This window comes from Monodelphis domestica, chromosome 1 (genome assembly GCF_027887165.1).
Source record: "Monodelphis domestica isolate mMonDom1 chromosome 1, mMonDom1.pri, whole genome shotgun sequence".
In the NCBI taxonomy this organism is placed as follows: domain Eukaryota; kingdom Metazoa; phylum Chordata; class Mammalia; order Didelphimorphia; family Didelphidae; genus Monodelphis; species Monodelphis domestica.
This window is the reverse complement of record NC_077227.1, coordinates 355,062,485-355,350,842: the sequence shown is the minus strand read 5'-3', so window position 1 is coordinate 355,350,842 and position 288,358 is coordinate 355,062,485. Positions and strand designations below refer to the sequence as shown.

The window sequence follows — 288,358 nt, the reverse complement described above, 5'->3', positions numbered from 1 at the left end:
CACAACATAATGGCCCCTATAATAGGGCCAATGTAATAACATGCTGTACGTCTAGGGGAGCATGGGGGCCATTGTACTACTGTGTTTCCCCCCAAATAAGACTCTGTCTTATATTAATTTGACCCCCCAAAACAGGGGGTGTCTTATAAAACACCCAGTGGCAGTGGTGGGCTTTTCACAGTAGAGGCCCACCGCTGATGTCACAGGCCAGATCACTGCTATCTGATGCCTGTATACAGTACTGGAAGCAGTGCTGGGCCTGTGACACTGTATACTGCTGTCTGGGATAGTGGAGGCTGCAGCGCTGGCTGTGATGGGCCTGTCACACCTTGCACAGACCCATCACTGCCACCACTATACCGGGCAGCAGTATACACAGTGCGGAATCCCCTCCTCCAGATCACTGCTCACCATGCTGACGTCTTCCATTGTGCAGCCACATAATCCTTTGCACTGCACCTTGTTCTTGTTCAGTTACTCCACACAAAGGATTATGTCATCGGAAGTAGTACTGTATATGAGTGACACCACGCTTTACAGCACCACCACACACAGTGCTCCTCTCACTGACCACCAATGAAAGAGGTGCTGATAAAAGAGGCTGGATAAATGGCCTCAGGGGGCTACCACAAGTTGTAGTTTGGGGACTCCTTCTCTATACCATTTCTACCCCCCTAACTGTTCTGTTTTTATTATTTAATTCCTTTGGAGACAAAGGGACACATTTTTATTTCCCCTATTGAAATATTACTACATTATCACTCATCTCAACTATACAAATATGGAAAGTCAAGCAAAACAAATCCCTACATCACCCATGTCAGATATATATATGTATGTGTATGTATATGTATATGAAAAGCCCCACAGTTACCATGTCACACACATGTATATACACAACAGACTTCTATATTAGCCACATCAAAATATACATATGTTTGCATATATATGTGCATGTGTATATATATATATGTTAATATATATACACATATTCTTGCAGGATTATGCTCTCCTTCCTGGCTATAGTTCCTTAGTATTTGAACTCTTTTATTTCTGGATCTTTGCAGGATTTTTTCATTGATGTGGGAGCTCTGGATTTTGGCTATGATATTCCTTAAACTTTTGCCTTTGGAATTCCTTTCAGGAGGCAATTGGTATAATTTTCCATCTTTACTTTATGCTTTGTTTTTAATAGCTCCAGGAAGTTTTCATTTATGAGATTTTGAAGTAGAGTCTAGGCTTTTTAAGAAAATGATGGTTTTCAGGGAGTTCAATAATTTTAAAATATTTTCTCCTTCATCCATTATCCATGTCAGTTTTTTTATATTGGATATCTTCCATTTTCTTCTATTATTTTTGACCTTTGTATTTTGTGCTATTTCTTGATGTCTCAGAGAGTTGCTAAGATCTATTTGGTTTATTCTAGTTCCCAAAGAGCATGTTATTTTCATAAAGTTTTCTACTTTCTCTAATTTTTTTATTCTTCTAATTCTTTTTTCAAAGTTTCATTTCACTAAAATTTTTTCTTGCTTCATTTCTTCTGGGTATTCATATAGTCCTTAAGGAAAATTACTTTCTTTTTCTGTGATTCTCTACTTGCAGTCATTATGGAATCACTTTCTTTTTCTAGGTTGGATTTTGAGGCTTTTCTGGTTCTAAAATAATTAAAAAATACTGATCAATGTTTTGTTTGGGTTATTCATCTTTCCAGCTTTGGTTACTGAATTGGAATTTTGTGCTGGAGTCAGGATTTCCCTCCTGCTGGGCTTTTGGGTGGGGTGGCCATCCCTGCTTGATCTCGAGTGCTAAGGATTTCAAATCCTCTGGGTTCCTGAACAATTCCACAATGAACACTGTTGCTCTCTGGGGTTTTCAAGGTCCCCCACCCTTGCTGATTTCAGACCATTCTGGGACATTTTAGAGGGAGCTCTCTGCTTTTGCTGCATCTGGACCCAGAGCTTTGTAGAGTGCATATGTCTTTAGCCAATTTCTGCTTGAGCTACGAAGTTCCAGACTTACTTACTTACCCTGCTGTGATCTCTGCTGTTGGCCTTTCTTTTTGCCTGTGGACTTTCTGGATATTTCCGAAATTGAAGTAGTCCCTAACTATATTTCATATTTTATTTCTTGATCATTATTCAGCCTAGTGCAAATGCCAGGATTCGGTTAGAGTAGGTTAAGATGGGAGTTGGGTAGTCTGCCTCCATTCAGAGAGTTTTCTCAGCAGAAAGTCAATCAATTTTTACAAAGCTATGCTTACTGAGAAGAAATAGCAAGAACTGAAATATAAACACATTTTACTCAACCATGGCATACTTTTTCCCCTTCTATCCTGGTCCCTGGGGAGAATGGGCTCAAATTCAAAATGGTTGCCATAGACATTCTTCTGCCAAGTTCACTTCCAAATGTGTCAGAGTTGCATGGATGAATTGTTCAGTTGCCTGTAAGATATGACATCTTGGCTTCTAGGTTGATTCCCTTGTGGACTGAGCCATGAAGGTTAATTCCCAGGGCTTCAATGGCTCAAATGCTGCCGCAACTAACTCAGGCTCTGCTATGGTCTCCAGGTGCTGGAACTTTGGCAGTCCGCTCCATATCCTACGTATTGACCCAACATATTCATCCAAGATCAGGAAAGAATTGACACAAAGGCAAAAATCAGAAGCAGCATGTGTTCACAGCCATGGGGGGCAGTCTGGTTGAGAAGGGTAGGCAATGGGTGCTACCTCTGTTCCTAGCCAAAGAAGGCTCTGGCTCATCACCAGGGAAAATAGCAGCCCAGGTCCTTCACTGGAGTCTTGTATATGCACACAGTGTCAGCTCAGCAGTCAATTAAAAGGATTTTATTCACTGCTCTATATCACACTTACCCAGAAAAAGGTTCCCCAAGCCCCATATGATTGGCAGCAGGTAGAAAGCACATTGGGAGAGGATGGGGCTCCACTGGGTAAGTCCCCCTTTACCTACAGACTTGGTATGTTGTACTTTAACTGCACAGATTCCTTTAAAACAACAGCTACCAAAAATGGGGAAGGACCTGTTTGTACAAAAGTATTTATGGTTGTGCTTTTCATGGTGGCAAAGACTTAGAAACTAAAGGATGTCCCTCAGTTGGGGAATGGCTGAACAAAATGTGGTATATGATGGTGACGCAAGACTATTGTGATGATTTCAGAAAGCTGAAAAGATCTTCATGAACTGGTGCAGTGAAATAAGCAGAACAAGGAAAATATTATACACAGTAACAGCAATGCTGTGGAATGATCAAATGTGACAGACTTTACTACTAACAGCAATACAATGATCAAGGACAATTCTGAGGGACTTGAGAAAAAGAATGTTATCTACCTCTAGAGAAACAACTGTTGGGGTTTTGGTTTTACAAAATTATTCACTTATAAAAATGAATAATATGGAAATGTTTTGCATGATAATATAATGTGTCCAGATTGAATTGCTTGTCAACACTGGGGGCGGGGGGGGGGGGGGGGAGAAGGGAGGGAGACACCATGAATCATATAACTTTGGAAAACTTATGTGGAAATTTGTTATCAAAATAAAATCAATAGAAAACATAAACAAAAACCAACAACTACCAACAATTTACTTTAGTTCTTCCTAGAAGGAAAGTTGCCAGATAGTTGAATCTTGATTAAAAGATTTCCTCACGTTCTTCAACTATAAAATGAAGAGGTTGGACTATATAATTCTCCTGAATATGGTGGGTCCTTGTAAAGTTTAGGGGGCTTCTCATTTCTCTGACTTCTTGCCCTCACCCAAATGACCAGATTCAATAAGTGGCATTATTTTTCCTTTCTGGTGATCACCACTTTCCTTAAAAGCACATGCAGGGGGCAGCTGGGTAGCTCAGTGGCTTGAGAGCCAGGCCTAGAGATGGGAGGTCCTGGGTTCAAATCTGCATTCAGATACTTCCCAGCTATGTGACCCTGGGCAAGTCACTTGACCCCCATTGCCTAGCTCTTAGTACTCTTCTGCCTTGGAACCAATACACAGTATTGACTCCAAGACGGAAGGTAAGGGTTTATTTTTATTTTTATTTTTTAAAGCACATACAGAGTACCAGAAGACACAAACATGGGCAGCTTTTTTTTTTTTAGGAGTCAGTATAATCCCGTAGCACCATTTCCAAAGTGCAAAGAAAAAAGTAGTACCCACCAGTGAGTAATCCTTCCAGCAAAGGGATTTACTATCCTAGACATGCTTCTGGTACTGCGAACCTGCTAGGTTTCTTCCACCAAAAACCTGCCACTCCCGAGGCTCCTCTGATCCTTCTTGCAGAGGGTACTATTTCTATCCTGCATTATAGACCCTTTCTCTTTCTTGAATTCCTTATAGATCTCTTTCCTTTAACTTTTCTCAGCTCTCAGCAGCTGACACTCATTTCCTTTCCCTAGGATTCAGCTTTCTAACATGGCCTGTGAGGCATAGGGCTCTAGGTGGCTGCTTCTTTTTTTTTTTTTCTTCTCAAATCCATTTTTTTGGGTTAGATTCCCATAATCCTAAGACTTCTACCAGGTCTTCCAGAGGTTGTAAGAACCATCTTCCCTTTACTACCTTACATGCAGTTTTCTTTTCTCACTTCCAAGATGACACCACAATTTGCATCTTCCTGCCAGTCCATAGGTAGTACAACTTCCACCTGGTCTTCACTCCCTTGTAGGTTCAGGGGAATATCTTATCTCTTCAATTATTTCCCAGTCTCTTGTGCTTTCTAAGGAGCTAGATGGGGTTATTTAAAGGACTTAGTATTGTTTACTTATACATCTAAATGAGTATGAGTATTTGGGTAAATCACTTAACATCTATGGGTCTCAGTTGCCTTATCAGTAAGAAGAAAGGGTTGTACTAGAAGGCATCTTTTTATTTTTTTAAACCCTTACCTTCCATTTTACAATCAATACTATGTATTGGTTCCGAGGCAGAAGAACAGTAAGGGCTAGGCAATGGGAGTTAAGTGACTTGCCCAGGGTCACATAGCTAGGAAATGCCTGGAAGGTTACTTTTAATCCTCAATCTTTGATTTTATCAGAATAGGCACCCCACCTAGCTGATTTTATATCCAAGTAGGCAAGAATATAAAATTACATCTCTCTTTCTTTGGCTCAGACAGATGGCCCTGTTTTTTCTTTTAAACCCTTACCTTCCATCTTAGAATTGATACTATGTATTGGTTCTAAAGAAGAGGGGTAAAGGCTAGGCAATGGGGGTTAAGTGACTTGGCCAGGGTCACACAGCTAGAAACTATCTGAGGCCAAATTTGAACCTAGCACCTCCCATCTCTGGGCCTGGCTCTCAATCCACTGAGCTACCTACTTGCCCCCTAACTGGTCTTGTTTTTTCCCCTAATTAGCTACTATTTGAGGTAAGAGAGACAATGAGGTGAGGGGGGCAGCCTTTGGCCCTTCCCATCCAAGGAATGTATTGTCCTGGAATTCAGGTTCTGTTCTTTTCTTCTTTTGTGTTCGTTCTTTTCTGTTTTAGGTGAGAGGATTAGAGATGGCTATGACAGGATTTTCAGAAGATCTGGAGAGCAAGCCACTGGAATCTGAGAACTGGAGTTGCTTTGTGGGCAGCCAGATGATGAGGAGAAGTCGCTTGGAGATTCTTTTGACCTAGTCTAGTAGCAGGGATTCGACCATCCATCCATTGGCCATGCTGCTGGTTTCTACCTTCTCTTCTTGCTGTATTTTGACAGTAAAAATTTCTTTGTAAAATATACATATTTTATATATTTTATCATCAACCACTTCTTGGGCACATATTCTGTGTAATAAAGATATTAAACTAGGTGCTAAGAGAGATACAAATCATGGCTGGCTTCTTGGAGAAAGTGTCATTTGAACCACAACTCAAAGAATAGGGTTAGGAATTGGAGTAGAGTTAGACTGGAGAATAAGTAGATAGAACAGAATATTTCATGTCAAATAGAAACTTGAATCATCTTTTGTAACAAAGTTTATGTAAACAGAGTAAAGTAGCTGCCAGTAATCAATAAAAACGATAATAACTAGCATCTGTATAGTGCTTTAAGGTTTGCAAAGTGCTTTGTATTTGATCCTTATAACCTACCTCTTGCCTTGGAAGGTAGTAGCACCTAGCAGCTATCATCATCTTCATTGTTCAGACAATGAAATTGAAGCAGATGGGTTAAGTGATTTGTCCAAGGTCACATAGCTAGTAAATGTCTAAGGCAAGATCTGAACTTGATTCAGTTGTACATTTTAAGTCCTGCATTCTAAGCTTTGTGCCGTCTAGCTGCCTATAATCAAGGATCTTATATATATATTTCTCGGTAAAAAAAGGGTTAAAATATTCAAGGGGGTACGTTATTTCTTGGGGATAGATAGGAGTTAAGTTTGAGAATTCACAGTACTGATAAGAGACCATGGTGCCTATATAAAAGAGGCAGCCAGATTTCTCACTATTCTCTTTTATTGGAAGTCTAATCATTGGTGGGCTAGGAAAAGGGACGTCTTCTTTTTCTCTGGACAATGATGGATAGCTCTAAATTTCTTTTCCCTGGTATGAGACTATTTGAAAACAGGATCACTGGCTTTTAGAGTCCTGTGAATGATGACTGGTCCTGGCAGCTGTTTCCAATCAATTCCTCCCAGCTTTGCTTGCTTTGGGGGTGAGGTGAGGAGTGGCAGATAGGTAGCTGGGAAAGCAGGGAGGTCACAATGGGGATAGGAAGGGAGGAGTCATTTTTTCAGTCACATCTGAGTCTTTGTGACTCCATTTGGGATTTTCATGGGAAAGATATTGGAGTAGTTAGGTCATTTCCTTCTCCAGCTCATTTTACAGATGAGGAGACTGAGGCAAACAGGGTTACATGAGAAGATCTTTGGAAAGGGACTTGAGAAGGGAGATGGGGACTGCTGTAGAACATTTTTAAAAAGCTGCTCTGGCTGACCCTACTTTTGGTCATGCCATCCTTTTGAAAAGTGCTTTGAAAAAACCTGTGGAGCAGTTCAGCAATAATATACATCTTGCCCAGATTAAATTAGCTTGGGAGCCCTAGTTTAATTTTAATTCTCACCTGGTTAATTTAACTTTAATTTAGTAAACAGTACACTCTCAGAAGACCCGGCATCTAGTTCTGGCTCTGTTCTTACGTAGCTAATCCGTCTCTGAGCTTCAGTTTTCTCAACTGTAAAATGAAGGAGTAGAACTAGATGATCTCAAAGGTCTCTCTAGCTCTTCAACTCTAAAATCCCTTCATTCAATTCACCTTTAACAGGCTATGAGTCTAAAGCCATTAAACATCCCTATTCATTTGTCCTTTTTATGGGTCTCTCTTGGTTTCATTAGCCTTCATTAAGGTTGACTCCTCTCCACTGCAATAGCCATCATTAAGTCCCTCTGGACTTCTGTAAATCTAGTTAGGCATGGTTAAGTCTTCCCAACTCTCATTTGTGCCAAAGCTTTGCTGATCCTCACCAAACCCTTCTGAAGTCTGATTAGACATCATAAACTTAATTGAGCTCATTACACTTGTTAAGCCTCATCGGGCCTCTCAAGACCTAAAAAAGCTTCATTAAGCTTTAGTAAGTTTGATCAGATGGGGTAAGTGTGGGGGATGGTTAGTAATCTGTCTTAGTCTTGTTGGGTTCACCTTAATATCATTCTCGTAGGCATGTGAGCTTTTATGTGTGTATGTTCTATGTGACTGCACTTGTAAAATATATAAGAGATTGTTTACCATCTCAATGAGGGATTGGGAAGGGAGGGAGGGAGAGAATTCAAGGCTCAATATTCTTTGAAAAATGCTGGAAATTATTTTTACATGTAATTGGGGGAAAAAATTAAAAAATACTTTTAAGAAAAGGCTGGGGTAGGGGTGTGTGTGTGTGTGTGTGTGTGTGTGTGTGTGTGTGTGTGTGTGTGTGTGTGTGTGTGTGTGTGTTAGAAGTCCTTTATTTAAGTCTCATTTAACATTAGGACTACTTTTCAACTCCTTAGTTGCTCAGCAGGGCCAGCTTAGTGTAACAGTAAGATAACTGGGCTTCAGAGCTAAGAGGCGTGGGAACCAGTCCTAGGTCTGCTTCTAACTCACTTGGCTGTTTGGTACAAGCAACCTCCTATCTCTGGATTTATTTCCTCATCTGTAAATGTGGACAAGATAAATTCTAAGCAGGGGTGTACAGCAGCCAATTTGAAACCAGAAAACAATTGTTAATTATCATCACAGCATTTACACCTTGTTGTTGAGTCATTTTTCAGTTGAGACAGATTCTTTTTTTTTTTAAACATTATTTCATTTGGTCATTTTCAAACATTCATTAGAAACAAAGATCACCTTTTTTTTCCTCCCCCCTTCCCCCACCCCTCCCACTGGCGATGCGTGATTCCTCTGGGTATCACATGCATCCTCAACCTGAGCCCATTTCCATGCTATTGGTTTTTGTAGTAGGGTGTTCATTTAGAGTCTCTCCTTGATCATATCCCCTCCATCCCTTTAGTCAAGCTGTTGTCTTTCCTTGGTGTTTTTACTCCCACCATTTGTCCTTTGCTTGTGGGAAGTGTTTTTTTTCTCCTTGATCCCTGCAGGTTGTTCAGGGACATTGCATTGACACTAATGGAGAAATCCATTACATTCGATTGCACCAGTGTATCAGTCTCAATATACAATGTTTTCCTGGTTCTGCTCCTCTCACTCTGCATCACTTCCTGGAGGTCATTCCAGTCTCCATGGTATTCCTCCACTTTATTATTCCTTTGAGCACAATAGTATTCCATCACCACCACATACCACAATTTGTTCAGCCATTCCCCAATTGGAGGGCATCCCCTCATTTTCCAGTTTTTTGCCACCACAAAGAGCGCAGCTATGAATATTCTTGTACATGTCTTTTTACTTATTGTCTCTTTGGGGTACAAACCCAGCAGTAGTGCTATGGCTGGATCAAAGGGCAGACAGTCTTTTATCACCCTTTGGGCATAGTTCCAAATTGCCCTCCAGAATGGTTGGATCAATTCACAACTGCAACAGAAATGCATTAATGTCCCGACTTTGCCATATCCCCTACAACATTCATTACTTTCCTTTGCTGTCATGTTAGCCAATCTGCTAGGTTTGAGGTGATACCTCAGAATTGTTTTGATTTGCATCTCTCTGATTATCAGAGATTTAGAACACTTTTTAATGTGCTTATTAATAGTTTTGATTTCTTTGGCTGAAAATTGCCTATTCATGTCCCTTGCCCATTTATCAGCTGGAGAATGGCTTGATTTTTTGTACAACTGGTTTAGCTCTTTATAAATTTGAGTAATTAGACCATTGTCAGAGGTTTTTATTATGAAGATTGTTTCCCAATTTGTTGCTTCCCTTCTAATTTTGGTTACATTGGTTTTGTTTGTACAAAAACTTTTTAATTTGATGTAATCAAAATTATTTATTTTATATTTTGTGAGTCTTTCTATGTCTTGCTTGGTTTTAAAGTCTTTCCCTTCCCAAAGGTCTGACATGTATACTCTTCTGTGTTCACCTAATTTACTTATAGTTTCCTTCTTTATGTTCAAGTCATTCACCCATTCTGAGTTCATCTTGGTGTAGGGTGTAAGGTGTTGATCCAGACCTAATCTCTCCCACACTGTCTTCCGATTTTCCCAGTAGTTTTTATCAAATATTGGATTTTTGTCCCCAAAGCTGGGGTCTTTGGGTTTGTCATAGACTGTCTTGCTGAAGTCACTTATCCAAAGTCTATTCCACTGATCCTCCTTTCTGTCTCTTAGCCAGTACCAAATTGTTTTGATGACCACTGCTTTATAGTAAAGTTTGAGATCTGGGACTGCAAGGCCACATTCCTTTGTATTTTTTTTCCATTATTTCCTTGGATATCCTTGATCCTTTGTCCTTCCAAATGAACTTTGTTATGGTTTTTTCTAATTCAGTAAAAATTTTTTTGGAGGTTCAATGGGCATGACACTAAATAGATAGAAAAGTTTGGGTAGGATGTTCATTTTTATTATATTGGCTCATCCTACCCATGAGCAGTTAATGTTCTTCCAATTGTTCAAGTCTAGTTTTAGTTGTGTGGAAAGTGTTTTGTAGTTGTGTTCATATAGTTCCTGTGTTTGTCTCAGGAGATAGATTCCTAAGTATTTTATTTTGTCTAAGGTGATTTTGAATGGGATTTCTCTTTCTAATTTTTGCTGCTGAGATGTGTTGGAGATATATAGGAATGCTGATGACTTATGTGGGTTTATTTTGTATCCTGCAACTTTGATAAAGTTGATTATTTCGATTAGCTTTTTCATTGATTCTCTAGGATTCTTTAAGTAGACCATATATCATCCACAAAGAGTGATAACTTGGTCTCCTCATTGCCCATTTTAATACCTTCAATTTCTTTTTCTTCTCTAATTGCTACTGCTAGTGTTTCTAGTACAATGTTAAATAATAGAGGTGATAATGGGCATCCTTGTTTCACTCCTGATTGGGAATGTATCTAGTTTATCCCCATTGCAGATGATGTTAGCTGATGGTTTTAGATATATACTGTTTATTATTTTTAGGAAAGACCCTTCTATTCCTATACTTTCTAGTGTTTTCAATAGGAATGGGTGTTGTATTTTGTCAAAGGCTTTTTCTGCGTCTATTGAGATAATCATGTGGTTTTTGTTGGTTTGCTTGTTGATATGGTCAATTATGTGGATAGTTTTCCTAATATTGAACCAGCCCTGCATTCCTGGTATGAATCCTACTTGATCATAGTAAATGACCCTCCTGAACACTTGCTGAAGTCTTTTTGCTAGTATCCTGTTTAAGATTTTTGCATCTATGTTCATTAGGGAGATTGGTCTATAGTTTTCTTTCTCAGTTTTTGACCTACCTGGCTTTGGTATCAGTACCATATTTGTGTCATAAAAGGAGTCTGGTAGCACTCCCTCTTTGCTTATTATGTCAAATAGTTTGTACAGTATTGGGATTGGCTGTTCTTTGAATGTTTGATAGAATTCACTAGTGAATCCATCAGGCCCTGGGGATTTTTTCTTAGGGATTTCTTTTTTTGATATAGGATTATTTAAGAATTCTATTTCTTCTTCTGTAGGCTAGGCAATTTATATTTTTGTAAATATTCATCCATATCACCTAGATTGGCATATTTATTGCCATATAATTGGGCAAAGAAGTTTTTAATGATTGCCTTAATTTCCTCTTCATTGAAGGTAAGGTCCCCCTTTTCATCTATGATACTGTTAATTTGCTTTTCTTCTCTCCTTTTTTAAATTAGGTTGACCAGTACCTTGTCTATTTTGCTTGTTTTTTTCAAAGTACCAGCTTCTTGTCTTATTTATTAGTTCAATAGTTCTATCACTTTCAATTTTATTAATTTCTCCCTTATTTTTTAGGATTTCTAATTTGGTTTTCTTCTGGGGGGTTTTGTTTGCTTTCAAGTTTTTTGATTTGCATGTCCAATTCATTGATCTCTGCCCTCCCTAATTTGTTAATATATGCACTCAGGGATATTCCTCTGAGTACTGCTTTGGCTGCATCCCATATGGTTTGAAAGAATGTCTCACCATTGTCATTTTCTTCAATGAAATTATTGTTTCTATGATTTGTTCTCTACCCAATTTTGGAGCATCATATTATTTAAATTCCAATTGATTTTTTATTTTGCTCTCCACGTACCCTTACTGATCATTATTTTTAATGCCTTGTGATCTGAAAAGGTTGCATTAATTATTTCTGCTTTTCTACATTTGTATGCCATGTTTTTATGACCTAGTTTATGGTCAATCTTTGTGAATGTGCCATGTGCTGCTGAAAAGGTGTATTCCTTTTTGTCCCTATTTATTTTTCTCCATCTATCTATCAACTCTAATTTTTCTAAGATTTCATTCACCTCGTTTGCCTCTTTTTAATTAATTAATTTATTTTTTTGATTTATCTAAATTTGATAGTGGTTGGTTCAGATCTCCCACTAGTATAGTTTTATTATCTATTTTCTCCTTCAATTCTCCTAGTTTCTCCTTTAGAAATTTGGGTATTATACCATTTGGTGTATACATGTTGATTGGTGATATTTCCTTGTTGTCTATACTCCCTTTTATCAGGATGTAATTACCTTCCCTATCCCTTTTAATCAGGTCTATTTTTGCTTTGGCTTTGTCAGATATCATGATTGCTACTCCTCCCTTCTTTCTGTCAGTTGAGGCTCAATAGGTCTTACTCCAGCCTTTAATTCTGACCTTGTAAGTTTCTACCTGCGTCATGTGTGTTTCCTGAAGACAACATATGGTAGGGTTTTGGATTCTAATCCATTCTGCTATTTGTCTACATTTTATGGGTGTGTTCATCCCATTCACGTTCAATGTTATGATTGTCATTTGTGAATTCCCCAGCATTTTGATATCCTTCCCTAATTCTGATTTTTCTTCGTTTGCTATTACCTTTTAAATATGTGGTTTATTTTAAATCAGTCCCCCTAGTCCCCTCCCTTGTTATGCTTCCCTTTCTAGCCCCTCCCTTTTTGTTCCCTTCCTGTCCCCCCTCTTCTTCCCTCCATTTTTCTGTTCCCTTCCCCCTCCCCCCTTGGTTTTCCCTTCTCCCTTATCCTGTTGGATAAGATAGAATTCAAGATCCCAATGGATCTAGATGCTCTTCCCTCTCAGAGTTGGGTTTCACTGAGAGTAAGGTTTAAGTAATACCAATTAGCACTCTTTTCCTCTCCTTCTTATAAGAGAATTCTTCCCCTCCCCTCCCCGTGTGTATCTTTGTGTGACAAAGATTGTTCTATTTAATTTATTTCTATTTTTTCAAGTATATCTTAGTACCATCATTGATTTCCCCCTTCCTTTTTCTTTCTTTTTTTCTCCCCCCTCCAAGTCATGTTAATGCCCCAATCTTTCCCTATGAGTGATTCTTCTGATTACTCTATTAATGCATTCAATTTTTGAAAGTTGCACATAACATTTCCCCCATATGTTAGTATATATAATTTGATCTAATTGTGGCCTTTATAGAAGAGAGTTTGAATAAAAGGAAAAAAAGCACTTTTCTTCTTTTCTCTTTCATATTTACCTTTTCATGTTTCTTTTGCTCTTTGTGTTTGGATGTCAAACTTTCCACTGAGTTCTGGTCTTTTCTTTATGAATATTTGGAAATCTTCTATTTTGTCGAATGCCCATATTTTCCCTTGGAAGTATATAGTCAGTTTTGATGGGTATCTGATTCTTGGTTGAAGACCCAGTTCTCTTGCCTTTCTGAATATTGTGTTTCAGGCTTTACGGTGTCTTAGCATGTTCAATGCTAGGTCTTGTGTGATCCTTATTGATGGGCCTCTGTATCTGAAGTTTATCTTCCTAGCTTCTTGTAATATTTTCTCCTTAGCTTGGAAGCTCTTGAATTTGGTGATTACATTCCTGGGGGTTGTCTTTTGGGGATTTAGTATAAAGGGTGTTCTATGAATTCTTTCGATTTCTATTTTGCCCCCTTGTTTGAGAACATCAGGGCAATTCTCTTCGATGATTTCTTGTAGTATGGCATCGAGGTTTTTGTTAATCTCTGGTTTTTTCAGGTAGACCAATGATTCTTAAATTGTCTCTCCTTCCTCTGTTTTCTTGGTCTGTCACCTTATCAGTGAGATATTTTATGTTTTCTTCTAATTTGTTAATTTTTTGACTTTGCCTTATTAATTCTTGCTGTTTTGCAAGATCACTGTCTTCCAGTTGCTTAATTCTGGTCTTTAAGGACTGGTTTTGTTTTTCAGTTTGGTCTGCCCTTCTGTTAGAGGCTTCCAGCTGTTTCTCCAATTGTGAGTTTTTGTCTGTCAGGCTGAAGACCTCTTTCTGAATTTGTTCCCATTTTTCTAGCCAGAAGGTTTCCATCTTTTGGATAAACTCCATTTTGAGTTCTTCCAGAGCTTGTGGATAATTTCCATTTTTTGGGGCGTGTTTTGATTTTGTTTGCATTTCATCCTCTTTTTCGTCTGTAGCCTGTGTTTTCCTTCCATAAAAGCTTTCAATAGTCACTCCCCCCCCCTTCTTTTTGGAGGGTTGATCTTGGGCATTCTGAGCCATCCCTTTGGTGGTTTTCCCTTTCCTTTTTATTAAGGAATCTGGGTGAGGTGGGCAGATTTTGATGTTTTTGCCTTAGGCCGATTCTTCCCAGCCTCCGAAGTTTGTTAGCATGCCCGCCCACATGTCTGTGGTCTCTTTTCTGCTGTGTAAGCAGGCTTCCCCTGTAGAACTGCTTCGAGGGGTCTTTCCCTGGTAGTCCTTGTCAGTTTCCAAGGACCCTGGTGTGCCCCCTCCCCCCACTATATCGAGGAGCAGAGATTTTGTCTCAGGCCGTTTCTAGCAGTTTGCAGGAGCCCCTGCGGTCTGTGTGCTCTCCAGTGAAACCACTCTGAGGGGGTAGTTCCCTGGAAGTCCTCATTAGATCCCAAGGACCTTGGAGTGCTCCCTACTCACTGCAGAGATGTTCCTCACTCACTTGCTGTCTCCCGTGAGTGCGCTGGTCCCTACTCCGGTTCCGTTGGTGGGGTGGGGGTGGGGGGAAGCTCAGCTCAGCTCACGCTTGGCAGTGAGCTTTCTCTTCCTCTTATAGTGTGGAAGTGTCCAAACCCCATGTACCTTCGTTGCTGTGGGCTGCTGGAGAGTCCCTCCGATCTTCCAAAGATGATTTTTATGCTCTTTTGAGGTAGTCTGTTTCATTTGGTAGGGGGGAGAGGAAGCAATTCGCATGGAGATTGCCGCCATGTTTACCTGGAAGTTGAGACTGATTCTTCGTGACTCCCTTTGGGGTTTTCTTGGTAAAGTACTGACGTGGTTTGCTATTTCCTTCTCCAACTCATTTTATAGATGAGGAAACTGAGGCTGACAGGATAAGTGACTTGTCTAGGGTCATACAGCCAGTGCCTGAGGCTGGATTTGAATTCTATTAGATGAATCTTACTAACTCTAGGCCTGATAACTCTATCCACTATGCCAGCTGCCCTTAGACATTGGCAAATGCTATAGGTCAGGATTTGATTTATTGTTTTGCTGATTGTTTACCCTAGACACAAGAAAGTGATGAAGAAAATGTTAATGATACAGGTTAAACTTAAAAATGTGCCATGTGTACATTTTTTCTTAGAGATCTGGTAGACGCTGGCTCTACGGTACATTCCATCCCTACTTAGTTTGTTGATTGGCTAGACTTGCAAAACTGATGGGAGAAAATGGCAATACTGCAGATTAACTTTAACCTTGTGGTATATATTCCTCAGGGAGCTGGTTGTTAAACATATACTAACACACCACTGGCTCCAGAGCACACTCCATCTCTCACAGTCCATAAATGTATTGAACTCTCTATCTTACCTGTTCAGCTTTGTCTCTCACTCAGGTCTCAGTGGCATACACACATGATAGGAACATTCAGGCATGGCAACATGCTCTCTGATCTGTTACCTACATAAAACCATGCAAGGTTGAGCCTGAAGGGAACTTGGAACAGAATACCAGATCTTAGAGATCATTTATCATAACTCTTGCCCTCTTTGACCTATGAGGAAACTGAGGCCAAGGGAGGTTACCTTGTTCATCTGTTGCCATACATTCTTGTTTTATTTTCATACATGTCATCTTTCCAACCAGCTCATAAAGTCCTTGAGGACTTTATTTTAATTGTGTCTCCAAGATGCCTTAGCCTGTGTTCTGCATACATTAGTCATTTAATAAAGGTTTGCTGAACTCATTTGGATCAGCTTCCTCAGAAGAGGAGCAGGTTTGAACTGAGTCCCTTTTGGCTAACCTTTGACAGATTTCATTAACCCCCATTAAATCATGGGAGGTATTATTACACCTCTAAGGCTTGTAAATCTCAGCTCAGCCCGGTTAAGTTAAAACTCGGTTATAAGGCTGGATATGCCTTGTTAACCTCCATTAAACCCTATTAAGCTTCCCAACTAGAGCCTTAATGACTCATAGGAATCTCGAATGTTTACTAAGCCCTGTTAAGCCTCATTAAACTTCAGTAAATCTAGTTGAGTGGGACAAGGGCAAGTGTCTTGGCTAGTGCCTATTTTAAGTTCCAAAAAGAATCAATGTGTGAAAATGTCCGAGTTCCTTGGTTTCTTGTCCCATTTTCAGTTATGGAGGCCCTTACCTACTCAGAGAACCACTCGCTCGAAAGGTGACGGATAGATTTTCAAGCTCTTTCCATTTTTTAAGCTATGACCCTATGATTACCTCCACTAAAAACTCCTCATGCACAACTGATCCAGGCTTAGATCTGCCATTCTCTTGGGTGAATCACTTCACTTCCTCTTGAGTTTCCTCCCCAGTAAAACTAGTGCCTGGGTTTCTAAGCTTGCTTACATTAAAAAAATTCCAATTGCAAATAAGGAAGTCTATATACACATGGCTTCCTAAGAAATAATTGGCTAAAGTCATCCTCATGGCAGTGTAATATAATGAAAAGACCTCAGGGCTTAGTGTTAGGAGCCCCTAGTTCAAGACTTGTGGCTGTCCCTCTTTAAGAAGAACTTTGTGACCTTTGAATAAATTATGCCACCTCTCAGGTTCTCATTGTCATAAAAGCCATATCCTCAAATCCATGATGTCACCTGTGATTTTCCCAGCTCCATTGAGCATGACAACAATGCCATGGGAGTTTTCTTTAATATTGAAATTCCCCAAGAAATAACTCCTTTCCCAGGCTTTCACCATTCCCTCCAGGGGTGGTCTCACTTTATTTAAATCTAAGGCCCTTGAGAGCAGGAGCTATTTTGCTTTGATATTTGTATCCCTAGCCATTAGGACACTGCCCAATACTGTCCAGTATGCCCTTAATGACTTTTAATTTATTCAATTAAAAAACTGGAACTAAGTTCGTGGACTCATTTTTACTGTCTACTTAGACTGGGAGGATTGGCTGCATGGGGGCAAGTCTGTGGAAAGATCTTGGCTCCTATTCTGTTGGATGATGTTTACATGTGGGACAAGGAGCCTCAGTGGGGTACAGTGACTGCAGCTGAGTTCAGGATTTCTGACACACTATTTACAATTTATTGACTGGATCTGAAGAACAGAACCTCTCAAGTTCAGGCATAAACTCTCGCAATCACTGGATAAACCTGAACCTCAACAAGAAGAGAAGTTTAGACTTATTTCAACCCAAGGCTGCCCTCCAGGTAGTTAGGATCATGGACCCAAAGTACTAAACTTGTTCAAATAGAGAGCACAGCTCCTACCCCTCCCCTCCAACCGTGGAAGCTCTTGGGGGTGTATACTGACAGGAAGAACCGCATAGTGGATAGAGCTCCTGATTTTGAAGCCAGGAGGACCTGAATTCAAATTCTGCCTGACACAAACTATGTGGTGACTCTAGGCAAGTCATCTAACTTCTTGTCTCTAGACAACTCTCAAGACTATAAATTGTGATGTAGTTGCGGATCCAGATTGGTAGGAGTTTATTCCTCATGGGATAGAGCTCCTTATATATTAGATATTAGAACTGCCTTTGGAAGAGGGCTTTTGGACATCTTGCAAGGTCTAAAATTGTTTCAAATGGCAGATCTGACAGTCCACTTAGAATAGATATGCCAATCCTTGGCCATGCAAAGGATATAAACACAAATTGTTGGCTTAAGAGTTGTTTCTGAATATTTTGATAAGATTAAAAAAAAAATCTAAGGGGGAAGCTAGGTGGTTAAGTGGTTAGTGCCAGGCCAGGAGACAGTAGGTCCTGGATTCAGATCTGGTCTGACACTTCCTAGCTGTGTGACCCTGGGCAGGTCACCTAACCCCCATTGCCTAGCCCTTTACCTCTCTTCTGCCTTGGAACCAGTACCCATTATAGCTTCTAAGAAGGAAGGTAAGGGTTAAAAAAAATCTAATCTTCCCAAGCATGGAAACACACGTGAGGATCGGTCCAAAGTGTTCACTGGATATTTTCCTCTTATCATTTATCCAAGAGAGATGGGCTGTGCAAGAGCTCCAACTCTGACATTGTTGAATTTGGGTACACACTTCAGTGGTGTTTGGAGAATTTGCTATGAATCACTAAGCCAATCACCTCATCTGTCAAATGGGATGATATACTCCTTCCTTCGGACTGAGGATGGGGTATAGAAAAAACTGTGTAAGCTGTCTTACAAAGGCAGCCCAGTGTGCTCTAACTTTAAAAATTTCCAATTCTAGTTCTGCCTTGGGATGATCACTTAGAAGCATTGTTAAAGACAAAGAGGGAGAAGAAAGTCACCTTGACAGGTAAGTGGTCTATGGGCAGGTCGTGACAGAAAAGGGAGTCTTCATAAACAGACAAGACCAAAGTCATATAGAGAGGATACATCTGTCATCCCAATGAATTTTCCCATGGTAGAAAGTTGTCAAAGGGCTCAATACCTATTAGAAATAGAAAGGAAGACTAAGGCACACATGGTCTTCAAGCAGTCTGGATAAGCTGTTCTCAGATATGTTTATAGTGAGGATTACTTCGGGGTAGAGGTTTGGCCTAGATGGCTCCCTAAAGTCCTTTCCAAGTCTCAAACTCTGCAATTGAGTAGACAGAACAGCTCAATGAGGGAACAGGTATTTGATCATCAAACTCCTCCAAATCCTGATACTTGCATCCTTCCTCTTTCAGTGGAAGAAGAGACATTTAGCACCTTCATTATCCTCAAAGTACCTTTTCTTTTCGAGGAAAAATAGCACTCTTCTTGGTGTACAATGGACTCAGATGATTGTGATGAAAATTTCCCTTAGGTTTCAGCTAAAAACAAAAGCATTCTTACAAATACACTTGAACAGATGGTTCCTGACACCATCTTTTCTTGGAAAGAAATGTACTGCTATCAAAATGAAGAAAACAGATTAGCTGTTTAAAAAACCAAACCCCTCCCCAACCTCCTCCCAAATACCCAGTGGCATATTTCACCATTTTAGTCTGAGTTAGAGAGATATTTTATTCTTTGAAATACCAACATTTTCACAGAGGGCATTCAAATACTGCTTTAATCCATAGGCCCCCCCCCCCCATTGCCCTATCAACTATAACCAGGAGGGAACATCACCCCCTCTAGGTATTGAATGAGAGAGGGACAGTACTGCATTCTGGTAGGGTCTACCGGGGTTTGACACAGTCTCTTGAAAAAGGATCTACCTCATTAAGATAAGACATACACATTACCCAGTGGTGAAATTTCTTTTGATCTCTCACAATGCCCACCCCTAAATCCTTTAGCTAGAAACAGCAAGACAGGCTAGAAGCACAGTGTAGCAGGAAGGGCACTACACTTGTAGCCTGAAGACTCTGATCTGAGTTCTCACTTTGCCATTGATGAGTCACCCATGTGATGTGACCTTGGACAAGACACTCACCTCCAGTTTCCTCCATTGTAAAATCGAATAACTCTAGTTACTTCCTAGTTTTGTGAGGAAAGTGCTTTGGAAATGGCAAAGCACTATAGAACTGTGACTAATTCTTATTATGAATAAATATACATGGAATTGAAATGAATGCAAGCTCTCAGGGAGCAAACTTCACCCTCTTCTCTTGGGCTGGAAGCATGTTAAAATAAGATCCCCAAGATCCAAAGTTTAATCTATATACATTCATTTACAAATATTTAAAAATGCTTGGATCTTTGGAACATGCATTTTGGATATGGGTACAAAGCTTTCCAGCAATGGGAGCATGTTGCAACTGAGTTATAGAAGTGCTCCTGGTAGTGAGTGACCTGTGGGTAGTGTTTATGTGGATCTGCTCCACCAAATCTTCCAAAACTTTGTAAAACCCACCCAGCAACAATTCTCTCACTCGGATAGTCCTGATATTGCCACTGTACAAATATTAACGTTCTGTCTTGGGGGCAAAACTACTTTGATTGCTCAAGGTTAAGATCTCAGTGTCAAAACCAAGTTAGGACATAGCGGCTGACCATAAAATGCAAAAATCAAGATAAATAGTTAAAATCCAAGCTTTTCTTCACCCCACCCCACCCTGATTACAGCCTTTTGCAAAAACATACTTTCAAACAAAAAACTTTAGGGGAAAAAATACCTTGGCCTTGACATATAATTATATGGGAAGAATCTGACCTTTAGAACATCAAATACTGGGCAAATTACTAAGCTTACCATTTTTCCAATCAAGGAGAAGCGGACTGCACATACATGGGTCACTAGGTAGAGAAAAGCTCTAATGTGGACACTTTTGTAGGCCTGAGAATGCTGCATGCTCACTGAAGCCCAAGCATTTTTTGTACTTCAGTTGGGTTTGTTTTGAGTGGAGACTGTTATACCACTATTCTTGGAGATTGTGAACTGCTGACTAGTTAGTATGTTTCCTAAAGCATTAGGCCCAGCCACTGGGACCCGGCATCTTCTTTTGGCCAAGGAGTTTGCTCATGAAAAAAGGAAGGTGGTTAGGGTCCTAAGCCCATAGCTTCAGCCAAGATGGCTGTGTGTGTATCGAAGATACCAGTAAAGGTTTTCATGTCACTATTTCTAGAAATGCAACATTGCTCAACAAATACAACTGTCCTGAAATCCTAATTTGGCTTGAATCATCCCAACACCCTCCCTCCCCCCAACACACATACATACACACCAAATACTTGTATTCCTTTCACTCTCTCCAAAATAAGGTCACAGAATCTTAGAGTTGGAAAAGGACCTGGGGTGGTCATCTAGTCCAACTCCTACCTGAAGCATGACACTAAGCTTTCACACCAACCCAACAGAAGAGATCTGTGGCAGCTGTTCACATTTGGTATTTTTGGTGCTCAATGAACTGACAGATCTTTTATCTGAGTGCCTACTCCAGGCAAGGCACTGTGTTGGTGGTGTGGAAACAGATTTCAAATGGATTCAGAAGGATGTGTTGGCTGACTCCAGTGAATTGCAAAGCTGGTGAGAAATGAGGGACTTCTGGGTCCTGGGCAGATTACATGAAGGTACATACATCCCCATGCACCTTAATCCTTGACTGCTGCTTCCCTGGTATCTACGGCTGGGTCCCAATACGATGGCCATCTGGCTCTGGGGCAGTTACTGAACTGTTTGATTTATAACCTAGTAGATCCCATATTTCCAGAAGAAATGATTTAATGCTGTAATCTGCTGCATCATGGCCTGCCACAGTCATGTAAGAGCGCTTGACTCTACTTCTCAATCCAGTCTTAAAGGAAAGTCTTTCTATACACATATTGAAGCAATAGAATACACTACTCCTGGCCACAAAGGGCCTTACATATATAGTAGGCGCTTAATGAATCTTCGTTGAACTGAACTGAAAATTGAATTCTTCCATCATTCATACTTTTTTCCTTAAATGTACAGTAGAATTTAACAGTCTTCATAGGTACAAATGTACCAGGTATCACCAGTCCATTAAGTATTGTACTTAATTCCTTTACAGTTTGACTCTTCATCATTCCAGCTGCTTGTTACTCTCTGCTTTCTGGTCCAGTCTACTCTTGTTACTCTTCACCATATAGATGAAATAAGCAAGGGTCTCTTTCTCGTTCACTGGGATGTTCCGGAAGTGACGGCTGACAGTCTATGTGGAGAAAATAAAGAGTTCACTTAATTCACAAACTGGAGCAATAAATCCTTGTCTGTAGAGACAATTTGTGATGGGGGATTTCCCCACTTACAAGGTAGGCTATGTTCCAAAAGTCTCTTTTGTGTTGGCCATTTGGAATTACTATTCCACAGAATGAGAATTAGATTCCCTGGTTGGCACACAAATCTATTTGATGTTATGAGGGAGAAGTGGCATAACAAGTCTGGAACCAGAAAGTCCTTAGCTTGGGTCTTGGCTCTGCCATTTGTTGGCTGTGGGACCTTAGGCAGGCTACCTCCTCTCTTCGGGACTATTTCCTGATCTTACTTACATTATTCAACTCACTTGGTTATTGTAAGGAGCCAGTGAGACCACCTGTTCTTTGTAACTTTTAAAGTTTTATATGAATGGGAACTATAATTTTTTAATGGCTGTGAGGGTCTCTTGATTGTCCTTAAAAAGTATTTTTGCAGGAAAATGCATTTCTAACTTTAATACAGGGTGCCAGGAATTCATTTCTCCTTTCTACTGGCTCAGTGAATCACAGGACACTGAGAATCTCAGTGAGGATGGTTTCCCTAGTACACACTTCATAATATAACTAATTTGTTAAGTCTCCATATTCAACTGAGTTTAAAATAACATACATATTGAGAAGCTACCATATATTCAAAATAGGAAGGATACCTAAATATGGAAGGTATTTCTCCATAACAAGTAACTTTTTTTACTTAGGGATCTGATTAGGAAACAATTGGAAGCTGTGTTCTGGAATACGGTGGCTTTAGGGGTAAGGGTAGTCCATAAAGACCTGCATTTCAGCTTTGCCACTTAATGGTGTGGCTGTGGCCTTATTAAGTCACTCTATCTTCTCCATTTTAAAATGGGGCTAAAACTACTACTTCAAAGGGCAGTTGTAAAAAAATTCTTTGTGACTCATAAAACATCAAAAACATGAATTATTGTTATTAATATAGGTTTAAGTCAAATGTACAATGGGATTTTTGTCAGTTCACTCAAGAACAAGCCTCCCTCCTTTAAGATCTTTGTAAGCATGTTTATTTTTTAGATCTGTTTTAATAGCTAATTGAATAAACAAAGCTTCCAAATCCATAAATTAGTCTAAGAAGAACACCTTTTTTGTGAAACATGGAAAGCAAAGAAAGAAAAAAGAAGCACTCTTTTCAATGACTTCTTACTTCTTCAAGTCCAAATTTGCTAGTCTGGTATTCAAAGGCCATCACAATTAGATGCCATACTATCCTTTTAGCCTTATCTCAAACTACTCTGATTCCTTCTAATCAATAATGGTACATGCCTTCATCCCCTCATAACCCTTTGATTGCCTTTCCCTTAGTATTATTTGGTATTAAGCTTATTTATGTAACAACCATAGATCACAAAGGCCATGAGGGGAGAGAGTGCTCTACATAAACTTTGTATCTCTCTTAGTGCCCACTAGGCACCTAAGTGATTTACAACTTTTCATTGAATTCTTGATAACTATATTTTAAAAGTTAAGGTTTCCTTTTTATCCCTTTTCCTCCTACTCCTTCCACCAACCATGTTTCAAAAGATGAAACACAATGTATTAGACTTCTTCTGGGTTTTACTTGGATATCCAGTTAGTCAAAGAAAAATTGGATAAACCAACGACGAGGCTTCCATAGAAAAGATAAAAGGGAAATGAGACTGCTAGCCTTTATGGTACAGCAGAAATTCCAGAGTTTACTGTTGGATCTTAGATATACAGAGCAGTATATTTCAAATAAAAAAAGAAGTGGGGGAGCAGACAGGAGGGAATCCACAAAAATGCCATCAGAGTAAGGAGATGATTTTAAAATAATATGTGAGGTTATTGGCATATTTATGACTGCATGTGTAAAGGAGAATATATCAAACTGTAAATACTTAACCATCACATTACAATGAGAAAGTAGACTTGGGGTCTCAGTCAGGCTTTGTCACTAACTAGTTGTGTGGCCTTAGACAAATAATTTAATTTTTTCTTTATCTTTTAATTTCTTTGACATTGGAGAAACATTTTATTTTAAAGAAAGAACCAAAGAGCCACAGTCCTAGAAAGGTGTTTGGGAGAGCTTAGGGGGAGCTAATTCAGCACATTTGATACAGACAGGAAAAGGACCCTTTTTATAGATGACTATACAGAGGATAAGTTTTAAAAAAAGCATCAGAGAATGCAGCAGTGAAAGAAGTCAGGAGAGAGAGTGTGAGGGTCATTACTTTCAAAAGCCATTGCCCTACATACTTCTGCTAGCTGTGCCTTGTTGAATCCTGGTCTGGTCTGTAACTTGTAATGCCTTTTGTAGCGCCTCAATGTATTCACCTGCAGCTGGTACAAATCAACCTGGAGGGAACAGTAAAGAAATCATTATCAGAAAATATTTTATGATCTGCTCAGCACTGGCTAGTTATGAATGAATGAATGAAGCATTTATTAAGCTCTTACTATGGGCACAACACTGTGCTAAGTGCTAGAGATGCAAACAGAAAAGGCACACTACTGTGGGAATGCTACGACGGAGGTATATAAATGGTAGCTGAATGAATTTATAAGTCAATTGGGAAGGTAGAACTAAGATAGAGGATTGGCTATAAACAAAATCTAGCACTAAAACTATGTGATACTGACCATGCCAGAGAGAGGGGATGAACAATTAGGGCTTGAATGGTCAAATGGGCTTCATGGAATTATGATATGAGCTGGCCTTCTAGGATGAATAGAATTTAGAGAAGTAAAGAATCGGAGGGAAATGATGAGAGAAAACCTGCCTTATGGGAGTAGATGATGCCTTTTTCATGGCAATGGAAGATTAAGCTAGGTGTGAAGGTGGAATTTGATAAGACAGAGTCTTGATTATTGCCTACTATGTGCAAGAGAGAGGCAGCTAGGTGGATCAATTGGTAGAGGGCTGGGCCTGGAGTCAGGAAAACCTGAATTCTAATCCAGCTTTAGACACTCACTAGCTGTGTGACCCTGGGCAATGAAATGGCAAACTATTCTAGTATCTTTGCCCCCCAAACCTCATGGAAGCATTGGTATGATATGGTTCATGGGGTCATGAAAAGTTGGATACAACTGGACAATAGTGTGTAAGGCATTAATCAAGAAGCCAGGCACTGCTTTATGAGGTACAAACAGAAAAGAGAGATATAACTCCTGCCTTCAAGGTGCTAACTTACATTCAGGGATATAAAGTTAGAAGATGAGTCTTCTTACCCTCAAGGAACTTGGGGAAGATCTGATACTACATATAGTGCATATTCTGTCTCTCCCTACAGAAGAAAACTACTTGACAGCAGGGACTGTTTCATTTTTGTCTTTTTATGTCCATGGCCTAGAATGACACCTGACATAGTAGGCATTGAATAACTACCTATTAGTTGGCCAGTAATAATAAAAGAAAGTGCTTTAAGGTTGGCAAAGAACTTTACATGCAATCTCATCCAATTCTCACAAGAGATAGGTACTATTTTTATCCTCACTTTAAAGATGAAACTGAGGCTGAGAGACTTGCTGAGTGACTTGCTTAATTACATAGCTATGAAGTGTATCAATCAGGATTCAAACTCACACCTTCCTGCTCCAAGTCCTATACTGTATCTACTGTGTCATCAAGCTATCTTTTATTGATATTAAAAGGTAGAATTTTTTTTGAGTGGTAAGCAGTATAAGTATTATTCTTTCAGAACTACTTCTTTTTTAAAAATTAATTTATTTAGTCAATTTGGAACATTATTCCTTGGTTACAAGAATCATATTATTTCCCTCCCTCCCCTTCCCATAGCCAATGCACAATTTCATTGGGTATTACATGTGTCCTTGATCAGAATTAAAAGGCAGAATATTAAGGGCAAAGATGAGATTGAAACAAAGTATCCTAGGAACATCTGAAGCAGGAAAAGAGTACTTTCAGAAAGGGATCAATGAAGGAAAGAGGAGACAGCATTTCTGCTGAACTCCAATGAATGACAAGGAGCCTGAAAACTGAAGAGGAAGAGGTGCATGCTAGGCCTGGGCAACTGCCTTTGCAGATGCCTGTAGGCAGAAGATGGTGTGTTGAATGGGGTCTGAAGCAATAAGGAGACTTTGTAGGCTTTCATCCAGGGGAAGATGCAGAAAGAAGCAGGTATTTTAGGAAGCTCAGTATGGTGGCACATGCTGGCTGGATTGGAGGGTGAGACTAGAGTTGGATCAGTTAGGAATCTGTTGCTGTAACCCAAAGATGAGGTAATGAGAATATATGTTAGGGTGGTGACCTTAAGAATGGAGAAAGGGGGCAAGCTGGGTTGCTCAGTGGATTGAGAGTCAGGCATAGAGTGGGAGGTCCTAGGTTCAAATCCGGCCTCAGACACTTTCTAGCTCTGTGACCCTGGGCAAGTCACTTGACTCCTATTGCCTAGCCCTTACCACTCTTCTGCCTGGGATGGAAGGTAAGGGTTTAAAAAAAAAAGAATGGAGAAAATAGGGTGAAACCAAAAGACAATGTCAAAGGAAGAAATGGCAGAATTTGATGAGAGATTAAATAGAGGGACAATGAAGGAGAAATTCATATTAAAATTGTGAACTTCAAAATACTGTTTGAGGCCTACCTCTATCCTTGGGCTGAGTTGTTCTAATTCTAAGAATGAAGGCCAGTTTTCAAACTCATTATAACACTTTTGGTGGATCCTAGAACATGCTTCACATCCCATATGACATCAATTGACCAAAAAACCTGGCCCTCCTGGGGCATTTTGCCAATTGTCATCTTGCATCCTCATCCCTCCCTGGCATTCTACCTCATGCTCTTAGGAACAAATCCCAAATTCATATCAAATCCATAGTATCACTACTACTGAAAAGGCCACAGCAATCAATTGCCCTCTGGCTCCACTCAAAAACCCAGATCAAAAACTCTTCTCTGGCCACCACAAATATGTTGTACCTCCTATTAGAATATAAGCTCCTTGAGGGCAGGGTGCATTTTATTTCTGTATCCTCAAAGACTTTGGAAGATCTTCAAAAGCTTAAGGCAAAGGTATACTGATGATCAAATGGTGAAAGTAAAGATGGATTTGTTATATTCACTTCAAATAAAACAATATAGAAATAATGATGTCTCAGAAAAATTGAGCTAATGTATCTACCTCAAGATAGGGGTGAATACTTAGAAATACAAAATTACTCTCAATTTGAGGGCTCCAAAACTTTTATCTCTCTAGATCACTTTATTAAAACTTTTAGGGTGAAGGGCATTTTGAAAATGGACATATCAGTTCTTGAAGGAAAAAAAGAGGACAAAAGAAACAGAATAAACTGGGTCTGGAAAGGATAGGAAAGAGGAAACTAAAAGTCATAGTTTTGAAGATTTGCTAAGCTCCAGTACTACTTTGCTATATCACCTTGCCCAAGTCATTGACACTCTCTTTATACTTCATTTCCACATCTGTAAAATAAGAAGTCTGGACTAGGTGATCTTCAAGTTCCCTTCCAGAGCTGACATTTTGTGAAATCTGCAGATACCACACTGCCTCCTCTTTCCATTCCTGCAGAGTCATTTCCAATGGTGTGCCTTATGAAATATTCATATGCCAGATATACAATGTGCATTAAATGCTTCTACTTCTGTGAGTCTTAAGTGAAAACAATTTAGAAAGAAAGAAAATCCAATATTCTTTCCTGAGCACTTGTTTAGAGTCCTCTTCTTCAAGGAGATGCATCTTTTAGGCAGGGCTATCTCTTAGCTGGAGAAATTCTTGGGAGTTCAGAGCTACTAACAATGAGATAGCTCCTTTGGGTCAGGGATGTATCTGGGGACATTTTCAGGGCCCAAAATATTATAGGTAAAAATTAATTGCTTTATGAAATTCCATGCAGCTCTATAGTTTATACATTTCCCTAAAACCTTTATAAAAAAGATAAGCTGGTGGCCCACCAAGAAGAGTTGAGAAAAAGCATCTCCCTCCTTTCTTTATAGAGTCAAGGGACTGTGGGTGAAGAATATTGCATATTTTATGAGACATACCTAAAGGGTTGGTTGTTTTTGCTGAAATGTTTTTTTTCTTCTTTCTCTTAAAATCTATGTTTTAAGTTATGGCTAAATGAGTAGGGGTTACAATGAAGTTGATGTAAAAACAAAGGCAGTAATAAAAATAAGATTCAAAAACAGTCTAAGGTGGCTCTGTGGATTGAGAGTAAGACCTAGAGACAGAAGGTCCCGAATTGAGATTTAATCTTAAAACATTTCTTAGCTACGTGACCCTGGGCAAGTCACTTAATCCCCTATTGCCTAGCCCTGACTGCTCCTCTGCTTTGGAACTAATAGTATTAATTCTATGATGGAAGGTATGGGTTTAAAAAATAATAGCCTCGTATTGAAAAAAAAGGCCAGGAAAGCAGGGTTCTTGTTAAAGATCTCCCAATACCTCATACCACATCCTTTTGAAAAGTAGTCACTTCTCTCTGGGCCTCAGTTTCTTAATCTACAGAAATAGGGGATTCAACTAGATGATCACAAAGGTCCTTTCTTTATGGTCCCTTCCAGATCAAATGTCCCATATATCTCTTAAGATCAGTACCAAACATAATTTATCTATTACATTTTCTGATCTCTACCTCAGGGATGTCTGTTTCGTGCTCAGGAGAATCTCCGCCATCATCACTGGTCTTTCTCTTCCTTTTATTTCGTACACTCTGGATGAAATTTTTGTGAAAATCACAGATATACAGATGTCTTACCTAGAGGGAAACAAACATAGCTAAAGTGAGTTGCCAGTTCACATTGCAACACAAACAGGCTCAGTAGCCAGAATATTAATTGGTTGTATGCCCATTGCCTATTATGGGAAAAGCATCAAGGGAGCCACAAAGAACTATGATATGCACTGCCTCTACCGTAAAGAGAGATAAGACACATAAACATAAAGAGTTTGTTAATGTTACAAGGTAGTAATAATAACTCATATTTATATAGTGCTTTACCATTTTCACAAAGCACTTTCAAAATGTTTACAAAGATAATCAGTGATAAATGCCAAGTAATGAGTGCTTTGAGTTCAGAGAAGGGAGAGATGTGGGCTGGTATAGTCAAGGGAGGCTTTGTAAGAATGCTATTATGATTATTAATATTGCTATTAAGAATTTCCTGCAGGAGGTGGGTCTTGAATAGACATAAAGGATGAATAGGATTTGATTAGTCAGAGAAGAGGGAAGATGACATTCTAGATGTGGTGAACAGCAAGTGAGTGGAAAGAACATGGTATGTTCAAAGAACAGCGAAGAGTCTGGTCTGGCTGGAAAAGAGGATTAAACAGAGAAGCACTAGAAGATATATTGGGAAACAAGATTAAAGCCAAACTATGAAGAGCCTTGAATGCCAGGCTAAGGAGTTTGGATCTTTCTCTGTAGGCAATGAAAAGCCACTAAAAGTGTGATGTTTTAGTTAAGTTTTATTAATACTCTTTGCTTTTGTATCGTACAATCCTTTTTGAAAATACTTCACCCTTGCCCCTTAGCCAAACCCTGTCTTATATAAAAGTGCAACAGTTAAGCAGAAAAAAATTGATACATTGACTGAGTCTTTAGCATCCCACTGATTTTCTGCAGAGATGGGCCTCATTTTCTGCCCTTCAGGGTCATTACTATACTTTTAATTACTCAGAGTTGCCCCTGAAGGTTTTCTGAGTAAGAGGAGAATGTGGCAAAAAAAAAAAAGGTTTTAGAATGATTAAAAAGCATTATGATTTGGGGAGAGGGGGAGATTACAAAGTAGGTGGGATTTGAAGTGGGCACTGAAGGATGAACAAAAAGTTAGAGGAATGATTAAGGGTATCCTAAGTAGCAGACAGCATTATGATATTTTATAATAGCAAACCTCCTAACAGAAGGACTGCCACACTTTCTTAAAATTTCATTCCATGTATTAATTTGAATACTGTTAACATCAGGGTAATCTTTGTCAAAATACTTACCTATGCTGGGCCTCAGTTTCTGTATGCATAAAGCAAAGGAATTTAGGCTAATCCCTAAGGTTTCTGACTCCGTATAATTCTCAATCTATGCATTTGACTTCAAGAACAGATCAAATTGGAAAGAAATACCCTTACTCCCCCCTGAAATTGGTAATATTGACCCAAAACAAAATGGCTGATTCAAATACTGATTTTGTGATTTTTTCCCCTAGATACAGGCTGATGTTTAAAACAAATTACAGTTTATAGAGCTTAATAGAGTCTTTATACAAATATTTCATTTAGTTCACACAACCATCCTGTGAAGTAGGTAGAACAGAGACTATTAACCTCATTTTTAAAAGAAGGCAACAGTTCATCAAGGCTAAATGATTCAAACATTGTCACAAAGGTAACAAGTGCTAGAGGTGAGGCTCTGAATGTTCTAGTTTTGAGACTCTAGATGTTCTACCTCTAGGTCACCTCCCTCTCTAGTATGCTGCTCCCCTCACGCACCAAGAGCCATGATTACATGGTATGGATGAAGCAGTAGCCATGGTGAGAGGGATCTGCTTTTGCTTAAGAACAAATCCCAGGGTTAGCAGAGGGGAACCAAAAAGAAATGAGCGGCTTTCTAAATGACTTAGAATTATTGACACTGAAACAGATGGTGCACAAATGTTCTCTTCGTCTTTTAATTGAACACTTTTGATTTGGAGGTTATTTTTCTAGACTGCTAGTTAAAGATGAAAGTAGACGGATATGAAATCAGCCCACAATTAATTTGGCACTTTTCAACAAGAAAATAACAAACACTAGCAATTTATTCCAATGAATCAGATTTTTTTTTTCCCAAGTTGGATCTTTTGGTCATAAATAGTTTTAAGTTTAAGCAGGGGTGGAGAGTTAGTTTGGCTCCTACAATACTTCCGGTCTATTAAAAGTTAGTGGGCAAGACTGTAATTGGCTAGTGCTAGTGTTAAAAATGGAACCTATTAATTCAGAAAAGTATAGGAAGACTTCTATGAACTGATTCAGAGAAAGTGAGCAGAAAAGAAATAATGTTAATTAGAAAGAACAATAAAAGACCTGAATGCTATTGAATTATAATGATCAAATTTGCAGGAAAAGATGAAAAAAGTATCGCTCTTTCTTCTATGGGGTGTGTAATATATTGCATATTTTGTCAGACAAGGTTCTGTCTTTTACTAGAAAAAGAACCTTTACTAGCTATGTCAATTGATTTCACTATTTCAAAAAGTAGCTAACTGGGTAGGGGTAGGGAAAAGGAAGGATTTATATGTGTGTGTGTGTACATGTACATGCAAAATTGATATAAAAGAGGTCCCAAAAGATGCAATAAAAATTTAAAATAAAAACAAAACAATATTCCATACATATTCCATTGCTAAATATGTGGCTCTTGGCACTTAATCTTTGTAGGACTCAGTTTTCTCCCCTGTAAAAGGAGTTAAATTAGATGACTTCTAAGGTCCAGCTCTTAAAGCTATAATCCTAAGGTCTCAGTCAAAAAAGGGTGATTTAAGAAGCATTTACTTATTAAGCATTTACTTAGTTCTAAGCTAGATACTGTGCTAAGCACTGAGGATACCAAGAATTGCACAGTCCCTGATTTCAAGGACCTTACAATCTAATGGAAGCAGACAACAGTTAACTAGTCCATCTTTCAACTATTTTGAGATATTTTAAGACACAGGAAGCCACATTAATAATATCTTTACAGCCAAGGATTATTGTTAAAAGTGAATGGCATCTTATATTTTAAAATGCAATACATGTTTCCTTTCTTCAGAGATCCATTTTTCTCCTTCTTCAATCACCCATCTGAGTAAATAAAGGAAGGTGTTATCCCTCTAGTTGATTGACGCCAAAAATAAAAGCTCAGAAGGATAAGAGCTCAATTCACATTTCTATAGCACTGGATGCTTTACAAAACACTTCAAAATGCATCTGGGAGAGAAGTGGCATCAGTGTTATTATTCCCATTTTTCAGATGGGGAAAGGCAGGAAGGCCCCAGAGGTGAAGTGATTTGCCTGAGATCACACAGCTAACCAGTGACACTGCTAGAATTAGAAATCAAGTGTTTTCCCATCCATCTCTTTCTACTGTCCCACATGGCCTCTTATTCAAGTGTTGCACCCAGGTATAAAAATCAGGCCTGAGGCACATATCATGCAATTTGATTATGCAATATCAGGATGTTGAAAACTTTTAGAGACCATTTAGTAGAACTGCTACTTAATAGTGCAGAGGAGGCAGCTGAAGCCCAGAAGGAAAGGCCTTGCCCAAGATCACATGGCTAGAGAATACCAGAGACTGGATTAAAACTGTCTACTTCCACCTCAGTATGCTATTTCTATTTTACTACCTAGTCCGAATAGCCTAAATGCTAGAATGAGTCCTCTTCATTCAACAATATTTCTTTCTACTGCATTACTTTAATCTAGCCTCTGTTAAAATATCACCACCTGCTTTTCTCCATTCAAAAGTGCAGAGATATGCCAAAAGGAGGTAATTTTTGAAATGTGTTTTACTTAAAAAAAAAATCAAAGAGCATTACCAATACATCAATAATAAATAATGTAAAAAGACCTAAAGTTTGCTTCCATTGTCTGCTTTCTGAGGCTGTTTAGAAGCAGTTCCTGCTTTTGTATTTACTGACCTTGGGCAAGTCTCTTGCCTTCCACAGGCCTGAGTTTCATTATCTGTGAAAAATAAAGGTGCTGAACTAGATGGTTTCTAGGGTCTCTTCCAGCCCTAACAATGCATTCTATATTCTAAGGTTTTTCTTGCTCTGACATTCTATGATTCTATAAATACTGAGTCAGCATATGCTTTTAACCATTAACAAGTACAAACAGATTTTCTGTAATTCAGTTGATTGGGATTTGGAAAGAGTATCCCCTTCCTCCATTTTTCCCTGTTTGAAAGTCTGATTTTTAGCAAGACAGCTGTTACTTTTAACTGAAGTCCTGCTCATTCTTGAGAAAATGGAATCTCTTTCTGAAATGACACCACCTTGAAAAGAAAATTGCCAGTGAATCTATTTCTAAAAAGTACCATTTGAGAAGTGAGAAGGTATTACTTTTAGCAATGCTATTCCAAATCATCACCTTCTTCCCTTTACCCTCTCAATACAAGTAAAATCACCCAAAACTTAGTCTGACTTAATGAGTAGGACTATAGTTTCAATCCAGCTGTAAAAGAATCCAGATGTCAATGAACCCCTAAGCTATAGTAAATAGTAGTGACTTCAAAAGGGCAGTATCATTGCAATTGCTAAACAGCTTTACAGAGGACTTACAAAGGCCCAAACCTACCTGATAATGCAGAATTTTTCATTTTTGGCTAGATTAAAGACAATTTGATGTAGTGAAATGAGCTCTAGACTTGGTGTCAGAGGATCTGGGTTCAATTCTTGGCTAGGCACTTACTGTGTGAAGTACTCATTCATCTCACTTAGACTTTGTGAATTTTAAATAGACCCTGTCTAGTATCTGACTCCTTAATAGTAAAACTGCCACTAAACTTGACAACAGATGACACTCTAAAAAGCACTCATTATCAACCAATTAAGAACATCTCTAGAATTGTAAACTAGAACCTCCTGCAGACAAGTTTCCTACAATCAGGTAGGAGGCCCTAAGCATCCTAATCAAATTTTAATTCCCATTCATTCAATTAACAAATATTTATAACACTGCAAGATGTAGCAGTCACGAAAAGAGCACTTGAATCAGGAGCCCTGGGTTTCTGTGCTGGTGCTGCCTCTTCTCAGCCATGTGGCCCAGGACTTATCACTCCTCCTTAAAGGGCTTTAATTTTCTCAAGTATAAAATAGGGTTAAAAATCAGCACACTCATTATCTACCCCATAACTCTGTTGAGAAAAAAGTGCTTTGTAAATTATAAATTGCTCCAGATAGACTAGCTAGTATGGGTTTTTTTTTTGGGGGGGGTACTAAGTGCTGGGGAAGATTTTTTGTTTTGATGGTTCAGATTTGCACAGTGGAGGGAGGGTACATTCCCCTGGAAAGAGAACTTCAAATCGAGCAAAACAGCCTGGTAATTGTTCTACAGATTTCAGTTTTTGAGAGTTGTGTGTGGGGGGAGAAAGAAAGTCACTTGCCCAGAGTCAAAGGTGAGATTTGAGCCTTGGTCTACCAGATGAGGGGAGGGTAGTCCCTATCCTTAAGGAATTTAAGAATCAAGATAGAGAGAGTTGGTCTGTGAACTTGGATGGGAAAAAATAAAAAGTGGAACTCTTTATTTTCATTAACATCTAACTGCAATTTAGCATTTCCTTAAAAACATTTTTCCTAAGAAGAGGTCCAAGGGGTCCGAGGCACAAGAAAGGTTAAGGAGCTGAATCTACAGCATAAAATACGGGAAAGGGGCAAGCAAGGAGCAACATTAAGGCCTGAGAGTGGAAAAAACATTTGTCCAGGAAAGCTCTTTTTCCTTTCCCATTCAATGTAAAAATCACTTTTCCTCAGAAAAACAAACAAAACAAAACGGATCCCTGCCATGTTTCTAGCCTCATCTTTTTACAAACCCCATTTTCATGAACAGCAGAAAGCACCTTCCTCTCTAAGCAGCCTTAACCAGCTGGGGTGACCCATGAGCAACTTGATTATTCTTAAAAAAAATTCGGGGTATGTAGTGGGGGGAGGGAGGTTCGCCATGGGGGAAAAGTTAGGACCTGAAGAAAAGGGTCCCCACCACCTTTCTTCTAATATGCTGCAATAAGAGAAGGCTTAGAAACAATCAGGTCCAAAGGTCCAACAGCCTCTCCCCCCTCCTCAGTTTACAAATGAGTTAAAACACTGGAAGCCGGGGAGGAGGAATGACTTGCCCAAGGTCACACTCCTCAAATGAGCTGCAGGAGGACTTGATGACCTGGGTAAGCTGACCATAAGGGCTAGAGGGGTAATGGCAATTCCTTGGTGGTCCGTCCGATGCCCCTTCCCAAATGCTGGTGCTCACCACGCATAAAACAAAAGAAACCAACCACGGCTCGGATGGTCTCAAGTGTTGCCCAAGTCCGGGCTCTGTCCTCCAGCTCGGGGGTCTCGACTCTGGACCCCCTCCCCCCATTCACATTTGAGGAGCAGGGTCGGGGCGAGAACGGGGCTGGGAGGGGGTGGCAGAGCTTGGAAGGAACCTCGGGTTCTAGCCCAGGTTCTGGCCCGGGCTCTGTCGCACGGGCACCGGGCGCATACGGGCTGTGTGACCTTGGGCTAGTCGCTTGCCCTCTCTGGGCCTCTGTTTCCTCCTGACAGGGGGCTGGGGGACTCACGCTCTTGTCGATGTCCAGTCGGAGTTTCTTCTGTGAGATGCTCTTTTGGATCCTCTTGCTGAAGGAGGCGTTGCCGGCAGGCCGGACGCAGCGCTCCCCGTCCTCGATCAGGCAGCAGCTCTGGCCGTAGCCGGGGGCGGGCGCGGGCGCAGCGGCGGGTGCTGGGGCCGGGGCCGGGGCAGGGGGCCCTTCCCGGCTGTCCTCCTCCGTGCTGAAGCCGTTCATGGCCCCGGCCCCGGCCCCGGGGACGCTCACAGGGAGCCCGAGCCCCTGCCCCCGGGGCCCCGGCCCGGTCGCGGCCCCCCCCGCCGAGGAGGTCCCCCCGGCCCCGCCCGCGGGCCCGGCCTCCCGCTGCCTGAGCTCGCCGGGGCCCGGCCCGGCCTCGAACCCGCGGCCCCCGGAGCCCCGCGAGCCCCGCGGCGCCCACTGGGCTGCCCCGCTCTCCCCGAGGCGGCGGCCGCGGCGGCGGCGGAAGTTCCGCCCCCGGGTCTCCATTGGCCGCGAGGAGGCATGGGGCGTGGCCGGATCCCTCGGCGGTTGTGGTCATTGGACGAGGAACCCGCCTGTCACGAGAGGCCGGCTCCTTCCTGGACTCTGCGGGGACGGGTCCGAAGTAGAGAAAGTGCAAAGCCGGAGAGTTGGTGGCTGGGGTAGGAGGCGCGGCCCGGGGCCAGCAGCCGCCGCGAGCCCGGCGTGGGAGGCAAGGGGCGCCGAGGGGCAGGTGGGGACAGGCAGATCTAGAGGAGGTGGGTGGTCACAAGGACAGGTGGTTTGGACAGAAGTACTGATGGGGTGGACTGATGGACACAGAGGGATAAGCGAGATGGACAGAGAGACAGGAACAGGAAGGATGGACGGGATGACAGATGGAGTGGACAGATACAGAGGGACACAGAGACAGATGAGATGGACAAGGGGACAAATAGGGCGGACAGATGACACAGGGACAGGAGGAATGGGCAGAGACACAGATGGACATAGAAAGACAGGTGGGGAGATGGGGGACCCCAGGGACAAGTGGCAACCTAGAGGGGACAGAAGGGAGAGACAGTGGGATAGGCAGACAGTGAGGGACAGGGAGACAGATGAGGAAAAGGGACAGATAGAAGGACACAAAGGGTAGTATGGAGGCCCATAGAAAGAACTAGAGGGAGTGGCAGCTGGGTGGCTCAGTGGATTGAAAGCCAACTCCAGAGACAGGAGGGCCTGGGTTCAAAATTGACCTCAGACACTTCCTAGCTGTGAAACCCTGCACAAGTCACTTAACCCCCATTGCCTAGCCACTCTTCTGCCTTAGAACCATTGGTTCTAAGACAGAAGGCAAGGGTTAAAAACAACAACAACAAACTAGAGGAATAGGAAGGATGGACAGTGAGAAATACAGACACATCCAGAGATGGAGGAATAGGTGGACCCACAAGGATAATGTGGATGGACAGAGGGACAAAGAGACCTAGAAGAAGTAATATGGGGACCTAGGAATAGAGGTTTGGGTAGAAAGAATGGAAACAAAAGGACAAGGGCTAGGTAGAAACAGAAATGGGGACATAGAGGGACAGAGGGGATGGACAGAGGTAGAAAGGATGGGCAGAGGGTCAGGAATTGGAAGAACAAGAATAGGCATGGGGCAGATGTAATGATGGGGCAGAGGTACAGGAGTTAGAGAAGAGTGGAAGGCTCAGAAGTGTATGTGGGGAGACAGTAGTGGGGAAAGGGGAGACCAAAAAAAGGGTCAAAAGGTTGGAGGGGAAAAGAATCACATGGAGAGACAAAGTTGGGTGTATGGGAAGTGGTAGAAACAAGGTAGGGGAAAATGCAAGGAGATAGCTCAAAAGGAAAAAGGGTTGGGGCAGAGGCACTCTTACAAACAGAAAGTTAATGAAGTTCCGAGGATCTTAGATTTTGAGCAGGAGGGGACCCTAAAGACTACCTTGTCCAACCTTCTCATTTTATAGATGAGGAAACTGAAGCCCAGAGAGGTTATGTGATTCACCCAAGATTATATTGGTAGTCAAGTGCACAGGAAAGAATGATTCCTATTATTTTTTAAAGGAAATATTTGAGCAAAAATTCAAACTCTAGGAAGTTATGAGGAATTGATGAAAGCCTCTGATAGCTGAGGGACAAAGAAGAAAAGTTAGAGAGAGAAGGAGAAAGTCTCAGGAAGAAGAATTGGGAGATATAGAGTTCTGTCCATCTCATACTTTATGCCCACACTTCAAAAAAGGAATCTTCAACATTATTAGGAATATCAATAATCTGAATTTTAGTTTGCAAAATACTAATGACATTGTAAAATAGGTAATAAATCAATCAACAAATATTCATTAAATGCCTACAATGTGTCAGCACTATGCTAACCACTAGAGATACAAAGTCAGAAAAGAACAGCTACTGCTCAAGATGGTTTTACATTCTGTGAGGAAAACATACATAAATTAATGCAAAACATGAAATAAATATAAAGTAATTTGGGGAGAAGTTGGAGGATGGTGGGGAAAGTGAAAAGCCAGAGAGAAGCTTCATGTAGAACGTACACTTGAATTGAGGTCTGAAGGGAGGTAGGGACTCTTAAGCAGTAGTGAGGAAGGAGGGTATTCTAGGCATGGGAGCCAATCTATGCATAGGTACAGGCATGGGAGATGGCATCTGGGTAAAATGGCTGTTGTGAAAGGTCACAGAGGAGTCCTTCTCTACCACTTCTACTTCAGTGATGTTCTAAAAAAGATCACCCGTTTGAGTAATGACAAAGAAAGATCAGAGAGGAGTATTATACTTCATCCAAACCAGAACCATAAAAAAAAATAGTGAAAAGCTGGGGGTCATGGGTAGAGGGGTCCTGTTGAAGAAGTCAGTACCAGAATAGTAAACAGACTGGAAGCCTGCAGCAGTATCTTGATGTGGAAGGTTAAAGGGGGATAGAGACTGAGTGTCTTGACCTGAAAAAGTCAAGACTTAGGGAGGGAGAAGACTATTACAACCTTGCCTGACTAAGGACAGCCATTCTCAGAGGTCTGACTTGGGACATGGATACCTGCTAGTGTTCTGAATACAGGAAAAATGAAATCCAGTATCAGGAGCTCAGGAAAATGAGATCTGGTGTTGTTTACCTTGTTACCCTATTTAAAAGGTGGTATCTGAATCCATGGGAGCTGGTGAGAGGAAAAGAGGGCCCGGGACAAAACTTTTGGGGCATGACATCAATTGTGTGTGTGTGTGTGTGTGTGTGTGGACACTTAGGAGGGTCAGACTGGTAAGGGGAGAACCATGTCACAAATATCTAGAGTGAAGAGAGTTATCAATAATGTTGAAGGTTGCAAAAAGGTCAATAAGAATTCTTGATAGACTTGCTACATTCCAGTGACTCTCTGTGACCTCTAAGTTCAAACATAAAACTCTCTGTCATTTAAAACTTTTCATAACTTTGCCTTTTCCTGTCTTTCTAGCATTCTTATGTTACTCCCCTCCATGTACTCTAAAAGCCTGCAACATTGTTGACCTTTTTTGCTGTTCTCACATGTGAAATTTCATCTCTTGATTTTTGCCTTTTTCACTGGCCATCTCCTGTAGCAGGAATGATCTCCCTCCTCACCTTTGCCTTCTGGCTTAATTTAAGATTCAGCTTAAATTCTGCCTTCTAAAGAGGTCCTCAGTCCCTGTGTACCCCACCCCCACATCGGTGCTTTCTCTTTGTGACTATCTTCCATCTATTTTATATACGTCTTGTGTATAGGTAGCTTGAATGCTTCTCCCTTATAAAAAGATGAGTTCTTTGAGGGCAGGGATCAAGTTTTTGCCTTTTCTCATATTCCTAGCACTTAGTATAGTGACTGGCAAGCATTTGCTTGCTGACTGATTGGCACAAAGACCAAAAATCAGCAACTGAGGTTGGAGATATAAGTAAACAAAAGAGATATTTTTTAAAAATAAAATATTCTATCTTAGAATCAATACTGTGTATTGGTTCCAAGGCAGAAGAGCAGTAAGGGCTAGGCAATGGGGGTTAAATGACTTGTGCAGTGTCACATAGCTAGGAAGTGTATGAGTCCAATTTGAATCTAGGACCTCCTGAGCTACCCAGTTGTCCTGGAAGAGATCAATCATTTAAAAAGAAATAACAGATTGCCAAAAAACAACTAAATGAAAAGAGAGTAATTCCATAACAACGACTATATGACTTTGGACAAGTTACAGCTTTGCTCAATCTTAGTTTTCTTATTATGTAAAATGAGGGGGTTAGATTAGAGGATATCTGAAGTCACTCTGAGCTCTATAGCTATGGTCCTGTGATTCTATGAACTATAAGTATAGCCTTAGAGGGGAAAAAATAAGGAATAGAAGAGAAAAGAGATAATAGATAAAAAATAGAATGAAAAGTAAAATAAGAGCTCTGGAGAAAAGAACTGGAAGAATAATATATAGTTTAGAAGCAGCAAGTAGAAACCTTACCTAATAACAGATCCCCTAAAAATTAGACCAATGGAACTCACTGACTCCTTCAGAAAATGAGAAGAATAGAATAACAATCAAAAGATTGAAAACCCAGAAGAAAAAATCTAGTATGAAAAACAAGTAAACTAAAATCAAGTCAGAAAGAATTTAAGAATTATCAAACTTCCAGAAGACCATGACATAAAAAAGGTCTGGATACCATATTTCTATAAATCTAAAAAAGAAAACTGTTCAGATTTCTTAGAACCTACCAGCCAAATTAAATAATAATACTTTATTTGTTACCTTCTGATAGAAACCTCCAAATGGAAGCTTTTAAAAATGTCATAGTCAAAATCTAGGATTTCTAGATCAAAGAAAAATTATTGCAAGCAGATAGAGTTCAAATTCCAAAGAGTCACAATCACTATTATTTACCAAAAAATCAGTTAATAAACATTTAAGCCTCTACTACATGCCAGGCCCTGCTAAGCACTGGGGATACAAAAAGAAGCAAAAGGCAATTCTTTTTCTCAAGGAATGAGTAGACAATAAATTTAAGTAAAAAAAAACAACAACCCAACAAACAAATAAAGAACAATCTTTTTTTTTTTTAAAGCATGTTATGTATGAAGGAGAACAAATAGGCTAATTAGGCTAGAGTAATGTGAAATGAATAAAAGTGTAATAAGTTTGGTAAGGATGCCTGTAGCCAGATTATAAGGGGCTTTGAAAAACAAACGAGTTTTTGTTTTACTTTGAGCCAATGGGAAGCTACCTTAGTTTTCCTGAGCAGGGGGAATGAGGTCAGAATTCCACATTGTGAGTGGAATCTATGTGAAAGAGACAGGTTAGAGATTAAGGGGGAAAAAACCAAACCCAAACAAACCCTTACCTTCTATTTTAATATCAGTTCCAAGGCAGAAGAGTGGCAAGGGCTAGGCAATTGGGGTTAAGTGACTTACCCAGGACCACATAGGACATATCTGAGGCCAGATTTTAACCCAAATCTTCCTGACTCCAAGCTACCTACATGCCCTAAGGTTATAGATTTGAAACAAGGAAACTGCAAGGCTATTGAAGTTGTCTGGGTGGGAGATGATGAAGGCTTGAGATAGAATTCTGGCCATGAGTGAAGAGAAGAGAAGAGAAGAAGAGAAGAGAAGAGAAGAGAAGAGAAGAGAAGAGAAGAGAAGAGAAGAGAAGAGAAGAGAAGAGAAGAGAAGAGAAGAGAAGAGAAGAGAAGAGAAGAGAAGAGAAGAGGAGAAGAGAAGAGAAGAGAAGAGAAGAGAAGAGAAGAGAAGAGAAGAGAAGAGAAGAGAAGAGAAGAGAAGAGAAGAGAAGAGAAGAAGAGGGGCGTGGATGCTAGAGATTTTGGGAAGGTAGAATCAACAAGATTTGGCAGCTTTTTGGATATGGGGGTGAGGGAGAGGGAGAAGCTGAAGGTAACCCAAAAGTTGTAAGCCTAGGTGACTGAAACGATTATGTTATTTATTGACAGAGAAGTTAGGAAGCATTTATATAAAGGGAAAAGATAAGTTCTATTTTGGACATGTTAATTTTGAGATGTTTATTGATGTAGAGTAGGAAATGCCCGGTAAAGCAGTTGGTGATATGGATCTGTAGCTCAGGAGAGAGACAAGGACTGGTTCAATAGATCTCAGAGACATCTGTATAGAGAGGATAATTGAATATATATAGGAACTGATGAGAAACGAGGAAGAGAAGATATAGTTCTTAACTTTTTTGTGTTATTGACCCACTTGACAGTCTGGTGAAGTCCTAAGAAATTCTGAATATTGTTTTGTTTTAAATTCATAATTAAAGGAAGAAAACAAGAATTTATTAAGTATCTACTATGTGCCAGGAATGCTTTATAAATATCTTATTTGATTCTTAACAACAACTCTGGGAAATAGGTGCTATTAGTATCCTCATTTTACAGTTGAAGAAAATGAGGCAGAGAGGTTAAATGATTTGTACAGGGCCACACAGCTGTCTGAGACCAGATTTACACTCAGGTTTTCTTGGCTTCAGACCCAGCATTTTATCCACAGTGCTGGATCCACATTAAATTTCTTTTAGAGGAGACATCTTTTAACCTGGGGTCCCTAGTTAGATTTCAGAGGATCCATGAGCTTGGAACTTTTAATAAGTGGAGTAACTTGATTTCATTATAATTGGACCTCTTTGTAATTGTATGTATTTTGTTTTATGCATACATATGCATAATTCTGAGGAGTCCATAGACTTTATCAGTTTGCCTAAGGGGTCTCTGGCACAAAAAAGGTTAATATCCTTTGAGTCAGAGGTTTGTGAAAATATAGACTTTTTTTCCCATCCAAACTCAGACATGAAGCTTAAGAAGTTCTGGTGTAGAGAGACAAGAAAAAGGACCCAAGACAAAGCTTTGGACTTTACCCATAGTTAGTGGTGAACTTGAATGATAATATGTGAGAGAAGTCTGAGTAGAAGTGATGAGAATCAGGAGAGAGCTGTGTTTCAGGGAGAAGACAGTATTCTAGGTAAGAGAATAGTCAGTAGTGTCAGAAGCTACAAGGAGCTCAAGAAGGCTCTGAAGACTAAGCAAGGGTTATTGAATTGGATATAAAAGGTCTTTGGTAACTTTGGAGAAAGGAGCTTCAGTTGAGTGATGAGGTCAAAAGTCAGATTGTAAGAGCTTGAGAAATGAGTGAGAGGAGCTAGTGTGTAGACAATGAATTTAGGATAATAAATATCAATGTTTCTACTATATTGAGAAGAAAAACTGAGGCCTAAAGATAGAAAGTGAGTTGCCCAAGGTCATATAATAAGTACCTGAGCTTGGATAAGATAAAAAGAAACAGATTTCTACCATTATACTTACCAATATGATCTCATATCAGTGGGACCAGCAGTAGCCACTTTCTGTGGGGGCAACTTCCTTAGGCATATACTTAGAATCATAGAAATGTAGATCAATCTCAGAAATATAGCCTAACTCACTCATTTTACATATTGTCCCAATCATATCACTATAATGACAATTGGCATTTATAAAGTATTTTGAGGTTAGCAAAGTGATTTCCATATTTCATCTCACTTTTGATACTCTCCTCAAAACCCTTCACTGGCTCCATGTTGCTTACCCAGCAGAGTCCACACACCTCTTCCTGTTAGGCAATGTTTTCCATAGTCTGTCCTCTAACCTGCCTTTCTGCTTTATCTCACATGATTCCTATCCTTGGACTCTACATCCCAGGCAAACTGTACTACCCACTGCCCTTCATCTCCATCTTACTTTTTCCTCTGTCTAGGGCCTCTGCTCACAAGTCGTTTGTCATATTTGGGATGGGATCCCACCTTCATCCTAAATCTCCATCTGTTGAAATCCTTCCTTTCTTTAGGGCTTAAATTGTGGTTCAGCTATTTCTCATCTTTATGGCTCTAGGCAAGCCACTGTACTTCTTTGTGCCTCAGTTTCCTCATTTATTGAAATGAAGGGATTCAATTTAGCAAGTGTCTATTAGTACTATGATGTACAAGGCATTTTGCTAGGTCCCTACAGTTTCAAATATATCTATGATTTCACAGATGGAGATGTTCATTCCAGTGGTGCCAATCCTGACCATCTAGGCCTGCCCATTCTTTGTGACTCTTGCTCATGCCCTCCCCAAAATATGCCAATGGGCTACTACCTCCCCTATCTGAAAAAAACCTGGGGTCTTCCTTGCTTTCTCTTGGCCTCAAGAGAACACTTGTGGAGCACATGGGCTGAACAGCAGTTATCCCTTGCTTTTGATACTTGGGCAGCCTATCTTTTTCCATTATATATTTCTTTGACAACAGCTTTTACTATGCCTTTGTAATTCCCTATTTGTTAAGTGTTTCAGCTTGCTCTATATAGCTTGCACTATATGACACAGCTTGCTCACAGTCACTCACAGAACTTTCCATCACTCTTTGAGTAATAATCATTTTTTTGGCCATTGTTTTTTATTGTATTTTCCCCTAATTACATATAGAAATAATTGTTTAACATTTGTTTTCTGAAATTTTATGATCCAATTTTTCTCCTTCCCTCCCTCCCCAAGATGGCAAGTAATCTGATATAGGTTATAAATGGGCTATCATGTAATATTTCCTTATTCATCATGTTGTGAGAGAAGACACATATACACATATATGAGAAAAAATTCATGAAGGAAATAAAGTGAAAAATGGTATACTTTGATCTGCATTTATACTCCATCAGTTCCTTCTGTGGCAGCAAATAGCATTTTTCATCATGAGTCCCTTGAAGTTGTCTTGGTAACTTGCTTTCCTGAGAATAATTTAGTCCTTCACAGTTGCTCATTGAACTTTATTGCTGTTACTGTGTACAGTGTTCTTTTGGTTCTTCTTACTTCATTTTGTATCAGTTCATTTAAGTCTTTATAGGTTTTTCTGAATCCATCCTGTTTTTCATTTCTTATGGCACTGTAAGTATTCTATTACAATCACATACCACAACTTGTTCATCCATTCCCCAATTGATGGACTTCCCCTCATTTTCCAATTCTTTGCCAACATATAAAGAGCTGCTACAAATATTTTCGTGATCTCTTTGGGATACAGACTTAGTAGTGGTATTGCTGGATCTTTGGGTGTGGTTCCAAATTTCTCTCTAGAATGATTGTATCAGTTCATAACTTCAACAACAGTATATCAGTGTCCCAATTTTCCCACATCTCCTATGACATTTAGTGATATTCAATTTTAATTCTCTAGAGACTATAATTTTCCATGACTTGCAGTCATACAGCAACACTATTAGAATAGTGGCACTTAAAGGTGGGCCTTGTTGACTGGGGAATGCCTAAACCAATTGTGGTACACAAATGTAATGAAGCATCACTGTGCTGCCAAAATGATGACTATGATGAACACAGAGAAGCAGGAGAAGACTTATATGAACTGATCGAAAGAGAAATAAGCACAATCAGGAAAATTCAACATAATGAAGACTACTACAATGTAAATGTAAAGCAGCGACAATCAAATAATCAAAACAATCAGAATGCTGCAAAGTTATAATGACCAAGCTAGGCCTCCAAATATATGAGATTTCTGCTCTTCTTCACCCCCATATTTTAGATACTGTACATATACCCACACATACATACTCATTTTTGCAAAGGGGAAGATCATGGGCATGGAATAGTGCACATGTCGGGCTTTTCAATATTTTGGTTAGTTTTACTGACTTTTTTTCAGTTTCTGTTACTTATTCTTTGAGATGGCTCTGGAACATGGAGGAAGGGATACAGTGGGAAATATAGGTGATTCAAAAATTAATGTTATCTTGGAGGGCAGCTGGGTGGCTGGGTGGATTGACAGCCAGGTCCAGAGTTGGGAGGTCCTAGGTTCAAATCTGACCTCAGATACTTCCTATCTATGTAACCCTGTACAAGTCACTTAACCCCCATTGCCTAGCCCTTATTGCTCTTCTGCCTTAGAACCAATTCATAGTATTGATTTTGATAGAAGGTAAGAGTTTAAAAAAAACAACAACGAACATTATCAATAAACCTTTTTTTTTTGTTGTTGTAAAGATTGACCATTATTTTAGAGCAGGTTTTGGTCATTAAAGGAACTCTGTAATTTCACATAAGCAATCTAGTCTGTGCTCCTATTTAATTCTGATTCCAACTTAACTATTTTCAAAGTCTATTCAAAGTATATTTACTGATGTACAGGCTTTAAAGGATGTCCATTTGTTTATTCCTGTGTCTGGATTCTGGGTCAGAGACTGCTTTTTACATTTTCTTTGTCCTTTGAAAGTACCAATGAATGTCTTCCTTTTTTAAAAACAAAAATCTAGTTAATAGAAATGTGAGACAAAGATTCTTTTCTTGCCTACCTGACATCCATCATATGGGGATGGGGAGTAGTGGATAGTTTGATGGACCACTGCCTAATTAGCAGTCTCCTAATTAGAGATGTCTTGGGATGTTTGGGGAAAGGGCTGAATAATGAGATCCTAAAACTATTTGTAAATCTGCCTGATGGAGTTTCTAGGTCTTTGGTCATTTGAGGGAGACTTTGACCTATCACTTTATTGGTTATAATGCTAGCCTAATCAATAAACTAATATTCTTATCCAAAACCAGCTTCCTGAAATACTTTTAATAATAACACTTTGGATACAAATAGAGACTATTCTCATAAAATTTTTATATCTATTGGAAAGGAGGTATATGAGTTATTAGTTATTAATGTTTTCCCAGTAGCCTTTTTTGCTATTAATGAAGTTTGAGATTTTTTAAAAATCTGTGACTTTGATATCTCTCTCTCTCTCTCTCTCTCAAAACTGATTCCACACATAATTGATCTCTCAACATTGTCACACTGCTCTGAGGATACAAAGCTAGAAACAAAAACCTGTCATAAATGAATGAAAAAGTGTTAATTTTGTATTACTATTAATTTATTATTACTATGTATCAGGTACTGTGCATGGAAGCTGCTGGTGGTGCAATGGACTGAACACTGGGGCTTGGAGTTAGAAAGAGCTGGGTTCAAATTTGGCTGCAGATGAGTACTAGCTGTATGTTCCTGGAAAGTCTCTTAACTTCTTTTGGCTTGGTTTCCTCAACTGTAAAATGGACATAATGATAGCAGGGTTGTTGTGATGATCAAATGAGGTATTTTAAAAATGCATTCAGCATTCCAGATAGCACCTAGTAAGTATTATAGAAATGTTTACTCCCTTTGCCTCCCCCCCACAAATGCCAAGCAGACATAAAAATGAATATAAAAGATAGTCCTTGATCTTAAGATTATATTCTAAGAGACATATAGGGGAAGGATGTTTTGGGCTGAGAAGTCACAGGTTTGGTGAGTGGAGGATCAGGGGATCCCATTGAAGATTGACATGTATGGCAGTACTAATATCTACCCATATAGAACCCCAGGCTCCTCCTCTGACCAGGATTATCTTGCCCTAAAAGGAAACAAAGCTATCCTTTGGACTAGATTGACCTCAACTTCCCTGATGCAATTTTCTGGTCAACTAATCACGGGCCCTTGGACTCGTGGATTTCCCAAGACCATGCCAGCTCTCATACCCTTCACTATATTCTGCCCTAATGACCAGATGAATTTCCATATGGAGACAAGGGGGCCAGGTCCAGAGAGGCTAAGGGGCGATCCGTGTTAACTATCCTTATTTTATTAGGACAAAGTAAATATTTTAACTCTTTAATGACTTATGAGTGTCTCATTTCCTTCCAACAGTGAGCCTGGACTAAGATAGTATTGGTGTTGGTCGCCTCCAACAACATGCCCTTTACCAAAGCAATAGAAATATCTATTTGATTCAAGTTACCAGAGCCAGGGACAGGTGACAAAAAGGTTGCTGAGATGGACTAATGTGGCTTTTCCAGACAGCGGAGGAGTTGATTTTTAGTATTGTTCTCAGAGCATGGGTAGGAGGAGATAGAATCCATGCCAGGACATGGCAAGAAGATGGCCAGGGGAGGTATGATTGGGTCTGAGTCTGGTTTTCACTAATCAGGATAATATGGCTTCAGGGTGGGAGTACTAACACCATTGGCTTAGTCATCTAAGGGCAAAGTCTCTGGATGTCCTTGAAAATAGCCTTGTGTTAAGTTGCAGAGCCTTTATTTTCTGATCTCTTCAATCCGGCTTTCACTTAGTTTCCAGCATTTTCTTAATGCATTGATAATATTAAATGTCCCATAGGATAATAAATATGAAAAAGGCAAGTAAACAATTAGAAAATAAATGTTGGAAGGTGAGAAAAGTAGTTAGATAGTGAAGTGGATAGAGTAGCAGGAGTCAGGAAAACCTGAGTTCAAATTTGGCCTCAGGCACTTAGCTGTGTGACTGACATCTAATTCTGCTTGCCTCAGTTTCCTTATCTGTAACATGAACTGGAGAAGAAAATGACAAACTACTCTAGTATCTTTGCTGAGAAAATTCCAGAGGCCACAAAGAGTTGGACATAACTGAAAACAACCAAAGAAAACAATCAAAAGACAAAAGGAACAAATAGGGAACTCAGGAAGAGATTCAGATAGGAAGTGGCATCTGAGTTAAACCTTAAAAGAAACTCAGAGGTAAAGATGAGGAGGAAGTTGAGAGGAAGAGGGCAGAGTGTGGACAAGAAACAGAGGAAGGAGATGGAATGCCAATTTGGGGGAATGACAAGTAGGCCAATTTGACTGAAGTAATTTTTGAACTGAGTCTTGAAAAGAAACCTGGAGCCAGATTGTGAAGGGTTTTAAAGGCTATGCTGAAGAGTTTGAATTTTATCCCAGGGACAATAGGCAGCACTGAAGATTTTTAGTCAGACTTGGACTTTGGGAAGATTGTTTTTGCAGTTACGTGGAGGACCGATCAAATAGGGGAGAATTAGAAGCCAGGAGATCAGTTTGAGGGCTTTTGCAATGATCCAGATGAGTGATTCTGAGGGTCAGAAGTGAGGTGATGATTGTGTGAGTGGAGAGAAGGGGACATATGAGAGATGTTTTTCTATCAGTCTTCCTGTATTTCCTCAGCTGGACACTTCTCCTAGCTCTCTACTTGGCCCTCTTATCAATGGGTCTTTACTTTATATGCTACTTCAGGGCAAAGATAATGTAATGTTGAAAATTTACTGCACTTAGTAGAAGTTTAATCAATGACTATTGAAATTAATCAATTAATGGTTCATGTGTAGAAGTCTTATTTTCTTAGTGAGCTCATAAACTTTTTGATGCTAACCTTTGTTTTCTTTATATTCCCACATAGGAGTACATTGGAGCCAGCTCATAACAGATAGAGCCAATTGTTAAATTTCCAGCGTGAGCATTTTCCCTCCAGAAACCAGCAAATGCCCAGAAATCAGGGTTTGATTTATTGTTTTGTTGATTATTTAGACTTAAGAAATGTTAATAATATAAGTTAAAGTTAAAAGTCTGCCCTGTAAATTTATAAAATTATTTTTTGGAGAGCCAGTTGTTAAACATTTACTAGCAGATCTCAGAAAAGATCTAGTAGGTACCCTTTGATGGGTATGCTTTGTGCCTTGCAGCTGTGCCAAACTCAAATAGAAATGGGGTGGTGGTGGGGGAGTGGAGGGTGTGGACACCACTAAACCGTACATAACTATTTCCCAGTTCCTGGTTCTGGCATCCTTGGGTCTTTTGTGGGCACATGTGGACTATGAGTGTCTTTGACAGTTCTAGTGTAGTGGTTTCTTCCAGCTCTAAATCTATGCTCCTATGACCTGGATTCTAGCTCCTGCTCTGCTCCTTATTTGCTGTGTGTCCAACCCTCTCTGGGCTTCAGGTTTCTTCTCTCTAACCCTGACTACAGAGAGTTCCTATCCTTCCTGTGCCCCTAACCAGCCAGATCTCTTATTATATCCCCTCCTCACCACACCCACCCACATAGCTACAGCTCTGTTCAGGCCCTCATCACCTCTGACCTGGGCTATACCAGTGGCTTCCTGTTTGGTCTCTGGATCTCAAACTTCTCCCCATTCATTTTCCTCCACATAATCAAACAGTGATTATCCCCAAACCCAGGGTTTATTGTGTAATCTGACTCAATAAATTCTAGTAGCTCTCTCTTACCTCTTATTCAGTTGTGTCAGAATCTCCATAACCCCATTTGGGTTTTTTTTTTGGCAGAGATACTGGAGTCGTTTGCCATTTCCTTCTCCTAGCCCATTTTACAGATGAGGAAATTGAGGTCAACAGTGTTAAGTGCCATGCCCAGGGTCACACAGTTGGTAAGTGCCTAAGGCCAGTTTTGAACTCTTTGTTGAGTGTTTCTGACTCCACTCTATCCTCTGTGCCATCTAGCTGTCCAAGAATTGAGCAATGGCTGCTCCCCTTTTTATACCACTTTAAAGTTTGTTTCCTCATCTGTTAAAATGATCTGGAGAAAGAAAAAGCATTTGCCTTCCCAGGTTCCTCCTGAGATAATGAGATGATGTGTAAAATGCACTGCAAACTTTAAAGCACTCTGTAAATGCTGGCTATGCTTCCCTCCTGTCTCGGGTGTTCTGGAGCAACTGAGTTCTGTCCCTCTCTTCTTCCATCACTGAGACTCAGACTCACCTCAGTTCACTTCAGGTATTTCTTCTCAGCTCCTTGTGCTCTTCTCCAAAAGAACCCGCCCTGCATTCATGTTGTACAGCTGGTGCATGTGCTTATACATATCTCTGCTGACGGAAAGGAAGCGCTGTGAGGGCAGGAGCTGCTTCACCTTTGTCTTGGCATCTTTGACTCCCAGGCCTGACACATCATTGACCCTTGATAAATCGATCGATTGATTTTAACCTTTACTCTCTGTCTTAGTAACATGCTAAGACACAAGGGTAGGGCTACATGCTTGGGGTTAATTGACCTGCCTGGAGTCACACAACTAGCAAGTGTCTGAGGCCAGATTTGAAACCAGTCCCTCCTGCCTCCAGGCCTGGCACTCTATTTCCTAAGCCACCTAGCTGCCCCCTGATGGAGTGATTCTTAAGCTTTGCTAGGACAGAGCAGTGAAGTTCTTCCAAAAACCAGGGACTTGTTGGTCATCAAATTAAGCAATGTTGTTGTTTAGCCATTTCCTGAAAAACACCAGCACTGCTCCTCAGGTAGTTCCAGAACACCAGAGACAACCCCAAAGCACATCACAGTGCTTTAAAGTTTGCAAAGCATTTTACAGATTATCTCATTTGATCCTCACAACTCCAGGAGGTAGGTGCTATTATTCTACCTATTATACAGATGAGGAAAGTGAGGTACAGGGTAGTAATAATAAATTATAAAAAATAATGATAATAAAAATTAAAAATAATAAAAGCCAACATTTATATAGCACAATGTGCTAAACACTTTACAAAGAATATCTCATTTGATCCTCATGACAAACCTGGGAGGTAGGCACTATTATTATCCCCATTTTACAGATGAGGAAACTAAGGCAGACAGTGGTTAAGTGACTTGCCCATGGTCACAGTTTGCAAAGTGTTTGAGGTCAAATCTGAACTCTAATCGTCCTGACTCCAGGCCTGGTACTCTACCCACTGAGCCATCTAGCTGCCTTGTCAGAATAGTGATAATGATGCTAATAATAATCATAATAGCTATTATTTAAACACCACTTAATGGTTATACATGGCTTTATATTCATTATGTCATTGACTCTTCACAACCCTGGGCTGAGGTAGGTCATTTAGCATTATTGTCATTTTTGTGGACGAAGCAACCTCGACTCAGAGGGTACCACTATCTCCCCAAGCTCGCACAGCAGGGCTGAAACGCCAGCCTGAATCTTCTGATCCTACCTGAGTTTTCTACTCTACCCTCACCACGAAGAGAAAAAGAAGCCCTTGCATTTACAGAATGCTCTTGCTTCTTTTCATCTTAACCTCCTGCATTTTACTTAACTGGCTTTGGGAAGGGAAGTAGGCAGTCCAGGGGCCATTGACCTCGTTTTACCGGAGAGCCTTTCTTCACTTGCCCCAGGTCACTTAGGTAGGAAATGGCAGAGCAAGGAGTCTCTCAGGCTGGGCCGGCTCTCTTTCCTGTCAAGCCACGGCTGAGGAGAGGCTCGGGACATGGAGGACATAAATCTCCCAAGAACCAGCACAGGCACTTAGGAGTGGCAAAGTGCATTGCCTACACCATTTCACGTTGGGGTGTCCTTTATGGCCAGAGGTCCAGTGATGTCAAGGAGTGACTTGGATTGAGGTAAGGTGAGAGAAACTATAGAACGGACTAGATTTAAGGGAGGCTGACCTCCCTGCACACCACCCTCTGCTGCTCTCTCTCTCTCTCTCTGGGATTTCCCAGAGTCCCTTGTTTGGTGGCAAGACCAACGTTAGGATGATTGGTGATGGCCTCCGTGTCTTCCAGGTCTGACCAAACCCTCCGCTTTCCGCAGCACCTGCTTTAGCCACCTACGTGGTCGCTGGAATGAATTGTTTTCATCAGCTCATTCTGCCAGGGAAAGTCTTCACATGTTTGGGGTAGTGTGAAAGTGAGAAATTGGGAATGGTTTGCAGTGGAGCTGGAGTAGCTGGGAATGCTCACCTGCCATTCAAAGGAGAACATTCTATTTGGAATGTGACCAGGAGAGATGGTTGGGGAAAAAAGATCTGACCAACTGAAGCCTGGAGTCTCTTTGCTTTGGAGACAGAAGGAAAGAAAGACAAAGTCCAGCTCTCTCTGATTTCTCTGCTGTGATATAGTGTCTGAACTTCCAGATCTATCAGCCCATTTTCCCAATCTGAACTATATTGCACCATCCTTCAACCTAGGAAATATTCTAGTATTAGGGAAACCCCAAACCCTCTTTCCTTCCATTTCCTTTTCTTTCCCTTCTGTAAAAAATAGACTCGAACTCTGGACTTCAACCCCCACAAGCCTTTGCTCCACTTCCCCAGAATGCTTTGTAATCTCACCCGAGAAGGGATTTAAGCTGATTGCAAAGGTTTTTGGCTCTCTGTTGGACTTCCGTTTTGGGGCAGACGTGGCTCTTTCCATAATGTAGGTGAGGTCTTGTCTAGGCCTCTCTGGCTTAGGCACGTTTTCCTTATCCTGTATTTTCTTTAATCCTTAATCTTCAGTAAACCTCTAGAAATATAATACTCCTTGCAGAGAGAAACTAATTTCTACCTGCCTCAGTCTCCCCTAAATTTTAATCTTTACACTTTTTCCCCAATAAACCCTTACTTAATCTTAGAGAAGAGAAAGAGTATTTTATTTGAGACATCATAAAACTCACTCTGAGTTGATTTAGAAAGACCAACAGAAGAAGCAATTAAAAGGGGAGGGAGGAAGGGAGAAGCCCTGATCTTTAGTTGTCATTTATCACTCAAATATGATTACAGTATTACACCCTTATTACAGTAGACACCCCTGCCAACCCACCGATGGATCTGAGGCCTGGTGGTTATCTTCCCCCTGGCTTAGCCATCTGCTGCGATGATCTTTACTGAGCAGTGGCCTCAAGCATGCTACAGTTTCTTGGAGCCATGGGTGAGAGTCACCAAAGGTGGAGGAGCATCCCAGAAAAGGATTCAGTGAACCCTGACACCCGAGGTGTTGGTCCTCCCTGGCCACCCCATATACCCCACCTCACTTTTGGTGTCCTCAACGTGCTTCGCTGATTCTAGAATGCCTACCCAGGGGAGTCTACATGCTTATTCCTGTTAGGGGATAGTTTTCCTATTCTGTCTGTAATGCCTATTTCCTCACATGGTTCCCTTCATGGACTATATCTCAGGCAAACTGGAAGACCCATGGCCTTTCATCTCCATTTTGCCTTTTCTTACGGCTAGGGCCTTTGCCCTCATCTGTCATGTCTAGGATGGGATCCCACTTGCCCCTCCCATACTCATCCCAAATCCTCTCCTTTTGAGGCCTGGGTCATGTACCAACTTGTAGAATTGATTGAGAGTTTGAAGGCCTACGCTCAAATGATGGTTCAGCTACTTTTTATCTTCAGGTCCTTGGGCAAGTCATTGTGCTTCTCTGGGCCTCAGTTTGCTTCATTGCTGTTCAATGAAAGGATTCCATATATGGAATGTTTATTAAGCACCTACTATATATAGGGCATTTTTCTGGACCCTCATGATACTCAAATGGATCTGTGATCTCACTGATGTGGCTGTTCTCTCCAGGGATGCTGATTACAACCTAAGTAGGCCTGCCCATTTTTTATGACTTTTGTCCATGCCAAGTTTGTGACCTTCTCCTGATGCCCACCCTCTCTTTACATTCCTGAATACTCAGGCCTGGCTCAAGCTTACTCTTAGGTTCTGATTTTAGGCTGTGCTCTCTTGGCACAGTTGTGAATTCCAAAGTCCTTGAGACGAGAGGGAGAAAAAAAATCTTCCCTTCTTTCTCGCGCTCTTTTATATACAAAATCTATTTCCCCTGCTCTTACCATATGGGGAGAGGCGGGCGGGAGATCAAATAGATCCTCCCCATTTCCCAGCAGATTGGGAACAGGCACTGACAAGTCACATAGAAACTTGCTTTTTGAGTCTTCCCTAAGGTCTGCTTCTGGTCCTGGGTCACTCTCAAGGGAAGACAGCCTGCCAGGACTCCAGGGTGAGTCTGCTCCTTCACAGGCTGCCTCCAGGCTTCAGACTCCTCATCTGTACAGGATCTGCCAGGACAAAGGGACCAAGATTTGCCAAAGAGGCAGTGGCTGGCAGAGCTGTGAAAGGAAAAGAACTTATAACCTGCTCCAATCATGATCTACAGTGTCACAGGCACAGTCTAACAGGCTCCCAGAAACAACTAGGAGAAACTGGTCATGAATTCAGGGGCTGCAAGACTAGTTTGGATGCCTTGGAAAGCACACTGGATTGGGAATCAGAGGACTTGGGTTTGCCTTCTGGATCTCCTGGTTTCTAGCTATGTGGCCTTGCAGAAAACATTTCATCTGTCTAAAGGGGCTTCAGCTTCCTTTCCTGAAAAACAAGGACCAGACAACCTCCCTAGGTTTCTTGAGCAGTAATGATACGAGCCCTATTATATTCTAGTTTTCTATTTGTTATTAGCTGTTGTGACTGGGACTCTTTAGACCTCAGCTTTTTCATCTCTAATAAGGGTATAATAATTATATTTTTTATTTCATAGATTGCCAAAAGTTCAAATGAGGCCATGTTTGCAAAGTGCTACAAAAATGTAAGTTACATTGAGGCAGCTTATGGGTCAATAGATCCAATGTTAAGGTCACACCAAGTTTCAGCCACTGGGCCAACTCCTACGGATACAAATACAAGCAAGTAAGATGGTTCCTCTCTTTACTAAGAGCCAACTATAGAGCTGTTTGAGGGAGGCAGGGAGAGAACCCGCGGGGGGTATGGGTCTGCCCCTGCAGTGCCCAGTGAAATGGGCTATTTTCACAGACAGTAAGCCCCAACAGGCTAACAATGGCAAGGTTCCCAAACTGCCACCCCAAATTCCCCCAGGTCACTACTCTTCAAGCCCCAGGAAACAGACTGCCAGGGCACTTAAAGCTGCCCTCATGACTTATCTCCTCAAAGCAGACACATCAGGTCAGCTGCTGTACCCATTTTTGGCCGAAATCTGCTACTTAACCTCTCTGGGATTCCCTAACCCAGGGAAAGCCTCATGCTCAGAGCATGACATTCAGAGCTAGTCCAGAGATTGGGCATGTGGGCCAGTTGGCTACAGCAAAGCCCCCAAAATAGTGACCAACAAGGAGCTAATATTCTCCAGGCTCTCCCTCCTGTACCAATTCTCCACAGCAGTTTATGGCCTGTGTCCACCCAATGGGGCTTCCTGACTCTTCAGGTCAGCCATTTAATCATGTTCCAGACACTATCTCTGGCCACATTAACTCTACAGGAGACTCCTTGCATGAGCAACCTCACCCCCTGCTTCTCCAAGGCCAAACCTTGCCAATCATGATAATCTAGCAGAACTCATTCCTCAATGATTAACATACACCCTATCCCAGTAACGCTGAACACCCAGCTGCCATTGTTGAGTCCTTTCTTGTTCTCCCACAGTGGCCACTCCATTATTCCCATCCCCCTGCACCCCTTTCCTCACCCCACCCCCAATGTTCTACTTTAAAGCTACCCATCCCTTCTATTTTTCTCTCTGAAATGCTGGCTCCATAAGCTATGAACTAACTTTCAATTTAGTCCTTTTCTTTTCCTGGCCCTTCTTGCCCTCAGTGAGACCTGGCTCCTTCCTATGACCCAGCTTCTCTGCCCTTCCCAACAGTGGTTATGCTTTCATACATACTCCCCTGATTCACTGGGAGAGATGAGAGAGTTGGAGGATTCCTTGCTCCCCATTGCCACCTCTAGGCTCTTCCTCTACCCCCATCACTCAGGAATCTCTTTATCTTTGAGATTCACTTGGTCCGTATTATTTATCCAATCATGATTCTGGTGATTGTTGTCTACTGACTTTCTAGACATTCTCCTTCCTTTCTCAATGAATTCAGTCTTGGCTTATAACCTTTCTCTTCTCTCCAACTCCTGCACTCCATGGAATTCATCCTATTTACTGATATTCTCTCCAACACTCTGACCTAACTTGCTCATTCCCCATGATCTTCTACTCTGCCCAAGCACAGCTACACACAGATGATTTATCTGTCGCCACCCACATTCCTATGATTTCCATGAACTCTGAAATTCTTTTATCTGATCCTAATCTATTGCCATTCCACTTCTCTCTCAGCTCATAACCCCCAAACCTGTTCTTCATTCATACCCTGACAGCAGATCCCTCAGGCCTATCCCAGGCACTGGCTGCACTCACTTTCCTTCCTCATATTAATCCCTTGGTGAACCAATTCAACTCTACACCATAACCTCATACCTCAACCCCTCATACCTGGAGTGCTGCAGTAGTCTGCAGATTGGTCTTTATTCCTCATCTCCCTATTCTAGTCCATCTTTCCTATAGCTGTCAAATGGATCTTCCTAAAGTCTAGTTTTGGCCCTGGCTCCTCACTGCCTTCTAGCTTTGATGATCTATGTTGTTAAGGTTTCTTTTATTTTTCATTAAAATACATTTTATTGATATGATTTGTTTTTATATCTCCACCCCCCTCCCTTTCCTTCTCATAGATCCATTTTTTTGTAGCAAAAAAAAAATGAGATAAATAAAGACAAGGAAGAGGGGAAAGAAAGCATCAATGAAACTAGCCTGAATCTGACATTCTGAGCAATATCAGAAATCCCTTCTAAGTCTGATAGTCTATTCAGTCCATGAGAACAGCCAGGGCACTTTATTCAGTCTTCAAACACACAAATGGATCCATGATCTCACTGATAATGGGATTCTCTCCCATTATACAGACCACAAACTATCTGTGCCTGCCTATCCTCTAGCACTCTTGTCTGTATCCTCCCAGAAGTTTCTTACTGAGGGTCCACCCAATGTGCTGGAGGTCTTCTTCAGTTTCTCTTGACATTGTGAGAAAGCCAACAGAGCAACGGAGATGTCCACTTGCTATCTGGCCATTCATCTTTTCTTTCATAATGATCCTCATCTCAAATCAGGAAATAGCCCCTAGCACTCAGCTGTCTACCTGTCAATGTGACATCTTCTCTTTTGTAATGATTACCTTCTCAGATCCAGGAATGGCCCCTAGCTGAAGGAAGCAATAATGTCTGCTTTTACTCCTATTATTTGAAGTTCCTCATTGGTTAGAGGCCATAATCTGCTCCTACCCACCATGCCCCTCTCCATGACTCTCTGTAAGTGTTCTTGGTCTCCCTTTCACAGAAGAGTAAAGGGTAAATAAATGTTTTTTTTTTTAAACCCTTACCTTCTGTCTTGGAGTCAATACTGTGTATTGGCTCCAAGGCAGAAGAGTGGTAAGGGCTAGGCAATGGGGGTCAAGTGACTTGCCCAGGGTCACACAGCTAGGAAGTGGCTGAGGCCAGATTTGAACCTAGAACCTCCCATCTCTAGGCCTGGTTGTTTGTTTGTTTTAAACAGTCATTCTTTCTTACCTTCAGGCTAGGTGTGAGTGTGGCCTAGAATGCATCTTAGATGTTCTTCCCCATCTATAGGTAGTCAAGAGCAAGGCAGAAGCAGCACCAAGGACCTGGGTATCCTAACTATAAGTTGAGGACACTTTTACCCCACCTCTAGTTCTGGCAGAGACTATGTAGAATTTCTTACTTGAACAAGTGATTTTTTTGAGTAACAGTGGAGACTAAGAACATCTTCCTTTCTTTTTATTCTCTGTCTCACAGTCTCTATCTCTGTCTTTGTTCTTTTACCTGTAGGCTTTGGAGAAGCACCAGCTCAGATCTGTGATAAATCTTGTCTCCTTTTCCTTCATAGTCTCCTCCTGGAATTTCCCCATGTGAACTTTAGATTACTCCACCATACTTAGTCTAACAAAAACAAGAATGTCTACACCCATATTTAAGGATTAAGTATTTAGGAGGATGGCCTATGACAGACATGTGCTAGCAAATGACAAATTAGAAACAACTGACAGACCCCTGGGCTGTCCTAAGTCAAGCTTAAGCTACCATTGGTACATGTGAGATGCAGGAAAGTGATGTAAAAACCATCTATATATTTTGTATCACTTCCTCTCTCCAGGCTCTTTTCGTGGAGAGGTGGCTCTGGCAGTAGCTTGCTGAGTGTTTCGGCATCTTGGCGTGGCGGAAGCTATTGTCTGGTTTTGGCAGTGAGTTTTCCTTGATACTATACTGGGAGAAGCTGAGTAGCCCAGTTCAGGTGAGGCATCTTAACTGAGCTCTCTCGGAGTTTAGGCTGATTCTTTTCTCCTTTACCTTCCAAACACTATCCTCTTGGGAAAGCCTCTAATCTTCTTCAAAGACCTCATGGTGGAGGTCTTTGAACTCTCCCTGGCAAAGGCCAGGTGGGAGAAATCCTATACCCCCCCCCTCTTCTCCTTAATTCCTTTCCTCTATATTAATTAAAAATCACCACAAATTTCCAACTGACTTGGGTATTTTATTTGGGATTTTCTCTGGTGACCAAATTAATTTAGATTGTCACAACCCTAAAATTACCTTTACACCCAAGACTCCCTAGTATAGTGATTTGTCATGCTTTATTTGCCATACAACAGGAGGACTTCATGTTTTAAGTTAACTTTTAGGCAAACAAAATGAGGATTCCTGACTTTGGGAACATTTAACAAATTCCCCTTTTAATCTTCCTTTATAGTCTAGAACCCTGTACTTTGCAAAACCTGCCCTAAAATTGCTTTATTTATTTAGATTGGGGGTAAAGGAGTGGATTAAGATGAGTCAGTGAAAGAAACATAGTCTGTATAAGAATAAGCAGATTCTGCTTCTCAGAGATTTAGAGAATACTAGAAAGCCCACCTGGAAGGGACTTTAGAACATGAGAAACATGTTAGCATTGGAAAGGCCCTCAGCACACAGAATCAGGGTTGAAAAGTTCTTTAGAATGTAGAATGTTAGAGAAGGAAGCACTCTTAGGGGCCTCTGGGCCTACCTCATTAAGAGGAATGGCTTGTCAGGCCAGTAGAATAAGAACTAAAACCCAATTACTTATATGCAGCTAGTGGCACAGTGGATAGAATATTGGACCTGGAGTCAGGGAGACATGAGTTCAAATTCTACCTCAGACACTTTTACTAGCTGCTTGACCTAAGCAAGTCACTTAACGTTTCTTCCCCTGTAAAACTGGGCCCTGGCTCTAGCACCTCCCTCTCAGTAAGGATCGAATGAAACAACATTTGTAAAGCACTTAGCAAAGTGCCTAGGACATAGTATGTGCTTAAGAAATACTTGCCTCATTATCAGTCCATGCCAAGTATCTGAAAAGGATATTGAGTAGGAATATAATTGAGGGATCTTTCTCCCTTCAGAAGCTATGATTCTGGGTCCTTGGTTTTCACAGATATTTTTAGGACAGAGCTAGACAGGCTGGTGTTTTTTTGGAGAAAGCATGGGGCAGGGTAGGGAATCAGGAGGACCAAAGTCTAGCCTGGACCACTAATAGTTAGGTGGTCTTCTCTCCGAATCTGCTTCTTTATCTGTCAAAGTGATGTGGTAATCAAACATCACAAGATGGTATGGACCAAGGAGAAGAAGGCAGAGTGTATGGATGTGCTTTAATAAGTTGAAAGAGCCATAGAACTCTTATTCTAGAATCATAGACCAAGAGGTGGAAGGGACCACAGACATAATCTTCATTTTGCACATGAGGAAACTGAGGCCCTGAGTATTTTTTATCCAGATCACACCAATAGCAGATGGCAGGGGCTGGACTCAAACCCAGAGCCTCTGATCCCAAATCCAGCATTTCTTCCATTTTTACAGGGCCATGCTGCTCCCTAAATCCAAGGTGCTACTTACTGTTCCTCCAGGAAGGGTGTGAGATCAGAGGAACAAGCCAATTCCCTGGAATCACTTGGCCTGCCTGCCTGGTGAAGCTGGCCAGAAGCAAATGCCCAAATGACCCCAATTCAGCTGAAGTCCAGAGCGGCCCCTGGTGGGCTCTTAGGTGGAAGCAGTGATACAGTTTCTGTTTACCTGTCTCACACTTTAAGTCTTGGCATAAAGAACTGTACTCTGGGGCAGCTAGGGGTTTCAGTGGATAGAGAGCTAGATCTGGAGACAGGAAGTCCTGGGTTCAAATATGCCCTCAGACATTTCCTGGTTCTGTGTCCCTGGGCAAGTCATTTAACCCTAGCCCTTTCTGCTCTTCTCTTTGGTATTGATTCTAAGACAGAAGGTAAGAGTTAAAAAAAAAAAGAACTGGATACCTTAAATGATACAAATAGGAACTGTGTCTAGTCTAATAAGATGACTTGCGGCTAACTGGATAAGTATGCCAGGAGTCATCTCCATCTCACTGTAGCACCAATACCACCTGGAAAAACAGCCTGGACTAGTGGGTCTCCTAAGGGATGTTCCTGCCTTTGTTCCTTTCCATAGCCATGGAGATGAGGCAGCTGGGTTGCTGCTCAGGCAGAGTGCTGGGTTGGGGGTCAGGAATGCCTGAGGTTTCATCTGGCCTCACACACTGACCAGCATTGTGACTCTGGGCCAGTTTCTAAACCTTTCTGGGCCTCCTTTTTAAAATGAAGACCCCAACCTGTTCTAAAGCCGTCATCATTAGATTGGAGTATTCTAGGAAATATTTAATGGTGGCCTCTCCCCCTCCTCCCCCAAAGAATGCCTTTAAAGTCTCATCTGCATTATTAACATTCCCTCCATCACTTTCTTAAGTCTTGGCAGTGAATAAAACAATAAAAATCAAGCCTTACATTAAATTTAAATATTAAAAAATTTATTTAAAAATAAAATTTAATTTAATAATTTGCACTCATATATATATATATATATATATATATATATTTTCTTTTTGCTCAGGTATCTTCAAGTAGTGATTTTCTTCATACCTAGTAAAATACTTCAAATATTTTCAAGGACTCCTTAGTGCCTCTAGGATAAAAGTCCAAACTTCTTAGCCTGGCATTCAAAGCTTCCTAAAATCTGGCATTATTTTCCATTATTCCTCTGTTGATACTGTGGAAATACAAAAAAAGTATCTCTGGATTTCTGGCCCAAGCCTTTCTTGTGACACTCTGGGCACTCTTCTTGTCAGACACGTCTCTCCCTTTTCTGAATTCTTCTCTATCACATTGCTAGAAACTTCCATGCGCCCCGTAATTTCACAAAGTGGCATCTCCCTGACTGTCCTATAAAAAGTGGGAAACTAATTGGATGCCTCTGAGACTCTGGCCCTTGCCCTCACCACAGAGAAGGGCTGCATTGTTAAGAGAGGCAGGACCCATATAAAGTTATAGCTTAGTCAGACATCCAAGATGTCAAGTTCGTCTACTGCATCCTGGGCCATCACCAGTCGTCCTGACTTTTGTCCTGCCATTGGACTCTGAGAACTTTGGAAGAGAGAGTGAGGCTGCCTATTTGTTCAGTTCTGCCCCTCTTAATTCCAATTCACAGGGAACCCAAGGCACTCCAAGGCTGGTATGGAACACCATTATCACTGATCCTGGGTATTTTACAAGTTTCAGGGTCACAAGCCAGGCAGTGCAAGTGCCCTGAACAATTGCAGTTGTACAACACTATAAGAGAAGGCAAATCCTGGCCGTGGGACAATCATTGGACCTTGAGCTGGGGAAAGAAGTGGCAGCCTAGGTCTGGAGGGCATTCTCCCCTCCACACAAGGACACTAAAAGGAGAAAAGAGCACTTTGTGTGGCAATCCTTTATGTGGCTGGTCCTTTAAGCTGTTAGGATTACCACAGGAGGAAAAGAAAAAAAAAGGGTGGGGGGGGGTAGCTAGGTAGCTCAGTGGATAGTGTCAGGCCTAAAGTCAGGAGGACCTGGGTTCAAATTTGACTTTAGACACTTCCTAGCTGTATGATCCTGAGCATGCTACTTAAGCCCATTTGCCTAGCCTTTGCTTTTCTGTCCTAGAGTTATTATTAGGACAGAAGGTAAGAATTTAAAATAAAAAGGGTGGGGTAGAAAAAAGCATTACCACAGGAGGGAAACAAGTCCCAAATATCTATCTCTGTTATCATGTTCTGGTGCTGGATAAAAGCTCCCTGGTCCTTTGTACTAGTTATGGCCCTGGGAAGTGAGGGATTCATCACTGAGAAGAAAACACGAAGGTTAAGAGGAGGGAGGGAAGATCCCTTTCTCCAGCTCTTTGAAGGACTATGACAGAGAAGAGGAAGCCTGTTGTTTTTAATGGTCCCACATGGCAAGGTTGGGACCAGCAAGGGGAAAATTTTAGGAAGGCAGATTTCAATTCCAAATAAGGAAAAATTTCCTAATAGAGAGATCCTAAACCAGAATGGGCTGCTACTCCCTTCCCTGGAGAAACTCCAGCAGAGGTGGACGATGACTTTTCCAGGATACTGTAAAGAGGATTCCTCTACTGGGTGGAAGTCTGGACGAGGTGACCTCTGAATTCCCTTCCATCTTCTAGATTCTCTGACTTCATGGCTTGTTAGAAACCCCTGGCTCTCCCTCATACTTATAAATCTTGAGAAGTCATTAAAAATTCATCGTCTTTGAAGCTTTACAAAAGATCCTTCATTCAACCTTCAGAAAGAAACCAGGCATCACTGCTAAGGGAGCTCTGATTGATCTAAGGTAGAATATTCAGTAGCCCCAGAGAGTAGTGGAATGGACCAGAAACACGGAGAAGCAGGGGGGGAAAGTCACTATTGAAAAAGGTATTGTTCTTGCAAAATGGAAGAAATAAATATAGACAAAGAGGAAATAAAATTACTGCCTCAAAGAGGAAACCAAATTCAATAATATTCTCTATGATGGGGATGGAGGGAGAGAGGATGGTGAATAAAATATTTATTAAAGATTCTGGAAGCTATTTCTCCTCCTATCCTTGCATTTAAAAACTTGATTTTTCTCAACTAATTTATTTATACAAATTTTATGAAGGGCCTGTCTTCTGTGTAGGTATCTGGCCAGGTATCGTGAGGCCATCTGCAGATTTCTGTTCCTATCGAAGGAATATAATGATGGAAGCAAAATCTTCAACAATGATCCTTCTTCATCCCCCAGATAAAACTGTCTTACTAGTTGGAATAAAGTAGGATCTATTTGAAATTAAGTATCTCTATGAGAAAACAGGTAGCCTGGACTGGTGGCTAGAAGGTCAATATTGGAGTAGAGATGATGAGAGGCTTAAGTTCTGTCAATGACATAATCTAGTTTCTGGTCAAATCACATCCTCAAATTCAAAGTCATAGGTATCCTCATTATCTATGAAACTTGTTTAAAAAATTTGGAGAACTACATTTTAATGTAATTGGTTTCCATTATAGTCCTTTGTATTTTATTTTATGTATTTTAAAACATTATTTCTGAGCAAGGGTCCAGATTTCATCAGATTGCCAGTAGTTCATGATGCACAAAAAAGATTACGAATCTCTGATCTAAGAGTGCGTATCATAGGCTATCCACCTAGATGCATGTGTGGTAAAAATTTCTACAATGAGAAGGCTCTAGGAATACCACATACTGCACTAAGTGCTTCACAAATATATTATTTGATCCTCATGACAACCCTGAGAGGTCAGTGCTATTATTCCCAGTTTATAAGAAAAATGAAGGAGGTGGTGGTTAAGTGACTTGTCCAGGCTCACCCAGCTAGTTAGTGTTTGTGATTAGATTTGAGCTTAGGTCTTCTTGACTCTGGGCCTAGTACCCTATCACTGTAGCACCTAGCTAGCTCCAGACCAAATATATGTGGATGTGTACTTAAGCAATTTTTCAGTTTTAATAAAAATTTTATTCATTCATTCCTATCACCACTTTCTTTGCCTTCGGCTACTCTCATTCTTGCTCAAGAAAGTCCAGTTCACACAGTTTCATGCCAGCCAGAGTCCAATCTGATACTTGCCATCTTTAGGTTGTTCTGTTAATTAACTTCTGGAAGCCGCCATTCTCCTCCTCCCTTATGGCAACTGGGATTCACCATTTCTTTCTAACGGAGAAGGTGGTTCCTTTACCTTCTTCCTAGTTCCAAATATCCTGAAAGGGGAGGATATCATAACAACAAATGCTCAGGTAAAGCCACAAAGTGTGATGAAAGCCCAAGGAAGGGATAGGTCAACAGAGAGCCATTTTGTAGGACACAGAATGGGCCACTTTTTAGTACATGAGCATTTAAGCACTTAAATGATATTAGCACATACATAAAAGCGCTAAGGGGCATTTAACACACAGAGGGAGGAAGCTCGTTTGTATATCTTGCCAAAAACCTGCACATGCCTTGAGTTCAAGCCAGGACTGTTAAAAACTGCTCATGCCCAAATGTAAGTATCTAAAAGATTATTGTCTAATTCAAAGTTGTCACCTCAAGTAGCTGGAAACTTATTCCAGTCATGCCTTTGCCCAAAATATTTTTGGCTCCATTCTTGGAATTGGCTTTAGAATTAGTGTAAATATTACACAGAGAATCTAATGTCATTTATTCATGATTATTGCCCGTTTTGAGTCAAGCTCCATCAGCTATCTTATTTATAAGAATATTACCAACTAGAGTGGGCTTCCCATTTTGTGACCTCTTTCTTACTACCAATTCCCAACCCCAACTTAATCTTAAAATATCGAAATCCTGGGTGGGAGGTACATGATCACCCAGAAAAAGAGGTTAGTTTTAGGTCACCCTACCTCATCTAGCCCTTTAGGCTCATTCTTCTGTTGAAATGCTGGAAGAGAACCAGAGAGAGAAATGCCATAGAAACCAATGGAAAAGAGAACCTAGGAGGGATATATGTGATTAATTGGATCAAAAGTCATAGAGAAGTCAAGTAGGATGAAGACTAAGGCCATTGGATATAGCAGCTGAGATAGTTGGTCACCTTGGGGAGAGAAGAGCCATGTCAAGAAAGAAGCTCAGTTAGGATGTCTACAAACTTATTTGTTTTCAGTCATTTATATTTTTCATTTTAGTTACTTAGTAAGTTTTTTTTTTTTTTTGGTAAAACACAGACTTTCCTCAGCTAAACTGAAGACATCTAGGCCAAGAGAGCCAAGAGAGATCCAGGTGTCTTGAAAGGCCTGGGGTGTAAGTGTCAGCAACTATTAGAGATGCAAGACCAGAATGCTAAGAGGCAGGCTTCAGGATCAACACAGCCACCACAGCTAACATCTCGATCTCCATAGATCCTTCGATAAAAACTAGAATCCCCTTTCTGTATCATAAGCAGATGATCATTGACTCCTGTTTGAACAAAATAAGGCAGTGTGGTATAATGGAGTGTGGTGGATTAGGAGCTAGGAAACCAGAGAGTTCTGGAACTAGGACTAATTATATATAGCCTTAGGAAAATCCTCTAATTTCCCTGCTTTTCATCTGTAAAGATATTAAAGATGATTTCTAAGGACCCTTTTAGCCCTGACATTCTGGGAATTTCCTTCGATGGGGAGATTGCTACTACACAGAGCTGTCCACTCATTTTCTAGGTTATTTCATGTTGATCATATTATAGCATTTTAGAGTTAGAAGAGACCTTAAAGATCACATAATTATGGTATAGTGGGAAGAACACTGCCTGGAGAGGGCTTGGGTTTAAATCCTCCCTCACTTGTTTACTAACTGCAGGACCTAGAGGAAATCATTTAACCACCTTAGGTTTCAGTTTCCATATTTGTAAAGTGAAGGGGCTAGACTAAATGGCCTCTGAGGTTCCTTCTAGTTCTAGATCTATAAACCTAATCCAATCTTCTTGCTTAATTAAAGCAAAAACTGAAGGGGAGAGAAGTAACTTACCCAAGGCTACACAGCCAATAGGGGAGGGGCCAGGACCAGAACCAGAACCCAGGCCTCTTGATTCTCAGTCCAGTGCTCTTTCTGCTGGTTGCTCTCTCTGGCATTTGTGAAGCTCCTATCACTATCTGGCCCTACTGAGTATGGACAAGGGATACAAAAAGGAAGCTGGATGCTTCAGATTAGTGACACTCCCCCAGGCACAGAAACTGATGAACCAGAATCACACACACACACGTTAGAGGAAGCAGTTATTAATGACACACTTTGTAAAGCACCAGATCCCACCTCTCATGTTATAGAGGCTCTGCTTTGCACAAGAGGCAGAGGGCTTAGGCAAGCAGCCCCACCTTTGGTAGGGGATGTAGCTCATGCTGGCTTTAAAACAAGCCACGTGAAGGAAGGCTACCTAGGGGCTAATGAGGCTCTTGTATTTCCCAGGAAGATTAAAAGGGACGATTCAGAGTACATCCATTTGGAAAACTAGGAGACCCTCCCCCAATTTCCTTCATGACAGTGAGGTGATGGGGCTCCTCAGGATGAGGGGTGTGCTGTGGATGGAAGTGATCTGTGGGATAAGAAAGCTGCCCCTTAGCCAAAGAGCTGGGTAGGACCTAGAGCTGTGCTGGAGCTCTGGTCCTTATCCCAGAGGAAGAGTCAAAGTCTTTGTATGGAAGATTACAGCACATGGTCAATGCCCAAGTGGCAATCAAGAAGAAACCCATCTTGATTCAGGCTTGTTGTCTTGTTTTCCTCCTCCCAGATCTAAATCTCCTACTGGAAACTGAACATCAAAACACACCCAGCCACAGAGACACACACACATTCATCAGACAGTAATCGTACTGAGCATCAACTCTTTTCTTTCCCCAAGTAATGCTGGTTTGTGCCAGGCACTAGAAAATGATTCAAGTTTAGGCATTTGCTATACAGTGGCGTTTTCTTTTAAAAGGTACAGCTTACATTTTGATGCACTATGTTCTTCTTTAATGATTAATTCCCAAAGATTCCCTAAGGAATTCTCAGGAAATAAGGACAGAATCAGTGTAGACAGGGACCACAGAGGTCACCTCATCCAACTTTCTACCTAGAGGGGAACCCCTTCTATGACATCCTAGACAAATCATTAGCAACTTCTGCTTGAACACCTCCAGGGATGGGGAACTCCCTATCTCATGAAAGAGCCCACCTTATTTTGGATAGCTCTATTAGGCAATTCTTTCAGATTTGGAGTTGGAATTTGCCACCCTGGAACTTCCACACAGTTCTGCTACAAAGGGCCAAGCAAAACAAGCATATTACTCCTTTTTCACTATAAAACTCTTGTAACATCTTGACGCAGAGACTCCTCCTACCTCCTCCACCTTTAACCTGTCTTTTCTCTAAGAGAAACATTCTTAGCTTCTTCAGTTGATCTGAAACTCATAAAACAGTCTCCAGTCCCTTCACCATTTTGGTTGCCTTCTTCTGGATGTGCTCTGGCTCTTCAATACCCCTCTTAAAATGTGGTCTCCTAGATGGAATGTGTTATGTGGTCTGATTGCAGAAAGCAGTGATGCTATAACTCTTCTTTGTTCTAGGCACTTTGCTTCTATTAGTTCATATTAAAATCATATTCTTTTTTTCTATTTTTGGCTGTCTCAACACAGTACTGACTCATAGTGTGCTTGTACTACATTAATCCCCTGGGTTTCTAAAAAATTGATGTTTAGCCATCTCTCCCCTTATCCAGTACTTAAGCAGTTAAACATTTTTTTTGAGCCACTTATATTTATCCCAGCTAATTTCTGATTAGTTGCAGTTCACCATTCTAGGCTGTCCAAATATTTTTGGAGCCTAATTTTGTCATCAATTTTCAGTCATTCATTATTATAGCCCTCCTATCTTCTTATCATTCTTAAATTTGATAACATAACATCTGTATCTTCATAAAAAATTATAAATCCAGAAGCACCTGGGATGTGGCCCTATTTGTACTCTTCTACAGACTTCTCTCTCAGTTAAAATTGAACTATTGATGCCAATAATTTGAGCCCAACTGTTTTGATAGTTACATCTCAATCTAAATGTTTGATCATCTCCTTTGCATCATTTTGTCCACCAACACAATGTAAGATTGTCGAATGCCTTTTTGCAATGTAGGCATACAATTTGACAGCATATCTCCTTGATCTACCTATCTTGTAGCCTTGCTAATGAAAGATGCTGGTCTATAATGACTCATTTTGAGTGGATCCATGCAGACACCTAGAGATCAGTTTCCCTTTCTAAATGCTTCTTGAACCATTTGTTCAGCTGTCTAGGGATGGCTTTCAAGCTCACTGGTCTATCAGAGATCTCCCTTCTAGGTTATAGTTTATAGATTTCTAACCTCTATCTTCTTTCTACAAATGGTATCTTAGTGTGACTATGAAAATGGGTCAATCCAGGAAAAGGGCACTGAGGTTCATTACACTAATAGTTTTTGGGCAAGAGGAGCAGTGGGATGATTTTACTAATTTCTTCAGGGCAACATCTTTAATCTGAATGGAGAAACTTGTCCCTTTCCTCCAGAAATGACTGATTGCACTTGAAATCAGATTTTTACTTTGAAGGAAAATGTAAGGTTCTTTTCCCTGACTTCTGCTATAGTAATTTAATTTCTGAATAGTGAAAACTAATTGGAATAATGGCTTCACACCTTTGCTCCATTATAGGTCTCCAAACACAATTTCTATTTTTTAATCAGTGGGTGGCAGGTTAGCTAAGCAAATACTTTCCATTAGCTTGGGAAGCCCCTGGGAGAATGGAATGTAATTAACTAAGCAAGATGAACCCATTAAGGAATGGAATTTAGTGAGATGTATATCTATCTGGTCATGGGACATTTGGACTCTTCCCTTACAGTAAATAATACAGAGGCTAGAGGAGGTGGAATTGGAGACACTAGTTCTATTTATCCCCCTCTGTGCAGAGCAGATAAGATTTAGTTATAACCTTAAATCTGTTTATGACTTAGATGATTGTCTATAGCCTTCCCTTTGGTTTTGTGGTTCTCTCACCTCTTGACTTGCTGGTTTAGACAGAGCTGGGGACCATGTGGTAAAGAAATGACCCTTTACTATTGGGGGGGAGGTGTTATTTGAACACACTCTAAGGGGCTGTGAGAAACTTCTCATCAATCTGGATGGAGCCTTGTCCATGTGGAAGACTACTGGTGGCCTAGACCACTAGTTCTGACAGTTACTGCACCTTTGAGCAGAGGACCAATGAGCTTAGAAAGGAAGCCAGATAGGGACACCCATGAGGCTTTTTATCTTAGGCAAGGTGACAATGGTGGCAACTCACGTTTTCTATTTTGTGAGTGCTTTCCTCTCAACATTCCTGGGAAGTAGGCAGTGCTAACTCTTACAACATCTGCTTTATAGTTTAGTAGATGAAACAGGTTTGGGAATATTGTGATCTAGCTAAGTTCACAAAGTTCATCAGTGGCAGAGCCAGACGTGGAACCCAGAGTTTAAAGGGACCTCAGATTCCATCTAGTTCCAGCTCATACTTCAAAAATGAATCTTCTCTAAAAAAAAGGTGTTAGCTTTTGCTTTAATGCTGGGAAACCTCATTATTTCCTGAAGCAGTCCATACTGTGTTTAGGAAGTTTTTCTTTCCATTGAGCTCAAATCTATCCTCGACAACTTCCACAACTTATTGTTTCATGTTCTGCCAAGCACAAGTCTACTCCCTTTTCCCCAGGACAGCCCTTCTCAGACTTGACCAGCTATGAGGCTTTCTGGCTTCCAAGTGTAGTTCTTTTCCTATTACCCTTCCTATAGTGATATTCCTGGACATAGCAGGCATTGTTTTTCCCCCTGGAAGATGGTGTGTCCCATCACAAGCTCCATAAGTGTTTTGGTGGTCAGTTGGGTTTAAAGTAAGCCTTCTAGTTTCCCTGTTAACTTCTGGAAATGAATAATTCTCCCAAATTCTATTATGAATTAAGAATCCAGGGACCTGGTTGTAAGGCTGGGCTCAGATGCAAGGGAGCTGGATGAATTCTCTCTAGAAGGTAGGGCTATGGGTAAAGTAAAAGCATTTGGGGGTAAGATTCTTGTGCTCTGTTATAACCTGGTGAGCCAAGGGGAAAGGAGGATTTGGCTAAGTCATAGTGTTTGTCATCTGGGAAATATCACCCATGTTTGGGCACATCTTGGGCAAGTGTCCAGACAACAATGTTTAAACTGTGGTGAAGTAGAAACACTGGACTGGGAGAACTTGGTTTGTGTTTAGCCTGGCTCTGTCACTGAATACCAGGGTAACCATGGGCAAGTCACTCCTAAGCCTCAGCTTCCTTTTCTAGAAAAGAGATAATGCCTTCATAGACTATTATGAAAACTTTGTCTGGGGCAGCGAGGTAGCACAGTGGATAGAGCGCCAGGACTGGAGTTGGGAGAACTTGAGTTAGAATCTAGCCTCTGACACTTCCTAGCTATGACTTAACCCCATTTGCCTAGCCTATGTCCTTCTGTCTTAGAGTCCTTACTAGGACTTTTTTAAAAAAAGGAAAACAAACACTTTGTTAATCCCCAAACACTATAGAAATCTGAGCTGTCATTAGTGTAGTAAAAAATATAGATTCAGTGGAAAATAATCACACAAAACTACTATATAAAAATAAATTTACTGTAAAAGTTGGATATTTGGGAGTGGTGGTCAGCAAATCAAGGTTGAAGGAAGGGGTGTAGAGAATTATAGGGGTAATGGCAAACAGGCACCGCTAGCAAATTTCCAGATCTGCATTCATGTGAAGAGAAAAAAAAATATAAGAAGCTGGAGGGGACCAATTGCAAATGATAAACTTGATTCAGAAGGTCAAGGGCAGGGCAGATAGAAACTAATGATGACAGGCCAAGTTCCCATTTGGGACATTTGGAGCCTATATTATGATCCATCTTAGAGGGAGGCCAAAGGTTAGACCTACAGGAAGGAAACTACTGTTCTTTCTGGGCCCCTGCACCCATATCCATCTCATAAATGCTAACAAAATAATGTAGAACATATGGTCCAATATAGCTGATGATCTTTACTCCACCGTTCCTTTCAATCCCTCCCAACCCAAGATTTTATGAGAGCCTTCCTGTCTTTTCATGTGCACTCCCATCCAGTATTGAGTAAATCACTTCTAAGAGATCTTCCTTTAACTGAGTAATTGGTAGGGGGGAGATGATGTGAGGTCCTGGAAACTCAAGATATGCTACGGGGACCACCTGGGAAAGCTTGGATACCCCATGGGGGCAACTTTCCAAACTCCCTCCCAAACCAGCTGTACTCTTTGTGGGAGAAGCACCAGAGCTGGTCAGGTCTTCTTTTCCCAGGCCAGGGGGGTTTGGGAGGAAGGGAACAGCAGTTCTGATAAGAGTCTATGGTTGTTCTCCATCTTTCCAATAGGGAGAAGTATTGAGGAGTGAGTGCTGCATCATCATCAAAATTTAGATTATCCTTTAGATCCTGCCATCCCCCTTCTGGAGATACTCCCTGGGACCTTGTTTTTTTTTAAAAAAAAAAATTATTCCTTTAAAAAAATCTATTTTCATCACCAATAAAAAAAATAGTTGTACTATGTGTGCATATGTGATTAGGGGATAGTGTGAGCATACATATGCATATGTAGATATGCATATATGCACCCAGACACATATATGCACACATATATATTCGTTATGTTTATAGGTCAGAGTTCTTGTTGAATTTTTCCAAGACGGTTGAGTTTGTGTACTGAAATATCCATTGCTGCGTTGGAGACGACGGGTTGCAGGTATTCATGAAGATCCTGTGATCACTCTCAGTACAGTCCATGCAGGTACCACTGACAGGATGATAGAGAGTCTTGTCCTGGAAAACAGAGATTATAAAGCAGAACGTGTTTTACAGAGGACAGATGGGTTAAGGGGGAAGGAGGGGACCCACACGATGAACAGTCCATTGTCTCTGGAAAGAGAAAGGACCACTATTTTCTAATTGTCTCACCTGCTCTCCCAAGCCATTTTAATTTTTGTGAAAACCAAAGAAACATGAGTCAGAGAAGACATGGGGTTCTGGTCTTAGCTCTGCTACCAACTTGTATGGTTCTAGATTGCCACTTTACTTGTCTCAATCTAATGAGATGATCCAACATTGAGACAACATATTCTGCCCCTACTGATCCTCCGGGTGCTACTGGGAAGATAAATCTGATAAGGAATGCAGCTAAGGGATTCAATGAATTAAATTTCATCTAGCATTTCAAAGAGTATTAGATGAAAAAACCTTCTGTAGTTCCTAGGCACAAAAGCTTCCCATGATAGCTTCAGTTGGGGATCCTGTTTTCTTATTTTAGAGGCCCCTTACCTGTCCCCCAATCGCCTTAAAATGTACTTAGATATTGGTTGCATGGCTCATCCCTTCTCCTTAAAGTCTCTACCCATAGTTGGTGTTATTATTATTCAACACTGACAGGGTCAGCAGAAATAATGGCCACTGACCTTACTAAGAAGTTTACAATTTATAAAGTGGGGGAACACGAAAGGTCATTATTCCTATTTCAAAGCTCAAGAAGGGAAGTGATAAGATTTGAACCCCAAATTTATCGCTTTAACCACTAGACTTGCTCCTTTAGCTGATATAGTTCAATTAAACCAGCATTGGAGAAGGTTTTTGAGTTTCAGTGCCCAGAGGGCAAATTCAAGCTGTCTCCCAGTTATTGGAGAGAGTTGAGGGAGAAAGTGCTTGCTTAGGAGGCTGGACAGAGGGGTGGGGCATGCAAAAGATGTCCTTAGGTGCTGAGAAGAAGGGGAATGGAGCAGCTCCCCGAGTGCTGGCTCTGCATGTGTGCCAATACTTTGCCAATGCTGGATTATACCTAATATTCCCTGACAAGACATCCTCAGGGGGAAAGTCTTGTGGCAACTGCTTTGGGTTTGTGCTCTGACATTTAAGGTTCAGGGCATTAGATGGAATCCGGGGAGCTTGGCTACTAGTTGTATAATCTTGGGTAGGTCCTTCTGCTTCCTCCTCCCTAATCTCTTTATTTGTAAAATGGTGACACAACATATCTATACTACCTACCTTACAGGGATGTTGGGAGGCTCAAACAAGATCATGTTTGCCACCTCTTCTGGGAAACCTGCCCTGACCAACTTCCCCACTGTATTTACCATCATAAAGCCCTATCTTAGTCTGATATGTTACTAATTAAAGATGATATAATTTTTTATAGATGTCTTATATCAGCTTTATGTATAGAATGAGAATTCAACAAGAGTTCTATTGGCCTTAAGGGGAGGATGCTGCTAAGTACATAGCTGCCACTCTTACTTTTCCATATTTCCATAGCTGGTTCCCTTTCATGCCATGACAATCAAAGAGTGTGACAGGACTGCTATGGGAGATGGAGTCAAAACAAAACTTCTTGGTGTGCTGGGGGTCTCCAGGACGGATATCTTCTCTCCAACTGAAGGTAAACACCTGTGGACACACAGCCATAGCAACTTTCATTATAATAATGACAGAAGAAAGAACACCCAAATATCCCATGATCCCAGTAATTGTCATTAGGGTTGGGGCTGAGCTTCTTTAGAGGGGTCAGTAACAAACTTATTTGTTCCAAGTATAAATAATTCTGAAAATTAAAATTTCTCTTTTATTATGAATTTCAATGCCAGGATCCATTCAATATGTAAAGAACAGAAAAATAAGATCGAATGTGAAACTGTGAACTTCTATTATGTACATTTCCTTTTTTAAGAAAGCAACAAATTTTTTCAAAGACCTGGCAGGTGATCTGCTGATGGCTATGGAAACAAAGGATAATATCCTGAAGATGCTGGCAGGAAGTGAGAGCCTTCTTAAGAACTAACTGTGGTAAAAAGCTAGAAACCAAGTGGATACTCATCGCCTGGTGGAACAAACTATGGCATATGAATGTAATGGCCTATTCCTTCCCTATGAGAAATTTTAGCAATGATGAGTTCAGAGACACTTGGGAAGACTTTATGAACTGATGTAGGGTGAATAATTTAGACGAAGGAGAACCAAAGACTCCAGTAATATAACCAAAAGCATACTTAAAGGCAGCTAATGATCTCAGATGACTGCAGTACCCAATCTTGGTCCTGGGGTACAGGTGATACAACCCTGTGCCCTCCCAAAGAAAGGCAGAGGCCCTTATGATTAGCATGCTGCATATGCTAAGGTAGTTGATGTGGTCGTTGGTTTGTTCTAACTTGTGATATTAATGAAATTATTTGTGATCCTCTGCCCAATCCCTAGGAGTCTTCCCTCTTGTTCCAGGACTGCACCTATAGTTCTTCCATCATGTTGGCCAGGTCATTTCCCTTTTCTGAGTCTCCTTTAGGGGGTTGAGCTAGAAAATGGGTCAGTTCTCTTCCATCTCTCTCATTCTTTGTTCTAAGGGCTTTTTCAGTTTGAATTTTCTGTGGGTTATTTTCTAAGGTCACTTTTAAGGTCTAATATGCCATGATTTAAATGCCACTCCATTGGTGCGTTGATCCAGGTTTATTCCTTTATTGACAGCTCTTGCTAAGCATACTTACAAACTATTTTTTAGACTTTAATTAGTTTAACTTATTATTTCCATCTTTTTGAATGCACTAAAGCTGTCATTTTGAGGGTATTTATTTTTTTTTATCGAGGCACATATAGCACTATGGATTTGAAGTGTTAATCAAATCTCTGCTTTCTATCTGGGGAATTGGTTACTGAATACTGGAGCTTGCTTACACATTTACCCTGGGCTCTTTGGAGCCCTTGCTTAGTATCTGTACTCCAATATGGCTCTTCCATTACCTTTCTCTATCTCTAGGCCCTCCCATTTATTCCCAGTCTTCTTCCTCTTCTCCTTTGGATGTGAATTGGAGGGCTGACTCAGTCACTCAGGTCTTTGGCCTCTGGCAACTACAAGATTGAAGAAGAGGACTTCCATAGTCTAAAAAGGGAGTTGGTTGGCTTTCTGAGATCTGTTAAGGAAGATTACCTGCAGGTTACCCCATGCTGTCTCTCCTCGGCCCTTGACGCAGCTTTCTAGTCTCAGGGCAGAGCCCAGGGAACCATGTTTTGTCCCTATACACAGCTGGGTGCCAACATTGCGGATCTGAAATGGCAAAGAGCTTTGTGAATATGTTGTTCAAGGGCCAAAGGACCAGATGAAGCTTTCAGAAAAAAAAATGGAACATGATGACAGGAAGGCCAAGGTCAGTTGGGGGCAAGGGGAATCATCAATATGGTTAAACTTCAAGTTGGGACCTTAAAGTTTCATTTAACCTTTTGGCCCTTTCCTTCACCTCCCATTAAAAGAAAACTCAATTAATCCAGGGTCAAAGAAACTATTTACTTAGTCACTGAACAGATTCATCTTTGAAAGATTAGATTTCAATCTTTCACCTGTTACTTACTCCACAGACAGAAATGAGAATCCAAAGAATTGTTCTTCCATTCCCTAAGGCAGGGGCTCTTAATCTGGAGTCTGTGGATAGATTTCGTATGGGAACTTGGATGAGAAAAAAATCATATCTTCATTTTCCCTAACTTCTAACTGGAATCGAGCATTTCCTTCAATTATGAATTTTTAAAAGTCCACATTGTTTTGAGGATGGTTCCATAAACTTCATTAGACTGCTAAAGGGATTCATGACCCCAAGAGTCCAAGAACCCCTGCTCTGAGGCATCATGTTACAGTAGAAAAAGCTTGGACCTGAAAGCCAAGAAACCTGCATTTGATTCATTCTAGCTTTACTCCTAAACTGATGTATTACTTTAGACAAGTCACAAACTCTCTAAGCCTCAGTGTTGTCCTTTTCAAAATTAAAGGTATTAGTGATCTAATCATCTAGAGGTAAATAAATGATGTTTGGGCCTTTCTATCTCTAACATTCCTTTTCCTAGTTCTTCTAACTCTGAAATTCTTTTTAGTATGTACTATCACCTTATGATTTTATTTGTTTTACTTAGTGCCTATGTATCCAGCATTGTACCCAATATGTAGGAAAGTGTAAGACAAAATCTCTGCCCTCAAGGAGCTTACAATTTTGTTTTTATTCCTACAATATTTTCTTTTCTAAACCCTTATCTTCCATCCTAGTATGAATTCTAAGATAGAAGAGCACAAGGGCTATACCATCAGATCTAAGTGACTTGCCCCAGATCACAAAGGAAATGTCTGAGGCAAGATTTGAACCCAGGTTCTCCTGACTTCAGGCCTGGTGCTCTATCCACTGTGTACTGAATTGCTCCATATTTCTACAGTATTATCTACATATCATCTAATCATCTCATTTTCCTCCCAGAAAATCCTGAAGGACAGGTAGTAATGCTGCCACTTTATAGCCTGAAGAAAGGAAGGCCCATTAAAGTTAGGCAAGTTACTCTGGGTTACATAGCTAGGATTAGGACTTGAGACTTTTGATTCTCACTAAACCATTCACCTTGAATATGTGAATCTCCACTAACAGTAGAACTGGGAAGTTATATGACCAACATTAAATTGGGCAGATTGGCTCCCCCCACCCAATTTACATTTTGTTTGTTAGATCTTCGTCACCACTTATTTGGGGTTCAGGTCTTATATGTAAAAGAGGAATTTAAGTGGTAGGGATGGAGGTGGAGGGAAGACTTTTCCCCCAACTCTGAACTCTCTGATTTAATGAAGTAAGAACACTCTCTTCTTCCTCCTTCATTCCTCAAGACCTACCTCGCCCCAAGCGGCTGCTGGGGGCTCCACTGGAGGATAAAATCTGGGCAAGTCCCAAGCAATTTCAGTCATGAACCACTTGAAGCTTTTACAGTTTAGGTGGTTTCGGAGGTCCTTTTGGGCAGTGACATCCCCTGTGGAGAGATGGCGGTATTCTGGAAGGCGCTGGTAAATATATTCTGCATATTCATCCATCCATACCTCGGCCACTCGTTTCAGATTCTGGGAGAAGAGAGGTAAAAGGAAGAGGAAGTTAGGCCCTTGGAGGAGCCAAGATGTTGCTGGCCTAAGCAGATATCCTCTTTTTTGCAGCACCCATGAGGAGATCTCATACAGTATAAGAGGAGAGGATGACATAACAGGAAAAGCACTGACCCAAGGAAGATCAAGCTTCTGTCCCAGAAAAGCTGTCTGGTTCTGGAAAAATTATTTCACTTTTCTAAGCCTCAGCCTGCTCATCTATGAAATGGGATGATATTTGAATTACCTATTTGTAAAGGCGTTGTGAGGAAAATGTGTTGTAAGCTCTAGGATGCTGTAGGAAAGATGAACTGTTATTATAATCCAACTACTCTAGTGTTTTTACTACAGGGGTGCCGGAAAGGTCTTGAAGCGTTCTCTCACACATTCTGGCTAATTCCTGACACTTCACTGTTGGATCAACCCTCTTTTATATTAGGGTTGTGATCTCTGTAAAAAACTCCCCAACAGTTTTAGTAGTCTGAAGGAAAGATATGAGCCAACGTAGTTTGATGGGATGTAAAAAAAGAGTGTAAATGAGGCACCGGGCACCGAAGGCAGATTATGAGATGTGAGAGAGACAGAGAAAGAGGGGTGGGAATAACTCTGAGGTAACAGATTCAGAACCAGAAGCCTGAAGACATCAAGGTCAAAAAGAACAAAACTGGATTCACAGCAACTTAGTTCTGAGAAAGACTTCAAAATATGTATCAGAGCTTGAAGAGACATTTGAGATCACCTAGTCTGATTTCCTAATTTTACAGATTCCAATAAGGTACAATGACTTGCCCAAAGTCACAAGTTCTTTAGAGGAAGAGCTTGGACTAGAACTCAAGCCAGTTCAGCAATTCATCAAATATTTGTCAGTGGCTACCATGTGCTGAGAATCATCTCCACTTCTTCCACCATAGTGTTCAATCTGCTAAAATGAGATTCCACTCCCCCATTTTCTTGGTGTTTCTAAACTTTAAGAACTACTCAGAAAATTTTTCTTATAGTGTTTGGGAAAAAGATAACTTGTAAGCCTCCTGATTAGAATAAACATTTGAAAAATTCTGGGCTCCTATTATGAGCAAGTACAGCTAAGATCCAACTATTAAGTCAATGAGAAGAATAAGCTTCCTGGATCCATATGGTTTTGCAAGGCTTAACACAATGAGTACAGTTATAGACACCTAAGATCGAAGGAAATGGCAAAAAATTCATGGGGCATATTATACATTATTAACCAGGTATAAACTTGAAAGGAATATGCTAGTCCAGGGTAAGTAAAACAAGAGGAAATTAGCTTAAATTTCAGTTCAGGGTACCAAAGGATAGTTAGCCTGGAGAAGAGAAGAAATGATAAGAGCTGGGGTTGTCATTTGGGAAAGGGATTAGACTTGTTCTGTGCAATCCTAGGAACTAGAAGGAAATCATGGGGCTACAGATTTCATTGCAAAGAAAAACTTGCTAAAACCTAGAGCTGTCCCAAAATGGAATGGGCTATGCAGAGGTAGTGAATGCTCATTGGTGGGAGTCTTTAGTCAGAGGCTGGATGACTATCTGTCAGACATGTTGTCTAGGGATACCTTGTTTAAGGAAGGGTTGGACGATGTCTTCCAACATCTCACTCTTGGTTATAGTTTCTCTCTCCCTTCTCAATTCACCTCTTTTCTTTCTTTACCTAAAAGTGATCTTTCACTTCCCAGACTAGCTATTCAGCTAGGACCTTGTCCTTGTTTTTTAGAATATTGGAACTTCCTGATGAAAGGGATATTGAGAGGCAATTGATTATGTCCAGCTTGTGCTTAAAAACCTTTGGAAGTGAAGGACCCATTACTCTAATCCATTTCACTTGCAGACAGTTCTGCTTGTTGGCAACTTCTCCTTCACTAAAAGCAAAATTTCGCCTCTCCTCCCCACCTCCCAATTTAGATGGTAGGTTCCTTCCTTGTGGCCAGGGTCCGTGTTGGAGTTCTCTTGGCATCCCTAGAACCTAGCATACTACCAGCCTGCCCACACGTAGTGCTGAATAAATGGTGGATGACTAAACTGAATTGGAATGCTGTTCGATGGTACAGGGAGAGACTACACGGTCTCTTCAAGTCCCTCATCCGGTGTTCTGTTCTAAAGCCTCAGTTGCCTTTGGCTGGTGAATGAATCCTTTGGCAAATTTCTTCAGTGGCTGATGTGTGCGCTATGATGTTGCGTCACTAGGGGGCGCTGACGCGTTTCAACTGGGAGAACAGTGGCGACCTGACCGTGTTCACACCTCCTCCACAGTGGAGAGCTAGATGGAGGGGGAGGAGGAAGTTCCTCCAGGAAGCCTGGGATTTACTTTAGTCTGGTAGGGAAACAGTTGGAGCAGACCACGAGGAGGGAGGGGCCTGGCCAGGAAAACGGCCGTTGGAGAAGCAGCTTTTCAGGACTGACAGAGGGAGGAGGTTACGGGGAGCCTCTGTCTCCCGCTCAGGGCCCCTGGGGACAATAATGAGAAGTGTGCATCGCCTAGAAAAGACTTCCTGCAGCAATGCTGTGAGGCAGCTAGCAGCTAGGACAGGCACTCCGTCCACTTTACAGGTGAGGAAATGGTAAGGACTGCCCCCAGCCCCCAAGCTGGCACTCCTCTTGTTTCTAGATCTTTTGCCTCCCACTCCAGGACGCTCCCCCCCATACCATGGCGCCTTTCATTCATAACAGCTCACATTCCAAGTGTTTTACACAGATATCATAAAAGCTCAAGGCTGTCAACTATCTCACCGATCACCTAGTTTATCTCCTCTCTGGACAAGAATGCTCCTCACAACATCCTGACGAGCAGAGGCAGCTAGGTGGCATAGAAGGGAGTGCCCAATCTGGAGTCAGGTAAGCCTGAGTTAAAATCTGGCCTCAGTTATTAGCTGTGAACTTGGGCACATCATTTAACCTTAGTTAAGTCTGAGGTTAGCTACCTCAGTCTCCTCATCTGTAAAATGGGAATAATATTATAGCACTTGGCTCTTAGGGTTGCTGTGAGGATCAACTGAGAATATTTGTAAAGTGCTTTCCAAACCTCAGACTGCTATATAAATGTTACTTATTATCTAACCAAATTATTTTTGAAAACCTTCAGAGACAGGGAACTCACTACCTCTTCTGGTAGCATATTCCATTTTGGGACAGTTCAGATTCTTAGGGAGTTTGTACTTATGTTGTGTGGAATATTATAAAGAAGCTGATTTTAACTCAATATGAGGAAAGTGAGCTTGTTTAATATCACGAGTCATATCTACCTAGTGGTATCTAGGTTAGCCTTAGTGTGTATATATCATAATGCCTTCAAAGCACTCCTCACCACTCAGGTGCATCAAGACAGTTCAATGCACACTTTTACACCTCCTGCTTCCTCTACTCTGACTGAATAGGAGTTTACACCCCTTATCCATCAAGTCTGCTTTTGAGGTCTATAGGTCATAAGCCAAAGTATCTAGAGCTAAAAAGGGCCTTAGAGATTAGTCCAATCTGCTCGATTACAGAAGGGAAAATTAGGGCCTGGAAAAGGGTAGTAACTTTGCAGAATCAAAGAGCTAGAAGGGATCTTGGAGGTCATCTAGTCCAAATTATAATTGAAGAAGAACTCTTTTCAAAATATCTCAGATGAGTGACTTAAATCAGTGTTCAGCTTCCATTTGTTTTGCCTAGAAAAGTGAGTGAAAGCACCACCCTGAGTCACCTCTGGGCCAAGCAGAGAAAGATGAATCCCTTATCCATAAATCAGACCTTCAAAAACTTGAAGATGGATATCATGTTCCTCTTAAGTCTTCTCTTTTCCATGCCCTGACCAAACTGATCCCTTTCCACAGGACACTCATCAGCTTTCTAAAATGTGGCTCCTGGTACAGAATACACAGCTCCAGATTTGATCTGGTCAGGATAGAGTCCATCATCCCCCATGTTCTGGATCCTACACCTCTCTGAATATTGCTTTCTGGATATCATATTACATTGCTGATGCCTACTGAATTTGCAGTTCACGAAAACCCCCATACTTCTTCACACAAACTGCTCTGTCATGCCTTTCTTATTTGTACTTGTGAAACTGCTTCTTTGAGGTTGACTGTAGAACTCTACATTGGTCTCTATGAAACTTCATCCTAATAGATTTTGCTCAGTAACGCAGTCTGCCAAGTTCGCTATCCATAATACAACTTTCTATTATGGATAGCGAAAAGCTCATTTTTGGGGTTGTTTTTAAGTTCAGAATTAAAAATAAAATTCAGAGGAGATTTGCCCTCTTACCCTGGACTTCTCCTGGCAAAGCCAACACCTTACCCGGGCAAGGCTGACTCCTGTAGGGATCTTGTAAGGGATATATTTCCTGTAGATGTGACCCACTCTGGAGCAGGGAATGTCCTCCATTCGGCCCCCACACATCCACACCTATGGAGGGGAGAAGAGGGTGAAGAGAGGAGAGAGTAGAGATAGAAAATATGAATCCTTGGATGAGATTCCCAATTTCCAGTTCATTTTAAAAATCCTTCCCTGAGGCTGTTGTGGCTTAGAAATCTATTAGTCTTCCTACAGAATTAGCACTGGCCTAGATTGTTATGTTGAAATTCAGGGCCACATTCAGAGAGCCATAGTAAACTACTGCTTAGAAGAGGCCTCCTAGGTTTTCCTCCTGCAGGGCCAATGTTTTTTGCATGCAGGCCAGACCATGAACCTCTCTGGCCTAAGTTTTCTCTCTGCCTACTTCCTTAAGTAACTGACAATCAAGGACATGCCTATAAATTCTTTATGAAAACATCACAGACATTTATTAAGGGTATCTTTGATGAAAATGTGAAAAGGACATTGATATGCTTTATAAAAAAATTTCTAATGCAGATTAAACTTCTGTAGTTAGGCAACTGACAAGCTTTAGAGATATATAGGATCCTGTTTTGTTTATTGTTAAGTTATTAAGTTATTGATTCAATGGAACAAGATGTGGCTCTCAAGGATTTCTTCCAATAATTGTTCAATGGTCCTCTGAAAATCAAGAATAGATGAGGCATAAAACAGGGAAATCTGTTGGTTAAAGGCATTTATCACTATCATGAAGTCTTTCTGGTACAGAGTGATGAAAATAAAATGAAAGAGGGATTCCCATGGGCATAAAGTCTTTTCCCCACCCAACCCATTTGCTCTTGTTTTAGGATGACATTTTGTTGATTGCCTCAAAACTACAAAATACAGAACTTCCTTAGATTCTAACCATTTAAAAGAGTTTAATCTGACAATCTGAAGAGGCAGAAATGGGTGGATGAAGGATGTCTGTTGTTTACACTATGATAGGATATTGGATGGATAGCACATTGAGTTAATCCATTAGTAACTATCTCTAGAACAGTCAAGGAGGATGAAGTATGAGCTAGGTTCAGAATTTAAAAGGAGGAAGAGAATAGGTTGATTTGTATTTGGGATATTCTGCAGTGTTTTGAATAATTCTAAGCTTGCCTTTGAAACACAGACCTATGTTTTTAACACCATTACTATTCTGATGATATTGCATGGCTATCCAATATGGAACTCTACAAATCTCTGAAGAATTAAATTTGTAGAGAACGCAAAAGGCAGTGGAAAATTAGATACTGGGCATAAATAGGCTACAGCAGCAAGAAATGGCATAAAGGATTTCACCTAAGACATGACTAGAAAAGGAGGTAGGCAGGTTTTGTAGGAAAGGGATGGGACAGAAAACTCAATTGCCTCACTAGTAACTAATGTATATTAAAGAGGCTTAGAAGAAGGCTCCTAGTGCCTTTTTTGGAGCCCCTATGGCCAATTTCTGGGACAATATAGGAAAGAATAGTACAGAATGAGAAAGTATAGCTGGTTTAATAAATGTTGATTGACTGATTGATAGATGGATGGATTGCTTTCTGTACTGCTGGAGGAAGTACCTGTAATGATCACCTTGCAAATCCATTGAAATATTGACATTCTAGAAAAAGGAGAAATAAAGGAGATAAAGGTTTGTTCAGGGTGATGAAAATGGATGAGTAAAAGGTCAGAACCACTTAAATCTTATTTTGCTTCCATTTTCTTTGCTAAGAGGTCAGTCCTTGGAAAGAACACAACAAAAATGCATGGAGTTTAAAAATCAAAATAAGAAGATCCCAATTGCCCTTGAAGACTTCAAGGCATCTTTCTTGAATGAAGTATATCCCAAAATGCTTAAAGAAATGGCTGACATGTTCACTGAGCAATTTTCAGTGACCTCTGAAGGATCTTGGCAAATGGGAGAAATGAGGCAGGCCTGAAGAAAGCCAATGTGATTTTTCAAAGAAGTATAGGCTGCAAATGATATGCTAATGAGTTTGACTTTGATTTAATGAATCAAATCAACATGTACTTATTAAGTATCCTCTGTACCAAGTACTGTGCCAAGATAAAGACAAAAGTGACACAGTTTCTGCCCTTATGGAATTTGTATTCTAATGAGGAAGACAACATAGATACATGTAAGAATACCCAAGCACATACAAATCAAATACCAAGTAACCTTAGATAGGAAGGCATTAGGAGCTGGAGGGTTCCAATAGAGTTTTTTTTGCAGAAGGTGGTAATTGAGCTAAATTTTAGAGGAAGTTAGGGACTTTTGGGGCAGGGCCGATTTCCAGACATGGGAGACGGGGAAGGAGAGCCTCCAGGGCAAAGGAATAGAGATGGGAGAAAGGATTGTTTGAAAAGGTAGACTCCTAGGTTTACAGCTAGAGACCTTAGAGGTAATCTTACTCAGTCCCAAAGAAGTAAAGGAATTTAGTGGCGGTCACATCATTGGGATGTGAACCCAAAGCTTCCTACTTCCAATTCAACACATCCTGGGTCTAAAGAAATGCAATTACAGTCTGATCCAGGTCAGGAGTAGTGTAGGGGTGGGAGAGAAGTGGAATGGAGAAAGAAGAAAGTCAACAGATGAAAACATTGGCCTTAGGATGATCACCTCTTAATGTTAGATTAATGTCAAAGACAAGCCAAGAAGTTTCACTTCAAAAGTAGGAGAAACTTATCTCCAACCAATATACTATAATGATAACTTCCTTTATTCACCTGATTCCCACAGACAAACATGTAGATAGTATGTTGACATACTGCCATATAGACAATAAATTACAATTATTGTAATTTACTCTTGTGTCCTGTGACATGGCTGGGGAACAAATAAAGGCTGGGAAGAGCTAGTCAAACCAGAAAGTCTTTGATGGGCCAATAAAATTAACAGCTTCCAGCTTATTAAATTAGCATTAGCTAAACAGGTCCAAAACACTTAAACCTTCTAAAGGGTTGGCAAGAATTGCAATGCAATTCTACTCTATTCAATTCAACAAGTATGTATTAGGTATTTACTATGTGCAGAAGATTGTGAAAGGTGATCTGTTTCATTGAGCAATTTGCTTGTTAATTATGAAAAGCTTTCTTTCTCATTTCTGGTCCTGTTTTCCTTTGGGGAAGGGCTGGTTTCTAATTCTGTCTGAGCCACTTATTAATTGTGTAACATTGGAAAAGTCACTTTACTTTTCTATCTTCTACTTTCTACATCTGTAAAATGGGTATACCCTTTTCACCTGAAAAGATTGCTGAGAAGATCAAGGAAATAATGCAAACAAAATCACCTGAAATTTATGAAACAGTACAGAAAAAATAGCTATCACCATCTGTTACTGTAAACGCCATCAGGAATTCTCAGAGTTGGAAGGTACTTCAGAGGGAATGTCAGAGCTGAAAGGGAATCTTGAATAATGGTTCCCCACATTTCTGAGCACAAGGACCCTTTAACATAAAACATTTTAGGATAGTACATGATGAGAGTGGTATTACATGACAGAATTGTGTGACTAATATCCATTAAGAAAATACATGACAGAAAACTACTATAAATTCAGTAACAAACTCCACCACCACTTTCTGTCTTAGTAATAACTCTAAGACAGAAAGGCAACAACAAGGCAAACAGGGGTTAAGTGACACACTGCTAGGAAGCAACTGAGGCGAGATTTGAACCCGGGGCATCCTGACTCCAGGCCTGGCTCTCTATCTACTGGAGATATCTACTTGTCCCCATAACACTATATTTTTATTAATCACTATAGCATCTATATATATTGGGGGAAAAAAGCACTACTATTTTTAGTATTCTGTGAGACAGATTATTTGGTTATCTGTGGGTTTGTGTATTGATTTTATACTATTAACAAAAATGTCAAAGCCCCCAGGCTGAGATCCATTGCTTCAGAACACAGAGTGTTAGGACTGGTGAGGATCTTGGAAAATCAATTAGTCTAACCTTGACAGTGAGGAAACTAATTCCTAGAGAGGAGAAGAAGCTTGACTTATATCACACAGCTAGATAGTAGCAAAGCTAGAACACAAACCTTTTGCCTTTCTTCCCCCTTAGGAGGATTGTTCTGGTTATAAGCATTCTTGGTGACCTGGGTAATCTGGTAGGGGTTACCACTTCAATGTAATATTGGAGGAATGTTAGGAACCTGAGTTGTGGAACTGCTTGAAGGGTTTTTAAGGTTGCATTTATGACAGTTAAGTTGAATAGCTGAGCTCCCTGTACAATGATTTTACTCAACGACTTCCTCTACATAGAAGGCAATTCATAAGTGCTCAGTACCTGGAATGCTAACTACTTTGCCAAGGTTGTGGTCAAGGCAGATGCAACCCTGTAAATGTTAAAAGTAGGAGTTCGACAAAATGAGAGCAGTTTCATAAAAACAACAACAACAACAACAACAACAATGATTTAATTTAAGAAGTACAGATAGAAAGATAGAAAAGAAGAGAGATTACTAATCTTATACCCTATAAATATACCCAAAATTCCTAATAACTACCTCTGTCTTCTGAGGACAGCTTCCTCTTGCCTGGCAAAACCCAGGCCTATCTAATCTACACTATCTATAAATGATTCACTAACTTATCTATCTTCCTAAAATAACAGACAGCTACCACTTACTCCTTCAATCAGTTTTCTATAGTAGCCCAAACTGTCAGTAGCCAACTGACAGCAGATCCTGGCCTATGAGATAGATTGCAAAAAGCCCTCTAAAGGCTAAAGCCAAAAGCCCTTTCAGTAAGCTGAGGCCCACCTTTATATTCCAGCCACTAAATGCCAACTCATACTACCAGTAACTAACTCCCAATGACCAACTCATGCCAGTAGCCAACTTCCCTTCAACTGCCAGTCCTGTCAGCAACTCCCCAACCAACTGTCAGCAGTTGCCTCTTCTGTTAGCAACTGAGAGTCTGCAACTGATGCTCCCCAGCAGGGGACTCCCCTATTCCTACTTCCTGTCACTGTGAGCTGGTTAATCCCTATACATCTCTATGGTAAGAGGACCGCCAGGTTTCCTGTTAATTTAAAGAATTTCTTCTTACAATCCCCCTCTGATCCTCTGAGAGGTTAGTCTCCCTAATGGATTAGTTAAACATATCTAACTTATACTTCTAAAAATCTTCTAGTTAAAAGTGCCTATGATATTACACTAATTAATAGAAAAACTAAAATAATAAGAAAAAGGGAAATAAAAGAAGCAAAACCAATGGTAGGTAAATGCATTGACAAAAAGCCAATTGGGGGCAATCTCCTTTGGCATAAGAAATTTACATTCATTAAATGCATTCAACCCCCTTCAGTTCACTCAATACTTCCCACAGTTCACTTTAGATATAACGGTGTAGCGTAGGTTTCTTAATGGTGAATTCTTAAAACAGTTCACTTTTCTTGATTCAGGGAGTTAAAAAATCCTAAAATTACTCTCAAAGGATTTCAAATATTGGATTTTACAAAATGCAATTCCCAATTACAAATAATACAACCCTAAATCTTAGAATTTACAAAAATTATACTCTATGGAAAAAAAAGCCTAGAGATACATAAAAAGTATACAATCTAACAGATAATACATAGAAAAGTATACAATCACTCCTCCCTGAGGTGAGTGCTGACCAATACTTATAACACTTTGTAACACTTATCATTTACTTATTTTTAACTTTTCTCTATAGACCTATAAAAGTATAATAAACATTTCCAAACAGAATACATGTCAGTACACATATTTAAAACAAAATACAAATTCTATAATATAATTATACAGTTATCCATTGGCTAATGGATGTCTAAACTCATTCTATTGCAAAATTAAAAAAATTATTAATACTGGTATCATGTGCTTCAAATAAAAGGAAAAATCAAATATCCTAAAAACAAAAAAAATAAAAATCCCAGAGTTCAGTGTTAGTGAAAATAGTGTCCAATTGTCTCTGTAGTTTTATCTTCAATGCATGTGACAGGATACAGTCAATCAGTTTCAATGGAAGGTACTTGTTTTACATGAAAACAATGTATCCACAAGATTTTTTCTCCAATTTTTATAGCTGTTGGAGTGGTTAAAAGTACTTGAAATGGACCTTCCCAGGCTGGCTGAGTTGCCCTTATGTGCTGGAAGTTCTTTATATATACTTTGTCTCCTGGGTTAAGATCACAAAAGGAAAAGTCTATAGGGCCTACTTGTACTACAGCTCCATATTCTTGAAGTTCTCTTAATTTTATTTGTAAATCCCATATATAGGAAGCAATAGAAGTATTTCCCCCTAGCAATGATGTGTATGCAGGGGAAAAAGGTTTAGATTGTATAGGCAGATTTCCAAAAAGCATCTCAAAAGGTGAGATGTGTAGATATCCCCTGGGCCTGCTTCAAAGATAAAGTGGAAGAACCTCAGGCCATTTTAAATGAGTCTCAGTGTACAGTTTTCCAATCATGGTCTTAAGTTCTCTATTCATTCTTTCAACTTGGCCTGAGCTCTGGGGATGATAAGGTACATGAAATTTAGGAATTATCCCCAAACAGGAATAAATTTGAGATAAAACCAAATCAGTAAAATAAGTTCCTCTGTCTAAATCAAAACATGTTGGCAGGCCCTAACAACAGCTACTGTGGCTTGAGTGGTAGGAGACGCTTCTAGCCATCAGGTCAGCTGGTCTACTATGACTAGACAACATTTATAATGTCTAATCTTTGACATTATAATAAAAATTAATTCATAGATGTTTAAAAAGTGTATAAGCCAGAGGATATCCACCAAAAGCTTTTCCACAAAAGGCATGTTGATTATTTGCTTGACAAGTGGAGCAGTCTGCACACACTTTAGAAGTTGTTAGTTATACCAAGGGCTATCCATACTCTTTAAGTAGAGTCTACAATATTGGCCTTGGATTTCAAAATGACCATTTTAATGAATGGATTGACATATTTGGTGATAAAAACTTCTAGGGAGTAGGGGTTTTCCTTCAGATGACACCCATACTCCATTAATTTGTTCTGCTTTGAATTTTTATTTCCATTTTTTAACTTCCTTTTTGTTATAAGAAAGGGATAAATCAGATTTATTACTAGTTGCCAAAGTTAGAATTAGTTCAGGGTCTTGTAAGACAGCAAGTTTTGCAGCAGTATCTGCCTGGGGGTTCCCTCTAGAGACAGGTCAGTTCCACCTGTATTGACAGAGCAATGTACAATAGCCAGGGCTTTAGGTAGTTGGTGAGCAGAAAGAACTTCATTAATGATTTCTGCATTTGCGATACTTTTCCCAGTTGAAGTTAAGTCCCCTCTGAAGCCAAAGCATACGCACTGCATGATATTCCAAATGTCTATCTGGAATCCGTGTGAATTGTTGCTTCCTTATCTTTTGCAATTATACAGGCATGTTTTAAATCTATGAGTTCTGTGCCTTGAGCACTTATATTTGAGGGCAGTGAAGCTGACCACAGCGTGGCAAATTCTGTGACTACAGCAGCTCCAGTGTAGTGTATGCCATCCCTCATGAAAGAAAAACCATCAGTGAATAAGACTAGATCTGGTTTGTCTACAGGAGTGTCCAGGAAATTATCTCGAGGTTTTTCAGCAGTGTGTATCCATGGACACTAAAGATTCACAATTGTGTAATGGTTCTCCTATAAATGGTAAATCTAGAAGCAAGGTAGCAGGGCTAAGTGTTGTGCAGTGTTTTAAGGTGATATTTTCATTGCCTATCAAGGTTACTTTGTATCTTGAGAGTCTTTGGTCAGAAAATGCCTGTATTCTATGCCTTAGCAACAATGCTTCAATTTCATGTGGACACATTATTGTTAGTGAGCATCCCAATACTAAATTAGTGGATTTAAATAAATTTAAATAAATATCAAATAAATAAATAAAAAAGCAGATTTAGTTACTAATAAAGTTGTTGCAGCTATGCCTCTAAGACATGATGGTGCTCCTGAAGTTACTGGGTTTAATTGTGCTGAGTAATAAGCAACTGGACATTGAACAGGTCCTAAAGTTTGAGTTAAAACACCTGAAGCTCCCCCTCTCCATTTGTGTACATATAAAGTGAATGGTTTTTTGTAATCTGGGATGCTGAGAGCAGGGGACAGACAGGATAACCTGTTTCAATTTAGAATTGACAGGTGTTTCATCTCTAACCTAAGTGGTTCAGTGGCTGAATTTTTTGTCAGTGCAATAAGGGGTTTAGTGATTTTCCCATAGCAAGGAATCCACTGTCTACAAAACCCTATTGCTCCTAGAATTGCTCTCAACTGTTTCTTAGTGGAGGGAGCACTTAATTTTTTAATATCTTAGATGTGCTTAGGGGAAATGAAGCAGGCACCAGCAGTTAAAATAAACTCTAAATATTCCACTTTGGGGAGAATCACTAAACTTTTGCCTTTGAAATCTTGTGGCCTCTCTTACATAGTTCCAAAAGAAGGTTTTTGCTATTTTCTTGGCATGCTATGGCATTTGGTGAGGCCAAAAGCAAACAAAGTGCATCAAATTGCTCTCCTTAAACTTAATATTGTCTAGATCTTGTTAAAATCTCCAAAAATAAAGTGGGACTTTCCATGTACCCTTGGGGCAAACAACACCGTACCCTTTGGGGATCTTTCCAGGTGAAGGCAAATATATTTCTGGAATCTTCATGAATCGATATTGAAAGTCAAATTGAAAGTCAAAGTCAAAGAACTATTGGTTTAATAAATAAGACTAGAAGCTGGTACTTTGAAAAAACAAATAAAATTGACAAAGTACTAGTCAGTCTAATTAAAAAAAGGAAAGAAAAAAACCAAATTGACAGTATCCAAGATGAAAAGGGAGACCTCACCTCTAATGAAGAGGAAATCAAGGCAATCATTAAAAACTACTATGCCCAATTATATGGCAAAAATATGGCAATCTAAGTGATATGGATGAATACTTACAAAAATATAAATTGCCTAGACTAAAAGAAGAAATAAATTACCTAAACAACCCCATATCAGAAAAAGAAATTGAACAAGCTATCAAAGAACTCCCTAAGAAAAAATCCCCAGGTCAAGATGGATTCACAAATGAATTCTATCAAACATTCAAAGAACAGCTAACCCCAATACTATACAAACTATTTGACAGAATAAGCCAAGAAGGGGTTCTACCAAATTCTCTTTATGACACAAACATGGTACTGATCCCAAAGCCAGGCAGGTTAAAAACAGAGAAAGAAAACTATAGGCCAATCTCCCTAATGAATATAGATGCAAAAATCTTAAATAGGATACTAGCAAAAAGACTCCAGAAAGTCATCACAAGGGTTATCCACTATGATCAGGTAGGATTCATTCCAGGAATGCAAGGATGGTTCAATACTAGGAAAACCATCCACATAATTGACCATATAAATAAGCAAACCGACAAAAATCACATGATTAATTCAATAGATGCAGAAAAAGCCTTTGACAAAATACAACACCCATACCTATTGAAAACACTAGAAAGTATAGGAATAGAAGGGGCTTTCCTAAAAATAATAAACAGTATATACCTAAAACCATCAGCAAACATCATCTGCAATGGGGAAAAACTCAAAGCCTTCCCAATAAGATCAGGAGTCAAACAAGGATGCCCATTATCACCTTTATTATTTAATATTGTACTAGAAACACTAGCAGTAGCAATTAGAGAAGAAAAAGAAATTGAAGGTATTAAAATTGGCAATGAGGAGACCAAGCTGTCACTCTTTGCGGATGATATAATGATTTACTTAAAGAATCCCAGGGAATCAACCAAAAAGCTAATCGAAATAATCAACAACTTTAGCAAAGTTGCAGGATACAAAATAAACCCACATAAGTCATCAGCATTTCTATATATCTCCAACCCAGTTCAGCAGCAAGAATTAGAAAGAGAAATTCCATTTAAAGTCACCCAAAACAATATAAAATACTTGGGAATCTATCTGCCAAGACAAACACAGGAACTATATGAACACAACTACAAAACACTCTCCACACATTTAAAACTAGATCTAAACAACTGGAAAAACATTGATTGCTCATGGGTGGGATGAGCTAACATAATAAAAATGACCATCCTACCCAAACTTATCTATTTAGTGCCATACCCATTGAACTACCAAAAAACTTCTTTACTGCATTAGAGAAAACCATAACAAAGTTCATTTGGAAGAATAAAGGATCAAGGATATCCAGGGAAATAATGAAAAAAAATACAAAGGAAGGTGGCCTTGCAGTCCCAGATCTCAAACTATATTACAAAGCAGCGGTCATCAAAACAATTTGGTACTGGCTAAGAGACAGAAAGGAGGATCAGTGGAATAGACTTGGGGTAAATGACAAACCCAAAGACCCCAGCTTTTGGGACAAAAATCCAGTATTTGATAAAAAATGCTGGGAAAATTGGAAGACAGTGTGGGAGAGATTAGGTTTGGATCAACACCTCACACCCTACATCAAGATAAACTCAGAATGGATGAATGACTTGAATATAAAGAAGGAAACTATAAGTAAATAAGGTGAACACAGAATAGTATACGTGTTAGAACTTTGGGAAGGGAAAGATTTTAAAACCAAGCAAGACTTAGAAAGAGTCACAAAATGCAAAATAATTTTGACTACATCAAATTAAAAAGTTTTTGTACAAACAAAACCAATGTAACTAAAATTAGAAGGAAAGCAACAAATTGGGAAACAATCTTCATAACAAAAACCTCTGACAAAGGTCTAGTTACTCAAATCTATAAAGAGCTAAACCAGTTGTACAAAAAATCAAGCCATTCTCCAATTGAAAAATGGGCAAGGGACATGAATAGGCAATTTTCAGTTAAAGAAATCAAAACTATTAATAAGCACATGAAAAAGTGTTCTAAATCTCTTATAATCAGAGAGATGCAAATCAAAACAACTCTGAGGTATCACCTCACACCTAGCAGATTGTTCAACATGACAGCAAAGGAAAGTAATGAATGCTGGAGGGGATGTGGCAAAGTAGGGACATTAATGCATTGCTGGTGGAGTTGTGAATTGATCCAACCATTCTGGAGGGCAATTTGGAACTATGCCCAAAGGGTGCTAAAAGACTGTCTGCCCTTTGATCCAGCCATAGCACTGCTGGATTTATACCCCAAAGAGATAATAAGGAAAAAGACTTGTACAAGAATATTCATAGCTGCGCTCTTTGTGGTAGCCAAAAATTGGAAAATGAGGGGATGCCCTTCAATTGGAGAATGGCTGAACAAACTGTGGTATATGTTGGTGATGGAATACTATTGTGCTAAAAGGAATAATAAAGTGGAGGAATTCCATGGAGACTGGAACAACTTCCAGGAAGTGATGCAGAGTGAGAGGAGCAGAACCAGGAGAACATTGTACACAGAGACTGACACATTGTGGTACAAGAGAACATAATGGACTTCTCCACTAATGGCTTTACAATATCCCTGAACAACCTGCAGCGATCTACGAGAAAAAAAACAAAACAAAACTATCCTCAAGCAGAGGACCAACTGAGGGAATAAAAACACCGAGGAAAAGCAACTGCTTGACTACAGAGGTTGAGGGGACATGATCGAGGAGAGACGCTAAATGAGCGGCCTAATGCAAATACCAACAAGGAAATGGGTTCAGAGCAAGGACACATGTGATACCCAGACGAATTGCGCGTCGGCTAGGGAAGGGGTGGGGGGGTTAGGGGGGTAGGAAAAGAAAATGATCTGTTTCTAATGAACAATGTATGAAAATAACCAAATAAAATAATGTTAAAAAAAAAGAAAAATGCTAAACACAAATCTACTATTGTAAAATATGAAGCCGTGATAGGAAAAGAGGAGATAATTGTGGATGGACTTGGAATCACAGGTTGTCTTTTGATGACATGATTGTTTACAGCTCTTAAATTTTGTACAAATCAATAGACAGGTTTTCCATTTACATCTAATTTTGGCTTTATAATAGGTAAGATAGGTGTATTATATTCAAATTTATACAGAATTATTTTTTTTGTTTAATTAAAGAATTTGTCACTGGGGTAATTCTCTCAACTGTCTCTTTTGATAGGGGATACTGAGAAATGGAAGGGGGTGGGCCACATTTTTTTTAAATTTGCACAGGAACAGCTGATTTGAGTAGGCCTAAATCTACTAAACTCTCTTTTCTGGACTCTGGGATCTAGATCTATTTGGACATATGAAGGGTATAAATTCTCAAAGACCACAATACAACTTTAAAATTAATAAAGGAAAACAATTCAAATAAACATCCAAAATGGAATTAGTTGCCCACAGTGGGTAGAAAAGGCAAGAGATGAAGGAAAAAAGATATGAAAATAAGATGGACATTAAAAAATACTGTTGTATTCTTGCAAAGAGGCTATGCTACGGCTAAATTTGCTTTTTCTCTTTCAATTTCCTCCTTTAAACTTTTAATTTCTCTCCTTAATGTCTCTATTAAGTCACTATTCTCCTCATCTTTCTTTTCATGGTCATTAAATACATAAACTGCTATTCTCCTCAATTCTTCAAGGTTCATATTGACTTAATTCAGACAATTGGTCTTAAAATAATCTCTGACCACTTTACAAGTTTTTCACAAACTGTCTCATTTGTCTGACATCCCTTTCTCTGGCAAGATCTAGGTCTATCTAGCTCCCTCCCAGCTCAATAAGTTTATTCATAAATTGGGGTGGATTTTCATTGGGGTTTTGTTTACAACCCTCAAATTTTGTCCATGTACCAGATGCATCACAGCAAGCTTTCATTGAGGTTAATAATACCTCCCTAGCTTGGCATAGTCTTGTGTAATATTTATTGTTCATTGTTAGTGTTCCATATTGGGTCTTGAGGAGGTCAACGAACTGGTCTCCTTCCCTGAGGTTGATTGACAAGAGAGATGATTTTATTTTTCTCACTTTCTGTCAAAAAAGCTTGAAGCAAACTTTCAACATCAATCCATCCGTGATCACATGTGCAAAAGAAAAAAATGCTCTCTAGCTTTTTAATAATCACAATTGACTCATCCTCAAAAGAAGGGATATTTTGCTTGAATTTCAATATCTTGGGGGGAGATGAATCTTATCAAAGGTGGGTACTTTTTTTTTTTAAGGGGAATAGGACTGTAACTGAATTGTTTTTGGTTTCTGCCTCTTATTTTTTTAAAATTTGAGTTGCCATAAAACAGGTGGGGAAATAGGAAAAGTGGGAAGATTTTGGGTAGATTTAGAGATAGAACAGGATGAGGAGTTGAGGTAGCTTTAGTATGAGCAGAATTGTGTGGAGCAGAACTGAGTCAGCTCTAATGATGAGGGAGTATTGAAAAATAAATCTCTCTTCTTACTCTGGGGGTTTCTCAAACTTTTCTCAATGCTTTTTCATATGAGCCTTGAGATTCCCCCCAAGCTCTCCCCAGCTTTGAAGGTCACTTGAGTTATTTTTTAATTTTTCTTCGTGAGCTTTTAGTTCAGCTGACAAATTATCGTTTTGTTTTTTCTTGAAGAAGAATAGGTGGAATGCCAGACCTCCTTTCGGTATAAATACAGCTAGGAACAGTGCTATATAAAGCCACCATGTAACATTCTGGTGGACAATAAACCATTTTGGATAGACAAGAAACAGAATCGTAACTTGAACTAGACTACTCGGAATCAGTTAATCTAATTAATTTTGTTCACAGTTCTACTTTCTGTCAGTAGATGGTGCTGTTTAACATAAAGGCTCAACAGCTGTAATAGAATTAACTGTTGGGAACTTGACTTAGGGATAGTTTCAGTAAAAGGTAAGGAAAATGATCAGAAGGTTGTGGGTTCAAGTCCCTTCATGGTCACCAATTAAATGTAAGGGTTAAAATAGGGGTTTTGACAAAAAAAGAGAACCTTTTAATAATTTAAGTTTTAATGAGAATATAGTAGAGTTGTAAATTAATATTATTCCTTTAAGCCAGAGAAAGAAAACTTATAGCAGATTTTAACAATTAACAATTCAGTTTAATTAAAATATAGTAAAATAAATATAGAAAAGAGGAAAAAGAGATTACTAATCTTATACCCTATAAATATACCTAAAATTCTTAATACTACCTAAAATTCCTAACAACTATTTCTAACTGTCTTCTGAGGATAGCTTCTTCTTGCCTGGAAAAACCCAGGCCTATCTAACCTACCCTATCTATAAATGATTCACTAACTACCTAAAACTCCCTAAAATAATAGGCAGCTACCACTCACTCATTTCTTCAATCAGTTTTCTATAGCAGGTCAAACTGTCAGTAGCCAGTGGACAGCAGATCCTTGTCTATGAGACACACCTTCTGCTCTCTAGAGATCCCAGGGGCAAAAATCCCTCTAAAGGCTAAAGCCAAAAGTCCTTTCAGTAAGCTGAGGCCCACCTTTATATTCCAGCCACTAAATGCCAACCCATACTACCAGCAAACAAACACCAATGATCAACTCACGCCCAGCAGCCAACTTCCCCTAAACTGCCAGCCTTGTCAGCAACTGCCTCTCCTAACTGTCAGCAACTGAGAGCCTGCAACTGATGCTCCTCAGCAGGAGACTCCTCTGTTCCTACTTCCTGTCAATGTGGGCTGGTTAATCCCCACACATCTCTGTGGTAAGAGGACCTCCAGATCCCCTGTTAAAGAATTCCATAGGTCAGTCTATTTTTTCTTCCAGGAAACAGCCATCCTTGAGCTCCCAGCCAACTTCCTTGACATTCTTTCACATACTTCTTGGTTACAAGGCATTCACAGGATCCTCCTATTTCAGCTGAGTTCAGTTCTTCCACTCAGTGTCTATGAGGGCCTTTCATATAAGTGAATCTGTTGGTAACTTAGCTTCATTTAGAGAAGGAATTGCCCAAAAGGTCAGGAAGGCTGGAATAAGATAAATGATCCTAATAAATTAATCTAATTCTAATGCCAATGTTTTTCCTGCTTGAGGGCAGGAGATACTTTTGTTTCCTCTTAAAATTATTGACCATCAGCTCTAGAAGGAACCTTAGAACATAAAGACTGTCAGGGCCTTATAGATCATCTGGTCCAATTCCCTTATCTATTAGAGAAATAAACCAAGTGTGTGAGAAAAAGCAAGTGCCATGTTTGTGGTCACTGAGGGAGTTAGTGAAAGAGCTGATTCTCCCAGGAACCATTAGGTGAAGTGTATATCACTAGTCAGATTGGTGTGAAAGGATGGAATTGGAAGTTACATTAATTCTTAGAAAGAAAAAATCCAGTTTTGATTTCCCTCAAAGGTACTTTCCAGTTGAATTTGTCTAACGTGAAGGGCTTCTTGTCAAGAGCTGATAGACATTCTCATGAAAATATGGCAGTCTATAAAGAAGCAATAATACTATAGTTGCTGCTAAATCATCTTTCAGCATAGAAAAACACTTAAGAGCTGAAAGCAACCTTTGGAGATTACCTGATCAAAACCCTTCATTTTACAGATATGTGAACTGAGGTCCTTAGAGGGGGCAGGCCTCCTCTCCCAGGTCACATGACCAGCAGGAGCTAAGGGGCTTCTCCTGAGAAACCAGCTAAATGAATTCTCCCCCTGCAATTACTCAGCACTTTCCTTCCAAATATTTTATTCAAAGAATTTCTGGCCACAAAGATAATTGAAAAATGTTAATAAAACAGTGTAATATTTCAGTGGATCTGTTATGAATGTGAGCACTTCCTCTAGGGGTGTGAGTAAAAAAGCAATCCAAATCTCATCAAGTAAGACTCTTACCTTTGTCTTTTCATAAATACTCCATAAATGGCCAGAACAGCACAGCAGGAGGCCTTTGGGTGCATTTATTCTGTGAGTACTAAGTACAACTTTGGCTGTCCATCTTCTGCCTGTCCAACCTACTTCCTTTTTCAGGTAAAAGTGCTGGATGATATCTTTTATAATATTTTCCCCAAGCATAATGGCTGATGTTAAATATATTATTAATGCTACTTAGTAATAATTTGCCTTTCCTATTTTATAGAAAGAAGATAGAACAAAATGGCCAAATAACTCATCCAAGGGTAGATGGGGACCTAAGGATGGACACTGAACCCAGCTTAAGAAATTTTTTTTTAAATCTTTAGCTTCCGTCTTAGAATCAATACTGTGTGTTGGATTCTAAGGCAGAAGAGTGTTACGGGCTAGGCAATGGGGATTAAGTGACTTGTCCAGGGTCACACAACTAAGAGGCCTGATTTGAAAAGTCTAAGGTCAGATTTAAACCTAGGACCTCCTGTTTCTCTAGGTCTAGCTCTCAATCCACTGAGCCATCTAGATAACCCTCCCCTCTCCATCCAGCTTTCTTAATTTTAAATTTGTAGAATCAAATAATGTTAGAGCTGGAAGAGCCTTAGGATATAGATGATAAACCCCAAGAACTGGAAGAGACCTTAGAGATCATTTTGTTTGATCTCTTTATTTATCAATAAAATTTTACATGCTCAAACTTCTCCATTACTTGTACTTACTTGGCACCTCTTACCTGACATCTGATAATAACATCACCATCCATTTGGACAGCAGTTTACAAAGTACTTCTCCATTTGTTATTTTGTTGTCCCCTTTTTGTGGATGGAGAAACTGAGGCTTAAAGCCTATTAGTTGTGATTCAGGAACATGTCCTGCACTGAACCAAAAGGGTAGGCAACATTTCACTGGGAGTCTGCATGAGGAGGGCATTGTACTCTCAGACCATGCATGTGTCACAAAGAAAGTTACCCTTGTTCCTAACAAATAAGGAAGTTGCTGGCATCAGTAACAATCTTATTTGGTTTCAAACATACCAGATTGGAAATGGAAGTTCCCAATGGAGAACAAAAACATAACATAAAGATGTCAATTTCTTTCCCTATCTGAATATGTGTTGTTGGCTTTCTGATTTTCTAGGGTGATCTAACCATCCACTGATTCTTCTCTTGGGGGCATAGTGGCCTCACCATTCTGCCACAAGTAGTTCTCAGATATATTTTGCCAGTTTAGTCCCCAAGACCTCTCCCCTTCCTAAAAATTTTGGCTGGGAATGTGCTCTAAGAGTACTGACAATTTCAAAAGCTCAGTGTCCCCATCAATTTTTATTCCAGTGTTGATTCGTTTTATTGGTGAACATCTTTTCTGTGGACAAGTGCCACTATGGTATCTATAAAAGTCAATGACCAGTTCTCACCTCCCAACTGAAGCAAGGAAAATATGCAGTAATATGTATGCAATAAAATGGCAGAGAAAGAATATAACTTCAAATCCTATAATACAGACAAGTCACAGAATATCAGGTTTGGAAAGGACCTATTTACCAGAACCCTCTGAGGCAGGTGGTATAACCACCATTTCTTTTTTTTTTTAATTCTCAAGGTTTTTTTGTTGCCTTTTATTCTTTGGACCATATCATTTCCTGAGGTAGCTGGCCTTCTGCCACATGTTCATCCCCAGCCCTTTCCCTTACGAAAATGAAAAACGGAAGTAAGACAATACAGTGAGCCTGCTACCATCGAACACCTCACTTTACTGATGATGAAATACAGGTCTAGAATGTCAGAAGTCTTGCCCAAGGACAGACATGGGGAGTGTTAGAGCTGCAACTCAAATCTTCTGATTCTGACTCCATCAGTCTCTTCCACCAGAGCACAACCAGTTTTATTGATTCTGAGAGACAAAATGCAGAGGAAAAAAGCCAGGATGTTTTTGGCCCCAGGACAAGCAAGTGCTCTGGTTTTGCTTCAGCTGATGACTGGTTGTTGAATCAGGGGAGAAGGAAAGCTTTGTTTGTGGCATCCCTTTTTGGACTCTTCTGTCTCTGCTCTTGGCTTATCTTTCATGGATAGCTGACCTACTGTACCTCCCAGAAAGATCAAAGCTAAAGTTCTTGATGGATCTTAATGCTTTCTTGGGCTAATACCTTTGCAGAATCTTCAGTCATCCCAACTGCCTTTTGAAGAGCAATGAGCAGAATGCCTCCCCTGTTATTGGCAGGCAGCTCTCCAAATGGCTGGACAGCTGCCGGGGCACATGCTTCCAAGAATAAACACAACCACACTCACTCACACCCCACAGGGAAGGTTCCCAGAGTTAGCTTTTGAGAGATACTAGTGAGAGTCCAGGCAACTCTTCTGCAGCTGGGCTTCTCCCCAACACCTGTGCTGCTGCCTGAGATGGCAGGGTCTGGGAAGGGCATGTGTGAAAGGGAGTGAGGGAAATGTATTTTCCCATGCAGATGGTCTTTTTTGCAGTTGTTGGCATTGAGTCTAGCCATCTGGCCTAGGCTGATGAAATGACTCGCCCTCTCAAACGAGGCAAACAGATACAGGGATATGGTCTTCACTTCTGTCTCTGTCCTGTTCGTTTTCATGAAAGATCAAATTTAGAATCTTTAAAATGTTGGGAAGAATTCACTACAGACCTTTTAGTTGGATGTTGGAGGATTGAGAGATACACAGTTCCACTTCCCAACCTCTGCGAGAACATGGACTAGTAAAGGACTACAAGGAAGTAGGTGATCTTCAGTCTGCAGATGGCTGAGATTGCAGCTTAACTCCTGGATGTCAGCAGTTAAGAAATTTAGTTGAGTAGAAAAGCTATGCTACTACCCTTTTTGTGGTTATGTCTCTGTGTGTTAGCCTTACTGGTTGACAGCCTTATCTCTTTAAGAAACAAAAGGAAGCATAATTGGCATACAGATCAATAAAAGGGTATTCTGTTAGAGAGTACACTAAACTTGAAAAAAAAAAGTCAATCACTGAAAGAATCTCCTGGCTTGATCTTAGTTCCCCTAGCTCCTGGTGTCTTAGCTAATTTTTAAAGATTCTTTGGTTTTACCTTCTGCCTTTACTTCCATCCCCACCATCTCTCAGATGACAAAGAAATCTCAGCAGATAGTTACTATGTACCCAGAAAAAAACACACATTAGAGAGGAAGCTCTCAAAACATGCTAGGGCAGAGAAAGTATGAATGCATAAGCATTGATAGAGGAGGGACATGGAGCTGGTAAGGATTTTCCGGAGCTAATGACTTTCTCCTTCTTGTGAAGCCTATAAAAGATCTGTATCTTACTACTCTGGCTAGGACTATTTGACCTAGCAGCTTGCCTCTACACATACAAAGAAGGTTATCATTAAGAAGTGTTGATTGGCTTATGGTGTGAACCAGAGACCCCTTTGACCACAGTACTGGGAGGCCCTCTCCGACCACCTGTTCTGGTACGCAGGGTGGCTTTTGTGCAATGCTCCCATTTCTGGCTGAATCCAGGAAGTGGTGTTTCATTTTTGTCTATTCTGGGAGAACTGGGAAGCTCATTTCAAATGGCCAGATCCTTTCATCTGGCTTTGGTCAGAGAATAGCACTGAAAAACTTTCCCCCTATCTATTCCATTAATGCAGTCTAGGGGGAAGAAATATTTAACAAATCCAATTCTTTTATTTGTGCTAACTTGTTTATGCTCCCAACTCAGTATTTGTTATTTTCAAAGGCAGAATATTCCATCTTCTTTGAATTTCCTCTCTGATTTGCACCATCAGCTTCCTATCCCATCTCCACTGGTAATACTGGTGCTCCATTCCTCCTCCAGCCCTATGAATGGTTCCTTTTGTCTGCTGAAGGCTCAGCCTTTAAAACTTACCTAACCCATCCTGGTGTACCTGGACATGACCAAAGAGCAGAAGCCAAATATACAAACAGTTAAGAGATTAGCAGGACATAACTATAGTTCTACATAGTTCTAAAGCTCCTCCCAATATGCTAAGATAGAGTATTATTGTCTTTCCTTTTACAGACGAGCAAACAGGATTTAAAAAAAGAAAATTTAAGATTAGTGTAATAAAGTAGTAAATGAAAATGGATTTATAAAAAAAAAGGAAAAAGAGTTTGCTTTATCTTAATTTTTTTTTAACACCCTTACCTTAATACTGTGTATTCATTCCAAGGCAGAAGAATGGTAAGGGCTAGACAATGGGGGTTAAATGACTTGCCCAGGGTCACACAGCTGGGAAGTGTCTGAGGCCAGATTTGAATCCAGGACCTCCTGTCTCTAGGTCTGGCTTTCAATGCACTGAGCTACCCAGTTGCACCTTTACCTTAATTATAATGTTACTTTTTAGTTTTTAACGCAAATAAAAAAATCTGTCATTTAAAAATAATATTTTAGGAGCACAAAGGCTTGTGACTTTGGCAACTTACCATGAAAATAAATGGGAAAATGATCCAATTGGTCAGAGGCCTAAACTTGTTCTGGGATGGCAGTCACTTGCAAAGAACTTGATAACCAAGGCTATCAAGAGGAACCACTTAAAGGATGAAGCTTAATTCAGACAAATGCAACATAACAGGAATAGACAGCAGTTAGCTGGGCACTTGGCCTTCAGGATTTTCAAAAGCTTTCTCCATCTAGGAGGAACTGCCTTGGTTAATGGGGTCATCAGACTGAAGATGGCATCTGACAATCATCAAAATCAAAATGCTATAGTCAGACGAATGTAAAAATCAGCAAGGAGGGAGGAGAATGATATTTACAAACAACAAAAGGAAACTTTCATTGAAGGTACAATGTAGAAGACGACAATAAAAGACAGAGTCAAAGACCTCTCATGATCACATGATCTTGGGTAATTAACTTTTCCTTTCTATGTTTTGGTCTCTTCACTTAAAATTTATGCAGTTGGATTATCTCTATGCTTTATGTTATTAGTTCTCTTCCCATTTTCACAATATTTTGTTTTCCAGCTCTAAAAGCATCTCTACTATCTTCTAATAGTCTATTCACTCTGATATTTTAAGATTCTTGGCTAATCAATTTGCCTAATACAACAGTGAATTAATGGCAGCACTAGGACAAAGATTTAGATCTTCTGGTTCCCATTTCAGTGCTCTTTCCATACCATTAGGGTGATTGATGAGCAACATTCCTATTCTTCTCTGTGAACCCAGAACTGTCATAATGCCTCATGATTATACACTTGTTAATTAGCTTAGTGGTACTGGGTCTGCTGGAATTCTATAGTTTAGTAAGCAAGGAACTGTACAATACGGCTTGTCTGAAGAAGAATCTGACTCACAAAAGTGAAACTGGAGCTGTTGGAGGCTCTTCTCTGTAGATCTAGAAAACATTAAGGATTCTCAGGCCATCAGTCAAGGGTTTCTGAAGGAGCAGAATACTGTATGTAAGACTCTACTTCAGTGAGAGGAAAGGGGGAAGTTTCAATGAAATTCATTTGCAAGATATCTGGTCAGTTAGGAGGTAATATCTGTGTCTAGATAGCACAGAAAAAGCTAACTGAGTCCCACAGGAAGGTAACTGACCAAGAGTTGGCAGGAACTTCTAGGGTCGTCCTAATATGGAGGAATAAGCACTGAATTTGAAGTCAGAATCTTGGGTTCTTATGCTTACTAGGTGCCTCTGCTTAAGGTACTGAACCTCTCCCAGTTTCAGTTTCCTAATCTATAAAGTAGACATAATAATATTGGCATTATTATTACCTTTAATTATTATGTATTATTGTGAATTACTATAAACCGTAAGGTATCATAGACATGTGAATTATTTAGTCCAGTTGATTCCTGAGGCATATATTTCCTCCATATCTTTTATAATGTAAAGATAAAATATTTTATAAACAATAAAGAGTTGTGTAAACATATTTCTTATTGTTCTCATCATCTTCTATTCTCACGGTAACCCTGTGAGGTAGGGCATTATTGCCTACATTTTGTAGACAAAGAAGCAAATCTTTATAAAGTGCACTAGTTTTCAAAGCTAGTGAGAAATAGGGCAAGGTCTAGAACTCCTGACTTTTTGATTCCTAGTCAAATATTCTTTCAGTTACTGTTAAGTAAAAGGTACTATTGGTGTTTGATGTTCGAGCAAATATATTTGTTTAAATAGCAAAGCAAAGACATGAACAGTTGGAACAGTGCAATCTTTGTACTCCTTAGCTGTTCCTAATCTAGGAGGGCTCTTTGATGAGTACTGGGATAGTTCTTCTAAAGAGGACGGAAGGCTCTCTTGAAAATTCACCATCTTATTAACTTAATCTCTAAGTCTCTCTCATCAAGACTGCTCTCATTTTCTAGAAAGTTAATGATCAAATTTTTCACTCTCTGCTGCATGTAAGCCTATCTTAATTTCTGAAAACAGACTGGGCCTTTCAGGAGGAACCTTCATTCTTGCTCCCCCAAAAGAAAGGATATTAAAGCAGACATTAATCAGAATGAGTTTTGCTCACCATAAATTAGTTCTGGCCTGAAATAGAACACACAGGATTTGTTTGGAGTAGTAGAGAGATGACTAGAATTGTCTTATTCCCCACAGACCACACAAGGGTCTGATGAGACAGTAGGAAGGCAAATAACATGTTAGTGTTTTGTCATAAAGCATCAGAAATGTGCAATTCCAAAAGGGAGGGATAAGAGAAAAAGAGAAAGCAGAAAAGTGTCCCATGAAGGTTTAGGAAGAGACATATAATTTCATTTCTCCATTAAAGCTCAAAAAGATAAATGGATCAAATGGAAACAGAATCACAGGACAGAGACAAAATATAGCTCTGTCAATGAGTCTTTTGTTAATTAACACAATGTGGAGAAAAATGCCATTTGCTTCTCTAGAAGTGCTTGATGAATAAAATGAGAGCCAGAGTTAAATCATTCAGGGTTTGAAAACTCTGTTGGTGAAGAAATCTTCTTCAATTTATTCACAGTATAGGAAGACTTGAAGGGCACTGGTGAAACTACACCCAGTTTTACCACACTATTTTGAATAGAAATCAGTTAATACTCAACTGATTAATCAGCAATGTTTAAACAATGATTGTGGGAAGTGATTTCAAAATCCAAGAGGATATAACAATTACAGACTAATACAAGATTTCATCACAATTCCAGGGCTTCAGTATCTCCATACAAATACTCAATGCACCACAAATTTAAAGAGCAAAAGCAGTGGTTGTATATGAGATATGCTACCTTGCATCTGTATATTGTCTTCTACTCTACTGTTAATAAGTTATGTGACATTGGATAAATTGTCTTCTGACATCTGAATTCTATTTTCTAAGTTCTCCTCCAGCTTGAACATGATATATTTTCTGTTCTACAGCCTGTCTAGCATCTAGCTTCTACCTTCTATGTTTTACAGTTTAAGATCCTGAAATCCTACTCCCAGTGCCTCATCATGCCATGGAGGTGACCCTGGTTCATACCAGTGGAACACAAGTTCTGGCAGGTTTAGAAGAGTAGGAACTTTCTAAAAAAGGCTCTGGAGAGAGACTGAATCTGTTGTTCAGGTACTAGCACATCTAAGTACAGAGATGTTCATCACTGGCATGCTGATCCCTAAAGGATGAATGTTTTGGCTGTGGTGGCTCTTACATCAGATTAAAGTGCAAAATGGCTCAGTCCTGTGTGTCACCATTTTTACACAATTTCAAAGTGAAGATGGTGGAATGGTGGAAAAGAAGGCAGAAAGCAATTTTAGGCTACCATACATAATAAGTTAACTACTACTGGGACTCTAAGTGTGGGCTCTTCCTCCAGTGACCTAGTTGATTTGTTGTTGAGTCATTTCAGTTACTTCTGATTCTCTGTGATCCCATTTGGAGTTTTCTTGGTAGAGATACTGGAGTGGTTTGCCATTTCTGTCTCCAGCTCATTTTACAGATAAGGAACTAGGGTCAACAGGGTTAAGTGACTTGCCCAAGGTCACACAACTAATAAGTGTCTGAGGCCAGATTTGAACTCAGGAAGATGAGTCTTCCTTACTTCAGGCCTGGCACTCTATCTACTGTGTCACTTAGCTGCTTTGGCCTAGTTGATATATTGCTGAAAAAAAAAAAAAGAATTGCATTCAATTTGTAAGGAAGACTTATAAATTGAATTCCTCTATCCAATGAACCAGTATATCACTGACATCAATGATGTCACTATAAATATAACTGGGAGTTTCCAGCTAAATACAGGGATGGCTCACAAGTTATCCTTGGCGAGCTGAAAAATCGCTGGAGCTGATTTCATCTTGTACCTGAGGGCAATAGGAAACACCACTTCATGGGATGCTTAATCATTTTCCCTTGTGGCATTAAAAATATAGGCAAGAGGATTATCATGAGGAGAATTTTAGTTTATGCACTCATATCTGTTGCAAAGGATGAAGCAATAGAACAATTCAATGAAAATCCTCTACAACAAAGTTTCTTAACCTTGTTTGTATTATGAAGCCCTTCAACAGTTTGGTAGAGGCAGTCGGTAGACTAGATGGAAAAAGCATGAAAAGATGCTGAATATGAAGTTGGGAAAAAGCTGGTTGTGTGACCCAGAAGGCAATCAACTAAACAACAAATGAATCAGTCAACAAATTTTATTGATTGCCTATTCTTTAATGTCCCTTATCCTCAGTTTTCCCATGTATAAAAAATGCACCCGCAGTCTTTACCTTTCAAGGTTGTTGTCAGGATTAAATGAGATCCAGTAGGCAAAGCATGCAGCAAACAGTAAAAGGCTTTGTAATTTCTATTATTATGATGTGGTGAGAACCAGAACTGACGACCCACAGCCTGAGTTCTACCCCCAAGAGTAAATTTCTTGAGCACAGGGACTTTGCTTTTTGTTTCTCTATCTCCAAAGCATAACAGCCCAGTTTATACTTAATAAATTTCTGCTGAATTGGCTAGCACTGGTATCTACAAGAGTTTATATTAGTTTATATTAGAAGAACTGTATGTGGAACCCACAACGTAGAAAATGGCTAAATTTGTTGAAGAGATACTCTTGTAGATTTATGGGAGACAAAGGCCAAAATTGCCCAGGATGAGGTGCTCTGTGTGAGTGCTATCAGCACCTTAGAAAAGAGTACCTACCCACACCAATAAGATCACAGGACTATCAGTAGTAATTCCAGCTTTAATATTATATGGCTCTGTTTGTAAAGCCATATGTGGTAACTAGAACAACACTAGGTGTTGAGAGATGCCTGTAAGTGCTGGTTTGGTTCTAGGTCTCAGAAAATTTGCAACCAGGATCAGGAGAATAACAACAAAATGATAATGACTAGTATTTTTATTGTGCTTTAAAGGTTTATAAAAAGATTGCTTTACAGATGTTACCACATTTAATTTTTCAGAACAATACTGGAGCTATTATTATTGAGGAGGACACTGAAGTTGAGATCAATTAAGGGAGTTGCTCAGGGTTAGAGAGCTTGTAAATGTCTGAGGCAGGATCTTAATTTGCATCTTCCTGACTCCTCCAGCAGCATGTTATTCCCTATACTACCTTAAGATCCCTTCTGGTTCTGTTCTGACATTTTAAAAACACACCATTATCTTCACATAAAGAAAAGTTCCTGTCTATCTTTCTATCAAGTGATGACAGATTTTAAAAAAAATTCCTTTTTTAAAAAGACATTTTATTTTCCCAATTACATGTAATAACAATTTTCAATATGTTTTCTGAAATTATAAGATCCAAATTGTCTCCCTCCCAGAAATGATAAGCAAGTCAATCTGGGTTATACATGCATTATCATGCAAAACCTACTTCCATATTGGTCACAGTTGTAAGAGAATACTCACATAAAGCCAAAACCCAAAATAAAACTATAAATAAACGAATGTGAAAAATAGTATGCTTTTATTTGCATTCTAACTCTTAACAGTTCTTCCTCTGGAATTAGACAGCATTCTTTGGATGGCAGATATTTTCAAGAGAGCAAAAAGGAACCAAACTGTACCTTGTGTTCCTCATGAATCAATCTCAAAAAACTTCATATATTTTTGCTTCTTGACTCAACCAAGATCCCTTCTTTTTTTCCATCCTCTTCATCCACCCTTTCCTTCAAAATTTACTAAGTATTTACTATGGTGAAGGCCCTGTGTGTGGTTCTGGAAGACATGCAAAAATACCTAAGAAATGATCTCTGTTTTCAAGGAAATTATAATCAGGCTAGGAAGATACAATTGACACAGATCAATAGAATACAAATTTGGCTAGGCTGAGTGCACATGTTTTATCAAATCAAAAAAAAGAAGAAATAGATTTAGGCTCAGAGAGAGAATAGGTAAAACTTCTCAAAGGAGGCAGACTTTGGACTATGTGTTGAAGGTTGGTTAGAATGTCATGGTTTTATCTGAAAGGTTGAGAAAGGAAGGCATTCTGGATATAAGGAATAGCTTGACAAAGGGGTAGAAGATGGAAAGTACAGGATGGACTCAAGGGATGGAGAGTAGTCCATTTTAATTATGGGTAGAGTACATGAAATAAACAAGAAGAAATAAAACTGGATTGTGCTTAGCATAGTGTCTTGTCCATAATCAATACTTGTTGAACTGAACTGAATTAAAAGGTAGGCTAGGGCCAGATAATGGGGGGCCTTGAATGCCAAAATAAGGGATCTTCTCTGGGCACTGGGGCGGATAGGCAGCCAGGACTCTGGCATCTTTCACACATGCTGAGGTTGGGTAAGCTCAGATACATATCCAGTGGACTATTGCACTGGTTGGTTCTAAGGACAAAAGGACTTTGAGAGATAATTGCTCACCTTAAAGGAGATTTCATATTGTTCTCCACCCCAGATCTCCAGGCCAGGATCGTACCCTCCCAACTCCCAGAACCACTTTCGATCCACAGCAAATAGTCCTCCAGCCATTACAGGAGACCTGTTAGGGGAAATAGGTCTCAATATGACATACAACTGAAATGCATAGACAGTCCCATGAAAACCTTTACCACCACCACCACCACCACCACCGAAAGACACATCTTGTTCTGAACCTCCCCTTAAAAAATAAATTCTCAAAACAAAATGTTGTTGTTCAGTCATGTCCAACTTTTTGTGACCCCCATTTGGGGTTTTCTTGGTACAGGTAGCTGGAGTAGTTTGCCATTTCCTTCTCTAGTTTATTTTACAGATAAGGAAACTGAGGCAAACAGGGTTAAGTGACTTGCCCAGGGTCACGCAGCTAGTATTTGAGGCCAGATCTGAACTTGGGAAGATAAATCTTTCTGACTCTACACCCAGGGCTCTATCTATTGTGCCACCTATCTATCCTAACCAAAATGGTTTGGTGGTAATTCCAACTCCATCTAAAACCTAATCAACTACTAAGACTTTACACAACATTAATATATACAGTAAACAAAAGAGGATCACTACAGACTGGACCAGTCCAAAAGGATACCACGAGCTAGATCTGTTTCTAGTTTCAGTCATCTCTAATTTATTTTGTGACTTAAGCCAAGTCATAACCACTTTAGGCTTCATTTGTCATAAAGCAGGGATATCCTACTTTGTGGCCTTTATCTAATTCATAGGGATATCTATTATATCCTTTATTAGTTAAGTCAAGAGAAGTGAGTTTTAGTACTGTCTCTACCATTAACTACACTGTGACTACAGGGTAAACTATTTTCCCTCTCTGGGCCTCCACTTTTTCCTCTGCAAAATGAGAGTTTGGCCAGAAATCTTTCCTGTTCCAATGAACCCACAAAACCTCAAAATTGGAGAGGACCTCAGAGGCCATCCAATTCACCTCATACTTAATAAAGAATCCTTTCTAGAGCATTTCCAATGAGATATGGCAAATTCCTAATCTTAGAATACCACTAATGAAATCATGCTATCTCCTGTGTCAGCCCATTCTACTTTTGGACAGTGGAATCCTTTCCTTATATCAAGTTTCAATCTCCTGCTTTTCAATTTTCACCCATTACCTATCTCTGTCCTCTAAAATGATGGAGACTATGTCTAATTTCTCATCTATATTTCAGCCCTTCAAATTGGTGAAAATAAATATCCCATTTCCCTTTATATATCTTTTCTCCAGGTCAGTCCTTGTATGGCATTGTCTCCAGTTCTCGTTTGGATTGCCTTTTTATTGATGTGCTTTAGCTAGCTGACCCCCTAATATGTGGAGTCAAAACTGGACACAGAACTCGCAGGCACTTTCCAGCTCTGACAGACTTTTAATTTGTGAGCATTTTTAATTAACTTTTTTTCCCTGCACTCAAAGTTTAACTTCATATATGATTTCTATTTTGAGAGATCTATGTAGATATATTTTTATTTGCTATGTAGATATATATTGGACAGCTAGGTGGCAGTGGATAGACTGGTAGGCCCGGAGTCAGGAAGCCATGAATTCAAAAGTGACATTAGCCACTTACTAGCCATATGATGCTAGGTAGATCACTTAAATCCTATCTGCTTCAGTTTCCTCATCTGTAAAATGGAGATAATAACAGTATCCCAACAAGGCTGTTGGGAGGATCAAATAAGATCACTATATAGTGCCTAGCACAGTGCCTGGCACATAGTAAGTTCTATGTAAATGTTAGCTACTATTATTATTATCTACATATACATATAGATAGATAGATATCTACCTACTGATAGTCTCTATATAGAGAGAACTATATAGATGTTTCTTGGGATCACTACACATGCCACTCAGCCTCATATACTATCTGAAGCTATATCAGTAGTGTTACATAGCCATAATTAAGGATCAGAACAATGAGGGATAGAGCAGCAAGACCTCTCTTTGAGATGGAAGATCCAGACCTATTGGCCATTGTTTAGTCACCTTACCTCTCTGAGCCTTGTTTCCTCTTTGGTGAAATGGGGGTAGTGGTGCTTATATCATTCATCTCATAGGTTGTTGGGGGAAAAGTGCTTTGTAAAGTATAAAGTGGTACAGAAATGAGAATTGTTACTATCATTAGGTGCAAAAGTCTCTGAAAGATCCCTATTCACCAATGATTGGCATTCACATTCTAACTTTGCAGTTAACATAGGAAATAGATCAGATGTTTTACAAAGATTTTCAACAACCAGGGTTAAAACTAACTTTCAATCCCCAGAGAATTCAAGTCACCAGAATACTTTATCCTGCAAGTATTCCAGAAAATTGAGTTCTATCATATTTATATGTGGATTACAATGTAGACTAGTGTTGTCAAACTCAAAAAGAAATGGAGGCCACTAATTCCTTTTTATGGATTCTTATGGGCCACATATGGATTTATATTTAAAATGTAATGTCCTTGTTTTACTGTATTTTTATTTATTATGTTAAATATTTCCCAATTACATTTAAATCTGGTTCAGGATGTATGCTGAAGTGTTGTTGATCATGTTTGACACATCTGATAAAGACTTTCTTTAGGAGAACCAAACTAGGAAAATATTGAAGTCTCTAAAAATGGCATTGTATCCTATTTAAAATGAAGGAAAAAGGGAAGCAGAAATTTCTAAAGATGATTTATTAAATGAACTAAGGATATTTTGCATGATAAAAGACACAGGCAACTTTCTTGAAGTATTTGATGAGCTATCACATGAAAATTAGTGAAAAATAATTAAAACTGTTTTTCTTGGCCTTAAAAGGCAGAAATAGGACCAGTAAAGGAAAATTTTTCAGGTAGCAAATTTCATCTACAACAAGGAAGAACTCCTTGACAATTATACTTCTCCAACAATGGGATGGGCCGTCTTGGGAGGTCATGAACTCCTTGTCCCTAGAACTATTCAAACAGAAGTTGACTAGTAACCACTCTGTTAGAGATATTACAGAAGGGAAGGGAATAAGATCAGATGACTTCTGGGGTCCCTTTTATGAATGATGAGATCAGTCAGACTAGAAAAGGAGGTAGACATTGCTTGCTAGGCTGGGGGCCCTCCCACTTGTTTCTGAAAAGCAGCTACTTTTCATTTCTCATAATCATCAATATAGTCATGCAATTAGCTGGGCCAATGTGTTAAGTTCAATTCTAATAATGTGATTGCAAACTACTTCTTTTAGATATTGCTTGAAGAACTTGTATTCACACTTTGTTTCATGATTTGTGAGACAGGAATGGTGTTGGACTTGGGAGTCAGGAAGCCTGGGTTTAAATCCTTCCTCAAGACATTTAAGTTGATGTGAGAGTCTGAACAAAGATCACTTAACCTCTTTGAGTCTCAGTTTCCTCATTTGAAAGATGATGAGTTTGAGCTTGATGATGACATTTAATGTCGTGGACCTAAATTGTCTTGTGATTTCTGATTTACTGGCAAAATGGCAAGAACTCTGGTCAGACTCTAATAAGTAGGCTGAGTTTCATGCACTTACTCAAATGGATCACTAGGGTCAGGTTTCTGCAATTCCAGAGGGATGGGGATCCTCTTGTAATACATCTCCCAGTCAAATGCTCCCCGCATGGCATCCCCGGCCTGTGTCTTATACCCAAAGTGATTGTTATCGATCACGTCAATCATCGGGCACACGATGGTCTTTCGATTTGATGCAATGCGGTCTGAAGAGGTCAAGAAACATTTATTAAAGAACAAATTTAGATCCCTTTTATAATGGAGATTTAAACTACCTACAAGTATCTTAAAAATAATTTCCTTATTGCCATTCAACTAAAGTCTAAGTTTGTCTATACTTCAATTTTGTTAACAAGGTTGGCTGGGATAGTTAAGTATTTGCTATAACTATGTCACTATGAGCTGGTCATTTCTCCTCTCTGAGCCTCAGTTTACTCATCTGTAAAATAGGGATGATGATGATGATGATGATGATAATGATAATGATGACAATAGTATTCCCTAACTCACAGTACTATTTTAAGGAAAGTATTTTATAAACTGTAAGAATGAGACTACTAACACAAATTAGCTAAATGAGAAAATATCTGCTGTAATCTACCCAAGTGATGTATCAAAGGGTCTCAAATAAATAAAATCTAGAAAACTCATACTGAATTATCAGGTGCAGAATAATTTGTCATGGGGATCTAGAGTGTTGTGTTAAGGGCAATACCTGAAAAGCTAGACCCAATGCTCTAGTATCTTTTCTTCTGGTACATTGGGGCTGGGATGAATCTTCAATGGGAAAGAGTGTGAGGAAGTGGAAAGAGCTAGACCTATTGGAAAACCTTTTGCTTTGAGTTCTGGTTCTCCCACTAGCTGTGTGGCCTCAGGAAAGTCACTGAATTGTTCAGTTTTTTTCCTCTGTTAAATGCTGACAAGAGTACTTTTTTCATAAGGTTGTTGTGAGGAGCCAATGTATGTGAGAGGGCTTTGGAAGCCATAGAGTATGACAGAAATTTAAGAGATCACCATGTTTTTCTAATAATTGTGGTTTTCTATTAGATGATTTACTATTCAGACTTGCAAATAATCTACACACTGTTGGTCTCAAAAGATGATGGTCTGAATTGTGCAGAAAGACATTATGATTTTATGAATGAAACCTATGGCCTCATCTATCACTCATTAATGAGAAGGCAGCCTTATGTCTACACCCATGGCACATATCATCTTACGAAAAAAAGGTAATTATTTTTCCATGTATGTTTGCTGGTTATAAAAATTATCCTCATATGCTTCCATAGAAACATGGTTAAGCACTATTTAGACTAGAAGCTCAGCTTTGTGTCACATAACTAAATTCTTTTTATGAGTCACTGAATGACCCCACAAATGCCATACTCCTCCAAAACACTATAAATTATGCAATTTAATGATGTGTGTTTTTTATAATGAGAGGCAGATGCATATGTTCTCTGGGTTTAATTAAATGAAGACTATTCCCTAGAAATACTGGGCTTTATCTTTCACCCAGTAAACTGGCCATTTGGGGCTAGAAGCTCACAGGTGGGTGATAGAAGTTCTCTTGATTTGTGTTAGAAAGCAAATCTACATTCCCTATTGTACTTTATTGGGTTCTTCTTCACTTAGACTCCTTAATATAGAAGGTTCTACAATGCCAAATTCTTAATCTTCTGTTCTTCTCTCTCAATACTCTCTGGCTTCTAGTACTTATCTACTTTCATGCCTTCAATTATTAGTTCTATGCTGATGACCCCTCAATCTAGCTCTCTGGTCTTATTCCTTTGAGGAAATTCTAGTGCCTAATGCCCATCTTCACTACAAACTCAAAATACTTAAAATTAAAATTATTCCCATTCATCCAAACTAGGTTTCTTGCCAACTTCCCTATCTCTGTTAAATTGCAAAACATTGGTGTGATTTCTGGTTTTCCCTGTTCCTTTATATTCACCATTAAGACCGTCTAAATATTCCTACAAAATGTTTTCATGTATGTTCTCAATATTCCTTGCCACTACCACAGACCAGCCTTCTACCGTCCCTTTCTCTTGTTTCCTTCTATGGTACTTCTAATCTCAGAATAATAGAAGTTTTGAGTATGAAGGGATAACTAGTCCCTTACCCAAAGTGAATACCACCTCTACCATATCCCACTACTGTTTTTTTTAACCTGACACCACATTGCTAACTAGTGGTTTTTTTAAACCTGACACCACGTTGCTGATTCCTGCTTAGGTCATAGTCTTTAAAACCTTCATTCTGCTCTTCCCTCCCCCATATAGTTACTGTACCATATTTCCTATAGTCTGCACTTACGACTTCTGGGCCCACAGGTAGGATTTAAGTCTGTCCCTGTAAAATGGCATCTGGATTATTATTTCACTGTTTTGATCTTTCTAGATCTCCATTTTGTCTTCCAACATATTAACCACTCTTCTTAGTTCTTTGTCACTGACAAATCTGTTAAAGAGGCCAAATCTCTATCTACATCCAAATCAGTGATACAAAGATTGAAAAGAACAGAGACTCTCTTTTTCAAGCCTGTGCTACCTACCATTCAAGCTTTGCCTGCAGGAAGTTCACTTGAGAACTCCCTTTAGATCACACTGATTTATTAATTACTACTTCTTGAATATGATTATTCAGCCAATTTTGAATCTCCTAACCACACAAATAACTTCCTTAAATCCAGGACTAATATGCTCATGGTATCTTCATGAATTATTAGGTAACCCACTTAAAGAAGGAAATGAGGTTATTTCATTATAATTCATAAGTGTACCCCAGCTCCACCAATTTAACTTTTCTTCTCTTTTCTCCCCTGCCCTTCCTTCTCTCCTTCTTATGTACTTCCCTTTTTCCTTTAATTTTGGGCCCATTAATCTTCAATTTCCAACAAGATGGTAAACTGTTTGAAGGAAAGGATCATATTTTATATTTTTCTATCATGGTGCCCAACACAGATCTGGGAATACACTGTGTTCCATAAATGTTTCTGTTGATTGAGTTCATATAGAGACAAGTCAAGAAAGCAGTCAGAGACTGAGAGTCTATATTCATTGTCCAACAATTATTCAGGGCATTACCATGCTCTTTACCTAGTAAAGGTGGAAGCCAGTTGACATTCGCTTCACAGTGAGAGTCCAAAAATGTAATGACATCTCCAATGGCCACTGAAGCCCCCAGCATCCGAGTCCTTATGAGTCCCTCCCTCTTCTTGGTTCGGAGGATTCTCACACTTGGAAATTGGGCCATGTAATCTTCCAAAGGTTTCTTCAGGTGTTCTGTGCATAGATAAAAAAAAAAAAAGACAGTTTGGGGGTGCTATTAAGAATAGCTCCTTATACTAGGGCTCTTCTCTATATCATCTTCCTTTGGAGACTGAAGCTGAAGATCATTAACAAAGCTATATTCCAAGACAAGGAAGGAAGAAGCAGGATATGATGGTACATGATATTCTGACATACTGAATTGGAGACTTCATCTGGAGATTTGGGCTCTAATCCTGGATTTGCAATTTGCCTACTATTTGATCTAAGTCACTTAACCATAACAACTCTCAAATTCTTCCTCTTTATAATGAGGGGATTGAGCTCTAAGGTTCCCTTAATTCTAACATTGTATGTTCCAGGATCTATTCTACCTCTGAAATTACATTTTATGGGTGTGTGATTTCTGAGCCTAATGTTATATATATTTTAAAGTCTTTTCCAGCTCTAGAATTCTTTGATTTGGTCATTCATGCAAATGATCACAGCTCTTGGCTCTGGGCAGCACAGTCTGATTTTGCTATATTTCCTCTGAAGTCAGTGCTTGGTAATGATTGGCTTCCTCTGATTCATAGACTCAAGTCCTGAGCCGTTTTCACTCTTTAAGAATTAGCATTTTTTTAAAGACCCCATACTCCAAAAAAGCATTTTATTGATACTTTTGTTTTTTATAATCCTTTTTACTTCCTAATATGGCCCTCCTCCCCTACTCAGTGAGCTGTACATTAGGGCAAAGAATAAAAAACAGAAGAGAAAAAAAGCAGTTCAGCTAAACTTACACCTTGATCACATCACATAGGATATGCAATGTTAATCCCTTCCCTTAACCTTTCTAAAAGCAAGGAAGACTCTTGTCCATCCAGGGGCAAGGTTCCCAATGTTCTTTATAAAAAATTTTGTTCCCATTCTTCTAGCTCCTTTGATTTAAAAACCTCCCAAATTCAACATTTCAAAGAACACTTTTTGGTGTCCAATATGTACAATATCTTGTGATTGGCAATGAGTAAAAGAGAAAGATGAACAGTAGCCTGACTCTCAGGGAACTCACAGTCTAGTGAGACAGAAAAGATATGAACACAAACAGGTATAATAAAAAAACAGATCAGAAATGTAAAATGTCCTGTGAGACCTGAGGAAGGAGAGGTCACTTCTTGGAGGCTTCATAGGGAAGGTGGCATTGTAGCTGGGCTTTGAAGGATTTCAATAGAACGTTCTCTAAGACCCAGGACATTTGAGCATTTTTTCCCTCCATAGCTTGTGCAGCTGGAGCAATTACCATATACACAGAGATTAGTTAATGGGTTCAGTAAATTTGGAACTTCTCACTGTTTGCTCACAAAGATTAATACAGTTTTCCTTAGCCTGTGGCAGCTTCTGCTGAAACCAGAAATCAATTCCTCCTAATTCAGCTGCTAAATCTTTCCAATGGAGTTTTTCTATGAGATCAGACAAGATATTAAGAGGAATGATGACATTACAGATACACTATTCTCTGGTCAGGAACTCTATCAAAATCAAGACTAAAAGAAAGAAAAGAAATCTACAGCTATCATCTTTGACTGTGGCTCATTTGCTACCAACTGAACAATTCAGGCCACTAAAATGACAATGGCATTTTGTTTTTCTATGATGTACACCTCAAATAAGACCTTTCTTTGTTTAAGTCTTTGAAGCCTATCCCAAGGTAGAGGTATCACTAAATTCCCCTTGACACAAATGGCTGTTGCTAACTTGAAACCTATTAATTAATTCCTGTTGAGGGTCATGGAAGTTTGAATAAATTATTTGGGAGGCAATTAGGCTTCTCTTTTTCAATCTTTATTAGAAGGCTCATTTCCATAAAATCAAAGATATGATAATTTAATAGAATCAACTCCTCTGATAAGGAAGGCTTTATTATATAGTCATGTAATGAGAGAGAAGGGATTTGTAATCATAAAATAGAACTTCAAAGTTGGGAAGGAATGTAGAATAGAGAATGTTTACAGGTAGAAAGATCCTTTTGAGATGATCACTTCTAATCAATTCATTTTACAAATGAGAACTTAATCTATTAAGATATCTAAACTTTATCCACCTCAGTTTTTTCAAATGTAAAATGGGGATAGCACCTACCTTACAGGGCTGTTGTAAGGAACTAATGAGATAATAGTTACAAAATGCTTAGCCCAGTGCCTGATACATATAAGGTACTTAATAAATTCTTGTTTGCTTTTTACCCCTTCAATGCTTATAGTTTCCCTAATATTGGACTAATTTTGCATTCTTGATAGAAATTCAACCTGGTAACAAATGTTAGACTCTTTTTGATATGATTGCTGTGGACTCGTTGCAAGTATTTTAATCAAAATGTCTGTGGCAATATTTATATTAGAGATATGAGTTTATAGTTTTCCCTCTGTATTGAGACCATATTTGTATCATATAAAAAATTTGGTGGGCCTCCTTTTCCCTTTTTCCCCCTTTAGTTTATGTACTATCATAACTGATTATTCTTTGTTTTTGATAGAATTCATTTATAAATACATCTGGTCATTTATGGATACCCCCTACCCCACAGACCTGAGACTGGGTTATTTAAGCCCTCTATTTCATGTTCTGTTAACCTGGGGATTTTATATTTTTGTAAATATTCATTCATTTGATTTGTTATTGGTTTTTATTGGAATATAGTTGGGCACAATAATTTCTAATAATTTTCTTTATTTCTGCTTTCTTTGTTGTGAATTCTTCATTTTTGATATTTGGTTTTCCTCTTTCCTTTGTAAAAATCAAATTATCTAATGGTTTATCTATTTAAACACTTAAATTCTGTCTTAGAATCAATACTGTGTATTGGTTCCAAGGCATAAAAGTGTTAAGGGCTAGGCAATGGGTGTTAAGTGACTTGTCCAGGGTCTCTAGGAAATGTCTGAAGCCAGATTTGAATCTAGGATCTCCTATCTCTAGGCTTGGTTCTCAATCCACTGAGCCACTCAGCTGCCCCAGGTTTATCATTTTTGTTGTTAGGAAAGAATCCAACCCAGTTATATTATTTTGGTAATTAATCTGATTGGGTTTTTTTTATTAGGACTTGAAATATGTTGTCTTTATGGAACTTATTTTAGTTGTAGGATCAATTTATTGATCTCTCCTTTCCTTCTATTATTAGTGAAAAGTGTTTAGAAAAAATAGAGAAAAAAAATTTTTTTCCTCAGAAGTACTGCTTTGGTTGTATCCCCAAAATTCTGTGTACTGTCTTATTGTTGTTCAAATTATTGATGAAATGTTCTGTTGTTTCTATGCTTTATTCTTTGACTGAATAATTCCTAGGCATTGAATTATTTAGCTTATGGTTAATTTTTAATCCTTTTTTCAACAATCCTTTACTGAATGTAATTTTTACTGCATTGTGGTCAATAAATAATGTATCTAATATTTCTGCTTTTCTGCATTGTTTGTGAGGTTTTAATGGCCTAATATAAAGTTGCTTTTGAAAAGGTGTCATTCAGTATGAAATATATGAATATTACTTTATACTCCCATTCAGTAATCACCAGAGACTTACCACATATATCTTTTCTAAATTTCTATTCAGTTCTTTTAACTTTTTTCTTTTTTTGGTTAGATTTATCTAGGTCTGAAAGGAGTACATTAAGGTCCCCACCTCTTAAAGTTTTAATGTCTTCTTCCTGTAGCTTGTTTAGCATTTCCTTTAAATATCTGGATGACAGGTCATTAGGTAATATGTTAAATAGTTGCATTAATTTATTGTCTATAAAACCCTTAAGTACAGTTTCCTTGTGATGTCTATTTTTGCTGTTTGTATGAAATAATGTGTTACTCTTTATTTTCTGAGTTTGTCTAAGGCATAACAGAGTTTGCTTTGGTCCCTTATTTTGACACTTTGTTAATCTTTATGGTTCTAGTATGTTTCTTGTAAACAACATATTGTTGGATTCTGCCTTCTTATCTATTATACCAAACCATTTTCATTTAACTGTGATCACTGTGTATTTTCTTCTATTCCGTTATATTATACTTTTCCCTCTTTTTTAATTATGAAGAAGACTGTGAATAAGGAGTGTATTTGGTACCAGTGATTTATGACTGATGCAGCCTCCTCTGCTCCCCACCCCTGCCCCTTTCTCTTTACCTCATCCAAACCTCAACCATAGTTCCTTACCTTTGTTTCTTTCCTTTTAATTCATATTCACAATCTACCCTCCTCCATAACCTATAATGCCCTTTGTTTAATTTAGATGAAAGTGAAGTTCAAGCCCTTCACCCCTTCCTTCTTGTTTGTATAGTTTTGTACTTGCATATCCAATTATGTTAGGTAGTATATCTCTCCATCTTTTTCCATTTTCTTCCCTAGTGTTGTTTTTCCTCCCCCTCCTCATTTCTTCTCTCATTAAAACACAAGACCACTTTTGCCTCTTTTTATTTAACTCATTCTATGACACCTGATAAATTTAAGATTCTAAAGGGACACTTGTTTCCTCTTTCCTATTACAATGTTAGCTTAGTCCTGTGAGATTTAAAATGGTTGAGGTCTTAAACTGTAGTGATTAAAATAGTGGAAGATATAAATTGTGATAGATATAAGAGAGGGTGAGTAAATTTGACCACAGAAAATATGTTTCACTACAGTGTCTTGGTTTTTAAATCAAATATAAGGTGGTCGCCAGGGAAATATTCCCAATTATTCAAATACCCAAGTCAACTGGCTTTTATAGAGATTTTTAATTAATAATATAATGAGGAATTAGAGAAAGAGAGAAAGAGTAGGAAAGGAATAATTATGAAGGGCCTCAAGCCAATATGGCCTAGACCTGAGTCTTAAGAGAGAGAATCAGTCAGTCAGTCTTTTAACACTCACCACAAGGTCTACCTAAACAAGGATTCTAGTGACACCAGGCCAGCTCCATCTCAGCTGACTTCACCAGAGAGCCTTCCAGCCAGAGACTGTTCCAAAAGGCCTCTCTCCAGAGCCTCCAGAGGGACAGAGTCCCCTTAGAGGAGCTCCAGCGAGACCTCCTTAGAGATTGTCCTCCAAGAGCTTCCCTTCTCCAGGGCCTCTCTCAAGAGATTCTTCCCAAGCGATCCTCATCAGAGATCCTCCAAAAGGAATTCCTCCAAAAGGATATATCCTCAAGAGATTCTGCTTTTTCTTATGTAGGGGTTTTTCTCCCATGTCACCTCCCCTAAGTCCCTACATCTACCAATCACTGTAGACACTTTCCAAAGGACTGCCCATCTAAATTCCTGCTAAGTCGACCAAACTCCTCAGTAAGTCTGGATCAGAAAAAATGCTGCTGTGTCGACCAATCTCCTCAGTAAGTCTGAATGAGAGAAAACACAGCTGAGTCAACTAATCTCATCAAGAGAAAACTTGCCTGACCCTTTTAGGTACCTAGCATCCCATTGTATCAATTCTAAAAACAGGCCTGGCTCAAAGAACTTCTTGCATTATTATAAGCATGGGTCCAAGTACTTTCATTGTTTAGCAAGGAGTTTTCTCTCCTAAAGCAGTCTTAAGTACAGGTAGAGTAGGGGTCCTCCCATAGCAAGGAGTTTTTCTCCCCTAAAGCAGTTTTAAGTATGGGTGGAGTAGAGGTCCTCCCATTTCTGATCCTGGCGAGTTCTCACATCAAAATGGGGAATGTTTCTCAGTAGGGAATTTGTTCCAATTAAGAATTCCCTGATGGGGAAATTTTTAACATTCACAAGTCTGAGAGAATTCAAGATTTACAGTCCTCACATAGACTCTTCAGAATACTAATATATTTACCTTTTGTTTCTTTTGACTTGTGTATTTCAGATTTTCTATTAAGTTGTTTTGTAAATCAGGAATGCCTAGAAGTTTCATTGAAGGTTCATTTTAGCCCCCATAGGATTATATTCATCTTTTCAGGGTAATTATTTTTGGTTTTGGGCCTGTATCTTTTACCTTTTGAAATACTACCCTCCAAGCTCTCCTTTTCTGTATAGTGGTAACTGTTGAATGGTTCCTTAGTACTTTTTTTTTTCAATTCGGTCAATTTCAAACATTATTCCTTGGTTCCAAAAATCATTTCTATTCTTCCCTCCCCTATTCCTCCCCTCCCATAGCCGATGCGCAATTCCACTGGGTATTGCATGTGTCCTTGATCAGAACCCATTTCCATGTTGTTGGAATATGCACTAGGATGATCATTTAGAGTCTATATCCCCAATCATATCCCCTTCGACCCATGTCATTGAGCAGTTGTTTTTCTTTGGTTTTGAAAAACTCGCAGTTTTTCCTCTGAATGTTGATAGTGTTTTTTCTCCTGTATCCTCGGGGTTGTTCAAGATCAATGCATTACCACTAATGGAGGAGTCCATTACATTTGATTGTACCACAGTGTTATTAGTCTCTGTGTACAATGTTCTCCTGGTTCTGCTCCTTTCATTCTGCATCACTTCCTGGAGGTTGTTCCAGTCTCCATGGAATTCCTCCACTTTATTATTCCTTTGAGCACAATAGTATTCCATCACCAACATATACCACAATTTGTTCAGCCATTCCCCAATTGAAGGGCATCCCCTCATTTTCCAATTTTTTGCCACTACAAAGAGCACAGCTATGAATATTTTTGGACATGTCTTTTTCCTTATTATCTCTTTGGGGCACAAACCCAGCAGTGCTATGGCTGGGTCAAAGGGCAGACAGTCTTTTATTGCCCTTTGGGCATAGTTCCAAATTGTCCTCCAGAATGGTTGGATCACTGCACAACACCACCAGCAGTGAATTAATGTCTCCATTTTACCTCTTCCCCTCCAGCATTCATTACTTTCCATAGCTGTCTTGTTAGCCAATCTGCTAGGCGTGAGGTGATACCTCAGAATTGTTTTGATTTGCATCTCTCTGATTATAAGAGATTTAGAACATTTTTTCATATGCCTTTTAATGGTTTTAATTTCTTTGACAGAAATTTGCCTATTCATGTCTCTTGCCCATTTATCAATTGGAGAATGGCTTGATTTTTTGTACAATTGGTTTAGTTCTTTGTAAATTTGAGTAATTAAATCTTTGTCAGAGGTTTTTGTTATGAATATTGTTTCCCAATTTGTTATTTCCCTTCTGATTTTAGTTACATTGGTTTTGTTTGTACAAAAACTTTTAAATTTGATGTAGTTGAAATTATTGATTTTACATTTTGTGGCTCTTTCTAAGTCTTGCTTGGTTTTCAAATCTTTCCCTTCCCAAAGATTTGACACGTATACTATTCTGTGTTGCCCTAGTTTACTTATAGTTTCCTTCGTTATGCTCAAGTCACTCACCCATTCTGAGTTTATCTTGTTGTACGGTGTGAGGTGTTGATCCAAACCTAGTCTCTCCCAAATTGTCTTCCCAATTTTCCCAACAGTTTTTGTTGAATAGTGGATTTTTGTCCCAAAAGCTGGTCTCTTTGGGTTTGTCATAGCATGTTTTGCTGAGGTCCCTTACCCCAAGTCTATTCCATTGATCCTCCTTTCTGTCTCTTAGCCAGTACCAAATTGTTTTGATGACCACTGCTTTATAGTTTAGTTTGAGATCTGGGACTGCAAGGCCACCTTCCTTCGCATTTTTTTTTTTCATGATTTCCCTGGTTATCCTTGATCTTTTGTTCTTCCAAATGAACTTTGTTATGGTTTTTTCTAATTCAGTAAAGAAATTTTTTGGAAGTTCGATGGGTATGGCACTAAATAAATAGATAAGTTTGGGTAGGATGGTCATTTTTATTATATTAGCTCATCCTACCCATGAGCAGTTAATGTTTTTCCAATTGCTTACATCTAGTTTTAATTGTGTGGAAAGTACTTTGTAGTTGTGTTCATATAGTTCCTGTGTTTGTCTCGGCAGATAGATTCCTAAGTATTTTATATTGTCTAGGGTGATTTTGAATGGAATTTCTCTTTCTAATTACTGCTGCTGTGATGTGTTGGATATATATAGAAATGCTGATGACTTATGTGGGTTTATTTTGTATCCTGCAACTTTGTTAAAGTTGTTGATTATTTGGACTAGCTTTTTAGTTGATTCTCTAGGATTCTTTAAGTAGACCATCATGTCATCTGCAAAGAGTAATAGCTTGATCTCCCCATTGCCAATTTTAATACCTTCAATTTCTTTTTCTTCTCCAATTACTATTGCTAGTGTTTCTAGTACAATGTTAAATAATAGAGGTGATAATGGGCATCCTTGTTTCACTCCTGATCTTATTGGGAATGCATCTAGTTTATCCCCAATTGCAGATGATATTGGCTGATGATTTTAAATAGATACTGTTTGTTATTTTTAGGAAAGACCCTTCTATTCCTATACTTTCTAGTGTTTTCAATAGGAATGAGTGTTATATTTTGTCAGAGGCTTTTTCTGTGTCTATTGAGATAATCATGTGATTTTTGTTGGTTTGCTTGTTGATATGGTCAATTATGTGGATGGTTTTCCTAGTATGGAACCATCCTTGCATTCCTGGTATAAATCCTACCTGATCATTGTGAATAACCCTCCTGATCACTTGCTGGAGGCTTTTTGCTAGTATCCTATTTAAGATTTTTGCATCTATGTTCATTAGGGAGATTGGTCTACAGTTTTCTTTCTCCATTTTTGACCTGCTTGGCTTTGGAATCAGTACCATATTTGTGTTGTAAAAGGAATTTGGTAGAACCCCCTCTTTGCTTATTATGTTGAATAGCTTGTATAGTATTGGGATTAGCTGTTCTTTGAATGTTTGATAGAATTCACTTGTGAATCCATCAGGCCCCTGGGGATTTTTTCTTAGGGAGTTCTTTGATGGCCTGTTCAATTTCTTTTTCCAATATGGGATTAAGAATTCTATTTCTTCTTCTGTTAATCTAGGCAATTTATGTTTTTGTAAATATTCATCCATATCACCTAGATTGGCATATTTATTGCCATATAGTTGGGCAAGATAGTTTTTAATGATTGCCTTAATTTCCTCTTCATTGGAGGTGAGGTTCTCCTTTTCGTCTATGATACTGTTAATTTGTTTTTCTTCTTTCCTTTCTTAATTAGATTGACCAGTACTTTGTCTATTTTGTTTTTGTCAAAATACCAGCTTATTTATTAGTTCAATGGTTCTGTCACTTTCGATTTTATTGATTTCTCCCTTAATTGTTGGGATCTCTCATTTGGTTTTCTTCTGGGGGGTTTTAATTTGTTCGCTTTCAAGTTTTTTGATTTGCACGTCCAATTCATTAACCTCTGCCCTCCCTAATTTGTTAACATATGAACTCAAGTATATAAAATTTCCCTTGAATATTGCTTTGGCTGCATCCCATAAGGTTTGAAAGGATGTCTCATCATTGTCATTGTCTTCAATGAAATTACTAATTGTTTCTATGATTTGTTCTCTAACTAATTGATTTTAGAGAATCATATTATTTAATTTCAAATTAATTTTGGATTTGGCTCTCCATGTACCCTGTTATTTTTATTGCCTTATGATCTGAAAAGGTTGCATTTATTATTTCTGCTTTTTTGCATTTGTATGCCATCTTTTTATGACCTAGTATATGGTCAATCTTTGTGAATATACCATGTGCTGATCAAAGAAGGTGTATTCCTTTTTGTCCCTATTTATTTTTCTCCATATGTCTATTAACTCTAATTTTCTAAGATTTTATTCACTTCTTTTACCTCTTTCTTATTTATTTTTTTATTTGATTTATCTAAATTTGATAGTGGTAGGTTCAGGTCTCCCGCTAGTATAGTTTTACTATCTATTTCCTCCTTCAATTCTTCTAGTTTCTACATTAGAAATTTGGGTGCTATACCATTTGGTGCACACATGTTGTGTGATATTTACTCATTGTCTATACTCCCTTTTATCAGGATGTATTTACCTTCCCTATCCCTTTTAATCAGGTCTATTTTTATTTTGGGTTTGTCAGATATCATAATTGCAACTCCTGCCATCTTTCTATCAGTTGAGGCCCAATAGGTTTTGCTCGAACCGTTAATTCTGAGCTTGTGAATATCTACCTGGCTCTGGTGTGTTTCTTGCAGACAACATATGGTAGGATTTTGGATTCTAATCCACTCTCCTATTTGTCTACATTTTAAGGGTGAGTTCATCCCATTTACATTCAATGTTATGATTGTCACTTGTGAATTTCCTAGCATTTTGATATCCTCTCCTAGTTCTATCCTTTCTTCTTTTGCTATAACCTTTTAAACCAGTGGTTTACTTTTAATCAATACCCTTAATCCCCTCCCTTGATATGTTTCCCTTTCTGGTCCCTCCCTTTTTGTTCCCTTCTTGTTGGTTATTTTTTTTAGGGTCTGTTAAGTTCCCTCCCTCCACTCCTACCCTCCCTTTTCATACTCCCTTCTCCCTACCCTCCTTAGTTTACCCTTCTCCCTTACCCTGTAGGATAAGATAGAATTCAGGATCCCAATGGATCTAGATGCTCTTCCCTCTCAGAGTTGATTTCACTGAGAGCTAGGTTTAAGTATTACCTATTAGCACTCTCTTCCTCTCCTTCTTATAAGAGTATTCTTCCCCTCCCCTTCCCATATGTATCTTTGTGTGAAAAAGATTATTCTCTTTATTTTATTTCTATTTCTTCAAGTATTTCTTGGTACCATCATCGATTTCCACCCCACCCTTTTTCTTTTTCCCCACATTTTTTTGTACATATAATCTTCTAGCCCTTAATGCTCCAGGCTTTCCCTATGAGTGATTCTTCTAATTACTATAATTATGAATACAATTTTTGAGCTTTACAAATAACATTTCCCCATATGTTTATATATATAATTTGATCTAGTTGTGGCCCTTATAGAAGAGAGTTTGAATAAAGAAAAAAAAACATTATTCTCCTTTTCCCTTTCTTTCATATTTACCTTTTCATGTTTCTCTTGCTCTTTGTGTTTGGATATCAAATTTCCCCCTGAGTTCTGGTCTTTTCTTTACAAATACTTGGAAATATTCTATTTTGTTGAATGCCCATACTTTCACCTGGAAGTATATAGTCAGTTTTGATAGACAGGTGATTCTTGGTTGAAGACCCAGTTTTCTTGCCTTTCTGAATATCGTGTTCCAGGCCTTGCGGTCCTTCAGTTTGGAAGCTGCCAGGTCTTGTGTGATACTGATTGGTGCTCCTTGGTATTTGAATTGTCTCTTTTTGGCTTCTTGTAGGATTTTCTCCTTAGCTTGAAAGTTTTGGAATTTAGCAATTACATTCCTGGGAGTTGTCTTTTGGGGATTTAGTGTAGAGGGTGTTCTATGAACTCTTTCAATGTCTGTTTTGTCCCCTTGTTCTAGAACATCAGGGCAGTTTTTTTGGGATGATTTCTTGTATTATGATGTCAAGATTTCTGTTTATTTCTGGCTTTTCAGGTAGAGCAATGATTCTCAGATTGTCTCTCCTTCCTCTGTTTTCCTGATCTGTCACCTTGTCAGTGAGATATTTTATGTTTTCTTCTAATTTATCAGTCTTTTGACTTTGCTTTATTAATTCTTGCTGTTTTGCAAGATCACTGTCTTCCAGTTGCCTAATTCTGGTCTTTAAAGACTGGTTTTCCTTTTCAGTTTGGTCTATCCTGCTTTTTGAGACTTCCAGCTGTTCCTCCAATTGGGAGTTCTTGTCCCTCAGGTTGTTGTATTCTCTTTGCATTATTTCCAATTTTTTATGCCAGAAGGCTTCCATCTTTTTGATAACTGCCAATTTAAATTCTTCAAGAGCTTGTGGACAATTTCCATTTCTTTTGGAAGGTTTTGGAGCATTTATTTGGGTTTCCTCTTCTGCTATTTCCTCTGTTGTCTGTATTTTCCCTCTGTAAAAACTATCCAAAGTCAATCCCTTCTTCTTGCTTTTCTTGGTGTTGGGAAGTTGTTCCTGGCCACTCTTTGCCATCTCTATGGTTTTTCCTTCTCTTTTCAGTCAGAAATCTGAGTGAGGAGGGCTGGCTCTCTGTGTATGGATCTAATGATCAAGGCTTTTGCCTTAGGCAAGTTTTTGATTCTCCGCAGCTGCGCTACCCTCCTGGGGGTGCCCAAGGTCTGCGCTCCCCTGCCTGCCAGTGTTTCGGGTGTTACTGCTCTCAGGGGTAAGTCTTTGGTGGTCTTAGTGGACTCCCAAGACCTAGAGCTGCCCAGTGCTCACTCCAGGGGTGCCCCTCCCTCCCTCATTGATTCTGGGGTGAGCTGACTTTAACTCTGGCTCTGTAGGTGTGGTGGGGGAGGGTAGATCGGCTCAAGTTTGGGTGGGAGCTTTTTCGTTCCCTTATAGTGTGGAAATGCCCGAATCCCACGTACCTTCAATGCTGCACCCTACTGGAGAGTCCCTCCATTCTTATGAGGATGGGTTTTTTTTGGGTCTTTTGAGGTTGTCTATATTGTTGGGTTTGAGGAGGGGAAGCGAGCCACATCTAATCTGCCGCCATGCTTACCCGGAAGTCCTTGCATAGCCTCCTTAGTACTTTTTACTGTTTCTTTCTGACTGTTTGCAATTCTGCACTGAGTGTCTCACTGGATAAAGCAAAGGGCCTCTGGATCCAGGAAGCCAAAACAAATTTGCCTGCAGATACTTCCTAGTTATACAATGCTGGGCAAGTTACCTAACCTCTATTTGCCTCAGATTTCTCTAATATAAAATGAGGATTTTAATAGTACCTACTTAGTGGGGTTGTTGTAAGGATCAAACAAGATATTTGTAAATCACTTAATATGGCACCTGACATATAGTAGGTTAGTGTCTTAATAAATTTTCCTTTCCTTCCTTTCTTTGACTTAGGAGTTCTGGATTTTGGCTATCATACTCTGGAAGTTTTTATTTGGAAATTTCTTTCAGGAGGTAACCAGTATATTTTTTATGTTCTGACTTTGCCTGCTGGTTCTAATAGATCTGGGCAATTTTCATTCAAGATTTCCGAAAATATAGTACCTACACTCTTTTTTAAAAGTAATGGATCTCAAACAATCCAATGATTTTTAGATTTTTTTTCTTCTAGACTTGTTTTCCAGGTCAGTTTTAAGAGATACAATACATATTACTCTATTTTTTAGTCTTTTGAATCTGTTTTCAGTATTTGTTTTTTCATTAACCTCTATTTGTTTTATTCCAGTTTTCTGAGTTTGTTGAATAGAGTCACTCTTTTTGTGATCTTTTTGTCTGTTGTAAATGAATAGGGAATAGAATTTTAATCAATTTAATAACTACTCATTGAGTAGCTCGTAAGGCCCAACATTGTTCTAGGATTTTTTAGAGGAAACAAAATATATTTATGGCTCTATGAATAAAGACAGGCAAGTGGGTGTAATGCCTCAAAGTCGTAAATTGCCTAACTTCAGAAAAGGCATTAAAACATGCCTAGTGTCTCAGTCTATAAAACAGGTACAGTACTAATGCGTGTATTTTTTAATGGCACATTTGCCAAAACACCTTGACATTTGTTAGAAATCTAAGATCATAGGAAACTGTGAAAAAAGTTAAATTCCTATCTTCAAAGAACCCAGAATGTAGAGAGAATACATTTCAAAGTGTTCTCAATAACCATTTCTAAAGGAGAACTATCAGTAAATCATTTGAATTGGTGCCTTTAAAATTTAAGATTCTGATACTATAGTAGCTAGAAAACACAAATGCAGTGAAAAAAGAAAAATGGAACTGAAATGTTTTGTTATTCCACCAATATGCTAGAATACTAGCTATTCAGTACTCATTGAAAGCATTGCTTGTATAACACTTACTGACTGTAAAACATTTTAAAATTTATGACCACATTTAATCCTCAAGCTGGGAGGTAGGCAAAAACAGATTTTACAGATGAAGAAACTAAAGCAATGAGAGGGAAGGGTATTTATCCAAGGCCACAAAATGAGAATGTGACAGGCAATGAGAAAGAGGGAAAAGAATAGCAGACTTGAACAGAAGAGAAATCTAGACTCAAATCTCCCCTCTAACACTTATTAGTTGTGTCACCATGAACAAGTTACTTGATCTATGCTTCAATGTAATATAGGTATAATAAAAAAAACTGCATTATCTACCTTTCAAGGTTGTTGTTAAAAAGGTTAAATGATATTTACATGCAAAACACTTTTTGAAACCATCATACTTTACATAAACAAGTATTATTCAGTCTAACAAAATTCAGACTTAATGGCTCCTCCCTACCCAAGTGTCTAATTAATACAAGATAATAATAAATAATACAGGAAGATGTAATGAGAGGTTAATTTCATTTGATGACTCTTTAATGATTAATATAAAGAAGATATAAAACAAAACTTATTTTATATGTCTACCAATTTTATATGCCTACCATCTTTCATTGGAAGAAGCATAGAGCTGAGTCTGACTGGAATAGAGAATCCCAATAGGTGCTATGGGTACCAAAGTTCCAACATTTGCTTTTGGAAGTAACTGTGCTCAACACTGTAGAACCTCTTAAAGGAGAACAAGAATTACTCAAAGGACTTCAGTTTAATCATCCATGAAGGAAAAAAAAACAAATGGATGAAGAAAGTCAAAGGTCTAGACCATGACATGCATTTGAAGTAAAACTTGTGGAACTTGTCCATGATGATATAGTTATCTTGGACAGGTACTGTGGATGTATGATGAACTGGGCCCAGAATTAACAGAAAGAAAATAGTCAAGACTGCCTTTGGGAAACTGACTTTTTGATTAAAAGCTTAGTTTCTCTTTGAAGCAAAGGTCCATCTTTTTAAATCTCAATTTTCTTTTTCTTTTAAAAATATTATTTATGTATTTTTAAGTCCTTACCTTCCATCTTGGAATCAATACTATGTATTGGTTCCAAGGTAGAAGAGTGGTAAGGGCTAGGCAATGGGGGTTAAGTGACTAGCTCAGGGTTATATAGCTGGGAAGTGCCGAGGCCAGATTTTAATCTAGGACCTCCTGTCTCTAGGCCTGGCTCTCAATCCACTGAGCCATCCAGCTGCCCGCTCAATATTCTTTTTAAGTAAAGTTTTGAGATGTGTGTTTTTTTTACTGTCATTTTTCTAACACCTTTTCACCAATAGCACTCTCTTATGTAATAAGGAAGTATATCAATAACACCTGAACATTTATGATTTGCTCTGCAGCCATATTTTACTACCTTTCTACCAAGAAGAAGGAGGCAACATCACTATTCTTTCAGAGATGCTCTATGGTTGTGAGGCATTGAACATCACAGTCAAAGAATTAAAATTTCATGTCACCCAAAAGCATAGGAGAGAATGGTGTGCATGGATAGCTTGTAATGTAACAGAAATGAGGAGGGGAAGTCATCAGATATGTATGACTGAACAAGAAAAGGAGACAGCCTGAGTGAGAATAATATTTCATTGGTTTACAGCAAGAATGTTCCATTAGTATCTAAGCAAAGTTAAGAACTCTAGAGCAGCTGTTCTCAACCTCTCAGTTTGAAGCAATGAGAATACATAATGCATATCAGGTATTTACATTCTGAATCATAACTGTAGCAAAATTACAGTTCTGAAGTAGCCACCAAAATAATTTTTTGGTTTGGGGTCACTGCAATATGAGGAACTGTATTGCGGGGTCATGGCATTAGAAAGGTTGAGAACCACTGCTCTAGAGAAAGGATTCCAGCCTGCTGGGAGGCCTCCTTGTGGAGGATTTTTGGGAAGACTTGGATAAGAGTTGTAGTTATACAGGATAAAATTTGGAAGGATTGCAATTGTATTACTGTAGGAAGTATTCACTGACTCACTGACTTGTCAGTTAAATACAGATCTTTTGATTTCAAATCCAGTTCTTTTCTTTTTAACTGCCTGATGATATACTGAGATGTTCTGATGAGATGCAGACAAGAGACTAGCATAGGCTCAGGGTGTAATTAATAGCCAGGGATCAGAATTAAGCTATTGGAACCCCTCAAGTTCAAGGCCTTTAGAATAATTAGCATTTCATGCTAACTAGACATAGCCAAGGAGAAGAGATATTCAATAGCAATTATGAAAACTCTATGATCATATAAGATTAATGAATAAATATGTATTTATTTAAAAAGTGATTATCAAAATGCTACTATATGTGTTAAATTTATGGTTGAACTGAATAATATTTTAGTTGGTCATCAGGGATTTAATTACTAAATCCCAAATGAATTACTAAAGTCAGAATGGAATTTATGGTAGTTTATTTTACAAGTAAGAGGGAAGACATTAAGGAAGAGAGAAAGAGAAGAAAAGGAGAGAGATAGCTGTTCCGGCCTCCTCTGAGCCAGGCAGGAGTTCAGAGGCCCCAGTCAAGGAAAAAGTCTCATGGAACAGGGGCACCAGGAAAAAACAGGTCCAGTCAGCATTCTTCTGAATGAAGAATTATTCTCCACTCCAGTAGAACTCCAGCAGAAGTGGAAGTCCAAGTTGAACTTCCAGAAGAACTAAGTGTCTTCAGGCCTTTGTTACTCTTTTTAAAAGACCTTTCTTCTTATGTCACTTCCCTTAAGCTTTACATCTACCAATCACAGCCAATGCTCCACTCTAGGACCACCCAGAAGGCAGTCAGTCGATTCTGATTCCTTACCCACTCTTTCACACATGGGTCACAGGCCTCCAACTCAGTGTGTAAATGGGTGTTCTTGCCTTTTTTTTGGTTAAATTCAAAATGGGTAGATCTCCATACTTAACTTTTAAGTACTGTGTTTACACTTATGGAGATTAAAATCTAAAAATAGTCAGATATCTCTATACTCAACTTTAAATGCAGTGTTTACTGAGGATTTGGGGATTAAATCTAAAGTGTTTACACTTATGGGGATTAGACCTAAAAATAGACAGGGGGTTATAATTTAATCTTCACAATCAAAGAAGAGCTAAGTATCTTCATTGTTACAATCAGGGGAGAGTCAAATCCAATCTTCACATATGCAAGGCACCATTGACAGTGAGGGTGAGGCAAAACTGGTACTAAAAACAGGTACACAGTCTTCTGACTCCCAGAGTGGAACTTCTTTATATTGTATGTGTGACTTAGTTGATCAAATCAATTTCTTTTCTTTTAGAATTAGAACACAAGTAGTGTTAGTAGTTGGTGCTGAAAAGAGATTAAAAAGACCATAAATAGGGGGAGCTAAAAGACAAACCTTAGTGACTTCACTGCTTAATCTTAGCTAAACTGGGATTACCAATGCCACCTGTATTTGGGCAGTCATAAAGCCAGGTGTTATTTTGGTCTGGGGATTAATTTAGTCAAAGCCCACAGCATGTATTACCTGACTGAATCAAAAAACTCCCCAGAAACAAAACAGACTCCAAACCAGACAGCCCATGCATTGAGGACTCTTCCAGCTAAGATACTTCATTATTACAGGTGCAAAATTTGCTTTTGGGGTAAATGGAAGTTTCTCATTGAAAATGGTGGTTAGGAAAATGGTGATTATTATGGTTCTTAATGGCAAAGGGAAGAATCAACACCACCTCAGATGGCAATGTTAACTGTCTCAAAGTAAGTCCCAATTAAGATGATTACTTGTTTTCTCCCAACACAAATACCATGGTTGGCTGCTTTTATTTTATTTTTTTGTAACTTTCTATTGCTCTTGATTTATAAGGCTCTGGTGGTAACAAGACAGGCCTACTCAGAGAACAGGGAAACTCTGCCCACCTCTTTTTTTGAGCACTCTCACTCCCCCAACAAGTTTCCTTCATCTTGAAGGAAAAAAAAAAGTTGAGCAAATCCAGCCACAGCAACCACACTTGGCAATGCTTGCAATATTCGGTACTCATTATTCCCCACCTCTCCATCAAGAAGAGGGAGCTATAACTCACACTATGTCTTTTAGAAACAAGATTAATCACACCTTTAATAGGTTTAGCTGAATTTTAGAGTTTTTGCACACTTACTGTAGTTACTGTGCATACTTTTCTTCTGACTGCTTTCTTTGCAATGCAATTTGAAAAAATTATCAATTTTTTTAACCAGCAAAAATCTGCCCTTTCTCCCTCCTATCTCATTTCCCCAATACCCAAGAGAATGAAAGAAAAAGAAAACTCCTGCATAGTCAATTAAGACACTTTTCCTCATTGTCATGTCTGAATATAGACTGCAGTCAGACTTGGTCATTGAGAGCCAGCTGGGAGACTTTACTAGTTCAGAGGGCAGAACTGTGGGCTGCCCTTTTGTCTGGAATTCCTTTCATGGTAATTTCTCTGTAGTCTTCAGATTGGGTTAGGAGCTGGAACTGAAATCATGCTTTACTTCTAGGGGTCTGAGCCACATCACTACTGCTTGATTCTAAACTTCCTCCTTTCTCTTTGAACACTGCTTAGGACCTATGATGTTCATTGTCCTTCTTTGGTATTCCCTGGATCTATGTCCCAGAATTGGGTCGAGGGCAACAAGGCTACCAGTTGGCACACAGTTCCTGTTGTGGTATCCCTTTATAGGTCTTGAACTTTCTCTTGCCCTGGTACTTGGTCTGTGCCTAAGCACTGAAGTGCTGTGTGGTCACTCTTGGCCACATATCATTCCTAATGCCTACAGATCGCTCTGTCTCCCTATGCTAATCTGAGCTGGCAAAATTGCTCACCGTGACTTTTTTACTTGAATTTTCCTATCAGTATTCAGTCTGGTGCATTTTCTAGATTAGAGGAATTTTCTTCCTGTTACTCCACCATCTTGGCTCTGCCTCTTTGCTCTGCCACTTTTCATATAACTCTTCTTGTGTGTTTTTTTTTTGGATCTCTAATATTGTCTTATGGTAAAGACTATATTCCATTGTAGTCATGTGGTACAATTTGTTTAGTTTTTCCCCCAAATAAGAGGATTTAATTATTTTTTTAGTGACAAAGTCTTTCTATCTCATTCAGCTGGAGATGAGAGCCACTTATGGGTTTAATCCCAATATTGATCAGCATGGAAGTTTTAACTTGCCTTTTTTCTGACCTGGCCTAGTTCATCCCTCCTAAGGCAGCCTGGTGGTGCTCTGTTCCCAGGTGCTCACCATACTAGTGCTGTACTTAGTGGAGAAAACCAATCAGTGTTAGCTCTTACTGTAGTTCAGAATTCCTGAATTCAAGTGATTCACCAGCCTCAGTCTTCCCAGCAGCAGGGACTTGTGTCACCACACCAAGCAGATATTCTTTCAATTTTCCTAATTACAAAAAAATGCTGCTATCACACTTTTAGTGTATATATGTCCCCCTTTTCTCTGCCTTTGATGGCCATGGCAGCAAGTTCCAGTAGCAAGACCACTGGATCAGTTGTTTAGATGAACAATAGTTTAGTAATTTTATTAAGTAATTTCAAATTGTTTCCAGAATTATTGGACCAATTTGCAATTCTACCAATAACTTTTCCTACAAGGGTTACTTCTGGCTTTTATTATTTTTGTCAATTTTATGGGTATGAGGTAAAACCTCAAAGTTGTTTTAATCTGTATTTCTCTAATTATTAATGATTTGGGACATGATTTTTATGTGACTGTTGAGAGTTTGAAATGTTTTAAAATAGTAATTCACAATCATTAATCATTTATCAATTGGTAGTTGGGCATTTGTATCAATACCCTACACATCTTGGATATATTAGATATATTTATATGAAATAATTAGGTGAACATTTTTTGCCTATCCAACAGCTTGTTTTCTTATTTTAGTTGTACTAACTTTGTGCAACATTTTTATATAGTCAATTGACTATTTTGACTTTCGTAATTTGTCTCTCCCTTGTTTGGTTATGAATTCTTTCAACCAGAGATCTATGGAGAACTCCTTCCTAATCTTTTAATGATTTTATATCTTACATTTAGATTTCTTAATCATTTGGAGTTCATCATGTTATGTGGTATGATCTAAGCCAATTTTATCACCAGTTCTTGATAAACCAAGTCCTTCCAGAGATGTGTCCTTGGGTTTACTGAATACAAGGTCTATTTCTAGGTCTACTTCTCAGTTAGAAAAGTATTTTAATATTCCATCAAAATATGAGAGGTTGAACTAGGTAGGGCTAGAAGCCCTATCTGAAGTAGTTGAATCCTAAGTAGAAAGTTTTTCATTCTTTAAATTTCTTTCTTTTAAAGTTTGAGTGAGATTTCATTTTTCAACTACCATCTCTATTCAGATGACTCCCAGATCTCTATCTTGAGCCCTGATCTGCATTTCCAACTGCCAGGATGATATCTCAATGGATATCTCATAAGCAATTCAGTATTCAATTCAATATCTAAAACCAACCTTTTTTTTTCCTTTTCCTCTATACTGGCTATTTTATATTTCACTATTTTGGTCTATGTTACCAATATTGACCCACTTAGACTCTTCCTTCTCCCTCACCTCTTCTAATCATTCATTTAAATAAATCAGATCAGGTCATTTTACTTTCTCATTTCCTCTTGAATTCATCCAATTTCTTTTTTCATTGTTAACCACTCTAATACTCCCTCCAAAGAGCCTTCTAAAAAGTCCCTCCTGTTTCCATATTCTCTTTCTCTCCAATCCATTTATACCACTGCTAGATCTTTATGGTGGAATAAATCTGATCATGTTATATATACTTTGATCAAAAATTTTCAGCAGCTTTTTATTGTTCATTGTGTAAGAGCCAAATCATGACAGTGATCTGAGAGAATTCTATTTCAGAACTAGAATCAACAAGAACCGGCCAACTTCTTAAATGTGGGAGATGAAGAGAAAAAAGAAGTCAAAGGTGTTAATGAGGTTTTGAGCCTGGCTGACTGAGAGAACAACTTAAATTAATTGAAAGGAGCAGATTCTGGGGGAGGGATGATAAATTCAATTTGTAACACTGAAGCTTGGTAGGAAGTTCATTCTGAGAAATGTTTATTAAGTTTCTACCATATGAAAGGACCAGTGTTCAGCTTGAGTAAGATATAAAAGATAAAGGAGATACTGTCTCTGTCTTAATGTAAGTTCTAATATAGTCTGTTCACTGAATAAAAGATACAGAGATGGAAGGGGCTTCAGAGGTCACTTAATCCATTTCTCCTTGTTTTACAAAGGAAGAAACTGAAACCCAAAGAGACAGAGGAAGTAAAGTGGAAGAGATGAGATCCCAAAGTTCTGAATCCCAAACCAGTGCTCATTCCAAAACACTGCACTGCTTTTTTGAGTCATTGTCAAGAACCAGAAGGGATGAGAAGATAACAGGTGGTGATTGTATAAGTAGTATGGAATGGAACTTTTTAGAGCAGGGATGTGAAAACACCCAGCCTGCAATCTGCAACACAATCAAGTAATGACCAGATGAAAATATAATTGGGAAATATTTAACAAAATAAAAATACAATAGAATATACATACTTTTAATATGTGGTTTTCTAAGCCAATATAGAGTCGGTAGGGATCCTTATGCATAGTATAGTGGACCCTGTTTCTATTTGAGTTTTATACCCACTTTTGTAGGGGTAGGAATAGGCTTGGATATGTGGAATGAAAGAGAGTGAAATTCAGGGGAAAAAACAGATTGGGAATATGGGAGACTGAAAGGTTGGTGATGCTTTTGATAGAAATAAGAAAGTTTAAAGAGGTGTATTCAAATTTTGGCAACAGCAACTTACAAAAATTTTTACTGTGATATAAAGGCTGAACTGTGGAAGCAGCATCTACAGGGATGAAATCTTGTCTTTTAAAGTAATGCAGTAATAATTTTACACATCTAGCATTGAGCGTACAGGTTTTATTCTGACCGAATTAAGTGGCAATGATTGGATATATGATTGGACATGTGGAGCAGGACCTACTCTTGGAGACTTCAATCCAAAGATAAAGGTATGGGTTATTTACTTAATTTCCTAACTGTTCAATGAGTAAAACATTTCATAGCTGGTTTTGTAAAGTTGAACAATGCCTGTGATTTGGTAAAACTCTGATAAATATGGCATTCTATGATTGTCAGGAACACTCTTGAAATTTTAGTCATTTAGTAAAAGTTAACCATCAAAATGCTTAATCCAGTGTATACTAGATCCATTAGCAGTAAGTTCACATTCTTTCTATTTGAGTTCTAAGGGGATTGCAGACATCTCTTACTTTTCAATTATAATAAATTCAGCAAATATTCATCAGTTAATCTCTGAACTGTGGACATGAAGCACTTCCAGACCACTCTGATAGGCACTGGAGAAGGTAGGAAGTTTAGATCTGAAAATTCTGTCCTTATTGGAGCTTTTTAGTCAAGTATGAAGATAAGACAAAATCAGTTAAACACAATACAAAAGAATACACAAATAAGAAAGGCGTAACAAATGTTATTTAAGGTTGGAGCAAAAGAGTCTCAATACCATGGTGGTATCAGGAAAAGCTTTGGAGAAGTGACAACATTTGAGTTGGATCTTAGAAAATGAACTGGCTGGCAGAGAGGAAGACATTCTAGGATATAGTGTTTCATCCTGTTTTTACATCAATGTGATTTCTTTTATAGGTAATATATAGGTGCTCTTTGCTTTAAATGTGTTCTCATTGAGCTTTGATTTCAGATCACCATGAAATTTCTAAACATATTCAGCCACAGATTTCTCTTAGATAGTACTATCTTTCATGTGTCTTTCCCCAAAAAGATGTGCAATTATCACCTTTGTCCACTGGTACAATTTGATTTCGAGTTTTAAGCTTAAAATTCTCAGTTCCTATCTTTCCTTGGTATACACTGAGAATTTAACAATGATTGAGTTCAAATGCCATTTTGATATTGTTGGAGGAAGACTGAGTTAAAGAGGTTATTTAATAGAGCTTCTTTAGTGGAGACATATGATCTTCATGTCATCCAAGTACATCAAATGATTAACAAGATATTTACTTCAACTCCCTTTGTAACTTGGAGGCTATATTTAGTTCTATTTAGGAGAGATGATAATGGATTTAAGGTGAGGCAGAACCATAACATGTTTAAACTTTCCCTTTTTGTGCAATTTAAAAAATCAGTTGTTTTTGACATTATTGTATTGGTAGAGAGTTTTATTGAGAAAGTTTTCCATGTGGGCATCAGATACTATGTTGTTCTAACTATATTTGGGACTATTTTGTGTGCAGTACATGAATAAGAAATGAATGTAGAATGAAGCCCAAACCTCACAATTATTACCTATTTTGTTCTAATAATTTTGATGAGAGTTCTGGTAGAAATGATCCTGGGGCAAGTTGCTATCTTGATATTATTCTTTTAATTTAAAATTCTATGGTCTCTTACACAGGTGTATAAAATGATTATTTTTTGTAATTGAATAAAAGTGATAGGTACAATCTCATCTATTGTAGGGTCATTTAAAAATATTCAGTGGTTCAGTGGATTGAAAGCCAGGCTGAGAGACAGAAGGTCTTAGGTTCAAATCTGTCCTCAGATACTTCCTAGCCATGTGATCCTGGGCAAGTCACTTAACCCCAAATGCCAAGCCCTTTCCACTCTTTTGTTTTTACAACCAACAGACAGTATCGACTCTAAAGTGGAAGGTAAGGGTTTAAAAGAGAGTGGACATTCAGCAGCTAGGTGGCACAGTAGATAAAGCATTGGACTGGAGTTAGGAAAACCTGGGTTCAAATCCTGTCTAAGACGCTTAGTAGCTATGTGAACCTGGCAATAAGTTACTTAACCTCTCACAGCCTCAGTTTCATCTGATGTAAAATAAGGATAAAACAGCAGCATCCACCTCTCAGGGTTGTTGTGAGAATCAAATGAGATAACATATGTGGAACACTGCAAACCTTAAAATTCAACGAATTCTAGTTATTTTTATGTACCCAGTCTCATTTTCACATGATTTTGATTTCCTTACTATATCTATATTTTTAAAACTTGGAGGAAAGAAAAATAATTCTTTTCTTCCACCTAATCAGCCTTAACTGATTGATTTATTTTACTACTTTATGTTCTATCTGCTAATCAGAGTTTAACTCAATGAACAAAGATGTTTAAAAAGTCAGAAATAAGTTAACCTATTTGACCTATATTGTGCTGAAGAGGGATTAAATCTTTGGAGGGACAGAATTTTCTAAACTAGTATTGTCTAAAGTAGAGGCATCAGCATGACCAAAAAGGGGTCAATTAATATAAGGGTGGAAAGGTGGGTCACGTCTCAGCTTCCCCATGATAGTTAATTACTGGGATTATCTTAAACATAACCATATAACCCCCTTCATCTATTATTGCCAACACTATCCCACCTGGATACTTAACTACAGTTAACTGCCCCCCTCTGGCTATGCAAGTTCTCACACTTGCCCTTTCCTAATAAAGCATCAGTCCTTCAGTGTAGCAGCTCCTAACTATGACATGGATACCAACATCACCAGCTGGCAGGTAAAATTTCTACCTCTAACTCTCACCCCAGAATATCCAAATCCTGTCCCCAGATTACATCCTGGTGGTGGCAGGTACTCCTAGGGAGGACATGGAAGCATTGCAAACTGCACCACAGATCTTATTCATATTATTTCCCCCTGAAAGCAACCCCTTTCCCAAATATCTGTTATTCAAGGGCATCACTATTCTTCCAGTCACCTAGGTTCAAGACCTTCAAAATCTTCAATTCCTTACTCTTCCTCATGCCATTTATCATATTAGTTGTCAAATCTTTCATTTCTATCACCAAAACTCTCTTCTATCTGAACCCTTCTTACTCAGTCAATGCTCTAGTTTGAACCTTTATTACCTCTCACCTTGATTATTATATTATACTAGCTTTCTTTCTTTTTTTTTATGAACTTGGTTTGCCTCCCCCCTTTTTATTTGTTTGTTTAATTGAACTTATCTCCCTCTCTCCCTTCTCTTTCCCCTCCCAGTGCTGGCAGGCAATTCAATCTGGGTTATACATGTATTATTACCATGCAAAACATATTTCCATATTGTTCATTTTTGTAAGTGAATAATCTTATAAAACTCAAACCCCAAAATAGATATCCAAATAAATAACTGAAAAATATGCTTTCATCTGCATGCTGACTCCAACAGTTCTTTTTCTGGAGGTGGATAGCATTCTTTGTCCTAAGTCCCTCAGAATTGCCCTGGATCATTGTATTGCTTTGAGTAGCTAAGTCTACCGTATTTGATCATTCCACAATATTGCAGTTACTGTGTATGATGTTCTCCTGGTTCTGCTTATTTCACTCTGCATCAGTTCATGTAGGTCTTTTCAGCTACTTCTGTAATCATGCTGTTCATCATTCCTTATAGCACAATAGTATTCTCTCATCAATATGTACCCAATTTGTTTAGCCATTCCCCAAGTGATAGACATCTCTTTAATTTCCAATTCTTTGTTACCACAAAAAAAGCTGCTATAAATATTTTTGTACAAGTAGGTCCTTTCCAACTCTGTTTTTTAATCTCTTTGGATTACGGACCTAGTAGTGGTATTTGGACCAAAAGGTATGCACTGTTTTATAGCTTTTGGGCATAATTCCAAATTGCCCTTGAGAATGGTTGGATCAGTTCATAGCTCTACCAAAAACACATTAATGTCTCAATTTTGCCATATCCCCTCCAACAACTATAATAGCTTTCTAAGTGGTTTTCTTGATTAAATTTTCTGCTTCCTTATAGTGGAACAGTAGATAGAGTGCTAGGCTTAGAGTCAGGAAGATTCATCTTCATGTCCCTGGGCAAGTCACACAACCCTGCTTGCCTCAGTTTCCTCATCTGTAAAATGAGCTGGAGAAGGAAAGGGCAAACCATTCCAGTATTTTTAGCAAGAAAACCCCAAATGGAGTCACAAAGAAATGGACATTACTGAAAATAACTAAACAACAACAAAACCTTTTTTATGCATAGATGTGATTATATTACTTTGTTTAGAACCTTTAGGGATTTCCTACAGCCAACTAATAAAATTTAAACTTCCATCCTTGTCATTCAAGGCTCCACAAAATCTGGCATTATCATAACTTTTCAGTCTAATCTCAAAAGACACCTCTTTTATATATTTTCAAATTCAAAATAGATGACTCTTTGGCTTTCCCCAATCCAATTCCCTGTGTGTTCTGACCTCCATGCCTTTATACACATGATTCCTTATGCCTAGAATGTCTTCTTTCTCTTGTTTTACCTGCTGAATGCCTACCCAGCTCATTAGGCCCAACTCAATTGCCACTTGCTTCAAGAAGTCTTCCATTATTGTCATCTATAAAAGCTTTCTCCCTCAAATTTCACATAGCATTTTGTTTTGCAACTCTCTAACGTACTTATCATGTATTATTGTGCATTTTATCCCTCTGCTAGGTCCATGAAGGCAGGTGTTATCTTAAACACTGGATTTCTCTCAGTGTTCAACAAAATCCCAAATACAGGGGCTCTCAATAGATTATGGGTAAATGAACAAATGTTGAAATGAAACAAATATTGGCTAACCCTGAATTTAGGTCATAATCCTAAAGTGAGATCTTTTTGAAAGGAAAAATAAACCCTGAAAAATAATGCTGACTATAAGTTCTACTAATGGTTCAAACAAGTCAAATTTGAAGAGAAAGTACGGTCTATATTTGGATCGATATGACATATTTTCCAGTTGAGGCATTGCTGGAGTTTCTGAATAAGGTGGCTTATACAGTGAGATAGCTCTTGAAATGATGTTTAGCAATTACATTACAGCCTTCCAACAGATAATAAAGCTTCCATGTCTTGAATAATTTAAAAGTTTCCAATAGTAGGAAGGGCAACAGTAGAGGAAATCATAATCTCCATTGTAGAAAAGGACCACCAATCTCACAGCTATTTTGTTTTCAACAGAAAAGAGAAATGCTACCTTTCAAAAACAAACAAACAAAAAACCTCAGAGAATAATTTCCTAGTCCAACTCCTTCCCTGGTCTTCCAGAGGGGTTACTAAAAAACGGATGTGAAAGAAATCTGAAAAGTATAAGGTAGAGACAAAAGATGGGATAGTTGAGTGAAATTTGTAATTTGAAGACTTAGAATTCGAGTTGTGGCTCTGACCCAGGTGGAAAGCAGTTGTAGTACAATGGTGAGAGAACTGGATTTAGTCAAAGGACATTGGTTTGAATCCCTACTTCTCTACTTACTGGAGATATATGATCTTGGGGCAAATCCCTTCATCTCTGTGGACCTACATGTCCCCTTTTATAAAACAAGAGGATACATCTCTAAGATCTTTTTTAGTCCTAACTGAACTGCATTGTGATCTTGGAAAAAGATTTTTATCCCAATCAGCCTCAAATTCCTTATTTATAAAATGAGCAGGGGGCAGCTGTGTATCTCAGTGGATTGAGAGCCAGGCCTAGAGATGGGAGGTCCTAGGTTCAAATCTGGCCTCAGACACTTCCCAGCTGTGTGACCCTGGGCAAGCCCCATTGCCTAGTCATTACCACTCTCCTGCCTTGGAGCCAATACACAGTATTGACTCCAAGACGGAAGGTAAGGGTTTAAAAAATAAAATAAAATAAAATAAAATAAAATAAAATAAAATAAAATAAAATAAAATGAGCAGCCTAAACTGAATGTTCTCTAAGGGTTCTTTTCACCTTTAACATATTACATTAAAAGTTTTACAGAGAATAGAGGACTAAAGAAAGTGGGGGTGAAGAGAACAAAATGCTGGGAAGGAAGAGAAAGGGAAAGAGGGTTGAGGAATAAGGGAAGAAAGAGATGGAAAAAGAGAAGGAAAAAGCAAAAGAGTTGGAGGAATAAAGGTAAAGATTGTGAAGACAGTGTAGAGGTGGGGAGAGTTTTTCTGTTAACAAAGTTTAAATAAGAAATGGTGCTCGGTTATCTGTGCTTTTGTGTTCTGCTATTAGTGCAAATCCTTCCTTACTCTGAGGCCACTTAGATACTATCATTTATCACTTCTTAGAACCTTCACAACAAGAAAAATAGAAGGAATTGTTTACACAAATAAAAGATATAATGGCAGATCATAGGATCATGGATCTAACACTGGAAGAGACTTCAGATGCCATCTGGTCAACCTCTTCATTTACAAATGAGGAAACTGAGGCACAGAGAAGTTAAATGACTTTCCTAAGGTTACACAGATTAAAAGTAAAAGAGCTGCATTTAAACTTGGGTCTCATGACTCCAGATTCAATGAGAAGGTTCCTCTTGAAACTTTTTGCTAATTTAGAACCTACTATTAAGATTCTACTTCATGGTGCAGTCATTTTAGACAGATTCTCTAACACCTGTAACTTTTATATGTATGTACATATGTAACACATACCTATAAACACATATGCATGTTCTGCCAGGACCCTGGCACTATAGCAGAGGAATGTAGGAACAGTTAAGATGTGTTACAAGGGAATTTACCTCATTTCTCACCTTGCTGGCCTTCTGGATTTTATGACTTCCAGAAAGTTATTATTTAGCAAAATGAAATCAACAATGAAACTGACACCTCCTCTGTACTCCCTGTGTCTGGGGTCCCTCCCTCTTTCTGGTTGTAGAGGGTGAAGAGTTAAGATATATATATGGGAGCTCTTCGCTAACCCTCTATCATTTAAGGAGGGCATTCAAGGAATTCACCTCTTCATTTCCCACTGAGCTGACCTCCTAGATTTCATGATCTCCAGAAACTTTTCATTCTGCAAAACAGAATCAACTCTGAAACACATCTCCTCAGATTATTTCCCATTGTGGTTGTAAGACTTCATCATGCTTCTGCTGTAGGTAGCCATCTCCTGAGTCGTCCCTTTCCTACTATCCTTCCACCCATCACATTTTTTTTTAGCTTTTTGTATGCTGTCTTCCCCCATCAGCCAGGGAGCAACTTGAGGGCAGGAGTTGTCTTATACCTATCTTTATATCCCCACACTTAGCACAGTGTCTGGAATATAGTAGAAGCTTAATAAATGTTTATTGACTATTTACTATTTCTACAAGCAAATCACCTTTCATTCATCCAAATCTAATTGCCATTTACTAATTTACTAATCACCAAAAAGTCTGTTTTATGTGCAAAGAAAGGAAAATAGGTAATGGCCTACCTCGGTCACTGAAGTCATCCACCAGCACAATCTCAGCCACTAGCTCTGGTGGAGAACGGTTCAATACACTATGGACTGTGCGCAGGAGAGAGGACCAACCTTCGTTGTGGAATGGGATGATGATACTGGTGTCGGGGAGCTTCTCTAGATACAGTTTGCTGTTGCAACTACATGGAAGGGAGAAGAAGGGGGGGGGAAAGAATAAAGACAAAGCTCAAAAAATGCTAAATAACTGATCTGACATTAGATCCCCTAGGTTGTAAATTCCTTAAGGGGAAGAGATAACTGATTTTTTCTTTATGTTTCTCAGCACAGAGCATAAGATCTTCCAAATTAGCAAATGATCTCTGAAATAAGTGTTATAACAATACAACCTTGGCTTTTCTGTGGAGCACAGCCTTTTCTCACTCATTTCTAAATATTTTCTCAGATTTTTCACTCCCAATATACTTTCTAAATGATAATAATAATGCCTGGAAATTCTGTAGTGTTCTGTGGTTTCAAAAGCACTTAACATCCATGATCTCATTTGATCTTCGCAAAACACCTTATGCCGTATGTGGTACAAGTATTATTATTCTCATTTTAATAGATGGGGAAACTGAGTCTTTAAGAAGTTAAGTAACTTATCCAAAGTTATACATCTAATAAATTGCAGATCTAGGACTCTAACCCACATCTTCTGAACCTTCCACATGTAAGGTAGAACATAAGGAGTCACCTCTCTATGACAAGTAGTGATAACATTCCTCTGCTTCAAAACCAGGAATAAACACCAGACAGGAAACAGAGTAGGTGTAAGAGTTCTACTTTGTATCCCTCCCCCCACCCCATTTTTAATTACTATTCTTACTTTCCTCATTCTCTACTTAACATCATTTCTAGCCCCACACATCCCCAAGCTTTATTTTAAGTACAGCCTCATCAGTTACTGTCTCCTACTGACACCAGTCATTGTATACTAGGTAAGACTGGATACTTAGTCTCCTTACTTTCTCTAGTTCATCTGATACTAAGAGTAGGTTTAAAGGAATCTCAGTTTCTCTCTCTCTCTCTCTCTCTCTCTCTCTCTCTCTCTCTCTCTCTCTCTCTCTCTCTCTCTCTCTCTTTCTCTCTCTCTCCCTCCCTCCCTCCCTCCTTTCTTTCCTCTCTTCTCTCCCTCTTCCATCTCTCCATTAATTATGAAATCTTTTTCTCAATTCTCATTGCCCATATACCAAGAATTAAACATGAAGGTGGCTCAGTTTATATACACTGCTGGACCTGGAAACAAACAAACAAAAAAACATGTGTTAAAATCTGGTCTCAAACACTTATTTGCTTTGTGGCCCTGGATGAGTCTTTTAATTTTTGTTTGCTTTAGTTTTATATTTTTATTACTTTGCACAGTGCTTGGCACATAATAAAGCATTTAAATGTTTTAAAATTCTATTTCATTCCATTTTGCAAGTTTTGACCCCACCCTCCTTCTTAGACAACATTTCTTCTTCTGTATTTTCCATTATACTATTTCTGTTTGACCATTTCTCAGTTTCCTTTTCTAGATCATGCTCCATTTCCATCCTTTTAAGAATAGTTGTCACTCAAGGCTCTATTCTGGTCCTATTCTTTTCTCTCTTGATACTCTCTTTTGCTTTTTTTTGCATCCAGTTTACTGACTGACTGTCTCTTTTAAGTGATGCTATCAGCTTCTATGGATTCAATGATCATTTTATATGCAGATGATTCTCAAATCAAAATGTCAAGCTCTTATCTTTCTCCTGAAGTCTAGTTCCATACATCACCAAAAGCCAGCTGGACATCTCCACCTGTGGCATCTTAAATTCTACATGTCCAAATCCAAACTTGTCATGTTTCCTAAACTTACCTTCCTTCAAACTTAATTATTATTTCAAACAATTGCAATTGTCCTAGCCACAGAGGTTTGTGGCTATAAAATCATCCTGGATATTCCCTTATATAAAATCTGTTGTCAAATGCTATCAATTTTTCTTCTATGGCCTTTCTTTTATCAGCTTCCTTTTCTTCACCTACAAGAACACAGACTCTTATCATTTGTTACTCAGACTATTACAATACACTCTTCAATCTGAACTCCCTACTTCCTACCTCATCTATTGTTTCTAGCTATCCCTGCTATCTACCTTCCCTCTAATCTATCTTTCACACAGCGGTCAAAATTATATCCTTAAGATACAAGTCAGACTATGTCATTCTTCTGCTTAAACATCTTCAAAGACTTTCTACCGCCTCTAGGGAAAAAATGTAAAGTCTTCAACCTAGCATTTAATATCTTTCATGATCTGCCCATAACTTATTCTTCACGACTTATTTCATTATTCTCTTTCATGTATTTTGCATTTCAGCCAAACTATACCTATAGCTATTCTCTACCCCTGAGATTCCATTCCCTACATCTCTGCACAACCTAATAATCCTGATGTCTGGAATTTGGTCTGTCTTCATTTCTGCCTTTCTAAAAAGGTTTGCTTAGGCATCACTCCTCCATGAAGTTTTCCCTGATTCTCTGCCCCTCTTCTCTGTTATTAGGTACCCTTTTCCCTCTTTAAATTGTCTTGTAAGGGTAGTTACATGGCTCAGGGGATAGAGAGCCAGGCCTGGAGCTAGGAGGACTAAAGTTCAAATCTGACCTCAGATACTTCCGATCTGTGTGACCCTGGGCAAGTCAATTAACTCCAATTGTCTAGCCTTTACCACTCTTTTGCCTTAGAGCTTCTGCTGAAGGATTAAAAAAAATTACCTTGTATTCACCTAACTGTATATAAGGCATCCACTAAGTAGAAATGAGAACAGAGACCCTTTGATTTTTTTGTTTTTGTATCCTAGAACTAAGCACGATACCTTAGATCTGGCAGTGGCTTTTTAATGAATGCTGAACTGAACTCAGCATTCTAAAGTCTCTTTTCTGGTTCTGACATTCTGTGTTCTACAGTACCTTCCAGAACTAGTTAACTTTTTAGCCTTTCAATAAGTACAAAAGTTAAGTCTTTGCTATAGTAGAGCCTGGTGGGAGTGAGGACAGATAACACATGAGCTTTTAGTCTGGTAATATTTCTAACTTCTATTCCTTTACCCTATTCCCATTAGTGCTCAGACAAGAAAGTGTCTCAGTTTGATGGCAATGCCAATCCTAATTTGGGAAGAGTATTCTGAATACTGCAGACTTCAAAGAACAAAAAGCAAGAGTCAATCTTCTGGAAATAGTCTCCTTAGCCCTGGAGCTACTGCAAGGGTACAAAAGAGACTCACTTTAAACATATGTCACTTTAAAGCAAGAGACACTAAAAGTGCCTTACAAAAGTTTTGCTGAGAGGGTTATTTTGGTCTTATTGAAAGATTTCCCAATAGAAAACAGACAATTCTTGCAATTTCTCTGAGAATTGTTTTTTGGATCACTTGAAAAAATAGATGCATTTTAAAGACTAACACACTGTAAAAGTGAGAAAAGCATAGTTGAGGCCTGGGTCATACTTCTGGCTCTCTGGCTTATTTATTTATTACCTATGTGACTCTGGGCAAATCAGTAAACTTGAGGTTTCAGTTTCCCTAAATGTCAGTACTTAAATGTACCTAAAATTTCATTCATGTATGTATTTCCTCTACTAAGGCAGATCTTAATTTACACACACACACACACACACACACACACACACACACACACACACACACACACACACACACACACACACACATACTGCCCTTTGTATTTCTCATACCTGAATACCCAAGAGCCTCTATAAGGGGTCTGCCCAATTATTGGAAGTCTTCCTTAAACTTAATAAGTTTGCAATGAAGCGTCATGGCTTTCTGTGATTATTCCTTCTTCTCTCCATGAGTTACAACCTATGCTTTTCTCACATTCTTTAGACCATACCCTTTAAAATTCTCCTGCTTCATTTCTTGTTACTACTTGCTAGTGCTCACCTTTTAACCTCTCTGCTATTCCTTGTGTGAACTTCAGTTGTTCAGAGATTATAGTGTTTCATGACTTGCAAGCCATACAACGATGGATGAATACTGGTATTAAAAAGACAGGCTTTTCTTTCAGGGAAGAACTTAGGGGTCATTAAAAGAACTTGGCAATTTTCCAAAGGAAAGAAATTCAACTTGCTTCCTTCCTTCTGTTCTACTCTGGGACTAACTATCCATTTGAAATGTTTTTCAAGATAATCATATCAATGGATGAGCTCTCCAGGTTATCTATCCAAATGCATATTAATCTAGACAATAACCACTATTCAGCTACTCAATTTTTCCTGCGGATAGTTAGGCCAATCTGGAAGATCTCACCATTAAAAGGAAATACATGTTTGACTTGGACTCTTCTAGATCTTTTACATGACAGTAACAAATATCTCTGGTAACCAAATGCCTCCTTGATATATATTCATGAGTAACTGGACAGAGGTTGAACAAGTTTCTATTTGTTGTTCTATCTTTCATAGTAAATTTTGATATTTACATGGGATATACTTATTTAAAGAGTCTTTAAGGCAGTGTTTTGCTCACCTATATCAGTCTTTTTTTCATAGTCAACAAACAATAATTACAGTGAGATCTTGAATCCTTTCTACTATAAAATGGAGATTTGAACCCTAGACTTCAATCCCCAGAAGTCCTTGATATTTCCCAGAATTCCCTATAATCTCACCTGAGTCTCCACCTGGGCGAGATCACAATGAGTAATTTAACTGGCTCTCTGCCTCACACGTGCTCTACTTGGCCATTGCAAGATGTAGTAAGTTGTGAATGGGCTAGCCCTAGGCACATGGTTTTCTTATTTTGTATTTCTTTATTCCTTGATTTCTAATAGTCTTTATTAAACCTCATAAAATATAATATTTCTATTACTAGAGACTAATTAAATTTATACACTACTTTTCAGTCAATTATGTGATAGTAAAGATATGGCCTATCACGGAATATTTTATGCAAAAGCCTGTTTTATTCTCTTATCAAAGATGACCTTTATACATGTACAGGTTATTTTTGTTAACATTTTACATAGCTCGAAAAGTCAGTAAATGGGTGAACAGTTACTGATATACTCTTAGTCACCTTCTTTTGTGCAATATATTTTTTTACACCTTTGGTAGCTTCTCTTCCTTGAGATACCTTGAAAATCAATACCTAAATGCCTTCGAAATGGTGTCAACTCCAGCACTGAACTCTTATAGGGTCTAGTGCAGCTGCTTTCACAGTATTTGTTCTTTTAGGAGTCATTTCTACTTCCTCTGTAATCATGTTTAGGAATGTTAAAGTTCAAAAGTCTTTACATTGCCCTTGATGATGAAAAGAGTTTGTTATAAAAAATCTTTCCAGATCTTTTATCTTCTGTCCATATTTTTAGTTTCATTCTTAAATGCCCTCAAATGGCTTTGTTTAGTTGGGTCCCTTTCCAAACTCTTAAACTGATTTTTCTGTCCAAAGCTCCTGCTGTTTTATGAGGTGGTATTGTTCATAATCTTCTGACATTCTCTGAAAAGTTATACAAATGAGTCTAGATTCTAAATTAATGTCGACCTTGGCAACAATGGTAACATACCAGTTGGCAAATAAGTCAAGTATTGGCTAAGGTGATTTTTACCCTCTTTCCCAGTCTCCTCATCATATCAACTGACATATGCTGTTTAAATATGAAATTGCTATCATTGGTGTTGGTCATTTTCTCTAACCATTTCAAATTTGTCACCATTAACAGCTCATTATAATTTTTTCTTGTTTTTATTCATTCTAGTTCTTATTAATATGGATATTTGCTTCAACACACTGGTAGGCTGGTCGTGCTTAGAAATCTGATCGATAAAGGCTTCCATATTACAAATGATTCCTGCTCACTAAAACATAATCAGTTTCATATTCTGTGATGTTACTGTGTGCTAGCTATGTCCAGAGTCTTCTTAGATTAAACATTTATTAAGTATTATTACTATGGACCAGGCACTTTTGATTCTACTTATGAAGAAATCATTCCTAAGGAATAGAAGCTTCTGGGTATTTTATAGTCTTTGACCTTGTCAACTTTGTTTATGGAATGCTCAAGTTTGCCCCTGTCCCTTGGGAACTTGTCTTAAGGGAAGACCCAGACTGACTTTGTCTAAGATTGAACAATAAACCTCAAAATACCCAATGATCTTAGCTTAGATGGAATTAGTAGATATAATTAAATAAGTACCCTTTTGTCTTAGAAGTTTCTCCAGCTGTATCAGAGACCTCTCCCAGGTAGTTCAGCCCTTGGTTAGAATCATCCTTTCCTTGTATCTACTGTAAAACAATAGCCTCCCAGGCTGGACTCCTCCTTCCCTTGTGTACACTGTAAAGCTAATCAATTGAACTTTCCTGTCCTATATTCTCTAAAAGTGTATATAAGATCCCCAAGTTCTTCAGCATGTGGGAAAATCTTCTTTGTAGGGCCTTTTTCCTGGAGATATTGTTCTCAGAGACCCAAAGTATTGGCTCTGTATGGTATTTAAGCGCTTGACTCTGTGTAGTAGCTGATCTGAGCATTGTCTTTCTTGTCTTGATTAAAGACTTGTTCTTTCAAACTACTTTAGTGGTTCTGTTTTTTTCAAGGTTGACAACCTCCTTTATCCTTTATTGTTGAACTATATTTTCCAACACATTTTTATTGTTCTTATCTCTGAAGCAATTTCACATTGAAGTCAGTGATTACCAAAACATTTTTTAAAATCAAGACTTGTGATTTCAATGGCACAGAAAACTCCTAATGCGGAAAACATCTACCAATACATAACAACAACTCATTTAAAACTCAAGAACAGGGGTTCCCAAACTGTGGCCCCCTGAGGCCATTTATCCAGCCCCCACCACACTTCTGAAAGGGGCACCTCTTTCATTGGTAGTCAGTGAGAGGAGCACTGTATATAGCAGTGCTGCAAAGTGTGGTGTCGTTCACATAACATACTACTTCCGACAACATAACCCTTTGCGTGGTGCCTTAGAATGAGGTGCCATACAAAGGACTATGTGGCTGCACAGTGGAAGATGTCAGCATGGTGAGCAGTGATCTGGGGGAGGGGATTCCACACTGTGCTGCCCGGTATAGTGGTGGCAGTGATGGGTCTGTGCAAGGTGTGGCAGGCCCATCACAGCCAGCACTGCAGCAGTCTGGCCCTCCAATGGTCTGAGGGACAGTGAACTGGTCCCCTGTGTAAAAATTTTGGGGACCCCTGTTCAAGAGCCTCAATGCCTATGACACCGAGAAGGTTAATGATTTGCCTGAGACATACACAAAGTATGTGTCAGAAGCAGAACTTGAACCCAATGCTCTCTGATTCCAAAGCAAGATGGTTTCCGGTCCACTAAGCCATTTACTCTCTAATCAAAGTATCTGTTAAGTTAATTTGAAATTTTTCAATTGAGTTCTTTGAAGAACTTTTCTACCTTTTAATCCTCTGTAACATATGTTGGCATATAAGATATAATTATTTTCATGGAGGGCTTTTTGTAATTTATTTAATAAGCATGACAGTGCTTATGTTTCTTGTTGCCTTTGGATACATGATAAACTGGAATCTTCTGACTCCTTTATTTGTCTCTCCAAGAAGAGCCTGTGAACTATCCTTCAATTTAGCTACATCTTTTTTTGTCTTTTGGTTTTAATTATGAGAATGTCAAATCTGTAATGATTCAGTTCTTCCAGTAGTATGTTAGCTTATTGGTCATTAGATATTGATCTCATATTTAGGATATCAATAGTTAAGGTAATATTTCTGAATCATCTAAAAGGCATGTATGGCTTAGCATCCTTTAACCCTATTTCTGCTACAGGATCCCTGAGATACAGAAGGGGCTCCTCACAGAACCAAATAGCCATACTTTTCTTGAACTCATCACCAAGTGGCCATGATATTTTGAGCATCCACAAAATCCTATTCTACAGAGATGAGAAGATTCATTTCCCTCCCTTCCTTGTAGAGAGAGAAGGGGGACAATAGGTGAAGAATATTGTCCATAATGTCTGACTTGGCTGTCAGTCTTTGCTGAATTTATTTTCTTCTTTTCCTTGTTAGAAGGAATGGATCACTGGGGAAGAGGGTATATTTAGAAACGGAAGTGAATAAAACAAAAGCCATATAATAAAAAGACAATCTTCCTCTGATGCCTCACTTATGGTGTCGTGATGACCTTGGGCTATGCCACGGAAGCACAAACAGAGACATGTTCTGTCAAGCTGCAAAGGCTTTGAGCATAGTCCTGGCAACAGACTGTGTCTGCTTTAGGAATAGCTCATCTCCAGCAAGCTCAAATGTAAAATGGGCATAATAACATTTGTAAAAATGCCTGCACAGGGCTGTTGTGAGAACTAAATTAGGCATATGATACAAACCCCTTTGCAACTGTAAACAGAGAATGATATAAATGATTACAATTTTTAACAATTCTAAGCTTGGGGATGGGTGGAAGGAGAACTAGCTCAGCTGCTGAGTGACACAGCAATGAAGAAAATGATTAGGACTAAGAAATACCAAGCCAGACTCTCAGAAGGAAAAAAAAAATCATTCTTTGGATCCAGCTTTTCAAAGATCTGCAGTCCCTCAGCTGTATCTCTCCCATAGGATGTCATGGAATATTAAGGCCATAAAGGATATTGGAGATTATCTAGTCCAAGAAGACTTAATGTATTTTTGTCACTGACCCCTCTGACATTTTGGTAATGCTTGTAGACTTCTTCCTAGAACAATGTTTACGAATATATAAAATAAAATACACAGGATTGCAAAGGAAACCAATTATACTGAGATATAGTCATCAAGGAGCAGCTAGGTGATGCGATGGACAGAGCACAGGGCCTAAGGTCAAGAAGACTCATCTTCCTGAGTTTAAATCTAGCCTCAAATACTTCCTAGCTGGGGGAGTCACTTAACCTTGTGTGACTCAATTTCCTTATCTATAAAATGAATTGGAGAAGAAAATGTGAAACCACTTCAGTATCTCTGCCAAGAAAACTCTGAATGGGGTCATGAAGAGTTGGACACAACTGAAAAATGACTTAAACAACACAAGTTATTAAAAAAATATATAAATCAAGTTCAGACTCCAATTTAGGAATCCATAACCAAATCCAATCCCCTAATTTTATAGAAAAGAATTTAAGTCCAGAGAAGGGGAATGACTTGTTCAAGGTTGCATAGCAGGTTAGAAGAGACAGTGAAGCAATCTAGTTAGGCTTTAACTGTTTGCAAAAGGGAGGGAGGCATATTGATAAAATGCTAGAATATAGTTATTAAAGATAAAATAAAACTTAACCATTTTGAGAATGTATTTGTCTGTTCTTCCCTCCCTGAAATGGATCTTAGAGTAAGGTTTAGGTATTACCTGTCACCACCATCATCCTCCCCTTCTTGTAATACTGTTCCTTCTGCCTCTCCTATGCATCTCTTTATGTAGTATAATTTACCCCATCTTACTTAATTTGTATTTCTCTTAGTACCATCCTCTTTTTTTCCCCTAATTTTTTTTACATATCATCCTAGATAGCTTAATGCCACATCCTCTGCCTATGTATATTTCTTCTATCAACTATGATAATGAAAACAATTTTTAAGAGTTACAGATATCATTTTTCCATATAGAAATATAAATCAATTTAGCCTTATTGAAGTCCTTAATTTTTTTCTTTCTTATTTGCCTTTTTATGGTTCTCTTGAATTTTGTATTTGGACATCACATTTTCTGTTTAATTCTAGTCTTTTCTTCAGGGATGCTTATAAATCTTCTATTTTATTAAATGCCCATACTTTATATATAGTTGATGGGTAGGTGATTCTTGGTTGTAGATCCAGTTTTCTTGCCTTCCAGAATATCATATTCCAAGTCTTGCAGTCCTTCAGTGTACAAGCTGTTAGATCCTGTGTAATACTTACTGGGGCTCCATATCTGAATTGTTTCTTTCTGGCTGCTTGCAGTATTTTCTCCTTGGTCTGGAAACTCTTGAACTTGGCTGTAATATTCCTGGGATTTGTCATTTGGGGATTTAATTCAGGGGGTGATGTGTGGATTCTTTCAATATCTATTTTGCCCTCTTGTTCAAGAATATTAGGGAAGTTTTCTTGGATAATTTTTTGTAATATTTTTGGTCATGGCTTTCAGGTAGTCCAATAATTCTCAAATTGTCTCTTCTTGATCTGTTTTCTAGGTCATTTGTTTTTGCAATGAGAAATTTCATGTTTTCATCTTTTTTTTTCATTCTTTTGGTTTTTTATTTCTTGATGTCTCATGAAATCATTAGCTTCTACCTGCCCAATGCTAGTCTTTAAAGACTGATTTTCATCCATAATCTTTTGATTCTCCTTTTCATGGCACTCTTTTTGTCATTGGACTTCTTTGCCTGTTCTTCCAGCAGGTCAATTCTGATTTTCAATCTGCTTATTACTTCATTTGATTTCTGTGTTTCTCTTTCCATCTGGTTAATTTTGCCTTTTAAGCTGCTATTTTCTTTTTGCATTACTTTCATTTTTTGTTCCACTTTTCTTCCCATTTTTCTTCTATCTGTCTTAAATAGGTTCTTGAACTCCTTTTTGAGTTCCTTCAGAGCTTGCAAACAGTTTCCATTTTGGGGGATAGTTTGCATGTGTTTGCTTGCTTCTCACCCTCTCCTGATGTTTCTATTTTTTGCTCTTTTTCTCTAGAAATTTTTGAGGGTTGAGATTTTTTTTTTTGCGCTGCTGTTTACTCATTTTCCCACTCGACTTGCTGGTCAATTCTATCTTAGCTTCTGGCTAGCAGGGCTATGCCATGGGGCTATCTTCACTTTCCTGTAAGAGGGTCCAGGAGTAAGTCCAGTATTATATAGAGCTCTAACCCTCACCTCCAGGGCCTGGGATTTCCAGGGGTAGGTCTGTGGTGGTTTTTTGTTGTTGGTTGTGTAGCTGTTTCTCAGTGTTTTTCCCTGAGGCTATCTGTGCTGCCACTGCCTCTATGCTGTTGCTGCTGAGTGAGACTGGTGTTCTAGAGCTCTGAACCTCACCCCAAGGGCCTGGGATTTCCAGGGAGAAGATCTGTACAGGCTTCACAGTGTTTTGCCCTGAGGCAATCTTTACTGCCATGTTGCTTCTCCTGTTTTACTGCAGCAGCCACTGCCAAGTGAGTCCAATGCTACTAAGCCTCAACTCTCACTGTCGGGGCCTGGAGCCTCCAGGGGGTGGTCTTTGGTGCTTTTTCTTTAGTGTAGCTAGCCCCCTAGAATTTGGAGGTTGCCCAGGTCCTGGCTCTGCATCTGGAGAGGTGGTCGTGGTGGTGGAATGGTCAGCTTGTGCTTTTCCTTGTGCCATTTTGCCCCCTTACAATGTGGAAATTCCCTCTCACTACCTACCTTTCACAATGTGTGCAGCGGGAGAGCCCCATTGCTCATTCTGCTTTGACTTCTGTTCTTTTGAGATGCTTTTAAAAGATCAACGTGGAGGAAATCCAGAGCAACTTTAGGATCCTACTACACTACCATCTTGGCTCCACCTCTACCTGAGAATGCATTTGTACCTGGTTTATTTCTGACTGATATATTCATAGGTAAATAAGAATTTTCTTATCCTACATTGGTAAGTTTGTAAACTGAAGTTGGAGGGAATAAGCCATGTGCGATCGTTCTAAAACCTTGGCAAAGCTGGTTTATCCTGGATGAACCTCATATGTGTTGCTGCATATATCAGAATAGAAACACAAGGTAGGAACCCACATGAATATAAAGCAGATGGATACATATCTTTATTTTATCCTTTACTTTTTTACCAATAAATTATAATTAGGGAGAGTCCCTTAAGGATGATCTATCTCCTTTTCCTGTGAAACAAGAAATAAATTGTTATAACTGGTACTTTGCTCTCCTAATTCTCAGTCCAAAACTCTGTCCACTCTATCACATTGTTCTTTGCTAATCCCTCAGTTTAGAACTTGGAGCTGCTTCTGGGAAAATTCTATCAGAGTCTGTGGGTTGAGTGCCAGGCAAATGATACCCCCTCAATAAACAATGGTTATTTAATTTCAGTTCAACAAATATTTATTGAATGTCTGTGTGCCAGGTTCTATGCTAAATGCTGGGGACAGAAAAGACAAAAAATCAATACTTTCTGTTCTCAGGTGGACTACATTTTACTGGAACTAAACTGAAAACAGAACATTAGAATTTAAAATTTTGGAATATAAATCAAAGAATGTCAGACCTGGAAGGAATCTCGGAACATATGAAATCAGCAATTGTTAGGGGGCCATTCAATTGTATGTAGGCATATGAGGAGATTCAAAGACATATGCTTATAGAATGTCTGACCTGTGAAGTGATTAAAATAGTGGAAGACATAAACTGTGACAGTTAAAAGAGTATTTTGGCTTAAATTGTGACCACAGAAAATATGGTTTCAAGACAGTGTCTTGTTTTAAATCAAATATAAGGTGGTCGCCAGGGAAAAATTCCCAATTATTAAATATACCCAAGTCAGCTGGGTTTTATAAAGATTTTAATTCATACAAATGAGGAATTAAAGAAAGGGAAAGAGAGAGAAAAAGGAAATAATGAGAAAAAGATAGGCTGGCCCAGGCCAGCCCTGGCCAAACCAGGCCCAACCCTAAGAGAGAGATCAGTCAGTCTTTTATACACTCACCACAAGATTTGTCCAAGCAAGGATTCTAGTGTTCAGAGAGACACCAGCTCAGCTTTGGGCAGCTGCCATCTCCAGAGTGAGTTCCTCTGAGACTTCCTGAGACTGTCCCAAGAGAGAGCCTTTCGTCTCCTTTTAAAGGGAATTTTCTTCTATGTCACCTCCCCTAAGTTCTCACATCCACCAATCACAGTAGACATTTTCCAAAGGACAGACCATTCTTAATTCACACCTAAGAAGGCTTGAACTTTTCATTAAGTTCACACCTGAAAAACCTCTGAGTAAGTTTCTCACCTCTTTGCTCCTTGTAAATTTACAAGCTGTCTGACCTTTATAGGTACTTAGCACTCTTTTGTATTAGATCTAAAAATAGGCACACTTAAGAACTTTTGCCTTACTTTAAGTATGGGTTTAAGTATTTTTCATTGTTCAGCAAGGAGTTTCTTCCCCTAAAGCAGGCTTAAGTAGGGGTGGAGTAGAGGTCTCACATTCCTGATCTAAGTTCCTTCATTGTTTAAAATGGGGAATGGTCTCAGCCAAATCTTATGAAGTAGGGTCTGAGAATTTTTAAGGTTCACACCTGGAATATAAACTCACATATGTATAGTTCTTAAAAGTTTTATGAGGTATTTTTTTCACTAGTGCCTTGTGAAGTAGGTGGGATAAACACTATTGCCCCCATTCAATTTGATGCATCTTGGCGCCCATTAGTGTGGTATTCTCATCTGTTCCTCTTCCCATGTGATATGCTGAGAGTATTTGTCTAGAACTTGGAAAGTGGTAGAGCACACAGATCTGTCCATTACTTCTCCCTTGCACATGCCTGGGACAATGTTCCTTGCCAGGCATTTTCTTCACCAATGACAACCTACATGCCACTTTCTCCACTGCATTTCTTTGTGGATAATGTTGTGGTTTACTTGTTCTTACTAGGCATTGAGTGTCCTTGGGTAAGAGGCAACAATTCTTTCTTTTTTTTTTTTTAAACATTTACCTTCTATCTTAGAATTGATACTAAGTACTGATTCTAATCCAGATGAATGTCGTGAGAGCCAGGTAACTGGGGCTAAGTCATTGCCCAGGGTCACACAGTTAAGAAGTTTGAATTTGAATGCAGGCCCTTCTGGCTCCAGGCCTGGAGGCACTCTAATCCACTAAGGCACCTAGCTGTCCCAGAGGTAACTTAACTTTTTAGTGACTGCAGTTTTTAATGATATACAGCCTTGGAGCAGCCCAGAATAATATTGATATTAAAAAGATGAGGAAAAGCTTGGGGTCTCTAGGAGCATTGTATAATCCCCCAAAGGCAATCCAGTTGGCTCTTCTTATTCAGTTTTGGGCCCTGATTATCATCCAATCGAAATGTCTGTTGATGCTATATTTACTAGACTGGTTAACTTTATGGGCTATCCAAGTTAGAATCATGTTTTGGTCAATAGATCTTCATCTGTTCGCTTTTCTCCATATAGTTAGGTATAATTCTTTCAAGTATTGATGAACTCAATTTAGGAAGACTGTTTTGGGGCTACCATTTATAACATTAAAGAATAAAATAACATTAATAGTCTAAAAGTCAAGTGATTCCAACACTCTTTGCCTACTTTTCCTATAACTCTGTCTCCATCATTCTAGAAGCAAAAGAGGGCTTCCATTAGAAAATGAAAAATTCCTATAGGACCACGGGCTATTTTTTTTTATTTTTCTTTGTTTCCAGGTGAAATAATTTATCATTCATTATCTAGATTCCTTGGGATGGGTCTGGTCATTTCTGGCTAGGTCTGAGGACCTGGAAAGCAGAAGCCTATTTCCAGCATAATAAAGCCTGACATTGTGTTCTACTGAAGTACCCTTTGAGAATCTAGGGTGACCTCCATCCAATAATAAGGCATTACAGTAAATGTAGAGCTAGGACTTGGAAAGAACTAGAGAAAAATTTTCAGCACAATGAACAGATTCTCTCAAAAGGATTCATGGAAGAATACAAATATGTATCATGTAGGATAATGTGTGGACAACTCTGAGTCTGTACTGGTGGAAGGAGTACCCACCCACATACAACTATTAAAGGATTGGAGTAAGAAGCTTTTTTAGAATCAGTTTAGTTACCCTTTCCTGGGCCCTTTTCCAGCTCCATTAAGTCTGACTCAGTGAATAAATGAAAGCAACTCTTATAAAACGTCTACTCCTTTAACTTGGTTGGGTTTTCAGCCAAGAAAGACTCTAGACAACTAGCCATCCTCAAAGATCTTGCTTTCTATCCAATTTCTGAGGAGGCTTTATTGAAGCAAGGAGAGTTGTAATAAATAAATTGCCTGAAGGCCACACAGTAAAATACAATATAGCAATTACACAGCAGAGTGCTACTGTGCTCACCACACACAGCTGGCTTTCACAGTCCACTAACAAATACACAAATCAAATAATGTGTTAAGGGAAGTAGACAGTGCAACAGCAGACTAAATAAACTGCTTATTTAATTCAACTGGAGAATTAAAGATGACTTCAAATTCAGACAAGGGGCACAGTGTAGAACAAGGTCCTGAACTTATTCTCTTTTCCAGCTCATGAATATATATCTCTTTCTGTATATTTAATATATATATTATACACACATATGTATATATGCACATATGTATATGTAAATGTACATGTATAACTCAGCTATCAATCCATTCCCTCGTTATTAAGAATTGCCAATTTACGAGGTGCAAATAATCACAATGAAACTTTAACAACTGGTTCTAGTTAAGCTGGTTCTGGCCTCTATTCCTATGAATAAGTGGAAGAAATTTCCTTCTACCAATGCAGGTTGGCACCTTCTCTGAACCTTATAGTCTTCAAGAGCAGCTTAGAGCACTTTGAAATTAAGTGACTTGCCTAGGTCACACAACTTATGAAAGTCAGAGGCAGAACTAGAATTCAGGTCTTCCTGACTTCAAGGCCAGATCTTCATGAACTCTGGTATGCTGCTTCTGTATAGTATAGTATAGTATAGTATAGTATAGTATAGTATAGTATAGTATAGTATAGTATAGTATAGTATAGTATAGTATAGTATAGTATAGTATAGTAGTAGTAGTCCCTCGGTAACCGAGGATGACGATTGTCTTTGTGCTCTTTCATCTGTGATGTAGATGAGTGTGCACAAAAACACTTGTGCATGAAGGAGATTTAAGTGGAAAATTCGATGCACAGAGACAGTTCCACTCTCTTGGCGTTGGAAGCCTGGGTCCAGTGGCACGAAAAGTCATTACACCTGGAGACTTCCTCAGCTGCATTGGATGGCCGTGTTGTCTTTTGTGCTCCAACACGCCCTAAGAACTCCACAGTGCTTTGCTGCGTTGCCATCTCAGCCGTTGAACGAGGTTGTAAAGGGTGACCAGAGTAGGAATACGGTCTTATAAAGGTTCACCCAGGGAACACATATATAATAACTAGGTGTATCAGGAAATGGGGTGTACGGGGTGCTCAGGGAGGGGTAGTTATCTCTGGTACGGAGGGCTTGTCGTGCCCTCCTAGGGTAGCTCTCCAGCCTCTGACCCCCACCTGACACCCAGCTCTCATTTGTGGCTCCCAGTAGCTGCTAGCATGCGGCAGCGGCCACACCCCGGGCAACGGCTTCGACAGGCCGGCTAAACCTTGTGAGAGTAGCCATCGGGTCGTCGACCCCTGGTGAACCAGGGCTTTGCTCACCCAGCATGTGAAGACTGTTTCGGTGGAACAGATGGAAGAAACCAATAAGAAGGTTCAATGGCTGAGATGGCGATGCAGCAAAGCACTGTGGAGTGCTTAGGGCGTGTTGGAGCACAAAAGACAACAAGGCCATCCAATGCAGCTGAGGAAGTCTCCAGGTGTAACGACTTTTCGTGCCACTGGACCCAGGCTTCCAACGCCGAGAGAGTGGGACTGTCTCTGTGCATCTACTTTTCCACTTAAATCTCCTTCACGCACAAGTGTCTTTGTGCACACTCATCTATCATAGATGAAAACACACAAAGACAATCGTCATCCTCGGTTACCGAGAGACTACTACTAGTATCAGGAAATGCCACTTTAAAGAGGTGGTATTTGAGTTGAGTTTTGAAAAATGCTAGGTATTTTGAAAGCAAAATCAAGGATGAAGAACATTTGAGGCATGTGGGAACAATTTGTTCAAAGGTGTGGAGGAAGGAGATTGGACACTATATAAGAGAAAAAGAGTGTCTGTCAAATATGTATGTAGTAGATAATCAGTCTGCAATGACAGGTTAAAGACAAACTGTGAAGGATTTTAAATTTCAAACAGAGGTCAATTGAAGCCCTATGGAAATCTATTTGGAACTATACCTCCAAACCCAGTAAACTCTGCATAACCTTTGACCCAAGGCTACCATTCCTAGCTCTATACACAGAGAGATCAGAGGACAAAGAAAGGGAATCAGATATATAAAAATATTGATAGGAGCTTTTTTTGGGTGGCAAGAATTATGAAACTAAAGGGGGAGCCTATCAATTGGATAATGGCTGAACAAATTATGATATATGATTGTAATGGGAAATTTTGCATTATAAAAATTATGAAGGGACAGTTTCAGAGAAATACGGGAAAGTTTTTATGAACTTAAGCAGAGTGAAGTGAAAAGAACCAGGAGAGCAATTCATATAATAACAACAATATTATGAGACAAACAGAAAGACAAAAATTATGATCTATAGAATGACCAACTACAATTTCAGAAGACCCATAATTAAACATGCTACCCATCTCCTGAGAGAAGGGTGATAGCCTCAGGGTGCAGAATGAGACACAAGATTTTTGGGAAAGGATAATGTAGAATTTGTTTTGCTTGATTATGTATATTTATTTCAATGGTTTTCCCTCCTACCCTTAGGAGGTGGGGTTGGAGAGAGAAAACAGTTTTTGTTAACTGAAAAAAATTAAATTAGAAAACCAAACCAAACCAAAAGGGTCTGTATTTTATCCTAGAGGAAATAGGGAGCCACTGAAGGTTTTTAAACAGAGGGATGACATGTCTAGACCTGAGCTTTAGAATAGTAATCTTCAGGTTATATGGAGCATGGATTGGAGAAAGGAGAAATTGGGAGGGAATCCTGCCTTCTCATACATATGAAGTAGTATAAAAGCAAAAATCTATCAATTAGTTGTACAACTCTGAGAAAGTTATCACTGGGAATATCAGTCTCCTCAAATGTTAAGATGAGGAGGTTAAACGAAATTACTGATGTCCTTGAAACTCAAACAATCTGTGATTTAATGCCTGAGAAAGAAAATATTCTCATCTTACTCTGTTGTCAAATGTCTCAGTGCTAGGGAAGTATGATCCCTTTTGACTCTGAGATTATGAGGATGTATGGTATATAGTAGAAAGAAAATTAGATTAGGGAGAAGAAGACCTGAGTTCTACTCTGAGGGCTGCTATAAATTGCTGAGTCTTTGGGCAAATAATTTTCATTTTTCTGGGATTCATTCTCCCTTGCTGTAAAATATGGGGGTTGAACCAGATGTTGTTGTCTAAGGTCCCTTAGAAACTGAAAGTCCATACATCAATAATCTGATGGCTTAAACCTCGTTTTTTTTTTTTACAAGGCTATCACAATACCAATGAGAAATGACAGCCTTTGGTCAGTTGCATAAAAGCCTAGTCACTAATTTGGCAAGTACCAGACTCAAGTAACAGGCATAAAGGGATTTTCCCTGATACTCAGGGAAAGTCCTTTTATGCCTGTTACAATACAAGAAAACTATAAAGGAGACAACAGAGTTAAAGACCTGAATAGTGCTAAACTAATGGTAATAATAGCTTTTCAAACAAAATCTTCCCTTATACCCTTCCCTTTCAGCTGTCAGAAAGAATTGGGTTAAAACAAAAGAGAAAAACAATCACACATAATGTTAATAATTGGCTGTCAACCACCAAGTTCTTGCCTCTCTGTGGGCTGTAAACTCAGTAAGTCCTCAGGTAATGGGATTTTGACAGGTTAAAGTATTTGGATCATTTGGGAGTTCCAAAATGAACTTAAACCATTGACTCCCTCCAATTACAAATATGTAGATGCTTTAGTATTTGACCAGTTATGTCCATTTAATGTTAGTTACTGTTTTAGGTCAGCTTCTTTAGGAAAAGGATAACTTTTTTTTTTAATAAAAACCCTTACCTTCCGTCTTGGAGTCAATACTGTGTATTGGCTCCAAGGCAGAAGAGTGGTAAGGGCTAGGCAATGGGGGTCAAGTGACTTGCCCAGGGTCACACAGCTGGGAAGTGTCTGAGGCCAGATTTGAACCTAGGGCCTCCCGTCTCTAGGGCTAGCTCTCAATCCACTGAGCTACCCAGCTGCCCCCAGAAAGGGATAACTTAAGGCAGTAATTGAGAACCTTTTAGGGATGGAGTGCCAGGATCCCCTCCACCGCCCTCTCCCCAGTCCAAGAGCCATGCCCCTCCCCAACCCTTACCCCACACAGGAGAGAGAGGAAGCACTCCCATTGGGCTGCTAGGCAGAGGGGTGGGTGAAGTGAGAAATGTCCTCAGCAGTGTAGAGAGGGGGAGGGGACTGGTCCAAGTGCTCTGCTCTCCTTACCCCCTGTGTATTTCTATTGGCTGCTGAGCAGAGGGGTAGGGGATGTGAAAAAATGTCATCAGGCACGCTGGAGAGGGAGAAGGGAGCATCTCCGTCTGAGTCCCTCTGTCTTTCTAGTAACAAACTCTGGTGGGGGTGGGGGAGGGCAGCCATGTGCCCACAGAGAGAGCTCTGCATTCTATCTTTGGCACCTGTGCCATAGGTTCGCCATGGACTTAGAACAAGAATTGGGTTTCAGCTGAATTCAGCTAATCTTTATTAAAAACCTTAATATATTCAAGGAACTGTGATAATTGCTTGAGAATACAAAAACTAAAAATTATGCAACCCAGATATTATTTCACTATGTAAATCTGAGAACTTTACTTTGCAGATTCCAATGAGATAATGGACTTGAAAGTATTTTTATTAACAATAGAAATTTACAGTATTATTTATTTTACTATATGTTAGCCTCAAAATTAGTAAATTTAGAAGCTATATACCTTACTCCACAGAATCACATAAAGATGAAAGAAGTAATTACAGTAAGGTAGAGGGAGAGGAAGAAAATAGCCTGTCTAATAAGGCAGTCCACTAGTTTATAATGAGGGGAAAGAAACAGGTGGTGAACCCAGATGGAAAATGGAGAGTTTAAGTGGTACTGATAATATACCCTTTGATTTTAATATGGTAGACTGATACTTTTTTTTCTTATATGATTTTTTTAAACCTTTCAGCCTTAATGTTCTTATCTGTAAAATGAAGGGACTGAACCAGATAATCTCTAAATTCTCCTTCCCTTTCAGTTCTAAATTCTATGATGAAAGACTCAGAGGTTTAAGGTCCCTGATAGTGCCAGTGTTCTCTTCTCCACCATTGACCACATTCTGTTACTTCATCTTGGTACTTCATTTCTGATAACAAGGCAGCTAGGTGGTCCAATGGTGGAGCACTGGGCTCGGAGTCAGGAAGACAAGTTTAAATTCCACCATGGACCATTACTAACTGTGCTTCAGTTTCCTTGACTGTAAAATGAGGATGATATAAGCAACTACCTCCCAGGATTGTTGTGAGGATCAACTTTAGATAATTTTTACGAAGTGCTTAGCACAGTGCCAAACACATAGTAGGTACTTTAAATAAATGCTGATTTCCTTCCTTCAGTCAGTATCTTGAGATGAAACTGCAGTGCTCTCCACTATGGGATTATAATGACCAAAAAGTTTGACCCCTGAGGAGGTAAGAAAATATACTTATCTTCTTGCTTTGCAGAAGTGAGAGCCTGTAGGTATGGAATATTGCATACAAAGCCAAACTTTATTGATTTTCCTAAAGTACAGGCCTGATTGTGTGTCATCCTTGCCCTCTCCCTGCCAATATCTTTGCCCCATTTCAATACTTACCCTGGCAGGCTGATTATACTCTTCTCACAATGTTCCATCTGGCCATACTGGCCTTACTTTGTTCTACACACATAACACTTCATATCTCTCATCTCCATACCTTTGCATTGGCATTCCCCATGCCTGGAATATAATCCCTCTTTTTCTTCAATTATTCCTTCAAGACCTACTTAAGTGTCACGTTCTACATGAAACTTTTCCTGACCCCCTGCTCTTAACCTGCCTCTCAAAACTACAAAGTTCAGCCATTGGTATAGTTCCTGACCAAATTCTATTGTATTTATTCTGTATATATTTTGCATATATTTATCCATGTACATGTTGTTTCCTCCATTAGAAGGACTATCTTTGTATCATCAAACTTTAGATGGTGCTTGCTACACAGGATTCACTTAAATTCTTGCTGATTAAGGTGGTGAATTGAATTTTTTTCCTCTTTTAAAAAATTCTTTGTTGGAAAAGATGGCTTGCTAAATAAGGGAGTCTAGAAGAGAAGGATCTACTTGAAAATGAAGGGGATGTAAAAGCAAAAAATAACCATATATATAATATATATATTTTAAAATGTGCAGTGTCCTCATGGCTCAGAAGTCCTCTTTTTCTGTGCTAAGAGGTCCATCTTTTTGAGTTACCAAAGCCACCTATTTGAGTCTGGAACCAAGCTCTTTAGAAAAAAGTCAACAAATGTTTTGAAGAGTTTCTCCTCCCTGCAGTGGGAAGTTTTATTTCAGGATGACAGTGGAAACTTATGGGCAAATTAGGGTATACTAAGAACAAGTCCAATTTCCTTTTAGCTTAGACAATGTCTTTAGTGGAACTGTCATCACTACTCAGCTACACACTGAATTCTGGCAGCCATGTGTCAGATACTAGATTGAGGGGGCTGTTTGTTTTTAACAGCTGCCTCTTGTTCCCCAGAAACTGCCTTAGTAAATACAACTACCTCTGAAAATGGAATTGAAACAGGTTGGACCTAATGACTCAAAGCTTCTGGGAGCTATCTGGTTTTTGCACTGCATGGTGAAGCTGGCCAGCTGGCACTAACAAAACCTGCCCTTTCCCTCTCCCACCATGCTGGAAGAGAGACTCATTGATGAGCTGGTCCTCTTCTGATAATCCCCCCTCAGGTCCCCAGATGAATGTTTTAGTTATAGCACAGCTGAGCCTCCTGGAAAGGAAAACTATCATAATTTAAGTTTGGGCCAGCTTAAATGATTGGGGATCATAGTTCTCTCTAGCACCTATAAATAGAATTTGAATCATAGGATAAAATTCTCCCAAGCCCTAACTGTCCAGGAAGAATTCAGAAATAACTTGTGGTTCTGTCTGCCTTCCAAATGCTACCAGCATAATCTTCCCAATGTGCTCTTGGATTATTTTATTCTTCCTACTCTGAAACCTTCAGTGACACCTCATTGTCTATGAAAGTCTAAAGTCCTTAGTCTGTATTCAGGCCCATCCATAAGCTGGTGTCTCCCCACCTTTCTGGCTGTATCTCTAATGTTTTAGCCAACAAGGATGATTCACAGTTCCCTACTGTTGTTAGGTCTTCTTCCACATATATGCCTTTGTTTATACCTGCTACCTGCTATCCCATCAATGGATTTCTGTTTGCTTCCTCATTTGTACTCTTTGAAATCTTTTCCTTCAAGACTCAAATTCACCTATTCTTTTTTACAAATCGTTCCCTGATCTTCTCACTACCACCAGCAATCCACCTTGAAAAAATTTTTTTTCAATAAACAAAAATTAATTTTTTTTCTTCCTCCCAACCCTACCTACCCCCAGCTAATTAAGAAAAAGGAAAAAAACCTGAAATCCTCATAACAAAAATGGGCAATCAAGTAAAATAAATTCCTAAAAATGGCTATCTCCAAAAATATGTTTCATTTTATAGTCAAGAGGTAAGCAGCACATAGAATGGTGGTTGGTCATTACAATGATCACAGTTCTTAAGTCTTTCAAAGCTATTTATAATGTCGTTATTGTTGAAATTGTTCTCTTTCTTCTCACTTCACATTAGTTCACATGAGTCTTTTCAAGTTTCTCTGAAATTGTCCCTTTCATCATTTCTTATGGCAAGATAGCATTTTATTACATTTATATATCAGTTTTTTCAACCATCCTCCAGTTGATGGGCACTCTTGGTTTCTAGTTCTATGCCATTACAAGAGCCATTTTATATATTGTGTGCATCTTAGTTCTTTTCCTCTTTTTTTCTTCATACCAATCTCTCTATCTACAAATCTCCCATACACTTAAATTCAGTTTCAGAAAACTGAGCACCAAAAAGGGTTAGTGATTTGTACAATAATTTTTAGTATCCAAACTGGGGCTAAAATCTAGGTCTCCTGACTTCTAGTCCAGTAAAAAAAAGTGAAATTTAGTTTAGAAGAAAGGTAACAAGTCATATTGAAATGAAATAAAATGAATTTCTTTTTGGGGTCAATGAACTGTGCCATGGAAAAATCAAGGTGCTGAAAATGGAATTTATAAGGGGCTAAAAATGTTAAATGGCTATTGAGAACTGACTGACAATCAGAGATAGCTATATCAATAAGTTCAATCATGTTACAAATAGTTAAGTCACATGGATGCTGAAAGGTAGATTAGGGAGGAAACCTACAATAGCAGGAGGAGAATCCCATACTAGTGCCTGCCCACAGGAATATCAGCAAATGGACTCTGGGGATCTTGAGAGAAAAAGAACCACTGCCCTTGTGGGCAGGGCCTACTATTTGAGCAGTAGAGATGATACCTGCTAAAAAATGGTGGGAGGATGTTACTAATAACAGCTTACCTTTCTATAGCAATTTATAGTTTACAAAGCACCCTCCCTCACAAATGATTCTGGGAGGCAGGTGGACTTTAGAGATAAGGAAACAGAGGCCCAGAGAGACTGAGTGACTTGCCCAAGGTTACAAAGCTATTAAATACAGATCTGGGACTCTGAATTATATCTTCTCACTGGAAATCCACTGCTTTTTCTACTATACCACTCATGTTTTTTTATTGCTTAAATATATCATTTGAATGGCCAAATCAAAAGCTATAGTCTCTACAGTTTCAATATGGTCTCAAGACTTTGAAATCTTTGCTTCAACCCTATTAATATTAGTATTGTGTAGAAAAACTGCTATGAACAAGACCCAGGATATAAGGATGAAGTAAGACATGGTTCCTGCTCTCAAAGAAGCTTGCATTCTGCTGGGGATGAGAAGACAGGATAAGATACACTGACAAATAACTATAATATCTGATGATAAGGGAAAGACTGAGATCCAGAAAAAATATTATCACTTTCAGCTAAGATGGGAGGTAGGCATCAGGGAAGATGGTAGCACCACAGAGGTCTTGAAGCAAGACAGGGAATTCAGCAGTCCTTGCCTGGGCCATGGGGTTGCAGATGGAGTCCATTCTAGATATGAAAGGTGCCATGAGCAAAGGCATAAAAGCAAGAGGAGGTAAGATGTAGATAGGCAATAATAATCATAATAATAGATAATTCAGTTTAACTGGAGTATCGAGTAAGTAAAGAGAAATGTGCTGAGAAAAGGCTGGAAAGGGAGAGTAGAGCCAGATTGTAATGGTTCTGAATGCCATGTGAACTCATTTGACAGGCAGTGATGTTAACAGAGTAATAACAGGGATTAAGAGATGTTCATCAAAGTTTCAAAGAAGGTATACTCACTTTGGGTGCCGAATATCAGGTAAGGACCGATTAAGAGCAATTTTATCACTGACAAAAATGTTAAATCCATTTTCTCTGTATGCCTGGTCTACCCGTTCTGCATCTGTTATGGGATAAGGCTTTCCTTGCTCTCCATTTCCTAGGGACAAAGTGCAAAAAATTTTTTTAACTCATAAAAGTAACAACAATAGCAATTCTAATTTCTATAGCAATTTATAGTACACAAATATCTTTCTTTACAATATCCTTATGATGTAGGAAGGGGTAGCAAAATGGATCAGAAAGAGCTAGGCTCCATAGCCAGGAGACCTAGGTTAGAATTCCACCTTAGATTCTTGCTTGCTGTATGAGAATGAGGTGGTGTTTTCCTCATGTGTACTGATCTAATACTGCCAAAGTAGCTGCCTTGGAGAGCTCTTATGCAATCACATGCATTTAAAGCAACTTGTAAACTTTACAGTACTAAAATACATGCCACTGGTTTTGAATGAATGAGAAAAAACAAAATAATGATTAACAATTTACTATGTGCGAGGCACTGTGCTAAGCCCTGGAGATACAAATAGACAATTTCTGCTCTCAAGGACTTGCATATATGGAAGGAGATAATACACGGGGCAAATTTCTGAGGCCAGTCAGATTGTAAAGGCCAGCAGTGCCTAGGGTAGACTAACAAAGAAACTTTCCCCCCCCCTTTTTTAATTTAGAATATTTTCCCAAGGTTACATGATTCATGATTCTCCCCTCCCCTCCACCCTGCTCTTACCTCCTCCTTCCCAAATCTGACAATCAGTTCCACTGGTTTATACATGTATTATTGTTCAAAACTTATTTCTGTGTTATTCATATCTGCAGTAGAGTGATCCTTTAACATCAAAACCCCAATTGTATCCCTATCACATTATGTTATCGATCACATTTTTCTAATGCATTTCTGTCTCCACAGTTCTTTCTCTGGATGTGGATAGTAAGAAAATTTCTATTGATAAGCCAGCACCTACTTCTGATGTGGAATCATTTGATCATACCAAGGACTCTGATTACAGAAGGAAACAATAGGTCAAAGTCACATTTCCAGAAGGGGTGGCTCCTCTTGCATGATGGGCTGGTAAAAGGGTTGACGGACTATTTAAGGCTCTAAGAATTACCTGCTCACTGGTAAACATCAGTTATTGTTCAATTGTCGTCATCCTACAGAGAAGGACACTGCAGCTCAGAATGTAGGAAGTGGTCAAGTGGGAGCTGGACCCTGGTTTACTGACTCCAAGCCTAGGAACTTTCCATTACACCCACATTGCATTTAAGTTGCTACCAAGAGAATATACCAAGAGTATGCCACAAGAGAATATACACAAGAAGAATACACAATAAGATACACCAAGAAAGAATGTACCACAAGAGAACATATGAAGAGCATGTATATCATGTGAAAATATACTGAATTTATATTATTAGAGAATATACCAAGAATATACCATTAGCGAATACCCACTTAAGCTGCATCATTGAGGGATTTTATCAACCAATCAGAAGTCTTAATGTGGTATATATCACATATAGCAAAGCCACTTTGGGTGTCAATGCTTTCAAGCTCCTTTAGAGTCAGAAACAGAGAGATCATTTTGCATGAACAGGACTGTGGGAGATCTCTGTTTCCATATTGTAACTGTTTTCTCTTCAGAATGATGTAGCTGCTCACCTCTTTCCTTACTGTAAACTGAATGTAGAATGTCTTACTTAGCTAGGAAAAGCAAAAACATAGTTGTTCATACCTACTCGCTTAGCGTCCTTCCAGATTGCTTCTATATCATGCCAGTCTTTTCTCCTCTGGCCATCTTCAAAATAGGTGTCCTTCCTTTGTTTTCTTTGTTGACTCTAAAAGCAAATGCCACCATAGTCAGGAAGAAGAAGTAAATGGAGTGAAGAGAGCCTACCAATACAACTCCTAAAGTGAAACTTCTGTGCAGGGAATGGTTTGTCAGGTTTTTATCAATGAATTTCAATGTGTATTTATAACACATACTTTTTTTGTATTCTTTTACATTTTATAAAGCACTTTCCACACAAACCATCTTGTGAAATAGGATAAGGAAACAATTATTCTCTTTAATTTTACACAGGGGGAAAGTGAAGAGCAGAGAGAAAGAACTTGTTCCCAAAACTCATGTCAGCACCAAGATTTGAATCCAGGTATTCTGGATCAACAACGAGCATCCCCCTTTTACTGTGCCTACCTGCCTTTCAAATGCTTATGTAAATTTGACATCACATTCATCCTGCTCTGCTCCTTTACACTTACTATACTCTCTCCTTGTACCATAGTTATTTGTGAAGAACAATATGGAAGAGTAGAAAAAACACTGAACTTGGAGTCAAAAGACCTGGATTCATGTTTTGTCTCTGATACTCTTTAACTGTGTGACACTGGATAAATCAATTAATTTCTCTAAGCTGCAAAATGAGGGTGATGATGGCAATTCTTCTCACTGTCATGGAACTCCAAAGTTTACAAAGCACTTTTGTCACAACAATCTACTGTGTATTATTATAACCTTTTAGAAATGAGGAAACTGCGGGTCATCAGGGATAAAAAAGTAGCCTAAGTCTCCTGAACCCAAGTCCAATTTTCCATTCACTATTAACACTTAGTGTGTGCCCAGCTCTAAGCATTATGCATAAGACAAATTGAACTACACATATATTCTCTCATCTGATTCTCATGATAAACTTGTGAGGTAGGTAGTACAAATACACCAGATACTCTACTTGGCTGCCATCTTACTCTGGAATTTCTCTCACTGTATAGACTCCTTACCCTGGAATATTCCACCTCCATGCCATCTCCCCTTCTCCCACTGGCAAGTACCTCCCAAAGGACCTCCATTTGGGCCAGCCAACCTTCATTTCTCTTCTGGCTCCACTTTGAACTTTCAGGGCTTCAAAGTTCTCAAAATAATTGATTTATCACATCAAGTATGTTTCTGCTTAGATTTCAAGGCCTAATAAAAAAAAGTCACTGTCCCCTATCCCCTTCACTCCCTGATTAGTGATATTCTAACTAAAAACTCAGTAAAAAAAGACATTTTAAAGATGAACATAAACATGAGAAAATCATAATTGTTATATTCCATAATCATTCAGAATTTAAGCCTATATAAGATAGGCATAAATTAATTTAAATTCCTTTGACAAATGTTTGCTAAACTCCTACTATGTGGTCTTAAGGTTGAGAGTGCTAGAAATTTCCCAAATCAAAAGGGCCCAGAAATTTAAATTTGGGCATTAAGACTTCTTTCATAAGGTGGTGTAGTAGAGTGAGAAAGTATCCAGGAATCAGAAGTACTTGGTGTAAGAGCCTATTATATCATTTTAAATGTTTTTCTCATTTGCAAAATGGGGGAGGGGGAGTCAAAATGCTTTCATGACAACTCAGGTTTTTTGTGTGTCTATGTTATGCATTACTGAAACTGGAAGGACAATAAAAATATGAAAGATAGAAAAAATCTGCAAAGATTTTTTAAAAACAGCACTCTCTACCATTATGAACAGTGGAAGCCATTACATTTGGACTCTGGTTGAGGATGAGGGATAGGGAAGAGGTAATAAACATTATGCCAGGCATTGTGTTAAGCACTTTACAAATATTAACTTATTGGATCCTCACAACTCATAAGGTAGGTGATATTATTATCCCCATTTTACAGTGAGGAAATTGATTAAGTGACTTGCCCAGGTTCATTCAACTAGTATCTTGAACCTGGATTTGAATTCAGATCTTTCTGACCTCAGGCCCTGGGCTCTCTATCCACTGAACCACTTAGCTGCCTCTAGCATCATACATAATCCCAGAAGTGTTTCTTGAGGAAACAGAAATGTCATTAAAAAAACAACAAAGATGAAAAAAGCATATGGGTGAGACCAAGTATAGTCAAAGGAGAGAAATAATTGAGCAGATACTATTTTAAGCATATTAAGAAGGCTCATGGCATTTACTTGAAGGAAAAAAATAAATTAAGGCTATGAAGAAAATCTTCCAACCAATTAGCCTCCTTTCATATATATACACACACTTACATATATATATATATTTAAGAGAATAAATCTACCTATGCATCAAGGGTATCCTTGAGAACATGAGAAGGAAGGCACCTACCATTTGTTAGGCACTGTTTACATATATGATCTCATTTAATCTCGACAACAAGCCTGGGAGGAAGGTGTTACTATTCCTATTTTATAGTCGAGGGAACTGAGACATGGAGAAATTAGGTGACTCGACCAGGGTCACACAGCTGCTACCTGAGGATGGATTTGAACTCAGGTCTTCTTGACTCCTGGGCCAGGGCTCTATCCATTTCGCCACCTAGTTGGCACAGGGAATAAGAAGGCTTTCTTTTCCTTTTTTTTCTTTAAAAGCCTTACTTTCTGTCTTAGAATCAATACTAAGTATTGCTTCCAAGGCAGAAGAGTGGTAATGGTTAGGCAATGGGGGTTATGTGACTTGCCCAGGGTCACACAGCTAGGGAGTATCTGAGTTCAGATTTGAACCCAGGACCTCCTGGCTCCAGGCCTGGCTCTCTATCCACTGAGCTGCCCGAACAAAATTTTCTTAATACATTTCTCATGGTACAATATATCTTACCATTATACAATTGATAGAAAGATGTAGAGAACACAAGATTCTATTATATTTATAATTTACTGACTACAAAATTCTTCATTTGATTCAGCAGAACAATGCATACCCTTTGATCCAGTAATACCAGTACTAGGTCTCTAGCTCCAAGAGATAAAAAACAAGGTGGGGGAAAGACCTGTTTGACAAAAAAATTTATAGCAGTTCTTTTTTGTGGTGACAGAGAATTGGAAATTGAAGGGATGGCCATCAATTGGGGAATGACTAAACAAATTGTGGTATATGATGGAGATGGAATACTATTGTGCTGTAAGAAATGATGGATGGGATGATTTCAGAAAGAGCTGGAAGGACCTACATGAACTGATGCAGAGCGAAATAAGCAGAACCAAGAGATTATACACAGTAATAGCAATACTGTGAAATGATCAACTGGGATAGATTTAGATATTCACATCAATGCAATGATCCAGGACAATTCTGAGGGATTTAGGACAAAGAATGCTCTCCACCTCCAGAGAAAGAACTGTTGGGAGTTGGAATGCAGATGAAAGCATAAGATTTTTCACTTTAATTTATCTGGGTTTTTATTTTGGGGTTTTGGTTTTCTAAGATTACTTACTTTAAAAAAGAACAATATGGAAATGTGTTTTGCATGATAATACAGGAATAACCCAGATGAATTGCTTGCCAACTCTGGGAAGGGGGAGGTGGGTCTGCAGGGAGATGCAGATGCAGGGAAAAGATTCTAGAATGTGTATGGGGGGAGGGGAAGGGTGAGACATTTAACTGAGGTTGGAGCTGGGTCCTTTCTCTGGTTAAACTTGGAGGGACAGGCTATTTTCCCTTGATGGCTGTTTCTACTTCGTCTTTCCCATCTTACCTGCTTACCCGCTGGTTTGTTGTCATCTACTGAACTTCCGGGTGTGACCCTGAATCTGGGCTATCTGTCTGTAAGATTAGGTCTGGGTCCTTCTGGCTCCAGGACCTTTCCCTAGGCCTTGTCCTGCCAAACTGCCAAAACTCACTACTTCTATTACCCTCAAAAGGGGAGGGGGGCTTGGGTTAGTGTAGGTTTATCTATATTAGGGACTGGGGTCTTTAAATGGATAGGTAAGGATTAGATTAGCTCAAAATCTGTGAAGACTCTTGGTGGTGATGAGACATTTAAATTTGAGGAAGGCTTAGGTAGTTGTTATTAACTTAGAATTACCCAAATTCCCATTTCACCTTTCTTATCAAAATAGATCCAATATCCATCCGTGTTATATAGTGGTCTGTGTTTGTTACCTCAGGACAAGCTCTGCCTGGACTGGGTCTTTTAGCTTGTCAACTCACTGTCAGCCTACTGACACTGGGCTCTATGGCCTTCCCAAACCTGTTAATCTTCTGATACTGGTCCAAACTTATCCATCTGGTCCCATCCTCATAATCACTTTCCATTACAGAAGGAAGGGAGGAAAGGAGACAATTTGGATCATATAACTTCAGAAAACTTATGTGGAAATGTGCTATTACATGTAATTGGTAAAATAAAATATCTTTGTAATTAAAAAAAGATAATGCTCAATATAAAAAAAATCTTTCTGGAATTTGAATTATCAAAAAAAAAATGCTATCTGTGGATGACATTATGATAATTGTATTGAGTCCTGGGATATTTCAAAGCCTCCTAAGTGAAATCCATGATCACTCAAAATGATTTGGCCAAATGATTAACACTGGAAAAACCAAGTGAATAAAGAATGGGAAACTGTAAAGATCTTTTAATGATCTCAAGCATCTTCTTGAAACAAAGGCCTATTATCTCTGCTCTTCTGGTGAAGTTACATGCTCATGAGTAGCAGAATACTATAGTCTCCAAAGAATTGAAGTTGAATATTATCCTGATGGCAATGGAGAGGCTCATGGTGTGTGTAAGTAGGTTGAGAAATACTATGTACAAGAAATTATAAAGAAATTGTGTGTGGGCAGCTAGGTGGTTCTGTGGATTGAGAGCCAGGCATATAGATGAGAGGTCCTAGGTTCGAATCTAGATTCAGACAGTTCCTGTGTGCCCCTGGACAAGACACTTAACGCGCACTGCCTAATATTGATTCTAAGAGAGAAGGTAAGGGTTTAAAAAAAAAAAGTAGTGTCAGGGATTTCATAAAACAAGTGTTCCTAACCATTTGAGTGTCATGGAACCCTTTGAACAGTATGGAATAATCCAACAACTTTTGAGAATAATGTTTGTTGACTACATTCATAGTTGAAGGAAATGTTAAATTTCACATAGAGGTTAGTGAAAATAAAGACATACATTTTTTTCCCATACAAATTCATGTAACTCCTGAAATCTATTTATATACCCCTTGGATCCACCCTTAGGTAAAGAACCTTTCAAAAAAGAAATGTAAGTTTAAAAAAGAAGGTTGGTCACAATATCAGTAGGAAATAATTATGGATAATTCAGGTCCCTTATTGGTTTTCTTGTAACACCAAGAGAACTCAAGGAAGCAATCCAGCACATTAAGTAGATGCTTTTGCAGTGACTTTAAGGGAAGAGACAGACAAGAGTCATGGAATCACAGATTTATAATTAGGAGGGAATTTAGAGATTCAGCAAAATACAACCACTTTATTTTACAGAAGCAGGCCTTGAATTCAGATCTTCCTAACTCTATGCCCTTTGCACTACCAAGACACCATACTAATCTACCCTTGTCAAGCAAGATGGGCTGGTATGAATGTACTATGATTTATATCACTGGAGGGGGTATCTGCATGCATGAGTTCACAGATCTAATAGAATGAATACTCTGTATAGGGGGAAGGCAGGAAAACCCTGAGAGAGAATTCTAAGAAGAGTTCAATAATGTAAAAATGGAGATTTGAACCCCAGACTTCAATCCCCAGAAGTCCTTGGCACTTCCCAGAATTCCCTATAATCTCACCTGAGTCTCCACCTGGATGAGATCACAATTTATTATTTAAAGGGCTCTTTGCCTTTCAAGCTCTCTCTTCCTCAACTTGAAACATTGCAACATGTAGTAATTAGGCTGTGAATGGGCTAAATCAGCCCTAGGCATGTGGCTTATTTTGTATCCTTGATTTCTAATAATCTTTAATAAACCTCATAAAAATATGACACTTTTATTACAAGAGACGAATTTAACTTTTACAATCTCTATGGTGCTTTAGAGGTTACAAAGCCCTTTCTTAAAAACACTGAGAAATAAGGGCACAAGTCTTTATATCAATTTCATACCTGAGGAAACTAAGGCTCAGGAAGGATATAACCTACCCAGAATCACACAGCAGTTATATGTTAAGGCTAGAATAGAACTGACTACTTCTGAGTAGGTGGTATAATGGAAATGACAATGACCTTGAAGTCAAGTGATTATCCTAGGTACTCTGAATCTGATGATTTAAAAGACCTTTTTCTTTTCTTTTTGGTTCCCAGATTTCATTTTACTAGAGTAAATGAGCAGGGAGAGAGAGAAAAGTAGACATTAAGCATTGGGGTGCCAATTGTCAAGTGGGGGGGGGGCGAGTAGGGGAACACAAAATTAACACGGAAGGTATATAAATAAATAGAAAATAGATTTAGATTGATTCCTGAAAATAACTTCTTTAGTTGTCTGTGGAGCTTGTAACTTAAATTCCACCAAAGAAACCTATCAGTTTTCTAACAAATTCTATCTTGTACACAAATGGAATTTTAATCTTTTGTTTAATTATGACTTGGTGTGCCTGGCTCCAGTCAGGCAAAGGAAGAATGGCTCACTATGCAAGCCAACTATTTTCTTTTCTGCACAGGAAAAAAGATTTGTCAGAGTATATACTCATCCTGAGTCTGACTTCTCAGTATGAGTTCAGTGAATGTATTTACATTTCAGACCCAATTAGCTCATATAAGAAAGGAAGAGCTAGATATGGCAAAATGACACCAGGAGGAAAATTTAAGGGGTTATCATACTGATCCAAGGTTAGAAAAAAGGCTAAATTCTACTGTCAGTTTTATGATGCCTTTTTTCCCCCTAAAATGCATCTAAAGTTTATTGTTGCTTTGATATTCAGAAATTCATATAAAAACTCTCCCATTTCAGAAGAAAAGTCATATACATTTATTTCCTAGCTAAGAAGATTATATGAATATGGAAAACAAATTACAGAATACAATACTTCATATATGTGTACATATATATTAAAAATTATATACACACATATGGACACACCATAATTATGTACACCATGTATAATATATGATTATTTATACACATAGAAAGATGGGGAGAGAGAGAAAGAGAGAGAATATACCCAGATAACTTTCTGTTATAAATTGATTTTCATATAAATTCATCTTTAAGGGTATACAGTTCAAAGAAAACTGGACATTATTTTTCCAACTGGTATAAAATTGCTTTCACAAACAGTCTCAACTTTGTGACTCTGGTGAATGTTTTCAGTTTTGTTGTCATAATAATAAAAAAGTATAATTATATAGCATTTTCCTATTTACATAGTGCTCTCCTCAAAAACAAAATATCCTGAGAGGTAGGTTGTTTTATCCCTATTTTAGAGAAGAGGAAACTGAAGTCTGGTAAGATGAGGTTATTTGTTCAAGGTTAAATAGCTACCAATTATGAGAGCTAAGATTTGAACCAGTCTTCTGAGTCCCAGTCCAAATTGTTTCTAGTATACGATAGAACTCTTTATGGGTCACAGGACCACCAGTTCTTAAAATTGGAAGGAATCCTAGAACATATAGCAAAGAATGGAGATAGAAATGATTTGAGAACACAGATTAATAGGATAATAAATGTTAAAGCTAAAAATCTTTTCAGAGATCCATAGGAAACCAAAATCCCCCTAAGATATGTGGCTTGCCTATAGAGACACCAAGGTAGTTGGTGGCAAAGGTAGGACTGGAAACCAAGTGGCCTGATTCTCGCTCTAAAGCTCTTTCCAATTGTATGACGGTATCACTGATAAAGTTACAAATCAGCCTTTTCCACTGTAAGTGGGGCTGTCAGTGAAAAATCCAACATCTTTGGGCTCATTTCCTAATCTGTAAAATAAAGGAGTGAGGCTAGATTGAGAGAGGGCAAACTACATATTGCTGCCTGTTTCTGTATGGCCCTGAGGCTAAGAAAAGTCAAAATTAGCTCCTCTGCCTACTGGCGAGTTTGCCAACTCCTGGACTAGATGGTCTCATAGATTCCTTGAAGTTCTAAAGTCTATGTTTTAAAGTCTGTTAAAGTTTCTATAATTCTGTTTTCTGTGTTTAAGTTTCTTCCATTTCTGACATTCCATCATTTCTTCCAGCTCTAACATACTATGAATCTAAGATTCAAAACAGCAATAAGGATTTAGTTTTGCACACCCCAAGTCATGCTTGCTCCAGTATTCTTTAGACTAGCTGCACTATGCCCAATTTGGTCTGCTCCAGTAATTCTTTATCCTCTACCGGTCTGAAACACAAGAATGCCACAACTTGAAATTTGGCTATAGTCCCATAGCCTGGGGGTTTTAATAATAAAAATGATCCATCATCTATAGTGGTTGCAAAAGCAGTATTTGTCAGGTTTGCGGTACCGCCCCCCCCAACCTGTCAATTTAAATGGAGGCTTGTCCTACCTCATTATTATCAACTCCATCTAAGTTTTACTGGAAATATTTCCTCATTTAAAGACAAGACTAATTACTTGAGACTTGCAGATTTTTTTTTCTTAAACAAAGTAGTCCTGGAAAAATTCACTTTGACACTTAAAGTGTGAAAACTCATTAAAATATTTTTAAGGTTAAAGAAACAAAAAACAAAGATTTTTCTTCTGAGGCAGCAGGTTACACTTTGCTTGGTTGCTGGCTGAACATAAGCCCTAGGGACATGCTCAATTCTGAAAACTGAATGTTCTACTACAAACCAATACAAAGCAACACATTTTCCAAAGTAAGAAAAATCAGGTTTAAGAAGGGCAAATCTTTGTTCTTTTTCAGTTGCAAAGTTCTGATACTACTGCCACAAAACCTCTTTAGAATCTCCCTGTGTTTCTATTCCCACTGCCATGAGCCTGTATGGATGTTCATTACCACCCCCTTCTACCTCCCTTTTCCAATTTATTTTACTGCTCATGTAATCTTCCTAACGAACAGTTTTGATCACTTTAGTTCTCTCTGCTCAAAAATTTTTGATAATGCCCCATTGCCTACTGAATAACACATGTACTTAGCTTTGCTTTCAAGATTCCCCTGGTCTGGCCCAAATATATAATTTTTGAGGTATTAGCTCACATATGCTAACATTCTAGGGTCTGCTTCCTTGCTAACAATAACTTCATCCAGTCCTCTTCAAAATCTATTAACTGCAATTCTCTTCTATCTTTATTCTTTAAGGCAGAGTTATAAAACTCAGGGCCTGCAAAAAACAAGATTAAAATGTAATTGGAGGAGGGGCAGGTAAGTAGCTCAGGACATAGAGAGACATGCCTGAAGATGGGAGTTAAGCCTGGGGCAGAATATGAATAGGTCTTCATGCCAACTCTAGCACTCTATTCACATAGAAGTTTCCTTGCAATTTTTGAGTTCAGTTGCTTTTTAGTGTGGTTTTTGGTTATATATAATCATTGTATATATTGTCCTCCTAGTTCTCTTTTATTCACTCTACATCACTTCATACAATTCTTCACATTAACCTGTTTTTCAGACTGGTTGTTTCTTATGGTATAGCAATATGACATTCATATACCACAATTTGCTTAGCTATTTTTCAAACAGAAATACCCTTTATTTCTAATTCTTTGCTACCATCAAAAGTATAGCTATAAACACTTGTACATATATAGCCTTTCTATCTCTGACCTTGTGGGATTGCTGGGTCAAAGGGTATGAATGAATTGTTTTAACAACTTTTCTTTTATGATTATACGTTGTTTTCTAGAATGGATGGCCCAATTTGCAATGCTATCTACCAATAATATAGTAGTGTTCCTATCTTCCTGTATTCTTCAAACACTAGTTTAATCTTTTATCATATTTAAGACCAGTCTTGAGGTAACTCTTGACCTGCTTAGGATATCCGGTGACTCCCAACCCTAATTCGAGGAACCTAACTTGTTTACAACCTAAGTCTAGGGTTGCACTAGAACCAGTATGAATTCAAGAGATAATGGGGAAGGGGCCAGTCTTTACCTAGGAATTATTCACTAGGCTAGCCTAGCATTTAATCATCTAGGTTTGCTAAGTGAAGCTTTATAAACATTATACATTAGTCATCTAGTTTTTTAGTGGTTGGTCAACTTAGTTATCTGGGTATGAAAATGTCTGTAGGTAAAAGTTTTTCTGAAATTCTAGGACAACTTGTCTTCTCATGGATTATTTTGTCTAGTATTCATCTTATATAGTACCTCTCTTTATGACATGCTAGACAAGTGGTTATCTAGAATATTTCTAGTGACAGATGGATTGCTTTTGTCATCCTCAAGGTAGCATATTTCATAGTGGAAAGTTCTAATAACTATAAAGTTTTCTCTTGCATTCAGCTGAAATTATTCCCTCAAGATTTCATACATTGATTCTAGTTCCATGTTTTATACTGAACAAGTCAAATTCTCTTCCAGATACTGCCAACCATTCCACTAACTCCAGTAATCCTTTGTGATATACTCAATGGGAACAATTCCATGCAATTCCATTTCTTTTCTTTTTTTTTTAAACTCTTACCTTCTGTCTTGGAATCAATACTTTGTGAATCAATACTGTGTATTAGTTCCAAGGCAGAAGAGTGGTAAGGGCTAGGCAATGGGGGTTAAGTGACTTGCCCAAGGTCACATAGGTAGGAAGTGTCTGAGGCCAGATTTGAACCCAGGACCTCTTGTCTTTAAGCCTGGTTCTCAATCCACTGAGCCACCTAGCTGCCCCTATTCTTAATGGAAAAGATATCTACTCCTTCATGCCATTTATAGAGAACAAAAGCTTCTATCATGATGTTGTAGAAAGAATATTGAGCATAAGAAGACAGGGGTTCTAGTTTTGTCTGGTCTACTCCCTTGCTATGTGACTTTGAGCATGCAATTTCCCCTCTCTGTGTTCAGTTTTTCATATGTAAATTAAAGTGGGCTGGATCTCTAAAGAAATTTACAACTCTTAACATTTCCCTAGTCTAAGGTTTCTTCTAGCTATGGCATTCTGTGCCCTATGTTCTAAGCTTCCTTACTAACATTTTATGTTCTTTTTCAGTTGTGAGCATCCATGTTTCATGATCTATTTTTATTCTGTAGGAATAGGATATATGTGTATACGAGATATGAAAGCTAGCATTCCTGGGGAGAAGCAAAGAAGGTCATTGATGGATTAGATCTGTCTAATTCAATCCCCAATGTATAATACTATACAGTGCTTCTGAGGATTAATGTAAAAATAAGATCTGATGACAATGCCAAGCTACAGGGCTACATAAGGGAGTCAGTGGCACTGTACTGCCCACATGCTCTTCTAATGTGATTTCTAAAAGAAATAATTTTAGCATCTCACAAACTATGAAGTGTTATGGCTACAAAATGTTTTTCTTTTGATATCCCACTTCATTTCCATAAAAAAACCTATGAAGTTAGGAATTTAAGTATCCCCATTCGACAAATGAAAAATCTAAGGTTTCAAGAAGTTAATTCACTTGTCCAAGTTACAAAGCTAGTAAGTGGAAAATTCAGAAGCCAAACTCAAGATGAGGGTCTGATTCAACTCCAGGGATTTTCCCTTTATACCATAAAACAGATTTTTCCAGTTTTTTAATATCTCCCCTAGTTCCCTAAAGGGCAGAATTTTCATTTTTGTCCTTGTGTCTCTAGCACTCAGAACAGTGCCCAGCACACAGTAAAAACTTTAAAAATGTTTATTGAATTGAATACTTTTGCAAACCAATTTTCTTCTGTAGTTATATCCTCACTGGTCTCACTTTTGAGGAAATGACAACTTTCTCCAAGCTGAGGAAAACTGCTCGATCTATTCAAAAACAAGCTCCTATCCAGCATTTAATTCATTCAGAGAGCAGTCCTCAGTTCCACATAAGTAACAGAGAGCTAGAAGGCCTGGTTGCAGCAGACAGAGACGGGTAATCCAGGCCATGACATAAGACCTAATTATCTTTCTGACAGTGACCAAGTAACTCATTTCATCTTCCTGGGCAAAACTTTTCTCATTTGTAAAATAAGGGAGTTGAACAAAAGTGTTTTTTAAGTCCCTTCCAGATTTGCTATCTTCTGTTTTTAGGTTTCTTCCAGCTCTGTCATTCTACATTCAGCCTATATTCTAAAATATTTTTCAGTCTGAAAAATCTATAATTATATTTGTTAAGAGTCAAGGTTGAGGCCTTTGACTACAGGTTCAGAGACCTCCTTGCTTCCCCAAAGCTCTTAAACTAACCAAGTTCTGCATCTACTGTGCCAATGATCTTATTGAATTCCCCAAGTAGTTTATGACAGGCAAATTTCTCTGTAAAAAAGTACTTTGCCCAAAGCATAACATGTTTTAGGGTGGGTAGGGCAGGTTTTTCCAGTTCACTGGAAAAAAGCTAGAAGATTCTGAGGAATGACAAAGTGGGACATAATTCAACTGTACTTTGTCTATCAAAGGTCTAGGTTGATGCAAGTTAAAAAGGCAGAAGCTTGATGCCTTGAAAACAGGCTTCTGATTTCTCTCCAGCATTTATTTTTACCCAACAATGTTTAAAAGTACCTTGTATCTCCTCCTCATCAGCTTTTGAATATAGACAAGCTGTCTGGTGATCAATTAGAGTAAAATTTACAATATTCTTCCAAACAGCAGAATTCCATTAGCACCCTAGGGTTTTCAGTTCTTGGTTTTTCTACAGAGTTTAGTAAATAAACATTGCAGCATCTGCTACAGAGCAGGTATCTTCCAGATTTCTTTTCGAAATTAAAAAAAAAATAGTTTTATAGAATTGTAGACAAGTGACCTTACAACATATAAGAAACAGAAAGGTTGGCTGACAAGAATTTTGGAATTCTTGTCAGAACATTGAGTACTGGCCTAGGAGAAACCTTAGAAATCAGGATGTCAGGATTCCAAGTGGTCTTAGAGATCACCTAGTTCAATATTCTCATTTTTTAATAAGAAAAAAAGGAAATTCAGGAAGTGATTCTCTCCAGGTCAAAAAATTACTAAGTAGTAGTCATGACTAGATCCCAGGTCTCTTAAATCTCTTGACAAGTTGAAGAAAGAACAAAATTGATTGCATCTTAATTCTAGCATTACATTGTTAATTAGCTCTCTGGCATGCAGAACTTGAGATTTAGAATACAACAAAAGCCACATTTGAATGTGGAGAAAACTAGTCTTTTGCTAAAGACTAAAATGTACTTTCAGGCTTCCTCATCAACTAGAAATGAGGCATAATAAATTACTAGATGTGATGCCTTATTTATTGGGTTATCAAATGTTTTGCATCTCCAGTAAGAATTAGAAAATTTCTTTCTCTTCTCCCTCCCCCTGCTCTTTTTTGTCTATGTCTCTCACTCCTTTGATTCTCTTTTTTCTCTTCTCTGTCTCTCTCCCCTGTTATATAAAGGACAAAGCAAGACCAAAATGACTGGAGTCAATCACTTTTTAATAGGCATGTAAGAATCACAACTATTAAACATCAGAGGGACCTAGGAGCATGACCAAGGAACAGAATCAAGGTGGAAAGGGAAAAAAAAATACTGAATTTTGAGTGAGAATAGCTGAATTTCAGACCCAGCTCTGCTACCATACTAGCTGTGTGAATTAGGACCGTCATTTAATTCCTATAGGTCTCAGTTTCCTTAGCTGTAAAAGGAGGGAGTTAGAATAGATTCAATTTAATGTTAAGTGAAATGAATTAAATGGCTACTATATGCAAATGGAGTAGAGGATTGGGTTCAATAGAAATTCAATAGCTGTGTAACTACAGAGAATTCACTTCACTTTTCATTGGCTTGTGAGTCTCTAAGACAAGTTGAAGGTGAACTGCTGTGTCAGTGTTATCTGTTTCAGTGGAGGAAGCTTTCATTCTGGGAGTTCCCTTCACTGACAAAATTATAGGTCTGAACCAAAAGGAAACCAAACAACTACAAAACGCAAACCAATGTACATGGCATGCTGATAAAATGACAAAAATGAAAATTAGTCTTAAATTCTAACTCCTTTCTTTACAGTTCTGTTGTTACTGTATAAAATGTTCTCCTGGTTATACTTACTTTACTCTGCAATATTTTACATATATATATATACATATATATATATGCACATAAACACACACGCATGCATATATATATATGAAGGGAATATGAAAAAATAGTTTTAAAACTGTCTGGTTGGAAGAGTCCTAAGTAGCAGTCTGATAAATTATTATTTTGTCCTAGAAGCTTTGGGAACCAAAATAGAATATGAGAACTAGAAGAGACTTAAGAACATAGACACAGATTGCTTGTGGAAAGGTTCTTAGAACACTGAATGTTAGAGCAAATGGTAGGTCAGAAGTAATTTGGGCTCAGGGAAGCTAGATATTTCTTCCCCTCCCCACAACATAAAAGGCATCATCCATCAAAATACATGGATGATGTCTTTTCTGTTTCCACTTCTCAATTCATTCTCTGGGGGTGAATATTTACAAGTTATTCTTCAAATATTAAAACTGAGACTGTACATAATGTTCTGTGGGTTCTACTTATTTCATGCTTCGTTATCTCATGTAGTGCTCTACAAGTTTAAAAAAAATTAATCTGGTTATTGTTTCTATGCCACAATAGTATTACATCACAATCTTATGCCACATATTGTTTAGCCATTCCCCAAATGATGGATTTCCTGGTCTTTAAAAGGCTACCACAGAGAGCTGCTACAAATATTTTGAAACAGAGTTCCTCTTTTTTCCCCCTGATCTCCTTGGGAAATAGACCGAGCAATCATATTACTGGGTCTAAGGATATACATAGTTTTATAGCTCCGTGAGTCTGAATCCAAATTGTTCTCCAAAATGGTCGGATCAATTCATAGTTCCACCAAAAATGTATTGGTGTCCCCACTTTTCAGCATCTCCCCCAAATATTTGTCATTTTGGTCAATTTGGGTGTGAGATGATACTTCAGAATTGTTTTGGTTTGCATTTCCCTAATCATTAGTGAGTTAGAGCATTTTTTTCATGTACCTATATTTGACTTTGATTTCTTCATGTGACAACTATTCCTATCTTTTGCCCATTTATTAGCTGGGGAATGGCTCTTATTCCCATAAATTTGACAAAGTTATCTCTATATTTTAGACATGAGATCTCTATTTGAGAGACTAAAAATTTCCCAATTTTCTGCTTTCCTTCTAATCTTGGCAACATTTGTTTTACTTGTGGAAGCTACATGTTTTGAGGAAAGTTGGAAAAGTCTTTTACTAAATGCCAACATGCCACACTGAGAAAACTTATTTAAATCATCAGCAGATTCTCATCATTTTCTTTCCCTCTGCTCCAGTCCAGAAATTTCATTTCTACTGAAGTACTTCTGTAGGGAACTCTGGGCCCAATAAAGATTTGAGCAAAAATTAATCACTCACTACTTGAAGGTAGTGGGAACAGACTTCCTTCTGTTGCCTAGGTTACCTGAACTTCTCACTTAAGAAATCATATGTTCACTTCCCTTATTTATCTTAATCAAATTTATGCATATTACAACTGCCCCTTTCCAACTCACCCTAGAATCATGGTGATGATATTTATATTCTTCTTTAACCCCTACTTCTTTGAAGCAGGCAATGCAGAATATTAGAAAACAATAGCTTACATTTGTTTCACTTCACAGTTTTTCTGGTTTTTTTCCCACATGCTTTACATACAAATTTTGATCCTCACAACAGTTTTATCAGGTAGGTATTTATTAGCATTTCCATGTTATGGATGAGGAAGCTTAGGCCCAGAGACACGAAGCATTTTACCCAAGCTACTCTTGCTTATAAATGAGAAAGCTTGGACAGGCTAGGGTTTGATATTCTGGTTCTCTTGAGCAGTAGATATGGTATAGTAGAAAGAAAGATAGAAGCCCCAGCTTTGATACTTTCTAGCTGTGTCTCTTTTGGTACTTGTCGCTGGACTTTCCTAAATCTTAGTTTGTTGAATCTGTTAAATGGGGATAATATCTATAATATATCACAGGGCTGTTGAAAAGAAAGTGATGCATACATTATAAAACTTTAAAATTGAGTAGTACTAAGAATGATTACAATGGGGGCAGCTAGGTAGCTCAGTGGATTGAGAGCCAGGCTTAAAGACTTGGGGTCCTGGGTTCAAATTTGACCTCAGACACTTCCTAGCTATGTGTCCCTGGGCAAGTCATTTAACTCCCATTGCTTAGCCCTTATCACTCGTCTGCCTTGGAGCCAATACACAGTATAGATTCCAAGACAGTAGGTAAGGGTTTAAAAAAAGAATGATAACAATGGGAGCAGTTAAGAAGAACTGGAGAGTGCTATTTATAAAGCTGAGAAATTTCTACTGTTACACAGAAGCTCCAAAAACCTAGTAGAAAAGCCATAAGTAGAAATGGGATAATTTGGCCTATTCAAAAGGAATGTCAGATCTGAGAGACAAGTGGTTGGGGACAGGAGGCTGATGAGGGAAGATGAACCCTCAGACTGAAAAGAATATTTCCCCCTAAAGATATATTGCTCTTGCTAGCCTGCCTCTAAGCCAGGTTTAGATTAATTTCTCTACCCTTTTTCCTATGTTGGTTTCTCTTGTACTTCCTTAAATAGAAAGCACCTATACTACCACTATGATCCTTTTATAGCACCAGGACTCAGAATGAAGGGAGGGCCTATGGCTTATATGGGCAAGTTTTAGGTTTGGGGGAGTCTCAGATGTCACACAAATCCCATTATTATCATCATGAAGGCAGAAAGATACTTGGGATTCTCCCTTATTCTAGTCTGATCTCCAGCATACAGAAAAGGCTTTCTTATACCTTTTTGAAGCAAACACTACCAATTTATGATGAATTAAAGCTTTGGGATGCTGAGAAATATCCATGAAGTAGAAGTTGAAGCTGTGAGATCATTGTGCTTGTGACTTAAGCCCAGGCTGAGCCATGTCTTGGAAGGTTGCTGGGTCAATTAGCTCTCTGCATGTAAATCTGGAATATATAAGAAGTAAATTGTACAGTATGGGTGAATTGTTATAAGGAAGAAAGAGACCTCTGGAAGGATTAAAACCAAATATGTAATAAAAACTCTGTCACAGAAAAAAAAAAAAGAGTACTGGGTTAGGAATCCTAAGACCCAGGCTCAAATCCTGGATTTTGGGGCCTTGGGCAAGTCCTTAAAATTCCTCTGGGCTGCCATTTCTTCCTCTGTAACAATGATCACATTTATGTAATGCTTCAAAGCTTACAAAGCTCTTTAATCAAACTGATCTTGTGAAGGATATATTATCCCAACTTGGAAGATGAGGAAACTGAAGCTTAGAGTTTGAGTTTGTGTATGTCCAGAACAGGGATTCATATTCAGATTTTTAACTTCAAAATCAGTTCTCTTTCCACCACACAGTACAATCTCTATTAAATGGACAGGTTGTACTACATTTCTGAGGTCCCCTGCATCTCTAAAATTCTGTTCTGTTCTAATATATATATATATATATATATATATTTTACAAACTAACTGTTCTTATATCAAACACTGTGTGTTCGAGCTGTCTGTCTTCCTGGTTGTTAGAATCAAATGAGATCTATGTTAATGAAAATGAGAGGTCTGAACAAGACAATCTTGAAAGTCCATTACATTCTAATAATTCTTACAGCGTTTATATTCTAAGACTGAGTGTACTTATTAATGACTTTTTGTGCAGTTACAAGGGTTGATTTTTTAATTGTACAAATCTGCTTTGAATTTATAAAGTATTTTGATTCTGAATTCATAAAGTATATCTCTAATGGCTCTGAATTTGGATAATTTTATACTGTTTATTTCATAACAGCAGTGGTTTGTGCACATCTATACAGTCACTTTTATAAAAGACAATTTCACGTGAGTTATTTTAGTACCTTTCTCTCTGTTGATTATGTTACATGTCTAGGCAATATGGTATAAGTAAAAGAATACTAGATATGAATTTAGGAGATTTGGATTTCCTGTCCTTGCTCCACTGCTAATTCACATTATAATCAATTATACTCTTTACTTCCACGTCCTGGCTTCCTTCAAGTCCCAGCTAAAAACCCACCTTCTACAGGAAGCCTTTCTCGATTTTTTTTTATTTCTAGTGCTTTCCCTCTGGTGATTATTTTCAATTTATTCTGTATACAGTTTGTTTGTATACTGTCTCTGGCATTAGATTGTGAGCGTACCAAAAGCAGAGACTGTCTTTTGTCTTTCTTTGTATTTTAATCACTTAGCTTAGTACCTGGCACATAGTAGGTACTTTAATATTGTTGATACAGACAGTTTAGAAAATTCCTTATTTAGTTTTAGTATTATATCACAAATAACAGAGTGAAACTTTATAAAGTTTAACTCAAACCATCTTAAATATATATCTCCAAGGTCACTCAAGTCGAATATCAATACAGCTTTGGACTAATGGCTCCTTTCTGGGAGAGAAGCATAACTTCTCTAATAGCACAGAACTTCCTAGAAATGGTGTACTTGGGCTTCATATGTGATCACCCAGTCTCTTCTCAAACATCTTCAATAAGAGGAAAGTCATTATCTTTCTCAAGGTAGTATATTCTGTTTTTAGACACTTCCAAGTACTGAAGTTTTCCTTACATGGAGTCAAAATATTCCTCTGTGCAATTCCCACTCACTGTTTCTAGTTTTGGTCTCTTGGGCCAAGAAGAATGAGTCTAAAAAATTCCCTTCAAATATCTGAACACAACAATCACCTCCCACTTTTGTGTAAGTCAAAATTGAATTTCAGTTTTCAAGGAGTTTCTTATCTCAGCCTCTGAAGGAGACAAAAGCACAGATAACCCCAGGGATTTCACTTTGATAAAACTGTTCTGAGGACCTTGGTGCCAATAGCTTTTTTTCATTTCTTCATTAAGACCAAAGGTAGAGGATAAGTTAGTAAGTTTCAATGATTGCTTGTAAAATGAAATTACTGATGTCCAGAACATTTATTGACTTCTGCAATAAAATTTTTACATGTGATTGGCTGGACAGTCATATAATAACGTGTTCCCCCTATTAACCTCACATTAAACACCTTTAGAGTTAAAAGGGCAAGCACTCAAATTATGTCAAGTGATAAAACAGAATGTACTACTAATGACCTATATTTTTGGTGGTTGATTCATAAATAAATATTTATACATTTCCTTTAAGACTTCACTGAACAAGGCCTATTACAAATTAATTAAATTGTAACAGTTTCATATATTGATTTCTGCCTCTGACTAGAATCTAAATTTATTGACCAAAGAGGCAAAGTTGACTCACTTGAACAAGTCAAATAATATTCACTTTAAAAGATATTACAATTTAGAGAGCTGCCAATGGGAATCAATAGTAGTTTCACGTTAAACAAACTTTAAAGAGAATATGTTTTGTAAGGTGCTGACCAGCAGCCCTTACAAGAAAGGAAAGATAGAAGGATTGACCCTTGGGGGAAGGGCTGAAGCCGAGGGGATGGATAAGAATGGAGGCAGACACCAATGCAATATTAACAATAAGGGAGCTGCACAGATCGAGCCCTAGCTACCTAACTTCACAAGGACATGAGGCAGTTAGATAACTTTAAATCAACAACACAGGAGTCCGAAATGAGTATAGAGATCAACTGAGAGAAAAGCCACTGATCTCTTAGAGCCAGTGCGCTAAGCAGGATCACTCTGGCTTGAGGATAAGAGATTAAGAAGGAAAGGTCTTTTACAGAGATAAAGGAAATTCCATGAGAAAAGCTGTTCTTGGCCAGAGGCCAAGCTCCAGGTGGGAGAGGGACAGGTGAAAGAGATAATAAGAGTTTGCTTGCTGTGAGCTGCTCCTATTTATTGACATTGTGATGCAAAGGTACATAATACATATCAATGAAGACACAGTGGATTGCCATTGGTTCAGGTGTAAAATTACAACAAGGCAGAGGTGTGAATTGTCTCAACCAGGTGAGCACAAAGAAACCTGAGTTCACACCTAAACCTTAGGAATGTTGGGATCAAAGGTCAGTGCCTTTCTTGCCATGGGCTGGACTGCGTATGTGCTCTCCTAAGACAATCCTTACAGATTAATTATCTTCCTTGTGCATACACAGGTGTGGACTGTTACATGTTTGTGAGGTGACTTCCTTGCTGAATGTATCTTTTAAAAAGGTGTATTATAGATTTAATTTCCCAGGAGTAGAGTGGCCAAAACATTTTATCCTGAGAAGAGCCATCATGTAGTGAAATAGGTATTGGCTTTGAGTCCTGGCTCCAATACTTAATAGCCATGAGACCTTGGACAAGTCACAATGAGCTTTGGTTTCTTCTTCTTCTTTAAGAGAGGAGTAATAGTATTTATACTACTTGCCTCTCATGGAAGTTGTAAAGAAAATACTTTATGAATGTAAGCTAGTATTACTTGATATGATGGATCATAAAAATGAAAGAAGCATTTAGAGTAGTTTTTAAAGGAGTCATGGTGTATCAAAGCTTTCATACTCACCATTCTAAGGGACAGTATACAAGTTTATTAAATAATAAGGCTTAAACAATCACCTCTTTTCTGAGGAGATGATCTTCTTCCCCTAGGTCTAGAAGTTCATTCACCACATGCAAAGCAGTAGTATCATAGCAGTTACTGCCTTGATCAACAGTCCTCCTTCCTGGGCAAAAAGCATTCTGAAAATGTCTGGAATAATAATTTAATTAGGGGAAGCTAAGCGATGCCTGGAAACCTCGATTACTCTTCTGGATCCGGGTGATTTAGGCAAGGCATTTCATTTCTAGGTCTCATTTTCTTCTTCTACAAAATAAGGGTGCCAGAGACAAAGTGATTTCTAAGCTCCCTTTTAATTATTTACATTTCACTCATGGAGGTCAGAGTATAGGATTCTTTTTGGAATCCCAGAAGTTGGCTGAGGTATTGAAGTGGTTCACTGGATAGAGTGGTGGCCCTGGAATTGGGAACCATATTTTCTAGTTGTGTGACAATGGGCAAGTCACAACTTACATATATTTTGTTTTCTTATCCACAAAATAGGTATAAAAATAGCATTGACTTCCTAAGATTGTTATGAGGATAAAATGAGATATCTGAAACAGTGCTTTACAAACCTTAAACCTATTATTATTATCATTACTATATCAGAGATGAAATGGGCCTTAAAAGTCCACCACTTTTGTGTGACCCTGGGCAAGTCACTTGACCCCCATTGCCTAGCCTTACCACTCTTCTGCCTTGGAGCCAATACACAGTATTGACTCCAAGATGGAAGGTAAGGGTTTAAAAAAAAAAAGTCCACCACTTTTTATCTATTCTACCTGACCCCTAGGAAACAATTCAGATCAATGGGAGGGCATTATTGGGAAGCAAATTTCTTTGTAGGTAAGAATTTTTTAATATTGACCTGCTGTCTAACAATGAAATGGTCAGACTTCGAGACAAAATCCCTATCACTGAAGGTGTTCAAAGAGGCCAGATGGTCTGTGCTTAGGGATGTTCACCTAGATAAAGCATGGCCCTGTTTGTCTGTCTGTCTGGTGAAGTCCACAGATCCCTTTTCAGAATATTTTCTTTTTTTTTTCTTTCTGCATTTCCAGTTTATTGAGATGGAGTAAATTCATAGCTTTATTTGCATTACAGAAAAGTGCACAGGAGAAAAATAGATCTGTACAGGACATGTGTGGCTGAAATTGTTTCAAGAAATTACTTTAAAAAAATCCCAGTTACCTACAAATAATTGTCTCCAGTTTTAGCACAAGTTTAGGTATTTGGACGTTAAAATACTATTTAAAGTTCATATTTTTAAATGGTTGAGCAGAAAGCCAGACAGAAAAGTTAAGTCTATACACTGATAGCTATTACCATTAAACATATCACTCTAACTTTACCTTAGACATTTATTTAGGATTTAGGGTTAAATCAATAGAGGTTCATGAATCTACCAACTGGTTGGCCAGTGCAGGTAGGTATCCTTTTCCTCCACCCCAAATTAACATTGAATGTGGATGTTTTAACACCCACAAGAACCTGAGAGTTAAGGGTCAAAGACAAGCAATAACAATAACACACACGCAATACAAAACTCATTTTGGCAAAAATTCTTTTTCATAATTGTGCTAAAAATAGAGATACAAAATGTACTGGGAAAGAGTTCAAGTTTGTTTTTGGTTTTTCAAAAAGAGGAAAAAAAAGGTTGATATGGCCATTGCTATAAACAATATTTTCAGACACTTCAGGTTCTAGACATGTCTTATCAAATTTTTCTCTTTACCAATCTCTGACCTGTTGTTTGAAGAAAGTTACCCAGGTACTTCAAAGGGCCCAATGTAACCACCAAAACCTCCAGAGCCATTTGGGTCAATTACTTCATTTAATATATGGACTGACCTTCAGCATATCATGAGTAGACTTGTAGCAGGCTCACTGAAAAATTGGATCAAAAAGTCTGGATTCTAGAACGTTAATTTAAGATGGGGCCCTCATAATCAGTTAAGGAAAAGAAATATGTGCCTACTAGGTGAGTAACTGTGATTAAGTGACTACACCCTCTCTATTAACCAAAAGGCTTAGAAAGAGTGTCAGATCTGTGATTTCATAAAGAGACGATTTCCCCACAAACCAACAGAATCTTGCCAGCTCTACAAATGGGGGAAAGTGACAGCATTAGGTCAAAATAAATGAAACCTTAGGAATCATATCATAGGATGGATGTTGGAGGGTGGGGAGAAGAAAACTAGCCTCCCCACAACATGCTTACCCATGATTTGCTATAGTTTTGGGGCCAAAGGAAATAAATTCAGCCAATCCTGCAAAGAGGACTGGGAGATTTTCCAAAAAGTGAACTTTAAAAGGCATTTTCATCTTTTGAAAAGTGGGATCTAGAGATGTAAGATGTGACAATTACAATCCTAGGAAGGGTTGAAGGACTTGTTTTAATTTACTTTCATCACAATTCTCTGCAACTGGAGAAGGAAGGAGAGAGGAGAGGGAAAGCATGGCTTCCTATTTTTCAATAAGTGCTCAGTCCTTTTTCAACCATAAATTTCTTAGCCTTTGGGAAAAAAAAAAAACAGGGAAAAACCCCACTGAAATTCTAAACCTTAAGTGAAGGTAACTCCAAAACTTGTTAGCAGAGCAGAAGTTCTGAAAGGAAGTGTATGAGATGGTATTATTTGATATTTATCCTTTGGGGAGATGCCAGGGGTTTTGGGAAAATTCAGGAAACTACTGGTGGGCACAGTCCCCTCTTCCCCCATCTCCTCTCCCCTACTGGAGAAATTCTTTTGGCTTCATTTGTTTTTTTAAGACTTGGAAGATCAGGTTCTTGCATCTTATGTTTCAAGCCACAGCTTTGAGGCTTAGCTTTATGTCTGGGCAAAAAGTGAGAAGATATCTCTATAAGTAAAAAAAAAAAAAGCCATCAAGGAATAAGGCAAAAGGTAACGTATGTTGAAGCTGGAGCAAGACAAGTTGTCCCACTAGTAGCTTTGTCCTTGGCAAATGTGGCCAATCTTTTTATTTATCTTGATAGGTAATGCACCAAAATCAGAAGTTATGCAAATCGATTTCCAAAAGGATCCCCATATAGATGAGGAGATGTTGGCTGATGAGACACAGTGGGTGCTTGTGATGGAGAACGGAAAGGATCTATTGCAAAAAGGTTCTCAAATGAACTTTCCACTGGCTTGGAAGCTACTGGGGTGCTTTGCCTGGGGGATGGCTTTGGTGCTTCATTTATCTTGGCCAACAACTGATTGGCATCTAAGTCATCATGCTCTGCACTCTCTTGTGGAATGCCAACTTTGCTAGTGAAGTAACTGGAGAAGGCTCCTGAGGCCCAGAGGACGCTTGCTCCCCCTTCCTCGCTGGCACTGCGGGTCGATGTCTCAGCTATAAGTCCTTAAACATTTCTTTCACCTCCTTGATTTCTTTATCCCCAAGTGGGTCTAAGGCAGTAAAGGCATCACAAGAGATATCTTTCTGTGGGGTAGTTCTGGGAGGGGGCTGAGGTGGTGAGCCTGAGATAAGCACAGAAGACTGCTGACCTGATGTGGCAGCAGCTGGGAATATGTTGCTCTGAAAAGGGTTCCCCATAGAGACTTGTGATGGCCACGTATTAGTGGCACATTGGTGGTAGAGCCCCAGAGAGGAGGAGGTGAGGATGGCTGGGGGGATCCAAAAGATGTCGGCTGATCCCAGCCTGAGACGGGTGGGTTTGTACTAAAGGCAAGAGGCTGACTGAATCCTGAAGGCTGAGTATTCATCATGGGTCCAGGGAGCACTGAGGTGGACTGGTTGAAAACTAATGATGGCGGGTTCCATGGTCCTGTCTGAGGTGTAGTTGCTGGTAAGCCACCCAGACCAGCTAGGGAACCCCTGGGGAAGGAACATTAGTGCTGAAGAGGCCCATGGGATTGTTCTGCAAGACTGTAGGTTGGCCTGTTGGTGAAGTCTGATTTGGGGATTCTGTGGTAGGAGCAGCAAAAATATCTGACCCAAACATGTCATTCATTGAACACTTAGCAGTCCTTCTGCCTCTTCCAGGTTTGGTACTTTGTGGAGGTGGGCTAATTGTTATGGAGTCATGTGGGGAGGACTGGACAGAGTTTTCTGTGTCCTGCTTTATTCCATTGGGTAGTGACAGTCCTTTGGGAGGGCTCCCCACAAAAAAATTGGGGGGAGATTTGATAAGAAGGTCATTTTGTTCCCTTTCAAGAACCCCATTCTGAGTTCTTATTGCCGGCATGGATTGCAAACTTGCAAAGGGCCACTGGCCTGCCTGAGCCTCCTGTTTCCCAGTTCAATTAGAAATCTGGTCAAACTGTTGCCCAAAGTAATCAAAATCGCCGTTCAGAGACCAATTACTCAGTGGAAGCAGTAAGAAGCTATTCAGACTCTCTTCTAATCTGGAGGTCTGAGAGAATCAAATGAAGAAGGTGTCGATTGTTCTGCTTGTGTGAAAGGATCATTGCGGAAAGGGTCAGGATTAGGGGCGGGAAAGAAGTTGAGATTGGCAGAAAAAGTATTTTCAGGCAAGAAAGGTGTCTGCGGCTTTGGTCGAGGAAGTGAGCAAGAAGTGATGACATTGGTTAAGAAGGGATTTTCTCTTAGAGAATTCTGATTGGTGCCAATTTCAGAGTTTAGATCCACTAACAGGATATCTTTGCTCTCTGTTGGACTATTTAGGTTGGGAGGTGTGGACATGTCCCCAAACAAATCCATCTGGTCAACATCCAATTTCATTTTGCTAGCTCTGTTATCAAGTGTCAGCAGGTCTCCATTCCCATTCTCAATGGCCTTGTTGGCTTCTTCAGTCTTTTTCTTATCTTTTTCTTCTTCCTTTTTCTTGACATTATAGATGGCTTGAAAAAGGTCCTTAAGATCAACTACTAATGGTTCTGCCTGCTGTGCCGTTTTTATGGCAAAAAACTGATGCTGTCCTTCTCCACACACATAACCAAAAGCCCTATTGTCTGTCATGTCTCGGGCAATGAAGGAGATCTTGTTTACAGGATGTTCGTGCTTGATCACCCCAGTTTTCTCATCAATTATTTTAATTCCAGAGAGAGAAATATTCAGCCAAATCTTCTGTTTGTGCTGTCCCTGAGAATGAGCAGCTCCTGCCATTCCCTTCAATTTTATCATAGAGTCTTGACACATTTTATCCCCTCTTGCGTCTGGCACATCATCAATGCCAATGAGTTTAGCCTTGTATTTTACGCCATCACCTTTGAACCTTTCTTTTTTTCTTTCTTTGATGGTGGCTTGGGGGTTGCTGCTTGTTGATCAGGCTGACCATTGGCTATGTTGGTCTCTACTTCAGTAGACATTTTGAAGAAGCTGGATGCGAACCCTGGCTCCAGGAGATTCTTTGAGATCCCAGAAGGATTCACAATTGGGGAGTCTCAGATGGACATAATCCAAGGTGATAAACTAACTCCTTTCGGCTCCGAGCATGATTTCTTTTCCCCCTGATCCCCAAACCCTCCGCCGGGCAGACTAGCCGACCCCGTGGGCCGGTTAAATACTCAGTTGTACGCTAGACTCCTGAGCGGAGCTAGCCACTCACAGGGAGAGATGTGGTTCTAATCAGATGCTGGCAGCTGAGGACTTCCCAGGAATGCGCTGTGATGTTTTTGCTCCTCCAGCTTGGTTACTCCCCCTCAACGTGTCTGCTCTTCAGAATATTTTCAAATGCATAAAACAAATTACATAGAATTACAAAGCAAATAAATTATATTGAAATAGTTATCAAAGTACTTTTTCAAAACAAATGAGTTTACAGATCACAAAGAACTCTTGAAGGGACTTCAGCAATCAATTTAGTGAGTTGGACTAAGATAACCTTGAAGGTCCAACTTCATTAAATCCCAGGGACATAACTTCTCTTTATGTCTTCTTCAACAAGTAGATGGGATTTTGGTTCATGGATTTGTATTCCCTGAAAGAATCTGTTTTGGGAGGCGTGGCACTGATGGTGACATACAGAGGACACATATAGGTGGCATAAAATTATTTGATGATCATAAAATGTCAGAGCTGTAAGAAACTTAAGCAATCATGTAGTTTAACTCCATCACATTTTCCCATGTATTGACATGGTCTGTGATAAAGGTTTCCTGGGAGAATTTATCTGGGAAATGAAGGATTAGGATTAGATTTCTTCAAAGATTTCCTCCAGTCCTAAAATCCTGTGACCAAATCAAATTGAAGGCCAAAGAGGAGGGTAACTTGCCCAATGGTTCACAACAGAGGCAGTATTTTGACAGGCACAGTGTGGTAGGGCAGAAATATCAAAAAATTTGCACTTGAATGCTGGCTCCATTATTGATACGCTTCATTATGGTGGGGAAGTCACGCCCATTTCTGAGCCTTAGTTTCTTTATGTATAAAGGGAAGGCCAGTCCAGTAAATATTAATTATTATGCCTGAATGCTGATTCAGAGAGGTTTGGAATATCAAGTCTTATATAGGAAAAAGGCAGCACTCTCTCACCTGCCACCAAATGCAACTGAAAATAGACTAGTTTTTTTTAAATTAATTTATTTAGTAAATTTAGAACATTATTCCTTGGTTACAGGAATCACATTTCCCTCCCTCCCCTCCCCTCACCCTTCTTGCCACTGACACGCAATTTTATCCGTCTCTGTGTACAATGTTCTTCTGGTTCTGCCCCTTTCGCTCTGCATCAATTCTTGGAGGTCATTCCAGTTCCCATGGAATTCCTCCACTTTATTATTCCTTTGAGCACAATAGTATTCCATCACCAACATATACCACAATTTGTTCAGCCATTCCCCAACTGAAGGGCATCCCCTCATTTTCCAACTTTTTGCCATCACAAAGAGTGCAGCTATGAATATTTTTGAACATGTCTTTGAAAATAGACTAGTCTTGGTCAGGAAATACAAGAAAAAATCAGTCATTTTTTTGAGCTCAAGTCAGCATAGGGAGACAAATAAAGAGGACTCTGGGGATAGGATCTAGCCAGGAAGTATTTTAAGGATGGAGAAGACGTTGGCATCTTTGTAGTCAGCTCAGAAATAATCAGTAGCTAGGAAGAAATTGGAAGTGCAGAGAGATAGAGAGATAGATGGATGAGAGAGAGAGACAGAGAGACACATACACACAGAGAATGAGAATATTTGTACCAATAGTATCATGGGATTGCTATAAGAAAGATACTTATAACAAATAATATCTAAATACAAAAAAAGAAGGAAAAGAATAGAAAAAACCAGCATAACCAAACAATACCTTGAAAATGTGTGAAAATCTGTTAGTGGATCCAACTTCTTCCCAAGTTCCTGAATTCATAACAAATGAAGACAAAAATGCTATTGTATTATGTCTTATGGCTATTATGTGCACCAGTGAACTTTCCACCTCTTTGAAGGTATGAGAAAGTCACCTTTAGAATCCTATAAAACTATATCACTTAAAAAAAAACACCTCTTACCTTCTATCTCAGAATTGACACTGAGTGTCAGTTCTAAGGTAGAAGAGCGGTAAGGGCTAGGCAACTGAGGTCAAGTGACTTGTCCACAGTCACACAGCTGGTAAATTTCTGAGGCTAGAAGTGAACCCAGGACCTCCAATGTCCAGGCCTGGCTCTCTATCCATTGAGCCACTTAGCTCCCCCTGCTCCTAGTACTTCTTGCTGGGACCAAGTTTTTAAAAAAATCTATTTCTTCTTTTATATCAATCAATAAACATTTATTAAGTACCAATTATCTCACAAGACAAATCACTGATCAAGGGCATTCAATTCCCATGCTCTTTTTCTTTAACTAATCCAAATGGACCAAAACAGATATAAGTTTCCTCATCTTTCTCTTGTAGGGAACTGAGATGTCACTCCTCAAGTTTTATGGCTATAAACTTTATAATCACATCATCAAAATTAAATGAAGTCAATTCTTGTTTAAAGAACAAAGCCATAAGCAAGAGGCAGCACTATTAAAAACCCATTTCTTGGTTTGTTTTTTACATTGCTAGCATGCACATTAACTCTTTTACATGAAGAGTTCATAAAAGGTAAGACTGCATAGCAATGAATAGATTTGTAAGAGACATAGAACGCGGAAGATTATCTGATGCCAAATGTAGACTAGGAAAGAACAGAATAACAGACAACAACCTAAACTGAGAAGATCCCAACTCAATAAAGTATGTTTTTTCATATTCTACTCAGTGTTAGGTCTGGAAAATACATTAGAACATAGAAAACAGAATTTTCAATATTCAACATAGAGCATTTTAACTAAAGCAGAGCTGGCTTAGCACAGACTGTGGACAGTATGAAATGACAAAAGTAATCTAATCTTTCCCCATTTCTTCAGGGGAAGTACCTAATGATCAGGGGTGCAAAGTAACTTAGTTAAATAAAATGTAAGAGTTGTGATTGAAACTCCCAGCTCTTCACTATTAACCCAATGTTCTCATTTGATATGTACAGGAAATAACTTAAGGGAATACTTTTCAGTGCTTCCCTGGGAATTAGAGGATGGTGGAAAATGAAAAATGTATATGCAATATTTATAGAGCATTTGGTTTCCAAGAGATGTTTGTCAAAGCTCATTTAGAAGTGATAATGTTCAAAACATCTGTAACTCATTATTGAACGACAGGAAAAATTAAATTTTCTGTTGCAAACAACACAATGGTGTTTGAAGAAAAATATTAAAACCACATGCCTGATCTGAACTGTGTCTCAAACACTCTCTCTTTCATGGGATCCACATACCCATAATTCTTAAAGCCACACACTTGAATTAAACTAATTAGACCATTGGGAGACTTCTTCTGATGTCACTTTTTAAACACTGGCACCCATAATACTGACAACCTCTAGCTCCACAGTCATTAACAAACTCAGAACTTGAAGTAAAATTATAAAAGTTATTTTAGAATTTCAAAAGGGAACCTTTCACACTGGCCTAGCCATTGGCAATTACCTTTTTCTTAAAAATGTTTTTTATCATACACTTAAACATTCCAAAACATGAATATTTCAATATGTATAAGAAATGGAAAAGGAGATTGTATATGAAACTGAATTTTTGTTAGGTAATTTATCTTTTCCCCTTCTACATATTACTTGATTTTTTTATAATTAAAATTTAACATAGTTCCAACACTGAACTATGTCCTATGTCTATGTCCTCTATTGAACTTCTGCTCTCCTCTATTTTTTAACATTATTAACTGATGCTATCTTTGTTCTTTTCCTTTTCTTATCTTTACTATCACTATCCTCCAACTCTCCCATTCTGAAAAAGAAAAATAAGACTCCTTTGAATATGTAATCATTCAAAACAAATCTACACGATGACATGTCTGAACATGAATATCTCATCCTAGGCCTCTAACTCAGGCCCTCTCTGCCAGGAGCTGGAAAATAAGATACATTGTCAGTTTTGGGGAATCACATTTGGCCATTGCATGGATCATGGTTCTTGAGTCTTTCAGTTTTTCCCTTTACCATGTAGCCATTATATAAATTATTCCCCACTGGCAATTATTATAAAGCTTTGTGTTATAGCAAAGTAGTCAAAAGAAAACATTCTAGGGCTCTAGGGTCCTTTCCAGTTCTGATGGTCTATGTTCTATGGTTCCTTCTTGATCTAATAGTCTATTTTCCATTTTCTAAGAGTCCTCCCTTTCCTGACATCCTAAGATTTTTCTAGAAGGGTCCAATAGCTGAGGAAGTTTACTACTTATCATTCAAGTTGAGTTGGTTTCAAACACTTTTAAGAATTGGTCCAGGGGGAACTGGTATAAAACAAAAAGGAAATAAAACTGAACAAAGTTGTCTTCAGAGAACACCAGTCACATATAATTGATTTCCATGTAATCTTCATTTATTTTCCTGGAAATTCTTTATCACGTCTTTAACTCTGGGTCACAGTGACATTTCTATACTATGAGAGTAGTCAAGGGAAAAACATCCTTTATGGTTCCCCAAAGGAAAAGTGTAATCGTTATTAATGTAGAGAGAAAGGAGTGCTCTCCTCCAACTCTTGCTTACCTCTTCAGAGAAACATTGTAAATCATGCTTGAGGCCATGCTTGTGTTCCTTTTCCTTAGGTTGCTCAGGGATAATTTAATTTGATGCCCATGCCCAGTGTAGGAATCCCCTCTATAACATTGTTGACAAGTGGCAATCTTTTCTTAAATACTTCAATGACAGGAGCCCATCTCATTGTTGGAAAATTCTTTCTTATAACGAGCTGAAATTTGCCTCCTTATAACTTCTATATGTTGGTCCTAGTTTCAAGTTACACAACATGTTAATCTCTCTTCCATATGATTACTTTCTTGTTAGATTTGAAGTCTAGAAGATCTGGGTTCCAGTCCTGACAAATACAAATTAGCTATGTGACCTTTGGTAAATTACTTAATCTCATTAAACCTCAATTTCCTTATTTGTAACAAGGGACTGATAATACTTGTACCAGTTATTTTAAAGGGTTATTGTGAAATTAAAGTCATATAATCCTCTTCAAAGTACTTTTTGAATCTTTTTATACTATGACAACCTGGTTTTATGTAACCCTTTACTGACCCTTGTCTTAAATTGAACTGTAAACCTTCTAGCACCCCGCTGATCACTGTAGATAGGATTAGCAGATATAATCAAATCTTAAGTACCCTTTCTGTTTTAGTTTCTCCTTTTGCATCTAGGCTGCTCTGCTATATCCTAACTATTGCATGGTTGACTGTGGCTAGTGCAAATGTATTCCCAAGTGGGTGGCAGGGCCTATGCCAATGATGGCAAACCCATGGCACGGGTGCCAAAGATAGCATACAGAGCGCTCTCTGTAGGCACTCAGGCAACCTCCCTCTCCCTCTCCACTGTGCCTGATGACATTTTTTCATATCCCCTGCCCTTCCACCTACCAGTCCAATGGGAGTGCTTCCTCCCTTCCCTGTGTGGGGTAAGGGGGGTTGGGGCATATACCCAGTATATGGAGGGGGCACAGTACATGGGTGGAGTGAGGGGCATGGGACTTTGTTGGGGGGTTGGGATGAGGGCAGGGCCCAGCATGCCATCTCTAAAAGGTTTGCTATCACTTGCCTATGCCCTTCTCTCTTCTTCAAAAACCCACATAAGTATACTGCATTCTATAGTTCAGTGGAAGTTCCAGGACTAAGATTCTATACCTCTTCCTAGATTAATCTTCCTACCTCAATTAAAGACCCCTATTATAATTGCTTTGGTAGTTTTGTGGGTTTGTTTTTTTTTTCAGGTTGACAGCTATAGAAAAGTGAGTTATGTCCCCATGAAGGTTTCTCTTTTTAAAGCTAAATATTCCCAGCTCTTTCACTGATCCCGATCTTCCTATGACAAAATACTAATTCTCTCTCACCTTCCAAAAGTAGTTAATCCATATTTGATGGCTCCACCCACTTTAATGTTAGAAATAATATTCCTTCCATTCAGACAGGACCTTAAATTATATGTACACAATAATACTTTTACTTCCTCAAAGCTGACAACACAGTCACACACACTAATCTCTTCTTACCACCCACGCACAACACAGTAAATATAAAGTCCTCTCCATCTCCCCTTTGCTTAGCACAATACCTGCCATACAGTAAGTCCTTAACAAAATTTTTTAATTTATTGACCCACACTCCCTCACTCTTCTAAATCCTCTGCAGTCTGACTTCCACTCTTAGCATTCCAATGAACCTGTTCTCTCCAAAGTTACCAATGATCTATCTCTTAATTGCCACATTTAAAGGCTTTTTCCCAATCCTCATCTTTCTAGACTCCTCTGTAGCATCTGAACTACTGAAGTCCTCCTGTATTCTCACCTCTCAGATATGGTTCTTTTTACCTATCTGACTACTCCTCAGTCTCCTTTCTTGGATCTTCACCCAAGCCAATCCCATTAACTGTGAGCCTCTCCCAAAGCTGTTCTAGACTCTGCTCTTTTGTCTACATATTCTCTTAATCTGGTAATCTCATCAGCTGCCTAGGATTCAATGTTCATCTCTCTGTTAATGATTCCTCTGTCTTATCTGTCTGTCTGTCTTATCCCTAGTCTGAACCATGACTAATTGTCCACTGGACATTCTGAAGTGATTGTCCAAGTTGGTGTCTCAAGTTCTAAATGTGCAAAACATCTCATTCTTTTTCCCTCCTCAAAACCTCCCCTCTCCTGAACTTCCTATTATTGTTGAGTATAATTCTATCCTTCTAGTCTCCCAGATTTGTAACTGTGGTGCCGTTCTCTACTTCTAATTTTCCCTCACCCTATATGCTCAAGTAGTTGCCAAATCAGGTCATTTATATCTCTACAATATCTCTTATGTATGTTCCTTTTCACTCACAAAGGTAATACCCTAGTTTAGTCCCTCATTACTTCTCACCTGGACTATTGCCGCAGTTTTCTAATTGGACTCCCTGTCTCAAATCTGTTCCCACTCCAATTCACCTTTCACACAGCTGCCAAAGAGATTTAAAATTAAAGATTTTATTCTGAAATAAAACACCAAAAAAAGAGAACATTTCCAAATACAAAGCAGAACACAAAAAGACTGTATATGAAACTATGAATCTCCATTTGAAACTTATTACCTAAAAAAAGTCTATATACATATATAATGACAACAATAATAAATTGTACACATTACTTTCAAGAATCCTTGTCTCTGCTTTTTTCTGAACTTCTTTCTATTCCTTTTAGTCTGTTGAAAAATGTTTCATTGATCCTTTTGGGGCCTCACTATTGCTATTCTCCCTTTTCCTTCCAACACCTACTCAAGTGATTTTCCTATCACCCCCTGGCCACTTCCTTATGCAATAAAATTCATATAAATAAATTACCTCTAGCTATCAAATATCAAATACTTCATTTTGCATTTGATACCATTCACAAGCTGGACTCTTCCAGTCTGATTATATATTACTACCCTCCACACTCTACAAACAACCATATTAGTCTCTGTTCCTCTTCAGACATTATACTCCTACCATCTCTAAGCCCATGACTAGACTGTTCTTCCTCCTTACCTCTCCACCTATTAGAACTATTGACTTCATTTCAAGACAAGTAAACAATAACTTCTGTATTGTTCTGTAGGAGGTTATTATTGGGCCCTTACCTGCTAACCCCAATCCTGCCATCCCAATAATGTCTTCTCCACATTGTATCTATTTGGTATACATTGGCAAATGCATGTGTATGTGCATGAGTGTATATGATATTTCCCCATTAGATTATAATCTCTTTGAGGGCAAGGCTGCTTTTTTGCTTTTTCTTTATATCCTGAGCACTTAGCACAATACCTGGCACATGGTAAGGCCTTAATAAATGTTTGTTGAAAAGAAGGAAACTATAAATTAGGTGAACACGGAATAGAATACATGTCAGATCTTTGGGAAAGGAAAGAATTTAGGACCAAGCAAGAGTTAGAAAAAAAATCACAAAATATAAAATAAATAATTTTGATTACATTAAATTAAAAAGTTTTTGTACCAACAAAACCAATGCAATCAAAATTAGAAGGGAAACAAGTTGGGAAAAAAATTTCATAACATAAACCTCTGACAAAGGTCTAATTACTCAAATTTATAAACAGCTAAATCAATTGTACAAAAAAATCAAGCCATTCTCCAATTGATAAATGGGCAAGGGATAAAGAATAGGTGATTTTCAGATAAAGAAATCAAAACTATTAATAAGCACATTAAAAAAGTGTTCTAAATCTCTTATAATCAGAGAGATGCAAATCAATACAAATCTGAGGTATCACCGAACACCTAGCAGACTGGCTAACATGACAGCAAAAAATGCTGGAGGGGATGTGGTAAAGTTGGGGCATTAATGCATTGCTGGTGGAGTTGTGAATTGATCTAACCATTCTGGAGGGCAATTTGAACTATGCCCAAAGGGCACTAAAAGACTGTCTGCCCTTTGATCCAGCCATAGCACTGCTGGTTTATACCCCAAAGAGATAATAAAAAGACTTGTGCAAGAATATTCATAGCTGCGCTTTGTGGTGGCAAAAAAATGGAAAATGAGGGGATGCTCTTCAATTGGGGAATTGGCTGAACAAATTGTGGTATCTGTTGGTGATGGAATACTATTGTGCTCAAAGGAATAATAAAGTGGAGGAATTCCATGGAGACTGGAACAACCTCCAGGTAGTGATGCAGAGCAAAAGGAGCAGAACCAGAACAATGTACACAGAGACTGATAATACACTGTGGTACAATCGAATGTAATAGACTTTTCCATTAGTGGCAATGCAATGATCCAGGACAATTCTGAAGGACTTATGATAAAGAATGCTATCCACATTCAGAGGAAGATCTGTGGGAGTAGAAACACAGAAGAAAAACAACTGCTTGATTACATGGGTTGAGGGGGATATGATTGGGGATGTAGACTAAATGATTACCTTAGTGTAAACATCAACAACATGGAAATAGGTTCTGATCAAGGACACATGTAAAACCCAGTGGAATTGCGCGTCAGCTATGGGAAGGGATGGGGGAGGGGAGGGAAAGAATATGATTCTTGTAACCAAGGAATAATGTTCTAAATTGACTAATTAAATAAATTTTTCAAAAAAAAATGTTTGTTGACAGATGGTAATAATTCGAGTCAGACAAGTCATACTCACAATACTACTATTTATTACTATCTTTGCTAGAAAAGGGACATTTCACAGAAACAGATTTCAGAGTTGGAAGAGCCCCCCCCCCAAAAAAAAAACCCAATACCATATTATAATAACCCATATTCCCCCAAAGAATCCTTTCTCACAAGTTTTAGTCTTTGCTCTAAAAGCTCCAATGTCCCAGCAGAATTGCTTGTCAACTACGGGAAAGGAGAGAGATACTATGAATCATGTAATCTTGGGAAATGTATGTGTAGATTTGTAACTGGAATAAAATAATGAAAAAAAAAAAACCTCCAACATGAGGAATCCATTCCCTTCTGAGGATGCCCATGCTTCTTTGTGACAGTAATAGAAAGTTTTTCCTCAAAATGAAAGGGATGTCCCTCAGTTGGGGAATGGCTAAACAAAAATGTGGTATACGATGGTGATGGAATACTATTGTGCTATAAGGAATAATGAACAGGATGATTTCAGAAAGAACTGGAAAGACCTATGTGAATTGATGCAGAGTGAAATAAGCAGAACAAGAACATTGTACACTATAACTGAAATACTATGGGACAATCAAATGTGATAGATTTTGCTACTAACAGCAACACAATGATCAAGAACAATTCTGAGGGATTCTCAGAAAAAGAATACTATCCACCTCTAGAGAAAGAACTGTTGAAGTAGAAATGCAGATGAAAACATAAGATTTATCATTTGTTTATTGGGGTATATAACTTGGGGTTTGGGTTTTAAGAGATTACTCACAAAAATAAATAATACGGAAATATATTTTGTGTGATAATACATGAATAACCCAGTGGAATGGAATCATGTAACTTTGGAAAACTTGTAAAATTGTTATTAGAATAAAATAAAGATAAAATTTAATTAAAAAAAAAGTGAGAGCTAGGCCTAGAGACAGGAGGTCCTAGGTTCAAATCTGGCCTCAGATACTTCCCAGCTATGTGACCCTGGGCAAGTCACTTGACCCCCATTGCTTAGCCCTTACCACTCTTCTGCCTTGGAGCCAATACACAGTATTGACTCCAGAAGGGAAGGTAAGGGTTTAAAAAATAAAAAAACAAAAACAAAACAAACAAAAAAAGTAAGTTTTTCCTCACATCAAAGCTAATTTTGTCCTTTGTAGCTCTATCCATTATTTGTAGTTCAACCCTCTGAGTCCAAACAAGATAAGGATTAATCCCAGCTACCTTCTCTTCTCTTCTCCAGGGTAAATACCTCCAGTTCCGTCAACCAATTCTCATTTGGAATAAACTAAGTTCCTTCACCATCCTCCTTCCACGTATGTGATAAATTCAAAGTTGTAACCTTCAATTTGAGGCTGTTTGTTTTTCCCCTCTGAATTTCTTTCCAATTTCTTTGGAGTATTTAAAAAAATACTTCAATGACTCTCCATTTCTTTTTCTTCTTACTTTTTTTTGGCGACATTATCTATTACTAGCCATTCTCCCCACGAATCCAATAAAAATTAAAATAAAAACACAAATATTGTAACAAATAAGCATAGCCAAGGAAACAAAGCCATACATGTGCCTTGTCCAGAAATTCATTTTTCATTCTGCATCTTGGATCTAACAGTCCTCTGTTAGATGGTGAGTGGAATGCTTCAGCATTGGTCCTCTGGGGTCTGTCTGGTCATTGCATTGATCTGAGTTCTTATATATTTCAAAATTGCTTTTCTTTACAATGCTGTTATTTTACAAAGCGTTCTCCTGGTTCTCTCACCTCACTCCGCATTTATTCACATAACATAGGTTTCTCTGGAACTTTCTATATCATATGTTGCAATAATATTCCATTGTGTTTATATATTCCACTTTGCAAATGAAGCTGTGTCTGGTTTCAACTCCAAATAACAAGATGCTCCTATATCAGAGCCCCCTGGTACCTACTTTACAACTTCTTTTTATATGCTACCATCTATTCATTAGATTGTAAGGTTTCTGAGGGCAGGAACTGTTTTTCTCCAGCCCAGAGCCAGCCAGTGAAAAGGCATCAAAGCAGGAGATAAAGTGATACCTATGAGAGACAACAAGATGACCACTGCCTGGAAGGAAACACTTGATTTCTTTGGGACTCCACATAGTTCAAATAAATCTCCCAGTTCCTAAAAAAATAATCTTGTTACCAAGTTTACAAAGTTTTTGCTTACAATTTTGTAATTTCCCTTCAAAAACAAGACTATAGGTCTCCTCCTCATGAACTGTAGGATAGAAAAAAAAAATTCTGATGACTACCTATGGATCTTTTTTTTTTTTTCAAATTGTCAGGTCTCTCTTCTGAGCTTAAAAACAGAACTGTCATTTCTCTCACCAATTTATTGGCAAACTTTTATTCAGTATTTACTTTAACTTATTAGCTAGAATACATTGGGACAAGTTGCTTAACTAGGGCATCTTCATCTGTAAATCAAAATAATAATACTTCTATTTATTTGGGTTGTAAGGAACATCTGAGAAAATATATATGAAAATGCTTTATACTGCAGAGACTATAGAAATATACACATACATATAAGTCTATATTTATAACTTTGTCTAAATTACTATTGCCATGCACTGGGTGGGATATAAAAGATTCCTTTAATTTCTTATAGTACTTTGCCTGGTTGTTTTTTCCTTCCTAACACAAGAAACATTTATTATATGCCTACTATATGCAATACAATTTACTTGGCTGAGGATATAAAGTCAAACAAGAAAACAGTCTTGGTCTCCAAGAGATGTTACATTCTAATAGGGAACATACTATAGTAAATAATAAGGAAATACACAGAAGGAAATACCAAGTACTGAAAAATACTAACAAGGTGTGGTGGTAGTGGTGGTGGTGGTAAGAAGGCTTTGTACAGGAGCTGGGCTTTAAAGGAAGCTAGGGATTCTAAGACATAGAGGTAAGACCAGAGTGCAAGGGGTTAGAGATAGGAGATGAAAAGCAAACAGAGTATGTGAAGAGAACTAATGTGAAGTAAGTCTAGAAAGGGAGATGGAATCAGTCAGATTGTGGAAGGTTTTAAATGTCAGTCTGGGAAGTCTGAATTTTATTCTAGAGGAAATTGGGAACCCCAGAAAGTTTTAAAATAGAGTACTTGACATGGTCATATCAGAGCCTTAGCAACACTAATGCCATAGTTATATGGAGGAAAAATTAAGAGAGAGGATAGGATGAAAGCAGAGAGATCTATTAGGAAACCACTAGAACAATTCAGGTGAGAGGTAATAGCCTGATAGCCTGAATAGGATAGAGGCATGGAAGAATAGTAAAAAGAACTATGTACTTGGAGTCAAATGAGACATTGGCTAGTACCCCACCCTCTTCTGTTTTCTAGTTAATCACAAGAAAGTCAAATATCTTCTTTAATCTTCACTCTTTTCAACTGTAAAACTGAGACAATAGGACTTCACTCATGGAGTTGTTGTAAGGATCAAAATAAACAGTGTGTTAAAGATTATGGAAAGAGTAAGTCATTACCTGTCAGTAATTACTATTAAGGGGATGATCATGAGGGAAGGAGAGAGAGGTAATGGAGGGAGAAGACAAATAGGACTTGGCACCTGCTTGGATATGGGAGGAAGGAAGTTGTGAACCTAGGTGACAGGAAGGACAGTGAATGCCCTAAATAGAAACAACAAAATTTGTGGACTAGTGCAATGGAATTGAGGCAGTAGTAGTAGAGGTTGTGGTAATAGTAGCAGAAGCAGTTATAGTAGTAATAGAGAGCACCTACTATATGCCAGGCACTGTGCTAAGCAGTTTACAAATATTATTATCTCAGATCACAACAGTTCTGGGAGACAAGTGCTATTATTATCATTTTATAATTGAGAATACTGAGGCAAACTGAGGTCAAGTGACTTGTCCAAGGTCACGTACTTTAAACTCAGGTCTTCTTGACTCCAGGCCCAATTCTCTATCCTCGGTGTCACACAGCTGCCCCAAACAAGTTTTGTTTTAGACATTCTGAATTTGAAATGCCAATAGGGTATTGAGGTAGTAAGTATCTGCTGGTGATGTAGGACTAGAGTTCAGGAAAGAGATCATTAGTAGTATATACATATCATATATAAGGTAACCTGTGTCATATTCATTTGTGTACATGGAATATTTTCCTTCCTGCTGCCAAATTAGACAGTGAGTTCTTTAACCTTAGGGACTATGTCGATTTTCTTGTTTGTATTTCCAGCACCTAACATAAGACTTTGAACAATGAAGGCACTAAATAGTAGTTGAATTGTTCAACTAAAGTATACTTTAGCCTCTGGATTCAATGAGTTTGTAAACTAATTGGGGTCCAAAGCAAATATTTGTGAATCAATTAGAGAACAGTGAGATTGTCAACCATGTAGTAATATATACAGTAGGAGATCTAACAAAGGAGAGAGATCCCTAAAGACTAGGAGAGAGATAGCACACGCAAGGACACAGTTGTGTGGGAAAATGTCAAGAAATAGTATAGCCTCATCATCATGGGCCGAGAGATCTGAAAGGGCCTTCAGAGAGGTTATCTAGTCCAAATCCTTGTCTTACAGAGAAGGAAACTGGGGACTAGATTGGGAAAGTGACCTGCCCAGTCACATAGAATACCAGTGGCAGATTTAAGACTAGAACCTAGTCTTCCAATATATTGTTTTTGCCACAGCAACTCACCAGGATCTGAGGGTTCATTTAGGAAAATATTAGGAGATAAAAGCAAGAGGGAAAGTTGGATGTTAGACCATGAAGTCTTGAATGTCAGACTGAACAGTCTGGACTTCATGATGAAGCATGGTGTATCAGAGTTCCAAATTGAGAATAATATTTATCTGTCTTAATTATCTAATTATTTATTTAATTTCATTGTACTGATGAGCCAAAGTTCATTCCTGTCATAACTGAATGGTAGACAGGGGGACTTTGCTACAAAGAAAACAAGTCCACTGAGCTTGGACTCACCTACCCTAGTTCTGGGTAGCTCTGAAATGCTGATGAATCTTAATTACCATATAATAATCATGATAATGGAAACTTCATTCCTCCTTCCTTTTGTTACAGCAGTCCAGGAGAAGAAAGGGAAATCACAGAGCTGGAAGGGATCTTAGAAATCATCAAACAACATGAATAATGATTCAGGAAAAAACAAGAAGGAAATATGACATATTATAGTTAATCTGCTTCTGCTTCTTCAAGACAAATGTTGGTCTAAAAAAGTTATTTCAATTGGCACAATAACAAGAAATACTAATTCATAACTGCAAAATGCTTCTAATGTTAGCAATAAAGGGTGATATTATAAGCAAATTAATGGAGTGTTTTATCTGTCAGATTAATGGATAAGAGAGATGGATAAGCAAATGGATAAGCAAATTAATGGAAGTTTTATCTGTCAGATTAATGGATAAGAGAAGAAATGACCAAGAAGAGATAGAGAGTACTTCAGGATGTAAAATAGATAATATGGATTACATTAAATTAAAAAGGGTTTGCACAAAAAAAAAAAGCAATGCAGCCAAGATTAGAGGGAAAGCAGAAAATGGGGGAAATTTTTTATAGTAAGTTTCGCTGATAAAGACCTAATTTCCCAAATATACAGAGAATTGAGTCACATTTATAAAATTATGAGTCACTCCCCAATTGATAAATCAAAAGATATTAACAGGAAGTTTTCTGAAGAAGAAATTAAAGCTATCTATAGTCATATTGGAAAAAGTTCTAAATCACTACTGATTAATGAAAATTAAAACAACTCTGTGGAACCACCTCATAACCTATCAAATTGGATAATATTACATTAAACTGTGAATGACTTCACTATTCTCAGCAATACAATGATCCAAGACAAATCTAAATGACGTATGATGAAAAATGCTATCCATTTCCACAGAAAAAAACCAGATGGAATATGAATGCAAATTAAAGCATACTTCTTTTTGCTTTATTTTTCTTATTTTTTTTCCTGTGTTTTCTTTTGCAATATGGTTCATTTGGAAATATGTTCTGCATGGCTTCACATGTATAATCTATGTAAAATTGCTTGCCTTCTCAAGGATGGGGGAAAGGAAGACAGGGAGGAAAAGAATTTAGAACTCAATCCCCACCCCTCACCAAAACAAATTTTAACAAGTTTTTTACACAACTAAGAAAAAATAAAATAAATATTTTGGGAAATAAGTAAACAAAATGAAAATCCAAATCATAGAGCCAATACTGCTTCATTTCAGGATCCATTATTTTATTAGTGAGGGTACTCCTTCCACTGATACAGATTGCAATCTCTCTATGACTTTCTAGATGGTCTTTAAGTGTGGCTAGGGTCAAAAAACGAACAAAAAATCTCCATCCTAAGGACAATCAAGTAATAGGTCTTAGAACTTCTCCTGTATGACTCTTGGGCAAAGGACACAGAGTCTATCAATAGGCAACTGCTTAAAGCCCTCCCAGGACCGTAGGACCTGCCAGAGGTTGTTCTCTGTCAGTACACCTTTCAAGAAGCCAGAGTTACTTCCATGCCCCAAGGAGGCATTAGAAGGGGATATTAGTGGAGGAATAAAAATAAATATAAATACAGAGAATAGCTCACCTCTATTATCACTTATAATTTATAAAATAATCTTCTCACTATATCCTTGTGAGGAATTTATACAAAATGCTTAATATGCAGGTAAGTATTACATTGAATGGGAATAATCTCTACTAACATCTGGCAAAGTGCTCTGATACATACATGCTAGATCATTAATGTTTAATGAATAAAAGAAATTACAATGTTAGAAACTTGGGTTCAAATGCCCTGGAAATAGCTTCATACTGTATAGAATGAGAAGAGCTCATTTTTTAACAGAAAAAGAAACTAAGATCAAGAAAAGTTAAATGATTTGCCCAAGACAGGTATTAAGGGGGTCTTTTGACCCTCAGTCAAATGCTTTTTCTATTATTGTTTTCTGGAAGTCTGCCACACCAAGTCTAGTTGTTATTAATAATAATAACTTGCACTTTATTGTTAAGAAGAGCCATTTAATTCTTATAACAATCTTGTGTGGATAGAAAGATAAGAAATTATGAAATTGTGAACTTTAGATTATTCCATCCTACTTAGTCTAATAAAATCAGGAATTTCTACACCCATACTTAAGGATTAAGTATTTAGGAGGATGGCCTATGACAGACATGTGCTAGCAAATGACAAATCAGAAACAACTGACAGACCCCTGGGCTGTCCTAAGTCAAGCCTAAGATATCATTGGTACATGTGAGACGCAGGAAAGGGATGTAAAACTGTCTATATATTTCGCATTACTTCCTCTCTAGGGGTTCCTTTGACAGTGGAGAGGTGGCTGGTGGCAGCTTGCTGAGCGTGTCAGCATCATGGCGTGGCGGCTGCTATTGTCCGGGTTTAGTGGTGAGTTTTCCTTGATACCATACTGCAGGAAGTCTAGTAACCTAGTTTGGTGAGGCTCTTCTCTGAAATCTCTTGGAGTTTAGGCTGATTTTTCTCTCCTTTACTTTCCAAACACTAACCTCTTAGAGAAAGCCTCTAATCTTCAAGGACCTCGTGGCTCGCCTGGCACAGGCTGGGCGGGAGATATCCTTTATCTTTTCCTTCTCTCTTCTCCTTGATTTCTTCCCTATATATTGATTAAACCACCATATATTTCCAAACTGACTTGGGTATTTTTATTTGGGATATCCTCTGGTGACCAAAAATTAAATTTAGATTAGGTCATGACCCTAAATTATCCTTACAAAAGCAAGAAGAAAACAGATCTTTGTAAAGGATCAAATATGTGCCATGCACTGCTTAAAGCAAGCACTTTGCAAAATATTCTCTCGTTTGATCCTCACAACAGTCCTGGGAATAGGTGCTATTATTATCTCCAAATTACGGTTGAAGAAACAGAGACAAACAGCAATTAAGTCACTTGCCTAGAGTGACACAACTTGTAAGTGTCTGAGGCCAAATTTGAATTTACATCTGCCTGTCTCCAGGCCCAATACTCTGTTCACTGTGCCACCAGTTGCCTCTAGATAGAGGCAAGTACTATTGCCCTTATTTTAAACATAAAGAAATAATGACCTCCATCACTGGAACACATTTCTTTCTCATCAACAACTCTATAGAATCCCTAGCTTCCATAAAGGCTCAGCTCAAAGGATTGCTTTCTTCATAAAACCTTCCATGATTCCCTTCAGCAACAAGTGCCTTTTCTCCCCTTTCACTCCCTGCCCAAATTCTCTTGTGTCTTGTACATACTGATATAAAAAATTGTCTCTACTCAGTAGGATTGTAAACTCCTCAAGGGCAAGGATTTTTTTCACTTTTGTCTTTATGTCCCAGTTTCTGGCAGTTAATAAATGTAGGCCAGTTGACTCAGATTCAAGTTCTGGCTGTGCTTCCCACTAGCTATAAAAGATACTGGGCAAGTTGCTCCATCATTCTGAACTTCAATTTCCTGGTCAATAAATTGGGGATAGTAATCTCTGCACTAGTTTATTCATATAGTTATGATAATTTTAAAAGATCAAGGATAATGCTATAAAGTATCATATAAATTATTTTGGTGAACAAATTCCTAAGAGATATGTAACACTGAACCAGGGCAGTGCTATCCCTTTCATGGCAAAAGATATCCTTTTCGTTGTAAAGGTAATACAATAAAATTATCTCCATTTCACACACAAAGTTTCATATCCACAGAAATTGTTACAGCAGCTTAGCTCAGTATCTCTTCATTTATAATTTATTTCTTTCCTTGTAAGACTGTTTTTGCTATATTCAAAGGATACTAAGGCAGGACTTAGCCCCTGCAAGCTAGTATCACTTCAACCAAATAAAACAAAATCTCGTCTGAAGGTCTCCAAACCAAATCTCAAACAAGTTCATACCCCAATAATGCATTAAATAGCAATTACATGACTAGCTATGTCATTAATAATAATCTTTAAAATCTCCATGCATTTTATATATATTGTAATAATTAAAATGAGTTTGACAAATATAAGAATTAAAATAAAGTTGTGGTCACCATTTTTAATAATTAAATATAATGTCATGAGACTATTAGTCACTTTAGTATAGCAAAATAGTGATAGTAAGAGAGGAAAATGTAGGAAGGAGGTAGAAAATATTGCCTAGCTAAAAATACCCCAAGTCCAGGTCGAGTGCCTCCAGCCAGAGGTTTCAACAACCAAAGACCAATGCCAAAGAGGCTCAGCCTCAAAGGGCAGTCTCTCACTCCAAGGAGGCAAGAATCTCACCTAAGTAAGAGTCCCTCTTCAGGCCCATTTCCATTAAAAAAAAAATCTCTTTGGGATACAGACCTAATAGTGGTATTGCTAGATCAAAAAGCATACATTCTTTTAAAGCCCTTTGGGCATAATTCCAAATTTGGTTGGATGAAATCACAACTCCACTAGCAATGCATTAGGGTCCCAATTTTACCACATCCCCTCCAACATATATGATATTCTTTTACTGTCATATTGGCTAATCTGCTGCATGTAAGTTGGAACCTCAGAGTTATTTTGATTTGCATTTTTCTAATCAAGAGAGATTTAGAACATTTTTCTTATGATTATTATAGCTTTGATTTCTTCATCTAAAAACTGCCTATTCATATCTCTTGACCATTTGCCAATTAGGGAATGACTTGGTTTCTTATAATTTTGATTTATTTCTTTATATGTTGGAGAAATTAGACCTTTATCAAATAAATTTATTATAAAATTTTCCCACATTTGTTGCTTCCTTTCTAATTTTGGTTGCATTGATTTTGTATGTACAATCCCTTTTTAATTTAATATAATCAAAATTATTAATTTTATATCTTGTAATGTCCTCTATCTCTAGTTTGGTCAAATTCTTCCTATCTCCATAGATCTGACTGGTAAAATAGTGAGTTCTTATTCCAAAACCTGGGATCCTTGGGTTTATCAAACACTAGCTGCTGAGGTCATTTACCAGAAGTCTATTTCACTGAACTACCCTACTATCTCTTAGCCAGTACCAGATTATTTTGATGACCATTGCTTTATAGTACAGTTTAAGATCTGGTACTGCTAGGCTACCATCCATCACATTTTATTTCATTAGTTCTCTTGATATTCTTAATCTTTGTTCTTCCAAATGAATTTTTCTATTACTTTTCCTAGTTCCATAAATCATTTTTTGGTAGTTTGATAGGTATGAAACTGAATAAGTAAATTAATTTAGGTAAGATTATCATTTTATTATATTAGCGCAGCCAACTGATGAGCATTTAATGTTTTTTCCCCCAAATGTTTAGATCTAGTTTTATTTGTGTGAAAAGTGTGTTGTAATTGTATTTATATAATTCTTGGGTTTGTCTTGGCAGATATAGATTCCCAAATATTTTATCTAGAATGATTTTAAATGGAGTTCTCCTAACTCTTGCTGAAAATATATAGAAATGCTGCTTAGGTTTATTTTGTAACCTGTAACTTTGCTAAAGTTATTATTTCAATTAACTTTTTATCTGATTTTCTAAGATTCTCTAACTATGCCATCATATCATCTATAGAGAATGATAGTTTAGTTTCCTTGTTGCCTACTTTAATTCCTTCAATTTCTAATTTCTTTTTCATCTCTAAATGCTACAGATAGCATTTCTAGTACAATATTAAATAATAATGAGGATAATGGGCATCCTTGCTTCACATCTTATTGGGAAGGCCTGTAACATCCCCATTAAAGATGATACTTGCTGATGGTTTTAAATACTACTGATTAATTGAGAAAAGGGCTTTTAATTTCTATGCTTTCTACTGTTTTCAATAGGAATGGGTATTGTATTTTATCAAAGGCCTTTTCTGTATTTATTGAGATAATCTTGTGATTTCTGTGAGTCTGATTACTGATATGGTCTATTATTTCCCCAATTTTAAACCAGTCTTGAACTCCTGGTATAAATCCAACTTACATAGTGAATAATCCTTGTGATAACTTGCTGTAGTCTCTTTGCTGGTGTTTTATTTAAGATTTTTTGCATCTGTGCTCATTAAGGAGATTGGTCTATAATTTTCTTTCTCTGTTTTGGGTCTTCCTAGCTTAGTATCAGTATCATATTTGTGTCATAAAAAGAATTTGATAGTACTCCTTCTTGGCTTATGTTATCAAATAGTTTGCATAGTATTGGGATTGTTCTTTAAATGTTTGATAGGGGGCCAGCTGGGTGGTGTGAATTTTAAAACTATTCCACCTTAATCAGACTGTACTTTAAAAGATCTATTTCCTGATCAGTAACAATGGAGAAACTTGGAATAAAAGAATCAGGTCTTGGAAACTCTACATTTTCCCACCCTTCTTAGTTTAACAAGATTAGGAAGGTCTGCATCAAACTCAAGATTTAATTATCTGAGAAAATGGCCTTCAACAGACATGTACAGAAAAAGGGACAGACCCCTGGGCTGTCCTAAGTCAAGCTAAGCGACCATTGGTACAGATGAGACACAGGAAAGTGATGTAAAACTGTCCATAAAAGGCACATCACTACCTCTCTCTTCCTCTTTCCCTGGAGAGGCGACTCTGGCTGAGAGTGTGCTAGGCGTTTCGACATCTTGGAGTGTTGGTGGTGAGTTTTGCCCTTGAGCTGATTCAGGTTCGGGCATCTTAGCTGAACCCCTTTGGAGGTCAGGCTGATTCTTTCCTCCTTCTTCAAAACCTTACTTTCTAGATCTCCTAATCTTCCCGCCCAGTACTAGCCCCTTCCTTCTTCTTAATCTCCTCCACTATATCAATTAAGTCACCATAAAATTTCCAGCTGAGTTTGGGTGTTTCATTAGGATTTTATAAATAAAATCCTTGGCAACCAAATTTAATTATTACATTCAGTCTCAACTATAATTTTAACCTTTATAGTGGCTCAGTGAATTGAGAGCCAGGCCTAGAGATGAGAGGTCCTGGGTTTAAATCTGACCTCAGACATTTAGTTATTTATTTGCTCACTTAACCCCCATTGCATTACCACTCTTCTGCCTTGGAACCAATATACAATATTGATTCTAAGATGGAAGGTAAGGGCTTTAATAACTTAATTGATTAGTGAGCAAATAAATAACTAAATAAATAGATGTTTGATAGAATACATTTGTGAATCCATTTGGCTCTGGGGATTTTTTCCTGATGAGTTCATTGATGACTTGTTCAATTTCTTTTTCTGAGATGGGATTAAGTAATCTATTTCCTCTTTTGTTAATCTAGGCATTTTATATTTTTGTAAATGTTCATCCATTTCACCTAGATTATCAGCTTTATTGTCATGTAATTGGGCAAGATAGATCCTAATAATTGCCTTAATTTCCTCTTTATTAGAGGTGAAATTACCCATTTCATTTTTTATAGTTAATTTGATTCTCTTTCTTTTTTTAATCAAATTAATCAATACTTTAACTATTTTTTCTAGAACCAGCTCCTAGTCTTATTTATTAATTCAATAGTTCTTTTACTTTCAATTTTACCAATTTCTCCTTTGATTTTTAGGATTTCCAATTTAGCGTTTATCTGAGAATATTTAATTTGTTCTTATTCTAGGTGTTTTAGTTGCATGCCCCAATAATTGATCTCCTTTTTCTCTACTTTGTTGATATAAGTATTAAGGGATATAAATTTTCCCCTGAGTACTGATTTGGCTATATGCCATGAATTTTGATGTGCTGTCTCCTCACTGTCACTCTCTTCAATGAAATCAATGATCTGAGGCGGAGTCAAGATGGAGGCTTAGCAAGCAGCAAAAGTTCAGCCCTCAGAAAACCCTTCCTTACTGATTACAAACTGAATGCTCCTAGGGCACCGAAATTCAAACTGAACAACAGGACAGAGGTGGGGAACCCTCCTTCTGGACTCAAATCAAAAGGTAAGCCCCCCAAAAGCTGGAATCCAAGAATACTCGGGTCTAAGGGGAAGGCAGAGGGAAGGTCCCAGGACCCCTCCCTCCCAACCCAAAGGGCTGAGCCCCCAGCGGCAGCGGGAACCTCTGAGCAGGCAGAGGTGCTGGTTTGGAGGGTCTACCTTGTGAGCAGCAGGGCGCTGGGCTCGGAGCGTCCAGCGTGGACAGCGGGGAGGAAGCCCAGGAAGAGACCAGGGCTGTGGCTGGGTCCCTCTATCTGGCAACAGTCTCACCATTGCCTCGGGGCACATCCAGACCAATCCAATTGAACATAATCCCATCAGGACTCCTCAGAGCTCAGGGAGGCTGGCAAAGGCACTGGGGAACCTTGCGGACAGCGGAGAAGCAGCTGGAGAGAACTGGAGAGAGCCTGGGCGGCCCAGCCTTCCAGGAGTCTTTGGCCTCAGAGCACATACAGCCCAACCCAGTTGAACTTAATCCGATCAAAAGCCTCCAGAGGACAGGGAAGCTAACATTCCTCCCCTAGAGACTGTACCAAGAGATCTGACAAAGCTCCAAGAGGGGAGACTGACAGTCCCAAAACAAAAAAAAATGAGAGGAGCAAGAGCACAAATACAGGGCGCAAAGAAGGGGTAAAGTCGAGCAAACAACAGAAAAAGAAGAAAGAAATTACAATAGATAGCTTCTGTACAGGTAATGAGCAAAGAGCGAATGAAACAGAGGGGGAGGGATCAGCAAAGGAAAAATCAGAAATCCCAGCGAATTGGATACAGGTTTTGGAAGAATTCAAAATACAATTAAGAGAAGCTGAAGACAATTGGGAAAAGAACTTAAAAACTAAGATAAGTCATCTGGAAACAGAGGCACTTGAACTAGAAGAAGAAAATAGTGTCTTGAAAGCCAAAATCAACCAGCTGGAAAATGAGGCAAAGGAGATGAAAGATGAGGCAAAGCAGATGAAAGATGAGGTGAAGAAGATGAAAGATGACCTCCAAAGAAAACCAGACCAAAAGGAAAAGGATGACCAAAAAACTAAGGATGAAATCCAGTCTTTAAGAACCAGAATACAACAACTAGAATCAAGTGACCTCACAAGGCAGCAGGACACTATAAAACAAAACCAAAAGAATGAAAAAATTGAGGAAAATATGAAGCATCTCATTCACAAAACAGAGGATTTAGAAAATCGTTCAAAGGAGAGACAATTTAAGAATCATTGGCCTACCAGAAGACCATGACAAAAGAAAAAACCTGGACATAATATTACAGGAAATTATTAAAGAAAATTGCCCTGACAACCTAGAACAAGAGGGAAAAGTGGAGATTGATAGAATCCACAGATCACCTCCTGTACTTAATCCCCAACTGACAACACCCAGGAATGTTCTAGCCAAATTCAAGAACTATCAGACCAAATAAAAGATATTACAAGCTGCCAAGAAGAAGTCATTCAGATACCAAGGAACCACAGTGAGGATAACTCAGGATCTGGCTGCATCCACACTGAAAAAAAAGAAAGGCATGGAATATAATATTCCAGAAAGCAAGGGAACTAGGTCTACAACCAAGAATCAACTACCCAGCAAAAATGACTATATTCTTACAGGGGAAAGTATGGTCATTCAACAAAATAGAAGAATTTCAAGAATTCGTAAAGAATGAAATCAATGATCATTTCTATGATTTGTTCTTTGACCTGCCTATTTTGAAGAATTGGATTATTTAGTTTCTGCTTAATTTTTAATTTGCCTCTCCATGAACTCTTGATTTTAATTTTATCACATTATGATCTGAAAAGGTTAAATTTATCATTTCTGCTTTTCCACATTTGGTTGTAATATTTTTATGCCCTAATACATGGTCAATCTTGGTATATGTCCCACGTGCTGCTGAAAAGAAGCTATATTCCTTTCTATCCTATTTAATTTTCTCCAGATATTTATTAATTCTAACTTTTCTAAAATTTCTTTCACTTCCCTTACTTCTTTTTTACTTATTTATTGGTTAGAATTGGTTATCTAGTTCTGAAAAAGGAAAGTTAAGGTTCCCCAGTAGTATAGTTTTACTATTTATTTCCTCCTTAAGCTCCTTTAGTTTCTCCTTTAAAAATCTGGATGCTATATACCATTTGGTGCATATATGTTGAGCACAGCTATTTTTTCATTGTCTATATTGCTTTTTATCAAAATGTAAGTACCTTCCTTATCTCTTTTAATCAAATCTATTTTTGTTTTAGCTTTGTCTGAGATCACAATTGCTTACTCCTGCCTTCTTTGTCTCAGTTGAAGCTCAATAGATTCTGCTCCAGCCTCTTACCTTTAAAGACTCTATGCCCTATGCCAAGATAAATTCAAAATGGGTAAATGACTTAAATATAAAGAAGGAAATCATAAATAAATTAGGTGAACATAGAATAGTATACCTGTCAGATCTGTAGGAAAGGAAAAGGAAGGAATTTAAGACCAAGCAAGACACAGAGAACATAACAAAATGTAAAATGAATGATTTTGATTACATAAAACGTGAAAGGTTTTATACAAACAAAACCAAAGCAACCAAAATTAGAAAGAAAGTAACAAACTGGGAAAAAATTTTACAACAAAATTCTCTGACAAAGGTTTAATTTCCCAAATATATAAGGAACTAAGTCAAATTTACAGAAAAATCAAGGCATTCCCCAATCGACAAATGGTCAAGGGGTATGAATAGGCATTTCTCAGATGAAGAAATAAAAACTATCAATAATCACATGAAAAAGTATTCTAAATCCCTTCTGATTAGAGAAATGCAAATCAAAAAAACTCACGAGGTACTACCTAGCAGATTGACCAATATGGAAGCAAAGGAAAGTAGTAAATGTTGAAGGGGATGTTGCAAAGTTGGGACACTAATACACTGCTGGTGGAGTTATAAATTAATCCAACCATTCTGGAGGGCAATTTGGAATTATGCCCAAAAAGCTTTAAAATAATGCATACCCTTTGATCCAATCATACCACTGCTGGGTTTGTACCCCAAAGAGATACTAGGAAAAATATGTGTATAAAAATATTCATAGCCGTATTCTTTGTGGTGGCAAAAAATTGGAAAATGAGGGGGTAGTCCATTGACTAGGGAATGGATGAACAAATTGTGATATCTGATGGTGATGGAATACTATTGTTCTGAAAGAAATAATAAACTATGTGAACTGGAAAGACCTCCAGGAATTGATGCAGAGCAAAATGAGCAGAACCAGGAGAACATTGTACAAAGAAACTGAAACACTGTGGAACAATCAAATGTAATAGACTTTTCTACTGGCAGCAATGGAACAATCCAGGATAATCCGAAGGAACTTATGAGAAAGAATGCTATCCACATCCAGAGAAAGAACTGTGGGAACAGAAATGCAAAAGAAAAACATATGATCGATCACATAGTATGATAAGGATATGATTGGGGTTCTGGTGGTGTGAATAATACAGAAATAGGTTTTGAACAATGATACATGTATAACCCAGTGGAATTGTGTGTCAACTCAGGGAGGAGGGAGGGAAGAGGGATGGGAAAAGTCATGAATCATGTAAACAAGAAAAAATACTCTAAACAAATTAATAAAAAAAGTAAAAATAAACACTTTATGTGTGTCTACCTGTTTCAAATGTGCTTCTTGTAAACAACATACAGTAGGATTCTGTTTTTTTAATTCATTATGCTATCGGCTTGTTTTATGGGTGAGTTTATTCCATTTACATTCACAGTTATGATCACCATCTGTATATTCCCTTCCATTTTGATTTCCTCATTTAATTCTGATCTGTCTCCTTCCACTTTTTCCTTCCATTTAAGTGTTTTTCTTTTAATCATTTCCCCCTTTCCCCATTCCTCATATTACTCCCCTTCCCACCATCTCCCTTCTTATTCCCCTCCTGCTTCTTCAGAGGATCTTTTAATCTTCTTTAAACTTCTCCCTCCCCTATATTTTTCCCTTTCCCATCACACCTCCCTTCTTATTCCCCTCCTACTTCTCTGTAGGGTCTTTTAATCACCTCCCCAACATCTCCCTTCCTTATATTAATTTCCCTCCCTACCACTCCCTTTATTGTTTCCCTTCTACATCTCTATAAGGTAAGATAGGATTCTCTACCCCAATGAATCTGGTTTTTCTTCCCTCTCTGAGCCAATTCCAAGGAGAGTAAGGTTTAAGTATTACCCCATCACCATCCTCATCCTCCCCTCCATTTTTACAGTAATTTCCCCAACCCAAGCCTCTTTATGTGATATAATTTACCCCATTTCACTTCTCCCTTCCTATTTGTCCTAGTTCTATCCTCTTTTTCACTCCTATTTTTTTTTACATATCATCCTAAATACCTTACTATCATACTCTCCATAAATACTTCTTCTAAGTACTATGATAATAACAATTTTTAAGAATTACAGTTACCATCTTTCCATATGGGACCTTATTGAAGACCATATATTTTTTCTCTTTCTTATTTACCTTTTTATGCTTCTCTTGAACTTCATATTTGGACATCAGATTTTCTGTTTAAGTCTAGTCTTTTCTTCAGGAATACTTGCAAATTGTTTATCTTATTAAATGACAATACTTTTTCCTGAAAGAATAACATCAGTTTTGATGGGTAGGTGATTCTTGGTTGTAAGCCCAGTTTCCTTGCCTTTCAGAATACCATATTCCAAGCCTTCTGGCCTTCAATATGGAAGCTGTCAGATCCTGTGTAATCCTGACTGGGGCTCCATATCTGAATGATTTCTTTCTGGCTATTTACAGTATTTTCTCCTTTGCCTGGGAGCTCTTGAACTTGGTTAGAACATCCCTGGCAGTTGTTATTTGGGGATTTCTTGCAGGATGTCATCTGTGGATTCTTTCAATGTCTATTTTATTCTCTTGTTCAAGAATATAAGGGCAGTTTTCTTGGATAATTTCTTGTAATATGAAGCCTAGGGTATTTTTTTTTTATTATTATGACTTTCATGTAGTTCAACAATTCTTATATTGTCTCTCCTGGACCTATTTTCTAGGTCATTTTTTTTTTGATGAGATATTTTATATTTTCTTTATTTTTTCATTCTTTTGATTGTTTGATTGTTCTTGATGTCTTATGAAGTCATTAGCTTCTATTTGGCCAATTCTAATTTTTAAGACTAAATTTCTTCCATGAACTTTTGATCCTCCTTTTCCATTTGGTCCATTCTTATTTTCATGGCACTCTTTTCTACATTAGATTTTCTTGCCTCTTTTTCCAGTGTGTCAGTTGTTTTTTAAAAAAACTTTTTTCTTCATTGGATTTTTATGCCTCTTAATTTTCTTTTTTCTTTTTAAGCTGTTATTGTTTTCCCCCATTTTTCTTCAATCTATCTTATTTGTTTTTTGAATTCCCTTTTCAATTCTCCCAGAGCCTAGACCAATTCCCATAAAAAAAAATTGCTTGTAGTTGCTTGGATCCTGACATTCTGTTGGTTCTGCTCTTTGCCCTTTTCCCCCATAGAAGTTTGAAAGCATTATATGCTTTTTCTGTTGTTTACTCATTTCCTCAGCATTTTGTTTTTTTTTGGAATTATGTAAGCTACTTGCCAATTTCCTATTCTCTGATGGTTTACAAGATTAGGCAGGGTACCTAATGTGCCCTGAGGCTAAGTCTTCAATGCAGCCAGCTTCTGAGGCTTGAGATTGCCTCGTAGATGGACTTTTGATCCTCATCAGGTCCTGGGACTTCACCAGGTGGATCTAAGGTGCTTTTTAGTTAGTACAGTCCCTGACCTAGGATTCTAAAGTTAGCCTATGCCCTATCACAGAACCTAGACTGGTAGGTGGGGGGTGGGGGTTTGTCAATTAGTACTCCTCTGTGGGAAGTTTTGCTTCTGGTTTCCCCTTATCCCATGAAAATCAAACAGCTGATGGCTGATGCCAGGGCCTGGGACTTCAAGGGGTGTGGTCTGAGGTGCACTTTTGCTGGTGTAGCCCTATTCCTGGGATCCTGAAGTTAGCCTACATCCTACTGCAGAGCCTACAGCAGTAGGATGCAGGGGGTGGGGAAGTGGTTGGCCAACACTCCTCTGTGTGTAGTTTTGCTTCCAGTTCCCTCTTACCCCACAGAAATTGACTTTCTCTGCCTACCTTTCAAGTTGTGTTCAGCTAGAGAGACCCATGACTTGCTGTTGTGTTTGGATTCCTGTCTTTTTGAAGCACTTTTTAAAGATTGATATGGAAGAATAGTCAGAGTGGTTTTGGCTTTTGCTGCTACTAATCCATCATCTTGACTCTGCCCCTTACAAAATTTTTTCAATGTGAATTTTTAAAACTTTGAAGTACCACATCACACCCACCAAACTATAGGATTTGGACAATAACAGTCTTGTCTAAGGAAGCACAAATGTTATGATCTTCACTGGTAGAGGAAGTACCTGTTGTCAATGAGAAGAAATCAAATACTTGTTACACATTCTCTCTTAAAGACTTCATCAGCTCCTATGGGTTTAATAATATCTATGTAAATATATCTGTATCTATCTAATCAGTCCTAATTGTTCTCTAGAGGATTACACATTAGATATTTTGAAGTGCATATTCCATTGCCATTTCAAACTCAACATGTCTAAAACAAAACTCATTATCTCAACTACTCCTGTAAAAATGACCTTCTTCCTATCTCCTCTTCTTTATTTGAGACTTGAAGGAAACCAGAAGTTAGAAGCAAGGCGGTAAAAAACTCCAAACATGGAAGACAGTCAGGAAAAATACCCAGAGTCAGGAGATGGAATGTTTTGTTTAAGAAACCACAAGGAAGCTAGTGTCACTGAATCCAAAATAAATTTTGGTGAAAAAAAAATGTAAGGTAGGAGAGAGACAAGGTATGAAGAACTTTAACACCAAACATTTGATCCTGGACATGATAAGGAGCTCTGTGTGTGTGTGTGTGTGTGTGTGTGTGTGTGTGAGTGTGTGTGTGTGTGTGTGTGTGTGTGTGTGTGTGAGTGAAAGAGAGACAAGAGAGACAAAGTCATAGTCAGATTTGTTCTAAACATCAGTTTGACAACTGAGTGGAGGATGGAAGAGAGTGGGGAGAAGCCTGCCTGTGTCTTTGTCCATGTTTTTAATTTCATCACTGAACTGAAATTGCTCTCTCCAAAATTACTAATGATCTCTTTCTGAATCCTTATCTATGGCTCTTGACACTACTGATCACCTTCTTTTCCTTGAGATTCTCTTTTAACTAGGTTTTTTGGCCCTCTTCTTTTCCATTTTTAAGTATTTCACTTGGTGATCTCATCAGTTCCCATGAATTCAGTGATCTCCATGTTGATTATTCTCAAATACATTTATTCAGCCCTAACCTCCAAGCCAGTGATGGAGAACCTTTTGGGGATGGAGTGCCAAGCTCCTCCCTCCACTCCACCCCCAGACCAAGTGCTTTGCCCCTCCCCCCACACCATGCTGGGTATGCCCCACCCCCCTTACCCCACAAAGGGAGTATTCCCATTGGGCTGTTGAATGGAGGGGTGGGTGAAGTGAGAGGTGTCATCAGCAAGCATAGAGAGGGGGAGCAGAGTGGCTCCAGAACTCTGCTCTCTTCCAGCTCTGCTCTCTATGAGCCATCCACATTACCCCCATGTACTCCCATTGAGCTACTGGGCAGAAGGTCAGGAAGGGGATGTGAAAAAATGTAATTAGGTGCAGTGGAGAGGGAGAGGGGAGCATCTCTGCCAGAGTTCCTCTTCCTTTCTAGTAATGAACTGGGATGGGGTGGGGTTAGGGAGGGAGGGTAGTTGAATGCCCATAGAGAGCACTCTGCATGCCATCATTGGCATCCAGGCCATAGGTTTGCCATCACTGCTCTAGGCTGACATCTAATTTCTTATTCTTAACTGGCTATTAGATACCTCAAACTAGATGTCCTATTATCTTAAACTCATCAAGTCCCAAATGGAATTAATTATCTTCCCTCTCAAACCTCCCCCTTTCCAAACTGTCTAAAACTGTAATAACCTCTTTGTCACCTAGGCTTGCAACCTAAGTGTCATTCTCAACACTTCTCACTCTCTCCCACCTCATTCAATCTCCTCAAGGCCTGTGGATTTTATCTTTACAATATCTCTTCCCCAAACCTCCTTCTTTCCAGTGATATAGCCACTACTCTGGTGTAGGCATTTATCTTCTCATCCTGGACTACTATAATAGCTGACTAATTGCCACAAATTTCTCCCTACTCTAATCTAGCCTCCACTCAACTGACAAAGTAATTTTCCTAAATCAAAGGTATGACCATTTTCTTCCATGCCAGCCCCCCTCCTCCCCCACCCCTCAACACTCAAGAAACTCCACTGGCTCCCTATTATCTCCAGGTTTAAATATAAAATCCTGCTTGATATTCAGAGATATTTATAATCTGGATTTCTCCCCCCACCCAGCCCACTCACACACATTGTCTTCTTACACGTTACTCCCTCGTCTCCCCCAGATCCTACACACTCTTCAATTCAGTGGCACTGACCTCCTTGCTGTTCCACACACAAGATACCTTATATTTTTACTGTGAATTTTCACTGCTGTCCCTCTAAGCCTGAAATGCTCTCCCATATCTCTTCTTCCTGGTTTCTTTAAAGTCCCAGTTAAAATCCTACTTTCTACCAGAAGCTTTTCTTAATTTGAGTGTTTCCATTCCTCATGGTTTGTATGTGGCTGTTTGTATATTGTCTCACCTACTCTTTGGATTGTAAACTTCTTGAGGAGAGGGACTGTCTTTTGCCTTTCTTTATATCCCCAGAGTTTAGCACCATGAATGGAACATACCCAGTGCTTAATAAATGCTTACTGCAGGACTGTTCTCATCCTTTGTTCCAGTCTCAGAGGATGAAGGACCTCTCCCCTTTTATCCTTGATCTCATTTTCTACCTGTCTCTTCAAGCAGTGGTCACTGACTCTCACCTTTGATCTCTGAGTGCTGCCTTGGTAGGTAGGAAGTATGTGATATTCCTCATTCTTATCAAGTACTTGATTGGCCCATTTCCTATTCTGATAATGTATACGCTTCAAGAATTCTTTATGTTTTTTCTTCTCTCCTTACCTACTAGTCATTCCTCTCTGCTGATGAGATTCTCAGATTTCTCTCATTCTAAGTAATTACCATGACCCATTGTTTCCTCAATCCTATTCCATTTTTTCCCTTTAATCACTAAACCCATAAAAAGAGTAGCCTTTCCTTGGCTTCACTTCCTTATTGCTCATTCACTCATCAACCACTTGCAATCTGGCTTCCACCCCCTCCCTCCCACTTGACTGAAACTATTAAAGACTGCCAATAACAACTTTATTACAAAGTCCACTGGCCTTTTCCCTGAACCTTCATGAAATGTATGTAGCTGCTGACAACAAAAAACACCTCCACTAGATGACTATTTTCTTTCTTTTGCTCTTCATGACACTGTTCCTATCCAGATTTCTTGTTACTGCCTATTTATTTCCAATATCTTCTGCTGGTTAATCCTCCTCCTCAACCTGGGTATTCCCAAGGGTAGGTCCTTAGCTCTCAGTATTCTATCTCCTCTCTGCCTTGAAAAACCTCATCTTCCTCCATTCCTTCAATTTTCACATACATATATAAATGACTGAAGCATTAATTCAACATAAGTTGAATTTATATTGTGTCAGGTATCCAGTCAGGTGAGCTGGGATAAAAAGAAAAGAACAAACAGTCCTTGCCTTTGAAGAGCTTACATTCTACTGGGAGGACACAAGAAGCATAAAGATTAGTAAATAAAAAATTAAAAGGCAACATGTACAAATGGAGGAGAATGTAGTTTAGGAACTAGCTAATAGGCTAGTGTGACTAGTATATAAAATTATGTGAAGGAGAGTAATATGAAATAAATTTGAACAGGAAAACAGGAATTAGATTTTAGAAGGTTTTTAAAATGTCAGAATAAGGAGTTTGTATTTTATACTAGGGAGCTACTTAAAGTTTTTATGTTTTAGGAATACTAATTTGGAAACCATATGGAATGTAGAGTAGAGAGATGTTGGCAGCCAAGAATTTACTTAGCAGGATACTGCAAAATACCAGATGAAAGATGTAGGGGAGCTGAATGGCTATATGAGTGGAGAGGACAGTGGATGTGTTTTTGTGGAAGTAGCAAGAACTGAGAACTGACTAGATCTGGAATACAGAGAGTCAATAATGACTCAAAGTTTTTGAACTTGGGGGGCTCTTAGAATGGTGATATTATCAAAAGAAATAGAAAAATGTATAGGAGGGATAAGGTTGGGGGTTTTTTGGTGGGGGGGAGGGGTTCTCTTTTGCTCATAGGTTCATAGATTTAGAGATACCAGAACTTGTAGAGGTAACCCTTCATTTTACAAATGTGGTCTAGAGTGGTTAAGTGACTTGCCAACTATCACACTTGCAGTTAAGTGCCAGAGACAGGATTCAAAACTAAATTCTCCAACTTCAAATCTAGCACCCTTACTACTCTGTCACATACTGAGTTTAACATTCCATTAGGAAATTCAAGTGGAGATGTTCAGCATGTATTAGCAATGTGGGATCAGAGTTTAGGGGAAATTAGGACGGTATTTAATCCTTCATCTCTAACTACATACTGAACATCGAACATCTCGAATTTACTAGCTTGAAACTGTTCATAAGCATCTTCTCCTAGTTTCTTTATTTCTGTGGATCGCACACAGCATGATTCTTCCAAATTACTCACACTCAGCCCCCAAAATTATTTTCCACTTTTTCTTCTCCCACACCTACTCATTTACCAAACCTCTTGATACTATGGGTAAAACAATTCTCAAATATAATTTCTTTCCACCAGTACTACCACCATTCTAGGTCTGAATCTCATCACTTCTTGCTGGGACTACTGTGAAACTCCAATAACTCATTTCTCCATTTCCCCTCTTTCTTCTCTCTCAATATCACAACTAAAAAATTATCTTTAAATGTCTGACCACATTGCTCCCCTGCTCAAAAGCATTCAATAATTCTCTCTCTTCTACTGCCTCTAGAAAAACTGAATTTAGAGCCTGACATTTAATGTACTCCACAACCTGGCTATAATATACTTTTCCAGTCTTATATCACATTTTTCACCTTTACATATACTATATTCCAACCAAGGCAAATTACTTAGCTCATCCTATCACCTCTACCCTACCTGGTAAAACTGCATATTTTCCTCATGTCTTCTTATCAATATTCAACTCAAATATCACCTCTTCCATGAAATCTTCTCAATTTTCTATTACTTAGCTGTGTATATGCCACATCCTGCCATCCCTCCCTCCACGGATTATATACTCATTGAAGACAGGGATTGTTTTATTTTTCATTTTTGTACTCCCAGGATAGGCATTTTATATTTTTCATAGTAGGCATTTAGTGAATGCATAATGAATCAAATTTCATTCCCCAAACAACATAGGAAAAAATGTTTATTAAATCAATAAGTATTTATTAAACACCAACTATCTGTCAGGCCCTGTACTAAACACCAGAAATACAAAGAAAGGCAAAAAAAAGAAAAATTAGAGAATATATTTATGAATAATGTACTTGAATACTTTAATAAAACTGTGAAGATCAGGAACTTATAAAATGGTGTTCTCACACAGCTACAAAATGGAGCTAATGTAGGAAGAAGTCAGACCATGTTATCTAAGTTTCAATTCAAACAAATTAAGTTTCATTTTCCAGCCTAAGCCCCTATTTCCTCAAAACCACATTTGAGGAGACATGAACTGATATCCCCATAAAATGCTGGATTGGCAAAGATGTGGCACTAATATTTGTCTTTATTATAAATATAAAGCTCTTTAAATTTCCACTCTTGGGGTATCCCTCTTTGCTTTGGCCCAAAGTTTTCCCTATCACAAAGAATGGAACTAACATTTACATTTCCTCTACTTTAATTGCATTAACCCAAGTAAGTCAGGCCATTTCCATTTTTTATCTCTATCACTTTCACTATATGGTACTAGAAAAGTCCACTACCCATGTGACTCACTTTCTGGGCCATTAAATTTTAAGGTCCTCCTTTAGACTGTGAGCTCCTTGAGGGCAGGATCTTTTAATCTTCCTTTGTAGCCTCAATACTTTTACAGTGGCTACTGATAAATGTTTGTTGATTTGACTCTGGTTTTAGTTTCTTCATTTTCAAGAAGAGGCAAATAATCTCTCTACTACTTACTTCACAGGATGGTTTTTAGAATAAAAATTGTGTGAAAGTAGGTTGAACAGTTTCTGTGTTAGACGTACTTTTTATGTGAAAAATGTAAATGAATGTGTACTTTTTTGTTTCCCATTCTACCCTTCTAGGCTGGTCCAATTAATTGTGAACACAAGTTCACACATGGAGTATTTCCTCTGGTGTGCTGCAAAAAGAAGTAGTGTCGCTGAGTACTATCAGCAATGATAAATATGGTCTGTCAGTTTTACTTTCAACATCTCTAGTGATAAAAATAGGCCTCAGTATATTAAGCAGGATAACTCATACACTCAAGAAATAATTACAAAAATAAGAAAATGAAACATGGGAGTTTCTTGGCTTTATTAATACCTATTCTTAGAGAGAAAATAATTGGGACTTCTTGTGCAGTTAATATTTTGACAACAAATAACTTGTACAGAAAAGAAATAAACAATGCTAAGACATATGAGAATGCCAATTCAGAGCAAAGGCAGGATGCTATGTGATCATGGGCAAGTGCAAATCACTTAGCCTCTCTGGGCTCAGTTTATTTCTCTGTAAGATAAGGAGGTGGGACAAAATGATCTCTAATGTTCCTTTCAGCTCTGTCATTCAATGTTCTAAGGGTATTTTTTCCTAGCCCTATAGTTCTATATTTGAATATCCTATGATTTAAGATTCTTTTAAGCTCTAAGTTAAAAAAAAAAGTCTGTCCTGAGGTCCTGTGTAGATCTTATATTCTTTGCTTCCATGATTATCCAGTTTATAAGATAAATGCAAAATTAAGATATGTTGGTTGTCCCTGGTTCCATCAATGGACATTACTTTGTTAATGACTCTTCCCAAAATGTAGATTTCCATCTTTCCAAACTCTTAAATTATTCTTGGAACAAAGGAAGATATAAGAGATCCAGTTGAAAGGGCTATGGTTTAAGTTTCCTCTTATTATAATTGTGGAAAGGAAAACTGAAACATAATTCAGCTATGCCAAGACACTAAGACTAGAACAATGGAAAGAGTGCTGGACTTAAATGTATATGTTATATACACATATAAAATATATACACATATTTCATGCCTTTTGTCCTTATATTAGTTACTCCAACACAACTCACTCAGTGATGATCCCTCTTTTATGACAAAAATTAAGCAAAATATCTGATAAATTGATTGCATCTAAAAATGTATACAATATTCTGTCCTAGTAATTTTCCACCTTTCTGCTATTAAAGAAGAGTTATGTTTTACCATCTGTTCTCTAGGACCTTTTCCTCTTTGTTTTTAAAGAAGTCAACAAACCTTTATTATTTTTAAAGTTTCTACTCTGAGCCTAAACATCAAATATGACTATTTCCATACAAAGAGTAGAAAATGAGGATCATTTATGTAGTTTTGAATCTGTACAACATACACTTCACTTCACTCTCCAACACATTTAACATGCTATTTTCAAAATTCTCTTGTTTTGTCTGCTTTCTGGCCTTTCTTCTGTTCTCTTTTGTGCATTTATTAAAACGCTCCCATGACCCCTTTTTTGGTAACTATTGCTAGTTTGTCCTCTCTCCTTTAAACTTTTTCCTCCCCAAATGAAACAAAGAAAAATGAAATATCAAATATTTCTTTTATTGTCAAGCAAAATGAATCCCCATACTGGCCATGTTGGGAAAATACAATTACTTTCTGTACCTTGAGTTTATGATCCCTCCGTTAAGAGTTGGATAGTATACTTCATCATTTGAAATAGCTTCTTCCCTTCTCCTTTAAAGTTTTTTGAGGTTTTTTTTGCATTGTTACTGTATAAATTGTTTTCTAGCTTCTGTTCTTCATCAGTTCATACAAATTTTCCCAAATTTGTTTAAAACTATCCCTTTTGTAATTTCTAAAGGCATGATAATATTCCATTACTCATATACAAATATTTGTTTAGGCACGATAATATTCCATTACTCATATACAAATATTTGTTTAGCCATTCCCCAATTGATGGATATCACTCCTAGCCCCACCTAATTTCCAATCCTTTGTCATGACAAAAATAGCTGCTATATACTTACATACAGGTCCTTTTTTTCTCTTTTAAGAAAAATTATATAAATGTTAGTGATTGTGATGATGTCTTGATATTTTCATCCATTCAATAATTTGTTTTCAATTCTTTGCTACCCCAAAGATTCTTGTTCTGGCATATAGCAAACCTTTGCTTTTACCTTTCCTGTAGTATATGCCCAGTAGTGGGATTACTGATAGGCTCCCACATTCCTTCCAACCCTGACTGTTTCCATTTTATGCGATCTGGATAAACTTGTATAGTGAGAAGTGAAACCTCAGAAATGTTTCAATTTGCATTTCTTTTATGAATAGCGGTTTGGAGCATGTTTTCAAAGAATGTTGCATATGGAATCACTAGGCCTGAACTTAGATCCTGGCTTTGCCATTTACTACCTGTGGTGACCACAGACAAACTGTTTAACCTCTCTAGGTCTGAATTTCCCCATGTATAATATCAAAGGGCTAGACTAGATCACCCTTTCAACTTTAAATCTATAATCCTATAAACTGATATCTCAATAATCAAATGTTGAAACAATTAAGAGTCAGATGCTTTTGACAACTACAATGCTAAATTTAGAATACTTAAGTTTGATTATACAGACAATAAACACTCTGTGATCACATAAGAAAAAACGTGATGGATTTGACTGCTTAGAGCTGTCAGGGAACTGAAAGATCCTAGGGAATAGAAGAGGGTTTTCAGGACCACAGAAAGACTTATGTCCTCATTTTTTAAAAAGGCAAGAGAATAGAATTTTCAAGTTATAAGGCAGCAAACCAGTAAACGTTTTATTTCTATTTCTGGCAAAATCTCAAAGAAATTATTAATGAACCTTTAAAAAGGGAAGTGGTTATCACAAAAGCCATCACACTTCATCAACAGATCATTACAGAGAAATCTCACTTACTTTTTCTAACAGGACTATATGACTAGCAGATAAAAGGAATAATGAATTTTAGCAGAGTATTTGACTAAATCTCCCATTCCATTTTAATAAACAGGATAAAGACATGTGGCTAGATTATATGGATTTGGACCTATTTGAATGACCAGAACCAGTGCAGTCAGTCACTAATGGTTTGATGTCAACCTAGAGGAAAATCTCTGGCAAAGTGTCCCAGGATCTGTGCTTGGGCCTGGGATAATTTTGTTTTAATCAAAGACTCCAATAAAGGAATAGACGCCATACTTCTCAAATCTGAAGACAAAACAAAACTAGCAGAGGAATCTTTAACACACTGAGTAACAAAGGTAGAATTTATAAAGCTTTCAATAGACTGTTGATCCAAATCCAATAACATAAACTTTAATAGGGATAAATATAAAATCTTATTCTTGAGTTAAAAACAATCAACTTCACAAATGCAAGAGGGCAAAGACATGGGTAGAATGCCATTTATTTGTTAAAGACATGAGATGTTTTAATGGACTGCAAACTGTGAAAGGAAATTCTTGGTTTTCTTTGTCTTTTCTGAGTTTACATTTGTGAAATGGGAATCCTTTAGTCTCTTTGCCTAGGTTAGAGTTAAAACCTTGGTTAACACTAATTTAAGTACCTCACTAGATTATGAAGACAGGATTGGCTCTCCTTTGTCTACCTTTTGATTAAATCAAACTGGGTGACAACTCAGAAAAGTGAATCCTAGGAGGAGAGTTAATACCTTTGGAGGTAAGAAGTCAATCCCACAGACACTGCCCCTGGGCACTGCTGTACAATTTGGAAACTGTGATTGGCCCCTATGGAAAGGGTCAGGGACAGAAACCACCATGAAAGCCATGAAATCCTTCAGCTGCGGCAGTCTTGTGAAATTGAGTCTCATGGAGAGTGTTTCCTGGAGATTATTTTGGAGTGGATCGTGACTTCAACTTAGACTCTGACTCCTGGACTACTTCCTTGGGTGAATGAAAAGGCTGACTCCCTTTCTAGTTTCTTAAGAGACTAGCTTCCATCTTGGAGGAGATCTAGTGGTTACTCACTGCCAGCCCTCCTTGCTGAGGACTAGTATAGGTATTTTCTCTAACCTCTTCCACATTTCTCTACTCTATTGTTTCCCCTCTGTTTTGGTAAATAAACTTCTGACTTGAGATATAATTTCGGCAACCACATTATTTCATATAATTTAAGTCCAACCATTAAATTTAACCCTTACAAAACTCAACATGAATTAATGGTGCAACATGTGATTTGTGTTACCTAGAAAAAAAAGGTAACACAATCTAGAGGCAAGAAGCCTCAGACATGGTATCCAGAAGGTAGGGGAAAAGACCCTTCCTGGAGGTCTTTAAGTAAAAGCTTAATAACCTCTCTAGGGGCTTTTCTTTCAGGTATGGGTTAAAAATAAGATGGATTATCAGGTGTCTTCCAACTTTCTGATGTGACAATAATCAAAACATAGTTTATCCTTTCTTACAAGGTCCAACTCAAGTATCATCTCCTCCAGGAAGGCAACCTTCCTAAATATCTCCCACACCCAGGCAGGTCCCCATCAAGAAAGAAGTATCATCTTCCCCAAGCTAACATGTCTGTAGGTGGTCTTAATTTTCCAAAATACCACATAGATTTCATGCGACAACAATAAATAAATGAATAGCTGAAAGGGGTGGAGTTTTAATTTCCCCAGCTATCTTTGAGGCCCCTATGGTTTTCTGGTTACTATAGAAATTCTCTCACAACTGGTCTGATTCCTTTGCAAATTTTTCTTTTCTCCTTACCCCTCAAATATAGGCATCCTCTAAAGGTTTTGTCCTTGAACTTCATTTACCTTTCTTCACTTTCTCCCTTGATTTCATGCACTGCCATGGTTTCAATGATCACTTTTACTGGGAAGACTCCCAAATTTGTATTAACAATGTATCATCTCCTCAGAGCTCCTATCCCATATTTTTTCAATTTCTGGAAAGACATCTCTACCTGGATGTCTCTGCGCACCTCACACTCAGAATATCCTGTTACCTCTACAATCTCTGCACTAATTTTCACCCCCATTGTAATCATACTTACTTAGAATTTCTTTTGTTCTTTCATGCTACTGGCAAATAGTGAGTCCAATGAATTTCTAGATTTTTTTCACACAAAGTTATCTAGCCTCTCCTAATTTTGCACTTGTAATAGAGATTTTTAAAAATTAAAGTGTAGGGATTGACATATATCCCTATTAAATTTCAACTTATTATATCTGGCCCATTGTTCTAGCCTGTCAAGATCCCCTAAAGACCTGGATTAGAATCAAATACTTCTTCTAAGTCACTTTACCTTTTGAATCCCTGATTTTTCCACATGTAACTTTTTGTACCTTTAGAGAGTTCTTATAAGGGAAGTACTTTGTAAATGGTAAAGCTCTACAGAAATGGAAGCTACTATCTTTTGTGAAATTTGAAGAGATTTTGCCTTTTACGCTTAAAATTTTCACTTGTTTTCCAAATAGAAAAATGGGTTGTTATTTCATTTACTGGTATGCAACAGAGGACACCAAAGTGAAGTCATTTAAAGGTAAAGAGAAAGAGAAGAACAACTGATCAAAGCAAGCTGAATTATTTAGTTCACTCTGTCTTGGAAAAATATCAATAGGTTGCTTCACCAAGCTAAAAGGTCATGAATTATAAAACATAAGCTGTATTACAAAGTAGGAACTAATCTTATGGTAGCTTTTTGTTAATACTGCATTCAACCTTAGAGAATCTTCAATGAATTATTACTGTCTAAGTAACAAAACAAAGACATATACAACTATTGGGTAGTGGAGGTGGGAATGAAAAGAGTTAAAGAGGCAGACAGATGGCCACATTAGGCTAAGACTCAGAAAAAAGGAATTTATTCTTAACTTCTTCTCTCCTTAACTGGGCATCATCTGGTCCTCTGTTTCCTGAGTCTTGGTTTCCTCATCTGTAAAATGAAAGGGTTGGACTAGGTGATCGCTAAGTGTAATTCCATTTCTCACATCCCTTGCTCTGTGTACCACCAGTCTATATTTTGAAATCCCTCTTAATATTCTGTGATACTTATTTTTTAAATGGAACTTATTTTTTCTTTTTGAAAGAGGGAGACAATGATGGGACATATTGGTTACTTCTAATTTCTATGGTTATAATTCCTAGGATTGCAGTTATCCTGTCGCAGAAGAAAAATCCTCTCCCACATGGCATTAGTGTCTGAGCATGCCTTTTCCCACCTTCCACACAGTATTAATTTACTGTCTCTTCAACACTTGTTATACAACTAAGACTTATACAAATAAGAACACAAACACTGACTTTAATATGCACCTCCAACTTATGTTACCATGAAAACTAATGCCTCTCTCCAAAATTCCAACCTCAGCATGAAGAGGATTCAGCCAAGCCAATCCCCTTTAGCTGATCAATAATACTTTTCCTAACGCATCATGTTTCACCTGAGCATGCAAACATTCTAGTGATTAGCTGTCTAAATGTTCCTAGCCATTATGTGGAAACAGTTTAGGGTAATCAATCCAAGACTATTTATGTGGTGCCTGATTACTTAATTTTCTGATGGGTCAGGCTCTTGCCACCACTAAGGCAAATGTGGTTTAAATAAAATCCTTACATCGATTTCCTAATGTTCTAAGAATAATGTAAAATCCAAAAAAGAGGAGAGGAACTCCTGTTACATGAATATTAAAGTCACTGGGTAATCTATTACACCCCTGATTTGAAGTACTCAAATATTTTCTAGTGAAGTTATAACTTAGAAGAAAATGAGTACTAGAAGAGACCTTAGAAAATAGAATGTCAAAGCAAAAAAGGTAATTTTAGAAAGCAATTCTTAAAATCTCATCATTGTATAAAGAAACCGAGGCCCATAAGTTACATTACATAAATTACATATTTGCCCATGGCCACACAATAGGTGGTAGAACTGGGATCAAATGTCACACAACTAATAAGTATCTAAGGCCAAATTTGAACTCAGACATTCCTGACTCCAGTCCTGGAGCTCTATCATGCCATCTAGCTGTCCCCAGTGAAAACAGAAATATCTAAGTCTAGATTTTACTTTCTGGTCTTGCAGGCACAGTAGTAAATCTGTCTGAATAAAGGCTGCATTCTTAAAATGAGATATCTCTGAAAGGAAAAAAAAACAATACAGGCACACTTTTCAAAACACCATAAATTATACTCAAATTTTAGATAAATCTAGTTGGGGGTTGGGAGTGGGGGGTTATATAGACTATACTTAATTCAGTTTAAAAAAAACTAAAGGTTTTTCTGTCCTAATGGAACACAAAGTCTAGTCATCTTTTTGGTTACTGACCAAGTTATGTGACTCTGAACATTGCTTCCAAATCACAGGGAAAAAACTCCCATAGTAAAGTGGGAGGGAAAGAAACAAACCACATTGGACCTGGAGCTCAAAGTGCCTAACTAAAATCCTGGACCTCCTACTTACTACTTGGAGGACTTTGGCCTACTGATTTCCAAGCTCTGGGGCTCAGGTCCTTTCTCTTTCAAATAAGAGGTGAACTAAATGATTTCTCTGGTTCCTTTCCATCTCCATCTCAAAAGCTATGATCCATTCTGTTGAAATTTACTACTGAACACCATGTTGAAAACAGCAAGGCAGGGAGGTGGGCTTAAGGATGGCAATAGGGGAATAGGGGAATAGGCAAAATGGGAATAGGAGGAGGATAAGCTTAGGGTGCAACAGAAAGGTGTGATGGAACAGGAATGTTGTACTAAACACTTGTTAATTATTTTTAACAAATACAATTTTTTTCCTATTTATTTTTTTTAATTTGGTCAATTTCAAACATTATTCCTTGGTTACAAAAATCATTTTCTATTCCTCCCTCTCCTACCCCTCCCCATAGCCTATGCACAATTCCATTGGGTATTGCATGTGTCCTTGATCAGAACCCATTTCCATGTTGTTGGACGTGAGCAGTTGTTTTTCTTTGGTGTTTCACTCGCAGTTTTTCCTCTAAATGTGGATAGTGTTTTTTTTCTCCTGTATCCCTCCAGGTTGTTCAAGATCAATGCATTACCACTAATGGAGGAGTCCATTACATTCGATTGTACCACAGTGTATCAGTCTCTGTGTATAAAGATCTCCTGCTTCTGCTCCTCTCGCTCTGCATCACTTCCTGGAGGTTGTTCCAGTCTCCATGGAATTCCTCCACTTTATTATTCCTTTGAGCACAATAGTATTCCATCACCAACATATACCACAGTTTGTTCAGCCATTCCCCAACTGAAGGGCATCACCTCATTTTCCAATTTTTTGCCACCACAAAGAGCGCAGGTATGAATATTCTTGTACAAGTCTTTTTCCTTATTATCTTTTTGGGGTACAAACCCAGCAGTGCTATGGCTGGATTAAAGGGCAGTCTTTTATTGCCCTTTGGGCATAGTTCCAAATTGCCCTCCAGAATGGTTGGATCAATTCATAACTCCACCAGCAATGAATTAATGTCCCAATTTTACCATATCCCCTCCAGCATTCATTGCTTTCCACAGCTGTCATGTTAGCCAATCTGCTAGGTTTGAGGTGATACCTCAGAGTTGTTTTGATTTGCATCTCTCTGATTATAAGAGATTTAGAACACTTTTTCATGTGCTTATTAATGGTTTTGATTTCTTTCGCTGAAAACTGCATGTTCATATCCCTTGCCCATTTATCAATTGGAGAATGGCTTGATTTTTTGTACAATTGGTTTAGCTCTTTGTAAATTTGAGTAATTAAACCTTTGTCAGAGGTTTTTGTTATGAATACTGTTTCCCAATTTGTTGTTTCCCTTCTGATTTTGGTTACATTGGTTTTGTTTGTACAAAACCTTTTTAATTTGATGTAGTCGAAATTATTGATTTTACATTTTGTGGCTCTTTCTAAGTCTTGCTTGGTTTTAAAATCTTTCCCTTCCCAAAGACCTGACATGTATACTATTCCGTGTTCACCTACTTACTACCTACTTACAGTTTCCTTCTTTATGTTCAAGTCACTCACCCATTCTGAGTTTATCTTGGTGTAGGGTGTGAGGTGTTGATCCAAACCAAATTTCTCCCACACTGTCTTCCTATTTTCCCAGCAGTTTCTGTCAAATAGTGTATTTTTGTCCCCAAAGCTGGTCTCTTTGGGTTTGTCATAGACTGTTTTGCTGAGGTCCCTTACCCCAAGTCTATTCCATTGATCCTCCTTTCTGTCTCTTAGCCAGTACCAAATTGTTTTGCTCACCACTGCTTTATAGCATAATTTGAGATCTAGGGCTGCAAGGCCACCTTCCTTTGTATTTTTTTTCACTATTTCCCTGGGTATCCTTTATCTTTTGTTCTTCCAAATGAACTAACAAATATAATTTTTAATGACAGAAAAGTCTACTTTCATAGCCAACAGAGATTTATTTTGTGATAAGGAAAGTCACAAGTATGATAGTGAAGGCCCAAAGACTCTTGAAGGGCAGTAACTGGAGGCAGAACTTTCAAATCTTACCAGAGGGTACAAACAAATAATCTGGTCCCCAAATCTGACAAATGTCTAGTTAGTTATTTAAAATGTCTTCATCAAACAACCCAGTAGAGGCAGTGAATTTTTCTTATTGATGGGCATTACTTTTAAAGAAACTTTTCTTAAAACGGAGGAGAATGTATTTTAAAATGGTGCTTTCTAAGCATTTAGATTTCTTCTTTGCACTTGTTACACAGTAATTGGTAGAAATTACATTTACTTGGGTCCTTGTGTTTTCCCCACTGGACTAACCTCAATGATGGCAGAGCTTTACCTCTAAGAAAACTACCCTAGCTGTTTATAGGACATAGTACATGATTACTGAATTTCACAGATAAAGAAGTGTAGGCCTGTTGAATTAAAGACATTGAGGAATGAGAACTGGAGAGCAGGGGAGGGACATACTGGTCTCTGAAACATCAAGTGCTATTCCTTCACTTCCGTACTTTTCCTCAGAAGTCAGGCACTTGTCACTAGACTTAATTTATTTCAAACATTGCCTACTACATGCAAAATACTATGGCCAGGATGCTGGGGAGAAAATGGCATTTTGAAGAAATATTGTGGAAAAACTACTAGAATTAAAGACAGGAAAGAATTAAGCATAGTAAGACCATGTGCAATTTACTTAAATTCTTTGGGCCTCAATTCTCTCAACTGTAAAATTAAAGGGTTGGACTAGATGATAGTTATAGTTCTTTCCAGATAAAAATCCTATGATTTCTGTCCTCAAAGAGTAAATAGAGGAGATAAGAAATGTAAATAAATTACTTTAAAATTAGAAGTACAAAGAGATAAAATAAAGAGGCATGAAAGATGTGATGGGGACTTTGCTGCTAAAGGAATCAAGGGAGGTTTTGTGGATGAGTAACAGCCAAAATTCACCTTCAGAATACAGAGATGAAAAGGTGCAGAGAAAGAGAGGAGTCCACTGCAAGCAGAGAAGGCTAGATGCAAATATAGAGTGACGAGGAGCCAGGATGAAACTGAGGAACAGTAAGTAGTCCAGATGGCTGGAATGAAGCATGGATGGAGGGAAGTGAGGTAAATAAAATAAGGCCACAAAGCTGAGGCTAAGCCAGATTGTGGGGTACTTTAAATATCAGGCAAAGTATTATCTACTCGGGGGCAATGAGGAGCCCTGAGCATGATCAATGGAATGATTTTAATTAATTGCTAGGATAACCATTTGAACTTGGAATTAGCCCACCCTGTAGTTAAGATGTCAAATTAGTTAAAAAGCAGCATAACTGGAAATTTGTATAATACCAATACCTGGGATAAGAAATGGAAATATCTTTGAACTGTCCTCAGCACCTAGCAATCAGTTCTGTCTATAACAGCAATCAGCTCTGACTATAACAAGCTTAAAAACTGTTGAGAGAATGAATCAATTCATTTCTCTTGTCCTTTCTTATTTGGATATTCTATATTTTATATCTAATTCTTAAACTCTGTAGCCTACTTTCTTATATCTTATGTACCAATGACTTTTCCAATTCAGTTATTCCATGGCATCTTGTGTCTTCTCCAACATGTAGGCCAATGATAAGCACACAGTAGGCACTCGGGGGAAGCTAGCTGGCTCAGTGGATAAGAGAGCCAAGCCTACAGATGGGAGGTCCTGGGTTCAAATTCAAACCCAGACACTTCCTAGCTATGTGATCCTAGACAAGTCATTTAACCATAATTGCCTAGGGCTTGCCACTTTCCACCTTGGAAACTATCCATTCTAAGACATAAGGTAAGGGTTTTGATTTAAAAAACATAGGGGGCACTTATTAAATAGTTAGTAGAAGAAGGAATAAGTTCTGATGATTTAAAGTCATTTCTGGAACTTTTCAACCCTGAATCATGGGATTTCTTTTGGGAACCAACTCAATGTCATACACCCAGAGCAAAACATAGCAAAAGGGAATTGTCTTTGAAATTTGGTACTATATTCCTGAGAGGCAACAGATATTTTAAATCCAGTATTACCTGGATTTCAATTCTGAATTCTCATTTCAAAACCACATAATCATATAGCTCAAATAGAGGCCAAAAGATAGTTATTTAGAAAAACAAAACAAAAAGTTTCAGCAAGAACAGTCCACTGTATTGAATTATTGCCGTTCTTTCTCTCTCCTCTCCACCCCCAAGCCATAGTAATGGGATAAAAACAGTGACTTGAATCATTACTTGACTTTTCAAAGTCTTTGTTTGTCTGCCTCCCATTACAGGCTCTGAGAACTGCCCCAGATGCTTCTCTCTCCACTCCTCAGTTCCTGCTCCAGTGCCCACTGTGCATAAGGGTAATTTACCTGAAAGCCTAGGGCAAAGAACCATTAACCCTAACTTTCTCACTACACACCTGGGTCTTTTCAAAATAGTGAGTCTCCAACTGCCACAGCAAAGAAACCACAGAAACCTCTCTGGATAATAGCCAAATTGCAGGTGTTAACTTAATAATGAACTTGCATATTCCAAAGAACTCACAGAATCTCACTGAAGCCAAGCTCCTTAAGGAACCAAATACCTTCTTTGTAAAAAGGAACACTTGCCCTATCCCTGTAATTCCAAATGTTGTAGAAGTTCAAAGATGAGGGGGAGACCCTTTGGACAATGGGCAAAAAAGTCTACCCTAATTAGGGTTCTTATCACCTGTTGCCTAAACTATTTGTTGCAGTTGCTTTGTTAGGTCTCCTTGTCTCCCGTTCTTCAATGCATTTTATATAAAGCTGTCAAATTAATATTCCTTAAGTACAAGTCTATGTCATCTCCTTTGCTCAAAAGGCTTCTGTGCCTGTCTAGTGCTTCTAGATAAATACACACTCCTTTGCTTGACATTTAAAGCCCTTTGCCATCTGGCTCCAACCTTTATTTTACAGCTATATTTCATAGTATTCCAGCTTGTGCAATCTATTTTCCAGTCAAACTATCTTAATTACAGTTCTCCGGCCATGACAATACAATCCTCACCTCCTTCTTTGTACATGTGGCCCATCCATCCCTCAGGCCTGGAATGCTCTCCCCCCTCACCCTAACCTCTTGGAATCTGCTGATCTAGTTGAGGTCCAGCTCAAAGTGCCTCCTCTTCCATAATCTCATGGAAGATCCTGGACTCCTCCCTTTTATCAGCTGTTAAGAGTTATTGCCTGACCCTCTTCACCAAATTTACATAGTATTTCTATTTACTTATCTATGCACATGCTGTTTCAAAGTTCCCTGGAGACCAGGATCTTTCTTTTGTTTTTGGTCTTTGAAACTCCATAGCAGTGTTTTAATAAGTGTTTATTAAACTGAATTTAACAAGTAGCAGAGGTCATCTAAATTATCTGTTATCTGAACTGGAATCAATACTTTCTATAAAATCTTTGACAAGTAATCACATAGTCCTTGGTCAAAGCTCTCCAATGGCAGAGAATTCTATAATTGACATTTATATAGCATTATAAGGTTTGCAAAACAGCACCAACATACATCTCGTTCCAGCCTCACAATGGCTCTATGTGGCAGGTAAAAGTTATTATCATTTGTACTTATAGATAAGAAAACTGAAGCTCAGGGGTTATTAGTATTCTCTTCCTTAAGATGGTCCATTCTATTTTTGGAAAGTTTAATTTTTAGAAAATTTTCCTTGACTGGAATTGAAATCTGCTTCCCTATATCTTCTACCCATTGCTAATTTCGATCCCTAGAGCAAAGAACAAATATAATTTTTCCAGATTTTTCCATGCTAGACCTTCAGATATTTGGAAACAGTGATCACATACCCCAAAGTGTTCTCTTCTTCAAGCTAATCATGCCTGGTTCCTTCAGTCAATTTCTATACATCATTATTTCAAGTCCCTTTAGTATCCTAATTGTTTTCCTCTGGGAACATCCAGTTTGTTAATGTCTTTCACAAAATGTGGTATCCCAAGCTAGGGACATTACTTCTGGCTAGATCAGGGGGCATTGGGCCTATATGCAATTGTGCTCTGTGAATAATGACAGCCACATTAGCTACCATACTAAGATGAGATAATATATGTAAAACACATCTAGCAATTACTATCATTAAAACCACCAGATCATTTTTATCATTTCCATCATTTCCTAGTCATATCTTCACCACATTGCATCTGAGCAGCTGACTTTTTTTTTTAAACCCTTACCTTCCATCTTTTATTGCTTCCAAGGCAGAAAATGGGGGTTAAGTGACTTGTCCAGGGTCACATAGCTAGGAAGTGTCTGAGGTCATATTTGAACCTAGGACCTCCTGTCTCTAGGCCTGGCTCTCCATTCAGTGAGCTACCCAGCTACCCCCCCCCCCTACCCCCAGCAGTTGATTTTTTTAAAAATTTCATTTTAAAGTAGGGAAGTGGTGAATGCCTTGTCACTGGAAATGTTCAGACAAAAGCTGGATGACCAATTGTCAGGAATATGTTGGATATTAGTTAGACTCGATGCCTTCTGAGGACCTTTATTGGTTCGAATTCTGTGATTTTACATCTATACTTCAATGCATCTATAGTCTCATATCCAAGGAGTATCAAAAGTGCAGGCCACAAACTATCTTATCCAATGCAATAATTTCTCATGTTTTCCCATAAATCCTCCTAGACTGGCTACCTGAGACATTGGGGGCCTTGCTCTGGTTATCCTTCCTCTTCTTGCCCATTATATGAAAATTTTATAAGCATATCATCCATGTTATTTAACTAAATGACTCGATTAAAATGAACACTGATGGGGCAGCTGGGTAGCTCAGTGGATTGAGAGCCAGGCCTAGAGACAGGAGGTCCTAGGTTCCAATCTGGCCTCAGCCACTTCCCAGCTGTGTGTCTCTGGGCAAGTCACTTGACCTCCATTGCCTAGTGCTTACTGCTCTTCTGCCTTGGAACCAATACACAGTATTGACTCCAAGATGGAAGGTAAGGGTTTAAAAAAAAAATGAACACTGATGTGGGTTGAATCTAGAGATCTAGAACCCTATTACATAGCACTAACTAAATCCATTGTACGGATGAGAAAACTCAGGCTGAGTGAGAGAAGCCAGATTTCCTGACTTCAAGTCCAGTGTTCTACTTCCTCACATAAAATGATATAATTATTAAAACCATAAAAAGAACAGAAAAGCCTTCTCTATTTCACTCCCACTTGTAAGAGTAAATACATTCTGGCAAGTTCACTAGGTTCCAATCCTGGATTCTGCACTCCCAACAATAACAGTTTTATATTCACCAATTGCCAGAAGATCTGAAGTGACCTAAAATATTAGATACTTTGCACCTTTAAATCTCAACCTATATGAAAGAAATATAGGGCATGATATTGTGGACAAGCAATGGACTTCAAAAATTCTGGTCTTGGACAAATAATTTCCCTCTCTGGGCTTTAGTTACCTCTGTGAAATGATGGGAATGGGAAAGATGATCTCTAAGGTCTCTTTTGCTCTGACATCCTATGACCAATGACAGAACAAGCAAGAAAAGGGATAAGCAAGCCAGCTCTGAAATTCAGAACTGTTTTCTTAAGTCAGTTAGTTATATAGGTACTTTGTTTACCTTGGTATCCATTAGGAATCTGATCCACCTGACCTTTGCCAAAGCATTCCAGTAAAGACAGAATGTCCATCAACAGGACCACTGGACTTGGAAAGAAGGGAGGCTGATGGTTGAAAAAGCTAGAAGGTCTCTCTTGGAAAAGGATTGATCCCAAGATGGAAAAATAGCCATTAATTACATAGGTGAGATGACACAGAAGGAACTGACCAGTCATTCAGCAAACGTCTGTGTGTGTTTTGGGGGGCGGGGGAAAATCAGTCGGTGAGAGCAAGTTCTCAATGGTAGATGAAAGGAATGAGCAGCTCCTACTCTAGGGCCAAAAAATCGGAATGATTCCTGGGGTTAACAAAAGGAAGAGGCAGAAATGGTAAGTACTAACAGAAAGCAAGAATGTGGAGGTAAGAAGACGGAAGTGACCGGAGAAAGGGATTGAGAGAGACAATTGGGAGAAGGATGGGCGTGCTAGGAGAGTGAGTCCTGGGGCAAACAGGAGTAAGAGAAACGATCTCTCCTAAGGGGAAACTCCTTGGTGAACCTCTTAGGCATCTATCTATCTATCATCCTTATAAAGTCGGAAGAGAGCTGACTAGGGGAGGGCCCCCAAAGAGGTCCACTTGCTCATCACGTAGGGGTGAAAGGGGACCCTTCCCATTGGAAGCATCATATTCTGTCTCATTTCCTCAGGGTCAGAGCAGATTCCCCTTACGGGAGGAGGCGGCACACCTGGGCTCCCCCCAACTATCGGGGTTTAGGCTGGCGGTTTTGGGCTCCCAAACCAGTTCCCGGAGAATCATCCGGGATCTCTCCGTGACCGCCACCGGGAACATTGGGCGAGCTTGCTCACCTGTGCGACCCCCGCTCTGGCTGCCGCCGCCTCGGCACCTCCGGGGCCGCCCTCCAGCTGCCTCTCTCGATAGAGAGCCCACAGTCCAACGTTGGGCAGGAAGACGAGGGCCGTCAGCCCCAACGCCACAGCCTGCAGGAGCCGCTTCTCCTTCCGCTTCATCGGGGCCGGTCCCCCTGGAGCGCGCCCGCCCCGGCCCCGGGCACCAACTCCGCGGCGCCCGTAGTAGCGGTAGCGGCGACAGCAAGCAGCGGCCGGGAGACACGGCCCCGGAGCCGGCCCCAGTCCAACTCCCCGACACTTCCGCTCCGCCGAGAGAGGAGGGGAGTCGGGCGCTACCACCACACCCCCACCTCGGGGGGAGGGGATGAAGACCCACCACCCACATCCTTCATTCCCTCCTTCTCGCTAGATTACACCAGCTTTATCGCCCCCCCCCCCATCAAAAAGACTTTTCTGGACTCCAGGTCAACCCTAATCCTCGCCTCAAGTACGACTGGCCTCAGCTGGCCTTGGCTCTGAGAAGGGGGTGAGTTCGTGCTCCCCCTCGCCGGTCCCCAAATGGTCTCACCCGCCCGCTGGCTTAGGTAAAGTCCAGGAGTTGCCTGAAGGGAGGACTAACTGGTCGGAAAGCTAACTGGTTGCGAAGGGTGCGGAGAGGTGACTGGCACCGCAAGCTAGTGTAGTACTGAGGACGTGGCGAGGCGGGAGGGGCACGCCGCTACCCTAAAGGAAAGTCCGTTAATTAGCCACTGGATAAGCTGGTCCACCTGGAAGAGACCACTCCCAGGAGTGTGAGGGGCCAAAATCTCCCGGCCCGAAAAGTCCTAGAAGCCCAGGAAGGGGCTGGAGGTCTGTGTGGTTCGGTTGGATTCGGCGCACGTTCTATTTCTATTCTAATTTCTATTCTAGTGAATAGAAATTCTTAGCGGGTTTGGCTTCCCTGCCCTCGAGGAGCCCTGGAGCTGTAGCCCGCAGGCGCCCCCTGCTGCCAAAGCGGGTGGTAGGTGCCCGAAAGGCGCCACTTTCGATTCGGGGAAATACGGCGGAGGTCAGTCCGAGCTCTAGGAAGGACAGAGGAGGAGAGAAAAAGATGCGGAAGGACCTTGGTCAGAGCCTCAAATTATGGGCGGGGGACAGGCTGAGCTCCGCGGGGAAGGCATAGTCTCCAGTACGCATTGTACTCCATTAACCCCCGATGGAGATAAACGGGAATAAATAGGTTTCTATAAGAATCATTAGATGGAGTATCCCAAATTGCAGAGATTACAAATAATGGATTTTTAAGATGGAATTTTATTTTTTCCTTTTTCACTGGCCCCCTTTCCCCCAGAGTTGGGGAGTGTGTGTGTGTGTGTGTGGGGGGGGGGTAGGCTTTGCAACAAGTATAATCAAACAAGACAAATTCTCATTTGGAGCAATATTAATAGTTTACACACCCTTAGGACTTTTACAGAACATTTCTAATGCGTTTTGCTTCTCTAATCCCATTTAGTTCTTATAGTAGTCTTCATGTCATACGCAGAGTATATATCAGACACATTTCACAATATGGGGAAAGAGGTTTCAGAAAAGTGAAATTGCTAGACATAGGCTAGTAAATAGGTAGAGCTTAGACTGAAACAGGTTCTCTGGTTCCTATGCTTTTTGCCTACAAAACTCATTAGCCACGAAGTTCGGGTGGAGTGGGGGCCGGGGAGAGAGAGATAGATTTATGCCTCATTGACAGAGTTGAGCCAAAGGGCAACAGCTTAGTTCCTTGTGACTTGTTATAATGTTGATTGATGTGAGGAAGAATCCTTATAGACTAGTGGCTTTAAGATTCAGTGCTACAATGGAAAGAACAGTGTTAAGAAAGAATAACTTGAGATCCAGTCCTGAGTCTGCCATATGATAGCTGTGCCATGTTGCATAAGTTACTTTAATTTTCTGAGTTTGTTTCCTTATCTGGAAAATGGTTTCCCAGGGTTCTCCTAAGGAACAAATAAAAGACTTGCAGAGAGACTTTGCAATCCTACAGTGTTAAATAAAGGGGAAGTATGATTATTAACAAGCATTATTAGCTGTAGTAGATTAAGAAGTAGGAGTTATGATTTCTAGACCCAGTTTTGTCTAGTCAAATCACTTCTCTTCATGGTACTTCCCATCTGGCACATCAGGGAGTTGATCCATACGATCTCTGAGGTCCCTTCAGCATTAACATTTTCCTTTTTACGTGTTCAATTCACATATGTTGTGATTTTGTTGACAGTATCCATAACAGAGGTCATAAGGTTTACAAGGATACCAAGTAAGACAATTATTATCCAGGAAAACAAAGGTATTAAGGCAGCTTAATGAAAACCACAGAAAGAAAATATCGTGGTAGGGGGTAGAGAGAAAGAATTAGTGATAGCTCTCTAGCTAAAAGCAAGCAAGGCAAAAGGAGAAAAAAAAAGATGTATCATATCCTCTGGGAGTCATCACACTGTTTGGATTACCACTAAAATAAATAGCAAAGATTTTGCAATTAGAATGGTTGCTGTTTTAATTACTTTTTCTTTTTGTAGGTAAGAGAAAGATTCCTTGTAAAAAAACAAACAAACAAACAAACCCCCCCCACAAAAACCAGTTTCCTTGTCATTTCTTGCTTTCTCCATTTCAAAGGTATACCAGTCATCTTGTTTTCCACTAGGTGGCACATTTCAGCAAACTTCATGTGGTTGCATAAGAGCAACATAGTAACTTGTTCAGAGAGCAAGAGATGGTATAGAAACCTAATTAGCCTTCCTTGGATGGATGAGAGGAATAAACTATGGATGGAGTAGAAGCAGAGAACCAAGGAATTTGAGAGTTCTTAGGACACAGAATGTCAGAGCTGGAAGAGACCTTAGCCAATAAAACATCAAACTAAAACATACAAATGTTAAAATTGAAAGATGCTATGAGGATAATTTAATCCAAAACCCCATAATTTTTCTTATGGGGAAACTGAGACCCAGAGAGGGGAAGTGAATTACTAAAGTTTATACCATGAATCAATAGCAGAATTGGAATTAGATCCCAGGACCTCATTTCTCCAGCCCAATGTTCCCATTTCACCAAACCATGATTGTCAAATAATGGAGTAAATGATGTTACCTGAATAGATTTCCCTAATCTAGTTTCTCTTTCTACTACCTAATTCTATCCACCCTACATAGATCTTCTGGGCCCCTATGACTCTCTATTTTCTAATGTAGCACCTCCTTGGGATATTCCCTTCAACTTGCTCTCACATTCATGGGATAAGTCCCTACAGGGATTCTGCTACCCCAGATTCTACAAGTATCTCTCTTCGTCTTCACTTTTAACACTATCACTCATGACCCTTTAATAATATGCTTCCTATCAATAATCAGCTAATAGGCACAAGCAGTTCTTTGCAAATCCATTTACTAAAGTGTCATCGTAAGAACAGTAGATATAGAGCACTGCCCCCACATAAACTTAGTGTGTAGCTTCCTATAAACATACAAGTACCTGTAGAAACAGCTACTAATAGAATAGTGAGGCATACATGTAGGGAAGATATGTGGTTAAAGTTCCTCACTATTCTAGTACTGCAAGGCTTGCAAGTCCTTTTTTTCCTAGTAGAGTTCTCACAAAGTTTCTCTGTAGGCACAACGTCACTTTTAGGTGGGTTGCTCACAAGGCTAGCAGAGACTACTTGTCTTCACAGTTCCATTCTTGACTTCTGGGGCTAGATTTTCTCTAGAGTTCATCTGCTAATAGAGGCTCCACCCTTTAAATGTAGCAATCTGTCAGGAGTGTATATATCTTTCTGGAAGGCAATTTGGAACTATGCCCAAAGGGCTTAAAAGAATGCATTCTCTTTGATCCAGAAATACCACAACTAAGTTTGGACCCTAAAGAGATAATAATGAAAAATGTTTGTATAAAAGTATTCATTGCCATGCTCTTTGTGGTGGCCAAAAAATTGAAAAATAAGGGGTGTCCCTCAATTCAGGAATGACTGAACAAGTTGTGGTATATGATGGTGACGGAATACTATTGTGCTGAAAGGAATGATGAACTAGAGGATTTCTATATGAACTGGAAGAATCTCCAAGAGCTCATGCAGAGTGAAATGGGCAGAACCAAGAGAACATTACACACAGAAAGTGAAATATTGTAGAACAATACAATGTAATGGACTTTGCTAATACAAGACAATCACAAGGGATTTATGAGAAAGTCTGCTATCCACATTGAGAGAAAGAGCTGTGGGAGTAGAAACAAAGAAGAAAAACAAATGATTTATCATTTGCTTATATGGATATATAATTGGAGGTTTTCATTTTAAAAGATTGCTCTATTGCAAAAATGAATAATGTGGAAATAGATATAAGTGATAACATTTGTACAACCCAGTGGAAGTGCTCAGTGGATCTGGGATCAGGGAGGGAAGAAGAGAGGGAAAGAAAATGAAAAATGTAAACGTGGAAAAAAATATATTTTTTAAAAGTGTCAGTATCTCAGCACAATCCTTGACAAATAGCAAGCATTTAATAAATACCTTTTCATTAAAAAAAAAAAGGAGTGTATGTATCTGCTTTCAGCTACATAGTCTCTCCTACTGGTTGAGTGACCTTACTTCAGAATGACATAGCCAGATGGGGGAACATGCAAGAAAAAGAAAGAGGTAAGTCAGCATCTCCCCTCTTTCCCTGCCTCAGTCTGCTCCAAGTATGTGGGGGGTGGGGAGAAGATGGTGGGGGTGAGTTTTATTTTCAGCCCAGTCAATCACTGTTTCTCCTGACACTGGCTGTTCCCTGAACAAATCACTCCATTCTGTGTACTGGGACTTTTCACTGGGCAGTCCCTATGTCTGGAATTCCCTTCCTTTCTCTTAGTTTCCTTGGCTTCCTTCACATCCCAGCTAAAATCTTACCTTCCACAGAAGCTTTTCACAACTCCTCTTAATTCTAGTGCTTTCCCTTTTTTGATAATCTAGGACTAAAGTGGAGGGAGAATTGGTGTGAGATTTTTTGTTAGAAAATGTATAATCAATGCAGCCTCTGAGTCTGAGATGCAACAGAATATGGATCGATTCTCTGCTGCTTGTACTAATTTTAGCCTGGTAATTAACACCAAGAAAACAGATGTTCTCCACCAGCCAGCACCACATCACCCATACATGGAACCATCATTTATAGCAAATAAGAAAATTTGAATGCTGTGGATGAGTTTGCTTATCTTGGCAATAGACTTTCCAGGTATTTACACATAGATGATGAGGTTGACACATGCATTGCCAGAGCTAGCTCAGTGTTTGGGAGGCTCTGCACAACATTATGGGAGAGAAGAGGTATCATGGTGCATATTAAATTGAAGGTCTGCAGAGCCATTGTGCTGACCTCATTGCCATGTGCCTGTGAAACTTGGACAGTCTACCAGCACCATGCCAGGAAACTGAATCACCTCTTTTTGAATTATCTTGGGAAGATTCTGAAGATAAGGTCCTGGATACTAAGGTTCTTTCTCTAGCTGAACTGCCAAAGCATTCAGACTCTGCTATTACACAGAGCATAACCTGATGGGTTGGCCTTATTGTTCAACATACAAGTGCACACTCACCTAAAAGACTATTTTACAGAGAACTAACTTAAGTCCTCACATGGAGGTCAGAAGAAGTGATACAAGGATAGGGGATGTGAAAAAAAAAAAGGAGCAGCTAGCTTTGGAGAAGAGTCCAAGAAATCAGTAATTTCAAAAGAAAGCCATTTCAGTTAACCCCAGGAGAAGGAAGAAATTTGAAAGGGCAAAGTTGAAGGTCAGGGGCACTATAAGAGTCCTTAGAGGTCATCTAGGTCAACTCTTCATTTTATAGATGAGGAAACTGAGACCCAGAGAAATAAAGTGGCCTGTCTAATATCTCATAAGTTGCAGAGTCAGAATTTGGACATAGACCATTTGTCTCAAAATTCAGCAATATTTCTATCGTACCATAAATGTTCTAGAAGATGAATTTATGTGGAAGGTTGGGTAAGGCAGGGACCAAATATACTATAAAGAAAAGAAGAGAGGAAAGGATGGCCAACAGATATTCCTAACCTAGAAAGTGATTTGGGAGTTTAGAAATAGTGAGGAGAGGAGGGAAGTCTTTCCCACACTGGTAAAATGACTCTAGGAGAATAACCATGGAAGATTGTTGTCATACTGTGGACCTTAAATGCCAAGTCAATTAGTTTGAATTTTACTCCAAAGACAATAGGAAACCCCTGAAATTTTTATTTTTTAAAGAAATCAAATCAAATGCTTTGCTTTTATTTTTAAAAGTTTAAAGTATACATTTAATATAATTTTGTTTTAAAGTTTTATTTATTTTGTTTTTATAGAATATTGATTCTTTAATGTTTCCCCTCCTCTCACCCAAGGAGCCTTCCCTTGTAATAAGGATTCTTAAAAAGATGAAAAAAATCAATAAAACTAATAAGCATTACTGGTTTGTCTGACAGTATATTCCACATGCATATTCCCTTCTCCCCAATCCCACCCTACCCTCTTCAGGTCTGAATAAAGGAGGAGGGTTAATTTTTCCATCTCTTTATCATTATAATTACACACCACTGAAGATTTTTGAGCAGAAGTAACCAGATTAGTGCATAAGAAAAATCAGTCTACTGGCAGTATGAAGGATGGGGGGTGGGAGGGGTGGAAGGAAATTGGAGGCAGACTGTCCTATCATTCCTCAATTGTTAGTGTTCTCTCCTTCCTTAAACTTCTTGAACTATTGCAGCAGTGGTGCAGTGGAGTGGTAAATAGAGTTGCTCAGCTACTTTTACTTACTCCCACTCTAACACTCACTCATTGCTTCTATGGGTTTCTTGATATAAATATTTTTTTCCTTTGAGAAGTTATAACAAATGCAATCATAATTTTCTCTCTGTCTCTGTGCCTCTCTCTCCTCCTCCTCCTCTTCCTCCCTCTCCTCTCCTCTTCCTTCTTCTTCTTCTCATTCCCTCTGCCCTTCCCTCCCCCTCCCCCATCCCTCAGCTCTGAGACCCCAGCCAAAGACAGCATTCTGGCAAAACAACAGTTTTCAACTTGCCTCTCTTCTCTCATTCTTCCTATCATCTATAGCCCTGAGTAGTAGAACCATATTAACAATGCCTGTGGTTGACATTGTTTACTTCAACTGTCAGCTTAAACTACAAAGCAAGAATTGAAAACAAATAAAGACAGACTTTTGAGAAATTACCTGGATATGAGGTAAAGACTTCAGGCTCCCATGACCAAGAGAGAAAGGAAATAATCGCTACTTTGAAGTCTCTAGTAAATGAAGGGAGAGCTTTCCATAATATAATGTTCAGCTCCAAATTCCCAATGGACAATTGGTCCTCACAACCTTACTCTCAGAGTCCTGGTGCCCACTGTTCATGGTGGCTGAGTTCACTTTCCTAGCTCTAAATGGTTTCTCTCAGCCTCCTTTTCTCCAGGTCCATGTGTCCTCTCTGCTAGTCCTTGGGAGCTGACCAATCTACCACCAACACTGGTAAAAGGATAACTTTTTTTTAAAAAACCTTACCTTCCACCTTAGACTCAATACTGTGTATAGGTTCCAAAGCAGAAGAGTGGTAAGGGCTAGGCAATGGGGGTTAAGTGACTTGCCCAGGGTCACACAGCCAGGAAGTGTCTGAGGCCAGATTTGAACCCAGAACCTCCCATCTCTAGGCCTGGCTCTCAATCCACTGAGCTACCAACTGCCCCCAAGGATGACTTTTAACAGCAATCATGAGCAAACAATCTTCATTCAGCTATTGCCATGCCCCCCCGCCATAGGAAAACTTCATATATCATAAGGTGATAATAGGCTTGGCATAAATTAACACTTTATATTTCTGTTATCATGACTTCCTGTGGTATCAGCTGAGCTGGGAGCAGGAGGAGAGAGGACCATTTGATCACACAGTGTCTCCATCAATTCCCACCAATACCCTATACTTATTAATGCCTATGTTATATCCTCCCCCAAGAATGGAAGTTCCTTAAGAGCAAGGAGTGTTTAATTTTTATCTTCATCTCTTCAGTGCCTCAGTGCTGTGTACATAGCGGATAATTAATGAATATTTGTTTAATTTGGAGGCTAGTTTTAAATAGATCAGAAAATTTTAAATAGACCAAAATAGTCTTGATGTCCTATTCTAAGGGGATAGGACTATAGATAGAATAGGGACAAATGCAATGTTTTAGAAACAGAACAAATAAATTTTGGTGATTGATTAGCTATAAGAGATGAGAGAAGAAGTCAAACCACACCACAAATTTTTAAGTGTGGAAGATTGAGTGAATGGATGCACCATAGAAATAAATACTTATTTTAAGGAGGAATGCTGAGTTCCCTTGATCTTTGCCACAACTATCCCAAGAGAACAGATAAAATTCAGGAGGTTCTGTCAAAAACACATTAGACACTAGCTCAGCCCTCAACCCCTTAATGTATAATATTCTTTAAAACCTCCCAGAGTACAGCTCACTTCACAAAGCCCTGCCCAGGGAACAAAATATAGGTAAACACAGGGCAAACTGGCCAGGTAACCAGATTTCCTTGAGCTTCATTACTCTCCTTCAGCAGTCTCATGAGGCTCTCTTGCTCCTTTCTCCTGTCAACACAGTCATTTCTCCAATAATAAGGGCCAATTTAAGAAACACTGGTCCAGAAATTTGAGAGAACCCTACTTTTATAAGCTGTTTACAGGTACCCTCAGAGGAGCAGAGAGGCCGATAGCTCCTCTTAGAGCTATTGGCAGCAGCTATTACTCAGTGAATAAGACTTATTCAGTCTTGAACATGTTTTAAGTAACAGTGGGACAGGCAGGTAGAGATGTTTTTAGGCAATTGGAAATGTGGCCTGAAGTTTGGAAGAGAGGTTAGGGCTGAAGACCCAAGTTTGGGCATTATTTGTGTAGAGGAGGCATGAATGAAATTGCCACAGGGATAAAGAAGGGAAGAAAAAGGCCAGAGGCAGACCTTTACATTAAAGTAAAAAAGGCAATTAAAGACCCACTGCTAGAACAGTTAGTGGTATTGAAGGAGAAAATGGAGATTATGTTGTATTCAAATCTGAGGAAGAGAAGGGAGTAAGAGTATAGGAAAAGAGGGTCATGAGATGGATAGAATTCAAGGCCTCCAGTGATCTTAGAGCAGTTTTGGTAGCATAGTGAGAGTAAAAATCTAATTATAAGAAGGTAAGGTGAGAGTGAGGAGAGCAAGGAAGTGGAGAGATTGGGTATAGATAATTTTTTTAATTGAAAATTTTTATTTAATTAATTTAGAATATTTTCCTGTGGTGACATGACTCATGTTCTTTCCTTCCTTTCTCCCCCTCCCCCTCAGCTGATGTGCAATTCCACTGGGTTTTACATGTGTCATTGATCAAGACCTATTTCCATATTATTGATAATTGCACTAGGGTGATCATTTAGGGGGGTGTAGACAATTTTTAAGCAAATTTGGCATAAAATGGAAGAGAGAGATGGAACAATAGCTAGATTTATAAGTATGGAAGATTGAGCGAATGTGATCTCTCCCTTCTCCTCACATCATTTTATTTATAGGATTCTTTAGCATATCGGGCAGCCAAGGAAGCCTAGTAGACAGAGTACCAGGCCTGGAGTTGGGAGGACCTGGGTTTAAATTTGGTCTCAGATACTTCTTAGCTGTCTCACGCAAGTCATTCAACCCCAATTGCCTAGCCCTTGCCACTTTTTTGTCTTAGAACTGATACTAAGAGAGAAGGTAAGGGTTTTAAAAACAAAACCAAAAATAGACATTTAGCATATTTTACCTCTAGAAAGGAAAAAGCCCTGGACTTGAACCCGAGAGAGAGAGGACCTGGATTTAAGATTTGGCTCTAGCACTCACTACAGGAGCCCTCATTCAGAAGAAGTAACTGAATCTCTCTGGGCCTTCATTTCCTCATTTTTAAATAATATGGGAAAAATAATACGTGCACTAGTTACTTTGCAGAGTTGTTACAAAAAAAAAAAACATTTCCTAAATTTTAAAGTGCTGAATGATGTTGTTCAGTCATTTTCAGCCATGTCTGACTCTTCATTACTTTATTTGAGGTTTTTCATGGCAAAGATACCAGAACGGTTTGCCATTTCCTTCTCCAGCTCATTTTACAGATGAGGAAATTGAAGCCAACAAGGTTATGTGACTTGCCCAGGGTCAGACAGCTAGTATCAGGCTGCATTTGAACTCAGGTTCTTCTGACTCCTGGTCCAACACTCTATCCCCTGCACTACCTGCTTGCCCCAAAGTGCTATATAAATGTGAATTATTATTCTATCTTGTATTACACCTATTGTTATTTTAGCTTATCAAACTCTACTAGCCTATAAACTCCTTGAAGGTAGACATTATATCTTTATAGTGACATACAGTCCAGCATAGGGGTATACATGTTGTAAGTGCCTCAAAAAATGTTTGAAGAATGAATAGAATCACAGAATTTTAGAACTATCTCTAGTTATCATTTAGCTCCTACATTTTACAGATGGGAAAACTGAGGTAGCTAATAGTTAAATGACTTACCCCATCTCTCCAACTAGATTGTAAAATATTTAATACTTCTTTATGTCTTCCATAACACAGACTAGGTGGAAATCATATAGTATGAGAGTTGGAAGGAACCTTAAGGAGGAACGAAACAAGCATTTCTTAAGCTCCTACTATGTGTCAGGCATTATGCTAAGTGCATTACAAATATTATCTCATTTGACTCTTGCAACAATCCTGGAAAGTAGGTGCTATTATTTTCAGCATTTTTACAGTTGAGGAAACTGAGGTGAACAGAAGTTAAAGTGGTTTTTCCTAGGGTCCCATTGCTAGGAAGTGTCAGAGGCCAGGTTTGAACTTCCTGACTCTAGGCTGAGTGCTCTATCTACTGTACTCCACATTTGTCCAAGGTTTGGGGGTCCTCATTTTAGAGGATGAAATGGAGGCCCAGAAACAGAAAGGGACTTGCTGAAGGATGCATGGAGAATTAGAGACAGAACTGAATCTAGAATTCAGGTCCCTAGATTCAGTCAAGTGCTAATTCCATTGTCTTGTATGACCTGGCATTCCCTCCAGCACTTAGCATAGTTCTGGGTAGGAAAGAAATGCTCAGTACACATTTGCCAAAGAATGAAAAGTTGAGAGTTGAGAAAACTTTGTGTTACTAGCAGTGCTGGGTCACTAGAAAATCTCAGTCAAGCAAATAACATTTAAAATGCTTTAGGCCATGTCAGCCTGACTTCTTGGGCTCAGCCCCTTTGCTGAGAAGAGAACAAGGAGCTATAAAATGGAAATTGACGGAGGATCAAATTCTGAGCAGATGTCAGAAGTACTTTCCCAAGTGGAGACTCAGTTGATGGGCTGAATGACCTCTCTCACAAGGTTGTCACAGCTCCAGCATCTGGAGTCTGTCAGGTGGAGTAGGGAGTCACTTTGATATTTGAGGTGAGGGAGGGAGTATAAGAAAGAGCTTGAGAGTATCGGAAAAATCTGTGTTCCTCCTCATCAGAGACTTCATCTTTTATTTGGCACCATAGAGTCAGGCTTTGCAACTTAATCCCTAGGTAATCTGGGGATAGTAATCTAGCTAAAGATGATTCTCAGTTTCTTCATCCTCAGAAATGAGGAGGGTTAAACCACCTAATCTTTCCTCCCAATTTATGATGGAACATATTGATTCTATGGCTTCCTGTAGAGAAATGACTTCAGCCTAAGAAGCAGTCTATATTTCTAATACCTCTTTCTATAGTACATTCTGAGTAGTGTGCCATTGTAGCCAAGGGGAACTTTGTATATGTGTGTGTATATACATACACACATATATATGTGTATGTGTATATATATATATATATATATATATTTGATGTTTCCCAATTCTCGTGTTATTCTTATTTCAAGATCCAGCTCAAATACCACCTCTTCCATGAATTAATGATTTCCCCAAGCAGATTTGTTTTCTCTTTTGTCTAATTCCACATCAAGTTAAACTGTTCTTTTGCACTCATATTCTGGGATTTAGCAGGATTTAGCATTAGAAGGGGGACTTTACAATTCAATCCTCTTATTTTACAGGTGAAATTTTGAGACTAGGGAGGTTATGTAAATTTTCCACGTTCATTTAGCAGGGCCCTAGGATTCAAACCTAGAACCCCAAAATTCAGGTTCTTGACTCCAAATTGAGAGCTCTTTCCATCACACCAAATTGCCTCTGTCTGTATCTTTTTTCTTTGCTCAATTGTAGCATTACAAAAGAGCATGTACCATTTTTTCATATATCTCCCCCAGCGTTAAGCATGAGACATTGTAGTTCATGTTTTTAAAATACTGACTGAGAGAAAAAGGAGTTGAATTAAATGAAAGAGTTCCAGGCTCTCTTACTTGCTGGTATAATCTATGTCTATAGTTTCAACTGTCACCTTTTTGTAGGTAATTTCTAAACTTCCTCTTTTACTCAACCACTTTACCACATTACCACATTTCCTCCTTCCCATTGGCTGTGTCCACCTAGATGTCCTAATGGCCATTCACTGTTAACATAGCTAAAACTGAACTCTTTATCTTCCCCTAACAATTCTGTTTCTATTAATGTCGCATTATAACCTCTGTCACCCAGCCTTGTAACTCTGGAGAAATGCTTGACTCTTCCTTCTCTCCATTCCTACTCCCCCATCTTCATATCCAGTCAGTTGCCCAATTCTGCTGATTTCCACCTTAATATTTATGGACTGCCTCTTCCCTTATACTCCCATTATAACCCTAGGTCGGACTTTAATCATTTCTCATCTACCTGAACTATAGCAATAGCTTCCTTATTGGTCCTATTGCCTCAGGTCTTAACTCTCTCCAATCTAATCCATGTAGTTTTCCTAATACACTATACAGATTATAGCACTCCTCTACACCAAAACTCCCACTACTGTAGCTGACCAGCAGTAAACGATATTCTTACATGGGTTGATTACCTGAAAGGGAAGCTGGGGACTGAGGGAATTTGTGTAGAAGGGTTTAAAGATTAAGGAAGAGGGGACATAAAGCCAGAAAAGAGGCCCAGAGACACAGGATTCATCAGCATAGCATCCAGCCTGCCGATTGCTCCTCTGATGGTATGAGAGAGAGCAAACTAAAGGTGAAAACATTTTTATTGAAGTTTCAAGGAATGGGGAATGGGAGATAGTTGGTCAAACATGTGACATGGTAGAGAATTTATCATCAACTTGGTAAACAACAACAAGATAAAAGAGATGGAGGCTAAGAAAATAGTAGTAGCCAGTGCCCAGCCCAGAGGTTCATTTGACCTTTGTACTCCAGTTGTGGGGAGGGGTTGGAATACCACAAGATTTGAGCCCCAATTCAATGCAAGGATCCAGAAATCAATTGTGTGAAATACAAGAAATATAAAGTCAGCTATTAAATGCATCTTTAATACTTTCATGATTTGTTTATACCTGAAACCCTACAACTACTCATTGAATAAAGCATAAATTCTTTGCCCTGGCATTCAAGGCTATCTACAATTTGACCCCAACATGCCTTTTACAGGCTTATCTCATATTACATTGTTCACTTAGTCTATGTCTCAGCAAAATCTAACTATTCACTGTCTTCCCAGTTTTCCTCCCTCTGCTGTGGTTCCATCTTTGCTCATGGAATGGATTATCACTTCATCTTTGTCATTTGAAGTACTATCCTCCAAGATCTAATTTAGATGTTACCTACTCTATGAAGCCTTCCCAGACCCTATACATACCATTCCACCTAACCCAGAACAAGAGATCTCTCCCTTCTCTAATTTCTTATATCATTTCCCCTCTACAGTCTTCTGCTGCATTTTCTACATTCTTGAACCTCCTACAGACCTTGACCTTAACAAGGTCTTAACAAACCTTGTAGTTCAGGAGCTCCTGCCCAAGGCTCAAGCTGTTCTGTTGATGAGCATGTTTCATGGTTTGCTATATCTAACTGGCTCAGCCATGTTTCACTTTCCTTCCAGGCTGCCTTCTTTACTTCCACCCTGCTGCCGTGTACATATCTTCCCCTCTCATTCTCCCCTTAATCTCCAGTTCTAGAAATAAATATGGCCAAGGAGGTACCACTCTTGGAGTATATCATTATTGTCAGACCCCAAGAATAGAATTGTATTCATTTCTGAAGGTCAAATTTTGAGGAGAGATACCAGTAAGATTGTTCAGAGCAGGTTAAGTAAGAGGGGAGGTGACTTGAAACCATGTAAAAAGGATTGGCAAAAAAAAAAAGAGGTGAATTAGAGAAGACAAAGTATATAAATGTATGTGTGTGTTTAAGTATGTACGTGTGTGTGTATATAAGATGACTGCTATCTCTGACTATCTGAAGGGCTATCTCTGAGGAAAGAGATTTGATTTGTTCTGTTTAATCCCTGAGGGCCTAAAGAGAGCCATTGGGTAGTAGTTATAATAGTCTAGCATCTCTTCCAGGCTACAACCCCCAGTTTACATTCAGACTCTTAGATTAAATCCCCAGATGACTTCTCAGCTGACCAAAGTACTCCTACCTCTGAGTTGTCCATGGTGGGCTGCCAGCCATGGACTAGCCTTGTTTATGCATGCATTAGTGGCAGGAAGCATTTCTCCTCAGTGACATCTTCCTTAAAAGCTACCATATACACCTGTACTTTTTTGTGTCCTGAGATGGGTGAGTGAGGTGGTAAATACCTCCTACCACTATATACTTGTAGTTTTACCTACTTGGGAAGCTAAGGATCAATTTGAGTTCAAAAGTTTTGGATTTCATATGACAATGCTTTATGTTAATTGCAAAATGTTTATGGTGTACACTATACACTGGTGTGATTTGCAGGTACAAAAATTGTTTTTAACCAGATGAGAATGTTCAAAGGTATAGTCACATGTATTCAAAGGTATAGTCACAAATGATTAAGCAGTGAATGCTGGGTGACAAGTATTCTTTTTTTTTTTTAAGAAGGGAAAAGTAATTTATTATTTTTTACATTTGAATTAATTTATTTAGTCAATTTAGAACATTATTCCTTGGTTACAGTAATCACATTATTTCCCTCCCTCCCCTCCACCCGATCTTCCTGCAACTAAGGGGCAATTTCATTGGGTATTACTTGTGTCCTTGATCAGAATCCATTTCCATGTTGTTGTTTACACTAGGATGTTCATTTAGAGTTGACATCACCAGTCATATACCTTTGACCCATGTATTCAAGCAGTTGTTTTTCTTTGGTGTTTTTACTCCCACAGTGTTTTCTCTGGATGTGGATAGTGGTTTTCCTCGTAGGTTCCTCCAAGTTGTTCAGGGTCATTGCATTGCCACTAATGGAGAAGTCTATTACATTCGATTGTACCACAGTGTATCAGTCTCTGTGTACAGTGTTTTCCTGGTTCTGCTCCTCTCACTCTGCATCAATTCCTGGAGGTTGCTCCAGTCCCCATGGAATTCTTCCACTTTATTATTCCTTTGAGCACAATAGCATTCCATCACCAACATATACCACAATTTGTTCAGCCATTCCCCAATTGAAGGGCAACCCCTCATTTTCCAATTTTTTGCCACCACAAAGAGCACAACTATGAATATCCTTGTACATGTCTTTTTCCTTATTATCTCTTTGGGGTACAAACCCAGCAGTGCTATGGCTAGATCAAAGGGCAAAGTCTTTTAGCGCCCTTTGGGCATAGTTCAAATTGCCCTCCAGAATGGTTGGATCAATTCACAACTCCACCAGCAATGAATTAATGGGTGACAAGTATTCTTAACAGAATTTAGAATTCCTGTCAAGAAATGGTAAATGGATAAAAGTAGATTGTAAAAACACAAACACAAAACAATGACAGAGGAAGGGAGGAAGAGAAAATAAAAACGATGGGGAGATTCTTGCCAGAGCTAGTAGCATTAGACAATCATTTTGTGTTATGGTGCAACACTTCCATGTAAAGAGACTACAGCAGTCATCTGGTGGGCAAGCCATTACCCTTGATTTGTTTCCTAATTTATACTGTTTTTCTGATAAGAGAACATGGAGATTATAATCATTGGACCCAAATTTTCCCCAGACTGAAGCCTGGCAAATAGGAGATAATTTTGTGAAGTGAGTGGTAAGAATGGCTGCTGCTTATTTCATTCCTTTTCTTTTCCCTTGGATTGTTTTAAGAAGATGTCTTTTACATCACTATGATGTCATGTGATTAATTTTGACTAATTTGGAGAGATTTCATAAAAACAGGAGCTCCTGATCAGTTCTGAATAGATATTGAATCTTAATAGGTTCTGGGAACACAAATGTAGCTTCAAGTGCTTTAGTACATAATTACTTATATGCTTTGATTTTTCAAAACACCCTGTCCACATCACCACCACCTCCATCTAAAAAATAACAAAACAAAACAAACAAAAACACTTCTCACATGCCCACTTTTAGAATTATAGAGTGGGCAGGAACCAAAGAATGTTATTCCTGGAAGAGACAGAGATAAATCTAAACTACTCATTAAACAGATGAAGTGTGTGGTTTGGCAGAAAAAGCAATGGATTTGGAGCAGAAGACCTGGATTAGAAACTCATCTTTGCTATTTATGATCTGTGTGATCTGAGGAAAATCACCCTCTCTAGATTCAGTTTCCTTATCTATAAAATGGAAGAGGGGGATTTGTACTAGATCAAGAGACCTCAATGTGAGGTATGTACTTTGAGGGCTGCAAAAGACAATGGGGATTCAGAAAGAAAAGTAGAACTTATCTTTCTATTCATTTTAATTTAAAAAAAACCTAAGTTTCAGTAACATTTTATTTTAGATTGATATCGAATTTCTCAATTGGTCCTTATGTCAGATGGTCTCAGTTCATGTTAACTCTTCCCACAATTCTACAAAAATTGGGGGAAGTAGAACATGAATTGCAATTCCCCAGTATCTCACAGAAGAATTGAGCATATTCAGAAGCTAAAGCAGGTTTGGTGTGTAAATTGAAAGCCTTTTACATAACCAGAATGCTGTACCCTAGTGGACAACCTACCACTATGGATAATGCAGGTAAATTAGCCTATTTACACCGACAGAACAAAAATGATTGAGAAGGTGCTAATATTCAAGATAACTAAGGAGGTAGTAACTAGAAACTAAAGGTAGCTAGTGAGCTTGACTTTGATTCCTGGGAATATTATAAAACATATTTAAAGAGAAAAGGAAATAGCGATTACAAAGATCCAAAATTATTTAATCAAGAATAGGTCTTTTGGGGGGCAGGGTTACTAAGTTGGTGTATCAGGGGAATGCTATGGATATAGTTTACCCAATTCTTAGTAAAGTATTTGATAAACTATCTTACACAAAAGCCTACTGTGGGTGATGACACAATATGATTTCTTCCCAATGCTTTAAAGGTCAAAGTGAAGAAATTCAATGGAGCATGAGTAAATGGCAGGAATAACTATTACTCTCTTAAGGTAGCCAAATGCCTCATCATCTAATTAGTGATATGCATGATTGGATGAACAAGTTTTCCACTATCCGGACCTAATCTAGTGAAAACCACCGCTCAGGTAATGAGCTTGGCAGAATCAGTGGGGAAAGAAGACCCTGCTGAACTTGACTCTAGTCTGGTCTGGTGAAGAGAAATGAAAAATTTAGTGAAGGACTTGATATATATTTTGTTGTGGAAAAGATATATAGATGGATGCAAACAGTATATTAGTCCAATTAATGTATTCTGAACTGGTTGAATGGCTAGACCCAAAGAGTAGTCACAATTAGTTTAATTTCAACTTGGCAAAATGTTTTTAGTGGAGTGATAAAGGCTCTGTGCTTGGCACCCAAGCTCCCGAACATTTATATCTGTGATCATATATATCATATAAAAGGATGAGAGCATATGAAAACAAGACAAAGCTGGGAGGGATAACTAACACTAGATGATAGTCATCATTTCAAAAGATCTTGATAGTCTAGATAATTGGGTTGAATCTAAGAATAGCTCTTTCTGACTAGAAATTGTAGAAAAGGTGCTGACCTGCATTGGTAGGAGGCTATTTATGCAGCTGGTAGTTTACGAAAATATTACTAAAATCATAGGTCCAATCCACATCCCTATGTTCTAAGGTCTATTCTAGTTTTAAAGTTCTGACTAATGGGTGACCCATCTTGAAGAACACTCCTTACAACAAGGATTCTTAGTACTTTACTCTGAAGGAAAAGATAATATAAGGATTTAGGGCATAGGAGAACCTTGAGAGAGAGATGCTTTGGGCTGATGGGAGATGAGATGGGAGGGAAGAGAGAGCTTTCTTCTGACCTTCAGTCCAGCTGCTCACTCTCCCTCTGTGTAAGTCAGTTTCCCAGAGGGGATCTTGGCACCTCTGTCTTCATCCTAGGAGTTAGGCAATGTAGGCAGAGAACGAAAGGAGCTCAGGGAGCAACTTCTCCAGCTGTACTCATTAATATTCTGCTCTGGTTCCCTAGCTTTTGCAGTCAGGGCTCTCTAGTCTAGGAGCCAAGTTTGTCTGAGGGGGCTGGGAGGCAGTCAGAGCAAAAGAAGCTAGTAGAAAGAAGGATACAATTACAAGACTGTGGAACTGGAAGGGACTTTGGAACACAGAATATAGGATATTAAGGCTGAAAAATGTCCCAGGATATTAGGGTAGGAAAAGGCCTTAGAGCAAAGAATGTTAGAACTGGTAAGAACCTTAGAGACTATCTATTTCATTTCCTTAATTTTACAGATCATGAAGGATCTGAGACCAGGAGAATAAAAGTGACATCTTCAGAGTTACAGGATAAGGGGAAGAGCTAGAGCTTGTGCCAAGTTCTTTTAATTCATTCTCTTAATAATGGAAAGAAACATAAGCAGCTGGTGGTACAGTGGACAGAGTGCTGTGCCTGGAGTCAAGAAGATCTGAGTTCAAATGCAGCCTCAGATACTAGTTGTGTGGCCCTGAGGAAATTACTTAATTCCTGCTTATCTCAGTTTCCTCCTCTGTAAAGTGAAGATAATAATAGCACCTACTTCCTAGAGTTCTTGTGAGATCAAATGAAAATAATATTTGTAATATTATGTTACATATTTGTAATAATATTTGTAGAGTGTTTGGTATATAGTAGGAACTTAATAAATGCTTATTTCATTGTCCTTTCTTATAACACATACAACACATAACACACAACACAACAAATACCTGTAGTTTTTGTTCTTTCTTACTTGGCTCTTTCACTCTAAACTCCCAGAAATCACTTTCATTTGTTGCTTCTCACTTATTCCTTAGTCCCTTGCAGTTTGGTTTCTGATTCTGCTATTCAACTGAAATTACTCTCTCCATGGTGAAAAATCATTTTATTGGTAAAATAATGGCTTCTCCTCCATTCTCATCCTCCTTGACCTCTTTGGAGCATAAGATAGGGGTGAAAATTCTGTCCTTTCTGAATGGTCTCTCTTCCTTTGGCTTTCTGACAATTGAGTCCTTCACCTGCCGTTTGATGCTACCTGTGTGACATGGGGTAAGTTTCTTCCTGATCCTCATTACTAAATGTGAGGGAGATGGACTAGGTCACCTTTGAAATCCTTTCCAGTTCTAGATTTGAGATTCTATTTGTCTGAGCATCCTTTCTCAATCTCCTTTTCTGGGTCATCACTCATTTCCTGCCTTTAATCATGAGTGTCCTCCAAGGCTCTGTCCTGGGCTCTCTCCTCTATATATCTTCTTGATCTCATCAGTACCCATTGGGTTCAATTATTATTTTATGCAGATAGCCAACTTTTCTCCAAATTCTCCCTTAATTGCCAAATTTAATGGCTTTTGGGGAAGTCAATTTTAATCCCTCTTGATCTCTCTGTAGCATTAGACACTGATGTTCACCTTCTCCATGATCCAGATTCTCCCATCTAGGTTTTCATGACACTGCTCTTTCCTGGTTTTCCTTCTACCTGTCCAACCACTTCTTCATCCATGTCCCATTCAGATACTGTGGGTCATTTAGATTTGTTCTGGGTTCTTTTCTCCTCCCTCTTTCTACTGTTTCACTTGGTAAATACATTGATTCCCCTAGGTTCAACTATCATCTAAAAGGTTACCATTCTCAGATCCATATATTCAGCATATGCACTCTCCTGAGATCCAGTCTCATATCACCAACTATTTTTAGGATATCTTAAACTAGACATCCCTTAGGCTTTTCAAACTTAATATGTCTAGAACAAAATTTATCATCTCTTTTCCCTTTCTTCTGTTTCTGTCTTCTGTTTCTGTCAAGGATATCATTAAACTCCTAGTCACTCAGACTCACAACCTCAGTATTATTCTGGAATTTTCATTTGTCCCATATAACCAATCTGTGGCCAAATCTTATTTCAATCTTTATGTCTCTTGCATATGTCCCTTTTTTCCATTTACAAAGCTGCTACTAATCCTATCACACAATAGTTTAGGCCCTATTCCAATTGCCTTCTAGCTGGTCTCCCTGCCTCAGATCGCCTTCTTCTCCAGTCTATCCTCTTTTTAGCTGCCGGGATCCTTTTTCTAGAGCAATTTGTTCCCAACTTTTTTTGTTCCATGAACCCCTTTCAACAACAACAAAATATGCTGTGAAGCTCACGGGTAATTTAATAGACTACTTTAATTTAATATCCTTTAAATGTATTTGTTAAGTGCTTACAATAACTGCAATGAAAACTTTTGCCCCCCCCAAAGGTTCAAATTAAAATTTACATTATATAATTCTAACTATTAAATATAAAATTTTATTTTACCTATAATTATGAAAACTAAATAAAAATGTAAAACCAATTCTAAGATAATGATAAATATTTTATGTGAAACAATCTGTAACAATTAAAAAAATCAAATCATTAAGACTTCACATACTTGCTGTTATCTATTAGACTTCATATTAAATTTTTTTATTTTACAATTTTTTTGGATGTAAATAGTATTTTAAATTAAATAAGTTATATCTTTGAAGATGTTTATCATAGTATGATAATCACATATAAATTTAATTTCAATGTTGAACTTCTTATTTGAAGAAAAATTTACATTATTGGCTTAAGTTACTAGAAAAAAAGAGAGGCAGTTGTGGTTCAAAGGTGAGAGCACTGATCTTGAAGTCAGGAAGACCTGAGTTCAAATTCAGTCTCAGATATTTCCTAGCTATCTGACCCTGGACATATCGCTTAATTTTTATATGCCTAGGAGGAAGCTAGGTGGCTTAGAGGAGAGTTATGGGCTTGAAGTCAGGAAGATCTGAGTTCAAATTTGGCCTCTAATTTTGTTTTTCAGTCATTTTTCAGTTGTGTCTGGCTCTTTTTTGCCCCATTTTGGGTTTTCTTAGCAAAGACACTGGAGTGGTTTGCCTTTTCCTTCTCTAGCTCATTTTACAGATGAAAAAACTGAGGCAAGCAATGTTAAGTGATTTGTCCAGGGTCACACAACTGGATTTGAACTAAGATCTTCCTGATTCCAACCTGGCACTCTTTCCACTATACCACTTAGCTATCCTACCTGACGATAGTAAGTGCTTAATGAATGCTTGACGGTTGATTGGTGGTTAATGAGGCCCAGATCTGTATATGAGGTAGCCCCAAAAAGACCAAAGATGGAAAAATTACCCCTGTCCACATTTTTAGGGCACAGACTTAGTTTCCCTTCTCCAGGAGAATCAAGCTGTTTAAGCAGAAAACAAACTGGTTTCTGCTTAGCTTGGGTGGCAAGAGACAAAAGAGGAATTTCAGGAATATCAAAGGGCCAGCGAACTAACATTTGGCTAAGTGAAGATAAATACTCCTTGGATAACAGCCCTCTCATAAATCTAAGAATTGTCCCCCCATCTCGGACCCCACATTCCTGTGTTAAGGTTTGTTTGTTAGATAAGAATTCTGTAATGTATATAATCTGTTCCTTAATGTCAAACCGATGCAGTTTTCCAGTAGGGAATTCTGCCCCAGCTGGTAGATTCTTTATTTCTCTCTTTTATTAATAAATTATGGTTCTAATAATTGAAATTCTAGGTGTTTGAACTGAACTCATTTGTGAAGTGTACCACTTCATATATCCTGTTCATATCTCTCTCCTAAGCTCTAGTTCTATATCACAAGTTCTGCTGAGCATTTCCAATTAGATGTCTTATAGGCACCTCAGACTCAGTATGTCCAACTTACATGAACTGAAGAAAAGTGAAATGAGCAGAACCAGGAGAATATTGTACACAGGAACACCAATATTTCATGATGATCAGCTGTGAATGACTTAGCTGTTCTCAGCAATACAATGATCCAAGACAATTCCAAAGGATTCATGGTGAGAAATATTATCCACTTCTAGGGAAAGAACTGTGAAAGACAGAATGCAGATCAAAGCATACCATTTTTTAACATTTTCTCCATGATAGCTTTTTTTTACTTGTCTTTTTCTACAACATGACTGATATGGGAATATGTTTTATATGATTGCACACATATAACCCATATCAAATTGCTTACCATCTAAGGGAAGGAAGGTAATAATTTGGAACTCAATTTTAGAAAATGGATGTTAAAAATTATTTTTACACTTAATTAGAAAAAAAAACCAAAATGTAAAAAAACCCAATATGTTCAAAATACAACTTATCTTCCTCCTACATTTTCCCTAATCTAAAATTCTCTATCTCTGTTGAGAAACCATGAAGAACAATAACCTTGGAGCCATCTTGACTCTTTTCTCCTCATCACCATCTGTATTGAATCAGTTACCAAGAATTGTTGATTCTGTTTCAACAACATCTCTTTCATCTATCTATTTTTCTTTATTCATACAGCCACTATCCTAGATCAGGTCTCTATAACTTTTCACCAGGACCATTTCAATGTCCCCTAATTGATTTCACAGTTTCTAGTCACTCCCTTCTCTGATCCATAGTCCATACACAAATTACTCCCCCTAAAACAAAATCTGACTATATCACTCATCTGCTTAAAAAACAAACAAAAAACCATCAGTGGTTTCCTATTTGCCTCTAGGGCCAAGTACAAATCCTTTAGCTTGGCACTGAAAACCTTTCACAAATTGGCTCCTTTGTAGACTTACAAGTCATATTATTCTCCTATGAGTCAGCTAAATTAGCCCACTTGTTCCTCAAATTCAGCATTCTAGCTCCAACCCCAGTGCTTTTCAAAACCCACCTCCCTCCCCCATTCCTAGAATACATTCTCTTCTCATGTTTTCGGCTTCAAATCCTTGGCTTCCTTCAAGGCTCCACTTGTGCTATTTCTAACAAGAAGCTTTTCCTGATCTCTCTGGTGCTTTCTCTCTCTGCCTTGCATTCAGCTATCTGTTTACATGTGTTACCCTTCAGCAAGCTTCTTGAATGCAGAGAGTGGTTTTCACTTTTTTGCCTTTGAATCCTCCAGAGGTGAGGCTAGCTATATCTATTGTGTCTCCTATTGAACCACGAAACACCCCAGTACTACATGTGGGAAACAGCCCACATTACAACTAAATTAAGCCCCTATTTGTTAGGTTTGCTGATTTTTGAGATGTGAATGTTGAAAAGTTTATAATCAATCCTTGTAAGCCTGTTTGAGCTGTCTCCTGCACACCTTTGGTTCTAGCTCCAAATTGACCACTAAAAGTTGCCTGACTGGGCAAATTCCTTCAAGCTTCTGAGCCTCATTTTCCTCATCTGGAGGGTGAGGCTCCTTGATGAGGTTATCTCTAAGATTCTCTCCCACCCCAAAAGTCTGTGTTCTAAAGAACTCTTTCAACTTGAACATTTTTGAGGTTGTGTTCTAACATTCTGTGTTCAATTGGGCTGACATTCAGGATTTTGTGTTCCAAAGTCCTTTCCTGTTCTAACATTCTGTTGGTTTTAAGTAAAGCAAAAAATAGGAATGGCATATGAAAAAGTTACAGCCTGTAGAGGAGAGATACACTTGATCCATAAAATGTATTAATGTATAATGTACTTGTGTCATGTTACTAAATGTATAACAAAGAGTAGCTAGGTGACACAGTGGATAGAGAGCCAGGCCTAGAAATGGGAGGTCCTGGATTCAAATCTGGCCTCAGATTCTTCCTAGCTATGTGACCCTAACCTTTATCATTTTTCTGCCTTGGAACCAGTGCATAAGGTAGAAGATAAGGAGTTAAAAAATAAAAAAATAGTAACAATTAGTGATAATCCCCCAAATCCAAAAGGGTACTACAAAGATCAAGATGTTCAAGTTTTGGAACAGTGGGATCACTGATAAATCACAGTAGGGATGGAAAATAGTTATTTTGTATTTATCAACCCCCACATTTTCTGTGCAGGACCCCTAAAGTAGGACATGAAACTTTAAACCAAGGGTATCATTTCAGAATGCTTACGCAGGTGCAGGGAATTCCCAACTAGATTTCTACAATTCTGAAAATATTATTATTAATAATTATGATGATGATGATTGACATTTATAAAGAACTCTACAGTTTACAAATAAATTTATATCCATTTGATTCTCATAGTGACCCAGTAAGGTTAGGTTAAACAAGTTGAGGAAATGGAGGCTCAGTGATATGCAGTGACTTATCCAGGATCACATAGCTTTTAAGTAGCAGAAGTTGAACTCATATCTAGGTGTTTTGATTCCTAACCCAGTGCTCTTTCTACTACACTGCCTTGATTCTCTAAATGATACCTGGATGTGCTGAAAGAGCTCTAATGGAAAGCACATAAATGTGATTCTTAAAGGACTTTGCCTCTTTAGTGGATGGTATTGAATATGCCCTTTGGGGGGGAAAAGCTATTTTGTTCAATGACACATCTGAAAAGTTCATGTAGTAAGAAGTCTATTTTGCTCTACTTTATAGGAGATCTTATTAAGATTGGATTTTTAATTAAAAATGACATTTCAGCAAATGCCAGACAATGGTCCCTGTTTTGATGAAAAGCCTGGGGGTGAAATGGATGACCCTTTGGGCCAGCAACTTTAAGGCAAAAAAACTAGCATCTGGGAGCCAATATCTGTTCAGCTCTAATGGTGATTCAGTAACAATCAGGTAGGTTTCAGGCAAAGATGATATTCCCTTTATACGAAGTCTTCAGTGAAACAAGAACATTAATGGAACTGGGCACCTGGAATCATGGTATAATGGACAGAGCACTAGACTGGAAATTAGGTACTCTGGATTGCACTTTCAAATCAGTCTTTATGGGCTGGCTGTTTCATTTCTCTGCATTCTAATTTTTTCTTCTATAAAATGAAAGATCTTATATGATCTGCTTACAATTTAGGATACAAAGTAGTAAAACACTTTATTTCATCCATCTACAAGCCACAGAATGGAGCAGCATAGGACTGGTTCATGGAAAAGGGAAGTTTCTCTAGGACAAGCCAACTTCTGAATAGGAGCTATATTTCTCATAGATTTCTAGAGTAGACAGAAAACCATATAATTGTGCTGGATTCAGAAATGGCCTACCACTGGCCTGAGAGGTAATTTACTCTGATAGAGACTTTCTAATATGCTAGTCTGCCATTGGCCTCAGGGCTGGAGGCAAAGTAGACTCAATCTTTTAACTATTTAGTACTTTGCATAAGACCTGGAGTAGAGGAAAATGAAACATAGAGAATGGGTACTTATTTACACAGAAATGGAAATTTATTTTAAAATAGCATTATTTATATCAAGAGAGGGAACATACAGACCCCTTCCAAACTCACCCCTACCACTACAGTCATAGCTCAGACATTGCATGTCATTAGGTCTATTCTTGCTCTGATATGCTATTATTCCAAGACCTGCCCTGGCATATGTATGAACATGACTATGAAAATATTAGTGATACTCAACATTTTATATGTCATAGGTGGCACAAAGGATAGAGTGCTAGACCTGGAGTCAGGAAGACCTGAGTTCAAATCATGTCTTAGACACTTATGAGCTTTGTGATTCTGGGCAAGTTACTTAAACCCTATTTGCCTCAGTTTCCTCATTTGTAAAATGAGCTGAGAAGAAAACAGCAAGCCACTCTAGTATCTTTGCAAAGAAAGCCCTAAAAGAGGTCATGAAGAGTTGGATACCACTATGATGACTAAACGACATGTCATTTTAAGATTTGAAAAGCACTTTACATATTTCATCACATTTTATCTTCACAACCTCAGGAGTTAGTTCCCATTATTATTCTCATTTTATAGATTGGGAAACTGAGGTCATAAAAAGGTTAAGTGACTTGCCCAGGGCCATACTGCTAGTCAGGATCTGAAGCTAGATTTGAACTTAGAGCTCTCTGATTCTAGGTCTAGTCTTCTATCCACTGTGTATACATAAGCATGAGAAGACATATCTGAAGGTTCCTACTACTGCAAAAATTCCATGTACGCTGCATGCCCCTATTACCTACATAGGTTACAGAAGAAGCATGCATTTATGGATTCTTATGGGTGTGTCTTTTTTTCTTCTTGCAGGAAATTAATTACCATTTAATTACAGTGAAACCTGGAGACTAAAAGATTAAGTGGCTTATTTTTAAAGTCATTTGTTATTAAATATTATTCCATCTGGCCATGAAGATAGCCTATACAATGTCTGAATTGTTTAACTTCAAAGATCAAAGCCAGTCTCATATCAAAGCAGACTGGGCTGAACAGCTTCTCAGTCACCAGTTGGGGGGGAAGCTCCTTCATTATTTCTCTTATCCATCTGCTTGTCTTCCAGCTTATAGACCCTTCCAGCTTCCTCTTTCCCTCCTACCTAGGTGCTATGTAGTCTTAGCTCTATCACTAACTGGGAGAACAACTTACTTTCTCCATGTAGGTTTGAGTTTGTTGTTCAGTTGTTTTAGGTATGCCTGATTCTTCAGGACCTATATTTGGGGCTTTCTTGGCAGAGATCCTGGAGTGGTATGCCATTTCCTCCTCCAGCTCATTTTACAGATGGGGAAAACTGAGACAAACAGGGTTAAATGACTTGTCCAGAATGACACAGCTAGTAAGTGTCTGAGGCCAGATTTGAACTCAGGAAGAGGAATATTCCGTATTCCAGGCCTGGCAGAGCTGCCACTGAGTTTACACTTCTGCAAAATAAGGAGTTAGACTAAGTGATTTCTCTGTCCCTTTCAATTCTGACATTCCATTTACTCTAAGATCATGTAGTCCCACTTCCTTTTGTAGACAAGGAAGTTAAGAACTGAAGATATTAAATGATATTGATAGTATTAAATAGTAGAGGTGGGGATGGAACTAGGATCCTGTGAATCAACTTCTACACTCTCTTTTTTTTTTTTAATTTGGAAAATTTTATTTAATTAATTAATTCGAAATATTTTTCCATGGTTACAAGATTCATGTTCTTTCCCTCCTCTCTCCCACCCACTCCCATAGCCGACACGAAATTCCACTGGGTTTTACATGTCTACACTCTTTTCTGAAGGGATCATAAGCACTAATGCTGGGATACTGAAATGCCCACACTGAAAGCCTCATGGCAAAGGGCAAGGTCCAGTATAAAACAAGATATTGTTGTAAAGGCAATTTTCTTATTGTGGCCATATCAGGAACTCACAGGGTTAATAAGTGCTGAAACCTTCTATAGAAAATAGAATTAGTGGGGTCTCTACCAAATTAACTAGGTTAATCTGGCATTGCTCCACAGACTATCTAGGAAGCTTCAGCAGCTCCAAACATTGACCATACCAGGGCTTCTGATTATCCTTCCAACCAAAGTGGGAATTTACATTTTTAAAGCTCCCCTCTCCATAGATAGTAGAAGAATTTGCCAGTCCTATAGTCTTCTAGATAACTTCTCCATCAAGAATCTTCTTTCTTTCATCTTTTCTATTTCCTTAGCAAACATTTCAGAGACATAAAAAATGTGAACTTTGACTGTAATAGAAATTTGTTATTAACCAAGTTGTAACAGGATTGATTACTTTGATGTAATCCACTACACCTTTAGTTCTGTATGTCTTTGATATCAATCAGATAATCAATTAGTGTTGATATGCTAATGAAAGCACTGGCCAAAAGCCCTTGGGGTGGAGTCAAGGAAGATTCTCTCTGAACCTAATCCTTTGTTGAAGTCTTTCTTCTTTCTTAAATTCCATATTTCATGCTTACAGTTCTGTCACAGTCTAGAACCCTTCACTAAACTATACTCTTCTCAATGGTCCAAGGTTCTTTCTAGTTCTAGAATTCTGGGTTCTAACATTGGTTCTGTTCTACTCTATGGCAAAACATTTAGCCCTCTCCATTGCTTTCCCTTCTTCTTTCTCCTCTTTCCATCCCTTCTTCCCCCATCCTCTTTATCTTTATTTCTCCAATCACCGAGTATCCAAACTAGGCTCTGTGAAGATTGGATTTGATTTTCCCCTGATTGTAAGAATGAAGGTACTTAGCTCTTCCCTGATTGTGAAGATTAAATTGTTATCTCCTGTCTATTTTTATATTTAATCCTCATAAGTGTAAACACAGTACTTAAAAGAAGAGTATGGAGATCTGCCCATTTTGGATATAATCACAAAAAGTGCAAACTTCTGGGCAGTCCTATAGCGGAGAGTCATTAGGGGAAGTGACACAAGAGAAAAATGTCTTTAAAAAGAAGGTAACAACTGCCTGAATGCAGTTCAACTTGGAACTCTCACTTGGAGTAGAATCTCCTGTGAGAATTCTGCTGGAGTTCTACTGGCAGTTCTACTGGAGTTGAGAATTTTCTTCATTCAGAAGAGTGCTGACTAGACCTGTTTCCTAGTGACTCCTTTTCCTTGGCTTTCTGGTGAGTGCAAGGCTGACTCTCTTTCCTTGGCCTTTCTGGAGGCACCAGTTTCTGGAGAGGCTCATCATCTTGGCACTCCTTTCCCTTGGCTGGGGCCTCTGAATTCCTGCCTGACTCAGAGGAGGCCAGAGTAGCTATCTCTCTCCTTTCCTCTCTTTCTAGTAACACATTTGGGATTTATAAATTTAAATCCCTGGTGACCAATTAAATTATATTCAGTCCAACCATAAATTTAACAGCTCAAAGAACAACAATGATGTCAAAGGCCATCTTGTCAAACATTTCTCATCCTCCTTTCATTCCCCCATAGCTTTCCAATTCTTGCTCTCAAATTATAATGCTCCTAATGGCTTATGTTGAAGTTATTATTATTAGTGGTAACTGAGACTCAGAGCATTTAAGTGACTTGCCCAGAGTTACGCACCAGAAACTGTACGAGCTGGAGCTCAATCCTAGGTCTTTTGACTCTGAGACCAGTGCTTATTCCATGCCCTTGCAGTGCTCCCTATGGATTCCTGGCCCCCTCCACCAATAATCTGGAGATCCTTCCTAAAAGCTGCTCAGCCTAGACTCTTCCTCCACATGCAAATGGTGGGGTGAGTGCTTGGATGCTTCATTAACTCATGATAATGAGCTACTGTACTGGCCCTGGGGGCCTTGTAAATGATACAGTGTCAGTGTCTGTAGATGCAAGGAGGATGTGGAATTTCAATGAGGCTGGAACCTCATTGATACTTGCACCAGAGAAAATGTCACAGGTAATCATGCTCTCTTCTAGTTTCAGTTCCTTGGGCTACGGAAATGCACAGCCAGTCTTAACAATTCCGGCTGTAGGTTTTTGTCTTTCAATGGTAGTGGGAACAGAAAGTTTGTCTGATATTCTGTACTGGACCCCCCTATAGGAGGGCAGGCTGATCCACTTCCTGCTGGAATCTAAGAATGGAAGTCTAGCATTCAGAATGAATGAGGTAAGAGTCCTTCTGTCCCTTGATGGATCAGATTCAAGTGCCACATTTTAGGAAAGAACGTGGATAAGCTGGCACATGCCCAGAAAAAAGCAACCAAGATGGAGGCTGATAATGATGTAGGAGGATGATTTGAAGGACCTGGAGTTGTTTAGTTTGGAGTATATTAAAACAAACAAGATCATTCCCTTCTAATATTTAGAGAACTATCCTAGGGAAGAGGAATTCAGCTTTCTCTATTTATTCCCATAGGGTAAGATAACAGGGCTCAGAAAAGTTTATAATTAAAAAAAAATAATAAAGAAAAGCTTAAAAATACAAGGAAGAAGATTTTGACTTGGTATGAGAAAGAACTAAGTAACAATTAGAACTTACTGTCCAAAAATGGAGTAGTCTTTTTTGGGATGTGGTAAGTTCCCTCTAAATGAAGATCATTAAGCAGAGGCCCTCTGAGATAATGACTCAGAAATTTAAAGTAGAAGACATCTAGCGTTCTGTGGTTTATGATGTCTGAGGTTTGGTTTAAAATGATCACACATGATATTTTCATATCATTCCTCAGTATTCAGGCCTGCCTTTTCTCCATGGGGTCTAATGACTCAATGCTCCAGCTTCTTATTATTGTTCAGACCTCATTCTTGGTTCTTTTTCTTTTAGAATATTGTAATTGGTAGACTTGTGATTTCATCTACATGGGAAACATTTGGAATGTACCTTCTCCCCCCAACTCCCCACCAATATGCATTGATGCAGATCTGCAACTCATCTGGAACTTGTAATTTTAGGTGTGTGGAGGGATTCTGAGAGATTTGCCAGTGGTCACACAGTTTGGATGTGTTAGAGACTGAGGTTTGCTTGATGCCAAGGCTTTTGCCTCTGCACTAGGCTGTGCTGCCTCAGAACCTACAGGTAAAAATTTCCTTCTCACTTTAGGTGTTTAATGGACACATGAAACAAGCATAATTTTAACTTTTAATTTTATTTTTTCCTCAATTACAAGTTAAAATAGTTTCCAATATTTTTTGACTACTTCTTTCTCTCCCTCCCTCTCTACCCCCAACCATCCTCTTGGGATGGTAAGCAATCTCATATAGATTTTACATGTGTCATCATGTAAAACATTTTTCATATTAATCTTTTTGTGGAAAGAAACTCAAATAACATTTAAGAAGGAAAGTGAAAAAAAGTTTGCTTTGGTCTGGATTCATACTCTATCAGGTCTTTTCCTCCGGAAACAGATGGCATTTTTTAACATGAGTCCTTTGGGATAGTTTCAGATCGTTATATTGCTGAGAGTAGTTAAGTTATTCACAGTTGTTCATTGTACATTATTTCTGTTACTGTACAATGTTCTCCTGGTTCTGCTTATTTCACTCTGGTTCAATTTATATAAGTCTTTCCAGGGTTTTCTGAGCTCCTCCTGCTTGACATTTCTTACAGCATAATAATGTTCCATTACAATCATATTCTATAACTTAGTCACCCCCCAATTGATGGGTATTCCCTCGCTTTCTAATTTTTTGTTCCCACAAAAAGAGCTACCTTAAGTAGTTTTTCTACATAGAGTTCCTTTCTCTTAAAAATTTTTTTAATTGTTTTTTTTTATTTCTTTGGTATACAAAACCAGTAATAATATTGCTGGGTCAAAGGATATGTACTTTCGCAGCCCTTTGTTTTGTAGCCCTTTGGGCATGGGTCCAAATTGTTCTCTAGAATGATTGAATCAGTTCATAACTCTCCCAATAGGGCATTCTTGTCTCAATTTTCCCACACCCCCTCCAATTTTTGTCATTTTCTTTTTGTGTCATAATAGCCAATGTAACAGTTGTGGGGTGGTACCTCAGAGTTGTTTTAATTTATATTCTCTAATTAATAGTGATTTAGACCATTTTTGTATGACTAAAGATAATTTTAATTACTTTGTCTAAGAACTGCCTTTTCATAACCTTTGGCCATTTATCATCTGGGGGTATGACTTTGTATTCTTATATATTTAACTCATTTGTCTATGTATCTGAGAAATGAGGTCTTTATTAGAGAGATTTGTAAAAAAAAATTGCACCATTATGATTCCTGTGTTTTACTTTCCATCTTATTTACACCCTTTTTATTTTCTGACCTCTCCCTTGCCCAATTTGACCTCTTTTCTATCAGCCCCACCCACCTTCTCTTATCCCCTTCCCCTCCTACTTTCCTATAGGATAAGATACATTTCTATACCCTATTGATTGTGTATGCTCTTCCTTCATTGAGCCAATTCTGATGAGAGTAAGTTTTACATGTTCTCTTCCCCATCTCACCCATCTTCTCCACTGTAAAAGCTCTTTCATGCTTCTTTTATGTGAGATAATTTACTTCATTCTATTTTTTCTTTTCCCCTCCTCCCAATACAATCCTTTTTCTCATGATTTAATTTTTTGTATATTATTCCATCACATTCAACTCACACCCTTGCTTTTTATGTGTACTCCTTCTACTGCTCTAATAATGAGTTTTTTTGGAGTTACAAGAATAATCTATCTGTGTCAGGATACACACAGCTTAACCTCACTGAATGCCTTTTGATTTTTCTTTCCTTTTGGGAGTCATGACTTCCATTCAGCTCTGGTCTTTTCATCAAGAATGTTTGAAAGTCCTTTATTTCATTGAATATCCATTTTTTTCCCCTTGAGGGATTATGCTCAGTTTTGATTCTTGGTTGAAGTCCTAGCACTTTTGCCCTCTGGAATATCCTAAGCTCTCTGATCCTTTAATGTAGAAACTGCTAAATCTTGTGTTATCCTGATGGAGTCTCCACAATATTTGAACTGCTTCTTTTTGGCTATTTGCAATGTTTTCTCCTTGACCTGGGAATTGTGGGATTTGGCTATAATATTCCTGGAAGTTATTCTTTTGGAATTTCTTCCAGGAGGTTATTGATGGATTTTTTCAATTTCTATTTTGCCCTCTGGTTCTAGAACACCAGAGCAATTTTCCTTGATAATTTCTTGAAAGATGAGTCTAAGCTTTTTTTTTTTTATCATGGTTTCCAGGTAGTCCAATAATTCCTAGATGATCTCTCCTGGATTTGTTTTCCAAGTCAGTTGTTTTTCTCATGACCTATTTCACAATTTCTTCTATTTTTTTCATTCTTCTGACTTTGATTGTTATTTGACGTCTCATGGAGTCATTAGCTTTCACTAACCCAATTCTAATTTTTAAGGCATGATTTTCTTGAGTGAACTTTTGTACCACCTTTTCTATTTGGTCAATTCTACTTTGTAAAGAATTCTTTCCCTCTTTTCCTGCACACTTCTTTTTACAATAATTTTTTCTACCTCTCTTATTTGATTTTTAAAATCCTTTTTGAGCTCTTCCATTAATTCTTTTGGGTCTTAAAAGTGATTCATATTTTTTCTTGGAGGTTTTGAATGCAGCAGTACTCACTTTGTTGTCTTCTGAGTTTGTCTTTTAGTCTTCCCTGTCACCAAAATAACTTTCTGTGTTGTTTCATTTTTTTTGTTATTTGCTCATTTCCCAGCTGTTTTCTTTTCTTTTAATTTAAAAGACTGTTAGGGTTGGCTCTGAACTGTGCTGAAGGGAGCACTGTTCCAAGCTTCAGATTCTTTGTGCAGCTGCCTTCAGAGCTGACACTGGGGACCTATCTGCTTTCAGTTCTTCCAAGGTATTTTGATATAAGAAGAGGTGTATTTAATACTCCTCTGGCCCATTCTATTGTCTATGAGTAACCACAAGTACTCTTTTACCCTTTTGAACTGTGAAAAGGATCACTTGCATATTATTATTCTAAAATGTAAAGTTCAAATTCTTTTTAAGTATAATTTTAGGATAAGAAACATGATACCTCCAAAGTCAGAAAGTGAACTGTTTAGAGAAGGTACCATGAATATGCCTACATAGACAACACACTGCATCAGAAGATCCAGAGTGAACTTTGGGATGTGGTGATTTGAACTGTGTGGGGTTGAATGCAATTGTTTTGTATGTATATTCTTATGCCAAAGCGGACTGTCCCCTAATTGGCTTTTTGTCAATGTGCTCAGCAATTGTTGATTTTGTTCTTTCCCCACAAATTATTGTAATTTAAAAGTTAATTATGTTAAATGATCAATTGGGGAGACTAGTCTCCCAATAATGATGGGGAAGAATGTATAATTGAAAATCTGTTACCCTAAAAAAGAACTACATTTTCTTGGAACTCACTGACTTCCTGTCATTATGTACTTCCTGTAGACAGGGAATAAATATTCAGTGGTCAGTCCTGCTCACTTTCTTGGGCTTGAAGGTAAGCATGGCAAGTGCAGGGGTTTTGAACTGGCTAATTATCCATGGTCTTTTTATTTTATTTTTTATTCCTTTTTTATTCTTTATTTCTAATGATCATTAATAAATCTCCTAAAATATAATATTTTTATTATTGCACATTTAATTTTAATTTTTACACTTGCTTCCCTGTGGCCACAACCAATAATATGTGCTGGTGCTCCTTCTCACCCTGAAATCTCATTCCTCAATGAGATTTCACCTGAATCTGCTTCTGGGCAATGTAACAAGAGTCTTGCGCCCAGAGCAAGCAAAGGGATTCCTTTAATTTCTTTCCGAGCAGTTGTCTGAACCACCCTTACTGCCTGTGGCTGAGAGTTCTAGAAGCCTTTGATGCTGCTTCAGCTGTGTCCAGGGCCTGTTGCCACAGTGGGGCCTGCCTTGACACACTGCTTTGCATTCTACTTTAGTGCACTAGATTCCTCTTGCCAACCTTCTGAGTTGTTTTGGGCTGAAAACTTACTTCACTCCATCTTTTTGTGGGTTATGCTGCTCCAGAATTTGTTCTTGAGGCATTATATCATAGCTTTTTGGAAGGTAATTTGGTAGACATCAGGGGGGCTATGTTCTTTCTTCTGCATCTTGAATCACAATTTTGACTTTTAAATGCTCTTTCTGTACCTTTAAAAAATGTTTTCTCCCCCTTGATTAAGAATGGTCTCTTCTTGATTTTAGTCACTGATGGGAAAAGTCAGGTCTGTTTATTGAAGCCCAGCCTTTGTTGGGATTGAACCATGTCTAATTTTCTAAGAGACATGCCATGCTTTCTAGTACCTGAGTATGATGGTCTCTTCCAACCATACATTGAAGATATTAATACCTCTTTTAATGACTTTTCTGGAGGAGCCCTTGATCCTTACTAAAATTTATCTAGTAATATGAGACTACGAAATCACTTTTACCTCAGTGTTAGTTTCTTGGATTTTACTTTCCCTGACAGTGTTTGGTTACAACTGTATATAAATAAACTATTTCTGAATAACTAGATTTGTTTCATTTAATTGGTGATGAGTTATTGTAATGGAGAACATGAAAGGAAGGAAGGAGAGAGGGGAAAGGAAAATGAAGGGAATGGTTTCCTCCTTTGTTACTTATGGGGAGAGGTAAGCCAGGTCCTGTTTCATTGGAAAGGATATGACTCCACTGAGGCGTTGTTTGAGAGATGGAGGACAGAAGACTGAAGAGGGGTTTGATTCGGGGACAGCCTCTCCATCCATGCTGTCCCCATGGAGGAACAGCCTCTCTATTCATGCTGTCCTCCCAAGGAACTGCTCCCCATCTTGCTGTTCCACCTTGCTATCCTCCTGGCCACTCTCAACATTACATTCTAAATTAATAAATCTTTTTTTGTTTTTAAGCTAAGTTATGGAGTCTCGCATTCTTGCAGAAAGGTATCCTTCCCGAACCCCAAGGGTATCCTTCCTGCCCTTAACATTTTTGGCGCCCAATGTTTTTGGCTCTCCTGAAAGCTACTCCTGTAACCGGGATCGTCCATGAGGACACAGCGACACGGCTTTTCAGGTAGGAAGGAGCTTTTCTTTGACTCCTGAAACCCCCATCTTTTGGGTGATATCTCTGTGGGAACTCTTTCGTGCTCTCCCTCCCATCGGCCCCAGATCAGTCTGGCCACTGGAGTTTAGGGTCTATCTGTCGGCTTCCCCTTATACTAGAAGATGTTTTTTTTTCTCTTTAAACCTTTACCTTCCGTCTTGGAGGCAGAAGAGTGGTAAGGGTTAGGCAATGGGGGTTAAGTGACTTGCCTGGGGTCACACAGCTAGGAAGTGTCTGAGGTCAGATTTGAACCTAGGACCTCCCGTCTCTAGGGCTAGCTCTCAATCCACTGAGCCACCCAGCTGCCCCCACTAGAAGATGTTTTAGTTGTGTGGGAAAGTCTTGCCGCCTCAGTGTTCAGCTGAGTGCTCACCTCAGTGCTAGAACTGAGTGCTCTTGGTCGGGCAACTTCTGTGGATGCATAGCTGTTGACCCTCGATGTGGAATTGGCCATTTCCGCATCTAAATGTGACAGAGACAGAGAAAACCCCGAGATTCCCCTTTGGGGTGTATACTTAAAAATTGGAAAAAATTGGCACTAAACAGCTTAAAGAAAAAGCAACCAATTTCTTTTTGTAATGTTGACTGGCCATGTTACATTTTTGATAAGCAAGAGGCATGGCCTATTCATGGAAAATCCTTTTTTTTTTCTAGCCTGAGGTCAAGCCAGATAGGGACTAGCAGACCCAATTAAGACAAAGGGAGAAGCATGCTTGCAGGCCTCTCCTGTTGGGAAGAGATCAAGTCTAAGAGCCTGAGAGAAAATTCAGTTGGATTTGTTTGTTTGTTTGTTTTCTCTCATGTTAAATAGCTGAGCAACATAAAAAAATGATGAGGAAATTGACTTTTTGTTACCCTAAATTCTAACACCAGGTGGCAATTGGACATATTTTATGGACAGAAGCTCTGTACCTTTTAGATTTATTCTCTAACAAGGATCCCAGTTCTCTAAACTCTACTCTTCACTTGGATTTTAAGTCCAGGGCCTGCCAAAAAAAACCCAGGTGGAGATGGGGGGGAAGGAAACACGGGGAAGCTTTTTAGTTCACTGATCAGATCTGCCTTCCTCCTTTACTGCAGAGAGGAAGAAGGATTGATTCTGAACAGAAAAAAACTGGTGAGACACCCCTATTTTGGGGATTTTTAAATGTCTTATACTTTTTTAAAAAACTAAGGTTTTTTTTTTCCAATTTGTAAAACAACCTATTAATTATCTTCTGTTTTGAGGTAAACAGGGAGAGATAAGAAGACCTGATAAATCTCCTTTCCCTGTCTGCTAACCAAAAGGAAGTAATGCTTAAATTTGTCTAGAGGTATTTATTGGTATTTTATTTCAAAATTGTGATCATGTATTTATATGGGTTTAAAAAATAACATCCTAATTTTAATTTTGTCAGACAGTGAAATTTGTTTGTATAGAAAAGCCACAGATTGGTTTTGTAAAATAGGTTTTTAGCAGTATAGCCTTGAAAAGACTGCATTCCATCCTTATCTACCTTTCTACCATAAGAGGTTTAAGGGAAAAAATAGGTTAAAGTGTTTAAACTTACCAAAAATGGGTTTTTGTTTAAAATTATCAAATGGTTTTCATCTCAATGGTTTTCATCCCAGTGTATTAAAGTTGGAATAACTTTATTATTGCATTTAACTTCTTGATCTTGAAAATAGATAATCAGCCTGCTTGTCAAAAGGCTTGCTTTAAGGTTTACAGTCCTTAAAAGGTTTCAAAACTCTAAATTTAAAATAGATCCTGTAATACTAAATGCTTTATGAAATTTTTTAATGTTATATGAGTTGCTGTTGAAATATGTATTTTAAGTATTGTTTGGATGTAAACAAGCTCATTGTAAAGCTGACTCTACCATAGATTTTGTTCAATACTCAGTGGTTACCTCAGTTTACCAATTTGTTCTATGAACTGAAATTTATAACTGATGAATACTATGCTAAAGATACAGTATTTCAATGATCCTTTAAATCAGAATTCTTTGGGTTACCGATTAGCAATTGAAGTGATATCAATAGAATGTTTGTTTGACTTATGATGGTAAAAGTCCGAGAAGGTGAAGAGTTATGTTGGGTTTGAATTCAGAAGAAAGAGGGACTTTGCTCTAAAGTCCATAAAGCTTGAGTATGCAGATTTTTGAAGGAAGAATGGAAGTTGTGTTCTGCTTTTTAAGCAGAGGGTTTTGAAGGAAGAGAGAGAGAGAGAGAGAGAGAGAGAGAGAGAGAGAGAGAGAGAGAGAGAGAGAGAGAGAGGGAGGGAGAGAGAGAGAGAGAGAGAGAGAAAGAGAGAGAGAGAGAGAGAGAGAGAGAGAGAGAGAGAGAGAGAGAGAGAGAGAGAGAGAGAGAGAGAGAGAGAGAAGGTGAAAGAAAACAGATGTTTTGCTCTCATAATTGGATCTTTAACTTAGGGATCATTTCTAGAATTGATGTATGTAGTTTTGGAAAATCAAAATTCCTTAGAGAGATTCCTGACTGGTCTTGTCTTAGTTCCTTCAGATGGCCTAAGGTCAGGATATGATCTAGCCTTGATTTGTATTTACTGTAGAGCTAGTGAATTCAACATTCCTGTTCAGGTTTTATGACTAAATTGTTACAAATTAATTATTGCCAAAATATGTAAGAATAATTGCTATAATGTAGACTTATAGGCTTTAAGGAATCCTTAGAGAGGGCAAATGGTCAGAAAAGCTTGTTTGAGGGTATGGAAATTTGTTTTTGTACTGCTAATAAGCAAAATTTCTCTGAGCTGTTAATGGGTGAGACTTGTCCTTTAAGGAAAAGAAGGCCTTTGGCATCCAGTGGCAAGTGCTCTAAGGAGAAAAAGTCCTAGGATGGTTATAGAGAAGGCAGCCCAAGGCTCACCTTGTACTGAATTTTCCTGACCATCTAGACTGCGAATTCTTGAGTGAAACAATAATGGCAGTGCCAGCCTTGCTTGGTACACGAAGCCACTCACTGTGTCCTTTATGACATGAGATATTTTCCTGTTTGGACCTTCTTCCTTTGTGACATCCCCATAATCAGCACATAATACAAATTGGAAAATTAAAGTTTCCATTTCCCCAAACAACCTATCAGGTTAATTGAACATTCTCAAATTGTTAGTGAAGGAGCCCCAAGCAGGGAGCTGCTTGGTCAGTACAGCACATATCACTATAGAACATCTGACCAACAGACCCCTGTCAGGGAACCTAAATGTGCCGACGCCCAAAACATAGATTCCAGGAGAAACTTGTACTGACGCCCAAAACATAGATTCCAGGAGAAACTTGTGGGCCACGTATGGTGGCTAGTGATATGCTGTCAGGCATTGGGTATAAAAGACTCTGCACTCACAACTGCAGGCGGAACTCTTGTGCTGAGCTTCCCCTGGTGTATACCAGAATAAAGGACCCTCCTGCTTGATTGCATTGTCTGGGGGTCTTCCATGGTGGTGGGTGACAAACTGGACCTTAACATTTGGGGTCTCGCCGGTACCCCTCCACCTTGGAACCCCCCAGACAGGAGGGCCTAAGGCACTGCCTTGGACCGGACCTTCAGGTGAGCTGAGTGTTGTGTGGCTGTGGGTGCGAATGGTGACTGAATGTGTATGGGGGAGACAAGGACCCCTGATGGGCATAAGGCTCAGTGGGGCATTCGTTCTTGCGGTTTAAACAAGAGCCCCTATGCCAAGCCCCAGGGCCTGCCTTTTTCTAAGGCGAGAGGCTTAGCCTCGCGGCATCAGTCTGACCCTCCCACCTGTTTCTGAGTGCGGACTCGGGATTACCACATTTCTGTGTCCTTCGAGAGAAGGCCAGTCGGGAAACTGAGGAAGCATCTGTGATCAGCAGTGGGGAAAGGATACGGTCCAGGGCAGGTGCCGAGATCGGAACTTCCAGGTGGTTAGAGGCCCCTGAGGACAGAGGTCTGATTCTGCCATACGGAGTTAAAGTCTCCATCAGGTTGAGAGAGCCCTGAGCGCGGAGCTCTGTGTCTCCACCAAGTAGACACTGCTCTCAACTGGTTTGAAGGGAAAGGGGTTCGAGTCCCCTTTTGGGAAGATATTGCACCCCTAGGAGAGACTGGGGGACGCCCCATGATCTCTAGGTGATTTTTAGACACACTGAGGTTTTTTGCCACACAGAGGGATCAGGTGGCCAGCCGCTGGCTGCTTGCCCCTGACAGATAGCCGGAGGCAGCCAAAGGAAGCTGGAAACAGCCGAAGGGAGCTGGCCACTGATGAGTAATTGTGGGTATCAGATTTCTTTCCTGATTAAAACTAGCTGCTTTAGGCAGTTGTTAACCCTTTGTGTTGTTGAAAAGAACTTATTCTAGAATTTGAATTTGGGAATCCTTCAAATCACATTTATTTTAATATATGTGCTGTCAGAAATAGCAGCAAGAAATTATATTACACACACAAGAAGTTTTTTTTTCTTTTTCAAAGTGGTTAATCTGTGCATGGCATTAATGAGATAAATGCTAAGAATTGATGTTTTACAAAAGAGGAAATTTTTAAATAATGTTTTTAATCAAGGCTATATGAATTGTTTTTAAATGTGCAAAATGCAAAATGCATAGGAAGGAATTTGTAATCTAGATGCCAAATGCTGGAAATTAGTGAATGCTAAATATGTATGCATTATATTATGAAGAGGATTAAGTTTTCCACCTAAATAGGTTAAGGGTATATGACATACAACCTGTGTGCCCTTAACAAGATAAATTCAACCAGCCCTGTAATCGAGAGGGCTTTTCATGAGGATTAAATACAGTCTAGCTTCAGATATATCAAAGAGGTCAGGCTGGAATGCCAGGTAACATGAAGCTAAGTAGGGAAAAGTGATTAAGTACATGTGAAGGGAAATAACTTTATGTCTTATAACCTAACTAGATAAGTTAATAATTGAATTTTGGGGTGTCTGGATTCATTTTATGAAGTGCTCCACTTCAATAAGAGTAATGAATAGAGATACTAATTGATACTATGAATTCTAGTGTGAAATAGACACAACAAATTATGAATTGGAATAATGTTGATGGACTTAAATTAGGAATGTAGCAATGTTTTGAGCTAGAAAGAGACTAAACTGGAGGTTCTGTTCTACTTTAGACAGGTTTGAGAGAAGTACAGGTAAATGCTTTGCACCTCAGTTTGGTTACACTGAAACATTGCTGAAGGACTTAATCAGAGTTATTTGGAAGTGTGGAGTTCAAACTGAAATCCACTGAGACTAAATTATTATGAAGGGGGTTTGATACATTCAAACTTTTACATTATAGTGAGCTCACTGGTTAAAGAAGGATGGGCCAAGGTTGCTAAGTAATAAAATCTAAGTCAAGGCCAGCAGCCTTGGGATAAAATTGCTCAGAAGCTATTAACCCCTTCCTTGGACCCAGGAAGGAGAAAGAAGTGCTTATAACATTATGAACTGACATAGGGGCTTCAAAGAGTTAACAACCGCTGTGTGATAGAACTTAAAGATGAGTATATCTTAATTGTAGAAACGGAGGTTTTAAGGTATTCAAGCAAGCAAATATTGCCAGCCCTCTCTGACCAAAAAAAAAAAAGGCTTGTTTGCAGCTGTAGAATCTTACTACAAACATTCCAGGTCCAGAATGATAAAATGAGTTGAGTGATATGTAATTGATGAAGTTACCTCATACGAGTTCTGGGGATTGTTGGTTGATATTTTGATTACATTTTGATCTGTATAAAGATATATGTGACAAACAATAACCAAAGAATAGGTAGGGTGTTAAAAATGGCATATATGTGAAAATGCTTGCTCAGAAATTTATGATTGTTATGTGAGTGGCTGCTAAAATGTGTTTAAGTATCGTTTGGATATTAAAAAAAAACAACACCTCACTGTAAATCTCACTCAACCATATAGTTTATTACCTCAGTCTACCAATTTGTACTATGAACTGAAATTTATAATAGTTGAGCTCTATGCTAAAGACTGTTCAATGATGTAATCTTTTTAAACCAGAATTCTTTGGGGTTACCGATTAGCAATTGAAGTGATACCAGGGGGCTGGTTGTTTGACTTATGATAGTAAAAGCATGTTAGGGAAAGTGGGGAGGTATGTTGGGTTTGAATTTGGAAGAAAGGGACTTTGATTTAAGGTCCATAAAGCTTTAGTATGTGGGTTTGTAAAGGAAGAATGGACGGTGTGTTCTGCTTTTAAGCAGAGGGTTTTGGAGGAACAGAAAGGTAGAGAGAAGATGAAAGGGAACAGATGAATGTTCTGCTCTCATAATTGGCTCTTTAACTTAGGGATAATATATAAAGTAATGTATGTGGGAAAATCACACATGATTCTTTGGACAGTTACCCTGAAGTGATTCCTGCATGACCTTGTCTTAGTCTTTCAGATGGCCTACGTCCAGGAGATGATACAGCCCTGGTTTATAGGGAACTACTTAATTCAGCACTCATGTGACTACACCTGATATGTAAATACATGAAAATAATTGTGTGATCAGCCTTGTAGGGATATTAAAGGCTTATTTGGGGGTGTGGAGATTTGTTTCTGGATTGCTGATAAGCAAATTTCTCTGAGCTGTTAATGGGTGAGACTTGTCCTTTAAGGAAAAGAAGGCCTCTGGCATCCAGTGGCAAGTGCTCTAAGGAGAGAAAAAGTCCTAGGATGGCTATAGAGAAGGCAGCCCAAGGCTCACTTTGGACTGAATTTTCCTGACCATCCTCGAGTGGAACAACAATGGCGAGTGACAGCCTTGCTTGGTGTGTCTTTTGTGACTTGGAGATATTTCCCTTTCAGGGCCTTCTTCCTTTGTGACAATTCCCATGATCAGCACATAATGCAAATTGTGATATTAAAGTTTCCATTTCCTCAAACAACCCTAATAATTGAGAATTCTCAAATTGTTAGGAACATGCTTTGAGAAATAGATGGAGTTTATTCCTAGATGGCATGCATTTGTAGCCTTAATTTACCACAGTTGAGGTTTGGTTCTTGAGCTTGGAAAGATAGCTTACAGCCTTCTTGGTTTCCCCAGCCTCTGGGGTAAGGAAATACATCTGTAAGATATTGTTACTCCAGTGTTTATAGATGTTCTAGTTAATGTGTATTTTACAATAGGATATACTTTAACAGAAACATCACATACCAGCTCTGCAAACAACTCAGGAAGGGATCTGTTCCTGTCAGAAGATGATTTCTGAGGATGAAGTCTGCTGGTTAAGATACCCAAATGCAAATGTGTGATGTTCATTGCTATTGTATTAATGTCCTATTCCTATCTGCTATTTGCCCCAATACACTTCTATCTTAGGGGCTGACTTCCCCTTGTGACCGGTCTGCCAATCGAGGGAAGGAGTGACAGGACACCCTTCAGATCTCCAGGCAGTTCTCCACCGACCTGGGACCCTGGAATCCACTGAGGATGCTCCCCTAAAGACACTGTCTGCAGCCTTCCCTCCCCCTCTCTCCTACACAAAGGTAGGGACAGCTCTACACCCATGCTCAGCACTGAAGAAACTACAGAAGATCTGGACCTCTGCCCTTTTCCCCTTAGATCCTTGGAGAGAGGAGGGGATGGGATGGCAGGGGGCACTGAACCAGGTGGGGCCTGAGATTCTGGCCCTCCAGGAGGCTGTGTGGTTCCCCTATGGATGGCTGGGCTGGCCAGATGGCAGGACTCACTAGAAGCAGTGGGGAGACAGCTAGCAAAAGGAATACATGACCCACTCACTTCCATTACTTCACTTTCTCCCCCACCTCTTGGTTTCTCCCTCCCTTGTCACAGAGTATCCCTCAATCGGGAAATACCTTATCCCACCTGCAGGAGTGCACTGGCTGTGCCTCCCCTCTGGCCTACAGCCCTGTGTCTCCCCTAGCTCCCTCACTGCCCGCTGCACCCCCTCTCAATAGTACCCCAAGGGGCCTACTATGCCAAGCAGGACCTCCTCTTCCTTAAGGAGGGGGGCCTCTGTGCAGCCTTGGGTGAGGAGTGCTGCTTCTATGTTAACCACTCAGGGATTATTAGGGACTCCCTGAGCAAGCTACAAGAAGGTATAGAAGCTCTGACGGAAGGAGAGGGAAACTGCCAGCCCCTGGTACGCCCACCTTTTCAATTCTTCTCCCTAGTCATGTTCCTCATAGGACCCCTCATAATCTTAACCCTACTCTTGACATTTGGCCCC

General features: G+C 38.7%; 2 protein-coding genes, 1 long non-coding RNA gene and 1 pseudogene across 5 annotated transcripts in view; 1 reads left to right on the top strand and 3 right to left on the bottom strand.

Annotated features, from left to right (window-relative positions):
- Positions 1 to 18,903: 18,903 nt before the first annotated feature.
- On the bottom strand, positions 18,904 to 35,161 carry SAP30L (SAP30 like). Its single transcript, XM_056811500.1, has 4 exons — positions 34,800 to 35,161; positions 28,146 to 28,268; positions 23,796 to 23,894; positions 18,904 to 21,520 (listed from the first exon to the last, which is right to left on the bottom strand). Exons 1-4 carry the CDS (start codon positions 35,022 to 35,024, stop codon positions 21,392 to 21,394), a joined length of 576 nt encoding a protein of 191 aa, XP_056667478.1. The 5' UTR covers positions 35,025 to 35,161; the 3' UTR covers positions 18,904 to 21,391.
- A 34,466-nt stretch (positions 35,162 to 69,627) lies between these two features.
- Positions 69,628 to 245,530, bottom strand: GALNT10 (polypeptide N-acetylgalactosaminyltransferase 10). Of its 2 annotated transcripts, none has more exons than XM_056811498.1 (12): positions 244,618 to 245,530; positions 168,532 to 168,634; positions 166,760 to 166,898; positions 142,473 to 142,639; positions 113,423 to 113,608; positions 110,341 to 110,524; positions 106,770 to 106,887; positions 80,210 to 80,350; positions 75,710 to 75,931; positions 73,997 to 74,113; positions 72,319 to 72,468; positions 69,628 to 70,857 (listed from the first exon to the last, which is right to left on the bottom strand). In XM_056811498.1, exons 1-12 carry the CDS (start codon positions 244,777 to 244,779, stop codon positions 70,690 to 70,692), a joined length of 1,857 nt encoding a protein of 618 aa, XP_056667476.1. In that variant the 5' UTR covers positions 244,780 to 245,530; the 3' UTR covers positions 69,628 to 70,689. The 2 variants fall into 2 exon arrangements, with proteins under 2 accessions (XP_056667476.1, XP_056667477.1); XM_056811499.1 differs by having other exon boundaries at positions 80,243 to 80,350; positions 244,618 to 244,949.
- On the bottom strand, positions 192,021 to 195,501 carry LOC130456380 (disabled homolog 2-like; annotated as a pseudogene).
- Positions 245,531 to 283,316: 37,786 nt separating the features above from the next.
- Positions 283,317 to 288,358, top strand: part of LOC130456379 (uncharacterized) — a 9,178-nt gene continuing 4,136 nt past the window's right edge. For both annotated transcript variants that reach the window (XR_008915149.1, XR_008915148.1), the window contains exons 1-2: positions 283,317 to 283,745; positions 287,488 to 287,654. This is a non-coding gene — a long non-coding RNA (uncharacterized LOC130456379). The remainder of the gene's footprint in view (positions 283,746 to 287,487; positions 287,655 to 288,358) is intronic.

Bases quoted from the DNA above. Each gene is read 5' to 3' on its own strand.
- SAP30L (XM_056811500.1), bottom strand. From the start codon at position 35,024: ATGAACGGCTTCAGCACGGAGGAGGACAGCCGGGAAGGGCCCCCTGCC. The intron at 23,895-28,145 runs GTAGAGATCAGA...TGTTCCCTCCAG, and splicing joins ACGAAACAGACATCCCTGAG to GTTGATTTGTACCAGCTGCA. The intron at 21,521-23,795 runs GTATGTAGGGCA...TTCTCCACATAG, and splicing joins ACAAGGCACAGCTAGCAGAA to ACTGTCAGCCGTCACTTCCG.
- GALNT10 (XM_056811498.1), bottom strand. From the start codon at position 244,779: ATGAAGCGGAAGGAGAAGCGGCTCCTGCAGGCTGTGGCGTTGGGGCTG. The intron at 113,609-142,472 runs GTAGGCCATTAC...ATCTATGCACAG, and splicing joins GGATGACTTCAGTGACCGAG to AACACCTGAAGAAACCTTTG. The intron at 70,858-72,318 runs GTAAGAGTGGCA...TCTGTTTTCCAG, and splicing joins AGCTATGGAAATATGGAAAA to GACAAGACTCTCTATCATCC.